The sequence below is a fragment of the Cynocephalus volans genome, chromosome 3 (genome assembly GCF_027409185.1).
Source record: "Cynocephalus volans isolate mCynVol1 chromosome 3, mCynVol1.pri, whole genome shotgun sequence".
NCBI classification, from domain to species: domain Eukaryota; kingdom Metazoa; phylum Chordata; class Mammalia; order Dermoptera; family Cynocephalidae; genus Cynocephalus; species Cynocephalus volans.
In genome coordinates, this window is record NC_084462.1 from 50,164,557 (window position 1) to 50,452,914 (window position 288,358).

General features: G+C 41.0%; 2 protein-coding genes, 2 long non-coding RNA genes and 1 pseudogene across 4 annotated transcripts; 2 read left to right on the top strand and 3 right to left on the bottom strand.

The window, feature by feature from the left end:
• Positions 1-13,058: 13,058 nt before the first annotated feature.
• Positions 13,059-53,809, top strand: RGMA (repulsive guidance molecule BMP co-receptor a). The gene is made up of 4 exons (XM_063090419.1): positions 13,059-13,400; positions 28,689-28,804; positions 44,736-45,250; positions 51,430-53,809. Exons 1-4 carry the CDS (start codon positions 13,387-13,389, stop codon positions 52,138-52,140), a joined length of 1,356 nt encoding a protein of 451 aa, XP_062946489.1. The 5' UTR covers positions 13,059-13,386; the 3' UTR covers positions 52,141-53,809.
• Positions 53,810-66,491: 12,682 nt separating this feature from the next.
• Positions 66,492-188,256, bottom strand: CHD2 (chromodomain helicase DNA binding protein 2). The gene is made up of 39 exons (XM_063089056.1): positions 187,770-188,256; positions 187,287-187,419; positions 168,724-168,955; positions 164,778-164,864; positions 162,445-162,506; positions 155,785-155,892; positions 153,698-153,838; positions 152,271-152,404; positions 151,162-151,387; positions 149,709-149,809; positions 148,730-148,774; positions 148,382-148,560; positions 145,789-145,913; positions 142,330-142,546; positions 140,376-140,465; positions 139,312-139,502; positions 129,485-129,673; positions 123,374-123,536; positions 122,888-123,040; positions 120,681-120,752; positions 117,539-117,688; positions 116,572-116,720; positions 115,265-115,361; positions 114,737-114,829; positions 102,624-102,794; positions 101,329-101,504; positions 97,236-97,277; positions 95,785-95,924; positions 91,949-92,087; positions 91,643-91,793; positions 90,413-90,535; positions 89,042-89,170; positions 87,942-88,082; positions 85,990-86,124; positions 81,483-81,661; positions 80,528-80,627; positions 78,217-78,430; positions 71,971-72,214; positions 66,492-67,424 (listed from the first exon to the last, which is right to left on the bottom strand). Exons 2-39 carry the CDS (start codon positions 187,346-187,348, stop codon positions 67,091-67,093), a joined length of 5,484 nt encoding a protein of 1,827 aa, XP_062945126.1. The 5' UTR covers positions 187,349-187,419; positions 187,770-188,256; the 3' UTR covers positions 66,492-67,090.
• A 2,289-nt stretch (positions 188,257-190,545) lies between these two features.
• LOC134373843 (uncharacterized) lies at positions 190,546-204,313 on the bottom strand. The gene is made up of 5 exons (XR_010022995.1): positions 203,855-204,313; positions 201,473-201,540; positions 200,803-200,888; positions 195,721-195,790; positions 190,546-190,908 (listed from the first exon to the last, which is right to left on the bottom strand). It is a non-coding gene; the product is annotated as an uncharacterized LOC134373843 (long non-coding RNA).
• A 47,752-nt stretch (positions 204,314-252,065) lies between these two features.
• On the bottom strand, positions 252,066-255,514 carry LOC134373500 (uncharacterized). The gene is made up of 3 exons (XR_010022979.1): positions 255,307-255,514; positions 255,031-255,203; positions 252,066-254,686 (listed from the first exon to the last, which is right to left on the bottom strand). It is a non-coding gene; the product is annotated as an uncharacterized LOC134373500 (long non-coding RNA).
• A 10,609-nt stretch (positions 255,515-266,123) lies between these two features.
• On the top strand, positions 266,124-267,117 carry LOC134372536 (proteasome maturation protein-like; annotated as a pseudogene).
• Positions 267,118-288,358: the final 21,241 nt, after the last annotated feature.

The following is a 288,358-nucleotide window of genomic DNA, read 5'->3' on the forward strand; positions in this document are numbered from 1 at the left end:
TATGTCCACAGTCACGCCAGCCTGGTGGCCCAGGGGAGGCCCACGTGAATGTGGCCGCACTGCCTCCTCCTTAGAGCAAGACTAGAGGAACCCTGGTTCCCACTGCAGCTAAGGAAAGGAACTTTCCAGCATCTGAAGGGAGTTGGGCGTTATATTTGGGGGGCTCACTGCAAAAAGTGAGCTTCCCATAAAAACAGAACATTACAGCTACATGGACAGCCTGTCATTTGAAGCAGTAGAGCCAAAGATTGGGGGATTTCACAGATAAGAGAAAAAAAAATTGGAGACACACGTATGCATCTGCCAGCTTTTTACTTAGCCAAGAGAGGATTTTTTTTTTTGGCAGCTGGCTGGATGGGAATCCAAACCCTTGACCTTGATGTTACAACATGGTGCTCTAACCAACTGAGCCAACCAGCCAGTGAGAGGATATTTTTAAAACAATGACTTTCTACTATCACCATCATTTCTTTTAAGAAGGAATACTTTAACTCATGACATGCACACACCTATGCACACACACAGAAAGATAAACCCTCAGAGCAAAGAATAACCCTTTAATTGACAACATCAAGCTCCCTAGAACGCTGACCACTGCTTGAGGAGCCCTGATTTGGGGTATCAGTCCCCTCCTTTGGCTGTGCATGGGGACCTAGCCTGCATCCACATCTCACAGCAAAGATTAGTGGGTCTGAGACCCCAGTTTCTTGCTGTGTATGTCTTCAGCAAATGTACATGAGAACAAATCAACTCCTCTGAAAGCTATGCCCGCTCTGGGAAAACAGAGCAGCAAAATAAAACACTAACAACAAAAATATTGTTCTCACTAGTTGACCTTTGTTAACCACCTCCTAAATATGGATTACCACACTCAGTTTAAGTCCAAAGCTTCTGATTTCATCTCAGTGGTGATAGACACTTGGCGCAAAGCTTGGCTGGTACTGTCAACTGTAGAAGGAAATGCTTTTGCTTACATCTTATGATAAGGCCTAAATCACTCCAAATACCCCTCAAGTCTCAGGAAGTCATCTCTAAACTCAACTACTCTACAACGCTTTGGTGCTCGATGAATGCCCATCTAATTAGTTGGCTTTGGTCAGCTCTGAACAGCCTTGCAGAATGGAGAAATGGACGCCTTCATTCTGATTAAGATGCTGATGTCTTGGCTTTGAGACAGGCAAAAAATTCTCTGTTGTCATTCAGAAGCAATTTGTTAGGGCTTGGAAGCCTTTGAAAGGGATGCAGTGGTGACCAGGGCTGTATAATGCCCGGCCTCCTAGTCGCAGTTGACTTTTCTCCAGGCACGTTCCCATGTATCCGCACCATCCAATTTGCACTCTAATGGTGAGGAAGGAGAAGCCCTCGTGGGAGCTTAGAGTGCATGGCAAGAATCGATTTCCCTCATTCCTGCAAATGTTCTCCCACCTGAACACGGGCCTCTGAGGATGAAAAAGGAGGCCACAACCAGGAAATAACACACGGAGATGAGGCACTCATTTTGAAAAGAAGTCAGGGAGATAAACACATGATTTGAAAAAGATGAAAGAAGGGAGTACAATAAGTAGAAGAAAAATGTTCAACATTGCTGTGAGATGCCATTTTTAGTGCATCAAATTGGCAAAATAAAAAATTATAATGGTCCCTGTGTCCTAAGTTCTGGGGAAACTAACACTGTCATACCCCATGGTAGGGAGCAGAAACAATTGCGATTTCTCTGCAAGCCAGTTTTGCTTTACATTTCAAACCTCAAGAGCAGCATATCCTTTGACTCAGTTACTTTACATGTGCAAATGCATTCCATCACAAAGAAATAAGAAAGAGTGTGCGAAGATGTCCCTATAAAACGATGTTCACTAAACATCCAACAGGAGGATGTTGTTTCAATCACTTATGGTATATCTAATTAACGGAATCATGTAGACATATGCTAATTGCATAGTCATGGAAGTGGAAAGAGGTTCAAAATATAAGGTCAAGTTTTAAAAGGGTTACAAACAGTAAACATACATATATTTTTTAATTGGCCCATTGCATTCAAAAAGTATTCCTAAGCGAAGGGGTATATTGATACATCAAAGATCAAGATAGGCAGTCCCCTGCTCTTATAAAGACTGCATTTATTGGGGTGATAGGGTCTGGGAATTGGGTAACAATAAACAAGTAAATTAGTGAGAAAACTATAAAATTGTGATAACCACTATATAGAGAATTAAAGTAGTCTGGCATGATAGAGAGCGGTCATTCTGAGATTTTCTACTGAGGTATCAATCACTCACTAGAAGGGGAAAGTTGTGAAAGTTCTCCAGGCAGGTGAAACAGCTAGTGCAAAAGCCCTGGGGCAGGAGCAAGCTTTAGATGACATGTTTAGAAACATCTGGACTATGTGGCTAAAGCAAAGTGAGAGAGGGCAAACTGGTAGATGCAGTGAGAGAGGGGAAATCACTTGTGTTGGGCTTGGTAACACAAGGTAAGGAGCTGGGGTTTTATTCCACGTGCTATGGGAAGACAGGAGATAAGATTACATTAATGCTTTTAAACTTCCCACCTGCTGCTGTGTAAAAGAACAGATTTGAGAGCACAGGAACAGAGGCTGAGAGACCAACCATGGGGCAGCCGCAGCAAGCAGTTCAGGCAAGGCTTGAAGGTGGCTTGGGCTAGGGTAGGAAGTAGAGATGGAGAGAAATGGATGCGGTCAGGATTCATTCTGGAGTTAGTACCAACAGTATTTGCTAATGGACTGATGACTCCTAGTGTCTCCCTCTTTCCTCCTGTTCCCCTCAAATGCTTCCAATTCCTATTTCAGTCCTTCCCTACTGATAGTTCATCTGTATTTGCTGCTTTGGGTTTCTGTGTGATAACTTGGACCTCAAACTAAATCTCTCTTTCCTCAACTAACTCAAGCTGGTTTTCATCTCTTGCAACCCTGACTGAGGCTACCAAGTACCTGCTGTGTTACAGTCCTCCCATTAGCTATTGAAGGAGGGCACAGCAGTTGAAGCAAGCAAAGGTTAGAGAGATGAGGTGGCTTGCCCAGTTAGGAGTGGCAGAGCAAGGACCCAAACCCAGGTCTTCAAGGTCCAGATCTAAATGCTGCCTCCTCTATGCCATGCTTGATCAACAAGATGCAACCAGCAGCTAGTTGTCTGCCAAATATTGCTAGTTGTCCACCAAAATATAAGCTCCCTTATTCTATAGTAATAGAATAATGGCTGCCCAAATACATTAATTTCCTAGCATCCTTTGTAGCGAGGTGTGGACATGACTTATCTCCACTGGAAAATGAGTCATGATGCAGGGAAAAGCCAGGCCTCCTCCACACTGTTTCTCCTTTCTGTGGGCAGCAACCCAGCTTCAATTATGCAGATCACAATAAGGTTTGGGGAGATGGTGAAATAATCACTTGTAAAAAACCTGAATCCCTGAATGACCACATGGAGCTGAGTCTCACCAGCCTGGAACGCTCACCTTCTACTGTCATGTGAGAGATATATAAACTTTATTCTTCAAGTCATATTATTATCGGGTCTCCTTGTTATTGGGTCTCTTTGTTACAACAGTCCAGCCTTACCCTTACTGATAGACCGTCTCAAGATGATCTATATATTTCTAAATACATAGGTGTTAGTGACCTCTTTTGTTAAAAAATAATTGAACCTCTCAAAGAGTACCTCCAGACAATGGGTAGATTCTTGGGTGTCCCCACTCCTGTCCATGGCTGAATTTGTCTGATCTGTGAACTAGATTCAATGCCTGGTGCTCTCCTAGAAGAACCCCCTTAAAACTCAGTCCTGGTTGGAAACCAAAATCAACAAGACCTCCACACATGAGCATGAGAATTTATTTATAACAGCCAATGAGATCCCTCCCAAAGGGTCCAAACTGTGGTGACCAACCTAAGATCCCCAGAAGCAGGTGTGACTCAGTGACTTCCTAGGAATCACATCTTAATACTAAAGGGGATCCAATGTCTCCCTGAGCTTCCCTGTAGTTCACAAGACTAACAGAGCCCTCCAGAGCCCATCAGAAAAACAAAGTGCCAGCAGAGTTTTGAGCTTTCTGTGGATGTTGAGTGATCGAGAGGTGGAAGCACCACATTCATACCCCACTAGCTCTGGTAGCACTGCAGAAAGTGGGGCATAAGTTCGCTCCCCAGAGTGGAGGGTTCAGCTGTTTCTACCAGAAGAGGTGGGAATAGGAGACGTAAGGAAATCGGGCCACATGCTTAGTGGAAAATGCACTGGTTTTGCACTCAGATGGACATGGATTTGAATCCTGACTTTATCACTTGATCATCAAATTGCTTAACTTTTGGAACCTTGGTTTCCTATAAAATGGGAATACTCATACGTACCTTGTAGGGTGGCCTTGAGGACTGAGGCAGCATCTACAACTATAGAACATGCTGGCAGGGGAAGAGCTCAATAAATAAGAGCAGCACCAAACTCAAACTGATCCTGTTTCAAGATAAAGAAGTCAGCAAGCCTTGCCCTCCCCACCAATTCACCGTGAAGGGGCTGCTGCGTGCCAGCTGGCCCCAAGGTCTCTAAACTGTCAAGGAGGGGTTTCTGTGGGTGCTGCTGTGGGGCCAGAGGATGTGCTCACTGACCACATTCCTACTGTTCTCCTGCAGCTGTGCTTGCCCAAACCCTGCAACTATCCTCATGTCAGAACCAGCCAGCAAATCACACAGTCAAAGCCTCAGGGAAAGCCCACTTTCCAATCACCCTATTCTGTTGTCCAAATTCATGAAACGACAATGAAGAATGTATTGTTTGCTTTCTTTTCCTATGGCTGACAGTTCACTTATTTGAATAAAAAAAAAAACCTTTATTTTGCCTTGATTGTGGTCCTTACCATTAGATAGCAAACAACAGGCCTGTGGGAAAAAAGGCTAAAGAGAAACATAATGAGTTAGTTAGGGCTTTTCTCTTATTATGGCACACGCTCTGGGTTTTTAGCTTAAACACATGCATACATCAAACACACAAAAGCAGGTGATTTTCTCTGCATGCTTTTGGGGCTCCCTTCCATGCTGAAACCACCACGGCTGATCCAATCTGATGGCTGGTCCCATCATCCTCCATCCTGCCCCTTCCAGGCATCTCCTTGTGACTTCTAGTGTCTGTAGTGAGCACCTCCCACCTCCACCACTTCGACACTTTCGTTGCTTGCATCCCTCTTCGTCCCCTGCCCCCCCCCCATGAGGTTGACTGGGACACCTTGGAGAGGGTGGCTGCCTGCAGACCTGTTGGGAATCACCAATGGAAGCCCCGCTCACCACAGGGCCGCTTGGGACCATGAGGAGCTTGTCAGGTAACATCCAAAGGAAAAGGAAAAAAGAAAACTAGCCACCTAGAAAGACAAGCCATTCTAAAGATTTTACTTAAAAGAAAGGAAAAAAAAAAAAGGGAAAGAGACTGATGATCTTGCAGTAAAGGGCTGTGCCAGAGAGAGGCTGATGCCTAGAGGCTGCGGGTCTTCTGCCCTCTGCTTTTCCTCCTGTCAACCACAGACTAAGAACCTCAGCTTCGGGAGGCTAAAAGCCTAAAACAAAAGAAAAGAAAAAGGTGAGGGGTGGGGAGAGAAGGACTTCCACTTTAGGGTGGCGATAAGTCCAAAAAAACCCAGAGGAACCTTAAACTTAACATGCTCAGCAAATGCCAGGTCCAGCAGACATAATGCTAGCTCTAAACTACTTATTGATCTAAAAACAAACTCCTAGATACAGGGGGAGAAAATAAAAGGTAATTAAAAACTCATATGTACATACAGATACAATATTTATATAAGAATATATGATAAATTCAGAAAATTGTGTATGTATAATATATAACTAAATTAAAACAAATTGTCATAATTTTCCTCAATTAGAAATTCAAATGCTATGTACCAATTTATATATGTGAGTACTTCAGAAAGTTCATGGAAATACAGGATTAAAAAATAACACAAACCTTTCCATAAACTTTTTGAAGGACCCTTGTACTAAAGAACTTATACAACAAAAAGATTAAAAATGTCACAGACTAGCTTTTGTGCCTCTTACAACATAGGTTCTGACTTTAACATTAGTTAAAATGCACCAATCGACAAAACTTCACGGGCTTAGTCAATACTGGGGCTCGAATTACAGTTATACCTGGGGATCTCACTAAATTTAAACACTCTGCTCCTGTAATCTTAAAAAGGTAACTAAATATAAAACACAGAAAAATAGGTATGCCTCACTTAAACTGTAACCCTGTCTAAATTTCCCATAGTCATAATTCCCATTGCTGTAAAATATTTTATATTGGCATAATGCTCTGACCCAATACATAATAAAATTAAAGTAAGTTTTGGCACTTACAAACTGGCTTGATAAAATAGGACTTCCTGAACCCCCAGTTAAGATAGTTAATATGGTCCAACGTGAGTTAAAACAGGGCCTTCTAGGATCAAAATTGATTTTATAAAACCTAATTACAAAGGGGCTATTATCTCCCCTGCTTCTCTATTTGACGGCCCAACTTTGCTTGTTCTGAAATCTGGAAAAAATTAAGCGTGCCTTAACTCTGTTCCCATCCACCAAGGTCCCCATACCCAATATCATTAAAATTACTGATTCTGTTCAATCCAGTGGCAAATCTGTGCTCTGATACATTTGGCTAACCTGTTCCACTCAGGTCCTATTTCAAAAGCCTCTTAGCTTCAGTGTGCCTCCACCTCCAAAGGACACAATACATCTTTTCCAGGCCACCCATGGGGGGCCTCCACAGTCTTGTCATCACACACAGTCTGTGCAGACAAGAGCTAGAGAAGGCCACTTTCTCCAGAAGCACAAGGACAATATTACATTGACGACATTCTCTTCCAAGGAGACTCATTTGACACACACATTAAGGACATAAAAGTCCAATATCTCTTAGTACTTTTGGGGTTCTGGTGGCAACATATTCCTCATTTACAAATTTTACTTACAAATTACAATCAACAGGCACTCCTCTTAGTGTCTTCCAAAAAAAAAAGGTTTCGCAACCTCATCTCATGCCCCCGGGAGCCTCTAGACCATTTATGAAGGCATTGGTTGCCCTAGGGCTTCCAAAACAAGGGATGGGCCCTCTTGACCTTGTGCTATACCCCATTAAAACCACAAATGGTTGGATACCTACTGGACTTCCTTGGAAATAGAGCCTCTCACAGTCCCTGAGCCTGTGGTCCTCCATACCCAGCCCCTTATGCTTTGGGTCATGGAAACACACCCCACAAGCTCAGCATGGCTACCAAGACCTTCTCAAGATGCGATGGGCCCTCTCGTGTATTCCACCTGCAGGGGGCTGGCTTCCCCTGTCCCAGCCCCTTGCTAGATGGCATGGTGCTGAAGGAGACCATCCTTCCCTCAGACCCCTTGGCTACCTGAGAAGCCCCTTGGGATTAACGGAGTGAACAGCAATGGAAGTGCCCACAGTACACGAATGGCACCGCTAACATCCTGTGTGGTGGAGCTCACTGGGCATTTGCTGCTTTCCATACCTTAGCCAGGAAGTCCCTAATAAAGGACGGTGCCCAGAAAACAACACGCTTGGCCAAACTTCAGTCTGTCATCTGAACACTGTTTGCCTTGGCCAACAAATGGTCCCACCTGCACATTTATATAAACTACAGACCATTACGTAAAAATTGTCTTCTTTAAGGTAAAAGACACCAGGAATCTCTTGCTTCACAGACACCTGAAATATGTATCAAAATCACACGTCCCCACATATTATAAGGCCTTTCCAGGACACCCCTTATTCCCTTCAGAACTACAGAGATAACAAATAGTAACCAAGACACACATTTCACTTCTTAGAACACACCATGCTGGCTCTTGAGAAAGGCATTCAATAGAACTTTCATGTCCCTGGTAGGTCCCAAATAACTGGTTTACATGAGAGACATAATGATGACCTCAAACAACTTCTTTTCAATTTCCAGTCCAACACACTTGCCCCAAGCCCTAACCTATTTTTTATAAATTTTCTATCTTACCTTCATCCCGTAAGGGCTGGAGGCCAGACCAAGGGCACATACTTTCCTGAAACTTATTAACCATAGATTGTCCCACAGGCCAGGCAGCTGCTGATATGGGATCCATTTGAAACAAAACCTCCACCAGAAAACAAAAAAACAAAAACCTTGTCGGGTGCAGCTTCGCACCATTCTGTGGCTGTTGGTCTTATCACTACAGGTTTGGGTGCTTTCATTGGTTTACAGTCTAGAGGCCCACACTGACTCTAGTGGGTGCCCACTTCAAAAGGACACCCCAGTCCCATATCCCAGATGACATTATTCTGATCTGAAATCCCACTGCTAGAGATGTCATTACCCCAGATGACATTGCCCCAACCTAAGATCTCGATGTTGGAGATGACCTCATCCCTTGTGCCAGAGACTACTTCACCCCTTACATTAAAATCTCCATCCAATGGACTGTTTCTCAAGGGCATGAAATGGACACAGGACATTTTTTGCTGCTCTCTACTTCCAACATACAGCTCCACACTTCCATACCTAAAAGAAAATCCAGCACAGATTACTAAAATTAATAGAGATTATTACTTTTCCCCAGGAGGCACCTGCCTCCTATCAGTCAACTCCTTGACCTCCAGGGGAAAGAATCACTGCCCCTCAATCCCTGAAGCCTTCTCCTACCACCCCTCCAGCTTTATGCCATGACCTTCTGCCTTGCATCTCTAGCCACAAACACGGTTCCCCCGGTTACACACAAAACCACTAATCTTTACATATACTTTACTAAATTATCAGTTTATAACCTCGAATAACATAACGGCCCTACTGAAATGCTTCATTCGTTGGCTGAATGATACTATTCCCTTGCAGTCAACATCTCCACCACTCAAACTACAACTGACTTATATTTTTTAAAATAATGCAAGGCACCAAGGAATGGATTGTCATAAATTTGTTTCATACAGTTGCTGCCTTGACATCTGTTTTGAGGCCTGACATAAGTTGTTTGAAACCCATTTGCATCCTGTCACCTTTGACCTAGTGAAACCTTCCCCTCCATGTGTGGTTGTGATAGGACTCAATTCCTTCTCATCTCACTGACCCAAACCCTACACATCCCACAGCTGCCAACCACAAACCTAACAGCCAGCACCAGAGTCACGTAAACAAGTTCCCCTCCTCATACGTGTTTTCTTTCAACTAGCCAATCCCCAATCCCCAGGGAAAGGCTGTGGGATAATGCCATGGACTTAAATAGAGGCTAGGTTCCACAGTCTCCTCTCTCTCTCCCGCACGGGCTGGTTGAGCTCCCTACTAACTCCAGACTTCTCATCAGCCTCCCGTGGGCACCTCTAAGCTCTCTGGAATCTGTAAGCAACGAATTTCTTTGTTTCATGCATTTTGGTTTCACCTCCTCATTGTGTCCCACCTGACCCGAACCTAACTTTCCCCTATTAGACTCTCCTAAGTGGCTGTCTTGGCTTATGCCCACACTTGACAGAGACCTCAAGACCAAATTAGAAACAAACCGTAACAATAAAAGTCACAATACCTCAACCTCCCTTCTCCACCACTTAGCTCCTCTCCAGGACACACATCCTGACTAGACTTCATTGCTCCTCTCAAGAAAGTATGCCCACCTTTTGCCATCTCCATGCCTTTATGCAAGTGACTTCCCTGTCTGGAATGTTCTCCCTTCTTCCCTCACATCCATACACTAAAATCAAACCCATCCATCAGAGACCATCTGAAGTGACACCTCTTCCATAAAAATTTTGCTAATCCTTCCAACTGTTCTTCTAAATCCCATGATGTTGGAGTCCTTCTGTCTCTTGTCCCCTTCTACCTTGCCGTGTCAACTCCAAAATGTCTACAGGGGCTTCTGAGCCACAGTCTGGTTGGAAGGGAAGGCCAGGAGACTGGTCTTAAAGCAGCATTTGCATGAGCACTGTATTTTACTATAATTATATGGGGAGTGAGCTGATGAGGGTGGATCACAGAACTGCTGTGGCACTGTCCTCACCCTCACCCTGCCCCGGCCATGGAAGACTACTGACTCCTCTTTTTTTTCTCCCACTAGACGGCAAACACCTAAGGACAGAGGCTGTGTTCCTTAAGTCAGCACTCACTGCAGGGTCAAGCCCAGTGCCTGACGTGGAGTAAGTGCTTGACATCAGCTGCCTCTGGGAGGCATCCGCCCTGGAAGGAAACATGGTTTCTTCCTGTCTGGGCAGGACAAGTACGTCCGCAGTAGCCATGGTTCCCCCTTGTTTCACTAAAGTCAAGAGTGGGACAGTCAGTCCTTCCTTCTTCAATATGCACCTGCTGCTCCTTTAAGCTGCCCTTTTACTTTTGAACCTAAATTTAACCAGAAAAATGTAATGGGCAGGGCACCAATCCAAATGGACAGCCCCAGTGTCAACCCTGGGTTAAGAATAGGGCCAGTTCACTCTCACATTGTCTCATCAGCTGGAAAGAAAGCCTTGATCAAGTTCACCAGGAACCCACTTTCTGAGTGTGTGCTCTCGCCCCACAAGTCCCACCCGTCACTGGCAACAGACAGCAAACTGCTCCACACCCCCACCCAGCAGCACCTGCTCTCCCTGTGCTGGGCGTGGTGCAGCCCAGCAGAGCCCCCTCACACAGGTTGGCGGCCCACCAGGCGCACCAACACAGCATGCTTCTCTGTGTGTGCACTAAACTCTTCCCATTAACTAAAGGCCTCTGGAAGTAGCATCTAGGGGAATCAGGCCACTGCCCAGCAAGCACATATCCCTTCTCACAAAAGGCCAGGAAGGGGTGGAAACCCCAGCTCTCCTTCTGTTTCCCTCCATAAATACAAAGCCAGATTTTAACCTCTCCCTTGGCAACTCTGTGCATCGGGCAAGAGAGAAACTAACACACACATAAGTCTTGTACTGCCATAGACATTCACTCCCCGCTCCCTTTGTTTCTTAATGGCCTCACTTTTTAAAAAAATTTTTTGAACCCAGGCTGGTCTATTTCCTGTTCATATTCTTAAGGAATTCAGACCCTTTGCAGTAAAGAAAGATGAGGATTCCCTGGAGCTTTATATTAGGAATGTTTCTAGACTGTTGGTTGGAAGCATGTACACTTGTTAATTTGCACCCTAAACACACTCCACGGCCTCATGTAAATCTGAGTGCTCGTGTGTGTATTCCAACTGCCTGTGCATAGTTCCAACTTAATCAGCTCCTTAATGAGAAGCATTAATATTCGTTGCCTTCTCCATGGGCGCCTACACTCATCAAGGTAAATAGCTGCCGGCTGCCTCCACAGCCCATGGTTGAGCCACGAATTGTCTGTCCTCATCTAGACAGGAGACTGTTTGTCCCCCAGATGGGAAAACCCTGCTGGGTGCTTTCTAAAAGCTTCATTTTAGGAAGAGATGTTTTCACTCAGATCTTTTGAAATTGCCAGGCAACTTGGAAGAGCAATAAAAAAATCTGTTATGTGAGTGGTAGTCGTTCAGAGACTCTTGCAGCGAGCATACTGCATGCTAGACACAGCGCTGAGTGCTGGGGATGCAATGATCACCCCAGGGAGTCCTGTTTCCTGCCCTCATGACGTTTATAGTCTGGTGGGAGAGACCCATGCTTACGGAAGGGTCACTCTAATGAGCACATAATTACAGAGTGAGGTCAGTGTTAAGAAGGAAAGGAGACAGGTTCAAGGGTTCCACTTGTGAGAGATGTTTGAGCTGAGCTACGAAAGATGGATTACGGAAGAAATTGGTTAGTCACTGATGTTAGGGCTGGAACCACACACACACACAACCCTAACATCTTGTACAACTCCTCTATTTATAGATGAGGAAACTGAGGTCCAGCGCAGCTAAATAACTTACCCAAGGACAGAGCTAATAAACCAGCAATCCTAATACGCAGTCCCTTCCTGCTAAATCACATGAATTTTATTTATATCCCAGCTATAGATTATCCAAATACACTTGGCCAATAAAACGCAGAACACTGAGTTAAAACCACATCCTTCAAGACCACAAGCATAAATAACGATCGTGTTTTGACGTGGATGATACCTTTTCACTTTGCAAATCCAAAGAATTCTTATATCAAAATCAAGACAGGTTGTTCTGTAAGAACGGGAAGGTCATAACCCTATCTAAAACGGACTGGCAAATCTCTCTAACTGTGCAGTGCTAATGTGGGCGTGAGTTGTGTATCCAGGCTGACTTCACGCCCCAGCTGGGGTTTCAGATGGCGATTGGGTAACTCTTTGCTATTTCGCAGCGAGGGTCCTTCCCTGGGCTCCGACAGCCTCCTCGGGGACTCAACGCTGCGGACGTGGCCGTGTTCTCGCCAGGGCGTGCATGCGCCGAATGATGAAACATTCTTTTGAAAAACCCGTGAGATTCCACTTGCCCTCCGTGCGTGTGCATGTGAAAGCTCTGGAAAGAACGGCGGCGGAGCACACCCTGACCGGAGGTTACCTCTGGAGAGCGGCCGCAGCGGAAGGGAGTGCGACATGGCTCTTTTACTCTAGGCACTCCTGAGTTGTGTAAAATTGTATGCAAGAACGTATTCGTGTATTATGCATGCAATACCTATGTATTAATTATTTCAAGAAGATTCTTAAACAAAAATAAATTTCAGCAGAACAAAGGTGCGTCTCCGCAGAGCGCAGCAATATTTCTTCTTGGGTGTAACTGGCTTCTCCAGAAACCTCAGAGTCACTGCCCCTTGACCACCGTGGAACGGAAGGTGGAAATGTTCACTCCACGGTATCTCCGCGAGGCGCTCGGAAAGTTGGAGGCGCCCCCAGGGGGTCGCTGCCCTAGCCGCCCGCGCCCCTCTCATGTGTGAGCTCGGGAAAAGTCGACTTTCCGGCGTGCGCACCCCCCCACAAACTGGTGCTGATGCGGGAGGGTGGGGCCGGGGCGGGGCAACCCGAGCCCGCACCCCCACCTCCTCGCCCGCGCCCTCCCTGCCAGCCCCGCCCACGCTCGCCCCCCGCCCGCGCCCTGGGCGCCCGGCCCGCCCCCTCCCCTCGGCGCGCAAACGAACCTCGCGACGCCGCGCTCAGCGGCGGCAGCGGCGGCGGCGGGCGAGGGAGGGGGCTGGCCCCGGCCGCCCGAATCTGCAGTTGTCTCCCGAGCACGGGCTGCGCCGCCCGAGCCTCTGGGCCGGGGAAGCACTGTCGGTTCGCTCCCGGGCCGGCTCCTCCAGGCGCTCGCAGGCATGCAGCCCGGGAGCAGGCGGCACGACCCAGGCAGCTGCTGAGCCGGCCGGGGCGGCGGGGACGAGCGCCGGCCGAGCCCCTCCCACCTTGCCCCGGGGCCGACGAGCGGCGCCCCGGCACCCCCTCTTCGCCCGCAGCCCCGCCAGCGCCACCCTACGCGGGCCGCAGGGGCTCATGCAGCCGCCAAGGTAAGCGCGGCCCGGGAGCCGGGCGGACCCGGCTCTGACATCCCCAGGGCGCCGCCGACACTTGCTGGGGCCATGGCACTGCTTTGGTTTTCCCAACCCCGCGCGTCTCATCTTGCTCCCGTCTTGCCCAGATTTGGAGCTTTTTTGCGCCTCGGTCGTTTTAGCTCTTGGCAGCAGGAAAGTTTTTGTGGTTTGGTGTTTGTTCGGTTTTCCTAAAATGCTCTCCACCGGGCAACCGGCAGCGCGCGTGGTTGGGCAGACGCGGCGCACGTCCTTTCCACTGTGTACCATTTGGGAGCTCCCTCTCTCCGGCGGGATCACCTCCTCATGGCGTGGCCGCTCCGCCCGGCCCGCGAGCCTCGGATGGAGCAGGCACCTGGCTGTCCCGCCGTGAACCCCCATTGGCCCGCGTCGCCCGGGGCCCCCGCCTCCCGCTCCGCGCCGAGCTGCCGAGCCGTGGGGAGAGCGGGGGCGTCGGCGCTGTGCACCGTCCGGGCTCGGGTCGGAGCGGCCCCGTTGCCTGGGCACGCCGGTGCGCAGGAAGGTGAGGGATTTGTGTCGAGCGCTAAGGGCTAGGATTCCCGAGCAGCGCCGGCGTTCCTAAGTGGACTGGGGGACACGGCGGGCAGGGCACAGCGACAATCAGCGCCAGGCTCGCTCCGTAGCTCATCCAGGGTAAAAGCTAGGGCAGGGGGACAGGTGTATTTAGAGGGAGGGCCCATGTGAGGGACGCTTGGATGCAATTCTTGGTTGTATCGTATTAATGTAATTGCATTTGATTTGCTCGGAGGTAGAATCAATTCCCCCAAATTGAGATTTTAATGGGAGCCCGTGAGCTGCTATTATGTGGTGTGGTTTCCGATGGCGTTGGATTGTATTTGTTTTATAAATTGGGTGTTTTGCGGACGGATTAGGGGAAATAGCGCCATCTAGCGGAAATGGTGAGCTGTTTGTTCCTTCTAGGCAGCGACGTTGGGTGTTCTGAAAGTAGAATCCTGCTCAGGGTGCGCAGGCAGGAACAGGCCAGCGCGTCCGGGAAAGAGTAGTTCTCGGTTTATCCACTGTCCCGCGGAGCCGCAGCGCCCCGATGCCCAGAGCTCCGCACGCCGAGCTCAAGGGACGGAATTGCAGGTCGTACTGAGTCCTCTCAAGGAGGTGCATCACCCTCTACATCTGGTTTTAGGATCTTCCAGCAAAAACATAACAAAGTATTACCTGCCCCAAGAAGATGCCCCTTCCTCAGGCATCTGTCGCAGAGCTCTGGAAAACCTACGGATTTTGCTTTACTTCCGTGCATCACAGACAGGTGATTTTTCAGGTGGATCTTGTGCCATGACCCCTAGAAGAGAGAATGGCTGTGCCCTGAAGGGCAGCTGAAGGAGAATTGGGGAAGGGCCTCGTGCCAATCTGTACAGGAATGGTATGGTGTACCCCCAAACGGCATTTTTAAACATAGAAAGAAGTGGTTTCTTGCTGTTCCACTACCAAAGCAGCTGACAGACAAGCCCCCTCTACAGGGACAAGGTCTCCATGTAACGACTGGTGTGGGCTCTGCTGGTGGCCAGCAGAGCTGACAAAGGCTCGGGTGGGGCACGCACACATCCAGGCCGGCTCCGCATTCTCTGTGGCTGGTTTTTGCTGCCACCTTCCAGGCTAGATGATATTAGCAGTAGCTGGGTTCTCACAGTTCCGAAGGGCACGCTGGTTCCTTGTAGAGCAGTGTGGTGTTCTGCTTGTGGTGAAGACCCTTTGCCCCCTTGAGGTTCTCTGGGTGGTGGTGGTCTGAGGGAGGGCCCAGCCTCCTTTTTTCAAGAGCCACACTGCCATCATTTCCCTCCCAGGTGACAAACAGGAGTTTACTCTCCAAAGAGACATGCTGGATGGTGAGTGGCTTGTCTCCCCTCCCCCCATGCTGTCTCAAACTGTCTCTCCATTTGCGGATGTTTATTTAATAACCAGACTTGTGACAAAAGAGGTCTTAGAGTGGCTTGGCATCTTATTCGAGGAGGGCATCTCTGACTTCTGCTAAGAAATCTCTGCCTGCTTTCTCTCCTTACAAACCTCTCCCAAGGCGTGACTCCCTACCTCCCCAGGGTGTGTAATAATGCAGAATGGAGCCATGGGGAGCTCCTGTTTAATATGATCTCTCGGTTCTGCTCTTCAGCAGCCCTGAATGAGACCAAATACAAGAATTCATAGATGAGATGCAAAATGAAATGAATTGGGACTGAGCATCCCCGACATTAGGACAGGGAGTTTTCAAGCCACCCTCAGGCTGAAGCTCACTGCTTCCTGGAAGCAGGCAGGAACAGGTGCTGGTATTTCCATTTCTCAGAAAAAGAAACTGATGGCCAGAGAGATGAACGGGCATGGCCAGGGTTTTGTGGGTCTAAAGTGCTTTTTCCCCTCTACAGCCTTGCTACAAAATGAATTCATTTCAAGCACTTGCTTTAACCAAGTATGGGCTCCACATCTGGTCACACCTTCAAGCATGCAGTGTAGACATGAAAGGAGGCACGGCAACCCATCCCTGGAGAAGTCTGCCATCCAGGGAAAGAGACAGCACATACCCATGTGAAATTCAGCAAAAACCTACAAGGATTATCAGAAACCAGGGCAGGCTAATTAGAATCTGTTAGTTCTGTGAAATGAAATGGCACTGCTCCTTAAAAGTAATTGTTCTAGAACTGGATTTAAAATATCCCCAAAGTAAGTTCAAATAACTTTTAAGAGTCTGCAGTGTTACTGTGGCTCTTTAGGAGAATGGCTTTGCTTTTTAAGCAATATTCATTATTTAGTCATTCAACAAACTTAACTGAACACAAGTTTAACCTGAAGAAGGGAAGCTCCAGGCTTTCCTACCTGTCTGTTATCTAGCCCTATCCAGGTGACAGGCTCCTCTTTTTCTTATTTTGACTCAATGACAGCTCAATTTCAGCCTCCCTTCTCTTACCAACAGAGTTATAAGGGAGGAATGAATAGGGCAGTGGAAACAATTAAGGATGGTCTCACCCAAGTGTGCATACATGGCCAGGCAGGAGTCAGTTTTCTTGGTGACACATGAACAAATGTACATCTTTTAAAAGAATGCCCAGTTTCTTAGCCTGTTTTGTCCTGTGAGTAGAAAATGTGTGTCATATCAGAACCAGGAGGCAAGAATGCCTAGTGAGACTTTACAATTCTAAGGTTAAGAAGAAAGAATTTTAACCTTTGGGCAGAAATTAACAAAGTAAATGCAAATATCTTTTATAGCCTCACTTAAAGAATTTTAACTCACTGATAATTGATGAACTAAAAATGTACTATGTACTTACCCAGTTTATAAAATTATATCCAGATTACTATAGTAAAGAATGAAAAGTATAGCAAATATCATTTATGCAGAGAATAATTACAGAATTGCTGGTTAGATTTACTTCTCGTTTTTCAATTGTTTGTGTAAAGCAATGCTATAAGATGCAGAATTTTCAGAAGTCAAGATATTGGATTTGCTAGAGTTTGAGAATCAGGTAAAAACTTGAAAACAAAAGACTCTGTTAACTGTCTGGTTAAAACAAGTCCAATTCCCATAGAGTCTGTGTTCTCCATGGACCAAAACAGAGATCAGCAGATATGAGAAAAAATGCCTCCAAATTTATTTATTTCTGTATCATTAGGGCATTTTAGTAGTTATCTATTGTGGCTTTTCCTTATGTTTCAGTTTTTCATCATCTTGGACTTTCAGATCTCAAGGTCTTTGCAGGCCCATGCACTGGCTGGCGGCAAAAATTTGTCCTGTTTCCCTCTGTCTTCGTGAACAGAAATGTTCTGCCTAAGTCCTCAATAAGAGTGTTAGGACCAGTTCTTTGTTCTTAGCACACTTTTCTTCTTGAAGATGTATGCAAACAATTTTTCATCGCCTGTAGGTGTTTTGAAGAATTTTCTTCTTGGTGATGTCTGTAAACCTGATTAGGCAGGAGCATACAAACATACAAACATTTGCCCAAGATGGGCTGGCAAACATTCATCGTGTTGTAAGCATTGTCAGCCACAATGCAAACACTCTGCTTTAATTCATCCTTGTTAGGCTTTTATACATTTCCCAACTGATCTTTACCATGGTGTGTCTCTTCCCTCCCTATTGTCTATTTAAAAACCACGAGATCTACTTGTTTAAGGTGCTTTCACAAGGTCTGATTCATTTGTAAGACTATAAGACCTTGCTGGTTAATTTTCCCTTGTGGGGATACCACTTTACCTGTTCAAATGCCAGCTCTCAAAGAGGCTTGCTCAAGAAACTTCTGCTAGGCAAATACAGGACCATCTTAATGACTTAGAAACTTGCTTCCAGTGTTCATTCTCAGCTCCTGACAGTGGCATCCTAAACAATAGATTGCTCTTGCAAGAACGTATCCACTGGACACTCGCTCCTGCCACACAGGGCTTTTTCTGGTTGTCAGGAGAGCCCATGGAAATGCGTATTTCACAGAATCATAAGAATTACAGGGTTTCCTCAAAATAATTGGTACCTTGAAAAGAATAGTACTTAATGTTTGTTTGGAAGTTTCAGTGGCTAATGTGCATTCATGTACAATTAATTTAATCTCCTTTATGGAAGGAGGTAGCATACTGCATTTTCTTAGATGGGCTCCCATTTGTACCAAGAAGGCAAAGCAAAGAGACACAGAACTCAGAAGCTGGGCTCACCTGCAGATATTGTGAGCCTCACAATGGCTTCCCTTCACAGGTCCAGTCCTGCTAATAGCCCCTCACTGCTAATTTTAGGCAGTTCACTTTTGCCCTGGAACATGGGATTCATGGGAGTTTAATTTATGTTGTTATGTATCAGTCAGTGCAACTAAAATAGTTTGCCATTCAGATTTCATATTACTGATTTCCAAATGTTTTCCTTACTGCCCTGAAGCACATTTGGTTTTGTGTCTTTGGGTATCTCAAGATCATGTGGCAAAAAAAAGCTAGATGCCACCTTCTTCCATGCTGTGAGGGTTTTACATTGCTTTAATCTTTCTCTGCTAGGACCATTTTGAGAAAGGAGACCCCTAAACTCCAGATGTCTGATTTCTTCATGAGCAAATGGATGCTATTGGCAGGGTCTGTTGACTTGGGGCTTGGTAGAGAACATAGTGCCCCCCAGGCCTGAGCCAAGAGTCAGTGGGAACAAGGCACACCCAAGCCACTGTGGTGCTGTGGCCCTCCCTTTCTGGGTCAGTGGCCAATCTCTGAGGGCAGAAGCCCATCTGGCTTAAAAGTTGGGACATGCTCTGAATGGTTGTGGACTGAAAGCACTGCAATGAATTGATACTATAGATCAATTTACCTAAATGTCTTCCTGTTGTGTAATATTTAACTGTGATTCAGAGACTAAGTCTAGGTAAGTACTCTATGAATACTTGACCTAAGAAATACCATTTACCATCCAAAAGAAAGAAATAATTTTATAATGTAATTATTTCCATGTCCTAAGTTTTTAGGGGGGTAGGAGGGACGTTCTTCAGAGAAATTTTTCTTAAAACATTTTTATATTTTTGTTAGTGTCTGGAAAACAGCATGTCTGTAAACATTCCCATTTCTAATGTATACTCCATCATTATACATATGGGCATATTATTGGACGGACAGAAAAAATAAGCCCTTGGTAAAGATGAGAAGCAGCTGTGGTTTGGTGGAAAAAATACTGAACTTAGCATCACAAGTCCTGCCATTTATATTCACCTTGGACAAGTCACTTAACTACCCTGAGACTCAGACTCATTTATGAAATGGAGATGGCTGTGCCCATCGCCTAGTTGACTTCTTATAATGGGTGCTCACCAGGCCTTGAGTATAACTGGTAATGCACTTAGAACCCACCCAGAAGTCAAGGTTATATGAGTGTCATTGTGGAATTCTGCAGATTTCCCCCCAGTTCCCACTCATACAAAGGATCCAGCAGAATCTGCTATATAATAGACACTCTATTGAAACCCAAATAATGGTTCTTTTCCATGATATAAAAGTAATAATGGCAACCACTTACCAGTACTTACTCTATGCCAGGCATCTGTTCTAAGTGGGTCATTATTGTATCAACTCATTTAATCCTCACAACCACCTTTGGAGGAAGCTACAAGTATATCCCCATTTTACAGATGAAATAACTGAGATCTAGAGAGTCTGTGTTTAGACTGCAGGTCCTCAGCCAGCATGCTATATCGCCTCTCTAATGTAAAAGTGGAGAAATTTCCTCAGCCTCTGACCAATTTAAGGAAGAAAACAGTGGCGATGGGAGAGGATGTCGCATAAAGCCACACAATTGTTATTTCTGGATTGGCATTTTTCTCCACCTCCCATCAGCTGGGGATCTTCTGCATTTCAGCTTAGCATTAGCCATTCTAAACAGTTTTGAATTTGATGAATAACTTGGTTATCTGTTCCTGTTGCTAAATGTCTATGGTATTTGTGCTTGGCACTGAATTGTTCATTAATCCACATACTCCAGCCTTCTGGTTGAGAGAGAGACATAGACTCCCTGTCGGTTCAAACAGTTGCCATTTGGTGGATAAATGGTTCCCAGCCAGTTCTTCTTTCAAGAACTCACTGGAATGGGGACAGGTAAATGCTGTGTGCTCTGCTTTCCATTACAGGAACCTGGTATGTCTTGTGTGTGGGTAACAAAAGCTACTTTAAAACAACAGGGGGTTACTAAATGTTTTTAAGGTGTAGTTTCAGGTATACCATAGTATGGTCAGGGATTATTACTGAAGAATTTTATGCTGACATTAAGACATAAAAATGTCACTCTTCGAATAATTTTTCCTACTTGCTCAGCAACATTTTCACGCGGGGAATGCAGAAATGTTACAGATGAGACCCCAGGATGGCTTCTCGGAGTCAGGTATGGGCAAGGCCAGTTAGTTACAGAGCCAACATCAATTCACTGGATCCCTAGAAACAGGGGACTGTGGAGCTCAGAGAACCCCTGGGGCAGCCAGGCCATGATTCTGTAGATTGAGAAGCTGAGGAATCAGAGATAGGACAGGACATGGTCAGGCCACACAGTTGGAGGTAGAGCCCCCTGCCCAAGTCCCGGATCTCTCTCTTTCCCCATATCCACTGCAATGTCTTTGAAAGTCTCCATCTCAGCACTGACTAGTCAGCAATTCATCAGTGCTATTGCTTTTGTGCTGGGCTTTGTAGGCAGAAGAATTTGCAAGCTTGTAGACGAGGTAGTAAATATGAGCTGGAGTCTCAGATAAGAGTTTTTAAGAGGCAAGTGGAGGGAGAGAGGGAGACTTCCATTATGAAACCCCAGTTATACACCAGTTTATATCCAGCACGAAGAAACAGGGGAAGTACCAAGAGAAGAAACATGGCTGCTCCAGGAGCTCACAGAGACTCTTGGAAGTCAAAAAGGATAGATGTGAAAAGCCGAAAGGGGGAGGGGTATAAATCCAAATAGCATGGAAATGCAGCCCCAGAAACTGCTGGCAATTGTCAGGAGGGCTTCACCCCAGCCTGCACTGAGGCTGGGGGGACAGAGAGCAAGGGGAACACGGGGGAGTCTTGCTTCTGTGCAGAGCAAGAGGATAGGCACGTACGATGAGGTAGGGTTAAGAGAGGCAGAGAGAAAACTGAAGAGCTTGTGCCTGGGAAGCAGTTGGCAAGCTCAGCAGAAGCGGTATGGCAGCCATGAGTCACCCAGACCTGCCCAAGCCCCACTCTGTCACCAAGCCACCTGGGTGATCTTGGGCAGGTTACTTACCAGTGTAAGTTCAGGTAGATGTGAGCTGTCTAACTTCTGAATGAGAAGGGGTAGAATAAGTGTCTTCACAGATGGAACTGAAATCCAGGAAGAGGAGAGGATGTCACTGCTTAAAGATCCTTGGCATCCTCCAACTGGACTCTTTGATATTTAATCTGTCTGTACATACAGGTGTATGTCCCCTTTGGTTGGTGAACTCAGCTCTTCTCTGACTACTTAGTTCTTGCCATGATAACAGAGTTCATAGGACTATTTAACTCAAACAGAAAATAAAGTAGGAAATACCCACCAGGGAGAAAGAGCCATCAGAAGGCTGCTAATAGGTTTTGGTAAAATTATCAGTATATTAGGTTGGTAGATTGATTGATTGATTTTATATGTGCTTATATGCACATGGAAATATCTGGAAAGATGCACATGAAACTGTTCACAGTTATTGCCTTTAGGGAGAGTCACCAGCTTTTATTTAATAGAAAATTGGCCTTTTTAAACATGTGCATATATTATGGTTTCAGTCTAATTTTATTTTATTTAAAAATAAATTTGATGCTAGATTGAAGGAAACTGAAAGCCTAGAAAGTTTGTTCTGCCAGCATTTTCTTTTCTTAGAAATCCCTTTTATATCTTCCCAGCATAGTGAGTACATCCATGCCTCTCAGTAGGGATGTGCTTTGGGAGGTTCCAAAGGGAACACTCCCGTGCAGTTATCCCAGGCCCTGAAAACTCCCAGACTCCTCTCCTGAAAGTGGACTCACGCACATGAACGCTAAGCCACAGGGCAGTCTGATGTAGATTGTCCAAGAGGTAAAATTTTGATGGAGGCTGTTTCAGACCGAGTGAGGCTGATGCTAATGGACAAAAGCACTGTGGGTAATCACCAAAACCCAAACTCTGTGCTTCTCATACTAGTGATGTCATTCATTGCAGTCAGTGGCCCCATCTGTTGAAGGAGTTACCTATAGAGACAGGCCATCTCCAAAAGCCTCACCAGCTTTGTAAAGGCCCATGTTGATTTGCAGTAATAGCGATGGGGAGTAAACTTGGGGCTCCTGAGATCCCACCTAACACCCCTCTTGGAACACTTATCACACTGTGTGGGAATGACTTGTCCTCGCATCTGACTCCCCTACTGGGCTGCCCAGAGGGGGCCAGGACTGTCTGCTGCTCATCTCAGAACCCCCAAAATCCGGCTCAGACCCTGCCCCAGAACCAAGCAGTCAGTACTCGTTAAATGAGTAAAACAGAAAAACAATAAATAAACAAAAAGAATTTGCCTTATGTGGGGAAAAAAATGTTACTAATCTGATAACACGTATTTAAAGACATGTCCAAGAGCAACTAAAATCTGCTCATGTGTTTTCAATCCATATGAAAGAATTCAAATAGAAGGTGAGGTAGTTCCTCAGTTTTTAAAGAGAATTATTGGAATATCAGGGAAATATGTGGTTTCTTTTAACCATTAAAATAGTGGAATAAAACCTGTATCTTTTAATTACTAAGAAAGTGGGCTGGCCAGTTAGCTCATTGGTTAGAGCATGGTGTTGATAACACCAGGATCCAGTGTTTGATCCCTGTACCTGCAAGCCACCAAGGAAATAAAATAGATAATTACTAAGAAGAAGAGTTCCCTATGGTGAGGGTGGGAGCACCAAAGTTAATGAAATAGCGCGCACACATAGAAAAAGGAAGCCCGCAGCAAAAGCTAAGAAAGTCAGATGAGTAAATACGATTCAAGGAGCACCTTGTAAGAGGCTCCGAAATCAGCGATGAAGAGGTTGTTAATGACAGAGACCCACAGATGCTTTGGAAGAAGCAGGGAGAAGTACTCTCCTAAGTTGTCATGGAAACGATCAGGAAGGGCAGTTCTGTGGCCATCTGTCCGGGACCACCTGGCAAATGACGTGCTTATGGCCAAAATGTGCAACTATCTTTCCAGACAGTGCCTGTGCCCACGGGCATACGTACTGTGTGCCATGCTCACACAGGGAGCCCACCCACCCAGGGGTCATTTTCAATGGCAACCTTTGTGGAGTACATATTGAAAAGTACTATCACTAAGCACACTTTAAAGTCCCAATCAGCTGAACGAGGTGCAAACACACTTTCTGAAAAGAGAACATGAAATCAGACCAATCTATTAGCATTCTCTAAGGTGGTAGAAACAGACCCGGAGATGAGGCAGAAAAACAGATGAATTATGTTTAGACTTTCAAAACTCCTTCTGACAAAGTTCTACTCCAAAGGTCATTTACAATAGCAAGTAGCTCCAGAATGGGGGGGGTGGGGGGGGCATTGCCATGGATCGGAATTATCCTTAGAGACAGGAAACAAAAACAGGATAAACAGGTACTTTTCTGGATGAAGAATTATAAACAGTGGGGATCCCCCAGGATTGCTGCTGCGCCCAGACTTAGTTTAAATTAACATAGATTATCTGAAGGAGAGAAAGCTCAGATGGTTCCAGGCCTGCAGATGAAGGCTCTGCAGAGACGCAAACAAATGGTGATAAACTGCAGGACGAGCTTATGAGTTAGCGAGAAAATGCATATTAAGCTTTTGCAGGCGCAAGTCTCGGTTAATGCATTTATGAGAGCATAATCCAAATTACAAGAAAATGGGCTCTGTCCATTCTGTTTATAGCCACAAAAGGGGATCTTGGCAGTCTTTGCAAAATGTTTGTTTGCTAAAGTCTATGCAGGAATAAGTGTTCAGAAAATGCTAAAATGCTATCAGAAATGGTGTTGGAAACCAAGCCAAAAATACTATTCTACCTGGGCTATACCCAAACCTGGCAGTTTTATTACCTTCCCCTTGAGAAAAATATCTCAGAACTGTAGAAGGGTGAGCAATGTAATCACCCAGACAGTCTTTCGCGAGAGGCTAGGCTGCTTTGTTCCTTGAGGGTTTTAGTGTGGAAAGATGAAACCAGAAAGGTGATATGATCAAAGCCTATAAAACCTTGAAGGTTATGGAGAGAGTGAACAAGGACTGGTTCATCAAATCTGAGACGACCAGACCCCAGGGTAGCCCTTGAAGTTTGAAAGAGAAATTTGAGGGAAAAATTAAAAAGAAGGATTGGTTCCCACTCTGAGTTGTAAATCGAAGCAACTCAGTTCCTCCAGACATGATATAGACAAACATTTTTCAATGGGTAGGGGGCAGAGGATAGGAGGATGCTCTAGAAATTGTACCAAATGTATGGCCAATAAATGAGTCATGGGTTAAGAGCCATTGGCAACAGAACCCTACACTTCTGAGGTTGGCAAAAATACCTGGGACCAGTGTTGGATCATTGGCTTCTTCCACATTAGTGAGGAGGCTGTTAGTACAGGTGAGACAAATCTAAATCAAAACGAGTTTCAGCAACATGAGGAACTTTGTGGGCTCCCATAGTTGGAACAGGTATTCACAGGAGCTAAGGAATACTTCCAGGAGGAGCATGTGCTGAAGAGTGGCTTGGAGAGGGTTAGCCGTAAAAATCTCCATCAGTCCCCCAAAAGCTCACCATATAAAATATGACCTAAATAAAAACAGTATGTCAGCTCCACAAACACAGCCTCAACCCCAACACTCATAAACACTCGCCTTCCCACAAAATTGCTAGCCCTAAACCCAAGCTGTGTAGGAGTCAGAGACCGGAACTGAGATTTCGCCTAGAGCAACAGTCTCAGGCAAGATTCTGACTGGTCCAGCTTGGGTCACATATCAGTCACTGCTTTGTTGAGAGTGATTGTTAAGTTATCTATCTCGCCTTGACTTTAAGCCCAAGGGGTAAACTGATAGACTCAACCTGGGTCTTCTATACACCCAGGGCTGATGGAAGGAAGAGGTCCTGGGCCCGAGATTGACATAACTTAGAAACCTAGCCATTCCCCTGCACATCTGTCGCCTGGGGGAGCTCATTTAAGAATGCTGATGCCCAGGCTGCACCCCCAGAGATTCAGGTTCAGCTGCTTTGGAGTGGGGTCTGGGCATCTTTATTATTTCTGACCTTCCCACAGTGGTCTCCCAAAGGAATAAATCCCTCTGCCTCTTGGGTGGGCTCCCGGGAGCTTCACGGGCTTTCCCAAGCTCTTGCTCTGTTTCTCCAGCTCCACCTTTTCTCTACAGGCGTACTCCAGCTGTGGCGGATGGCCACGCAAGCCACACCTTCGTACATGTTGTACTCGGTGCTCCTTCCACCTGGAATCCTTTCCCTGCTCCCCCCTCCCTTGCCCACTGTCTTCTTTCCCATGGCACACTCCTGCACTGGGAAGACTTCCCTCCCTTCGATGCACCCCAAACTAGGCTGGAGGCCCCTGGCGCCCCTGACAGAGTCTGAATTTTGCTTTACTGAAAGTGGCTGTTATGTAATATGTCTTGCCTGACTTTAGGCCCGGTGCAGACTTGCTCTTCATCACCAGAACGAATGGCACACACAGCATGCCAGTTATTGGGTGAGCACTTAAACTCGCTCAGCCTCAGTTTCCTCATCTGCACAGTGAGGATGATAATCGATCCTACCTTAGCTGAAACTGTCTAGAAATGCAAAGTACTTAGCCAGCACCTGACACCAGGTAAGAGCACATCAAAATATTAGCTGTTGTTACTATCATTATTACTAAGAGCAAATCCTTCAGGACACCTCGAAAGACACACACTCCACCTTTTCGGTAAAGATGTTTCCCTCTTCACCTCTCCTTTACCACTCATCTTTCTCTTTTATCTGTTTCTACCAGCAATTCAGAGATATGGGCTGTCTCATTTATTCATTTATCCTCAAGGAACCAGCCTGCAGTAGGTCTTGAATATATTTATTAATTGATGACTCAGGCTCTAGATTTAGGAATACTCTGTTCATGCCCAGAAGCAGTCAGAGTTGGAGTCCCTTCCCATCACTGGTCTGGAGGGGCTTCAGACTTAGGCAGAAGCCCCCCCATCCCCCACCACACAGCCCCCTGCAGAGGTGGAGGGGGGAGACTCAGTGGGACCTCCCCAGTCAGGCTGGGGAAAGGGAGCAGGTCTCTACCACAGGCCAGGCTCCAACCTAGCGGAGGAAGCGTAAGTGGTCAGACACTACGGGGCCATTTGTTTGAAGTTATCTACATTCTGAGGTAAGTGAGTTTCTATGATGAATGGAGTGCTGAGTTCCCAAACCCAACATTTTAAGAATTTCTTACTCCTGCAGAGAGCGAGGGAGTTGTCAATAAGTTGTTTGGTTTGGCCACTATAGACCAATTCCTCAAGGTCAGCACAACCCCATCCTGTTCTATTGGGGGCTGGATTTCTCTTGATAGTCTATACTGTGTAATGGCCAAATCCCCACTTGGAGGATGTGCAAATTCAGCCTCACACATTTCTCCTTGTGAGAAAGAAGCCCTTTGCATCCCTCTCCCAAAATTATTTGCTCGTGCCATAAGATGTGGGTCTCCTTTCAAAATGGCAGCCAATCCCCTAACAGGGGCACTGGGGAAATCCCATGGCCACCTGGTGCCCCTTCCAAGTTGTATTCAGTTGCAGTCTTGAGGTTACAATATCACTAGCCTGTTGCTTACAGATGAAGAAACTGAGGTGTAGAGGGTAAAAGTCCTGCTGCCAATGGTCCACTCTTGGGCAAGGGTAGTGCTCGAGGGGCCTGCTTTCGGGTGTTCTGAAGGCTGGTGTTCTGAAGGCTGTACGGCCTCTCTGCTGGATCCTGAGCCGCCGTGTCTGACCCAGAGATACTGCAGCAGCGATGGTGGTTAATTACTGTCTGGGCTGCTGTGAATGCTAATGGATCCCTTCTCTCTCCTTAGGGAGAGGCTTTAGGACTGACTAGCTCTTGAAAGGCAGAATCCAGCAAATGGTGTTAATTGATGGGCCTCAGAGGTGGAAAGGCCATACTCAATGCCTCTGGTTAGTCCGGCTCAGTGCCTTCCTCAGTGTGCCAGAATTGCTACTGGAAAGGGCTGCTGTCCTGTAACGGCAGAATAAATAGTTCGGTCTGCCCAAGGGCTGGCCAAGCTTGAAAGGAGTACCATTTGAGACCTGGATTTTGAGATGGTGGGCTTTCACTGGACACTCCTGTAGCATTTTGCAAACCAGCACCTCACATGAACCCTGGTTTGGAGGAACCATAACTAGACAGAGCCTGTTGGTCTGAGACCTGAATATTTGAGAGAGAAAGAGTGGCACCCCAGCTATAAAGAACAGTTGCTCCCATGGCATTTTGACCTAAGGAAACAGCCGCTTCCTGCTGCCTCATTGCACAGCTGGCTGAGGCATTAGTGCCCTTTCTTACCTGTTCTGTGGAAGCAATTCAGAAGTCTTGCTGGGGGGAGGGGGAGCTGTCTCCAGGGACATCGGGCCTTCTTGCCTTTCCTCAAAGCTGCCCCTGCCTCCACTCCCCTCCTGGCAGGCAGAGTCCTCCCTGTGATTTCACAGCCCTGCAGCCTGTGTGGCCTGCAGCAAGTGAGGACTGTGATAGTGCTTAAGAGAAACATCTAAATTGGATCAAAAGCCAGAATTTTTTTTCCCAAAGAACCAGATGGGCAGGCTTGGGAATGAGGTGAGGGGGAAGGCGAGAGGGATTGGTTTGACTAAAAACACTTGCTTTGGCCTATTTGTGTTTCATCCAAAAGATGTTTCTCAGGGGAAATTGCCAGTCCCTTAAATATCACAATGGCAGAAGAGCTGCAGGGCTGGGGAACCTTGGGGAGGAGACATTTTTCTCCTGGAAAAATAAGCGACCAAGTTAAGAAGGTCACCACCCTGAAGCCCTCCCAAGAGCAGCCTTGCAGGCCTCGAGGGCAGGCCCCGCAGGACGTGGGGACCACCGTATCCACATGTTCTCCGGGATGGCAGCCTCAGGCCAGATGACCCCCAACTTAGGGGCGCAGCCGGGCAAGTCCTCTGGAAGCTGGAGACGGTTAGAGCCCAGTCGGGTTGGGTGGCCCGGGGCCACGACGGGTGGGATCCGCTTCGTGCGTTAGTGGCTGAGATCCAGGGAGCCATCCCGCCCAGACCCGGACAACTCGGAAGCGGATTTTGCAGCCTCCTGCTCTGGGGACACATCTGTGTGAGAGAAATGAGCCAGGGGGTGTCGGTGGCGGCTTGAGGACGGCAGTCTGGTTGGAAAGGAGGGCTGGGACTTGTCTCCAAGCAGTTTCTACTTGGATTGGTTGTTTATGGGGCGGATAAAGGGGGCACACTGCCTCCCTTGCGCCCTGCGGGGCTTTCCTGCGTGGGTAGCCGCGGGCGGGGATGGCGCGAGGGTCGGGGTCCCCGGGGGTGCCCACACCCTCCCGGGCCCCGGGTTCTTGAGGTTCCCTCCCGGCCGCCTCCTCCCGCCCGGCGAGCCGTGCTGAAACCCGAGCGCGAGAGGGCGGGGCGCGCGGCGATGGGGGCGCGGGGCCGCGTCGACATTGGAGGGGAAACGAGTGATGGATGGCGGGGGTGGGGGGGGCGCCGGGCGCCCGCGGCCGAGGTGGACCGAGCCTCCCGGCTCGCTGCTCCCGCCGGCGGAGCGAGGCTGCCCTTTCTCCGCAGCGTGATTTATTTTCTCCTTCTCTTCTAAACTCTTCTTCCAGGGAGAGGCTAGTGGTAACAGGCCGAGCTGGATGGATGGGTATGGGGAGAGGGGCAGGACGTTCAGCCCTGGGATTCTGGCCGACCCTCGCCTTCCTGCTCTGCAGCTTCCCCGCAGGTAAGGCACTGCGCCGTGGCCGGGGGACAGCCGGGCGCGCTCCCCGGGTCTCCCCGAGACACTGGGCCACATGTCCGCCATCGAGTCGGGGCTCAAGCTCGTCGGGCCCCCGCGTCCCATCTCCACGGGTCTTTGTTTCTCCCCCGCCCCGCCGAGGGCTCGATGGATGCCCGTGGGGACCCGCGAGTTGGGGGGACCCCGCCCGAGCTGCCGTGCGAAGGAACCAGGCGGGGAGGTCGCAGGGGCCCGGGGGCGCCCCTCTCCCGCTTCCTCCTTCCGAGAAAGCGGGTGCCGGGGACGCACCTTTTGGGGTCGCGGGGGGAGAAGGGGAGGTATGGCCTCGGTGCCGGGGCACTTTCTCCAGCTCTTCGCCCACCACTTTCAAGCTTGCTCGCTGCCCACGGGTGGAGCCGGGGACCCCGTCCCGCCCCCACGGGCTTGCCCACGCGGGGAAACCCACGGACCCAGCGCACAGGAGCTCGTAGTCCTGTTTGATAACATTCCGCGTCGCCCCCAGTTTGTTTTTATTGTGTCAGAAAGGGAGAGAATTTCAGAATTAAAGCTGAAAAAGCCCATCTGTTTCCAATGAATCCCCCATAGTTTTTCACAATGTTTTTGGCAGATCGCTGCTTTCAAATTCCTCCGAGCCCGGACCTCTTGTTTTTGTTGGGGGAAGGGAGACCAACTCCACAGAGAAGCGTTTGTTCCTTCCCAAACGCTCCAGTTTCTTTACTTTTTTTTTTTTTTTTTTTTCCTTTCAGGGGGAGGGGGGAGGCACGAAACTTAAATCCCCGGTCTGTTTTCTTTATAATGTTTCGTAAAACTTTATTTCATTTTTGCCATATGCTGGTCACAGCCTGGAAACGCCAGTTAAACCCTTTATACCCATTTTTCTCTTGCTAAAAGTATAAATAAGCACACTGTCACGGGCCAAATGGTCCCCGGTGCGAGGCGGGATCTCGACGGTTCCATTGTGTTGCCGGGTTCAGATGTGCCTTTGCAAAAATTCGATCTCGTTTCACACCGGAGCCAGGTGCGGATCCGCAGCCTCCGCACACAACCGAGCTTTGCAAGAAAGGACTTGAGTTGGACTCAGATTGAGTCGTTTTATTTTGCTCTTCAGCCAACTTGGTTTCAAGGAACTGGCAGAACTGGGCAGTCCTGGCTCGGCTGGGCTTCGAGTTGGGTCTCCCGGTGGGTGGACCCCGCAGGCAGCGAGCGGCACGGGGCGAGGGATCAGTTTACCCTCTCGTCCCAGCCCGGCTCCGGGGGCCCCCAGCGCCCTCCTGGCCGAGTGCGTCAGGCTCACTCAGCAGCTGTGCTCCCAGGAGAGTCCCGGAGAGCCACAACCTGCTCCTGAGCTTTGAATTCCATCAGGGAAGCCCCAGCCAAGGACAAGATTGGGGGAAGGGGTGTCAGTGTCCCTTATGATCGCTCAGACCCCGTGCGCCCTCAACCTGGAATATCAAAACATCTGCAGTGGATAAAGCATCAAGGTGTCCTTTCCCCCACCCCCATTCCTTTCAAAAGGTAGTCTCTCCACCTACTGAAGAGTCTAGCTGAAAGACTGGTTTGGTTGCCTCCCAAGAATTAAAAATATAAAATAAAAATTACTCTCTTCTTTAAAAAGAAGTTCCCCTCTCGGAGAAGCAGCAGTTTGCAATTTGTGTCCATGTCCCTTTGGTCTAGATAAAGATCCAGCCCACTGGAAGTTTTATCAGATGGGTTGATAAATGGCTTTTGTCCCTTGGCTGCCATGGGGGATGTGATCTCAGCTCAAAGCTGAAATTGAGAAGGGGGGCTTAGAGGCCCTTAAAACAACACCTTCCCTCTCTTAAAGCTGCAGCACTTGTTAACTTCTTGGGCTAGAATGAGAGGAAGGGCCAGCAGTTCTCAGAGGTGGGAGGAAGCTGCATGACTTGTGGGGGTGAGGGGGTCCTGTTGTTTCTCAATTCATTCCTCTGTCTTAAAAACTTTTCTTTATTTTAAAGTGTCCCGGCATAGTCTGAGGAATGCTGGTGGGTTATATAATTCACAAGCCAAATTCCATCACTTTTGTTTCCAAGAAACCCATTTCTTTTTGGCTTCAAGGCTGGTAACTAAAACCTGGCAGATAGAACAGATAGCTGCTGACTGCCATGCCAACTTGCTAATGTTTCTTTTCATTTGAGGCCTTGACAGCTGCGTTTAGTCAAAATTGCCCACCTTACTGAAAACTGAGGTTCCAGTATCCCAGAACTAAATAAACTGAAGGCTCTGAAACTTGTGTGCTCAAGAAACCTGGGTTGAAAGACCCAGAAATGAAATGGGTCATTCCACAACAAAAAAAAACTGTCACATTCTTTGACACATTGGCTCAGGAGAGGGGCCGCTTTGGAATAAAGTTAGAAAATCTGCGAGTCTAGTGGCAAGCAGGGTGGGAATTAGAGAAGAAAAGAAAGCCCTGGCAAGTGTGAGGCACAGAGACACACAGGGCCCAGTGTGCAATGGCCCCTCTCACTGAGACAGGTGGGAACTAGTCAGGGGCAGCCGCGTGAAAGCGTAGGTTTGTTCAGTGCTAGTCAGCTTGAATGGCTGCCAGGAGACCAATAGGAGAGCAAATCAAATTGGACATAGATATGTGGAGAAGGATGCCTTCACCTCTGCCAGACTGAGACATGTCTGTTTTGAGTGTTTACATTTACTTCCTCAACGTGGATGGCCAACCTACTGTGTTCCTGACTCAGTGACAGCTTTTGGGGCCCTCTGACCAAGGCCCTCAGGCAGACCACAGCCTGGTGAAGAGAAATGGACTGGAAAGGTATCTGCTTGGATGATGCTGTAGGGACAGAGAAAGGGCAGACACAGTGGCCATGTCTACCTAGGAAGGGGAGGCCAGAAAAGGCTTCTTAGAAGAGCCTTCCACAAATAGCATCTTCAAATCGAAGTTATTAGATACTTTTTAAACTTTGAAGCCATCACAACTTATTCAGATTTCTATGGAAAATCCATCTAAAGCATATATTTTGGACATGTTGGTGTGCATCCTGTTTAGTACATATGGATGCTATTGCCTTCTAGCACCACGGTTCTCAGAGTGTGCTCCCTGGACCAGCAACAGCAGCTGGTTAGAAATCCAAGTTCTGGGCCTACCCCAGACCTACTGAAGCAGACACTCTGGGGCAAGGTTCTGCAGTCTGTATGCTAACAGGCCCTCCGGGGGACTCTCAATCACATCTGTCACTGTAGAGATGAGAAGGTTTCTGTCAGAGCTGCTATTCCAAAGTGTGCAAACAAGTCAGTGTCTTGGTCCATTTGGGCTGCCATGACAAACCACCATAGATTAGGTAGCTTATAAAAACAGAAGTGTATTGCTCACAGTTCCGGAGGCTGGAAAGTCCAAGATCAAGGTGCCAGCAGATTTGGGGTCTGGCGAGACCTGGTTCATAGATCCTGCCTTCTGTTCTGTCTTCACAGGGCAGAAGGGGTGAGGTGTCTTTCTGGAGTCCCATTTATAAGGGCACTAATCCCATTCATTCAGGCTCCATTCTCATGACCTAATCGCTTCCCAAAGCCCCCCACCCCATACCGTACGTAACATTGGGGATTAAGTGTCAATATATAAATTTGAGGGGGGAACACAAGCAATTCGGTCTGTAGCAGAGAGAATGAAATGATGTCCCGTTGCAAGAGCCAGCTGGCAGCGGGTGTATGGAGGGGTCGGCAGGCCTTGGCTCCCACAGAGAGTGCAGATATAAAATCCTATAGGTGGTTGGCCCCTTAGGCACTGAGGGTGAATTGGTGAATAAGGGAAAGGATCTCTGGCCTTCTGGTTTGAACAAGGGACACCTCTCCACAAGATAGGAGAAACTGCTGGTAGTCAGCCCGGCGCTCAAAGGAGGGGATCTGGGGTGAGGTGACCCGTGGGCACAGATAAGGCCACTCTATGAGATGGGGAAGTGGGCGCCATGGTTCCCTGTGGAGGTAAGAGGTGGGGGATGGGGGCCAGTTTACATGTTGTGGGGAGTGTGGTTCCTGCCAAAGAGCCTGTCTTTGGTGAAATGTGCAAGGCCTAGAGCTGGGCAGAGAACCCCAACTTTAGGTTTTGGTGGAGTAGCAGTGAGATGCCATGCTGTGTTGCTGCTTGGCTAAAATGCAGTCTGCCTAAAATCGAGGGCACTGTTTCTAGGGTGACTAACTCATATCAGTTTGCCCAGGATTTTCCTAATTTTAAAACTGAAAGCTGCATGTCCTGAGATGTCCCCTCAGTCCCAGGCACACCAGGAGAGTTGGCCACCCTTGTTTCATCCCCTCCTGTCCCCTAGACTCGTGGCACTCCCATGTCTGTTAGGGACTCCACTGCCTAGAAGCGGGAAGTCCTGGGTATAGAGTGGTCCCCTCTATGCAGTCCAGTCACCTGGGACTTTCCTACCTGTTTACATTGTCACCTTGCTACAGTTGCAGCAGCTGGCAGCCCTAGGACCTGGTTTCTTACCCCCACCCCCTGCCCCTGCCTCATTGTGAAATGAATCACTCTTAAAACTCCTGCTCTGGAACCCAGGACTCCTAGCGACCCTCTTTGGAGTATCCAGAAGAGAGGGCCTCTGACTTCTGACCCCACGCTCCTTTCAAGCTTCACTTGCACAGCTTCCAACACATCCCCAAGCCCCAGGTCACTCCTTGTCTTCCCACTCTACCACCCTGCCATGCCTTACCCGTGGGCAGCTCCCAGTTCTTGCTCACGGCACCACCAGCTTGGAATAGAATGCCTACCACCACCCCGCCCTACCCACTTGCTCAAGGCCTGACCTCACCTGCTCACAACTAAACTTCCCCCCCTGGCCTCGTTGCCTCAAGGGTTTGAGGTTTTTGTCCTCTTTGAACTCAACCAGTTGTTTGCTTCTGTATTCCCTTCTCTTCCTCACCCAACCCAAGCTCACCCAGCATGGTCTTGGGAACTACAGGGCCCTGGTGTTTTTTGTGTTTTGTTTTGTTTCTCGCTCAATGAACAAATACCACAGGGGCTTATTTTTCCCCAAACACCCCCAATTTTTTCCAAAATAATTTTTTCTGGTTATAAAAACCATACTCATTTTTAAATCTAAATGCCAAAAAGGAAAAGTAAGAAAATAAAAATAACTCAAAGTCCAGCCTCCCGCAATCAACCATCATAATTAACATTTCGTGATCATCCTTCATGAAGTAATACCTTTATATTGTTCTCTCCAAAGGATGATTATTTGAAGAATAATAATTTAAAAGCTCTTTTCTTGATTGAGTGGCCACAGTGTACCAGATGCTCTGCTAAATGCGTTAAGTTCAACCCCATGAGAATCATCCTTCCCATTCTACTGATGAGGAAACAGAGGGTCAGAGAGATTGCCTGACGTTACACGCACAGCTAGTTACGTGGTAGAGCCAGAAGTAGAACCCAAACTCCTGCTCTTTATCACATTTTGGATAAGCACAGTCATTAAATTTGCTAGATACTATATTAGACTCTCTGCTGTGTAGCATACAAGGCTTTATTAAGATGCGAAGGGAGATGAGAAATAAACTTTGGGGAAATGATAGGAGAGCAGAATGAAGGGTGACCACATTTTCCAGGAGCTAGTGTGTTCGCCTCCTCCCAAAAGTCCTCTCCATCCCTTCCTTAACATCCCAGAGAGGAAGATGCCATCCAGTCACAGGTCAGGAAGACAGGTTGGCGGGGCTATCATATTGCAAATTTTCCCAAGTCAGATTTATGTCTGTTGGGTTTTGCTTATTTATTCATTTTGTGCACCATTTCACCCAAGCAGTCAGAATACCCAGACGCCTATTAAAGCGATGCCTCTGCACCCAGGTCCCTGCAGAAAGGGGCCCATTATTGCTTCCGTGCTAAGGAATGTCCCTTGCACGCAGGCTCCCACACGTGCGTGCGCCAGCCAGCATGTGCCCAGCTGGCGTGCGTGTGCCCTTCCGCCGCAGGAGGAAGGTGGAGGAGGGAGTCCTGCCTGTGGGTGGCGGTGAGGGAGGAAAGCCACTTCAAACGCATTTGACCTGCGGCTGAGCAGATGAGCCCAGGGTTGCTGGAGGCAGGGCCAGGATGGAAAATGATCTCCCGAGCCAGTCCTAGATTCAGGAAAGGGTTATGCCTCAAAGCAGGAAGACCCAATTGCTCACCTGCAGGCTTCATTTACATCTGAAAAGTTGCATCTTTGCTCTTAACCACCCTCTTTGTGGAACTCCAAATAGCTTAGCTCTCTGCCAGGATGGCGCTGGCATGGAATCCTGCGCCCAGCCTTCGCCCACTGAGGGCCCCTCTTATCCTGACTGGCGGGCTGCGTGGCCTCAGGCCTGAGGGTAAACATGCGGACTTTCACACCATCCTGCTTGCCCATGGTCTGCTCCACACAGCCCCAGTGGGTGCTGGGGGAGGGAGGCCAGTTTAGAAAGCCGAGGTGTGTCCTTTTCCTTGGCACTTGGCCTGGTTTCTTGCAGCAGCTTGGCATGTGTGGTGGCCGAGGCGGAGCAGCCCTGGCTGGGTGTGACAAAAGAGGCAGCACCTCCCGCCTCAGCTCGGTGATTGGCATGCGGCCACCTCTGCCCACGCTCATGCACAGCAAGTTAACCCTCCACGACCCCAGCTTCCCAGCCTACCCTCATTCCCTTTCTAGGTCAACTGAGGTTCTGGAAGAATCTTCCTCACACCTCGCTCTTTCTCCCAGAGGCCTGTTCCTGGAGGAAGCCACATGGAAAATTCCCAGCGGATTCAAGGGGTGGGAGTCAGGGGCTAGGTGAGCTCCTTGGGGCATTCCTAGGCTGGACTGGGGGAGGAATGTGTCTTAGGAAAGGTGATACATTCCGGCTGCTGGTAGGTTAAGTAAGGCAGACTGTTGTGCACCTGGTGAAAAACCCAGTCAGTCACCTGGGCGTGTTCCTTTCAGCATCTGATGCCAAACACCTGGATGTTTATGCCAGGATGATCGCATGAAATCCCTGCAGGAGTGACACAAACAGGCAACCTCATCTCAACTCAAGAAGATTCCAGAACACTGCCCAGGCCAGAGTTGGCCAAATATTCCTGCTAGGTTTGTTCCTGTCCCCTCCTAGATTCAGTGCTGAGGGGCAAGGGACAAAAGAGTGGAGAGTGGCCGCAGCCTGGGTCTCACACTGCCCACCCTGGCTCAGTGCTCTATGTCCCACCTTCTTTAGGACTGTGATGTGGCATGTTGCTAAGGGGGCATCTCAGCATCTGCTGCCTAGGCTAGGTGGGTAGCCAGGAGGGGGACGTGGGAGATCTCAGGCTTCCAGGCTGGCGTCTGTACAGAGACTAGCAGTGATTTCTCGTTTAAACTCCTCTCTCTCCCTTTCCTCCGCTTGCCTCTGTCCTAATTGAAGCCATCGCCTCTTAAGTTACACCACTTCCTAAAATAGTGTTCTGATCATACTGTGTTCTTACTGAAAACTCTTCAGGAACTCCCCACCATCAACAGGAGAGAGGCTGAAATCGTTAGGCTGTTAGGCTGGTGTGTCGGTCAGGGTCCAATTGGGAAAACAAAAACCACCTGGGGTATTTCCACAGAGGGAATTTAGTGTAGGGAACTGTAAGATGGGCATGGGAAGACTGAAAAGGCAGAGGGACCACTGAGGCACCCAGAGTTGCAGAAAGCAGCTTCCACCCCAGGAGCCAGAGGGACAAAGGAAAGACAAGCTTCGTGGAGGGGACCCCATAAAGTGGGGGGTCCGGGTCTCTGAGGAGGGGACACTGCCCGGCTGGTCTTGGAACTTCAGAGCCCCACACTGTGTGGAGATACTGGAGGCAGGCAAGAGAGAAGGACCATTGCTGGGCAGTGGTGGCAAAAGCAGCCTTGGGACAGAAGGTCAACCTGTTTGGGCCTCCAGCCTTTCCTTCCCCGTCTAGTGCCCCCTTGTGGCAGAATCTAACAGGGAGCTGTGTGACAAAAGAGAGATGGGGTTTGTGGAGTCCCTGCCTCACAGAGCGGAGGAAAGTGGTATGAATCTCAGACATTTGTTTCATAACAGGCACAGCTGGCACTCCACACTTTCGTGTCTGGCCTCAAACTCCTGGCTACGCCCTGAGCAAACAGGATGTTGCCTCCTGCCAGTGTCAGTTGTTCTGGACACCTCTGTTTCCATATCTTTGCCCTGCATTACGTGTCAAACTCAAGACCTGGTTGAAATGCTGCTTCCCTGATATACTGTCTCATGCCTCCATTCTTAAATCTCTGTTGTTGTTTAGTGTCCAGATGAAATATTTTCATTCCAGAAGTTTGTATGGCTGACCCCACGTAACACAGAGATTGATGGGCTTGTTCCAGAAACAATGTTAATCACGGGTGCCCGGCACAATGTAGCGTCCAGAACTTTCCATGAGTAAATGAATTCAGGCACTTACTGTGCAAGCCAGAGTTGGACAAGAACAGCTTGACCATGGGACTTACCCCTTTAAGAAGAGGCAGGTTTTTCTCTCTCCAACTCACCCCACTTCTCCTACAAGGCAACTGAAACCTGATCTAATCCCTTTGCACACGGGTAATTTATTGGTCTATTGGGCTTTTCTTGGTGGCAAATTGCATTGTCTTTATTCCTGGGTTCAGGCTCTGGAGCAGCTAGCTCACTGCATTCCTAAGACTCTTTTCTCAGGGTCAATCTTTCACACCCCCTTAGCACATAGCAAAATAAGTTTTATTGGGCTTCTTTGTTATGCAAACAGGGTGGTAATAATCAGGCTATTATTCTAAAAGATTGGGCTCGATTAACAGTTCAAAGGAGGTCTCTGAAAGCTGCTAATGCTGCACTGGCACATAAATATTTTCATCCTGACTGTGTTGGTACAGCTGACGCTCCAAGCTCCCTGCCCTGTCTTTCTGTTTCCGAGAGGCTCTGGGCTCCTATTGAAAGGGGAAGAATTAAGTCAGACAAGCTGTGTGGCTGTGATTTCTCTCTGCCATGTCTCAGTCCACGAAGAAGGCAGTCAGGAGCCCACCTCCCCAGAGAGCGACATGTTACCTACTCATCTTTACATACTTAAGTGGGCTGCTGGGGCGAGTACGTCCCCCAGCCCCAGGCCCTGGGCACATGGAAGCCCCATCTGCCAGAAGTGGAGCAGGGCACTGGGGGGAGAAGGGGCGTTGTGTAAAAAAAAAAAAAAGGGCATCAAATCTCTTCAGATGCTTTGAGTGTGGAGTATGGGAGCCAGAGGACACCAGGAGGAAGATGAGGGGCCCCTGCTCTTGGGAAATTCACAGACAAGTGGAGAAGATGAGAATTGGCAGCCACCTCCTGGAAGACTCCAAGCTGAGCATGCATCCATCGGTGTCACAGACGGTCCAGCAAGGCCCACAGAGAGGAGCAGCTGGAGAGCCAGGCCCGGAAGACAACCAAGGGAAGCCAAGGGGCCGTCTTGGATATTTGCAGGGCGGTTGTATGGTAGCCTGCAGACCACAAGGAGTTCCTTGAGAGGCAGATATGGGTCTACAGCGGGAGCTGTCCAGAGCAGGAGGGGCCAGCCCTGCCCTGGCTGGGTGCTACAGGGAGATTCCCTGCTGTGAGGGCAGCTGCAGGTGGAGACTGATGACTTCTGTTATCACCCTACCCCCCCCACCCCAGGTTTTAAAATTCATGGCTCACCCTAAAAAGTGAACATTGCCTTTGGTCACAGTGATTGTTGGGGCTCTTGATAAAGTAGATTTCAGAGAAGCAGTGAGTTCTGACCTTAATTGTAGGATTCAGGAGCAAAAGGAATGGTTGCCAGGAGTCCCAACCAATTTCTCCCCCCACCACCACCCTTTCAGCCAAGTGGCCCTCCTCGTCGGGCTCTGGGACAAGTTCAGAGGCTTCCTGTTGGTAAGTTCTGGCAGGGCCGGGCCCAGGCGCTTAGCCTTTGCAGGCCTCTGCATTCTGCTTTTTGTCCCACAAGAGCGAATCCTGAAAGTTAGATGTCTCAAGAGGCCTGGGTCAGAACAATGCGTGCAGTGCACATAATGCCTCTTCATGTGCTTCTAAGGAACGGAAATCTCTGTGCGGCACTCAGCATCGTCTGTGAGGTGGAGCCCCAGGTAGCAAGGAGCAAGGGAGGCTCCAGAGCGGCTCCCACCCAAGGACACAGGCAGTGACTGAGATGGAAATGGAGGCTCCGGAAAACTACTTAACTTCTGATCAGGTTCTCTGACCCCCTGGCTCTGCATGTTGGCCGGCTTGGATGCATCAGGAGGTGTTGCAGGGCAGAAGGGGCCACTTTCTCGTCTGCAGAGCTGGCTGGCTTCCTGGAAGTCCCAAGGGTGGATGGCTCACTCTGAAAAGCTGCTTTCCTCTTCCTGCTTGCATGAGTTGCTGTAGGATCTGTTTCAGACTCAAACTCTCCTCTCCTTCCTTTCTTTGGACATTTGCATCAGAAAAGTCCAAGGTTTACTGCCTGGAATTAAGGTCTCGTGCTTTTTTAAAAGATACGGCACATAAAAATCAGCCCCTCTGGGATCTCTTTGGCAGGTGACACCACAGCTTTTGCTTTTGATGCTGGGCCAGGTTACATTCAGGTCTTTGACCTATGGGAGGCCTGCGAATGGTGATTTAGTATAGTGGACACAGGTCAGATGACTCCATGGGTGTCGGGGCCCTACATCTCACAACCCATGGGGACTGTCCAGCCCTGGCATCCCTGAAGCCCCTCCCTGAGGTCCCTGGGAAATGAGGACCTCTTGCACGTCCACATTAGGCCAGTTGGCCCCAGAATGCTGCATTACTGCCTGGAGAGATGGCTTAGGGGAATAGGCACCCTCAATTCTGCTCCCAGCTTGTCACTGTCAGTGGCCTCTTGCAGGCCATTCCCCTGCCAAGGGCTCCAGCTTCTCCATTCATGATGAGAGTGCTCAGATTTATCTTAAACTCTGAGAATGATTTGCATGGCTGGCTCAAAGTCTCCTGAGAGTTTGGGGCAGCTGGGGAAACCCAGGAAGTTAGGGTAGGTCAGTTGGTGGCAGCACCTGCTCTTGGTGGGCTGTACACAGGCCTTGCTGCAAGGAGGGCCCAGACTCCATTTGGCACGTGGTCACTGCCCTGAGAAAGGATGGGTCTCTGGCTGCACTGGGAACGTGTGTGGGATGAGAATCCACATCATATTTTTGGGCCTTAGAAGCGGAGCTGGGTCAGTCTCACAGCTGGTTGTGGCAAATGCACTTTGAAAAGCATAGAAACAGCCCCAAGGCCAGCACCTCTGGGCCCCAGCTCTTCCATGTGTAGCTGTGTGACCCAGAGCAACTCCAGCCCCTGAGGCCTCTATGTTTGCATCTGTAAAATAAAGATAAAAATTCCTGCCCATCTACTCAGGGTAGTAGTGAGGATCTACCATGAAAGCAATTTATCACCTGCCCAACCCAGGGAAGGGCAGGGTGTAACTGTTCTCATCACTTCTTTTTTGGAGGTGAGGCCAGGCACATATGCCTATCCCCCTGCAGCATCCACTCCACTCGCCCTGGGTCCACGTCCTGATGCACAGTCCCCTCCCCAGGGTACACAGTCCCCTCCCTAGGGACCCCCTAGAAGACAGAGCTTTGTCTTTGTGGCCCTGTAGCGCCTGGGTGCTGCCTGGCATTGAGCGTGTGCAATCCAGAAGGGAGGAAGGAGGAGGAAGCAGCTTGGGGACCCAGAGCTGCGGTTTGCGTCCTGCCTCCATTGGGACACCTGGGAGTAGAGTTAGTGCAAGTCTCAGGGCCTTAGTTTGTCGGTCTGTTGAATGGGGATGATAAGTCCTGGGGCTGTCATGAGGGTTAAAGGAGACACACTTATAATTCCTAGCACGTGGTGAATGCTTAGTACACAATAACTGTTAGTAAAGCGTCGGCTTCCCATAAACTACTGTTTAACAGAACAACATTAACAACACAGAACTGACTTTCACAGAGTTTCCCTCCTCAGGCTTCTGGGCTTTGCTTGCATCAACACCTCAAGTCCCTTTAACACCCCTGTAGGTAGGTGGCTCGGAGAGGTCCATGAATTTGCCCGTGGTCACACAGCACAGAATGGCAGAGCCAGATTTGACCCCGACCGATGGCCCCACCGCTGCCTCCCAAAGTGAGGTCCTCCTCTTGGGCGAGACTGTCCAAGTGGGCGTTGCCCCATGACACAGAATCTGTCACCTGCTGCTTGTTGACACTGAATTCTCCCCAGTTCTTTCTGGGTGGGGACATGGCAAGTGTCTTCGTTTTTCTTTCTCACACAGAACCCGAGGTCTGTCCCTTACTAACAAGGGCAAAGGCAGACTTACTGAAGTCATGCTTCAGGACCCAGGCTTTCTGATTGCACCATCTCCCAGAAAAAGTCTGGGCAGAAGAGGCATTCTGGGGTACCATGGTAACTTCTGGAAGAAAGGGGTTGTGACAGGCAGGAAACGGAGTGCTTTGTGTCGGGAGCAAGGACAAGGAGACTGGGTCGTGGGGGTCTCCCAGCAGAGGGAAGAGCGCCTGGTGTGCCACCTCCTTTATCCCCTTCTCCCTGTGAAGGGCAAGGGGAGGTCCTAGGCACAGGTCACCTCTGGGTGAGAACAGGTCCTTGCAAGATGGTAAAATGCAGTGGGTGAAATCAACCTGGTCCTTTGGCCTCTGTCCTCGAAAATGTCTCCATCGACACTGGCACCTTTCTGGAGGGGGCTTGGGAGAGCCCAGGAAATAGGAGAGAAGGGCAAGGCTTCGCCCTCTGTCTTAGTTCAGACTGGCATAACAAAGTACCACAGACTGGGGGCTTAAACAACAGACATTTATCTTCTCACAGTTCTGGAGGCTGGAAGTGGGAGATCAGGGCGCCGGCATAGTCAGCTTCTGGTGCAGGCCCTCTTCCTGGCATGCAGACTGCCACTTCTCGTCATATGCTCACGTGGCAGAGAGAGACAGACCGCTCTGGTGTCTCTTCTTTTAAGGGCACGATTGTTATTATGGCAACCCCACCCTCATGACCTCAGCTGAGCCTAATTGCCTCCCGAAGGCCCTGCCTCCAAATATTATCACATTGGGGGTAAAGGGCTTTAACCTACGAATTTTGGGGGGATACAAAATGCCCATAGCACACTCCCTGGTGAAAGTGAGGTGGTGAGTGAGGCGGTGAGGTGAAGCCATCCTGGTGCCACTGGGAAGTATGGCCCTCAGACTGATCCCAGGTGGGCTGTGAGGGTGGGGTGGGCCTGTGGGTATAGGTGGTCAGTGGATTGAAGGAGCCGCCCAGAGTGGGGTGTCTAAATCAAGATGAAGGGAGGATGCACTAAGCCCTGAGAGTGCTAGCCTGCCCTTACCCTGGGGAGGCGGGAGGGCCATGCATGGGCTGGAGCATGCCAGGAGGGGGCAGAGGAGGGGCTGGCTGCTGTCCAGTGCCCTTCCCATCCCTCACCATGACTTCTAACCTCTGGCCTCACAGGGCTTCTGAGCATTGTCCACTTCTCAGGCTTTTGTCAGGCCAGGGGCCCTGTTTGTTGAGTGCCCGCTAGGTCCCGGGCACACTGTGGACATCTCAGCAACCCTTTAGGCTAGTGCTATCTCTGCTTTACAGTTCAGAAAACTAAGGTAGAGCCGAGTTCCTACAACTACTAATAGGGGACAGAGTGAGACTTTGAACTTTTCTGCAATGCCCACTCTGCCCACCACCCCACACTAGTGTTGCCTCAGACCTCTCCATCCGTTGCCCAGTCCTGAGTGAGAACGTGGAGAATTCTCGGCAGGTGGCTGAGAAGTGGGGTCAGCAGGCCTTCTAGGAAATAGTGGGGCAAGGAGCTCACCCCCTGGTCCTGGAGCCTGCTGAGGGATGGGGGAGGAGAGGGTGGCCCTGGCTCCTGGGTACAACGGCCCCAGAAGTGACGTCTGTCGCCCCCTGTGGGTGGCGCATGGAGAGCTGCACCCACTTTGGGGGAGGTCTTGTTCCTATGGGAGGGGGAGGGGACAGGACATGAGGAAGCTGCGTCCCTACTGTGTTTGCTCCTTGGGGGACTGTCTCCCTCCCACTGCCCCCTCTGCCTACAGCCCCCTCCTCGTCTGATCCTTCACCACCAGCTCCCTCCCCACCCAGAAGACATGTCCCGTCCACACACTCCAGACTGGCCCGGCTCCAGCACAATCTAACTTGGCCCCTTGTGACTGTTGAAAAGAAAATGACATAACTCTGTAACTTTGCTACTCAAAGTGTGGCCAGGGACCAGCAACTTGGGTCTCCCTTGGGAGCCTGATAGAAACACAGAACCCCAGGCCCTCTGAGGCTTGCAGGGTCAGATCCCAGGTGACATTTGAGAAGTGCTGCTCTAAACAGTGTTAAGACCCACATCTGTGGCTGGCAAATCCTACTTGGTGGCCCCAGAGCATGGAAGGGACTCCCTTTGGGGGCACCTCAGTGGAATTTCAGTCATGAACTCCCAACACAGCACAGAGCTCTGTAGCTGTGACACTGCCCTGAGCCCAGTTTCCAAGGCTATGGAGGTAAAATTCAAGAACCTGTTGAGTCACTTACTTGGAGAATAGAGCCGCAAATGGGACCAGGGGTGGGACACCTCACACGTCCCACATGTCCTGCCCTGGGCACCAGCCCACCCTGAGGAGGGGCCCCTTGGAAGTAGTCTGCTGGAGGCAAGGCCTCCCGGCTGACAAGGGCTCTCAGTTTCACAGGAGGGGGTCCCAGGGATGGGCTAAAGCCCGCCGTGGGGGAGGGAATTGTGAATGCGTTCATAGATCGTCTGCTGACGTGCCGCTGCTCTCGGGTCCCAGGGGCTGGATTCGAATCCTGCCGGGCTCCCTCCTCTGAGCGCGACGTGGGCAGGAACGTTGGCCTAGTTGAGCCTGGCTTTCCTCCTGAGAGGTGCCACGGGAGGACTGAAGAGGCGAGGCCTGTACTGCCTGCAGTGCCGTGCCGAGGACAGAGTAAGCTGGCTGGGACTTCACAGTCACTGCTCTCCCAGGTGTGGTTTTGGCAGGGAGCTTTAGGCCAGCACAGCTCCTGCTCGGGTTTCAGTGAGTTCGGTCGTAAAAGGGTCCTTTTCTCCTTTGGTCATGGTAAGGGCTGGAGGTGGACCCAAGCCTGGGTGCGACCACCAATGAGCACAAGGCCTGTGTCCCTTTTGGGTGATTTCCTCTGCTATCCATATCTTTATAATTCTGAAAAAGCAGAATTGCAGGTCAGCACACCCTGCTGCCAGAACAGGCGTGTGCAGAGGCTGCTGGACTGGAAGATAAAGGGTTGGTGACCACCCCAGCCAGTTCCCGTGTGCCTGTCCCTCCAAAGTGCTTGTTCTGCATGGCACCCCTCCCCCCGCACACCCCTACCTTATGTCCACCACAGGGCTTGCCTGGGGGGCTGCCTTCTGCTACAAAGGCCATGCTAGCATCTCACAGCCCACAGGCAGGTTGGGCCATTGGGGATCTTCTACAGGTTGGGGAACCTTCTAGCTGCCTTGTGAGGGAGACCTACCAGGAGCATGCCTCTGTGGGAAGGAGTCTCTCCAGTGCTCCCCACATGTCTGCCACAGCTCCCCTTCACAGCGGCACCACCTGACTTACCTAACCTGATTCAATACGTAACTTCTCAAATTAAAAGAAAAAATGTTCGCTCAGATACCCCCTGAAACGACCTTGTTTACCGGCAGTGTTACAAATGCAGGTCAGAATTGGGGCAGATGCAAGGTTACCACTCAATTACTTCCCAGATGGCTTTCTCGAGCAGGATTAGAGAGGGATGAAACTACAGGGACCAAGAGGGAAACCAGGTCCTCTGTGACTAGCGCCAATATAATAATAATCAGAGCAGCCAGCACTCATTGAGCTTTGGCTCTGCTCAGATGCCATTCTAAGTCTTTAACATTTTCAACGACCTCACATGGTAGGATTGTGATCCCATTTTCCAGATGAGTGTAATGAGGCACAGACAAGTAATTTGCACAAGGTCACACAGTTGGCAGAGCTTTCCATCCCTGTTTCCACAGCCACCTCCCCGTGCAAGATCCTCAAGTGCAACTCTGAGTTCTGGAGCGCCACGTCGGGCAGCCACGCCCTGGCCGCGGACGACGCCCCCGAGTTCTGCGCCGCCCTGCGCACCTACGCCCTGTGCACGCGGCGGACCGCCCGCACCTGCCGGGGCGACCTGGCCTACCACTCGGCCGTCCATGGCATAGAGGACCTCATGAGCCAGCACAACTGTTCCAAGGATGGCCCCACCTCGCAGCCACGTCTGCGCACGCTCCCGCCGGCGGGGGACAGCCAGGAGCGCTCGGACAGCCCTGAGATCTGCCACTACGAGAAGAGTTTCCACAAGCATTCGGCCGCCCCCAACTACACGCACTGCGGCCTCTTCGGGGACCCGCACCTCAGGACTTTCACAGACCGCTTCCAGACCTGCAAGGTGCAGGGTGCCTGGCCGCTCATCGACAATAATTACCTGAATGTGCAGGTCACCAACACACCTGTGCTGCCTGGGTCAGCAGCCACGGCCACCAGCAAGGTAAGGGGGTGGGGGAGGCTTCAGGGCACAGTCCTGCCCTTTGTCTCTTTGCCCTGCGTGGACACTGAGGGCAGAGAGTTCCTCGGGTGTCTGGGAATGGGGGAAGATGAAAAAGAGTGGGGACTCAGAGCACCCCCAGGGCCACCCTCCTGGTCTCTCTCCTCCCCCCGCCAGCCCTGCCCAAGTGCTGTAGCTCCATTTAACTGATCAGGAGCCCAGGGCTCCTGGGGGGGGGGGGGGGGGCACAGTGACCTCCCCACCTGAAATGCATTCAGCTAGGAACACTGAGCTAGTATTTGACTCAGCCTGTGACTCCAGAGCCCACGTGTTCTCACCTGCCACACGAGGCCACTGAGGGCTGCTCCTTTCCTGACCTAAGGAGGCCTCGATGTCTGGGCTGTAGGACTCAAGTCCTGCTCACAAAGCCACAGCCACAGGCAGCCACAGACATGGCCTATGGCCCAGGCAGGGGGCACTCCCATCCACCCCAGATTCTCCCTCCCATGATCTCATATTCAGATTCAGCCAGAAGGTGAGACCTCAAGGTCAGGAGTTGGGCTGGTGGGCTGTCAGAGTCCCAGTTGAGGACGCCTCTGCCATCCTCAGCGCCAAACTCTGTGTGCTCCTGCCCTGCCTGCCAGGGCCCTCTGGGGCTTCTGGGCTGGCAAAGCAGCAGTGGGTCTGTTTTCCTAGGAAGAGCACGTTGGAAGCAGCGTGTTGGGCAGTGCCAGGCAGGCCCACAAGGGTGTTTCTGTTCCTTCTCCCCTCCACGCCCCAGAGGACAGCAAGATGACCTGGCAGCCAGGAAAATGCTCGATCCTGCCACTTCCCTCCACTCCGGTGGCCCTTGGCTGCCCCCAGGGTGTCTTCTTCTGTGCCCTCCTGCTGGTAGCAAACAAGCCAGTCTTCACCCCTGTGGATGCCCTAACAAGTTCTCAGCACCAGGTCGTGATACCTAATGGGCAGACTTGCAGCCAGCACACTCTCTGCCCTGTCCCCTACTGCCCTTTGCAGATTCGGGGGGTGCCCGCATCAAGGACACAGCTGCCTTCCCTGTGGCCCCTTCACTTACCCACCATCTCCCTCCCTAGAGCCAAGATAAATGACCGCTGGGAGCCTGAGGCTTCAGCTTCTAAATCCAGTGACAGACATGCTGCGGGAGGGGACCCGGCCACCCTGTCCTGGAGGCTCCTGAGGCTGGCAGGGGCACACGGGACGTCTGTGGGTATGAGAGGGACTGCTCCTCCTGACCCAAAGTGTTGTGTAAGCACCCAGTGTGACAATAGCCAAGCTGCAAACTTGGTAGGAATTGGTGTTTGTGGTCAGGGAAACTGGGCTGTTGCCCCCATTGGTGGAGTGATGGGGGGGAGCAGGGCCTTCAGCAGCATGCTGTTGGGGCAGCTGGGGCAGATTTCCCAAATCCCTCTTCCTCATCCAGGCTCGATTCTGGGCACTGTAGACAGCAGGGCTGCCTGAACAGGGACAGGAGAACCTCCCTTCCTGTCCAGGTGTGGAGGTTTCCAGGAGGATCGGGGACTATGCAGTAGAGCATGACCAGCGCAGCCCCTCTCCGCTGTGACCAAGGGCCACTTTGATCTCAGCAGGCTGAGAGCTCAGTGGCCCCATCAGCCAGGCTCTGGTGAGGCCAGACAGTGACAGCATCAATGTCTGTGGTCAAGCCAGTCTCAGAACCCAGGCCAGACTGGGGGCCTCATGTTTCCTGGGTGAGAAACATCGGTGGCTGGTTCCAGGCACCCTTGGCCTACCCTGCCTGTTCTTTTAGGCCTGCGTTACTCAGGTGTGTTTTGCTTGCTCACTCACTTGTGGATTCAACAAAACATTTCCCAGATGCTTCTTTTGTGCCTGCTTCTGAGCTAAGTGCTGCCCTCCTCCCAGCAGCTCCCAGGCTCGTGGAGAACAAAGATACAAAGGGGTCTTGGGGTGTCGGGATGCTGAGGACCTTTGGGGGCCCCACTCTGCCCCAAGCACTGGGGACGGCCTTCCTCGGAGCTTACCCCAAAGGGTCGTGAAGTCCCCAGAGGGAAGAGACAAGGAGTCCACATGGGGGGCCAGCAGAGTGGAGAAAGCAGCCTAGTGCCTCGAGAGACACAAGGGACACCAAGGGGCTGTTATCCCCTGGATGATGGGACCTCTGTACTTTTGTGACCCCCCCCTCCCACCCCCAGCCCTTGGGGCCTGCCAGAGTCTTCTGCCCACTGGATCCCCTTGTACCTCCCTCAGCTGGCTGGACTTCCTCTGCCTGCCCGCACCCCTGCCCTCCATGTCCCCTCCCCTGGCTTCCCAGAGCACGTCCTGCTCCTGCTTGGCCCTTGCCCTGACCTTGCAGCCTTGCAGCCAAGAGCTTTGCCTTTTCATGTGGAAGCTCCGCATGCAAAAGGCCTGGTCCGAAACACCCAGGCTCATCCCCTCCCTGAGCCATGGCGCCTTGCTGGGGGCCCTTTGCTCATTCCCTGTGTTCCTGGCGTTATCCAGCCTGGCCCAGTCCTTGCTCTCAGGGGCCATCAAGATCTTGTGTTTTCCAGTCCTCCTGCTCTGTCTCCTTCCCAGCTGTGCTGGTAGCACCCATTTTACAGGCAAAGAAACTGAGGCTCAGGGAGGACAGGAGCTTGGTTCTCGCTGCCTTCTCCCTAGCACTTATGAGTCTGTCACACTGCATCATTCATCTGCTTGGTCTGTGACCCCCAGGAGCACAGGCTCTGGAATTGTTTTGCCTCCCCAGCCCCTGGTGCTGGGCCTGGCACACAATTGGTGCTTCATAAGCAGTTGTTCATGCAGCCCAGCTCTGCCCCATGCCCTGCGCCGTGGAGAAGGCCAAGGGCCCCATTGGCAAGGGGGTGGCAAAGGCAGGCACAGCGGCCACACCCGTGGCCGTGTTGGCGGCGAGCCGCCCGGCTTTCGACAGGCCCCCTTCATGCTGTTACTTGTGGTTGAGTCCCTGGCACAGGAGCCAGCCAGAGTCAAGCAGCCTGTCAGCCTTCCAGGAGGCTGTCTCCGCGAGAGGTGGCGGTTAGCGCGAAACCAGCCTTTCCTGTTCCAGGGAGACTGATGGCACTTGGAAAGCAGGACACCCCCTGCACACGTGTCCCTCATCACACCCCCTCCAGTGGCAGGACCACCCACTACCTGGACCACCCTGGTTGGCCCACCTCCGGCCCCCCGCAGGTGGCCTTCACACCACAGAGGGAGGGAGAGGAGAAAGGAGGAGGGGGTCAAGCACATGAAGGTGCCATTTTTGTAGGTCAGGGATGGGAGGGTAGCGGCAGCTGCATGCAGGAGGGTGGGGCTGTGGCCACCTTTGACAGCCAACAGCAAACCAGAAGTGCATCGCTGGGACCTCAGGAGAGGGAGGGGGAAATCGAGTCTCATGCTCAAGGAGCTGTGCAGGTCGGGGCCTCTGCAGCCTTGGTTTCGAGCACCAGCCTGGTCCATACAGACAAGCTGTGTGCCCTTGCCCGGGCTACTCGGCCTTCACACACAACAGGCCCAGCACTGAGGGCCCGGAAACTAACAGGGGCCCGTGAAAAGGCTTTCATTTAAAGTCAGAAGAAAAACATTAATATGATCCAGCCCAGACTATTAGTTTTTATACCGTGCAGTCACAAAACATGATTTACAATATTTTCATGGAGGAAGGGGTTCACAAAGATCTAAGTGACTACAGCCCTGAAAGTCCTATGGTGCCTGCCCCTCGCTGAGTTCCTCCCACCCTCATCTTTCTAAGTAACAGGGTAAGGAGGGAGGATTTTTCTCGGAAACCCTGGTCCAGGTCTTCTCTGTGCTCTGCTGAGGGTCTCAGGCCCCCCTGGCTGCCAGGACTCCCCACCTAATCGAGAGCGGTGACAACACAGAGCCAGCAATAAATACCCTGTTGGCTTGCTCAACCTAGAATATTCTGCAGCCCTGAGGCCCCTTTCCAGTCGTCAGGCCTCTTAGCACCTGTCCCTAAGGCCATGGCGCTGGCTAGCCCACCCCAGGGTGAGGCCACTCTCTGCTTACCCTCAACCTCTTGGGTTCTGGAGGACAGGGCTCTTCCTGGCAGTGTTCCCGGCCACCCCAGCATTTTGTAGCCAGACACACTCACTGGCCTGTGGCCCCGCCCCAGACCCCACCCTTGGCATTTCCAAGACTCTTCCTGCCTGACCTGAGGCCCTTCCACTGCTCTCCTTGCCTTCCCTTCCCTTCCCCCGCCAGGGTGACTTGTTTCCTCTGGTTTCCAGCACCTCTGGGGCCCTCCTCATACACCTGCTGTCAGGCCAGAAGTCCCTTAGCACTTTGCAGGCTTGCTCCCTGGCCCAGAGCTGTCCCAGGCAGAGTGTTCAGCCACAGCCAGGCCCTATGTGCCACCAGCAACCCCTTTCCTTGCCTGGGCCTTCAACCTGCAGGCCCTTTTTCTCCCAGGTGGGGAGGGAATGATCATTGACCTACAGAGGGGTCGGGGCGAGAGGACAAGGCCTGGGGATGGTGGCTGGGCCTGGGAGGTGGCAATGCAAGTGTTGGGGGTGGAGCTTCAGCAAGGATCCCAAAAGGCCTGGGTGCCACCTTGCCCCCATGACCCGCATCCCTCCCTGGCTGGGAGTCCAGGATCCAGCTACCCTTGGTCCAGGAGTACAGTGGCCTTAGAGGCACCCAGAGTTCCCCGGGGTACAACAGCTGGCATCAAGAGCAGGAGTAGAAGAGGGGGTGGTTGGTTCTCTCCTAGTTCCACACATGTCTCCAACCCATACATTCTCCCCAGTTAGGACTGTGGAGGAACGAGCAGCCAGACACCTCACCCAGGCTTTTGGGGGAAGTCATGCTCACTCCCCATGGGCTGCTTGTCTCCCAGGGCTTGTGGCCAAAAGGGCCCAGGGCCTGGAAACCCAGAGACTAATCCCAGATCTGACTCTTGTTGGCTGTGTGGCTTTTAGGAAGGTCACTGCACCTCTCTAGGCCTGCATTTACTCATCTGTAAAATTGGGGGTAATGTCGCACCCCTTTGCAGGGCCTGGCACACCAGATGCAGCATGTGCACCTTAGTCTATGGTTCTCAGGAGGACAGTTGCTGATGGTACCACTCAGCCATCCCTTCTCCAGCAGTTCATCCCAGCCCCTCACCCCAGCTGCAGGCTCTGGCCCTGGGGAGGGCTGTGCATTCAACCTGGAGCCTTCATCTTTTTGCTGACCAGCACCTTCCTCCTCTTCCTCCTGACCTCCTTCTCCAGGGCCCAGCTTGTGACCCCGTACAGCAAGCAGCCTTGGGACAACAGCCTCCTCTCACCACTACCTGCTTGCATGGCATTTGCCTGCTTGTTCTTTCTTTGAGCATCAGTTTCTTCCTTCCCACCTGCTGTCATGTTCAGTACTCTCAGGAATTATGCTGCGCATCACACTGGTAGCGTGCAAGCTGATGTTAGTTGTAGACTGTAATAATCTCCTATTGCTGCTGTAACAAGTTACCACAAACTAAGTGGTTTAAACCAACACAAGTTTATTCTCTTATAATTCTGGAGGGCAGACATCCAAAATAAGTCTCGTGGGGCTAAAACCAAGGCCATTAACAGGGCTGGTTCTTCTTGAGGCTCCAGGGGACTCTTCCAGTGGCTGCTGCACCCCTTGGCTTGTGACCACATCACTCCAGTCTCTACCTCTGTGGTCACTTCACCTTCTCCTTCTGTCTCTGTAGTCAAGTCTCCCTCTGCCTCCACTTTATGAAGATACTTGTGATTCCATGTAGCGCCCACCCAGGTAATCAGGGTAATTTTGTCATCACATATCCTTAACGTAATCACATCTGCAAAGTCCCTTTTGATATACAAATTGTCACTCACAGGTTTCGGGGAATAAGGCCTGATATTTTTGAGAGCTATTACTCAACCTACCACAGTGGACTAATGACCTTTTGTCTTTATTTAGCGATGCTTTTATTTTTATGGTTCATCTTTCTGTATAATAAATGAGCTGCTTTTCTATTTAAGGTGGCGACCTAAAATTTTTCTGAGTAATTTTTTTTAGGTAAAAAGGGAAAGTTGTTTTAAAGAAACATATTAAGGCAAGACCAACCAGGGGAAGGGAGAGTCTGGGGCATCCTGGGGCTCCTCTCAGTCCAGAGCATCTTAAGTGAGGGCTGGGCCTTCTCTCTCCACACCTAACCCGCTGTCCTCCGCCCCCTTGTCCGGCAGCTCACCATCATCTTCAAGAACTTCCAGGAGTGCGTAGACCAGAAGGTGTACCAGGCAGAGATGGATGAGCTCCCTGCTGCTTTTGCTGATGGATCCAAGAATGGTGGGGACAAGCATGGGGCCAACAGCCTGAAGATCACTGAGAAAGTGTCAGGCCAGCACGTGGAGATCCAGGCCAAGTACATTGGCACCACCATTGTCGTGCGCCAGGTGGGCCGCTACCTGACCTTTGCAGTCCGCATGCCCGAGGAGGTGGTCAATGCCGTGGAGGACCGGGACAGCCAGGGCCTCTACCTCTGCCTGCGGGGCTGCCCCCTCAACCAGCAGATCGACTTCCAGGCCTTCCATGCCAACGCTGAGGATCCCGGCACCCGCAGGCCGGCAGCGGCCGGCCCCGCACCTGCAGCTCCTGAGAGCTTCCCGTACGAGACAGCCGTGGCCAAGTGTAAGGAGAAGCTGCCCGTGGAAGACCTGTACTACCAAGCCTGCATTTTCGACCTCCTCACCACAGGCGACGTGAACTTCACACTGGCCGCCTACTACGCCTTGGAGGACGTCAAGATGCTGCACTCCAACAAGGACAAACTGCACCTGTATGAGAGGACTCGGGAGCTGCCGGGCAGGGCGGCTGCTGCAGGGCTGCCCCCAGCCCCCCAGCCCCTGCTCAGCACCCTCATCCTGCTCCTCACCCTGCTCCCTGTGTTCTGGTAGATAGCTGCCATGTGGGACGCAGAGGGGGGCGCGAGCTCTGCCCCCGAACCTGCAGTGTCTCTGTCTGAGGCCTGGGAATGCAGATCGGCTGGCGCGTCCCCTGTGGCCCAGCCACCTCTGCAGCACTCAAGAGCAGGGGCAGCCCCGGGGACGGTTCCCTCAGAGCCGCCTTGGGTTGTCTGCTGGCACGGGCTTGGGGGTGGGGCGGCCCCTGCTCCCTCTAGTACACGTGACAAGGTTGTGGTGACTGGTGCTGTGATGTTTGTGACAGTAGAGCTGTGTGAGAGGGAGAGCAGCTCCCCTCTGCCCCGCCCCCGCAGTGTGAATGTGCAAAAGAGCCCCTCAGGCTGAAGCCCCCATCCCAACCCCTGCCAGAGAGACACTGGGACTATCTGAGTCAGCTCCTTGCACCCCCTTCCAATGCACTGAAACAGGCCTGGCTGCTACATGCTAATTCGTGGGGCCGCCTGTGCCCACTGCACACACACACTCTTACACGAGCACACTCGCACGCGCTCAGCCAGCGGGACTCCCAGCCAGGCCGATGAATGAAGCTTGAGTCCCAGGCAGGGTCTCCTTCACGGCAGGACACCCTCAGGGCTCTGCGTGGCATCTTCAGCAAGCTGATGGAACCCTTTGGTCAATAGGTTGTACCTTCCTGGTGCCTTCTTACCTGGGAGACCACTGTGTGCGTCTGCTGCTGTGGCACCTGCCTAAGAGCTCTGCAGTTGGAGGGATGATGTGTGTTGGCACGTGATCTGAGTGAAGCCACTCACAGGCTCAGATGCCCTTCTCTGGCCCCGCCCATTCCCACTGTTCTTAGAAAGTTGAAGTGCTTGGTTATAAATGTCTAAACAGAGAAGAGATCCCTTGACTTCTGTTCCTTCCCCTTGAGTAGACACAGGAGCCCCTGGGCAGAAGAGTTTGGGCCCCAGGGCGTGGGCAGGAGACCCAGTGGATAGGGCCAGCTGGCCTGCCCTGATCCTCTTTCTCCTCACCTGCCACCAGGGCCCCCAGCCGCTGGTCAGCAGCCCCATTCCCCACCCTGCCCACCTGGATTTTGGGGAAAGAGGCAGAATCTAGACAGATTCACAGTCCTGGCAGGGTCTCCCCCCTCTAATCCCTTCCCTTAAGCCCTGTGCTCACACAGCCAGGAGCAACTTGCCACTGGGAGCCCTGGCTCCCGCCTCATTTCAGCCCAGGGTGCCCCTCCAAGGATGCCCACTTCTGCTGCTGTTTCAGAGACCCCCAGGGACCGACACAGGGCTGGGCTCTGCTCTCGAAGGTGCAGCCAGATCCTGGAGGACACCCCTGCCAGTATCCCTGCGTCCCCACACCGTCCCCACCTGCAGCATCCACTGCAGCCCCTCAGCTGTCCCCAGGGACCTCTCATACACTGGCTAGGAGGCTGTGGACTGCGCGTCTCCCCTCTCCCTCCAAGAGGTCCTGCTCCCTCTGCCAAAACCCTGCAGGCAGGCAGGGGCATGGCTTGGCCCCTCCCTGTCCCCAATGGTTCTTAGGTGCCCCTATGTTGGAAGTAAAAATTGAAGCACTTTACTTTGGTTGTGTTTGATCACATTCTGCTTGGAAGCGGGTACCCCTCACTGCGTCCATGTGTCTGCGACCTGTATGGGGTGTCACCGCGTGTACATACTGTAAATTATTTATTAATGGCTAAATGCAAGTAAAGTTTGGTTTTTTCGTTTTGTTATTTTCTTTTAGACAACATGTTGGAGTTTGTCTTCTGAAGAGACTTTGGTTCTCTTAGAGGGTGGAAGGTTGACTTTGGTGGTGGGTGTCCCTGTGCAGCAAGCACATTTGGAGGGGCGTACACACATGTGTTCACAAGCGTCGTAAATGCATATGGCAGATGGGGCAGTTTAGTAACCCCAGCCCTTTCTCTAAAACTACTTTTCCTCCTTACAGTGAGCTGTCTTTGGGGCTTGACATGTCCAAGTTTCCTAGCTTGGTGACACGGGGACAGTCATGACATGTCCTCTGGGACAAGGTTGGGCAGGCTGGCCTGAGAGCCAGGGTGACTTCATCTCAGCCACCGTTGACAGTCTGGGAGCCCCACATGTGGGATTGTCACTGCTACTCTCCCGGCTGGTCCCCCTCACAGACAGCTGAGTGCAGGCACTGCAGAGGGGCCACTGTCCACCTCAGGGTCACTGCTGGCTGTCATCACATTTCATCCCTAAAAACCACCCAGTGAGTCAGGAACCAATTCAAGCCCGTTTTACAGATGATGAAACAGAGACTTAGATCAACTGATTTGCCTAGGGTTCTTTAGCAATGGTACACGTATGTCTGTTTTGCCCTGAAGTCCCTGCTCTTGGCACTAAATTCTATGAGGCAGAATAGCAGCACAGGTAAGCCAGGCCATATCCTGGCTTCTCTGCTTTCCCAGCTGTGTTGCCTTGGGCAAGTCACTGAACTAGTCTGAGCCTCTGTTCTTTCCTATGGGAAATGCGGAGTACCTACTGAATGACAGGGTTGTTCGGAGATTCAGTGCATTCATTCCTGTGAATTAGGAGAGGGCCTGGCACACAGTGATTGTCCACGGTTGGTGTCAGTGTTGTCATCCCAAAGCAAGAGAGATTGGGTGGGCAGACAGGGAAGAGAGCCACCTAGACCCTGGAAGCTTGGGAGTAGGTGAACTAAAAGGCTAGCATGGGAAGGAATCCAAAGAGTGAGCATTTACGACAATCCAAGGCAGAACAGAAAAGCCAAAAATAGGAGGGGAGAATTTTCTAGAGCCCTGCTCTTACACAGACTCCCAGAGAGAACCCAGGAGTCAGGCTTGGGAAGAAGGAGCCAGACTGGAATGCACACATCTTACCTAATTGCTGAACGGTCAGTAAGGATGGGCCTCTTGCCCTTGGTGGTAAGAGGGATGAAACAGCTCAAGGGTAGGCACCACTGAGGTAGGGACAGATTACTGAGAAGCCAGAACACACAGAAGGGAAAAAAGCTTGTTCATCAGATGAAAATGTTATATGGCCCGTGCCAGAAAATATTCTTGGTTTGGAATTTTTTCAGGACCCTAAATTTAACCAGCTGGAATCCTTATCCAAGCACTGTGCTACTAGTTGCCCTCATGAACATGGAAATTCGCATTTCATCATGAATATGGAACACAGCATCTTGCACTAAATGATCCTGAGAAGCAGCTTTGTCTTGCATCACAGGCTCGGTTTGGAGCAGAGACTCCTCGCTGCCCGCCAGCTGAGGCCGGCCGGAGGAAGTGAGTACATCAGCACGTGGAGGCTGGAGGCACCTCTGCCCACCCGTCCCAGCTCACCCGTCGGTGGCAAGAACTCAGGTTTCTGGTTTGGCAAAGCAGAATTTGTAAGGACAGCAAAGGCTGTCAATTGAATGCGAGTCCTTTATGATGGATGAAGGGGGCACATTGTGGGATGAAATGGTTACCAGAATGCTTGGCCGAGACCTGTTAGGGCCAGGCACGAGTGGAGATCGTCAGAGGGTGCCAGAGAGCAGCGTGGAGCAGGGGGTGACATTTGGGCTCAGGCTGCAGGCAGACTTGGCATCCAAACTGGCTCTGCCTGTCGCTAGCTGTGTGGTCTCCCTTGGATTTTTTGAGCCTTAGATTCCTGATGTGTAAAATGGAATTATGAATACCTACCTCCCAAGGTCATTATGGAAATCCAGTGAGCTAAGGCTCATAAATTGCCTCGCACACAGCCCTGGCACAGCATAAAGAGGCTGCCAAAAATGGCGGTCACCTCCCTTTGCAATTGTGTGTATCATTTATTCATTCAATAGCTACACTGTATGTACCTGGCACTGTGCTGGGGGACTACAACAGTGACCCAGACAGATTGCCTTTCACTCCCGTTGGGGAGACAAGTGGATAAACAAGTAACCTACAGCTGCTGTACAGAGCAGTGACTGGGGACCGTCAGGGGCTACTGCACAAGGCCAGTCTGAAGCAGGACAGTGGCAGAGATGTTACAAAATGATGGGCTTTGGGATTTAATATGAAGGTGGAGCTGGCAAGGCTTGGCGAACAGGAGAGGTTGAGGGGAGACCACAATGTTGTCTCCAGCAGTGAGATCTGAGCACCTGGGCAAACAGCGGTGCCATTTGCTGACTGAGAAGATCACAGGAAGATCAGGTTTGGGATGCTCAAATCAAAATTTTACTTAGGGGCATGGTAGCACAAGCAGCTACATTGTTTTGAATTTTTTAATTTAAATGATGTAAATGTCCCAGAGCAAATTTTAGAGGAGGGCAGTGCTCATAGAATAAACTTCCAAAATAAAGGGAAGAGTGTTATTTATAGCCAAACAAGCCAATTGCAAAGCCATGGTGGGTAGGAAGACTGGCAGGGCCACAGCGGGTCAGTCCCAGGCCATTCGCTTGGAAAACGACAGCTGGGCTCACGAAGGTTGGGCTTAACAGCTGCTGCCAAATTATGTGTGGTCTAAAGTTCTGATCCTGACGGAGAGCATGATGCTAACCTTTAAAAAAGAAAGTTGTAAGAACAGCAGGGACACTGGGGGAGAATTATCAAGTCCCCACAGAGAGCAGATGATGTGGTGGAGCTTCCGGAACATTCCGATTCAGTTCATGGCCTTGCCACTGGCTCGGGGAGTGACCTGGAAACTTAGTTTCCTTCCCTGCAAAACCCAGGTGGTGGTTCTACCACAGCGGTGCTTGGGAAGACTGATGCAGGAGGGGATAAGAAAGAATACAGGAAGGAAGACCAGGCGACCCACAGACGCCCACCACATGTGGCTCCTCCTCCACTTCCACCCCACCGCCTCATCCCTCCATGTCCCGCCAAATGCTCAGAGCCAGCCTCCATGGAGCAGCTCAGACATGCTAGGCTGTTCCCTGCTCCCATTCAAAGCCTAGGCAGGCTCTCTCAGAGGGGCTTGGTGGGCAGAGTGAACCTGGGTGGTCCTCAAGTCAAGGCTGAGGGCTGGATCACCAGGGACCAGGTCTGCCAAGTCAGGGTGCCTCTCCCCAGGGTTGAGCAGGACAACCCCAGCAACCGCCCCCTGGACTGGACACATCTTTCTCTTTGTTTGCTAATGACTGGGGATTAATCCCTTAGGCAAGTGCCCAAGGGTGTTGATAGCATTACTCTAACGGAAGGAGTCTTTCTCCCCTCCTTTCCTTCCTTGCACAAACATGCACAGGCCATCCCAATGTGGCTGGTGAGGTCTAGATTTGGGGACACATTTGTTTACAGCAAATATTTAACGAGGCCCTATGATGATCAGGCACTGGGCTGGATGTTGGGGACGCAGCCATGGTCACAGGAGATGGACGTGCCCGTCCTCATAGGACTCACCTCTAGTGAGTAGAGGTAGAGATGGTACCATAGGTGAGTTACCTTTGTGGTGCCCGCACTGGCCCCTCCTCCAGCAGGGTTGGGGGGGATGCAAAGTGGCAGAGGGGAGGGACACCCTGGTCCTTGTGCGTGCGCACTGGTTCTCTGAACTTGACCTTGAGCCACGTGCTTCATCTGAGCCTCACTGTCCTCAGCTACACGCGGGCAGTGGGGAGAGCTCATGAGAAAATACCAGTGCAGAAAAAGGCAGAGACCTTAAGAGCCGGGTGGAGTTGGGATGGAATCTGAGTTCTAACAGAGATTCTGTCCTGGACTAAACTCCACTCAGGCTCCCCTCAACTTTTCAAGTGGGCCTCGACTTTTGGACATCCGTGTTTATCTCTGCATTGTCCAATTTTAGCAAGAATCCTGCTAAATTAGTTTTGCTAGCATCCCCCACTCTCCAAATCTGATTGGCCACCACCCCAGGTGATGTCTGGTAACCCTGGACTATCTTTAGCAAGAATTCTCTTTGGTTAGTTTAGCCAGAATCCCCCCTCCCTGATGATTCCTCTTAGTAATTTTCCATCGACTGACCCCCACCCTGCTCTGTGGCTGTGCATTCCCACCTGCCCATGCTGTATTCAGAGTTGAGCCCAGACTCTCTCCCCCACTGCAAGACCCCATTGCAGTGGTCCCTGCAGCTATCAGATGGTCCCCTAAATGAAGTCTTCCTTATGGCTTTATCACGTGTCATGAATAATTTTTTCTTTTCCACCACTTCCCAGCTGTGTGGTCTTACGCAAGTTACCTAACATTTCTGGGCCTCAGAATCCTCAACTGAAAAATAGGGATAAATCCTGCCTCATGGGATTATCACAAGGACTAACTAAATGAAAAAAATATAATAAAGCAACAGGCCTAAGACTGACACTCAATAACCCTTGATAGATGGTTGGTGGCCCCTGCTCACAGGCCCATCCATAGGCTGCTTCATTTACACACAAGTCCAGGTCATGACCAGCTCAGGGTTCCCAAACATTCATGATACACAGACCCTGTCTAGGGATCAATAGTTCTTCAGGCCCTCCAGGGCTGATTTGAGTTAATTTCATTATTCATGGGGCTAGGTATAAGCTCTTTGTAATTATTGTTCCTTTCACCTATAAAATCAAGACACATTTACTAAATCAAGCCTAAATTAAACTACAAAATCATTAAAACTCAATGAACAGCAGTAATTTAAAGTGATGGATGATGTTTTGCAGACACCAAGCAGGCCCTCTTGAAGCGAGGAAGAAGGGATTCCAGGGCCCAGGGCCCCTGGAGCTCAGCCGCCTGCCACTAGTCCATTCCCTCTGCTGTACACTCTTAGGCCCTGTGAAACCTATCAGCTCATGTCCCCCAGTCCAACCTTTGACCCCAGTACAACCCTAAAGCACTGGGTCCCTTACTTCCTTTCTCCCTTCCAAATGCACCAGGATTTGCTTAAGTTGATTTTTAGAAAGATGTTCATTAACATGAAAACAAAAACTTTTAAAATTCCTCCAATGACCTCTGAGAACTATCACCCCCACTACACATTTGTAGCCCTGAGTTTGGGAAGGACTGAACTAGTCTATGTCGGGTGGGAGTGAGTGTCTCTGACTGGTATTCACACCCACTGTCAGATCTGAGCTCAAGAGTGACGGGGGACAGGGTTCAGTGGAGGAGATGAGGGCCTGTGGTTGGGACTTGGGGGCCATGGGAGCCCAGAGCAATGTGGCGAGAGGTGGCCCCAAAAGGAGCCTGAGGGGGCCCCATAGAGGCTTCATTTCCAGACTCTCTGGGGGTAGGGAGAGCTAAGGTGTGGGCTGGACCTCAGGACAGATCACCAGGTGTTGGCCAGGCATTACTGGGACAGGCAGCCTTGAGTATTCAGCCACAGTAGTGATAGTTCACCCTCCATGGTGCTAAGCACATGCCAGGCTCTTTCCTCCCAGCAGGGATGTGACACTGTTTTCCCAGGTTACATGTGCAGACTCCGAGGCCCTGGGCCAGGTCACAGCGTGAGGGATGCAGCCTGACTTAGAGGTGAACTGACTCTCCAGAGCCCATGCTCTCAGCCCAGCTGCTGCGAGGGCCCTGGGTCTCCTTGCTGGGCCTCAGCTCTCAGCTCTCCACTCTGCCACTGCCACCCCAGAACTTTCTACTCCTTACCTGCTCCCCTGGGCCAGAGCCTGGGCAGCAGGGGCTACAAGCCCAAGTGCCCCCACACAACCATTCTAAGCACTAGAATATTGAAATAATACCAGGATGGTTAGCAAATTGCCCTATTTACTGTTTGCCAAAGCCCCTAAATCCCCATCACCATTCCAGCTCAGTTTCCTGAAGGTCTCTGGCCCTTCCCACAACCCAGCAGATAAACAGTTAACTCCAGGAGCAGCAAAGAATCTTTAGGAAGCTGCTCTAAACCGGAACTGGCTACTTACTGCTTTAAATAATATTCCCATAATGCCCCCTGCCCACCGCACCCAGAGGCCTGGGAGTAGGGACCTGAACTCTGGAGGAGCCCCCATCCTGCTCAGCCCCCAGGAAAGCAGAGAAAGTAGCAGCCCCTCTATCCCCACACCCCCTCTCTGGACACCTCATAAGACAGGGCTCCAAGCCCAGCAGATGCCCTCAAGGCCACTGTCCAACCAGGGACTAGGACACATAAGGACCGTGAAGAATGAGCCTAATAGACCTGGCATTAGGCATTCACCTGTGAACACCTCCCCAGCACTCCATGAGCTGGGGGCAGGAGTCAGAGCTAGAGATGAACATGATCCGGTCCCTTGAGCCCCCATCAGGTGGGGACACCAGAGTCTCCAGGGGCTCTGATGGTGTCTGTGGGCCATACAGGGAAGGGGCCCACAGGAATTGGGATGGGAACGGCAGGGCCAGAGAAGCCATTCAGAAGAAATCAGGCTGGAACTGATGGTTGAAGACGCACAGGCATTCAGCAGGCAGATGGGGGTGATGGAGGAAGGAAAAGAGACTCTTCCTACAGTCAGCCTCAAATACCTGGGGCTGCAAGAGCAGTTTGGGCTAGCTATAGTCAGGGGGTTCAAGAGGGAGAGAGAAGATTAGAGCGGCCAGCAGGGGCAGGTCGCAGAGGGCCTCGGACCCAAACCAGAAAGTTTGGGGGTTAAGGTGAGGGTCACTGGGAACAGCAGAGTGACACCAGGGGTCTTGTGGCTCAGAGCAGTCCCTCCGGCTGCCACACAAAGGTGACAGTGAGGAGAGCCTGGACCAGCGGAGCAGGACCTGTCCATCCCTGTGCAGCGGCTGGCATGAGGGTGGAGGCGGGGCTGCTCACAGAGGCCAGTGAGGCCACCTCTCCCTGCAGCCTCCTCCCCGTCCCATCACACTTCCTGCAAGGACAAGGTGGCACCTTGTCTCCTGGGGTGTGCAGGGGGCTCTGTCATGGGCTCTGCAGCCAAGGGGAGCGGCCCACCAGAGCAGGTAAATGACTGCGGAGCCCTCCCCTGGGACTGGGCAGGCTGTTTGTGGATACCTGCTGCCCTCTGCAGGATGGTTCTAGAACCACATTCACTCAGAGGCCCTCAGTCTCAGCTTCAGACACCAGGAGGTGATCTCAAAATGATGCAGGGCCCAGCTGGGGTAGCAAGAGAGGTCTCCAGCTAACGGATGTCCCAACATCACCCACTGATGATCATGACAGGTGCTGAGCCCCTCCTGCTCGTGGACCTCACTCATCCCTGCCACAGCCTGGTGAGGGACTATCAGTGTCTGTATTTTGTAGGTGCGGTTTGGAGAGAGTTAGAGGAAGTACCTGAGAACACCAGCTGGTAAGGGACAGAACCAGGGTTCATACCCCGGTCTGTGCACCCCCAACCCACGCCCTCCAGCTGGTCCATGCACCTGCCCTGACCCCCTCCAGGACTCAGCTACCAGCACCCAGTCTGCCTACCTCTGACTGTTTTCTTCTTGGTGCTTACATGACTTTCCTCCTACTGTTTGCTTGTCTAGGGTCTGCCTCAGCAATGACCCCTCTCCAACTAGAATATCAGCTCCAAGATGGCAGGGGCCACATCCTTCTGGTTCACCGTGCAGGTCTCCAGGACCTGGAACAGAGCTGGCCCACAATAGGAGCTTGAGATCCTGGTCAAGGAAAACCTTCAGTCCTGTAACTGCCTGGTGCCAACAGTGTCTCCCCCAGCAGACTGTGAGTTCCCCCAGATGGTTTCAGTCCCTCCCTGCTGATCTTCCTGCTGCAGTTTAGTCTCCTCCAGAGCAAGCTACAGCTTTGCAGAAGCCTTTCTCCTCTGGCAAGAGAGCTGCTGGGTGGGACCCAGTGCTGGGCAAGTCCTGTCCTAGATCTTCCCCAAGCTCCCCAGCAGCCCTCTGGCTCTGTCCCTTCAGCCTCCACCCCCTCCCCAGCTGAGGACTGAACTCTTCTGGGTGGTCCTTAGGGTTACAATCCTTTTCCTTTTCTGCTGTGCACACCCTCACTTAAAAACCACATTAACCCAAGGAGCTGCCTCTTTCATTTGCAAATGAAGATGCAAAGGCGATCTGCCCCACTGCACACCAGGAGGAACCAAACTGGGCAACGCACTGACTCTTGCAGGCCCCTTTCCACACGCCAGAACCCTGAAGGCCACCACCAGTGCCTGTGGTTAGCGGGACTGTGCTTTGGTAACAACAATCCCCTCTTAGGTCACAAAAGAAACTAGTATAAAGATAACGTGTGCTAACACTCCATGTGGCAGCTAGCCCTGAGAAGTGAGCACCATGTTGCCCATCTCTGAGGTGAGAAGCCTGTAAGTCATCAACTTGTCCACGTTCCCATGAAAATCCAGGCCTGATCACACTGGTCATCCACCACATCGCATAGCCACAGAACTGACCAGGAAATCCCCAAGCCATCAAGCCCTGGGGAGAGTGCCACCACAACAGTGGGGGCAGGCTTCACCAGTACCCAGGTTTCTGCAGGACAGAGCTTTTATTCAGTCCAGCTGCATCTCTTTCCCACTTAAAACAGAATGAACACGAGGAAGGAAGGCTGTGGGATTCCAACCTTAAGATGGGATGGAAAGGGCTGGTGTGGGGTCTTTAGTTAAGACAAAGCCTCTATGTCAAAGCTAGTCCTGCTCCTTTAAGAAACACAGGTTGGGATCTGGATCCCAGACTCTGGTCTGGCAAACTGCAGCGACTTGGGTTTCAATAAGTGACCTTTCTGTTGGCGCTAATTGAGGAGGGTTTGCTGTGATGCCAGGCACGGGGAGGCCCTGCCAGGGAGGAGGGAGGAGGCAGGAGCCCTGGGCCCTCTGCTTCCAGTAAAAGGCAGGCGTCTTGGCACAGTCCGTTTCAAAGCCTTGCTGCTATTGTAAATCGTAAGCTGATTATTTCAGTGCTTGTTCTTAAAGTTTCCTCAAGTTGTTCCAGCTGGGCCGTGAGTTGCAACACGATCACAACACGATTGCGAGTCCAGTTTCTTTACAGGCAGGAAGAGCCCTGAGCTGGTGTTCACTCAGGAACTACGTGCACTAAAAGTCCCAGCCTGCCCTTCCTGCGCAGGCCAGGACTGAGCAAGGCCCCTGCATCCAAGTCCTTGGGTTAAGGGACAGGAGTCACAGGAGTTAGTCTTCAGCTGAATGGACACATGGCCTTATTTGGTACCAAGAATTAAGTGCTTCACAAAGATTTGAGTTGGGTTTCAAAGTTACCTGAATGTTAGTAAAAACCCTTGGGTCCGGGCAAACCTCTCCAACTCCTGTTCGACCAGGGATCTCCACCCACAGGCTCTGCCACCCTTCCTCTGTCTGGGTCACGCAGGGGCTGGGCCTGCCCCTGTGCCAAATTGCTAGAGTTAACATTTGTGTCAGTGTTTCCATTATAAAATGCTTCTCCCCCCCCCCCTTCAAGAATATATAACCCAACTGTTAAATTACCCGCAGAGCTACAGACTGGCAGACACAGACACGGTGTTTTTATTTCCTTCTGGATAGAGGGGGTGCACCCTGCAGGTCTCCCCAGGATCCTCCCCAGCAGGACTGACAATGGGGAAAGGAAGGGCAGTCCTGCACAGCCACAGATTCCAGAAACTCCAGGGCACCTTACCAAGTGCGGGGGCAACTGTTAACCTCAGCAATGGCTGCTCAGGAATTTAAAATCTTAGAAACCTGTGGTGTCAAGGCCTGGACCCAGTAACACAACTGGTGTTGGGAAGGGGGAAAAATGCTACTTTAAAAGATTCCATCTCACAAGCTGTCAAAAAATCTGGATGTGACCCAGCAACCAACATGAAAGAGAGACAAGGAGGTATAACTCCAGTCACATAGCTCACACCAAAATGCAAAGCAATGTGTTAGCCCAATTCTAAAAATCCTTAGTAACACTTTTTAATATACAAGAATCAAAAGTACAGCAGTTTTTACAATGTAGGAAAATTTAATACATACTATATAAACATTATTTACATCAGAAATCACTAGGACAGTGGTATTTTTCACAAATATAAATAATTACTGTTTAGTCAACAGGTTTTAAAAGTCCACAATTTTACAATAAAGAAAAACCACCTGTCCCCAGATGAGTGGGGCACAGATGGACTAAAGCAGCCTGGACCCTTAGCATGGCTCTCCTCACCCAACACAGCAGCCCTCGAACAAGCCAGAAGACCACTGGTGCTGGGCCTGGGCCCCCACTCCTGCTGACAAGTGGATTTTGGTCTGTAGGACTTCAGTGTCATTGAGTGAGTTCCTAAGTGAATCACGTTTGCACTGGGAGGCCTGACGCAACTTTCAGATCCATCAGGCTAGAATGTCTGCAGCACGGTGTAGAAGTGTTCGGGCTCCCTTCGAAGGGCTTAAGGAATGACTAAAAGGAGAGCAAGCCAAAGTGCCCTCAGACTGGGCTCTGTGAGAGCCTGGCTGCCTCACCCAAGCCCAGCTCTGAAAGACCACAGTGAGGAATGGGGCTCACCTGTCCTTCTCAATCCAGGTTCAGATTCTAGGTGATGCTGTCTCCCTCTTCCTCAATCCCTCCTATTTCTACCAACAATGAGGTCTTTCAAAGCCAGGATCCAGGGAATAAATACCATCCTCACAGATTTCTGGGGCAGCTTCTCCCATTCACAAGTGAGAGAATTTCTACCTGTGCAAATTTGTTTTTGATTTAAGCATACAATATTCATACTGATTTAAATCAATGAGGAAATGTCTTTCTCCCAACATCCTCTTCAAACATACCTCTATACCTAAAATAGATGTTTAATGGGGATACTGCAATTTTAGAATCAATGTAACACTGATCTGGCCAATATTGCCTTTTGCTACATCATATGGCACTCAGAGTCCTGAATCTGAACAAAAGGAAGTTCCTTTTTCTACATAATGAGACATGTTTGGGAATAACTCACATCTCCTACCAACAACTTGAGAGAAAACCTTGATGACGATGAAAATGCAGAGCCTCCAATGACGCCTCTGACCCTCCTCTCACTCCTGGAGGACACGATCCAACTTCCCGCAGGGGCTCACCCCCTTCCCACCTCCACGTCCTGTCACTCAAGGGCCAGGCAAGCCAACCTAACCTTCCCTTTTGGCTTGGGCAGGCAAACACAGGATAGTTTCAATATTATCAGCAAGAACCTCCATCTGTGGTTTCCTTATCACCGTGTGGCCCTCCTTTTCCACTGAGCAGTCACAGCAGGCCCTCTGGGAGGATGGGGGGGCGGGGCCAGGATGGCTCCCTTGCGACTTTGCTCCAGGGCATGCATGGTACAAGGCCAGGGCAAACAACCCCAGGTATCATAAGGAGTTAAGTAAGGAGGACATGGGCCCACTGAGCTCCCCACACAAGCTGCGAGGACCCAGACCCTAACCTGGAAACTCAGCCCCAGTCAGCCCCACAGAACTTTATGCAGCAAGGCACCACAGCCCTCCACAGCCACTTCCTGCTTCCCTCGGCAGTGCAACTAGGGCATGTCTGGGAAAAGGCATTAATGGTGCTGCCCAGACCACCAGCAAGTACATGATAGTGATTTCATGAAGTCCCCACAGGTTAGTTCAGGGAGTTCAACCCTGCCCATGTCCAACAGAAGGGTTCTCACCAGCTCTGAGCCTGGACACTTACAGGCACACCCCATGATCACGTCAGTTATTCTGTCTCCATCTAGAAAGGCCTCTGGACACTCTAACAATACTGGCAAGCTATACTGAGAATGAAAAAAACTGAAGGCCCCAGCATCAGTAAATTGGAAGGGGCCTGCTTAATTGATACAACCAACTTGCCTCCCAGCCCTGACCCAATTCAGCTCTAGTGTGACTCTGTCTATAGTCCAGTCACTCTCTGTCCTTGGATGCTTCCTATTTTGGGAAAAATTTAACTTAGGTTTATACTTTACTTGATCTTATTACAAAAGAAACTGAGTTCAATTCTAGTAATCTCCAACTAGCAGTGGAAACTCGTTCACCACAGGTGACTTATTTTCACCTGATCACCACACACGTCAGGAGATGTATGATTCTGTATAACCTACCACTTCAAGCTGTGCGAAGGGAACTAAAACACAGTTGCAAATGTTGACCTACTCCAATACTGAAAGCTTCCCCCACTTGCTGGCACTACCAGACACCCACATTAGAAAACCTGTTCACTGCCAGCACTAGCCTTCCAGCAACAAGGTGGTCAGCAGGCCTACCTTGCTTCCCCCTCTCTAGGACCTGTCATTTCCTTCTCACCAAAGGAATCAAATCCACCAGGGATTCCGATTCCCTGGCCACAAGACCACCCACCCTACCCCCCACCCTGTACACTCACTCAGCCCACTCCCCAATCAAGTAAGAGCCACGCTGATGTCAATGTTGCCTAACTCACAGTACTCAAAAGTCAGCCAGAGGGACCCTACTTTCCCTGGGACAGGGGGAAAAGAAAGCCTACTCTGGAGACTAAATCTTAGAAATGTACAAAGACAGTGTGGGAAAAATTAGTGTTGGTAGGGAAGAGGACTACTGTGGAAGTTGTTTCCCTCTCTCTTCATCCCCCACCCCTCCCCATCCCCATCCCACAGGTTTCACATATTGAGGCTGAGTGTATCACTTCTCCCAAGAATGCATTTAAGGGGTGCATCAGCAACCCCATTCAAGTCCTATGATGTGAGACCCCACCCTCTTGTCCCCACTCCCTGTCAGCAGCATCCGTCATGTCACAGGGAACCAAATCCCACTGTCCATCAGGTCCCAGAAGCCTTCATGCACCAATTCCTTCCCCTGACCACGACACCAAGGTCCAGGGAACATGGGCCCTGGCAATAAAACATTCATGACTCTCAAGATCCTCTATTCCTTCACTGGGGAAACACAGCCCAATGAAGCTGGTACACAAAAAGTAACCTCCTCCTCCTAGCACCTATCAAAGTGGGAGGCCAGAACTAGGCTGGAATATGGGGTGCCAAAGTGCAAGAGTGGTAACCCGAATCAAAGCTGGACTGAACAAAAGGCCCCCTGGCTCCTTGAAGTGCTCCCTCAGCCGGTGAGGTGACAGCAGCAGCATGTCCAGAAATTCCACTTACTGGTCTAGATACCTGGCTACTGTTGGATCAGACCAAAAATATCCACGTGCTTGATGACTCCTGCTCTCCCCTTTCCAAGCTGTCCTTTATGTTTTCCGAACATTCCAGTTATAATCTGGGTTGTTTTTCTGTTCTAATGATCTCTCCAAAGGAGACCTATGATCCAGGGGTGACTTGGAATCGTGCGGAGATTTCTGAGAAGGGGGTGAGCGAGGATCTGAGACTGCAGGGTGCAATGGGGGTAGGGGCTGTTTATATTCCCCCAATTTGTCTGTGTGGAAAGAGCGGTAATGGTCTGAGGGTCCCTGGCCATGGTATCCCATAGGAGGTCGATGATCAGACATTCGTCGGAAATCCTGCTGGTGGTAATTTTGAGGCCTAAAGTCATCAGACCTCCTCCGCTTGGAGTCATGATGGTGCCTGAAACAGAGGTGCAAGGATTAGATGAAAGACCAAAGCTAGACTCCCATCCCCTCATCATCCATTGGCTCTTCCTCACACACTCAGGCTCAAGGACACTTCCAAGGGACTTAAAGACAAATTACATTACTAGGAATCAAAACAAGAAAACTAAAGTAATAACAAGAGTCATTTAATACCTATTGGAAAGGCACATCTTATTAAATGACATAAGCCTCATCAAGCCTGTATACAAGTACACACTTGAAGAATCACTGATAGCTTCATAAACCCATACACCCTTCAGGAAAAAGTTGACAAGATCTACACTTTCATATTCCTTGACCCAGCACAGGAGAAAAAGAACCACAGAAATTATTCTGTAAGTTACTGGTAACAGCAAAAGCTACAATCAACCTAAATTACTCAATAGTTAAGTGAAAGGTTAATAAAATTATTTTAAAAATGGACTCAATGTGAAGAGTATTAAAATCCATAGTTCAGACCGTGCATGGCAAACTGCTTGTTATATTATTAAAAGCGAACTGCTATAACTCAACCACAAAAAGATAAACAACCCAATTCAAAAATAGGAAAAGGGCTTGAATAGGTATTTCTTCAAAGAAAATATACAAATGGCCACTAAGCACCTGAAAACATGCTCAACATCATTAATCACTAGGGAAATGCAAATCAAACTCACAATGAGACCACTATACACACACATTAGGATAGCTATATTTAAAAAAATAAAAATAAAAGCAGAAAATAAGTGTTGACAAAGATGTGGAAAAATTACAACTTTCATACACTGCTGGTAGGAATGTAAAATGGTTCAGCTACTGTGAGTAACAATTTGGTGGTTCCTACAAAGTTAAAGAATTATCAAATAAAACAGTTCCACTTCTAGGTATATATCCAAAAGAACTGAAAACAGGTATCCAAACAAATACATGTACACTAATATTCATTGCAACATTATTTACAAAAGCCGAAAGATGGAAACAACTCAAATGTCCATCAACAAATGAATGGATAAAAACAAAATGTTGTATATCTACAATGGAATATTATTCAGCCATAAAATAGAATGAAATACTGATACATGCTACAGCATGTATGAACCTTGAAAACATTATGCTACGTGAAAGACACCAGACACAAAAAGTCACAGATTGTATGATTCCTTCTGCATGAAATGTCCAGAATAAGTAAACCCATAGAGCCAGAATGCAGATTGGTAGTTGCCAGAGGCTGGGGAGAGAGAAGAATAGGAAATGACTGCTTAACGATTACAGGGTTTTCTTTGGGGTGATGAAAGTGTTTTAGAATTAGATAGAAGTGGTAGCTGCACAACCCTGTGAAAGTATTAATGCCACTGAATTGTTCACTTTACAATGGTTCATTTACATAATGTGAATTGCACCTCAATAAATAAGAGAAAGAGAGAGGAAAAATAAGGCAACTTCACATCCCAGTCAAGACGGAGTAATAGGCACTAGAGATTTACCCTCCCATCTGAAACAACCAGAAATGGACAAAATATATACAACAGTGGTTTTCAAGACACAAGACACCAGACATCAGGCAATGAAGAATAGTGATCCTAGAGGGATGGACACTAATGAGATGTGCCTTCTAACTGCCCCTGTTCACTACTGTGAGAGTTTCCAGGCTGTAACACAGGAAGGAGGAAACCCAGGAAAAGGTCAACAGACTCCAAGTTCAGAGTCTGGGGGGACCCAAGGCAGCCAGAGTTCAAAGGATGTAGTGCAAGACAAGAGAATTCTACACAGAGAAAGAAACTTGAAGATCCACAGAGGATTCCCCTCAACTATCCAATTGGATATTGTTCAGAGTATGTGAGGAAACTACCTAAGGCCAGGGAAAGAACCACCCAGAAGGATTAGAGGTAATGGTATCCTGTGTTCACAGAGAATCACAGTAGTACCTGTTCTTACCAGCCAAATCAAAAACCCTCCAGATTCACAGGGCATTGGGTAGAGTGCAATGAAGGTCTTTGCCTTCCGGGAATAATTAGCCCTTGACTAAGCACTACTTCATTTCTGCCTAACAATTCTTAACAAGATCTGAGAGAATCAAACTGCTTCTAAGTAACCTGCATCTCATAACAAAGCAACATAATATTTACAGGAATAAAAAGTATCCAGTGTTCAACAAGGTAAATTTTATATCTGGCATCTAATCAAAAATTACCAGGCATGAAAAGCACCAGGAAAATGAGACCCCAAATGAGATAAATTAACCAACTGAAACTAACCCAAAATATAGAATTAGCAGATAAGGACATTAAAACCATTTTTACAACTATAGCTCAGATTTCAAAAGGTTAAATAGAGACATGAAAGATTAAAAAAAAGAAGAAGACCCAAATACAACTTTTAGAAGTAAAACTACAATATATGAAATGCAAAATATACTAGATGGGCCTCACAAGAGACTAGACATTGAAAAAAATACATTAATGAACTTGAAAACATAGCAATAGAAACTGAAAAGAAAAATGAAATAGAGAGAAAATATAATTTTAAAAAATTAACAAAACATGAGTGAGATGTGAGACAACTTGAAGCAAGCTAATAAAGGTGTGACTGGAAACTCCAAAGGAGAAGAGAGAAAAGGGGAACAGAAAAAATATTTGAAGGATATTGTAAAAATTCCCAAATTTTATGGAAAAAATAAACCCACAGATCCAAGAAACTCAATAACTCCCAAGCACAAGAAAAACAAGGAAAAACACACCAAGCACATCATAATCAGTGATTTAAAAAAAAAAAAAAAAAAAAAAGCAGCATTATGTAAAAAGGAAGAAAGATAAGAATGACAGATTTTTCATCAGAAACAATGCAAGGAGATGGTACAGCCACATCTTTAAAGTACTGGAAAGAATTGTCAATCTAGAAATTTATACCTTTGAAAGAAAATTTAAGGGCCGAGCCCGTGGCGCACTCGGTAGCGTGCTGCGCTGGTAGCGCGGCGACGCTCCCGCCGCGGGTTCGGATCCTATATAGGAATGACCAGTGCACTCACTGGCTGAGTGCCGGTCACGAAAAAAAAAAAAAAAAAAAAAAAAAAAAAAAAAAACGAAAGAAAATTTATACTTTTGAAAGAAAAAATATCTTTCAAAAGTGAAGGCAAAATACTCTTTCGGACATACATATAAACTCTGAAAGAATTTATCACCAGTACGCCCACACTAAAAAGTCCTTCAGGCAGAAGAAAAATGATACCAGACAGAAATACAGACCTACACAAAGGAATGCAGGGCAAATGCCCACTGGAGCCAGACCAGACAATTTAGAAGGGTAGGGTGATGGGTAGAGGAGACAGTGGGGATGGCCGCTACTCGGCTATACCTGCTCTGCTAATGCAGCCTGCTGTTACCAGATCTTCCAAAAAGAAAACAGATCATTGAGATGTATATATGAAATTTTCCCACTTTAAATTCAAGATGCAGTCCAAACAAAGCATGTCATCAGCCTAGGGAACCAAAGCTGCTACGAGGTTAAAATATAGCCAAGTCCTAAAATTAGGAAATATAGGTAAGACCTCTTTAGTTCTTCCTGTACCTGCTCTAATTAATTTAAAACCTTGGCTCATCACATCACTAGTGGTATTGTATAGTTGTGAAGTGGGGACAACTGCAAAAGGCTTTGAGTCTTATTAAATTATGGGCTCCTGGCGGGCAAGAACCACAGGCTGATAGCCATACTAGATGGCAGGGATTCCAGGATGGGTGAGAGCCTGGCACAGAGCTTAGTAACTCTGGCTGCTAACTCCAATATTTTATAGCTACCACTTCACTAGATTTCCTCAAAGGCAGAAAAATCTTTTCTTGAGGGGCCAGCCCGTGGCTCACTTGGGAGAGTGTGGTGCTGATAACACCAAGGCTACGGGTTTAGATCCGTATCTAGGGATGGCCAGTTAGCTCACTTAGGAAAGCGTGGTGCTGACAACACCAAGTCAAGGGTTAAGATCCCCTTACCAGTCATCTTTAAAAAAAAGAAAAGAAAAAGAAAAATCTTTTCCTGCACAGGTAAAATGATGAAACCATAAGACTCAGAGAATAAAACATAGAACCTATAACCTGGCCTTAAAGGCTCCCCTCGCACCCTGTCCAACTATCCAACCTGCTAATCTCTGGGCATCCCTTCCTATATGCCTACTCTTGGCCTGGGCCTGTGATACCTATTTCATTTCTCTAGCTTGCTAACTCTTCAGGACCCAGATTAAGAATTACAGTTTCCCCTATTCGTCAGCCCTCAGGAAAAACTCCTAATCCCAAGAGAAACTCAAAAACCCCTACTCCTGACCATCACTAAGCACAGTGTCAGTTAACTGCCTCCACCAAGACTTCCCTCTAGTACCCTGAAGATGCTTCAATGGCAGAGACATCTGATCAGACTTGGGACTGTGGCTGACATACGATGATATAGTCAGTAATCATCTAATAGACAGAAACATTAATATATATGTCACTGTCTATCCCCCTGTAAAAAGCTCATCACAGAGGTCAATGCCTGGTGTCTCAGGGCCTTCTGCATACCTGTCATAATAATCTCTGTGTCCCCGATGATCTCGGTCGCTGCTATACTGGTCATAAGGTCTCTTTCTGGACAGGTTGTTGGGACGATAACTTCCAGAACGATGGGCATCCATATGTCGCCGGTCCCCATAATGGTGGTCCTTGTACCAGTGCTGTTCATACTGATGGTGCCTGTCACTGCCCCACGGAGGGTTGTTGCCACCACCATAGTTGAACTTTCTTTCTCTCTGCCAGTCTCCTCGATCTACAGAAAAGGAAAGAACAATCTGATGACTACAAGTATGGCTGAATTTCACTTTTGCTAAAGTTTAAACTTAAAGGCTGACAAATGTTACAAACATACATTAAATTTCCTCGTTCTTGGCCTTGTTGTGGTTAACATACCAGTATGGTAATTAGTCCTAACATCCTTTCCCCCAAAATTTTAAAGTAAAAGAAAACTCATCACCTCTCTCCTTCTGAAATCTCAAGAACTATCGCTTTTCATTTTCCATAACTGCCTACCTACCAATCTGTGGCAGACCCTTAAAATAAGGTTTCACTCAAAAAAAACTAAAACCAAGCAGTAATTCAGAAACCAGTGCTGCTGACTTTCACAGCTACAAGATAATATCCTCTGTTTACACATCTAAAGTTTATTTAATCTGTTGTTACTACAATTTGTGCCTGATCTCTGAAAATCTCTCCAGACTACACTTACTGATTCTACTATTCTTCCCTACCCACATCAAAGAAATGGACTTCCTCTTGTAAAAAGTAATCCCTCAAAAAAAATAAATAAATAAATAAAAAATAAAAAAATAAAAAGTAATCCCTCTAACTTTGGACCTGGATCAGCACTCTAACTCTTAAGAATAAGGCCAACTAAAATCCATCTTAGCTTCTGTAGGCTCCCCTTCCTCCTAAGGAAAAGGAGGCATTTAAATCGGAAAAGGTGGCAAAAACACAGAGGCCCAGGGATGGAGGCTGTAGTAGGTTGAACTGTGGCCCCCAAATATGTCTACCCAGAAACTCTAAGTGTGACTTTACTTAGAATTAGGGTCTTTGCATATGTAATTACGTTAAGGATCTCGGGATGAGATCATCTTGGATTTAGGTTGAACCTTAAATCCAATGATAGATATCCTTTTACAAGAAAGGCAGAGGGATATAGGAGACAGAGACACAGAAGAAGGCCATTTAAAGATGGAAGAAGTGATTAGTGTGACACAGCTACAAGTCAAGGAACACCAAGGATTGTTGGCAGCCACCAGAAGGTAAGGGACAGGCATGAAACAGAGGCTCTCTCAAAGCCCTGAAAGAATCAACCCTGCTGACACCTTGATTTAAGACTTCTGGCCTCCAGAACTATGAGAAAATAAATTTCTGATGTTTTAAGCCACGCAGTTTGTTATGTGCTGCCTTAGAAAACTAACAGAGAGGATTAACCAGAAGGAATTATGTGGACTCATGGGAAATACATCTTTTGTCCACAATTATGTTAAGATCCAACACATGCCACCAAATAAATGTCTCTACTTATTTTGCTGGCCTTGTAGTATTTTTCTACAGAGCCAAAGAATAACACTATCAAGTGACCTTTGCAGTTGACAAATTGATACCATTTTAGTATAATGTACAATCAGTAGTTTAAGTTCATTGCTGATCCAGATGGATCAGACCATCTGGATCACCACAAAGTAAAATCAACCTAGGGATTAACAAACAGCAACAAAAAGTGACACCTTCTCAACTGAAAGGATTATTTGAAGATGGCTCCAAATCAAATGGAAAATAAGATTTCAAACAGGGTGTCAATGCCTATGAAACAGTAGAGATGTTTAAAACTCAAGCCAAGTCATTTATTTCCAGAGTAAATCAAACAGTGCTTACTTTCTTCTTGAATCCTCCATGAGGGAAGTCACTGCTTAGGAAGTATTGAGCTATTAAGGAGATGGGTGAGGAATCCAAGGTTTAAATTAAAAAATGTAATTAGCTTAAGAAGGTCTTTTAAAAGATTCAGAATATAAAATAAGTGCCATCATATGAATTACACAAAACCAGCCTAAAACCAGAAAAAAGTCAGTTTAACTAATACAACTAGCTCTAAAAACATGAAAACAACTCCTAATCATCCTGTACAGTCATTGGCTGTTTTTCCCCTCCATAAAGTGACGATCAACTAATTTTTAACTATGTAGATTTTTAAGATTAGAGGATGTGGAACTTCTGCTTCCAGGGAGAGTAGCTTGCAGCAGAATCACACTCTGCCAAGGACACTTAGAAAGGCAAGATCAACAAAAAACAATCTGCTTAAAGGCATCAAAGAGCAGCTAAAACAATCAGGACTAGAAGGACTAAGATTCCAAAAATCAGAAAACTTCTGCATCCACTAAAGAGATCTATGATTCTGAGCATCACAAGAGGCTGAGGATCTGGGATTTTCCCAGGGAGAGGACCACTACTGGAGGAACAGAGAAGTGAGCTGAGCTGTTGGTGGTCTTTCTAGGCTAGAGTGACATTGGAGACTTGAGGGACTTCAAATACATGGCCAGTTTTCCCATAAGGCATTTGCTGAATCTCCAGACAGCAGGAGGTTAAAAAGTTGAACTGAGAACCCTCTGAAAAGTAGAGCAGTTTGGGGGCTGTCTCATGGTGCTGAGGAAACAAAGATGAGAAGTTAAGACCTTCTGGAAGGGAAGGGAGAGGCAGTGATACAACTGGCCCTCAGCTGAGCACTCTGAAGAGCTAAGCCCCAGGACAAAGGTAAACCAGAGGTGGACTCAGTGAAGAGGAACACCCCCCACTACATGTGCCGGAAGGGGAAAGGGTGAATTCTCTCTGGAGGAAAGCAACATCATCTAGAACTTCTACAATTTTTACAATGCCGTGTTCCCCATCTAAGCAAAAATAGCTAGGCATACCGAAAGACAGGACCATATGACTGAAAACCAAGAGAAAAAAGTATAATAGAAAATAACTCACAATAAGTCAGATATTGGAGGAATTAGAGGGCAAAGATTTTTGAATAACTATAATTATTTTTTTAAAAAGAGGAAAAGATGGAGAAAATAGTTTTTAAATGCTTGAGATTTTACCAAATAACTGGAACATATTTCTTCTTTAAATCAAATGGAAATTCTAGAACAGAAGTTTAGAAAGGAATGTATACTTCATTTTGATTTATGGAATATTTAAATCTTCGTAAAACAAATCTTATACTATGCTTCTAAACATACTATAAAATTTTTACTATTTCTATATTTTCTAATATTTTCTATATTACTATATAATATTTACTATATTTTTACTATATAATTTTTTACTAATTTTTACTATAATTTTTTACTATTCTTTTTTTCCCTTTCTTCTCATTTTTATCTTTAAAAGTAATTCATTTTCACTGTAACCAGTGAAACAAAAGACAATGGATGTTTTTTTTTTTTTTTCGTTTTTTCGTGACCGGCACTCAGCCAGTGAGTACACCGGTCAGTCCTATATAGGATCCGAACCCGCAGCGGGAGCGTCGCCGCGCTGCCAGCGCAGCACTCTACCAAGTGCGCCACGGGCTCGGCCCGACAATGGATGTTATTAACTTTCTCCAACTTCCCCTCCATTTCTACCATCCTAAGGTAACTCATTAATAATCAAATGTATATATTCACATCTTTCTCTATGCTTATAGAAACATATACTGTGGAAAAGTTTGATGGCTCCTCAAAAAGTTAAACACAGAATTACTATATGAAGAACCAGCAGTTCCATTCCTAGGTATATACTTAAAAATAAGTATTCAAATGTTCACATTAGTCCAAAAGTAGAAACAATCCAAATGTCCTTCAGCAAATGAACAGATAAACAAAATGTGGAATAGCCATACAAAGGAATATTATCCTGTCATAAAAAGTAACTAAGTACTGATACTTGCTACAGTTTGGACAAACCTTGGAAACATTATCCTAAGTGAAAGAAGCCAGACACAAAAGGTCCCATATTATAAGACTTCATTTATATGAAATATCCAGAATAGGTAGATCCAGAGAGACAGAATGCAGACTAGTAGTTGCCAGAGGCTGAGGGAGGGGGAAGGAAACAGGGAAAAACTGCTTAATGGATATGGGATTTCCATTTGACGTGACAGAGAAGTTTTGGAACTAGATAGAAGAGGTGGCTGCACGACACTGTGAATGTGCTAAATGCCACTGAATCGTTCACTTACAAATAGTTATGTTTGTTATGTGAACTTCACCTCAATAAATTCAAAAGCGTGCACGCATAATGGATTTTTGTTGTGACTGCTTCTTTTTCCCTCCAATTTTTTTTATCCAAGAAGCCAATTCATTATTTTCAATAACTGATAATAACATTAAGTACAAATGCCCTATTGGTCATTAACCATTCCACTATTAATGGACATTCAAGTTGCCTTTTGCCATCATAAGGCTGAAACAGCATCCTCAAACAGGTATGTGTTTTCATTTCTATAAGAGAGACTCCAAAAAAGGAATTACTGTTGTCAAAGGGCCTATACATTTAGATATTTCAGATTTTCTGAAAACACTGTATCAATTAACACTCTTAGCAACCGGTGTGTATTCCTTTCAATTTTTGTTGATTTGAATGGATAAAAAAAAATTGATTTACTTATTGTTGCTTTAATTTATATTTCCCTAGAAGCAAGGTTGGTCATCCTGTCATATTGGCTATTTGAATTTTCTCTTCTTTGTATATTACCCAATTTTATTTATTTATTTTTACACCATACAAGCTCTACAGAGTTCATTTTTTTCTAATCAAATTTCCAAAATTTTAATTTAATCTGCATTCTTTTTCTTTAAGCTTTGCTTTCAAGATTGCAGTCTTTTAAACTTTAATAGAAAAACCAAAATTGTATATACTTATTGCATACAATGTTTTGAAACATGTATACACTGTGGAATGGCTTAATCAAGCTAATTAACGTGTGCCTTACCTCACATACTTTTTTTGTGTGGTGAGAACACTTAAAGTCTATTCTCTCTGTGATTTTCAAGAATACATTATTATTAACTACAATCATTATACTGTACAACAGATCACCTGATCTTATTCCTTCTAACTGAAATTTTGTATCTTTTGACCAACATCTCCCCAACTTCACCTCCTTCCCCCAGCCCCTTGTAACCAATGTTCTACTCTTTGCTTCTATGAGATCAACTTTTTAAAATTCCACACATAAGTGAGATCATGCATTATCCGGCTTTCTGTGCTTGGCTTATTTCACTTAACATAACATCCTCCACGTTCATTCATGCTGTCACAATGAGGATTTCCTTCTTTTTTAAGGCTGAATAGTATTCCCTTCTGTATACATACTTCATTTTCTTTATTTACTCATCTGTTGATGGACATTTAGGTTGATTCCATATCTTGGCTACTGTGAATAATGTTTCAGTGAATAAGGGAGTGCAGACATCTCTTCGACAAACTGATTTCATTTCCTTTGGATATACACCCAGTGGTGGGATTGCTGGATCATATGGTAGTTCTATTTTTAATTTTATGAGGAACCTCCAAACTGTTTTCCATAATGGCTGTACTAATTTACATTCCCATCAACAATATGCAGGATTCATGTTTTGCCTCATCCTTACCAACACTTATCTTTTGGCTTTCTCATAGCCAGTCTAAGAAGTGTGAGGTGATATCTCACTGTAGTTTTAATTTGCTTTCCCTGATGAAAAGTGATATTGAGCATTTTTTCATATACCTGTTGGCCATGTGTATGTCTTCTTTTGAAAAATGCCTATGCAGATCCTTTGTCCATTTTTTAATTAGGTTATTTTCTTGCTATTAAGTTGTTTAAGTTCTTTATATATTTTGGATATCAACCTCTTATCAGATGTATGGTTTGAAAGTATTTTCTCCCTTTACATAGATAGTCTCTTCACTCTGTTGACTGTCATTTGTCCATTTTTCTATTTGGTTATTTTTTTGTTATTACTTACAAAGGCTCTTTCAATATTATCAGTTTTCACCATTTACCTGTCATACAGAATGTAAACTTTTCCCTCAGTCTATCATTTGTCTGTTTGTTTATGGTAGCTATGTTCTTCTTAATCTGAAGTTGAAGTCCTCTGAATCTTTTATTTCATGCTTTATCTTATTAAAAGAGAGGGCAACAAAGTGTTGGAGAAGAATAAAGCACAAAGTACCAGCTATGTCTTTGTAAAATGAAATGATTGTGTTTTCTGGAACCTCTTTGAAAAACTCCACTTAATGACCTACCTGCATTACTAAAATGTCTCTTGTTGGGATGATTGTAGTTATCTCTTGTGTGTCCATGCATCTGTGGGCCATGGGAGGCAGGCAAATGAGGCTTCTGAGGGTGAAGATTGTGCGAGGTATGGGACTGAGATATCAGAGAATCCCGGCTTGAGCCCGAGGCCTCTGGTCGAAATGGTTTCTTACCACCAATCATGTCACCTTTCTTCTTTTGCTCCTTTAAGTAAAGGAAACCAAAGAAGCTCAAGATCCCAGGCTTAATACCCAAGAGCAGAATAAAGATCAGCAACTCTAAATATTTCCCGCTTGTCCTTTTAACTTTGGACCTGCCACTTACTATCTTTCTTACCAAAATATGCTCGCAAATTCCACTGAGCTCACAACAGTGATCCATCTGCTGAGTTTGACTTACTAGGTCACTACAAGAAAACCAGCCTCTGCTGACAAGCACCTGTGAGAACGTAAGCACAGACGGCTGGAAGTCACTGCGCTTGGTATGGAACAGATGCCCAGGCTGCCAGCACTCTCAGGGGATCATCATGGACCACACAAACCCAGGACTACAAACTTAACAGGGCTAACTAGACCAAATAACCCCTGACTGTGCAGTGGGAACTAGTTCTTATGCCAAAGTCACCAGGCTCAATATCTAAATATGTGGATAACATCACTCCCTTACCACACAAGTAAATTGTTCAATATGAAAACATCAGAAATAAAGCCTAAAAAAAAAGGTAAAGTGACCTAAAATCTAACCACCAAGGGAATTACTGCTAATAATTTGTTCCATATCTTTTGAAGCTTTTCTTCATGTTTAAACAATTTTTAAACAAAAATATTTGGTATTCTATTTTCACTTAATACTTATTCCTACAATATTATATTTAATAGTTGAATAGTACTCCTGACATAGACGTATCGTGATCTATTTAACCTATTTCTTGTTAGACATCGAAGTCATTTCCATTATAAACATGTTTATATCTTTAATTACGCCCTTAAACTAAATTCTTAGAAGCAGAATTGCATGCTTTAGTCTTTTGATAAATCTTGCATCAGCCTCCAGAATGTTTGTAACAATGTATACCCCCCCATTAGTATGATATCACTATTTTTCTTATTCCACTTATACTAATTTCTGATACTTAAATTAATGATGCCCTTTACCATTATGTGTCCAACTTTAGATTTCTATCCTAACTCTCTCATAAGGACCTTTCCCAACTATTTCATTCCCTCCTGGAGACTTTCCAGATTACTCTATCACAGACTTTTTTATAATGCTTAAAATCTGCACTAACAGTCAGAAATATCAGTGTATTATTCCTGTATGTTACTGCTATATCATACTCTCTTGCATGTAAAACTGAATTATAAATTGCTTGAGGGTATTGCTTCACAGACCAACATAGTGCTGGGCAGAATGTAAGTTCATGCAACAAATACTTCTGAGTGCATACCCTGTCCTTGGCACCATTCCAGGCACTAAGGATACAGCAGTGGATGAGAGACATAAAATCTCTGCCTTCATGGAGTTGACATGTTAGCACAGGTGGTATTAAATGTTCATAGACTGATCCTAACTGGATGATTTGGGTAGGGCCTACATGGCAAGTCAGCAGATCTGTAAATGGGCATGCCTACACAGGAACACTGCCTCAACAGCATCAGGCCAAGTCCCTTCTGCACCCATCTCCCTATGGCAAAGAAGGGGAGGCAAGTTGTGGGCACCTTCTCATGTTTGCTCCTTTAAGTGAGCAGTTGGGACCCTCTATGTACAAAAGTTGGAAGGACACCAAGTACATTGCCCAGAAAAGAGGAGGAAAAGTACTTTCTGCCCACAACCCTGTTAGCTATTAGGAGGCACATTTATAAGCTGCCATAAGACATGTACATATGGAAGAAGAAAAGACCTGGTGAATAAATGATTCCAGGACATAAGAACACAGGGTAACAACTCCTTGTCAGAATTTTAACACTGGCTATTTTACCCATCTGGTCTTATTGTTTGACTGCTAGTGGAGTATGTTGAGAAACTGCACAGCTAACACAGTGAAAGAGCACACTATACAAGAAAAGACTGGCTGCAGGCTCAGCCCACACACTTTTCTGCAACCTGTGGTAACTTTCTTCACCCTTCTTGGATGTGGGCCTCCATCTGTCAAGTAACGGCAAAGAACCAGTAACCCTTCTAGCACCAACAACCACCCATGATTCTATAATCACCTCCCCAGGAAAAAACAATAATTAAGAAGTTTTTCTCTGAAATTGTTTTATCTTGATTGTATGAATTGGGATTAAATTTTTATTTCACCTCCTCTTCTTGAGATCTTTTCTTATGAGCCATCTTGTATAACTTATGTAGTTTTCGAGCATCAAATTCTGTAAACTTGGAAACAAATATCCATAAGTTCCTAAAAAACAAAAAAAAAAAACCAGTTCTGGTGAATTATAGAACTTAAAAAATAGCTTTTTATCTCTTTATGGATGGCAAGCTATTGAATTTGGCTGCAGAATACTCTCCAAGTATAGAAATTAAGTTACAGAAATATTCTTCAAGGTCTCTGCATCAATAACACATTTATATGCTTTTGTCAAAGAAGTTTGACCAAGGAGTCTAAAAACTATAGGGTTCTGTCAATAGCTACAATCCCTCTAAATTATATCAGTGGAGCCCAGGCCTAGGTCCTAACAGTTTTCCCCCTCCTTCCCCACTTTCTGGACTCTGCCACACAAGCCATCACCACCATGACCACCACCTCCCATGCTGGGGCCTACATTTAGTTAATCATCTCCGTGTTACTGCCCCTCTTTCCTCCCAGTCATTACCACTGAGGCCAGTCATTTCTTCCATAACATTCAGTGACTCCTCCTTCCCTCCAACTCCATTACACTCACCCTATCATGGCATTACTGTGCAACAGGGGAGTGATATGAAAAAACAAGTGTTTAGAAAAAGGAGGCATGGCCAGTCAGAAAAAGAGTCTCATATCATCTCAAATTTTCTGAGAATAAGCCAGTAAACCCAGCATCACTGTCTTTCTCTTGTAAAATACATTAATGAAAACATCCTTCTCCCTCAAAAGGCTGGTCTCAGTGGAATGGCCTATTTCATGACAAGGAAGTTGAAGCCTACAGGTATGTTGCCAACAGGTGACTTAAGCGGAAAAAAATTTTCATTAGGGGGCACCTTTTATTCAACAAAAACAGAACCCACCCACACACTTTGTCAAATCAAACTAGGCAGATTCAAAGCCAAGATCGGCTACCTTCTCCACAGTTTGATGTGCTCCTGGTCTGAGTAGGCTTTAAGGCACTCGGCTATCCGATCTCCGATTTTCAACAGGCAGTTCCGGGTGTGTTCCAGCTGTTCTTGCACGTTGAGTCCCTTGTCAGGTTTGTCCAGCTGTTTCAGTGCCTTTTTCACGGGCCTCATCCTCTCCTTACACTGGAACAGGCCAATAGAGACATAAACCCTCTGCAGAAATGAAGTCCTCTGCTTTGCTTACTGTGCCTTAAATTCCCACATCAGGGAAAACACAACCCACCCTCGTGCCATATAATTGCTAGAGGAGGAGTGGGTCAAGACAGCACAGTGGAACAAATATAAATATTAGAGTCAGAAAACCCTGAGGTGCAAGCGCCAGTACCAACACTTGAAGTTACATGATGACCCTTTATACCTTTGCTAGCCTCTCTAAATTCTCTTTTTCCTCATTTGCAAGAGGGGCATAACAATGCCTCACAAGGCTACTATGAAAATGAAATGAGAAGCAGCACTACAGGCCTAACTTGAAAACCTCCCACCACAAACTATCTAAAAATGCAGGATAGAATACTTACAAATCCTTTAGGCTTGAAAGAAAGTTAGTTAAGGGCAAGGCTTCTGGATAAAGATGGTAAAGTGAACAAAAGAATCTTTTTCTCTCCCTCCCCAACCTCACTAAAACAACAGTAAAGGGACTGTCTTAAAAAGGGTAAGTCCACAAAGACAGGGAAAATGAGAGAGAAAACAACAGCAACAGGACACCTACAGCATGAGAAATGACTTAATAGATCTGAGAAAACAAAATCCTAAGCCAGCAGTAGTGAGAGCTGAGAACCAACCTGATTTACACTGCAAAATGTCCCCCAAAGGTCAGGTGTCTTTAGAAGTAGGAATGAAGACTGAAATAAGGACTGGTTTAAAGACTACTTAAGAAGTAAGAGATACCTGGATTCATAACAGACACCCAGATTTCTCACTCTGCCCAGCAACAGAAATGGAGGCTTCTTCTCTTGAGAGGATGAAAGAAGGGCCTCTGAGCTGAGCTAACAAGCATAGTTGAGGGGGGTGGGCGGAATACTACACTGAGAACAGGAATATATGGATATACGCAACATTAGCTGAGCTACCGCACAGTCTTCTGCCTCTCAGATTCCAGAATGAAGAGAGCCAGGCCTTCATCCTCCAGTCAGGAGACTGGGGGATTCTTCACAAAATTTAACCACCTCAGCAGAAGAGCCAAAAGATGCTGACTATCCATTAGAAGTTTCCCAATGAAGGAGGCCCAGCTAGATAACCCTACAATGAAAACTCTCAAAGGCAATCAAGCCCCACCCACACACTTAGCACTTCCTATTAGATCTTTAGTCCCCCACTCAGATCAGATGTTTAGTTCCCCACATGAGGAGACAACCAAGGATTACCAAAGACATTTGAGGGAAGTTTCTAATATGAACAGTAGAAAACAAAGAGAAGTATAAAAACATTCACAGAACCACAGGGGGGGGAAATCTTGGAAATAAAACATGACAAATGGAATGAAAAACTCAAAAGAAATAATGGGTGATAAAGCTGAGGGAATCTCCCAGAAAGTAGAGTAGAAAGAAGAAATGAAAAATTTTTTAAAAAGAGAGTATCCAGAGTCTGATATATGAAAATGAGGAATTCCATTAAAGATAAAACTGAGAACTTAGGAGAAAATTGCTCAGAACTATAGGTCATGGTTGTCAGCCACTGCATATCTAGCACAACGAACTAAGATACACGATCATGGAATTTCAGAATAATGAAAACCTTACAAACTACCATCACTTGTGGTAATTCCTACAGCTATATACTTATGACCTGTGCATTTTTCAGTGTTGTACTTCAATTTAAAAAAGAACACAAAACAAAAAGATACACCACAAACTGGAAGAAACTTGTAATGACGATAAAAACTAAAAGATTAGTACCAAAAATATATGAAGGATTCATAATAAAAAAAGTTTAAAAAAAGACAAATTACCCAAAATAGGAAAGGATATGAACAGACAATTCACTGGAAACATGAATGCCCAATAAATATGAAAATAAATGTTCAGCTACACCACCAGTATTTTCACTGTCCTCTGACTGGCAAAAATTATGAGTCAGAAATTACCGTTTCCAAGGATGGGAAGCAACTGGAACTCAAAGTCATTGCTAGAAAGAGTACAAATGTCTACAACTGCTTTGAAGAGTAATTCAACAATACCTAATAAAGTGATAGATGTGCACGCCCAATGAATGACATATTGTTTCTGCTCAAGCCATACACCCTGCAGAAACTCTCACACATGTGTATAAGAAAATTGTTGCAACGATTTCACCGCAGCCTAATAGTAAACATTTGGAAAAACCCCAATGCCCATCAGTAGGAGAAAGAATGAATTGTGGAAGTCATAAAGCAGAATAACATTATGAATTTAAATCAGAGCCACAATTAGCAACATGGATAAATCTCAAAAATGTGAATACTGAGGGAGGAAAAGCAAGTTACAAGATACACACAGTGCACCATTTATATAGTTTTAAAACATGGAAAGCAATACTATATGTTGTTTTTGAATATATGTGTTGCTGTGTAGCACAGTGATTAAGGACCCAAGCACTCATACCAAATTGCTCGAGTCAAACTTTACTCTGTGTCTTAGCTGTGTGACATAGGACAAGTTACTTAACTCCCTTCACTTCATTTTTTAATATGTAAAATGGAAATAACAACCTACTTCCCAGGACTGTTGGGGAGAAAATACACATAAAGCAAACAAATAGCACCTGGCTGTTTTCTTGTGCTATTACCATCTTTACAGACATAAGTTGTAAAACTCTAAAATCACAAATAATCAAATTTAGAACTGTGGTTACTTCTGGGAGGTAAGGAAGGAAAGCATGGGTTTAGAGTGAGGAACACTGGGGCTTCAACTTTATATTTTGAGTCTTTAAAAAAATTCAGATTTGACAAAGCTTCATGGCATCTATAGCAATGCCTATAATGTTCCAGAAATTTTTCTGTATTTTTTTAAGATTTCATAATATAAAAACAAGATTAAATGAGCCTTTTATGTAAGAGGCTTTTTTAAATGGTATGGTACCATAGAAGCATTAGATATTGTCTCTTACAAACACCTGGCTAAAGAAGAACCAAGAAACAGACTGAATAGCTGCCTATGTGATGAATTTATTCATTTACTCAATTTACTCATTTATTGGTACACTTCCAGCATCTGAACGAACTATATATAAAACATGATACTTGCCCTCAGAGAGCTCACAGGCAGCAAAGAGAATTAAGAAACTGAGATAAGTGCAAAGAAAAAAAATATATTCATACATATGAATATAGGTTTTACAGAATACAGACAAAGAGGTCAAAAGAGAGAGAAGACTACTTTACAGGACAGGTCAACACTCTCTCCTTTGCTACCACAGGGCAGGAGTATTTTCATATTCAGAAGCCTGAATGAGCTGTTCTTTGAAGTGTGATTTGTGGAAGTTTGGGGAGAAAAGAGATAGGAGAGGTGGGGGAAGGGCAACATGGACTGCAACACAATGTAATAGACACATGCAGCTCCAGCCATGGGCGAGGGAACCCTGAGAACACACTGGCCTGTATCTAATCCCATGTAAGACTCGGTCCATGCACTCTCCCATCGTCTTCCCAATCTCATATGAGGAAATAGAGCCACATTTCCTATGCCATGTCTCAGCTCTCAGCACTGTAACATGGAGGCACATAAAGTATTGCACGTAAGGGTCCCCACTGCTCCAGCTCACTCAGCCAGGACCCAACCTCTTCCTGCATCAAGCCACCCCTGGTTCTACCACTCCAGCCACAGCAGCCTTCTGTTACTTCCTCAAACGCACCACATGGCCTTTGTATGTGCTGTTGCCTGGCCAGGGCATGTTTTCCACTCCCCTCTTTTACTCTTCCTTCAAAACCCAAGTCAAACATCACTTCCTTAAACAAGCCTTCCTGACATCTCCTGACTAGGCCAAACCCCAAAATCCCTCACAGGATTTCCATAGTATTCAATCTCTCTCCTCCACAGCCCCACCTCAGTAGCACTAATGATTTGTGTAGTTCTCTATCACTGCTACTCAAATGTGAAGTCTACAATGATAGAAAGTTATCCACTCAACATGGTAACTTCAGGGGCTGGCACACAGAAAACATTCAATACATGTTAGCTCAGTGAACACTCCTATTCGCCAAATGTCTCTAAGGGCCCCTACAACCTTTCCAAATGGGAGCACAAGACATGAAATCCAGTCCCTAAACTTCTTCCTCACAAGAGAACCAGTAAGAAAATCCCTTCCTGCCAGCCTGTTTCACAGCACATGTTCTTAAGGCATTATAAGCAATGTCTTTCCAAAGTAACTTACTAATGCTTAGATCAACTACAGCTCTGTGGCTGGACCTGTAAAAGGTAGAGCAACAGCAAACACTGTGGCTGCAGGCAGCGGCATCCCTCACTTTCAGGACTTACTATGCTGAATGTCTCCTGGTCCAGATCATCATCCTCATCCTCTCCAATGGGGACAGGTTCACTTCCTGCTGTAATATGGACAGGACCCTGAGATCGCTTTGATTTACTTGAAGATTTGGCATCACCACCTTTAGGCTTTTAAAAAAGAGTTACAAGGAATCATTGTCATTTGTGCGATCCTGTCTTGCAATGTGGACTTCTTACCTATGTTGCATTACTATACTGGGTAAATATAATGGCCTCAGTTAATAAAAATGGTAAAATAAAGTCCTCTAAGACATCATGAAGACAAACTTACATGATTAATAGCTTAATTATAATTATTCCCATGTCTGTCTCTAAATATACCCAATTATAACTTAATTGACCCAATTAACTCAGCTTCATCAATGCTATTTTTGAGCTTCTATTTCCTCATCCATAAAATGCACAAAAAATGTCATCAAAAGGTTAAGACTGTAAACTGGCAGAACTCTCCTGGAGTAGTATCATATAGCAACTTTTATTAAAAGCTTATTTTTTGATTTAAGGATTTGTATTAACTAAATTATTGCAAAGGACTGAAATCTACATGGATAAATCTCAAAATTATATTGAATGAAAGGTTACAGAAAGATATATATAATGAATTCATGTACAAACATTTTTAAACACATAAAATAGAATATAGTATGTTTTATTTCTGGTTATATAGTATATATATAATATTTAGTACAACTACAAAAACACAGGAAGGTTTTAAACCTACTTCAGAGTAGTGGTCATGGGGAGGAGAAAAGAGGGAGGAAGAGTAATGAAATCAGGGAGAAGAAATGATGGGGGGAGCTTCGACAATATCAGTAATGAGTTCATGAAATACAAAAGACATTAGCTAAAATAAAAAGCCACTTGAAGTAAACATAAAAAAAATGAAAACAACAGTTGTAATATCTGTGCAGTGGACAAATCAATGTTCATTGAATTGTTCTTTGTGCTTTTATTTTTGAAATATTTCACTTTAAAAAAAGAATGTCTTTCTGTGAGAGTACAAATGCAAAGGTATTTGTCACAGTACAGTTTACAAAACTAAAAACTGGAAAGCAATTTCAGTACGAAGAGATTTAAATTGCTTCCAAAGTGTTAAAACCAAACAGAATCCTCCCTGTCTATTAAAAATGGAAAGTTGTGATATACTGCTAAGTAGGGAGAAAAGACTATCTAAAAAGTCTGAAAAAAATCCCAAAAGTTCTTTTTTTGGAACTTTTGTCTTATGCATTTAAGTACAAATATAAAATGAAAATCTACTAGAAATCTACTACTCATCAAGAGATCTACTAGAGTTACCACTGTATGGTACAATTATAGCATTTATTTGTATGTTTTAGCAATGATGAAGGATTAAATGCAAAATATTTTTTTTCAGAACTCAGCAAGCAAGCACACATGCAACACTGTACCAATTCTATGGTTTGGAAGAAACTTCATAAAACTCCCAACATGGTTTGGAATAAACTTCATAAAACCCCCAACATGAAGATTATATAATAGCAGAGCTTTTCAAAATCCATTTCTACTTCAATAACTCTTGGTAATATTTGTTTTGAATCCTAAACTCTTCAAACATTCAAATTCATTTGTGGACTGTGCTCTTCTAACGTGAATCTGAGAAATATTTCAAGTAGTTACCTGTAAATACATATTTCTCTCACTTGTCCCAGCTCATTCAAACATTTCCCTTGAAATATGTAATAAAAGATCAAGTGAAGGCCTTCCCTATTAAAGAACACGCCAAACTTGCAAGTCCCCCTCTCTCTGCAAGGAGGGGTGCAGGCATCCCTCCAACAGCTTATCCTTCTGGGATGTACCCATACAGAAACAATTATTCCAGGACCCTCAAATCTCATTTTATTTCTACATCCAAAAGGGGAATTCAAAGGCTTTGGATATCCCCTTAAGAAGAATGGCATCAATACCTTCTCTTTCTTATCTTTTGACTTCTTCTTTTCCTTGTCCCCTTCTTTGTCTTTCCTAGAACTCATTTGTTTCTCCTTGTTCTCTTTGTTCTCTTTCTTCTTCTGTTTTTTTTTCATTGGACTTTTTTCTAAAGCATCATCCTAGGAAACAAATTGGGCTATGAACTTTTTGCCACAAACTTTATATTTACTCATTTACTTTCAGGAGAACGATGCACTGACCCAGTGGTTCATCACTGTGTCTATACTTAGAAGCTTGTTTTCAAGCATTTGGCCTCAAAGCACACACACAATTCTAAACTCTCTAGTAATAACCAGTTAAGGCTGTAAAGGCAGAGGCTCTCTACTTACATCACCTCATTTAATTCTCATAGCAACTGTTCAACATAGGCATTATCATTTCCATTTCACAGGAAAAAAAGCAACAAAAAAAACCCCCTAAAACTGATGTCCAAAGAGATTATACACCTGCACACAGGCAGCTAGTAACTGATGAGGTTGCTAGTATCTGAATATATGTACATATGACACAAATCCATGCTAGTTTCTGTACCCAATGCCAACCCTCTTGGAGCTAATCTCAAAGTACAATTATACTCTTAGATTAATGACATAAAATCCCATAAAGTTATCACTCACTGAAACAACACAATGAGTGATACCAATTTTACTTTTCACTTAGACCAGAGGTTACAAACTGGCAGGCCTTGGGCCAAATCTGACCCCCAGGAGATTCATTTGGCCCAACAATTAACTGAACTGCATAGCAGCTGCCTCCTTTTACATTAGGCATGAGCTCCCTGGGTAACCACAGTCCCCACCACTCCCTATCATTCCCAACAATGAGGCTAAGTGTCTACTGCCATTTAGCATTAAAACCTATATTCATTCCCTTCATTTACTTTTACTATGTATGAATTTGCAATTGCCGATTTAAATAAATAACTATATTCCACTCTGACAGATTAAGCAAAACATACTCTATTTTAATTTTACCTACTCTAGATTTAAACCAAATACATTTCAAATGATTTTATAAAAGTTAGCAAAACAAATATAGCCATAAAGAAATAACTCTCAAATGAAATCCAGCCTTGTACCTTTACTTCTCCCTCTTCTGATGGATTATCTGAGTGCCTAGGAGATGAAAACTCAATCCCATGCTCATCTTTCAACCTGGGCGCTTTGTTTTCCTTCTTTACTCGAGGTTTCCGTTTCTTTAGTTTTGCCTGAAAAGAGAGAGAAAATGATGATAAAAACTATAAATCAAGTCCCTCAAAAGCATGACCAAAAAAATAACATTATGACTTTTGGATATAGTAACAGCCATATAACTCAAGCAACATAATTCAGAGGAAATCAAAGAGCATAACCAATTTTACCTGAAAAAGAAAAACCAAACCAAAAGAAAACAAAAAACCTGTAGGCCTTATACATTTCCTAAACCACATAAAAAACATCCATATGTTGACTCCATTTTTCAGAATTACAAAAAAAGGGGGAAAACATCTTATGTACAAAGATACAAATAAAGATAATAATAGTAACATTAAAAAACCTGGACGTAAGCTATATCTAAAAATAAAGAAAAGTTTAAGATCTACTCAAATTTGACACAGTAATCTAAAACAAGTATAAACATGATCTAATCTCTCTCTAGAACCTAACGCATAATACATTACAAACTCAACATATTATCTGGAGAATGATATTTCTTATGACACCATTATGTGAAATACAACAAGATGTGGGATTATGGTGATATTTTTTTCTAAAATTTGTTCTACTTATGATACAGGGCAATTAATACAAATGGCATAGCTATGAGAGCACTTAAGGAACATGCTACACAAAGGCTGCTAGTTCAGGATGTAACTTATAGTGTCTCCTAACTGTGATTCCTATCTTTCTAGGCCTGAACTGAAATAAGATGGGGAAATAAAAAGAGATAAAGATCAGATGAGTTCATTACCAACGTAGTTTGTATTTTTCACTGAGCATGTAAGATAACAATAACTGAAGTACAGTTTCTGAATTAACTGTGGATTCCAATATCCGTTTTAGCCCTGGGATCCATTATTACAAGTAGCCCAGAGTCAGATATAACAATAGGGAAACACACTGGTATTCAATACAGTAATTGGAACTATGTTATAAAATTGAAGAAACAGGATAAAAAAACCAGTAAGTCAGTACTTCTGGACTAGTGGCACTGGGGAGGGATGAGGATTGTTTTAAAGCAATATTTAAGGAGAATGGATTTATAAAAGTTGTCAAATGCTGAGGTCAATTATTAAAGAAACGTTTCTATTATTACCAACCAAACCATCATCACTGGTATCTCACAAGCAACATCTGACCATGCGTAGGTAATATTCTGTGCAGCACTCAGAAAGGGCATCTCTTTTCCTACCTAACTGCAGGTTGGAGCCCCAGCCCCCTGAAGAACACTTAGCTAGCAGCGCACTCACCTCTTCCCCACCTGTCACGGCCCCCTTCTTCTCCAGACCCTTCCTAAGCAGCTTCAGCAGGTAGTCCGCTCGGGTCTGTAGCTGCTTCCCCTGAGGCTTTTTATCTGTCTCCACGGGCAGAATCTTCAACAGGAAAAGAAGAGAAGCACCCGCCACCACCCACATCTAGGTTAGTAGATCAGGATAAACAGAGACAACAAAGAACTGAACACAGTCCTTTCCCTCCCCAACCATCCTATCTCATGTCCATGGCTCCCAGTCACTGAAAATCCCTCACGAGCCGTTCTCATTTTACAAAATGGGATGGAGAAATCCAGCTCTCCCACTGGCTCCTACCTGTGCTGTTAACAGGGTAGAACAACTCAGGTAGGAGGGGCTTGTGGCTTCATCTGCTAGAGCATCCCAGCCGTCGTGGATTTCCTCCTTCCAGGAGCAAGGAATCCCTGGAGCTAGGTTAAAGCTTCGTTTTAGATTGAAAATGCTTCTTAGAGCATTGCCGGAGAGCACTGAGCTATGCCAGGACATGATCCATTCCCTGCTACCACAGTTGGACCTCTCAGGCCAGACTAGATTTGGTCTCAGTGCTTATGGCAGGGTGCTGTCACCCTCCTAAAACCCAGATGGGATGAGCATTGTTTGACGTGCCAGGAAAAGCCCTGCCAGGAGCACAACATGGAGCAAATCTTACTAAAATTTGAACCAGCTTTCCTTGCTTACGACTCTAATCATGGCCTTGGCTACTTGCAACAGATAGGATGGGAGGCTCGATTTTGTGGGAGAAGTACAGCCAGTGTTTAATTCCATTACAAAAAATACCAAGGTGGCACTCATTTTGTCTTTGTGTGTAGAACTGAAATATGGTTATTTCAAATATCCTTTTAAACAAAGTGCCAACAATTAAGGCCAAGGAATGTTATTATTAATAAACATACCCTGGTATTTATTGTAATGAGATTTAACCTATAATAAATACCAGAATTTTAAGATTTCTCCTATAATTTCCCAAAAATTTCACCTGGCTATTATATTTCCCTTTATCTTCATTTATAAAACAGTGCCATTGCCACAATCCACTAAAGATGGTAATATTTCCAAGAATAAAGAAATCCCAGAAGTTTACTATTATACTAATTTCCAATTTGGACCCCCCTCCAAAAAAAGTTAAAATTAATCAATATAAAAATATCATATAACACATCTAGAAATCTCTAGGCTCACAAAGTCACTCACTTTGTCTGTTAATTTGAGCTCTGGATCTGTTTTAATTAATTCCCAGTTTCCATAGCCATGTTCATAAATCCCCAGCAATAGGCGAGAGTCGTCCTCCACTCCCCACTCTACATCAAAATGTGCAGCTTTGACACGACAAGTCAAGCAGTATCTAAAGAGATTTTGAAAATAGGGAGACATTAGAAGAGGGGCCTTTCCGATATGTTAAAGGAGAAACAATGATAACACTACAGAACTATACATAGCATAACCTTAAACCTATTTTCTTATGGCACAACCACCCATGCATGTATATAAAATACTCACTTTTTTTTTTCTTCAGGGTCCACAGGAATAGACTTATGCAGCATCTCAAACTCTTCTTCATGTTGGATAATGGATTTTACATTAACCTGAACTCCAGATATCTTGATTGTTGGGCCTCTCCTTTTCCCTGGTCCTTTCCCTAAAGAATACCAATTTCATATTAATTAAATGAAAATTTGCTGAAGTTCCACCAAAACCATGTATCACCAAGCCCTGAACTTAGTCCCTCTATATTGATCTCCAGCTTACTGTTAGTTCAAAGATATCTATAACACCAAACTTGAGAAAAACTTTTGTCTTACAGATTATAAGATTATAATGTATAGCTTATATGCTGTTTTACAGATTTTTAAAAATTTCTCTATCTTGTAAAATAACCTTTAAACAAATCAGCTTTATAAGATGTAGGATTTCTTTTAATATACTGATGTTTATAATTGTATTTTAGTCTTCCTGTTTGGTTTTCCGTTTCTGGTTTTGGCGGCTGGCTGGTACGGGGATCTGAACCCCATGACTTGGTGTTACAAGACTGTGCTCTAACCAAGGCTGAGCTAACCGACCAGCTTTCCTGTTTGTTTTATACTGCTCTGGCTCTAAAATTAACAAAAGAAGATACTGAAGGTACAATATTAATTCTGGAGTTTTTTTTGTTTTCCTATTTATCCCATTAACAGAACTGAAAGAAACTCAAATATTTTAAAGATGATTTATACTTGATCTTTATAACACCACTGCTGAAAAAGTATGAGATCAAGTATCTAACACATTTAAAATGATGAACAAAAGGAGGCATGAAAAGATCACCCTAACCCTAATGTCAAATTTAAATGATCCCAGAAGTAAAAATAAAACCCAGTCACTCTAACCAAAGAGTCAAAGTTGAAATCCACAAAATAACACCTCTTGTTTGTGAGGAAAGATGCCTCTCAATAGAAAATCGGCAAAATATATGAATAGACAGTTTACAGAAAACAAAATGCAAATGGCCCTTAGAAGAGAGGCACAATCTTGCTCATTAAAAGAAAAATGAGATATCATCTTTGGCAATATCAAACCAAAGTATAAATGCATTTTCTCCAGGACCCAGCACTCCCATTTCTAGACATCTATCGCAAAGATACACTGGCAGAGATACGAAATTGTATATTCATTAGACCATTTATAATGATAAAAGGCTGAAAGTAACCCAAATATTCATTACTAGAGAACATAAAAGTATAAATTGACATCAATCTACATAGTGGAATACTGTGTAATTGTAAAATGAAGGAGAGTGATCTTAATGATATGGAGTGATCTCAGATGTGAAAATAAGCAGGTACAGAACAGTGTGTCATATGTTCTCCTTTGTATGAGGGGAAATACATACTCTCTCACACACTTATACAGTTAAATTTTTAAAAAGAAACAACAGAAAGATAAACTCAAAACTAATATAAATGGTGACCTATGGGGGAGGAAGAAAACAAGGCTATGGTACATGGATGAATGCAAGATTCTCCAAATGTACGGTGTTTTACAGTTTTGACTCTGCACCATGCAAATGTTTTACATAATTAGAAAAACAAAGATAAATCGAAATGAGAAAAGCAATTGCTAAAAATTTTAAATAAATAAAAACAAAAGAACCTGACTACATATTAAGTTGGTGGTGTAACACACAGAGAAAAGAACTTCAAATAATTTTAAAATATAATATTTTGACTATACACTATTAGCGGTTGTATTCTAGGGACAAAAAGAAATGCAAAGAAATTAAACTTTGCATTCAGGAGTCTTATTTCTAACAGTTAAGATTAATATTGTTACTTGGAAATGTATAATACAGGATAAAGCAAATACATAATTATGCTAACATTTTTAACAACAAAATTTTCAGCTTAACAGAAAAGAGGTATCAATAATCTTATATTGGAACTGGAAATGTCAGCCTGAACTCCAAATATCCCAAAATCAGTAAACAGGAAATACAGGTTTAGGGGAAACAAATTAAACAATGACAAGACGAACCAATCACCCAGATCCAGAATAAGGACAGGCACACAGAAAAAAGAGGGATGTAGGGGAGAAGAGGACCGATATAAGGAAATATCTCCAAATTACACTGTGAGATGGAAAAAGCAAGGTATAGTGTACATGCTGCACTACCACTTGTGTTTAAAAAGAAAAAAACATTAATGAAAAAACATTTATTCATTTTTTAAATTTATGTATTTTTAAATGTCTCAAAAAAGACAAGAAACAATACAGATACATGTTTTTCATTTTGGGGCCATGTAAACAAATTACTTATTCAAAACAATTACAAAGAAAAAACACTGTAAACAAAGTTTACTTTTGGGTGTATTCTGGATGGATGCTATAAAAGCACATATTCAGATCATTGTCCATACCATTCAAGTTTCTTTTACAAAAAAAGAAAATATATCTTTAAAAGTTTTGGCTGCATCTAAGATATTTTTTAATTCTCTTAATTTCAATAATATCCTTAAAAAGAAAATTCTAAACACAAATACTCACTTCTTTACTTAATAATAATAGCTTACACTGCAAGCCAGACACTATGCTAAGCCCTTTATGAGGATGAAATTAAAATCGTCCCTCAGTATTTGTAGGGTTTGGTTCCAGGACCTCCGGCAGATACTAAAATCTGTAGATACTCAAGTTTCTGATAAAAAAAAATGATGTAATATTCGAATATAACCTACCCACATCCTCCCATGTACTTTAAATCATCTCTAGATTACTTGTAATACCTAACACAATGCAATGCTATGTAAATAATTGTTCTACTATATTATTTAGGGAATAATGACAAGAAAAAAAGACGCAATTTTTTTTCCAAATATTTGATCCACAGTTGGTTAAATACACAAATGCAGAATCCACAGATACAGAGAGTAACTATATTCAATTAATTACCTCAATCCTTTGAGGTAAGTACTATTACTGCATTTTGCAAATGAAATAGTTAAAGGGGTATCACCTGCCCAAGGTCTTATAACTAGGAAATGACAGAACCAAAATTCCAGATTAACTGGCTGCTTCCAGAGCCTAAACACTTTTCCACAGCTCAACAGGGCCTCTGAAGGGCATCCTTACCTAGTGTACTGAAAGGTGACAAAAGAATGGGGGAAATGGCACAGATAAACCACAGTCCAGACAACTGGAATGACAACACCCTCATTTCTTTGTTTGAGGTTCACTATGCGGGTGTCTTTTAACAATAACTACTTCAGAAGTCTCTCCTCACAACCCCACACCTCCTGCTTTAAGGGATATCACATGGGAAAAGCAAAAACATCCTCTGGTGTCTAAGAGAAAACACACTACAGGTCCAATCCAATTACAGCAAATTACGGTGGCATGAAAATCTCAATGTAAAAAAAATATTCCTCCAATACTTTACTTAGTCCAATTAATCCTCTAAATCCTTTATGTTCGTCACAACACAACAATATGTATAAGTACATCGAAAATAATTAATGACACCCATGGTCTATAATGCCCCTCTGTATTTGCAGGCAATATACGGAGGTGTCCACTCAGCTATGCCTTTCAGATCTTTACATCATTCAAACTAATTTCAACTTTCTATAGCAAAATAAAACGTCTTGTTTATCACTCTACATCTTCTGCACATCAGCTTCATTTGTGAGTAGCTCTGTGGGATCTTAGAACACTGAGCTCACATAAAGGTGGTTCAGAATACACACCTCAAAGCATTAGCCATGTGTGGGATACAACTCTGTTCTAAAAAAGCCCTTTAGTAACAGAAATCCCAGTCCATGAGTGCCAAGTTTTAGAGAATCACTGAAGTAGCCTTATTGACTTACCCTCGCTGGCATTTTCTTTCAACTGTTCTTCATATTCCTGCATTGCTGACACACAGCTGTTGTGAATCAGTTCACCCAGGCGTTTCAGATCAGCCACAGACTTATCTACCAGTTCAGCATCACGTGCTATGCACTCCAGCCTGAGGAATGACAAATATGGTGACACTTCAGGGCCCTCTGCTCACTTTTTCTAAATGTCACTAGGTCTTATATAAGCTTGCTCCTGCAAGGACACTTTTCTCCTTCATTGGTCATTCCAAGGTTCCAACAAGAACCCTTGGACAGTGACTAAAAGCTAACATTCAATTTCCATTGTAAAGAATTGCACCTTGGAATATTCCACGAATTAAAGTAATTCCAGAAAACAGAGAGGAAAGGATTCAATTTTGTCTATTAAATAAAAGGACTGTCTGCCAATGGCAGCAGGTGAAGTGCCTAAAGACTGTATGCACTAGTTTGTTTCTTAGTGTTCACTTTGTTTTTTACAGCACACTCATTCATTTCAATGTTCCTAGAAGCAGAGTTACTTCTACAATATTTTAGTTGACCTCCAAGTCATATGAAGCATATGAATACTTATTGGCTAAGAATAAGGCTGTCAAAAGGTGCCAAACTCACTTTCCCACATCCTGTTCTCAAAGATAAGTATTCTATCTCTGGGTGCTTAGCAACAGTCCTGGGAAGATGTACCTGAATTTCTTGGTTTGGCCTACTGCTACATTTCCCTATTTCCTCTCCAAATGGAGAGGACAAAACAAAACAAAAAAGGCTTGTAATTTTCATCCACTCCAGAAGTTTATAAGAAATAGATAAAAATTTTAATCAGGCACCTGACATTTCCTTTAAGTCAGTCCTATTATTTAGAGTATGTGTTGCTGATTTGTTCAAAGCAAAATACTAAAATATTTGAAATCGAGTCTTTTGTTAAAATTCAACCTCTCAATTCATTTTCTGAATGCTTGTAGAATAGTAACAACAGCTAACCCTTTTGGAAGTTACTACTGGTGAGAAGACATAAGCTCTTTACATTTAATCTTCATCACATCTAGTTAATTAGTAGAAGATTACAAAATCAAAAAGCCTTTTCTCTTTGACATTACTAATCTAAGAATTAGAATGCAAATAGTAACTACATATAGTCTTTTCAACTGGAGTGAGCTAAACATCCCTTCTGGAAATTATGTCTTTGTTCTATAGTTCTGAATGTACTTGCTTCATCTCCTCATTAAGGTAAAATCTCTGTATGCATGGTGTAGATGCCTTTATCATCTCTGCCACCCCTCCACAGGGGGACATGCACAAACAGGCACCCAATATATAAATGTTGTAAAAGAATGTTTCCAGGAAAAAAAAATGTTCCTGGCATCAGTACTAAATGGAAAATATTATCAAAAAAATAATCTGCTATATAAGGAAAGTGAAAGAGAATAAGTGACTATTACTGAGCTTACCGTTCAAGAGGAAGACCGAACTTCTTATAAGCCTTGATGAACCTAAGAATATGATCAATAAAACACAATAAAAAACAGAGACTTTAGCTATGTTAATGCCAACATATCGTGATAAAATATAAGCCATGCAAATTGTTAAAAAACAGAATGGGCCCAAACCTTGCAACTACCACTAAATTAATAAATGTTGAACATCTTTGAAACTAGTCAACTTAAAAAAATGAGTGCTGCAGATGCATTCCAATTAAAGATCAACTTTATTCTCACTTACTGATCATGAAACTGCTTAGAAATATAATAGAGAACTGGGACCTAACATGTCCTTATTAGAAGATACAAGTTTATGGAGTTCAATAGGCAATAAATGATCCAATCACCACAACTCTATTGTGATAAAACCTCAAAACAGATATCTGCCTATTCAGTCCACTATAATTACTTTCAATTCCATACTGTAATATTTTTTACTTTATGGTCAATGATATACCTTTAAAATTTTTAGGACTATGTTAAATAATTTTTGGAATGAAGCAAAGTAAAATAAATTTGGAAATTCTGCTGACTTCTCCTGCCCAAGCTTGTCTTCAACCAAAAATCCAAGCTATCCTTCCATAAGTCTCTACCCTACACCATGCTATATACCAACCCATGTCATCCTCTCCCCATCCCTACAAGCTAACCACTGGCGCCTTCACTAAAAAGCAAGAATCACAATAACTCAAGGGCACCATTGTAATATGCCAAATTACTATGATTAATTGGCTACGTAACAGTGTGAGAAAAAAAAAAGATCAGAGAACACGGCGACTGAAGAAAATTGGACTGAATACAATAACTAAGAAACAGTATTAAAGAAACAGCACGGATACAGAATTAGGAAAGTGATATATATGAGAGTGAACCTGAGGATTATTCCTCAACTCTACATTTTTCCTTCTTGATATACACTGAAATATTTTATGTCTGAAATAACATGACGTTTAGGATCTACTTAAAAGTAATTATTAGGAGAGGGCTGGCCGATTAGGTCAGTTGGTTAGAGCATGGTGTTATAACACCAAGGTTAAGGGTTCAGATTCCCATACTAGCCAGCTGCCAAAAAATATATATATAGATAAATTAATAATAATACTGAAGGGGAGAAGCACTTCCAGGATGGAGGAACTTGCAATCCTCCAAAAATCTGCTCTTCCATAAAAGGAACAAGAATACTGGCAAAAACTGTCAAAATCAACATTGTCAGAATTCTGAAAATTAACCAAAGGCTTGCTGCCATCTAAGAAGCATTTATTCAAGAAAATGGCTAAGACTTGGTAAGAATAGCAAGCTTTCTGGCATTTTAACTTGCTCTACTCCCATGCCCTTCTCCCCATCTCCACGACAGCCTTGAAAACCAACACGTTCAGAACTACAGTAGCTGTACCAACCAACAGCATTTAACAGCCACTGGAAGGAAAAGAACAGGTCTGGGGCTCCCCAAAAGCCCTAGCCCCAGAGAACAGTGCTATCTGACCTGAAAGCAATCTGAGAAGCTCCATTCTTAGGCTTGTCTTTATTTGACCTGACTCACAACTCACTCTGTGTGAAACAGCCCCATCCACAGTTCACTGGTCAAAAACAATTAGATGCAAAGGATTAACATCACAGCAGCCTGAGGCAACATTGCCAACTAGGGTGAATAAGAGGTAGACCAAAAACTGAAAAGGAAAAATCAGGAGAAATGATGTCCACAGGGCACTCTGAAAAGCTCTGATATATTCCTGAGAATCTAGAAGGTCTCTGAAAAGGTCCTAACCTCTCAATTTTGGCTAACCTTGAGGATCTGCACAAGCAGGAACTGAAGGTTAAGGCAGAGTTGTAAACTGCCTGCCAGAGCGTTGAAACATGCCCCAACATACACAACAAATCCTTCAACAAAGGCTGGTAGACTTATGGGCTCAAAGCATTTAAAGAAACCTCTGTCCAACCATTAACTGACCATTAAGCTAAAGGAGCAGCGACTTCAGAGAAGTAACCCAGAAAAGTCACTAAACCTGCAACAGCAACAGCAGCAGCAAACACAACCATCTCTGGCTGGAGAGGGGAAATCTGATTTCCAGAGCTGGCACATTTTATTACTTAAAATGTCCAGTTTTCAACTAAAAAATTATAGACACATAAAAAAGCAACAAGTATAAAGTGTACACAGGGAAAAAAAGTAGTTAATAAAAACTATTCTTGAGGAAGTCCAGAATTTGGACTTATAAGACAAAGACTTTAATTAGCTATTAGAAATATATACAAGAACTAAAGAAATCCAGGCCATAAGAATTAAAAAGAAAATATGAGAATAATATATCACCAAATAGAGAATACTATTGAAATTAAGTTGGTATTAGTACAAATTGAATAGTTCTAAGTTGAGATGTTACTTGGAATCTCCAGGGAAACCACTAAGAAAATAACTAAAAGGAAAAAAAAGGTAAAAGAAACAAAGTAATTAAAATGGTATACTAAAATATATCTATTTAACACAAAAGAAAGCAGTAATGAGAAAAAAATAAACAAAAAAGACATATGACATATAGAAAACAAATTGCAAAATGCAGATATAAATCCTACCTTATCAGTAACTGCATTAAATGTAAATGTGTTAAAGACTCCAATCAAAAGGAAGAGACTGGCAGAAAAGATTTTTTTTTTTTTAAATGATCCACTTATATGCTGCCTACAAGAGACACAAGTTAGATGCAAGGCCACAAATAGGTTGAAATAAAAAAGATATAAAAAGAATCTATCTTTTTTATTTCAAATACCCAAAAAGAGAGCTGAATTGGCTATACTAATATCAGACTAAAAAATAGACTTTAAGACAAAAATTGTCACTAGAGACAAAAAAGGACACTTTAAAATTGTCAAAAGGCCAATCCATTAAGAAGACCTATCAATTATAAAAATATATGCCCCTAACAACAGAGTCCCAAAATGGGACAAATAGATAAATACAATAATACAGACTTCAACACCCCATTTTCAATAAAGAACAACTAGACAGAAAAATCAATAAGGAAACAGAAGGTTTGAACAACACTAAATCAAATATACCTAACAAACATCTATAGAATAACTCCACCCAACAGCAGAAAACATTCTTCTCAAAATAATATTGGAAGTAGGAAGCAAGAGGGGGTATGATATACATATAAGATTGACTACAAACTCAAAATTGTTATGTTGATAAGTACGAGTGGAGGGTGTTATATTCTATTCTGCCAATATTTGCATTTATTTACATTTTTCCATAATAAATTAAGCAAAGAATAATAGGTGTAGCATTTAGGTGGAAGCAAAGACCTCATGGTTTCAAATATACTGTCCTTAAAGGACTATTTCATATAATTATAACATGGATTACACTATAAAGCTAACGTATGTTCATACCTTCTATTTTCTTTGGGCTTTTTAAAAAATAACATGAAAACAGAAAAAATGATTTGGAAGCAGCAATAATTTTAGATCCCCTTTTTTGGAGGGCATTGGGATGTGAACCAGATACCAACAAATATGGAATAAGTACTGACACAAAAACATGTCTAAACTTGATTGTAAGTGGAAAAAAAAGCAAGCTGTTGAACAACATATTGTACATACTACTAATGAACCAAACCAAACCACTACCAAACTGATGTCAGTACTAACACTGATGGGATTGGAATGGGGGGAGGGGGTAGAGAGGAGTAGCCTTATCTGTACCATTTTATTTTTTATATTTCTATTATTTCTTTTATATATACAGAAATATATGTCTATATATATGTATGTCAATTGTCTCTTTCCCCCTGGCTGGGCTGATGTTATGAAAACATTCTCAACCAGAGAACAGGAGGAAAAAACAAAAAGAGATGAGCAGCAAACAAGAGAAATCTCAACTGAGAAAACCCTGGAGAAGGAAGAAACATCCTGAAGATTTGGGGCATAACTCAGCTTCTCTTGTCTTTGTTATATGTAGCATAGTCTCTGCCAACCCTGTCAGAAATGTCAGGGATCGAACCAGCCCAAGGCTTACAGCACAACCTTCCAAAGAAGCTCAAGTCAGAGCTGAGCCTCCACCAACCTTCGGATCTCTGCATCAGTAAATCCCTCCACAAGGTCCTTCCGCACGCTTCGGGGGCGCCCTCTGCGCTTTGGCTTCTTGTCATCATCAGAGTCATCTGTCTCACTCTCAGAAGCAGAGGACCTCTGAGCCTGCCTCTTAGATTCAGTGTCGGAGTCACTGTCGTTTGTCTGAGCCTGAAAAAGAATGAGGCAAAGTCACACTGTAGCAAGTGTCAAGTTGAAGAGATGAAAAGAACTAAGACTAGCCCATCTTAATTCTTTAGTACTTAGAACTTCAGACAGGCAATTTTCCTTTAACAAATAAGGAGGCAGGTGTCACTTAATGAAGGAAAACCTGCTTGGGATATTCACTTTCAGAGACACTGTAAGGTAATGATAAGTAAACAGGATTAAAAATATTTGGATATTTTTACAATATCCAATATAAAACAGATCCATGTTTACTTCCTTGGGCAAGTTAACTTTTTTTTTTGGTTATGAATATTCATGATACAAAACTGATTATCACCACTCGCACCCAAGATGTGATGGCCAGATCCATACTGGCAACATGGTTGGGTAAGTAAATTTACCTCTTTGTGCCTTTGTTTTTTCATTTGTAAAATGGGGACAATAGTACTTATAACACGGGTTTTTCATGAGGGTTAAATTAATCAATAAGTGTAAAAGCACTTAGAACTATGACTAGCACATACTGAATATGCAATAAATGGTAGCTAGTATTACCCAATACAGATTTACTATGATCTTGGACAAATCTGAGTCTATTATCTCCAACAAAATGGGTAATAAAACTTGTTCTACCTTCTTCAGTATTGCAAAAATCAAATTAGATATTGCCTGTGATGGTGCTTTGTAAACTGTGAAGCCTATGTATGTTCCTTGTTTATAGTTATATCTTTTACTTAAGTATTTATATCAAGTGCTATGAACATTTAAAGATAAAAGAGGTCTGACTCTCTGTAAACTGAAGGCAGGAGCAGAGAACCGAATTTTTAGGATTATTGGTTCTAATCTCAAAAGCAAAATGCACACTTCAGTCAAACTCAGATCCCATTCAGCAATTTCACAAAGAACCAATTTGCAAAGATCGAATCAAATGTCTCACGGGTGTGCTCTTCAGAGCTCTGAGCATTTTTCCATTTTCCTCTGCTAGGTTTCCTAAAATATAACTCTGCTCTGGAGACCCCTAAGGCAGGGCAACAATACAAGACCTCTTTCTTGAATAATCAGCACTTCTGTAGCCCTTACAGCATAAGAAGTACTTTCATATTTTTCATCTCACTTGATCACCTTTTTAGTGGAACTCCGAATTCGAGGCAGCATATAAATTTCTTCTAGCTCCTTCTGACGTTCTTCTTCCTCTACTTTTTTCCTTTGCTCCTCTGGAATGATCTCATCCCAGTCCTTGTGAGGACGCTCTTCCAGCTCTTCTTCATCTTCCATTGTTGCAAAGTTGGCAACCTTAAAACAAATGGACCACCCATTTCACGACTGCCATTTCCTCATTTCCAAACACCATCTCCTAAAACACCAACTTATCCAGTGTTTTTAGTCTAAGTAAGACACCGTGAATAATAATAGGACTCCTGTGATATTACATAATCAGATAATCAACTTTCTACTCATCTCTCCTTTATCCCTCCCAAAATCAACTTGCTAAATTCACTCAACTTCATCAGAAATCTTACTGAAAAGTAGGGAAACAGATACAAAGATATAAACTATTTTTAAGTTTTATTGAAAGATTGTTAAGACATATACATTTTCTAGTAAACATAATACTAATTGGAAAATTTAGATTTATTTAGATTATAAAATGCTGAATACCTAATAATTCATGATGTAGTCACACTTCTATAAACTGCTAACGAATAGAGTTCATTTGAAACAATGCACTCATATCATCTAGTCAACTAGTTGCATTCTTATTGAAAATATAAAAGTTAAAGGTATATAATGATTTCATATGCTCGAAAGTGCACTTTGGTCTTAGGAATGAAAACAAAAACATAAAATAGAAAAAACTCAAACAAATCTGGAAGAATATTCTATTTATTTTATATCAAACACTATTTAATATCTGATATGAATTTGTACTAAAACAGTATGCATCCCAGAACAAAAACCATCTAAATGTATGCATTCCAAAGAACCAGGCTATGACACCACAAAAATAACACCAGCTCTGCATAGTGGTGGGCAGGCCCTAGGCCTGGGCTCCACATTCTTTTTGTTCCTTCCCTCCTAGCCTTTAAGACTATAATGAAGTCCCATATACAGATGGCCGGTTCACTCACTGGGGAGAGCATGGTGCTGACAACACCAAATCAAGGGTCAAGATCCCCTTTCTGGTCATCTTTTAAAAAAAGAGACTATAATGAAGTACAAAAGAGCTTTTGGAGGTTCCACTCCTCAAAGTCATTTAGAGCTGACTGGGAAGTCAAGTCAGAACTTTATGACTTTTGGCCAAAATTAACTCTTTAACTTTCAACAAAAGTATCATGATCTTTACAATAAGATTTTTTAAATTTCAAGGCAAAACAAGAGTTATAATTTCTGAGACTGTTCAAAAACGAATCATCTAACCAACCTCTCAAACTAAGTACTGTTTGTAATTACTTAAGATCTGACTTTCAAAAATGGCGCAGAAGAATGATAAAAATTGACATAAATATGCTTTTATATTTCTGGTCATGCAGTTGGGAATTTAACTTTTTGAGGCAGCATAGTAAGGGCCAGACTCCAGAGACCAGAACACTTGCCTAGGAAGTAATCACACTCCACTATGTGTGATTTTAGGAAATTCACTTAGCCCTTCTGTGCCTCAGTTTCCTCATCTGTAAATGAAAATAATAATATGTAAGTATTGAAGGAGTTAATATATGCAAAGCACTTAAAACAGTGCTTGAATGATTATCTGGAAAAGTAACCTTAATTCAACTGAAGCACTTCACAAACAGCCCCTTGGTCCTTGTTGCTAAGAGCTATTGAAAAGGTTAAAATATCACAGTTCAGAAGAAAGGAAAAGAACTAAGTAATCGAGAAAGTGCCTCCTCTTGAAACAAATACAGTACAGAAACAGAGCTATAGACACCACAGAAAGGTTTAAGAATCATTTAATACAGGGGTTTAACAATCTATCCGCAGTGATAGAGACGGGATGGGCAGAGAGCTGAAGAAGTATCAGGGAGCTGAGAGAACAAATAGAAAGAAGGTACAAGCCGGATTGTCCACAAAACTGAAGTACTGAAGTAAATGCAGAACAAAAGAAAGTCTCACAGAATGTGGAGAAAAGGGGAAAAGAAATCCAGAAAAAAAGACAAAAAGAGAACTGGTACAGGAAATACAATCTACACATAATAGAAATATGTGAAACAGAGAACAAAGCAAATGGAGCTGAAACAGTAATTAAAGAACTAATTGAAGAAAATTTTCCAGATTTGAAGAGTGAACTAGATCTACAACAAATGAAAAAAAGCACACAGGATACCTTTAAAATTTGACAAAAAGAAAGCAACACCTAGACATATTCTGGTGATGTTTTTAAATTTCAAGGATAAAGAAAAAATTCTACAAGTATCTGAACAGAGAAAGCAAGTTACCTATAAAGGGGCAAAAGTGTAAGAACCCAAATGCCCCAAGGGATCACACCCTGATCACATAAGTCCTTCTCGGCCACACCCCATTATGGCGCTGGTTGCCCTTCTCTTCCGTATTCTCCTTCCCACCAGCGCGAATTACACACCAATCAGCTCCCCCCAAACCCCATGCGGTATGCTACGTAGGGATTGTATTTTAAGCCAATCAGCTTTCCCCTTAAAGCCCCATATACGTGTGTGTGCGGTGCCTAATAAACGGGCTCTCTCCGGTGGATCGTCAACTGGTGTCGACTCTTCCTTTCATTTGGTGCCGAAACCCGGGACGGAGCTTCTCTCGAGCGGTGACACTTTTCGGATCGCAGCGGCAGCACTTTCCAAGTTGCCCCTTGGGAACTCCGTCCCGCCAGGACCGGCCTCCCTTCCACCGCTCACCATTGATGGTCCACCCTCGTCCATTCTTTTCGGCGCTAGCTTCTTCCACTCACCACCGGCTCATCATTAGGTAAGCCCCCTTTTCTAAAGGGCACCAGCCCTTTTCAGGCTACCACAGGGAGTCTAGATCGTCCGGTAGCCCCTAACACCCATATCCACCCCACCACGGTCTTCACGACCACCATAAATTAAACTTTTACTTCATTTTTTTTTTTTTTAATTTTATTTTCTCGATATACATTGTGGTTGATTATTGCTCCCCATCACCAAAACCTCCCTCCCTTCTCCCTCCCCCCTCCCCCCCAACAATGTCCTTTCTGTTTGCTTGTCGTATCAACTTCAAGTAATTGTGGTTGTTATATCTTCTTCCCCCACATTTACTTCATTTTTGGAGGTTAAAAGCCCCATTCTGTTCTCTCCTTCTCTCTTTCACCCTCTTGTCCACCACTCTCTTCTAATCTCTGTCTGATTTCCGTCCCTCGCCACTTCCCGGGTCTGGGACCCGACCAGAAATTCCTAGCGCTAGGTTTCCTTCAGGCACGGGGCTTTTGCCCTAGAGAAGTGAAGGTCTGGGTGACGACCCACACCTCCCTTCTCTCCTCCTGGTTCGTACCTGAACCTGCCGGGACTAACGTGACCTACTGGGGACACCCTCTAGGATCCCGCTTTTCCCAACCGGCCGAAGGATCTGTCTTATCACTATTCTCTGTCCAATTTCTGTCTAAAATTCCCATTAAGAGACCAGAATGGGCGCTTCCTCCTCCTCCCTAGAGGACTCTCCACTTCAATGCCTTCTGAAAAACCTCACCAATCTTTCCCTCAGGCCAGATATCAAGCCCAAACTCCTTACCAAATTCTGCACACAAGATTGGCCTTATTATCCTTTAGATAATCAAAACACATGGCCCCCTGAGGGCACATTAGATCCTAACATTCTACGCGACCTCTTTACCTACTGCCAGCGCCTAAAAAAATGGAAGGAGATCCCCTAAATCGAGGCTTTTCGCCTCTTGGCTCAGAACCCCACCCTCTGCTCCCTCTCAAGTCCTTTTAGCCTGTAAACCTTCTTCACAGTCACCCCTCGATCCTTCCACCTTCGACCCTGCTGATGAACCCCCACCCTACCGACCTCCTCCTCCCCCAGCGCCTCCAGCGTCCGCTCCTCTTCCCCCGTCATCCGCGTCACCTTCTGCACCTCCAGCGCCATCCACTCCCCCGTCTTTACCCTCCCCTACTCCTGACCCACTAAGCCCCCCTTTCACCCATTCCCGAGGACCTCCCCCCGCCCCTTCAACAATCGCCCCACTACGTGAGGTAGCTGGGGCTGAAGGAGTAGTTAGGGTCCATGTTCACTTTTCCCTAGCTGACCTTACAGAATTAGAAAAAAGACTAGGCTCTTTCCCTACCGACCCTACCACCTACATTAAAGAATTCCAAAGGATCCTACAGGCCTACAGCCTCACACATCATGACATCTTCATGCTCCTAGCCAATACCCTCCTTCCCGAGGAACGCCGCAGGGTCTGGGATACAGCCCAAACCCATGCCACTGACACCCATCATACCAATCCGAATCACCCACCAGGCCCCCAAGCAGTCCCAGAACAGGAACCTAATTGGGATTATAACACAGCCCAGGGAATCCAGGCTCGAGAGCGTTTTGCCTCTTGCTTAATAATTGGCCTCAAAAAATCGGCTAGCAAGGTCGTCAATTTCCAGAAAATTCAAGAAATTGTCCAAAAAAAGGAGGAAACTCCCTCCGAGTTCCTCAATAGAATAACTCAGGCCTTTCAACAATACACTAACTTAGACCCCAACTCAGAAGATGGCCGGCATGTCCTTATGACTTATTTTCTGGCCCAATCCTACCCCGACATTAAAACTAAACTTAAAAAATTAGGGCAGGTTCCTGCAACCCCTCAGACCGAAATCCTGTCAGTGGCCTTCAAAGTCTTTCATAATCGAGAGGAGGAAAAGGAATGTCAAAAACAAAAGGCCGACCACGCCAACTTCCAGATGTTGGCCCGGCTTATCAAACCCCCTGGGCGCCCTCCCACAGCCTCCACCTTCTAAGCCTCCACCTGGAGCCTGCTTTAAATGTGGAAAGGAAGGGCTTTGGGCAAAGGCTTGCCCCACACCCAGGCCACCCACCACTCCTTGTCCAAAATGCAAAAAGAAGGGACACTGGGGATCTGATTGCCCCCTCGCCCGAAGGGGTGAGGGACCAACTGCCCCACAGTCCCCCGAACCGTGGACACCACCTATGGTGGGCCTCGCTGAGGAGGACCGACGGAGCCTTGGGCCATTCCCGACCATCTCTATAACAAAGCAGGAGCCCAGGGTATCCATGGTTGTGGACGGCCACCCAATATCTTTCCTCCTGGACACTGGAGCCACCTTTTCGGTCTTAAGGGAATATAAAGGCCCCACCACCTCCAGCAGCTCTCCTATAGTCGGAGTAGGAGGTAAACAAATCTTTCCCCAAAAAACCCCTCTTTTAACCTGCTGCCTTCAAGGCACTCAATCCATTTTCCATTTGCTTAACTTCCTAGCGGATAAGGGATATCGAGTGTCCCCCGCCAAAGCCCAAATCTCCTTGCCGTCTGTAACCTACCTTGGTTTTCTCCTCTCCCCGGGAAAGAAGGAAATCACCCTGGACAGGAAACAGCTTCTTACTGACCTGCCCATCCCCAAAACCAAAACAGAAATCCTATCTTTCCTGGGTCTAGCTGGATATTTCAGAGCATGGATCCCCAATTTCTCTTTGCTAGCCCGACCTCTCTATAATATGAGTAAGGGTCCTCCTGAAGAACCTTTACTCTCCTCACCTCAGCGCCCTTTTCTCAAGCTTCGGCAGGCCCTTCTAACGGCCCCTGCACTTCATCTCCCTGATCTAACTAAACCCTTTTTCCTCTATGTTCATGAAAATGTGGGACAAGCTCTAGGCGTCCTAGGACAGAATTATGGCCCCTCCTTTGCCCCTGTAGCATACCTATCAAAACAGTTAGACCCCACTGTACAAGGCTGGGCACCCTGTCTAAGAGCCCTAGCAGCGGGGCAGTTGCTGCATAAGGAGGCATCCAAATTAACATTTGGGGCACCTCTTACCATTCTCTCACCACATCACCTTAAAGACCTCCTTACCTATAAGGCTCTCCACTCCCTCCCACCTTCCAGAATTCTAACCCTCCTATCCTCGTTTCTGGAAAATCCTGCCCTATCCTTCACTACCTGCCCACCCCTAAACCCGACTACTCTACTGCCTATACCAGATTCCCCCAACACACCTTTGCACAGCTGCATAGAAAGCCTTCAGAATTTCATACCTTACCGCTCTTCCATCACTGAGGGGCCCCTGTCTCACGCTGATCTCTCATGGTTCACGGATGGATCCTCATTCAAGGAAGGAAACACTCATTATGCAGGTTATGCCATAGTCTCCCTTGATTTGGTTATAGAAGCCCAACCTTTACCCAGGGGTACTACCAACCAGCAGGCTGAACTTATCGCTGCCACGAGAGCCTGCGTTCTAGCTGAAGGAAGAACTCTTAACTTATACACTGACTCCAAATATGTCTTTCATATACTTCTCTCTCATGCCGCCATATGGAAAGAAGGCGGTCTGCTTAACACCAAGGGTAAAACAATCACCAACTCAGCTTTAATCTCCACATTAATCAAGGCATCCCATTTACCTTGTAAATTAGGAGTCATTCATTGCAGATCCCACCAGAGGGACGATTCCCTAATCACTCGCGGGAATTGTAAGGCTGACCTCGTAGCACGCACTGTGGCACGGCACCCACAGACACAAAACCAACTTCCCATTCTTCCTTACGGCCCCCAGGGTTCACAGACACCCTCTCAGCCCCAACCACCTAATGATGATAAGTCCTCTCTCTTTCGCTTGCTCCATGACCTGTTTCACTCTAGCCCCAAGCTTTATCCCAGTTTTTACAGGCCTTCTTCTCAATCACCCCATCTGACAAAGCCCCCTTACAAAAAATCTCCTCCTCATGCACAATCTGCCAGCGTACCAATCCTAACACCCCTCTCAAACCTGGGCCATACCCCTCCCACCAGGCCAGAGGTCTCACACCCGCAGCCGACTGGCAAGTCGATTTTACACACATGCCTTCTGTCCGGCGCCTCAAATACCTCTTGGTGTTTGTTGATACCTTTTCAGGATGGGTGGAGGCATTCCCAACATCCAAGAAAAGGGCCTTCACTGTAGCCCAGACTCTCCTTTCCCAAATCATCCCACGATTTGGGATGCCTACTTCCATTCAATCTGACAATGGACCTGAATTTACCGCCCAGATAGTACAAAAACTCTCCCAGTCACTCTCTCTCCCCTGGCACCTACATTGCCCTTACCGACCTCAGGCATCTGGAAAGGTAGAAAGAACCAACAGAACCTTAAAAGACATACTAACTAAATTATCTCTGGAATTACACCTTGATTGGGTCCGTCTTCTACCCCTCGCTCTACTCAAGGCCAGAGCTCTCCCAAAGAGGCCCTCCAATCTTTCCCCTTTTGAAGTCATGTATGGTAGGCCCCTCCTACCCCCGGGGATCACAGCAACTGAAGGACCCATACCACCCGCCATGGCTTTACCTTTGCTCTCCCACCTTTGCACCGAATTATGGAAGCACCAGGACTGGCTACTTCCAGATCCATCACTTTCCAAAAATAACCTTTCACTCAGCCCAGGCCAATTAGTATTCTACACTTCCCCAGAACCCAAAACCCCCCTAACCCCTAAGTGGGAAGGCCCATGTCCTGTCATCCTTTGCACTCCGACCGCTGCTAAACTTGCCCTGTCAGGTAATCATGTTACTCCATGGATTCATATTTCTAGGCTGAAGCCTTACACTCAGGATCCGCCATCGGCCACAGAGAACTCCAGTAACAAACTGCAGAAGAACTTAACACACCATTCTTTTAAGTCCTCTTCCTTTTCTGCTAGTTCCCCAGGGTCACCCATTTACACCTGGCAACAAATCATTTCTGAAACACTCATCTTTCTCAACCACACCTCGCCGGCTCTCTCTCCCGAAATTGTTTTCTTTGCGCCTCTCTCATGCGACCGCTCCTGGCAGCCACCCCCTTAAATGCTTCCCTTCCTCTCAATGCTACCTCCTCCTCACCACCAGAACACCCTAACCTTCCGGGCATCCCTCTCTGGGAGCCCGACGACAAAGACAACAATACTCTGTTGCCCCGTCACTGTCTCATCGGAAGCTCTTCCTCCCTAACTTCTCCCCCCCTCCCACGTCTTATTGTAATCTTAACACAACCATTCATAACCACACCTACGCCCCACCAGGCACTTTCTTCTGGTGCAATGGAACCCTCTCTACCTCCATCCTGCCTAATCTTACTGTCCCATGCCTTCTTGTCACCATTGTCCCTCAACTCACTCTGTACTCCAATTCAGAACTGTTCTATCTTCTTCACCCACCCTCAAGACAAAAAAGGGCCGCCTTCCTCCCAATCATGGTCGGTATTTCCTTAACGACATCAGCGGTTGGAGCCGGCCTGTCGGGAGGAGCCTTAGGGCACAGTTTATGGGCGGTCAAAGACATCAATACTAAACTTGAAGGGGCTCTGACTTCCACTGCCGAATCTCTTTCCTCTCTAGAGACAGATCACCTCTTTAGCTCAGGTCACCCTCCAAAACCACAGAGCACTAGACCTCCTCACTGCAGAAAAAGGAGGTACTTGCATCTTCCTTAGGGAAGAATGCTGTTATTATATCAATGAATCTGGTCTAGTTGAAACAAACATCATCAAACTCACCGACTTGGCTTCCAGCGTACGAACCACATCCAGTTCTAACCACTTTTCCTCCTTTATCTTAAGCCCTGTCCTAACTTGGATTTGGCCCATTTTGGGACCTCTAATCATTATCCTCATAACCTGCCTTTTCTTGCCCTGTATCATTAGGTTTCTTCAAGCCCAAGTGGGAAAAATCTCTAATCAGGCCTTTAACCAGCTTTTGCTTAGAAACTACCAGCTTCTAGGTACCAATGAACCCCCCGCCTCATCTCCTGACCGCCTCAGCCGATGCTGAAGAGACACCACCTTACAGAGGAAACGCATTCCTACACATCGTTGCCACCGACACCTGGCTGCTCCCTCCAGTCTCCAACTATGAACAATGGAACCGGTGCATATTCGACTTGTGGCTTCAAGGAACGTTTATGGACCTTTCCCCTTTTGAAATTACTTGTTTCTCCACCCTCCTTTGGGGTTTCATAATGGGCATTTATGTACCTTCCACCCTTTGCCCCCCCCCACAACGCCCCAGTTCAGCAGGAAGTAGCTTAATGACTTCAACGTCCCCTTTCCTAAAACAAGAAAAAGGGAGGAATGTAAGAACCCAAATGCCCCAAGGGATCACACCCTGATCACATAAGTCCTTCTCGGCCACACCCCATCATGGCGCTGGTTGCCCTTCTCTTCAGTATTCTCCTTCCCGCTGGCGCAAATTACACACCAATCAGCTCCCCCCAAACCCCATGCGGTATGCTAAGTAGGGATTGTATTTTAAGCCAATCAGCTTTCCCCTTAAAGCCCTATATGTGTGTGTGTGCTGCCTAATACACGGGCTCTCTCTGGTGGATCGTCAACTGGTGTCGACTTGTCCTTTCAAAAAGTCAGGCTGAGCTCAGATTCTTCTCTTGTAATTCTGAATGACAGGACACAATGTAACAATATCTACAGAGTTTTAAGGGAAAATAATTTTGAACCAAGAATTATGTACCCTGTCAAGTTATTTCTGTACAAAGGCAACTGGAAGAGATTCTCAAATATGCAGGAATTAAGAAAGTATGTCAACCTAGAACCTTCCCTGGAAAATGTGCTGAATGATTTACTGCAGCAAACAGAGAACATGAACTAAAGTAACTCAAGAATAGGGAGGCAATTGTATGAAAGAATGAATGTCATTTTCCGGTCAGCCTGGAGTTCCAAACTTGCCACGAGACACATACTATCCAGACCCTGAGAAATCAAAGGTGGCATCAATAAACTATGCTGATTTCACCCTGAAGCAAATCAAAATCCAGCAGGAGCTAAGATAACATCAAACATAGGAACAGAAACCAGATGGAGCCTTGGCAAGACCTTGCTCCTGGCTCCTTGCAAGGAGCCCCCACAGCTCACACCCCCCTCCCTCCTGCTTTTCACTTCCCACATTCCATTCCCTCAAACCCCTCTTTAAAAACCCCTTAGTAAATCTGAGTGTTTGAGATGATTTTAGTCTGACCATTCTCCTTCACGTTTACTGAAAAGATGGTTTTAGTCTGGCTGTTTTCCTTCAGATTTACTGAAGAGATGGATTTGCCTAACATCTCTCTTTCACGTCACTGGTGTTCCTGAATAAAAGCTGACTTCCTATTCCATCAATGAAAAAAAAAAATAACCCCTAGGGTAAGCAGACCCCTACTGTTAATCATATCATTTGACCAGGTGCTAAAACAATGACCAAAAAGGCTTTAGGAAAGCAAGAATAACCAGTAATATGCTGACCACTTTTGAATAACCTGTAATATGTAGAAAATTTTATACCTAAATAATCACATAATATTCTGACCAAGACACCATTATGAAGATTACGTTTGTTTAAGAAAGGTGCAGAGATGGAATCCAGCTGAAACAGCGCAATGGACTGAATGTCAGTGTCCCTCCAAAATTCATATGTTGAAATCCTAACGCCCAATGTGATGTTATTAGGAGGCAGGACCTTTGGGAGGTAGTTAGATGTAAAGCTCTCATGATGGGATTACTGCCCTCATGAAAGGGACCCCAAAGAGCTCTCTAGCCTCTCTCTGTCACATGAGGAAATGAGAAGTCAGCAGTCTGAAATCCAGCAGAGGACTCTCACCAGAACCTGACCCAGCTCTTGAACTTCCAGCCTTGAGAACTGTGAGAAATAAATTTGTACCAATCTTTGTTACTTTGTTACAGCAGCCTGAACTAAGACAAACACTAATAATTCACTTCTGTCCTTTTCCACCCTATTCTCTGCATCCTCAGACACATTAACTCTGATCCTAGAGCTCTTTGACCCACTCAACTCCTTCCTTGTTCTTCCACAGAGACAAGTACCTGTGCCCAACCTTGGAGCTCATCACACAATACTGCTTCCTTCCAAACACTTTACCCTCTTCACCCTTAATCATAATGGGCCTACTGTACCTAACCATCATTGTAACCTCCACGTCTCTTTTGCTTCTCTAACCTGCATGGAATCAATCTACGTATGGTCAATCATTTCAACCATGCTCTCACTTGAATCTTGGAAACCTTTTCCATTTTGACTTTGCTGTGTCACCCAAGCCAATCTCCCACCTTGGGATCACCAACTGATCCAATTTCTCTGACCTCAAGTATTGCTGGAGAAAGTCTTATGACCCTTCTGACTTGGCTCCACATGAAGCCATATCATCTAAATTCAGCTGACTCCCTATCAAGTTCCTCCCCACAACTCCCAGACCCACTAATGGCTGACCCAAATCTCTTCCACTTCTCAGCAAACACCTCACTTACTTTACTGGTAATTAAGGTCACAAATTGAACTCTCACATCTTCTCTCTCCTCCTCTTCTCTAAAGTGTACTTTTCCTTTTTCTTTCCAAGGCCAAATCCTCCATCAGTGCTTTTGATTGTTTCCCTTCTAGTCTCTTTTGTAACAATGTGCCATCAAATCTTCTTTCCTTAGAACTTTCAATTCTCCCTATTCTCAACTTCTGTCCTCAAACTAGAAACATGATAGCATCTTTCAAAAACCTTGCCTTGCTTGACCCTTCTAACCCCACACATTAACTTCCCTGTACTCTTCACTAAGCTTTTTAGTAACGTCTATATACTTAGTGGTGTCACCTCTTATTTGTTTGGTGCCCAGCTTCTGTGTTTTGTCCTGATCTCATTTAATTTTCTATTATATCAGACACCACTGACCATCCCTTTGTCTCCCCTTAGAAAAAAAATTTCACCAAGCCATCAAGAGCTTTCTAATTGCCACCTGCTGTTTTCATACCTCTGACCTCTCCTTGGCATCTACTAATGTCTCCCACACCCCTCTCCACATGTCCTGGTTTCCACATGTCCTGGTTCTCCGTCTAGCCCACTGATGGCATTTTCTCAGCCCTCTTCACAGAATTCTTTTCTCCTACACACTGACTCTGGGCAGGATGCCCACTTCAGTGGTTACCTTCACGGGAAGGACTGCAAAATCTACATTCACAACATACTTATAATGCAGAGAATGATACTGAGGATATGAGCCAACTGAGGTAAAGAAAGTGCTCATAGACATTAATAATTACCGGTTAATAAATCAATGCTAAGAACTCTCTCCCATACCTTAAACTGTGACAGAAGCTCATCTGTCGCACTTGTTGACACTTCATTCTCTCTGGTTTCTGCCAAGCGCAAAATTTCATCTATGTCCATTTCCTAAAAGAGGAAAAAAGCAACATAAATCTGGTAAAAAAGGCAACAGCGACCAGCACTTACTGAAAATGTTTGATGCGAATATCTTTGTTGCAAAGTATTCTTCTGATACTCCATTTACTTTTACAGTGTCAGCTCTATATCCTTCATATCTAATGTTTAGAACTATTATTTACACAAAAGACAAGGTGAAACTTCAGAAATTATAAGAAATAAAATTGGGGGGAAAAAAACCTCAAGCACAGAATCCTTGAACGCTTATTCATTCTTTTCTATTCAATTCAGAAAGAGCTTTGAGCTTCATAATAAAACTATATCCTTCAAGTAATTAGTCTTTCTTTATTAAAGCCTCTACACAGACTGAGAATCTGCTTCCAGAAAAATTCTGACTCAGAAGATACTTCTCAAAAAAATTTCCTTTTCCTCACTGTTAATTACCTGAGGCTCTGACTCCTCCCCTTCAATTTCTTTGAAGAGATCCTCTGCTCCAAATTTCAAAATAGCTGTCAGCTCCTCTTTATTAAAAGGATTTGAGCTGTAGAAGTAAAACATAGATATAATCTGTTAGGAATGTCAAATAACCTCTAAGGAGTTCTACTTCAGAATAACTATCCTTCATAAAAGGGTCAAATAACTAGTAAAAGTATAAATTCTGTCCCAAGAAAAAAATGATCTCTCAAATATTTCATTTTTTATCTACAACTTGAGTCCATAATGGTAAACCTAACACAGCAAGACTAGAAAATCAATTACTGTCCTGTTGGCTTATCTATTACATGGTTAAGCAAGAAAGATGATTAACAACATGAAAGAAGAGAGCTCTTCTCTCTGCCCTTTGATTCAGAAAGTTATCATTCACCAAGAATTTTCAGTTTTCTTACCTCTAATCCAAAATTAAAGAGCCAAGCTTTTTTTATCTAGGCTCCACTTGAATGAAAAATTATCTGAAAACATTCCATTTAGGAACAGCTAATTTGAATTCATTTGAAGTCACAGAAGACACTCAACAAACTGGTTAAAATGTAAACTCCATAGGAGAAATGGTTGTGTTCTCTCCTAAAGTCAAGTGAAATATCACTACTTTCCTTCTAAATCTTTCTGTTTTCTTAAGAAAAAGCACAACAATCTCCACACAAACATTTTTACCAACAGTTTAAAAATAAAAAAAAAAAAAAAAACAGCTACCAATCCAGTCTGGTGGATGCTCACTGCTGAAAAGTCAAAGACGGGCTGGTCCCATGGCTCACTCAGGAGAGTGCGGCGCTGGTTGCACCGAGGCCGCGGGTTTGGATCCTATATAGGGATGGCTGTTGCGCTCACTGGCTGAGCGTGGCACAGACAACACTGTGCCGAGGGTTGCAATCCCCTTACCAGTCAGAAAAACAAAGAAAAGAAAAGAAAAGTCAAAGACAACATTGTACTAGGTCAAAACCCAACACAAAGCTCCACTGCTGCTACTGTGTCATATATCACACGTGGAGCCAACAGCAAGGCAAGAGAAAGGAGCAAGAAAAAAAAGAGGGAGACCACATAAGCTGAGAGTTGATAGGCAAAAAAAGAAGAAACAGGGAAAGCAGAATAAAATGAAAATAACATCCTTCTTATGGTTATGACCTGGCCTTTTCCGGGTAATGAATGGACTGACGTCTGTGGTACAGAACCCTATCAAAAGAATGAATTATATCAAATGTTGATGTAAAGTCAATTTGATTCTGCCTACCCTCCCCAATCTTTCTGGCACTTACTTGGATCTTCCTGAGTTGTTTTCCAGGACTGTCCGGCCAGTGGTATCCATGCGCTGAATGACCAGATGGTCCAACACCATCTTCTTTTTGGCCCGTTCTATGATCTCCTCCTCCACAGTCCCCTTGGTAACTAAGCGGTAAATATTTACCTGCAGGAAAAGGAAACGTTATGTTTATGCTTAATAAAAAAAAAGAAAGAAAGAAAAGAAAAGTCAGAAAGAAAAAAAAAGGAAAAAGGTTACCTCTGTCAAAAACCAAGAAGGGGAAAAAAAAAAAAGAAAAAAAAGATTCGTTTCTCTACTGCCATAAATAACTGTAAGCTATCCATCCAAGTAGGGAGCTTAAGTAGATGTAGTATTTTTACTATCCGCAGCAGGTTACATTATTAAATAAAATTGCCTCTAAAGATGTGTTATTACAGCCTTGTTCTAATGATAAATATCTTGCTAAAAATAATCAGTTTCACTAACAGAAAGTTTCCCAAAAACTGAATCTTTGGCAAAGTACGAAACTTATGAGTTACCCAATATTAGAACAGACTTTGAGATTCATATATGAAAGAAACCAGCATGTGGCTTTTCAATGTTCCTCAGAGCTAACACCGTCATATATAATAAAAACAGACCATACGGAACAATGCTAGAATATTTAACAACTTCTCCATATTAAAATGGAGAAAAAGTTCAGTTCTAAGTCTATTCATCATATATCTTTCTTGGGGTAAACATATAGAAAGCCACGGGCGATTTACTCCTCAAAGAGAGGGAAAGTTCCTTACTAGGTTCATCTTAGGCCCAAAGACATCTACTGTTCTCTGTACTAGTTAAAAAACAGAAATCAACACTTGGGGGAAATGAAAGCAAAATAGGTTTTAAAAAAAAGCATTTTACAAGCATCCTGAAAATGCTGAATAAATCCCCTTTTCTCCCCACTCCAAAGCCATATCCAGAAGCATCTCCCTACTGACCTGCTTTTTCTGACCAATTCTATGGGCTCGGGCTTGTGCCTGCAAGTCATTCTGGGGGTTCCAGTCAGAGTCAAAGATGACAACTGTGTCCGCTGAAGCCAAATTGATTCCCAGGCCACCAGCCCTTGTCGAGAGCAGGAAACAGAAGTCCTGTACACAATGCAATATACTACTTTATGCAGTGGCCTTCTCAGAAACAGTTTCACAGTCCAATAAGCCCTTATACCTGGAAACCCCTGCAGGTGTGAAGAAAAGTGAGATATGATGGACAAACTTTATGGAGGCTAAAAAAATGTCAGGGACTTGATGGCAGAGTGAATTTTCATTTGATTAAGAGAAAGAATCAGTGCAGTGCACAAAGGCATAAAGTAGAATCTAATAAGACAACAGGAGCAAGAGAATTAGTGTTATCTCCTGATTAAAACTAGTATACAAGAAGTCAACCAAAAAAAAAAAAAGACAAATTTAATTATCATGAGGATCATTCCAGCAAGTTACCTAGACATTTATTTTCTGGGGAAAGGTAGATTATGCCACATAAGGCAGTTAGTATAAACAAAAATACTTTATTATGTAAATGTTCATCCATTTGTTAGGCTGGTGAAGAATACAGAAACACTGCACTAAACAGATCACATATTGGAACTGTTGAGAAGCACAGGATCCTCAATCACCACAGAACATGTACAAAGAAAACCAGAGCATGTTTGGCTGAAGAGTGGTGTGTGGGAAAGACCCAGGCACTGACATATTCCAGCTTCCACAACAATAATAATAGAGACTGGGCAGGAACGGTATACCTGCCTGAGTCTGAGTGCTCAGAAAAAGATGGGTGCAAGAGGAAAAGAATAAACTATACGTACCAGAAAAAAAAGCCAAGAGGATTTCTATTTTCAAGGAATTTGATCACAGATGTCAAAAGGTGACAACATTCTGGCACACAAGTGGCACTCAAAAACTGGTAATATGGGGCTACATCTTGATAAATGGCTGTATTTAATGTATATATAGATGAGTGAAATAAAAAGGTCTCCATGTTCTAATAATCACATTCAACAGCATTATGCCATAGAAACAAAAATGGAGACAGCTGCCTCACAAGAACTTTCAACAACTCCAATAAAGAACTGATCAACAGGTGTGTCTAGGCACATAGTCTGTGATCCTGGGGTGAAACACCAAGTGACACTAACTCTGAAGAGAAGTCTAAAGATAAACAGTGGACAGTTTAGGATGAGATATCTAAAACTTAAATAAAACCTGGGGTTTGAATGATCATATACACAATTTCAATGTCACTTTATCAAAGATAATAAGAATTATAATGTGTTTATGTCTATTCTCAAGTTGACCAAAGTTAAAAAATTATGAAAATGCTACTAAGGGTGAGGTAAAATGGGAATATTCGTACATAAACAGTATGAACATAAATTGTTTTAGAAAAGTAATTTAGCAAAATGTATCAAAAATCATTTAAAAATGCTCATACCTTCTTAACATCCAACATTAATAGAATGGTTAAGTAAATAATGGTACAGTCATGAAGAATTAGAAACTAAAATTTTATAAAATTTTTAATGATGCGGGAAAAATGCTCAAAGTATAATTTTGAATAAAAGTTAAAAGTAAAACTGTATGAAGCATGATTCCAATTACGTAAACATATAAAGAAATAAATGGTTCCATACAGTATGAATGGAAATACACCGAAATGATGTGAATAACAAGGTGTCAGGGTATTGTACAATTTTTTTCTTTGTACCTTTTACCATCTTACAAATTTCCTAAAATGGGTATATAATATTTCCCCCAATAATAAATATTTAACTTTTTAAAGACTGCAGAAAATAGTAAAGAACTTGTAGTCTATATATAGCCATAGGAGGAGAGGGAATCAATTGAAAGCTATGCAAAAAGCAACTTTTTTTTTCCTGAGAAGGGGCAATATAAAACATTCAACTTATACTATTTTTTAAACTAAGAGTAGGGAACACTACTGAATTACTGAAAAACAATTTCAACAAACACTATATAATAAAAATAGCTAACATTTATCAAGTGCTTACTATGTGCCAGGCAATGTGGTCAGCCCTTTATGTTGATTACTAAATTTAATCCTCACAGCAATATTATAAAGTAGGTATGAAATCGTCATGATTTTACAGCTGAGGAAATCAGGAAGAGGGAAAGAGAGATGGGAATTAGATAATGACCAATGTTTTTAGTAATTCAATTCCTCTTATCCTTCACAATACAGACCCTTGCTTCTGAATAGATTCATGCCCTAAGCCCCTCAAGGAGAAGCAAACTAGGATTTCTGTGAATCTGGAAATAGAAGGCCTGGCATTCTGTAATAACAGGCAAGGACATTAAGAGTTTTTAAAGCTCTTCAGAAAGCAGAAAGCAGAAAGGTAAGTCTGTTCTATCTATAAAAATATACTAGCCCAGGCTCCAGAAATTAACGTTCTCTCTAAAACACTTCTCATTCTACTTCCAGCTCTCTCCACTGATTCCTTTATCTCTACACATTATTAGTTTTATTTACACTAAAGTCCTTCTCCCCTGCTTCTCTCAAATCCCATGGCATCTGATAATATATGTGCACAAACTACTATGTTATCATAGTCTAGTTTATCCTAAGGAGCTCTACTAGATGTGCCACCAAAACAAAATAGTTTACAATGCCAAATCCAGGCTGGACACTTACTGATTTTAAAATGTTGCTGTTAAGCACATCGTATTAGGGGTCCAGCAAATCCGAGATGTGTCAAACACACATTTAAGCCTTAGTTACCAAAAAAGAACAGATCAGAACCTTCTGATACAATACACATGTCAAAATTAATCCTACTGGCCAGCAACCCCTGACTCTTGCCTTGTTGCTCTTCCAGGGCCAGAAATTTGGTATCTAGAAGCCACTGTAGAACTACTCTATCCAGACCAAGGGAGATGAACAAACACGTGTATGCTTTTTTGAAATGACAACCAAATAGGCCTCTTTTATGTTAGGGATTTCTCATTCTCTTTGCAAGGCAAGAAACTGCGTTGCAAATTGTTTCTGAAACAATACATTAAGTTGGAAACACTTTACCCTTGATACGGAGCTCAAGTTGCCCAAATAACAAAGCCATGCATTGTGTACCTCAGACCCATCTGCATTGAAGTGGTCCAGTGCCTGTTTTCGGATTTCTCCTTTGATGGAACCATCCAGACGCTGTAAAAATAAACAAGAAAATCATAAGGTAGGAAGATCACCAACACTCAGAATAGAACACCAGACTTGCAACCTTTATCACCTGAACACCCACTGAATAAAAATAACTGGAATGCACTGGCAAAGTGTTATGAAGGAGCTGTGCTTAAGAAGCATACTCTATTTGACCCAAGTGCTCTAGTTACAAGCACAGGTCAGAAGCTTGATTCAAAGGGCTGTCTAGGTTTATACAAGAATCAAAATGGCTGCCGGGACCTCTAAAGAGAAAGATGAAAACACAGCCTGTGCTTAGAGGCTTGATTTACTTCTACATCTGCAGGTATTAAAGAGATTACGAAATAGTACCACTCGTCACCTAGTAATTAACTCCTGCAGAAAAATGATGCTCCTTAGCTAACATGGTTAAAAGTATCACTGTTGTTAAGTGCTACACAAACCAAAAAATTATTTACATAATTTTGTTTGGAAAATATTTCGCTGAAACATTAAAAATATTAAAATTAATTGATAATATATCCCAGCTTTTCAAAAAATTACACTTTGAAATCAGAGTAATGTGTTCAAGCAACCAAACTACATCATCAATTCGAGAGAGCCTCTGGCATTTACTAGTACATACAATTCTTTTATTAAAGCATATGTCAGTTCTAGGTATGAAACAATGTCACCATAGCAAAACTACATAATACATAAAACAAATACTAAAGAAGTATTACCTACGTGCTGCATTTCTTACTTTTTAAAATCATTTTCACATTTCATCACCTCAAAACCACCTCTTGAGATGAACAAAATACCTCATTTTAGACAAGGCAAAGCTGACCCAAGAGGTGACTGGCTAGTGGCAGAGTCTGTGGAAGGACCTGCATATCCCCAGAGCTCTGTCCACCAGCCCTACAGCTGCCTGAACTCAAATCAACTTACACATGGGATGCCCCTTTATTCTTTCTCACTAACTACAACCCTGTTCAGAGCCTTATACCAAACATATGTGTAAAGGACAGGCTCACAGCCTATGTGTGAAATCAGAAAATCTAAAATTCCATCCTTCTAACTCTCCCATTAATAGAAGACATTAAGACAATTACCTAAAAAAATCACTGATTAGGCATGAGAGGCCTGAAGGACCTAGCTTAGTAATTCCTTAGAAAGAAGAGTAATGCATTCTTGATTTACTTGACATCATTTGATTACCTAGAAATGGAAGCTCACAGAGATCAGATGCACTGAGAGATAACTGTCTTTTTGTAGTGTACTGTTTGTTTATCAATAGCTACCACAGTATTAAGCAATATTCTGAAATAGCTGATAAAAGACCACACAAGATATTATGGATATAACAATGCCTTTCATGGTATTCTGAAAGACAAACTATTAGTGAGTCTTAAAGCTGGATCTGTTGACTCCAAATTTCTTCAATACCAGCATAATATTATATGAGTTGTTAGAACAGTCCAACCATTCAAAGTTTAAAAAGAAAAATAATTTTTTAAAATAAATTTTAAATATCAAAGCACTATAAAGACACTATGCCAAGAGTTATGGTAATTTGCATACATGTCTACATCTCTATAAATGGATCAGAGATAAGTTTCCCATAGATTAAACATCCGGGAAACTCTTTTTCCCCATAGAAGATAACTGAGTGAAGACACACAATTCCTCAGAGAAGAGGGGAAGCCATCATCACTTGCTTCAGGGGATGTCCAGGTTTCAAGTAGCACTGTTCTGCTGCTTTCCCATAGCCAGGGTCAGCTTCTTTCGTAGTGAGTATACAACACTGCCATTTCTCTTTTTCTTTCTTTCTAGGATTTGGGATTCTGGAATCAGGTCACACTTCTTTCTGTTTTTACCATAGACTTGAAATATAAGACACCATCTAACATACTTTTCTATTGCCCAATTTTCCTTTCGTAAATCCCTACCCTCCAAATAAAGAACAACCTTCACATGACCATTTGCATTATAGGGTAGACTAAAGGCATGGAAGCAAAAATTAAGATACTCCTAAAACCTTAATCTCAATTTTTTTTCAAGCAAGAAAACTTTTGTTGTCTGCTTTAGCAGGCAAAGCACACAACCCAGGGAGGGACACAAAGAAAGAAATATACACCCCAATTCCTGAACCACCTTACCTGGAAAGGATAGTGTTTAATAGTTAGGTACTCGGCTAGGATATCCAACATTCTCACCATCTGAGAGAAGATAAGGACTCTGTTGCCTCTTTCTCGAAGTCTTGTCAACAGTTTGTCTAATAGAATCAGCTTCCCGCTGCTCCTAATCAGGGACTGAAGATTTAAAAGACATTAAAATCATGACTTTCAAACACATACTTCAATCTCTCCTTAATCTCTAAGAATTCATATTTTTTAAATCATCTTTAAGCTTTTAGATGCCCTTGGCTAACCAGCAATTCCTGAAATATCCTTTTTACAAGTTATCTGTAAAACTATACTTTCCAGATTTATCCTAGTTATTTAACTTTTCTCACCTGTTTTTAAAGCTTCTTTTGATGCTGACTGAAGAGTCATCAAGGAGAAAAAGTAACATTTTGATTAAAAGTATTTACAGAATCTAAATTGTTTCTGAGAAACTAATTATGAACAAGAGAAACTACACACCAGAAGAATCTCCTGTCCATTTTCCCTTTCATTTTCTTCAGGGGGTTTAATCAAGTAGCAGTGGTTACAACATTTTTTCAGTTCCATCACAATATTAAGGAAACCAGATGTGCTGCCTCTTGTTCCTTTAGCAAGAGCCTTATAATTCCTGGTCAGAATCCATCTGCAAATTAAAATGATAATGGTATTATTAGATTCAAAGAAACAAAGAGTTGTGAATATCAGAAGATTTTAAGAAAAAGTAGTATTGAGAAAAAGAAAAAAGAACTTAATAATGTTAAAAAGCAGGAGAGATATTTTATTTTGCATCACCTGCCACCTAACTATGATCCTTCACATCTCCAGTCAGAACTGGAACGTTAACAGTTGTATTGGGTATTTTGACCTTGCTCAACACAGAAAATTTAACAGGAAACAGCCCTCTCTCTATATATACATGTATAAATACACACACATGTTTACATATATGTGTATATACTTACATATACATACACACACACACTTACGTATGTACGGTCATGCACTGCTTAACAATGGGGATACTTTCTGAGAAAGACATCACTGGGCAATTTCATCACTGTAAAACATCATAGAATGCACTTACACAAATCTAGATGGTATATAACCATAATCCATGTGGTCTGTCATCAACTAAAACATTGTTTTGTTATGCGGTGCTTGACTATATGAGAGAGAGAGAGAGAGAGAGAGAGAGAGAGAGAGAGTGTGTGTGTGTGTGTGTGTGTGTGTGTGTGTGTGTGTGTGTGTGTGTGTGTGTGTGTGTGTGTGTAAAACAAGGATTGTCACTGAAGCATTCTTTATTGCAATATAAAGTTGGAAATAAGCTAACAATAGGAGATTGGTTAAATAAAACAAGATATACCATGAGATAGAAGCTATATACCCATTTTAACTATTGTAAAAGTCTTTTATATGATAAAATGCTCATGGCGTAAGTATGTTTTATACCCAAATTTGGAATGAGGGGAGGAGAAATATATATATAAAAACACAAACATATATATATGTATATATATGCACATATGCATGTATAATCCTTAACTATATGCCCCAAATATTAAAAGTAGTTTTTACTGAGTAGTGAAAATTCTTTACACTTCTCTTAGTAATCACACTTTGAGAAATCTATCCTGAGATTTTCACTGCAGCACTATTTACGAAAGCAAAATATTTTAAACAATCCAAATGTTTAAAATTTGGGAACGGTTGAGTAAACTATACTAGATCCACAATATCATACTATGCAATTATTAAAAAAAAAAAAAAAAATGAGTAATATCTGTATGATCTACTATGGGATGCTCTTCAGCACACATCATCACATGCAAAATGTAAGGCAGAGAAACATGTACAGTATGCTACCATTTCTGAGAAGGGAGGCAGTTAACTTAAAATCCATTTGCTTATATTCAAAAATTAAAATATAAAAAAGGAAAAACATTAAAATGATTTTTAAAATATTATTAATTACCTATGGGGAAATAGGGACTAGTATGGAGGGAACAGGGATAGAAGCGAGATTTCTTTGAACATGCCAGGCTTTGTAACATTGCCTTTGGAATCTATAAATGTTATAAAAAATTATAAAACAAAATTAAACAAAGCAATCCCTAAAAATCAAAACTAAAATGAAATAAACAAACATGTATCCATTGGTGGCTTAAACACACAAAAGAAAAGCTACCTTAAGTGCCTTAAGACTTCTTTACATTTCTAGTGGAATATATATACCTTAAAAAGTAAAACAAAAAAATACAGTAAAAAAAAAAATCTTAATCTATTGGTGGTGGTAATACTGTTACTGTTGTTCTAAGAATATGGTATGTGTAGAATGAATTAGGTTGGTATAGTTGAAAGATGAGATTTTTTAGTATGGGTATAAGGTCAATAATATCAAATAAAATCTCTGTAGTACTATTTTAATTTTAAAATTCATGATGTATTTTTAATCTTTAAAAAATTTCTTAATCCCATACACTGTAAATGCCTATCAAACTACTGTCCACTGCAGATGCGAAGAACACTCAGGTCTCAGTTTGTGGTCTTCAAATATCATTTGCCAGTAAGAGTATGCAGAATTTGTTGAATATATGGCTGACTAGTTCTGGGTCAGGAAATGTAAATATGGGACACTTTAACACTCCAGATAGCAAAGAAGCTAACTACTGCTAGGATCATGTAAAAAGGACTCAGAGAACCAACCTGAATAAGCTCCCACTGCCCAAAAATGGGCCATGAGAGCATGAGTAAGGATAAAAACTGCAATACAATGAAAAACAAATATGTTTAATTGATGAATTAATAATTATAACAAAATAAATCTCATTGATCAAAACCTTAGGTAAGATATTTTCCTTTGAAAATGGTAAAAACTGAAAATAATCATGTGTTTATTCTGCCTTTCATATATGAACTGTTCCTCAATTGATATGGGAAAGTTTTTTTGTATAGAAGTATTCCACCCAATAAACAAAAGTGTAATAAATTTGGAAATAGCAACATTTTGTAATCCTTAATGAATTAATGGATCTAGGTAATGGTCATCAATAGTTGCTAACATCACAAAAAGAAAGACAATCTCCACAGAAAGAATATATCTTTGTATACTATGAAATACTTGTGGTCACACTGAACCTGAGTCTAAGCAAGTGTCTACATGTATGTATGAGTGTATAGAAAACACAGGGTCCCAGAGGAAAATGTTAAATGATGTCATAGAGCTGGAATCAGCAAAATACAGGCTCTGAGAAAAATACACAGAACATAAACTCAGTGTATTCACTCAAAATTTACAAGGCCGGAAAAAAGAAATGGATTAAAATAAACTTAAAAGAGACACAGCAAGCAACCATGATGTATGGAGTTTGCATAGAGTTTATATTTCCCAATACAAACAAGTAAAATGTCATGTGTGTGTGCATGCATGTGCGTGTGCATGCACATGTATGTAAACCAGGAAAATGTAAACCCTCACTGGACATTACAAAACTCTTAAAAAATTAGATTTTTTTTAAAGCATGATAACAGCATTGAATTTACACTTAACAACAACAAAACAAAAAGAATCCTCATCTTTTACTGACGCATACTAAAACATTTATGAATTTATGATATGCACCTGGAATGTTTCAAAACAATTGGGGGGGCAGGGCAAATTGGAAAGGAGGAAGTCAAACTGTCCCTGTTTGCACACAACATGATCTTATATACAGAAAACCCTAAAGACTCCACCAAAAAACTGTTAGAACAAAAAAACAAAAAACAAAAAGAGCAAACTAATTGTTAGAATAAATGAATTCAGTAAAGTTTCAGGATACAAAAATCCATATACAAAAGTCAGCAGCATTTCTATATACTAATAGCAAACAATTTGAAAAAGAAAACAAGAAAATAACTCCTTTTACAACAACAACAACAAAATAAGATATCTAGGAATAAACTTTACCAAGAAGGTGAAAAAACTCTACATTAAAAACTATAAAACTCTGAAGAAAGAAACTGAAGAGAACATAAATAAATGGGAAGATATCCCATGTTCATGGATTGGAAGAATTGATATTGTTAAATGGCTATTCTACCCAAAGCAATAGTAAACAAAACAGCATGGTACTGGCATAAAAACAGACACACAGACCAAAGGAACAGAATAGAGAGCCCAGAAACAAATTCACACACTTACAGTCAACCGATCTTTGACAAAGGTGCTAAGAATACATATTGGAAAAAAGACAGTTTCATCAGTAAATGATGCTGAGAAAACTGGATATCCACTAGCAGAAGAATGAGACTAGACTCCTATCTCTCACCATTTACAAAAATCAACTCAAAATGGATTAAAAATTTAAGTGTAAAATCTGAAAATATGAAAATACTAGAAGAAAACATGGGAAACAATCTATGACACGGAGCTAGGCAAGGATTTTTTAAATAAGATGTCAAAAGCACAAGCAATAAAGGCAAAAACAGACAAGCAGGATTACATCAAACTCAGAAGCTTCTGCACATCAAAGGAAACTGTTCACAGAGTGAAGACACAACCTACAGAATGGTAGACAATATTTGCAAACCACATCTGACAAGGGTTTAATGTCATGAATATTTAAGGAATTTAAACAGCAGCAGCAAAAAAACAAATAACCCAATGGAGAAATGAGCAAAAGATCTAAATACACATTTCTCAAAAGACAACATACAAATTGCCCAACAGGCATATGAAAAAATGTTCAACATCACTAATCATCAGGGACATGCAAATGAAAACAACTCCAGTTAGAATGGCTATTATCAAAAAGATCAAAGAAAACAAGTGTTGACAAGGAGAAAAGGGAACCCTTGTACACTCCCTGGTGGAAGTGTAAACTAGTACAGCCATAATGGAAAACAATAAGGAAGTTCCTAAAAATTTCAAAATCTAACATATGATCCAGCAATCGCATTATACACCCAAAAGAAATGAAGTCAGTATGTCAAACAGATATCTGCACTCTCAAGTTTACTGCTGCACAATTTACACTAGCCAAGATAATGGAATCAACCTAAGTGTCCAACAATAAATGAATGAATTAAAAAATGTGGTATATATACACAATGGAATACCTTTCAGCCATAAAAAAAGAATGAAATCCTTTCACTTGTGGCAACATGGATAGACTCAGAGGTCATTATGTTAAGTAAGCCACGCACAGAAAGACAAATACCACATAATCTCATTTGAATAAGGAATCTGAAAAAGTTGATATTATAGAGACAGCGAATAGAACAGTAGTTACTGGAGACTGGGGCAGGGATGGGAGGGAGGGAAAACAGGGAGGCGTTGGCTAACAGGTACAAAATTACAGTTAGATACGAGAAATATGTTCTGGTATTCTACTGCACAGTAGGATGACTACATTTAATAGTTAAGTTTTGCATATTACATAATAGCTAGACAAGAGGCTTTTGAATGTTTTTGCCACAAAGGAGTGACAAATGCATGAGTTAGTTGATGGATACATTAACTACCCTGACCAGATCATTACACAACACATATATGTATCAAAATATCAGACTGTACCCCATAATTATATGTAATTATAATATGTCAATTAAAATAAACACCCCCAAAAAAGAGAAAAGATAAAGATGAATACTGGCCATAAACTGACCACTGCTGAAGCTACATTATGGGTACACGAGTACATACTATTCTATTTTCATATGTATTTGAAATTTTGCATAATAAAAATATCTTTAAAAAATAGTAATTTTTGAAAATTAAAATCTTATTTTTATTTAGTTATATTAATTGTAATAAGCAAGGAATGCTATTGGAAAGATTACCAGACCTCTAACTTAAAAAGACTATAATTTTCATGGCAATACAATTAGTTCCAATTATTCCACACTTGATCTTGGCCAAAAGGCCAAAAAGTTATCCACTCATTCCAGATCTTCTAACTTTAAATAATCAAAATTAAAGCCCATGACAAGTTATATACCAACTTCTATCCCAAACTTACTACTTTGGCTTTAATGTCATCTAACCTAAACCAAGCATATGACTTGCCCATGTCACTTGGAATGCTAGAAAGAAAAGAGTATTCACCTTGCAATGCAGAGATGATCGCTTCTTCTGAACTCATATAGGCCCTTGCACTGCCACCATTATTAAACAACGATGTGCTTTAATTTTTTGTTTCTAGTCTGTATTCCCTAACACACAACAAGGCTTCATGTTTCATTCATCTTCATAGTACCAGTATCTGGCACAATGCCTGACACACTGCGGAAGCTTAATAAGTTATGGAAGTAAATGGCAGAGAAGATATATATATGAATAAGTAAAATATGCCTATTTATTGGCAGGGAGATTAACACTAAATATTCATGTATACTGCATACCAATTAAATAATGAAAAGTGCTGTGCAAATTCTCACTTACCCAAATAAAAAAGAGTAATAAAACTCCATTTTTCTGACTAAATAAACTACTACTTAAATCTGGGAGTCCTCACTGAAAAAAGCACAGTTTAATTAATTGTCAATTATCTGTCTAATGTCTTCATGGTACTGATCTCAATCTCTTTAGGCCTAACCTAGACAAGAACTTACTTATAATACTGTTTCTGAAGTGCCGACATCTCCACTCTGAGAATCTGTTCCACTTTGGCAGGAAGGGATTTCTCCACATCTTTTTTGACTCTCCGGAGAAGGAAAGGCTCTAGCACCTTATGAAGACTCTGGTAGCCATTCTCTCTACCTTTCCCATGGTCTTCCTCAAAATCTTCCCAGAACTCAAACCTAGGAATGACATAGTATAGTGTTTACTTAGTTATGTAGAGGAAAAAGCATTTTTAGAACTAAAATTTCTTTTACGAGGAACTGAATGAGGAAAAAAATCTCTTAAAAACGAATCTTTCCTACAAGGAAAGACAAAATCAATCGCTAGCTCTTGAATAAATGAGATTGAAAACAAAAAGAAAAGGGAAAACCAATTGAATCAATTCCGTCAGCCTACACTGGATAATAGCAGGTTTCCAATTCTTAGACTGCATTTAGAGTTAATAAAATATTTCAGTATATCATGCAATTAATATATAAGTTATTCTTATGAAATGTTATGCAGAAAAATTAATCATAAGCTAGCTTTTAATAATCTGCAATTTGTTGGGAAAATAAAAATCAGAGGTAAAAGAATTAGTGGCAACATTACTACAGACACCATTGCTATAAAAGTTAGTAATATAATTTCCATTAATAATCTTCACTTCCTGTTGGTAACACCAAAGTCACAGGTTCAGATCCCCATAATGGCCAGCTGCCAAAAAAATTTAAAAATTATAATTTTCACTTCACAGATTAAAAAAATCAATGGATTATAATGACAGTAAACAAGACTGTAGCACAAACAAAAAGATCAATGAAAGTGATGCAATTTTAACACTAATATATTGAACTTAGGGATACAAATTTTATTAATGAATTTGGCAACCTATCACTCACAGTAATTCTTCCTAAACCCTACAAATAAAAGTTTCTCATGTATAAATCTTAATTCAGCCATGTTTGGTTCACTAAAGGATCTTTGGCAGAACCCAGAATGAGACATTATGACAAAATCACTTTCAAAAATAAAAAATGGAGAAAACGTATTTCATGAGGATTAACAAAAATGTCTTTTGTCCTGCCACTAGGAAGCCAACTTGAAAATACTAGCTTAGTTTTGTGCACAGACTAAAGCTCAGTAGGTGAGGGTGCACCATTAATTAACTGAGGCTAGACCTAGAAGCTTAATCACTGCCCCAGCTCTGTAGCACCATGACCCTGCTCTGCTGAGACCAGCCAAGTCCCATACTAACAAACCCAAGTGACAAACATTGTCTAGAACTACATAAGACTAAAAGGATATGCTCTTTGATAAGATGGAAAGACAAAGACAGCACATGCCAGCACTGCCAATGGGCACAACTGCCTCAACAGTTCACTGTCATTTCTCAACTCATAAATGGCCAAGCATTTCATCCAGTATCACTAGGTGCATCAACAGCCTTAGGAGCATCTGGTAGTGCCTGAAACAATCATCGTCAGGGAAGGAGACAAAACGATCTTTTGGGATAGAGATCTAAAATCATCATTAAAGACTATATAGCTTGATAAACTCAGGTAAATTTTATTTTGTCACACTGCTATACTATTAAGCAAATACTCCAAGAATATAAAATAAAATAAATGAGGAATTAAGACTAATAAGGGGATTAAAGGAAAAAATATAAATTGAACTACCTCAGTGCTGGGGGTGACCCCTCACACACAAAATGTGTGAACTGACTAGAAATCAGTGGGATTATCACTATATCAAGCTATTTTCTGAATACTTGAGAGAAAATTTCAAGAGGTGAACTTAACACATTATAATTAATTAAAACTATACTAGTCTAAAAAAATTAATGTAAACTTTATTTACAAGATTTACTTCTTTCCTATTGTTTTAGGCAACAAATATTTCCACCTGTCTACCATACTCTTACCATACTAAAGGAATTAATATGAGATACCATTTCTTTATGTACATTCACTGATGATATGGATGGATGGAGATATGCACATGCATTTGAGTTCATGGAGAAATGGAATTAAAAGATAGTACAAAACCTTTCCATGAACTTTCTGAAGACCCCTCGTGTATCTGTGTATACGTGTGTACATATATAAAATCTATTTATTTACGAATTGTTTATGGCTGCTTTCACTCTGAACAGCAGAAAGATCCTTTGAGAAAAAGTTTGCTATCCCTTCCAACAGACAATTAATTTATAAAATTACATATAAGGTCATAGTCGTAAATGTATGATTACACCACACCACATCTAGAGATTCATAATTTTAGATATTTCCCTGCTATCAGCTTATGTCTTTAACGTGTATCTCTCAGCAAAGTATAAACAATTCTGATTTTTTAAATTTTCCAGACCACCCATTTCAGAAAAATAGCTTACTGATAAACTACAAATAAGATAATTAAACCAAAGCAGTGAAAATGTTATAAGCCACACAATAAATGTGTAAACAGATAGGTGCAAATAAAATTCAGCAATTGACCCAGACAGCAGAAGCTTTAGTAAAAAGAAAAACTCCAACACTAAGAAGCAAAATGTCTGAAATACACACTATCAAACTGAATTATTTTATGGGGTAGGTATGGAGTGCACATTTGCACGTGATTATTCTCATAAGCTGAATTCTTCAAACTTGTCATATCTTTTCTACCTTTAATATGAAGCCCCATGCTTTGCATATAGTATGTACAAAATGAATTTGTTGACTGAAAAATATTTATAAGATCAGTCATCATATTCTTATGGTCACAGCTATTCATGCAGGAAAGGTGCTTAGTTAGACTTTGCCATAAGGAAATAGCATCTCAGCTTGTTAAAAAGAGGACTAACTTTCAGATTTTCAAAACAATGGCCTGAAATATTTGAGGGGGGAAAGTCCAAAAGCTATTTGGACAAATCTAATTATCCTCTTTACAATAACATTTCTTTGGTGAATCATTTCTTCATAAGCTCTGTAGAGTCATAAGGCACCTCAGGAACTGCTACTGAGGATGGGGTAAAATACTTCACAGGATTATAATCATCCACACAGCAAACCCAGGCAGAAATAAGGATAAATCTCAACTCCTTAACTAATAGGTTTTCTATTTACATACACATCTTTGTGAAAAACTTTTTTAAAATTTTAGAAAATTACAATGTTTTAAAAATAAAGTTTTCAAAGAGAAAAGATCTCTTCCACAGAAAAAAACTGCATCTCTAACTCCAATCTGTCATTCCATAAGTTATTCACTGACCTTAAAGAGAACACTGGAAGATACTGTCTGAATGATCACCTCTACTAGAATAAGTAATTCAAAGTTCTGCTCTTCGATTATGAAAGCAGAATATATGACTTTTCATTAATATAGCCCATGCTAGGTGGAACACCACAGTTGCATAATAGCAGGAAAAAAACTTTTAGGAAGCAAAATCCCTACCATCCCTTTGAGCAGCCAGGTACACAAAAACAAACCCTAGCTAAGTATCCATTGGTGGAAACCACACACCACATTTTTTTTTCTACACAACAAGCATGAATGTTCCCACTATGTCTCTATAAAGTAACATTCATGAAAATTTTCTTACCCATTTTGGAAAAAAAGATTAATAACTAGCAATTGATAACCCTTAGTATTTCTAAACTATTATATATTTTCTGTTTTATAGAACCTATATCTTTGGACAGTAAACTTTATAAAAATACTGGCTTATGCTAATATGTGATGAATAAGGTACTCATTACAGAATGTAAAGCATATGTTTAAAAAAGACACAATGAGGAAACTGGCTTCATCCTCAGTAGAGTAACCACTATCGGCTCACAGTGCTCTATGAAAGGAAAGGAGGATCACGGTAAATAGCAAATAGGATATATAGAAGAGTAGCAATAAAATGGGGTAGGTAGGATAGAGCATGAAAAGACATTGGGAGTCCTCTAATACAGTGGCTCTCAACTGGTGGAGACTCTCTCCATTCCCACCTCTGGGGGACACTGAGCAATGTCTGGAGATATTTTTGTCTGTTACAACTGAGAGATGGAGGTGCTACTGGCATGCAGTGGGTAGAGGCCAGGGATGCTGCTAAACATCCTACAATGAAAAGAACAGCTCACTCCATAAAAAAATTATTCAGCCCAAAATACCAATAGCGCCAAGGTTGAGAAGCCCTGCTCTAAGAGAATGCAGAGGAAGAAAGGATGCAGAAGGGGTTCCTCTCCCAGAAGTACACTGTAGTGAAGATGCCTGTAAAAAAAAATTAAAAAGGAAACCAGTTTAACCCTGTTCTAGCAACAGCTATAGTGAGGGCAACATGGCCAGGGTGATCAAGCTTTTCTACCCATCTTCTGAGGAGTCTTAAACCACCCTTCACAAATTAGTCAAAAAAGGACAGCCATAGACAAAGACGAGAATTTGCTGCTAACTGGCTCGCCTTACAAAAATACTAAAGGAAGCCCTTCAGATTAAAAGTAACATACGATGGCACCTTGAATCCATAGGAAGAAATAATATCACTGGAAATAATAAAACACATGGGTAAATATAAAAGATAATATTAATATATTTTTCTGTTTTCTAAATTTCCTTAAAAGATAAACTCTGTAAAGCAATAATTATATCACTGTATTCTTGGGTTTATAACATAAAGAGAGAAGTTGAAAATAAAGCTATAGTGGGGCAAAGTTACTAATTTTACCAGAATTAAGTCAGTATTAATCTGAAGAAGATTGTGGTAAGTAAAGATGCACACTATAATCCCTAGAGCAACCAGTAAATAAATAATTTAATAATAGCAAAAATAAATAAATAAATAACAAGGAAATTAAAATGGCACACTGAAAAATATTTGCTGAAACAAAAGAAGATGGTAAAGGAGAAACAGGAACAAAAAAATAAAAGACATATGGAAAACAAACATCAAAATGGCTGAAATAAATCCAACCACATCATTAATAATATTAAATGTGAATGGACTAAATACTGCAATCAAAAGGCAGAGACTGTTGGCCTGGATAAAAAACGCAGATCCAACTACACGCTGTCTGCAAGAGATATATTTTAGACTTGAAGAAATAGGTTGAAAGTAAAATGATGGAAAACAGTATAACATGCAAACAGTAACCAGAAGAGAGCTGAGGAGCTATTATAAAAGTCACAAAATATACCTAAGAAACAAGAAATATTACTAGAGATAAAGTAAAACATTTAATAACAATAAAAGGGTCAATACATTAAGAACATATAATAGTTACAAATGTATACACACCTAACACAAGAACCCCAAAATACATGAAAAGAAAAACTGACAACTGGAAAATGTCAAAGATTCAACAACTATGGTCATAAATTAAAATACTACACTCCCAGTAATTGACAGAACTACTAAATAGGAAGTTGGCAAAAATATAGAAGACCTGAACAACACTCAAACAAACTGACTTAATGGAGATTTTAAAACACTCTACCCAACAAAAGCAGAATACACATTACTCTTTTCAGGCATAGATAGGACATTCTCCAGGATAGAAACATACTGGGCTATATAACAAGTCACATAAATTCATTTAAAGAGTGTTCTCTAAGACAAAATTGAACCCTAAATATTTAGAAATTAAAGAACACACCTCCAAAACACCCATGAATCAAAGAAGAAATCACAAGAGAAACTAGAAAATAGATGAAACTGAATGAAAACTAAAGTACAAGATATCAGCATTTATGGAATGCAGCTAAAGCAGTGCATAGAGGTAAACTTATAATACCTTTAAGCACCTAGAGATTAGAAAAAGGAGAAAAGGTCTTAAATCAATAACACAAGCTGTTCCTTAAGACAAAAGAGAAAATTAAATGAAAAGCAAGCAAAAAAAAAAAAGAAAGAAATAATAAAGATGAAAGTTGAAATAAATAAAATATGAAACAAAATAGAGAAAACCAATGAAATCAAAAGTTGGTTCTTTGAAAACATCAACGAAATTATTAAACCCTTATCCAAAACTGAGCAAGAAAAAGAGATAAGACACAAATTATCAAAATTTAAAAAATCATTTTAATCACTACTGACCCTTCAAAAATTAAAACGATTAAAAAGAAACACTACAACTTTATGCCCCCAAATTAGACAACTAGATGAAATGGACAAACTCCTAAAAAGACAAATTAACAAAACTGAGTCAAGAAGAGTGAGAAAACTTGAGTAGACCTACATACAGAAACTGAATTAGTCATTAAAATTTTTCCCACAAAGAAAAGTGAAGGCCCACATGACTACATTGGAGAATTCTATCAAATATTTAAAGAAAAAATACCAAACTTACACAAACTCTTTCAGAAAAGAGGAGGAGGGAACACTTTCCAATTTATTCTGTGGTCCTGATACCAAAATCAGGCAAACATCACCCCAAGAAATAAGTAGAGACTAAAATCCCTCAAAATCATAGATGCAGAAACCTTTAACAAAATATTAGCAACTGAATCAAGCAATGCATGAAAAGAATTAAACATCACGAATAAGTCAAATTTATGATAGCAATGAAAGGTTAGCCAAATGTCTAAAGAGTAATAACATAATACACCACGTCGGTAAAAAAGACAAAACCAGACAGTCATCTCAATAAACACAGAAAAATAGTATTTGACAAAAATGAACACCTATTCATTATAAAAGCTCTCAAAAACTAGAAACAGAAAAAAACTTCCTCAACCTGATAAAGGGTATCTACAAAAAAATCTGTAACTAACATCCTGCTCCCACCAATTGTACTCAACATGGAGGTTCCAGCCAGTACAGTAAGGCAAGAAGAAATAAAAAGCATCCACACTGAAGAAGAAGCGCAATAGCTGTCATGTGCAGAAAACATAATCCTGTACATAGAAAATACTAAGAAATACAAAGAACAGCAACAAAAAACAATGGAAATAATGAGTTCATCAAATTTGCATGATAAAAGATCAATATACAAAGTACAATTGTAGTTCTACACTTTAGTATAATCTGAAAGTTGGATTAAGAAAACAACTCCAGTCCACATATAATCAAAATTAAAATAGAAATAAATTCAACAAAAGAAGTGCACAACTTATTCACGGACAAGTACTAAACACTACTGAGAAAAATTATAAAGGATCAAATAATTAAATGAAGAAAACTTTCTATGATCGTGGGTCAGAAGGCTCAATAATGTTAAGATAAATGATTTTCTCCATTAATTGATATACAAAATTCAACACAATGCCTTTCAAAATTCCAGGTTTTTTCCTCCAGAAATTAATAAGCTGATCCTAAAATGTATATGGAAATGCACAGCCTCTAGAATAGACAATTTTTAAAAAGAGGAACGAAACTGGAACCCATACTTCTCTGTTTTAAAAAGTAGTATAAAGCTACACTAATCAAGACAATGTGGTAGTGGTATAAAAACAGAAATATGGTGGGTTTTTTTTAAAAAATGTTTTAAAAAACCACACACACAGCATTGACAGTCCATAAGGTACACTATTACATTTATGGTCTCAATTGATTTTCAACAAGGATGTCAAGGCAATTCAATAGAAAAAGGATATTCTTTTCAACAAATGACACTTGGATAATTTCCCAAATTCCTCTGCAAAAACAATAAGCTAAGGCCCTCATGCTTCATACTATAAACAAAAAGTAACTCAAAATGGAATACAGATCTAATCTAAGAGCTAAAACTTATAGAAGAAAATAAAGAAGTCTTTGTGACCTTACGTTAAGCAAATCTTAGATATGACATCCAAAGCAAACTCAATGAAAAGAAATTGATAAATTATATTTCATCAAAATTAAACACTTTTGCTCTTCAAAAGACATTAAGAAAATGAAAAGACAAGCCACAGACCAGGAAAAAAATCTGCAAATCGTATATTGATAAAGCACTTGTATCTAGAAAATTTTTAAAAATTAAATTAAAAAGCTCTTCAACTCGTAAGAAAATCTAATTTTTTTAAATGACGAGAGATTTGAATAGACATTTCATCAAAGACATATAAATGGCTAAGAAACACATGAAAAAACATTCATCATCATTAGTCATTATGGAAATACAAGACAAAAGCACAATGAACTACACATTCAACAAAATGTCTAGAATCAAAATGACTGACAATATGTGAAGTACTGGTGCTAACAACACAGAGAACCTAGAACCTTCAAACATTTCTAGTGGGAACTCATAACGGTACAGTCACTTTGGAAGAGAGTGTGGTAGTTTCTAAAAAGTTAAATATAAATTTTTCAAACAGCCCAGCAATTCCACTCCTAATTATCTAACCAAGAGAAATAAAAACGTATGTCCACACAAAGACATAATAGCCCGAAATGGAAGCAATCCAAATGTCTATCAACTGATGACTAGATGTGCATACAATGACATACTATTACCCAAAAAAAGATATTACTCATAGACTCTATGAAATGTAGGAAGCTCAAAAAATTATAGAAAGTGAAAAAAGCCATAAACAAAAAACTACATATTAGGATTCCACTTAAATGAAATTTCTAGGAAATGATAAACCTCTAGAGACAAAAGCTGATCAGTGGTTTCCTGAAATTTTTTGGACTAAAGAAAATACTCTAAAACTGGATTATGATGATGGTTGCATAACTCTATAAATTTACTAAAAAATACTGAATACAATGATACATTTTGTGGTATGTAAATTTTATCTCAATAAAGCTGTTTTAAAAAAGTTAATGACCCATGAGAAACAGATCATTTCTGTGTTCCTTACCCTATCTAAATTGCCTTGCTCAAGTGTATGGCACACAGTAGGTAATCAGATCTTTTCTGAAGTAAAAAAAAGATTGTGTAGTATACTGTGTACTGGTCAATTGAACAACTACTAGTTGAACTGTTTAATGCACACCAGGTGCTGTTCTAGGCAAAGTGGACCAGCCATGAATAAAGCAAACAAGATCCCTGGTATTTTCACATGCATAATTTAACAACTTGAGATGAATGAGGGGGAAAAAAAAAAAAAAAGGTGCTACAGAAAATAAAACAGAGTAAGGATGATAAGCATGTCAAATAGGCTACTTTAGATTAGGGAGTCTGAGAAGACCTCTAATAGGAGGTGGTCATATAAGCTGAGGCAAAAATATTAAGGTGGCTGGCCATGTGAAGGTAAGGACAAAGAGCATTCCAGACAAGAAAAAGAACAGAAATGGCTTGACATGTTCAAGGGACAGGAAGATGGCCAGAATGGCTGAAGCATAATAAACAATGGAGGAAGTGGCATGGGATCAGTCAGAGTATTGTAAATTCCAGATTGAAGAGAGTCTTCCAAATTACGGTAATGAGTTTAAATTTCATTCTAAGTATCACTGGATAATTTTAAGTTTTATGAAATGTCCATACCATCTCCCATAAAAAACTTTTCAGTAAAGACATTCCACAGTTCTTTATTAAGTTAAAGATTTGAGTCAGACCTAAAGGTGCTGCTTCTATTATCAAAAATTTGGATTTAAGGTATTTTTAAGGCTTGTCAGATTGTGTACCTTATATACTTCATTTCAGTTACATTGATTCCCTTTTAACAACAGTGAGAAGATCTGATGTCTCCTACTTAACGATTATTTCGCAAATGCATTAACTCATTCAAACTTCTGGTAGACAATATGCTTTCCTCCTTAACAGGCTAATTTCTGTGCCTTTTATCATTTATCACGAAAAAATTTGTTATTCTTGTTCCTGGCCTCTGTTTAACCCTTTGCTTTTCCCAAACCATGATATCTGTTTTCCCTAAGGTCTATTAAGATAAAGTTAAAAAGCAATGGCATTTCAGACATTCTAGCATCTTTTGAAATACACAGGAAGGAGCTTACTTCTCCGGCATAATAAAGTGCAGCAAGGACCAGAGCTCTTTGAGGGAATTCTGAAGAGGGGTCCCCGTAATCAGGAGCCTATGGTTGGACTTGAAATCAATCAGAGTTTTATACAATAAAGAGTCATCATTCTTCAACCGATGGGCTTCATCCACTCCCAGAAAGGCCCAGTTAATACTGCCCAGCACAGTCTACAGTAAAAACAAAACACAACGAGCCACCAGGTCAGAAGGGAACCCAAAAGTGCTTTTTGAGTGTTAATTATCTCTGTACAAATACCATCACAAAGGTATACACAGACACATTTATTCTTCACTGACTTAATATATATTAGGACTCTTCTGTTTATTCTGTTAGTAGCTAGTCTGGTGTCTATTCAAAAGAGCACATCATCATCTACAAGGTACAGGCAGATCTCTTACACCAGGTATTACTGTATGTCCCAAAGAACAAAAAAACTGGTATGCTGGGCAAAAGCAAAACAAAACCAAAAACCACATGATTTTGTACTTTCCCCTTCATTAAGATTCTTCTCTTGCCTATTCTCCACCCCACACCTGAAACACAGAAATACTAGGAGCCACCAAATTGAACTTTGCACTTATTACCAATGACATCTACCTACCACATATATTTCTTAGTAAATGTAGAAAGGACATATTTAAAGAGCTTTATTTTTCTGTCTTCCTCATGGAGCTCACATCATCTGTTCTGGAGAAATGTCTTAACAGTGATATGGGAATTGCCTGAGATGGCATTCAAACCCAGTTTCTAATGACTGACTATAATCTCAGGTAAGTTACTGGCCTCAATACCCTTTCATTCTGTTTAATTCAATTGGACTAGGCCTCAGGTCCCTTTCAACTAAAAGAGAACTAAAATAGAAAAGAGCTCTCTCTTCTATTTAAAATCTTAATAATCTTTAAGGAATTTTTTTAGTTGTTCATTTGCTTGCTTTTGTGAAATAAAGGAAGAAAAATAACATAATGAGTTGGAGGCACAGACAGTACAATTTGACAAATCACACTGGACAAGATTTAGACTTTTGGCTATCAATTACATACCTTATCTTTTAAGAGGATCTCATATGTTGTTATAAGTGCATTGAACTTCAGCCTTTTGGTTTGGGAATGAATCCATTCATATTCCCGTATCTAAAAAAGAAAATGTAAGACACAATTTCTTCTACCTTTCTATATCACACAAGTCTTGTGATAGACACAATAGAAATATATCAAATAAAAATTAAATCTGGTTAGAATTTAACAAATACCTTACACATTCTAAAGTGACCTAAGCAAACAAAGTATAAATCAGTAAGAGTTAAATTAAAACATCGATCACTGAGCAGCAAAAACTTTACTGTCAGAATTCAAAGAAATTGGTCCCCGACACACATTTTACTAAGAAAATGCATTTCATCAGCAATTAAACCCCAGTGACTTGAACTAAACTAGAGATCTCCCAGATCCCTAGAACCATCTGAACAAAATGCAATTTGATTACTCCTTGAATAGGGCAATACTTGCATTAACAAGTAAAACAAATTCTAACCTTTTTAGCTTGCTCAGAAATTTCATTAATCACAGAGCAAAGAGATATGTCATCCAAGAAAAAGGAAAAGGAGACATACAGGATGAAATATATAATTTACTGTGGGTGAAAATAATGTCAAAGTTAAGGAACACAAAAACTAACACATTCCTACTGAAATATAACCAGACACCCAGCAAGCACAATGGCTCAAGACAAAGCTCTTAAAGTTTAGTTGTCAAGTTAGGAACTGGCGAACAGGACAATGTATGCTTGCAGGTGACTGCCACCAAGTGGAAAGAAAGAACAAAAAAACGGGGTATCGGAGACCACAAAGAAAACTTCCCTGACTCCACAGTTTTTCAGAATTCACTTTCTTTGTTTGCCTTCACCTTTGGAAGCAATGCCTGTAGCCATTTTACATAATCTAGAAAGTCCTTTTTCTTTAATGGTTAACAAATGAATTAACAAAGCTAACAACTACTGCATTCTTAATAGTAAAATCAGTGCGATGAAATCTTCCAAGGTTTAAGTTAGACAATTTTAATAAAAGCATTTAATAAAAATAAATTTGAATTAGCATGAAAATATATGATTAAAACATATATCTCAAATATCTGAAGACTCCCAATGGCTTGCTCTTATGATAAGCAATCTCCAAGAAACAGTGTACATACACTGGAGAAAGAGCAAAGCTCTGGCACCAGATACACCTGTGTCCCTACCCCAGCTCAGCCTCATTTTAGCTGGCTTGTGGGCAAGTGTTAGAACCTTTCAATCAATTCTTCATCAGCCAGTTAGAATACCATCAACTTTGAAGACTATCAGGTGGATTACAGGTAATATACATGAAGCACCTAGCACAAGGCATGGCACATAGTAGGTGCTTTTTAAAAAAAAAAAAAAAAGTTAGCTATTATCGAGAAAAGATCTGCTAAACAAAGATAAACTTAAGTCACTGTGTTCTAAATCCATGACACCCAAGTTAAGTTTGGTAACGAACAAATAATTCTCATTTCTGCAGTCCTGAAATGGCTTGTTTTCCTTTGCTTTTATGCCTTTCTTTTAAGTTGTGCAACCTCACTGTTTTAAGAGATTGGGAAACAAATTCTAAGAACTCAATTATTTTCAGTAGTATCTCTGTTCAAATAACAAAAATTATATTAACATTCCACAACGTATTAACTCTATCTTATAAAAGTACAAAGTATGGACAAAAGTAAAACATAATACAGCAATCCAGCTAAGAGAGAGTGCCATTCATGCATTGTTGTTGCTTTTCTTTAAACAATAAGTGTAAGTTTTAAGGAATATCTAAGTTGCATTTTTGAGATACATCAATCTCCTAATATTGGGGACATAGCACAGTGTCAGAATAAATAATTTTACTAAAGAGTTTACTAATAATTCTACTAAAGGCTTTAAGTCAATTTTCAAAGTACATTTATAACACAGATTCTATTTCAACTCTTTTTGTTTACACACCGTATTTCTGCTCATCAGGTCACCTATGTAAACCACTACGTTAATCTCTGGTGCCCAGATTTCAAACTCCCTCTGCCATGAGGTGAGGGTGGATAAAGGGACGACTATAAGAAAGGGGCCATACAGCTGGTGTTGGTGGAACAGGTAGGAGAGGAATGATATGGTCTGGATGGTCTTTCCTAGGCCCATTTCATCAGCAAGGATTACACTGTTGCTTCTGCAGAAAGAAAAAAAATTTTTTTAAATCATTAGTTCACCAAAAAATAGTTATGTGTATAAATAGCAACAACACAAGTGCTTCATGGTGACAGCTGAGCAAGGCATCAGTTGTGAGCCTCAGATGTATTTCTCTCATCTGGAATAACTTAAGCTTCCTATATAAGGAGGAAAGTAGAAGCCATAAATAGCAGAATAACAAATAATCTAAGTATAATAAAGATTTAGATTAGTATGAGAACCTAGTCAGGCCAATGTTCTTCACCGCACATTTAAGCTTTTCACATTACCTTCCATAGGCTATCCCTTATAACAGGGAATCCAGGTTTTGTTAATAGTATACACACGTACATAATCTTGGGTTCTATCAATATGGAAAGCATGGGCAGACTGATAGCCAGTCTGGTGAAATCTACAACCAGCCAGTCAATGGCTTTTTTTTTTTTTTTGTCTTTTTCGTGACCGGCACTCAACCAGTGAGTGCACTGGCCATTCCCATATAGGATCCGAACCCGCGGCAGGAGCGTTGCCGCACTCCCAGCGCCGCACTCTCCCGAGTGCGCCACGGGCTCGGCCCCAGTCAATGGCTTTTGATCAAATCATCCACCCCACTCATTCATGCCACACTACATACACTACTCCCTAGACCTGCATGCTACAGATGGATAAGGCTTGTTTTAAATACACTGCAGTCTAAAGCAAGGGTTGGATGCAGATCAGGTTTCTGGACCCCCCACTCTAGACATACCAAATGAGAGTATAGTACCTGGATAAGGGCTCAGGAGTCTGTATTTTTATCAAGAATCTCTTTGGAGATTCTGATACAGGTGTTCCTTGAACCACAGTTTGAGAAACACTATTCTACGAAATGAGATGGATTTCAACAGGATATTAATAGGACTGTCACATGTAAGAAAAAAATTGAAAAGGCCAGAGTTAGGAAATTAAAAAATAGCCCATTTGGCAGGAAATTAAGAATACGTGTATGATATAAGGTTGCAAACATTATTAAAAGTTTCTTGAAAATAGGGCCGGCCCTGTGGCGCACTCAGGAGAGTGCAGCACTTGGGAGCGCAGCGGCGCTCCCGCTGTGGGTTCGGATCCTATATAGGAATGGCCAGTGAGCTCACTGGCTGAGCGCGGTGCGGATGACACCAAGCCAAGGGTTGCGATCCCCTTACCGGTCAGAAAAAGACCAAAAAAAAAAAAAAAAAAAGGCCACTGAAAGTTTGCACATACATAACACATGCTTAATCAGTGAACCAGAGAGAACTAAAAGTAAATATGCAAGTTAAAGGCAACTTAAACTGATCAGAAAAGAAAGACATTTAATTCACCAAAAAGATTAAAAAATTTTTTTAAATATAGTCTATATTCCATAGAATAGCCACTTTTAGGGGAAAGTACAAAAAGAACAAAGCAAACCATACTGAGGGAAGGGAGAATGAAGTAGCCATATTTCTCTAAATATCAGACACACGTAATTTTCTGTGAAGTTTACATACAATGTATCCCTTTAAGTAATCTCCTTCTCATTTCTCTCACCTTTCCACACTATTGAGAAGGACACAGGGCTAAATTTCTCCAATATTTCCTCTCCTTAGCAAACTGTCACTGTCTACATACACAGACTAAAGTACAGCTGAACTTATTCACCTGTTTTTCTGAAATCAGACCAAAATATCACTTAATGTGACATTCCTCTGACCAGGGTCTAACAGCTACTTCGATCCTTTTCAGTTGATGTTTAATTCTTCAGTTTAAAGTAAAAAAAAAAAAAAAAAATGCTGGCCAAAAACTGTATACAAAACACTCTGTGACTTTGGACAAGGTACATGGCACCTCCTAGGAACCCTCAAAGGTAAAATGAAAGAGTTAGATTATACAATTCCTAAAGTTCCATCTAGCTTTGTAACTATCCTTTAGAAGATTAGGTCCCACTATCCTTTGAAAGGAAAAATGTTCTCAAGCAATTTATAATACCATCATGTACCACACAATGACAGTTCAGTCAATGACAGTCTGCATGTACAACAGCATTCAGAGCAAAAGGCTATACCGTAAAGCCTAGGTGTGCAGCAGGTTTATACCATCTTAGGTTTGCGTAGGTACACTCTAGCATGTTCACACAATGATGAAATCACCTAATGATGCATTTCTCCAGAACATATCCTTGTCGTTAAGGGACACATGTCTGTAGTTTTATCAGATCCATGTTCTCAGTCTTACAAACTGAAGCTCCTCAAGATATTTAATTTTTAAATATTAAATACTGTATTAGATTTTACAAGCCAAAGAGTGGTAGGTGGCTCACTTGGGAAACAGTAATTATAAATATATCTCTATAACTAGAAACTGTCTTTTTGGCATTGACAAAGAAATTTTGCATGTTTTTATTTTCAGGCTATTGTTAAATCCTGAAATAAGGATTTTTGCTTTACCATAAAACACTGAAGATATTAAAAGTCTGCATGTGGAGGAAGGAATTTGTACGTAGGTATTAAAGCCACTTATCATACTATACTTGCATGTTCTGTAACGACCAGGAAATCATGTCAGTCTTGGTTAACTGTTAAATTGTTAAGGTCTAGATGGATCCCCAGGATTTAGTAATTAGGGACTATTTAAATCTGTAATTGAATTTGGTGAATAAAATTCGTAAGTACTGCCCAAAAGTACCTTCAAACCTCAAGTGCTATCATGGTCTCATATCTCTTCCCCGCCACCCCCCCCCCCCCCAAGATTAAGGCGGTCTCATTATAAAAGGTAAGATACATTCACAGGTTCAATCATCAGAGACCTTCCTCTCAATAGGATAGCCTGTACAGGTTGGGGGAAGGGGAGAAAAATCACACTACTCTACAGCACTACTTCAGGAAATTAGTTGAAGGTTCCTCTGGCCTAGAAAGAAAACACATGCAAAAAAAGACATTTTCTTCTTTCTTCTGCAAATAACTCCTTCCACATTAAAGATCTGGGCAAACTAACTTGCTATTTACATTTATGAGTAATATATTATGACATAGATTTCTGACTATGACAAATTACCCCCAAAATAACAAAAAGAAGTATTCTTTAGAATAAAATGGTAGTAACACATACTCATACATAAAAATCTCCCTTCTCTCAGTCATGTGACTTTTTTATTTCTGTAATACACAGTAGAAAGAAGTAATTCTTTGAATCTCACAATAAAGAAGCCAGAAACCATAAAGAAAATTTCGAAAATACTTTTCTACCTACTTGCACCAGGAATGAGCAAGCCAGTTGAGACCTTCTAGCTGATAATCTCGGAGCTCCAGATTCTCTCCTCCTAAATATGATGGCTGTTTCTTTAAAGCTACAAATCGTGGTCTCTGCTTCAGAGCCTGAAAAACAAAAATTAACAAAGCCCAGGTTTGAGAAAGTCTTCCTCCTGCTCTCATGTCAAAATGCTATAGCTACAACTTACGTGCTTTGTACCGAAGCATAAAAATTTAAGTTTCACAGATGAATCAACATTCCCACCCCACCACCCCTTTCTTTGTAATCTATATTCCCAAAGCCAGAGTTTGTCCTGAAATAAAATATTTTTAACTTGCTCTTTCCTGAAATAAGTTTGTGAACATCATTAAATAACACTTTATTTTTGCATCATCTCTACTGTATGACAGTGAGAGTCTCCTATTTTCACAAGCAGAGTTATTTTTATGTCATCTTATTCTAAATAATACAAAACATGCCTCTGGGAAAGTCTGTCACAGGCTAGATGTAGCAGAACTTTACCCTAATAGGAGTTATAAATTCTGAAATGCAGCCCACCTACCAGGAACCCCCAACTGTGTGAGTTTAGTTTTCTGAAGCAAATGTTGTTGTCTTCCCTCCAAAGCTTTGAAGAATAGCATTCTAGTAAGGCCAAGTCTGTGGCCAAATTAGTTTGGGAAACAATGGATCAAAAAGTTATACAAATTTTTTACTCACAACTTTTCAAAGTCTAACATGCATGTCTACAGTCTGAATTTACAAGAGAAGTATACTCAGGAATGCATCCAAAGTTATTTGGCCACAAAAGTCTGTTTTTAGAGAGCATTTCCCTGAAGATTAGCACTCTATGAAGACTGTTATGTGAAGTATCATCCTACTACAATATTTGATAAAGTTATTGATGGTTTCTGCTCTCCCCTGTGAGGACACCTGGCAATGAATGGAATCTGATTCCACTCTTACCCTCCAAAACCCAGCCACCCATCCACTCCTGCCAAACGTGCCTCATAATGGTTCTATCCAATCCTTCCCTGCCACTGCTACTGCCCTTGTCCTCATACTAACTACTTCATTCATGGATTTCTACAACATCTTACTGTCTCGACCTTCTGGTTTTAATAATGACTTACTCCACAGTCTCCTACATACTAGCATTAAATGAAGCTTTCTAAATAAAATACTGCTTTCATCCTGCTGCTCTACGCAGTACTCACAGGATAAAGTCAAAACACCCTTCAAGGCAGTCAAGATACACCCCACTTTGACCTAAATGCACTCGCCAACATCATTTCCCTTTTCAACTCTAGGGTCTGACAGTTCTCCTATTGCACTATAAAAATCTTTCTCTTGATACCTTTTCATGGGATGGCAATACCCTGGCCCCCTCTGGTCTGTCCATCTAGCACCAATCCATTCTTCAAGGGCAAGGAACAGTTCAAACACCACAACTTCCTCGTAAAATCCCTTCAATGATTATTGGAACTCAGTGACTTCTGCCTCTGTACTTTGCTGGCCATATATTCTCTATCACATTCACAGTGTGCAATTACACACTGGTTTTCACAGATAGAAGTCTGGTGCCATTAATTTGAATGTCAACTTCTCAGAGACAGACCTCATGTCTAATATATACTTTTATTACTCTGATAACTCAACCACACCACTTTCCAGATGAAATAAATTCCAAAGAAGGAAAAAGATTTGTACAGATAATCTAGCAAATAAAAAAGCTTTTATCGTACATATTTAGTTTCTGAGAATTCAAACACCTCCCTTTCCTGTCACTTCTCTTGTAAAGTGTCTAAATCCTTTCAAGTATTCACAATATCTCTATTTCTAATTCTGTAGATTGTAAGATTAAAGAAGTCAGCAAAGCCATTATTACAACTCATATTCTCCTTTTGCTTTATTTTTCTTTAACATCACATTTAAATCATCTTCTTTTCATTTCAAAATGGGAATCATCATTTATTTTTCTAATATTTTCTCTTCTCAATATTGTTAAGTAAAAATTACAAGAGGCCATTGTTTTAGGCTAAACTCCTACACTAGGCCCCAAAAGACCAATCTAAAAATAAAAATGGAGTTACCCATGCTAATATTCCACATCACCAAACCTGAACTAAGTTGTTGTCTGACCTTCCAAGAAAGCAGGAGAGACAGCCAATTTCCCAAATAGGCCAGTTTCAGTCTTCAATCGGCACATTAATAAAGTTCCCTCTGCTTTAATCCTTACACACAAAAAAGTAGTCTGAAGTACACTGATATTAACTAATAGGTTATTTTTCTATTGTTCTGTCTCCCTGTTCCTGCCTTATAAGGAAAGTAGCTTTGAAAGGACTTACATGCTCCTTCTTTGCTTCTGCTTGCTTCAGCTCTTCTCTGTCTATAAAGCCAACCTGTTCTGCTCAGCTCATCAGAATACTTATTCTATTTTATGAAATGAAGTGCTGCCCCATACTAGAATTGCAAATAAAGCCAATTGAGATCTTTAAATTTGTTGTAATTTTGTTTTTTGACAATATCTAAGTGACCAATCCTTTGTGCCAGTACACCTTTCCCCTGAAAAACCAAAAGCCAGCAATCACCACACCTTGCATTCTCTTGTTGGGATGGTCTTTGAGTTGTTCCGACTGTGGAAGCTGTCAATACAGCTCTGGAATTTCTTTCCAATCAGGGCTTCATCTTCCCAGCTGCACTCTGAATAGGGCAGTCCCATCCATTTGCACAGATATTCAGGTTCATTCGAAGGTGCCGGCTTCCTACTGTGAGCTATTCCGTATACAAAAATTTATAGATCAGCAACTACAGTTAAAGGTGGAGAGTGACATTCTGTTTTATGCATAACCAGTGAAACACCGTGTGGCAAAACTGTAAATAAGCTGCAAAGCATGAAATGCTCTTAAATGCTGAACATTTATGAACAAGATCTCTTGCTTACCTGGAAAGTCTGTTTGCCCCAATGTAGATTTACTTGTCTTCACAGCTAATCAAATGCAAAATAAGACAGAAAAGTTATAACCATAGCCAAGGAAAAAAGAGAGATTTTAGTTTCTATGAATAAGAATACAAATATACTCTACCATCTCACTCTTAAAAAAGAAAAATTCTCACCTCCCTCTCAGGGTATCAACCCATTTGTCTGTTCCTCTTTACGCCCTGAAGCATAGTGCATGCTCACTGCCCCTTCTCATTCTCTTGAACCCACCCAAATCAGGCCTGATCCATCTCACCATTGCCATACCTATTGCTAGATTCAGGGATCAAGTCTCAGTCCTCACTGTCCTTGAATAACATGGCCATGTGACTCAACAAGCTTCCAGTACATCACGCTCTCTCACCTCTTCTCCTATTTCACTGGCTGTTCTTTCTCTGTTTCCTTTGCCAGCTTCTTACTGACTTCCAAAAGCTGGAATGCTGTAAGACTTCCTCTTCTTACCATGAATACACTCCATTTTGATAATCTCAGGCTTTAAATACTATCTATATACTAATAAATTCCCAAATTTAAATCTCCAGCCCAGACTAAGAGTTCTAAACTCAAGGCTCTGGCATGCTACAGCATTCACAATATTCTTCACTTAGATGACTAAGAAGTATATCAAACTAAGCTCTTGATTTCCACTCTAAAAATCAGCTCCTCCCCTCATCTGTCCATTATCAGTAAATGGTACCTCCACCCTCCTATATGTTCAGGCCAAAAACCTTGACATCACCCCTGACATCTCTTTCTCTCGTGCCCCACATCAAAATTTACCAGCAAAATCTTGTTAGCCTTTCCTTCAAAATAAATCTAAGCATCTGTTTGGTCTCAAAAAGTAAACCTGCAAAATGCATTTTTGAATTTACATTACACCCAAAAGCAAAAGCCATTATTCCTTGAGCTCAAACATGGCTAAAATAAGTTTCTGTGTACCTACCTATTACTCTTTCTACTATCTGATACTGTTTATTCAACTCTGAGGCCAGCTCCTGTTGGCAATTGAAATATTCCACATCTTCAGGAGAAACCTTCCCTAACCTGGACAGAAGACAGACAGAAAAAGTACACACTAAACAGGGATCGTACATAATATATCAAAGCAAAAGTCAACAGGAAAGAACACTTTTTTACTTCTGTCCCTTTAATAATCTTTACTAGTAATTAGGCCAAAGATTTTACAAAAAAATACACTTTTAGAATACACTGAAAACCTTAGACTCTCTGATGTGTTCTAGCTATAAAGAGATCTAAAAATAACTATATCATGTGATATTCATGTGATAAATTCATATATCAAACAGATGAGGATAATAAAACTGTCTTCCAGATTTAAAAGAAAACAAACTTTTTCTCATATATGCGTGGGTTTTAGGATTAATTAAATACAGCTATTCTGGAAAACTAGTTATTCTTAGTACCAAAAATCTTTAAAAGGACAATACAAGTAACTTGAAATTAGATATTATTGTATTTCAGAGGATTTCAAATTTCTAATTGCTTTGCTACCGATCTCCTTATCTTAAAGATACATATTTTTGTTTTTGAGTCAAAGGAAAAATGTATAATTTACTGAAGTGGTACATTTTGCGTAGCAGTAAAACCTGAATTAGAATAGAATTAGAATAGAATTAGAATAGAATCCATATTCCTGACACAAAAATAACCTGATCACATTACACTGACAGATATGTCTTCAGGTTGAATCAGATACCTCTTATTACTCAGTTTAGATTTGTGTGTGCTATAGAACACATTTCTCATGTGCAACTGAACACATTCAAAGCTGTAAGTAAACTAAAAACATAATGGACTATCACATTGTTGTGACACACATAAGTTTTAGAACTTATCTAATTGTTTCCTTCACGTCATTTCTGTAAATTCTGTAAAATCAAGATAAGTTTTAAGTGTATCAACCTAGAGAGCTCTAAAATATTAACTCTTCACATCTAAGCCACCCCAGCCTAACCACAGGGAAACAACAAGGAGCTTAAGCAAACTCTGACCTCAGTCTCCCAGAATACAAATCCTGGTCCCTGTGGAAAGTTGCTCTGTGCCTCACTCTTCCCATCTACAAAACAGGGCTAACAACAGTATGAATCTCATACATTTATTGTGAAGATTAAAGAGATAATGTGTGAACAATGCTCAATGAGTTAGTTACTATTAACTCTGAAATCCTGGTAGCCATATACAAAAACATACAGTGTCTTCAGATAACAATTTTATAAAATAAATTTTATAAAATAAAATTGTAGATGTCTCCATGTTTAGATGATCAGGGCAAAATGTGAGATCCTATATAGCTGTGTTCTTCATGCATTATTTAAAAACCTCCCCTTTCCCTCAGGCTGCAAATATATTTCTTTAATCCATGATGGAAAATATACCATTGTTTGATTTCATCCTCTTTCTTCTTGAAGTTCTCTAGTTTCTTTAGGCCCTTCACTTTCTGTAGCTGTAAGGATTCTTCACTCTCCCATGTGCTGTGGATATAAGACCAACCCTTCCATTTGATGAGATATTGGATTTCGCCTTCATCCTTTTCAGCATCAAAGTCACCACCAGGGTCTCCATTAACTTCAATTGCATATACAGTAGTGGAAGCTCCGGTGGCTGCAAAAGGATTCAATTACACTTTAAAAAAAAGTATAGTAAACCAAACACTGCAAAGCTTTCCAAGTAAGCAATTGTCTTAAGAGCCTCTTTTTGAATGAAACACCAAAATACTTTGACTTGAAATAAGGAGAAATGCACAACCACCACAAGATGGACTCAATCAATAATTTCAAATATTTTCAAAATGCAAACCCAATTTTTATATTTTAAAGCATATTCCAAAATTGCAGGTGAAATCAAAAAAAATCCTTTGTTCAAACAATAAAAATAGAGCAGCAACATCCTTTTGTTTTAGTCCCTACTAACTCAGAAAAAAATCCATCTCTCCAAGAATAAGAATAGAAAATCAAAATATCCTCCCTCCAACTTATCCACCCACCCAAAGTTCTCTGTTAATTTTCCTATCCTCAAGAGAAGCCAGAATGAAAAAAAAAGACAAAGGAAAATGCATTAGGAATTACTCTGATATTTCCTTTATGGAAAAGTTACTTTAAAGCCACTAAGTTATGAGATATCTCAATTGAATATAAAAAAAATCTTCATATTATCCAAATATGTATTTAACCAGTTTGTTATTTTCACAAGGAGATTCAGACACAACTAACTAAAGATAGATTTGCTTAATGTTAATGAGCAAGTATCTCTGCTACATAACTGCTTTATGAAACATGAACATTTACTTTTACCAGCTGAATTAAAAATCTCAAAGACATTGGACCTTTGTCCTCAGCTCTGAAACATGAAGATTGGGTCAGAAAGACTTTCATATTTTGCAACAAATATAGATGTGCACTGAAATTCATCACATCAGAGTTAAAAAATAAAATCCGGGCATTATTGAGCAATTATAAAAAGTAATTTGCTTCCCAAAGACACATACCTCCTTTCTTTCCCAGTCTTGAATCTAAGACCTTTTCAATAGTTTCACTATTATCCTGCTGTTCATCAATTCCTTCTCCAGTCATTTCAATGAGATCATCTGAGTCAGTCTCAAAGTCATCATCTTCTTTATAACTGCATGAGAATAATGCTTAATAAATGAGAAACTGTCTTTTCAGAATTAAACATCACCATACATAACATCACTAGAATAAGGAACCATACATACCCTTTTGGTTCCAATATTCTATTTTACAGTTTTGCCGTTCAATGGGCTCAAAGCCTATTTTTTTTCTGACTTAAAGTATCAACCCATACTCACAGATAACTGCAGGAAGGCTAACTCATATTTTAAAATAAAAACACTATATTTACATTAATTTGTATAAGCAAAATATAAAAAACTACAAGGATACTCCTAGTTTTTCATTTTATAGTATCAGATCATTACTGTGTAAACAAGAAAACTACCACAAAGAAAAAAAAATACATGAGAGAAAAAAAAATTGCTACTATTTCATCAGGCAAAAGAGAAGCAGTATTTCTAATATTAAATGTTTCAACCCGTTACTTTGTCTCCTAATAACCAGAATATGAAATTTATTCCCAAACTGTTAAGAACAAAATCAAACATACTTGCTGGTAATAAAATATTAAAATGTAACCTCCCATCATATATTAACAACAAATGGTTTTGGAGTCACAAAAAAGTAAAACACAATCCTGGATGCAGTACAGTTGTAGTAAGAAAAGGGGTTAAGCTATACACTAGCATACTCAAAGCTTAATCCTAGCTTTGGAATCATTAATTGGATACACTGGAAAAGTTATTAATATCTCCAGGACTCGGTTTCACCATTTCTAAGTAGGCCAAAAGAAACCTGTATATCCTCTTAAAAAAAAAAAAAAAGAAAAAAAAAAAATTAAATGTGCTTTGATTTCTATAAAGTAAAATATTAATGTTTGCATATATCTATTCCTTTATTTCACCTTCAATTAATACTTCATATTTTATTAGTAAGCTTGATAAAATTACTATATCCAAACATCAATACATAAATTGAACCTCAGAAAAATGTGCATGATTCAAAGAGCAATTTAGAAGTGAGAATATAACCCAAACATCTTTCCTGAAAAAGATAGTTATGAAGATAATGCAACTACTAGCAGTACATGAACTCGAAGCAGTTCTCTTTATGGGAATGAAGTCTTGAACTACTGGTAACTCTTTCCATATTCCATTTGAATCAACACCACTCTTTTTGCAAGAAGGCTGACAAGATTTCCTAAAGCAACTTTAGGACATAGGTCATTTTTTTTTTTTTTTTAACCTATCAAATGTATAATCCTGGATTTATCAGAACCAAGTTCTAACCAACTACACTATCACCCACACACCAATGAGAAACTTCTTGGGGCACAATTTACCTAACATTTTTAGCTGCTCTTCGACGAGTCTGTCTTTTGGGAGCTTCATCATCTTCATCGTCATCATCAGAAGAATCTTGCTTTTTTCTCTTCCCACGCTGAGTCTTAGGTTGCTTTTTAACACGAGGTTTGGGCACTGTTCTAAAATGAGAAGAGAAAAAATGGCACAGTTTTTACTTTATCATTTGTGTATTCTTCAAATCTATATAACAGTATTCCCCAGAGCAGTGGCAAACATATAGAATTCACTTAGGGAATGTTAAAAATGCATATTCCTGGGTCCCACTCCCTGAGTTCACTACAAATCTGCTTTCAACATGAAGGTGATTCTAATGTTGATAATCCTAAATCATTTACGGGAGAGAAAATAAATCATTCCCAACTGTTCATCAGGATCATCTGACGTAAGAATACATATGCAGCATGTTGTTGATGGTATCTCTTGGCAGGCAATTCGTAAATAAGTGTCGAACTTAAAAATATGACAATTGTACTTTTAGGAATTGATCCAATAGACACACACCTACACAGGCATAAGGTATTCACTGTAGCATTATTTGCAAAAACAAAAGATTATGAAAACTTTGTTCATCAACTGGGAACTAAATAGAGTACTACTCAGTCATAAAAAAAAGAAAAGGGGAGTTTTCTGGGTACTGATATGGAAAATTTCCAAAATAAGGGAAAAAACACGCAGAACAAGATGCATACAATGCTACCATTCGTGTAAAGGGAGTAAAGGATAAGAAATAACTACACATATATCTTTCTTATATATGCATAAAATAACTGGAAGACTACCTAAGAGCTTGTGCCCTGCCACAGACCTACTAGAAAAAGCTAAGGAGATAGCCCTCTGGTGATTCCCATGCACAGCCCATACTGAGAGCCACAGTCTAAATGTTCACATAAGGAAATCCCCAAATAGTCCATCAATGATAAAAAGGCGAAAGAAGTAGGAGGAGGGAGATGGAAACTCATAATCATATTTATCTTCTTCTCTTGTATCTACCATAACCAACATTAGACAGATATCAAAGGTTCAATAAATAATGGGTAAAAATCTAGAAGACAGAACTGGAGTGACATTTCAGTCTTGAGAGCTTAAGCCCAGACAAAAGAAGACAAAGCTCAGTTAATAAATATCCCTGCTTGGTGGGGGGAGATGGGGGCAGGTACAATGTCCTAGGCCAGGGATCAGCAAAATGGTCAGATAGCAAATATTCTAGGCTTTCCTGGTAAAGAAGAAATAAATTTTCACAAATTTTTCATTGACAAAATTTTTTAAAAAATAATCATTGAGTACATTTTTTCATGACTAATGGGAAGAATAAAATTGTTTTTGAGGTGATAACATTTCACTTAATTGGGATTCAATTTTAGTGCTCTCTACCATCAAACTATAAATTATTAATGTTCATCTATAAAAGCTATTCTTAGCTCTCAATCCATACAAAAATAGGAGGTAGGTGGGATTTGCCCAAAGGCCATAGTTTGCAGACACCATCCTAAGCAATACTACGAGGTCAATTTTCCTGGGTCTTGCCTGCCTCCTGCCCTTCTTTTTCTGACATCAGTACCTCAGAGGTTGCCACCTGTCTTATTTAAAAATTATCAAGATTTGCTGCCATCTCAGCCTACTTCCTTCTCTACACAATCAGATTCTCTGTTCAATGTTATATAAATACGAACAAGGTAATAAATAGGTGAGTATGCTACAATGTTTTAAACTTAAGAATCACTTCTCCCAAAAAGAACTTGTACCCTGGCCAAACACACAGGTAGTTTTTCTTAAAAGCAATAGACAAGTTCACCCTGTCATATATAACTAGTCTGCCATGAAATAAATACTAAGATTCACTGTCAAAGCTATATCCATGCAAACACCCACATCTGATATAAGCAGCCAGTCATCTAAACACTTCCTGATGATGTAGGCTGGCACAAAGTAAACCTCACACATCCAAAAACCATAATCACAAAGTATAGTATCTGATTAAGGCTCTCATTCCAGCATGAAATCATCTTTCCCAATATAACGCAAATTAAGCTCATCCAGAAGCAAAGATCTTTAGCAAACAGTGCACCTTCTGGGGACAGGTCTTCTGGCTTTCACTTTTTTTTGCTCTGGTTCACTCTCTGCACTGGTGCCTTGTTCACGTTCATCTTCTGAGGGCTCCTGTTTCCATTTTTCTCTGCAATCAAAAGCAAAACAAAATAATTTTTTTCTACAAGCATTCTTCAAGCTAAACAATGTGACAAAATCAATTTCGATCTGATTATCCAAGAGGCAGAACATGCATATTTTAGGTATTAGACTAAAAGAGATTTATTTTATCTCCATTTAAATTTTGGTTGTGATCCTTCCTGGACTGTATAATAATATATATTCCAATTTAGTCTCTGGTAACAAAATAAATAAAAATGGAAACAAGTGTATTTTTTAAACCATTTGTTCTGGGGAAAAAAATGCTGTTAAATTTCTCAGATTCTATGTTTATTTACTACTACCATTGACAAGATTAAAACCATTACATATACTAGATCAGTTGTTGCCAAATTTTAGCATGTATCAGCACCATTTAAAGGGCTTGTTAAAAAGATTTCTGAGCACAAGAGTTTCTGATTCAGTAGGTCTCGGGTGAGCCCTAAAAATCTGAATTTTAACAAATTCAGAGATGATACTGATACTGGGAATAAACTTATTTGAGAATCACTATATTTGATATTTTAAGTCTTTAGAATATATTTAAGGAATCAGTCCCTAAAATTATTTTTCAATGATAAACCTACCATCTAAGTAAATAATCTGTTCAGCTAAAGATGATGTTTTTAATAATTATTAGATAAGGTAGGTGCTGCTTTGCTCCGTCAGATCTTAGAAGGTTTTAAAGAGCCATAACCTACGGGTATCCTACTATTCTGAACAGTTTTAGTTGCCTTACAGACCGAATAAGATATCAAAGAGACACAGCTCATTCCTCACCTGTAGGGAGGAAGGAAGGGACATGTAATAGCTACTGTGCATGAAATACCTAGAAAAAACTAACAGGCAAGTGTCTGGAGTTCCTCTGTAAAAACAATGACCACTGTGCCTCTGGGTCCCCCCTTTATAGGGAAGGAGGTCATGCAAAAGACCACTATTACAGGATTGCAGAGTTGAATTAATATTCTTCATGGAATCATAGGTCAAAGTAATAGTCAAAGCCTATTGCAAGAAGGTGGCTGACGTACAGATTCCTGAGAACCTTTATAAAAACTGTAGGAGTCACCCTATACCTGAATTGGTGGCGCCCTTCGAGGAAAAAAAAATTCAAACCTTCCACAAAAAGGCAGTGGAGCACTTTTACATATATTACTTAAGTTCTATTGGCACTATATGTTGTTTTCATATCCCTTTCCCTAGCAGTAGGTGACTCCTTGCATGCTAAGCACTTTCATGTTCATCTTTGTACCAAAGTTTAAGTACAAAGGAAGGCAAATTAAGATGTTACTTTGTTAAATAAAGAAATTAACTAAGGAATGACCCATATCAATCTATCAGACACTGGTACAATGCTTCTGGAAGCAGACTGGTGAAACAGTAACGCCTGTTAGTACTGCCTAATACTAATGAAGACCTTCTGATATCTAACCACATTCTGGGTGTCTTATTCTGCTTCCCTAGAGCCTAGTACAATAAATATTTGCTAGAGAATTCAAGGAATAGAAGGTGATCACCAAAAAAGGAAGAAAGGAAGACGACTCCAGCAACTGAGAGACTGGCTGAGTCTGCAGTCTCCCTTGGACCAAGTCCAGAACAGTTTACCCCTCAGAAGGCACTCACAGTCAAACTGGAGAGAAGTGGTTTCATAAGAAACAAGCCTGAAAGAACATGAACGATTAAGACCCAAGGGAGAGTAGATCAGCTAGAAAGATCCACAGTCAAGCATTAGTTTTAATTTATATATCTCCTTCAGGAATTGAGAATCTTAAACAGGGCTGCCAATAAGGCCCACTTCACCAAGTACAGGAGACTAAAATGGCAGCAAACACTGAGAAAATGGATGTTGAGAGTGGAATTTTCCAGTTAAATTACAGATTTATGGACTTATGGACAACCAGAAGGACTTAGAATCTCCCCAGATGAGAATGCAAAAAAGCTTAACAAATCAACTGGTCCAAAGCCCTCCTGCCAGAGAAAGAAACTAAAGTCCAGTGAGAACAGGTTGGTTGGTGTTAGGAAAATGGAACAGTTTGGTCAGGGCTCTCGCCTCAGGTCCAGTTTGGTGTGGTTCAGCATTCTTTGTAAGCAAATTGTGTGGTGGGGGGGGGTAGTGCACATGCACGCCAATATATCTTTTTTAGTTTTGTTGCTATTCTTGGGGGGGGGGGGGCGGAGAGTAGAGAGTACTTTTAGTGAAGCAGGTGGGCAGGCGTCTGTCTTGGCCGTCCGGTGCAGCCATGCTTTCCAACCTATGGCTCCAGGGACCTTTTGGCCAGTTACCTAGCTCTAGACCTGCGCAAAGGGGTCTGGTGACCCAGCCTGGCATATGAAGGGTTTGTGACCCAGTCTGTGAATGGGCTTGAGGGGTCTGGGAGCTCCAGACCCAGCCCTAGCAGCTCCAGACCCAGCCCTAGCTCAACGATCGGCCTAGTCAGCACAGGATTACCCGCAGGTAAAAGAGCCCGACAACTGGTGTGGTCACCTAGCTTTACAACTGGTGTCACGAACAGGATAAGTAGCTCTGCAATTGGTGCTGTGAGCAGGATTCCAGACATTAGAGCCATGGTGCCACAGCTGGCCACAAAGAAAACCCCCACCCCTGACAGTCTCAATCATAACCCAGCTGAGGACCACAGAATCAGGAAAAACTAAAGCCAAATTTACACATTCTGGAAGGATTTAAACAACTGGAGGTCCAAAAGGCCTGAGTGTGTAGACACATGTATTTAAAATTGGTTGGATTATTTTAAGTTTTAATTTTCAAGAACAACAAAAAAGAAAGTAAGATAGGATCAGCAATACTAAGTCACTCTGTAGAAAGCATGAGGTAAAAAGAGTGACTAATCAGTTACAAAAGGATTACTTCCCAAACCTATAAATGTATGAGGCTCTCCGACAAGTAAAACTATTGTTCACTCCTACTGTCCACTCCTTCTTATAAAATTAAGCCAATGATGACTCACCCACTAAGCCATATATTTTAAGTAGGGCTACAATGAAGACAAGTCTAAAACATAAGACTGTGAGTAAAAAATGTATCCCTCATCAAAAGAGATTTGAATTGCCACATTCAGATTTAAGAGGGCATCGATGGAATTCCCTAGATTCCCTAAAAGAGCATCAATGGAATTTTTGCCAAAATCTTGGGAATTGGGAAGAAAAATACCAATATTTAGCCAGTGAGGTCCCAAGGCAATGTAAACAGAAATTAAAAAGTCAGAATGCAAGTTAACTGGGTATAGTTTTCTTCCTTTATTGGAAAAAGGTGGTAGCAGAACACAAATCCTGAGACAAACCAAATCTAAGCAAATGTAAAGCAGGGAATAAAAAAAGCCACTTTTAAATATAATATGCCTGAACTTTTTATTAACTGTCTCTAAGAGCCTTAAAGAAAAGAGTTCCTCTCTCCTCCATTTTAGAAGGTAGATAAGGAAAAGAAGGGTAGCTGCTTTAGTTTGTTCAATTTTAGCCTTCCCCAAGAGAGGATGCCTTTCATGAACAATTCCAATAAAGCAGGGAAAGGTGGACAAACAGAGATCCCCTACTACTATGTCACAGGTTTGTGACAGATTCCCAATTCAAAACAAAGGAAAGGAATAGATAACTACAATCCCAGGAGAAATACTTTGTATGATTATGGCTCAAATATTTTAAAATTTCAGTTGGAAGAAAGGGTTCTGGAGCCATCAAACAGTGTCTTTAAGCACTATTGGGACCACGAGTCAGCAGAAATCTTATACAACACTGCCCAAATTCAGATAACATTAGGAACTACACTGAGAAAAAAGGGTTCAATGATCAAAACCGCATGGGTGGGTTAAATAAAATTTAAAGGTTGGCTGGTTCGTATGATTTTAAGTGAGGAGATACCATCTCAAATACCCACTGGGGCCAGGTAAAGACTGCCAACAGGGCAAAATGGAGAACTCATGGCCCAACACTGACAGGTTTTCTCAAGAGAAGCTAGAAAAATAAATTCTTATGCATGGTCTTTCAATTTTCAGTGCTGCCAACTAATTTCAAAAAATGTTTTAAAATAGCGTGCAGGCCTCTTATACTGTGTAACTTCTTCTAAGCTTTAAAAATGCTAATACACATTATAAGTCTGGAAGTTAGTCTTTTATAACTCCCAAAAGAACACACTACAAAAATATTCTCAAAAATATCAATGTCATAAAAGCAAAGAAAGGCTATGAAAGTGCTCCAGATTAAAGAAAACTGACAACCAAATGTGATACCTAACCCTAGACTGCATCCTGTAGCGGAGGTGGGAAAAGATTTATAGAAGACATTATCAGATCAATTTATAAAATTGGAATATAAATTAGACAAAAGTACTGCAGTGATGTTAAAAATCTATTTAAGTTGAAACTGTACTGTACTGTGCTTATGAGAGAAAATATCCTAATTCTTTAAAAATACATAAGTATTTAGGGATAAAAGGCCATGATGTATGAATTTTAGTTTCAAATGGTTTAGAAAAACATTATGTGTGTGTATATACAAATATATATATATACATATAAAGAGAGCACCCACAACAATAAAGCAAATGGGGCAAAAATGGTAATCACTGGTAAATCTGGGTAAAGTACACAAGGCATTCTTTTCACTACACTTTCATTCTTGCAACTTTTCTAAAGTTTAAGATTTATTTTTTAAAGTTTTAAAAATAGCTTCTTTTTAAAAGCTCTAAAATCTGTGAATACAATCTGCAGGGTTTCAAAACAGCATTTCTTTGTGCCAGTATTTTAAAATTTTCACTCCCTTTCAACGAGTCTCTCAATTCTGAAACTCATGTGCCCACACATTAGGTTCTATTACACTTACTCAGATCACAGAGGGCCCCTGAAGTGCTGTGCCTTGCAACTTGAGGCTAAGCACCTATAGAACCTCCTTCTAATTAATCTTTCAGGAATCCTCAGGAGAGGAGCTCCCTGTAAATCCATAGTACTCACCAGCTGCCCAGAGCACAGCAGGAAGTAAGGCCAGCCCAGTGCCCAACCACAAAAGCATGAAGGGAAGGTACCTCAAGGCAAGTTTCTAAGGAAGAGCCTGGGGTGGGGAAGCAATATTACAGAGAAGACACATCCCACCCTGCAAGGAACAAAGAGGTTCTACTCAGAGAAAGAAAAGTCCAGGAAGTTCTCCGAAGGTTGCCAATTTGGGGGAGCTCTTAAGACTGATAAGTATATGAGCCGTTCACCAAAGTCTGATGCGTTATATAGTGGCTAAAAAAATGCTGGCTTCTGCACACACAAGTAAGGCCATTAAAATGAGAAGCTGACGATTGCAAGCACACAGCACCATTTAGCTCCCTGTCAAGAGACCAGCAGAATGTAGCCAGATGGTAAAGAAATAAGTACATGCATGGAATTCCCACAGTGTGGTCAAGGTGGACATTTCAGGAAAGACCCCCTAAAGGCCATTAGACCAGTAAGCAGAGAAAAGAATCTCCCAAGCAGACCATGGGACAGGGGTAGAACAAAAGCCTTCTAGGACGCCAAGAAGTGCAGGTCTGCTTATAGATACTATTTCTCGAAGTCTCAGTAGATATTTAAAACACAAATGAAAACAGGGATATACTATGGCAGAACAATGTTAAATACTTGAATTTTCTGCAAAGTTCTTTAATAATCTACAGTTAATGTCACAAAATCTTGACATAGCTTCTAATAACCCTGTTGGGTAGGTAAAATAAGTAGTACTCTATTTTGGAGATGAGGAAATGGGTTTTAAAAACTCAAATTACTTGCCTTAGGCCACTTATTAAAGATTACCAATATTTTAGAACACAGAATATGTAGCTGGAGCTTTTAATAGAAGACACGCACAATTGTTTAACATGAGAACCCGTGAACTGGCGCATAAAGTTTTGAATATCTATATTTTTCTGAGAGGATTTATAGAATTTATATTGCCAAAGGGATCCACACCTACTCCAAAGAAGATTTTTAAATTACTTCTCCAAAAAAAATGATTTTTCACCATTAGCAAAAATTTTTAAACTAAAAAAATAATGAACATAAAATCTATGTTAAAAAGTAATTTCACATTAAAATTTTCTGGCCTATCTAATATTAAAATTATATGGAAATGACAATATGTAATTTCATACTAAAATGGGAGCTGAGTCAATATTAACTTTGCCATGTCAACACAAAGAATAAATGAAAATGAAAAATGGCAAATCTAAATTTGTTGCTTGCTTAACCAGAATGCCAAATTCCTATATGTTTAGTATTTATGCACATTTCTAAAAAGACAAAAAGTGGGCTAACCAGATGGAAGAAGCTGGGATTTGCCCCAAGAAATAGCCCAAGCATATGTGGAATGCTTCCATGTGTTAAACTGAGAATTGTGGGCTTCAAGAGCTGCTGTTTATGCAGCTGGTCAAGGTAGATAGTAACCCAAGCAAGTAAGAAAGACAGAAGCAGACTCTGAGATCTGGGGATACTAAAGACATAATGAAGGCAGTCCTAGAAGTGCTGACATGTTTCACAACTACTAGATTAAGTAATTTCCCCCATAAAAGACTTACTGTTTTTTCAGCTGCCTCTGGCCTCTTCTTTTTGGGCTCCCACTCTCAGACCCGCTACTTGCCTTCAGTGTGTGAGAGGGGAAAAATGATTACAGACTTTAATTCACAGATCTTTGGGACAACACTATCTCCTGGTTCAATATGCTACTCAGTAAAGCATTATTCAGTATGAACTTTTAGACAGAAAGAAACCTAATCACTTGTTTGCTGGAGTTCACTCTTTTTTGCTTTGAAAATTAGTTTCTCACTGTTATTATTGAGTTATCTCTACAGCCAGGATATATTTATCTCAGCTTGACATCCAGAACAGCAACATCCAGTAAAATTTTCTGCAATGTTGTAAATTGTCTGTGTCTGCCATGTCCAATATAATAGCCATCAGCCACACGTGACTACTGAGTATTTGAAATGTGGCTACTGTGACTGAGAAATCCAATTTTTAATTTTACTGAATTTTAATTAATAGATTTTAAAGCCACATGTGACTAGCGGTGACCATACTGAATACTGCAGATCAGAATAACAAATGAAAATGCCACATTTAGTCTGATTTATTTCATTTCAGACTCATTAAAGAGCATGTTCAATCATGAGCCAACAGTGCTCTATTTTTTTTTTTTTTTTTTGTCTTTTTGTGACCAGTAAGGGGATCGCAACCCTTGGCTTGGTGTCGCCCGCACCGCGCTCAGCCAGTGAGTGCACCGGCCATTCCTATATTGGATCCGAACCCGCGGCGGGAGCGCCGCTGCTGCGCTCTCAAGCGCTGCACTCTCCCGAGTGCGCCACGGGGCCGGCCCAACAGTGCTCTATTAACAGCACTCGGCCAAGGAAAGTTTATAGTCACAGACACTTAAACAGTTCTCTTTCCCCAAAATTAAATGGCAAACTACTCCTATTTGCTGTTAGTCTGGTGCCTGCTGAGAATGTGTTGATTAATATACAAAAGAAGAAAAGATTTATACAACTATGACTGATTATAATAAATATGGCTCAGTAACCTAGTGGTCAACACTATGGAAAAAGAAAGCAAAGACAAACCAGCTTAGAGGTCACTCAAAATAAAACATCACACACATAGTGCAGATACTAGGGTGTATGAGATTTTTAAAGTACATTTACTAAAAACCCACACTCAATTCACTAACCTTTGGCTACCAATACTTAACTTTCATCAGAAAAATGTTATATAGCTAAGAATAGCCAAGTTCTCCTAAAAAGGCAGAATGGGGCTATTTCACTGAGGCAAAAAACTATCTCTTCAGAATCTAGCCCACAAACCTAATACAGAGAAAAGAGTCCCCCAAAATATCACACAAATTGAGAAAGGTGAAGAGTCTGATTCTGCGGACAAGCAAGCCCAGTACACAATACCAATTTTAAAAATCACCAAATTTCAATCTCTCACAATTAGATCAGAGAGTACATATGTCTAAAACTGATTTTACATCTCACGTTAAAAATGAGTTAGGAAACCAAACTTAAAGACATGAAATAAGATAAAACACATTACTTAAATTAAGCACTCCCTCCTCCTTCCCTTCTCAGGAATAAATCCAAAACGATTTCCATTGTTCTATTAGCTTACCCAACAAGTTACTCATTTAACAAAATACACGGGGAGCTTTAGAAGCCAGAGGCTTGAAAAAGTAATCTTCTTGCTACAATCAAATTCACTACGAGAAACTTAACTTAAAAAAAAAATTGGCCCTTCCACTGCAGCAGCCATGGCTCTGCACTAACCGTGGCCATGGGCCTCAACAAGGTGACCAAGAACATAAGCAAACCGGGCACACCCGCCATTGTTATGGCATCTCACCAAGCATACAAAGTTCATGTGGGGCATGATCCAAGAAGTATGTGGCTTTGCCCCGTACAAGCGCCACACCATTGAGCTGCTCAGGGTCTCCAAGGACAAACGGGCTCTCAGGTTTATCAAGAAAAGGTGCAGACACACATCTGTGCCAAGCAGCAGCAAAAGAAGTTGAGCAACGTCCTGGCCACCATGAGGAAAGCAGCAGCCAAGAAGGACTGAGCCCCTCTCCCCTCTGTGCAGAATAAAACCTATATAGAAAAAAAAATTTTTTGAGGCCAGTTCTGTATAATGCTCTATTACTCTACTAAAATATTCACTATTACATGATCTTTCTGATAAGTTTCTTTTATTGAATTAAATTCACTTGTTGCCTTACTATATCTTTGTTGAGAGAAAGCTCACATTAGAGTCACTTAACTCCCTTGCCTGAAGTTCAGTCTTGTTAGTATATACCAGAATCAGAAAGGATGAGGTAAGATAGGAAGTTTAAATGTATCCCCGTAAAATATTTTTTTCTTACCTCTTCCTTAATGTTAAATCTTGATGGTTCTTGTCTGCTTCTGTTTGACCTCCTGACCCCATAAACATCAGGATACTCTTCCCACATCTGCAAAATTAACAGACCATGCATGAATCTTTTTTCTTGACCCCCATTTACTATTTTCATTACTGGAACAATTATTTCACCTCAACACAATTCAAGTAACTAAATATCAAAAGGGCTGCTTTGCTAGTTTTGTTTATGAGACAACAAAGCACTATCTTTAAAAATAAGCATTTTATCCTAGAACACACTAAAATTTAACAATGCCATTCATTACTTAATATCTACTAAACTACATTGTACTCTGCTTTCCCATCATTCATATATAAACATAGTTAAAATAATATGGCAAGGTAAGACAGCAATTGCTTCCACTAAAGACAAAGTATTTACTGATGAATTTTAAATTCCCTAATGCTTTTGAGTTTCAACTTTGACTGCACTGACACACCTGAGAAACTCAAAAAACAAGCAGAGCCCCACCAAGTTTAATTACATAAGAACCAGGATATTCGTTTATTTCTTGAAGTTCCTCAGGTCATGCAACATCGCAGATACATACAGATTAGGTGTTTTTAACATTTAGCTAGAAGTTCTCAGAATGACAACACTGCCACCCTTTCTCTAGCAAATACTTTCTCCAACAAGCCTATTTTTATTCTCTAGCATTAATTAGCTCTTTGCCTTTAAGACCTGATTTTTAGTAGCAATCCTCATCAGTGATTAAAAAAGTAAAGTTTATTATTACTTCTTTTTTCAGTGGTTGGCCATTACCAGGATCTGAACCCTTGACCTTGGTGTTATAACACTGTGCTCTAACTAACTGAGCTAACCAGCCAGCCCCCAAAAAGTAAAGTTTAAAGGAGGAATTAGTCAACGAGAAAAAGTTTTTTTGCTCTCCTTCCCAGAGATAACTACTGCTAGGTATATTCTGTGTTCTTTTAATAAAACCACATATAAGCAAAAGTAATTTGAGTGGATTGTGGAACACTAATAAGTAGATGTTAAATAAAAATTAAACATGTAGAAGAGATGCCTGGAAGCCAAGATTAGAAATACAGGTTCGTCATCAAAACACAGGTGGCAGCTAATAATGTCAAGAAAATATCTGGAAACGAAAGGCACAAAATACACACATGAGAAGTATGCACTGGCTGAGACTCATGAAATATTTGCATGTAAAAATGTGGAAAAGTGGACCCCAAAAAAGACAAAAGTGATGAAAGATAAACCAGAAAAACATAATGTCACCAAGCCAAGGGAGGACACTATCAACAGTGACTTTAAAAAAAAGAAAAAATGGGCTGGCCAGTAGAGCATGGTACTGATAACACCAAAGTCAAGGGTTCAGATCCCTGTAAAAGCCATCCACCAAAAAAAAAAAAAAAAAAAAAGATTAAAAATAAAATGCTGCATGAGAAGAAAAACAAGGCCTCAAGAGAAAACAAGAGCAAAATGGTCCAGGAACAGGCATTTAAAACTAGAATCTGATGTAATTACGTAACCCAGTGTCCTCGGATTCTATAATGGCCTTAGAATCATCTCAGAATTATAGGACAAGAGGTCCAATCAGACGAATTTAGGCATAACCAAGTGGTTGAACCCCACCCCCATCCCCGACTTCTTTTTGGGCCCCTCCTAGAGTTATGAATTTTTTTTTCTTTCATCTTGTCAGCCATAGATCAAGAGGTTCGTCAACACAAGTTTATTTTATTCAACACAAGTTTTTAGAGCTTTTATTTAACTGCAGTGGTTATATCATGTAAATGTCACAACATCAATTAGTTTAATCACTTTAAGATATTAACCATGCATTCTAGCTCAACTGTTGTGACTTTATTACAGTACATACTATAATGCTTACTTCCTAAAATCATCTTATGTTCATATTTGTTTTTTTGAGGGCTAATGATATCTAATTCAACTTTTCCATGAAAAAGCTACCATGTAGAATTACTTAGTACTCCTATGTGAAGTACTAAAGTTTGGGGGGAGGTGATGGGTGGAGTGGAGCTATCATACAAAAAAGAGGTGTATAAAGAAAACAAAGATCATTCTTTAGAAGTTCTCATTTTAGAATGATGATCATTAACCATACAAAAAAGATGTGTATAAAGAAAACAAAGATCATTCTTTAGAAGTTCTTATTTTAAAATGACGACCATTAAAGGCACAGTCCCATCTTTCTGACTGGCTAGTAGGTCCATCCATGTGTAACCACACATTATTAACTTCTAGAACCAATCATCTTAACCTTTAAAGTATATTTTAATATTTCTGCCTGAGCTGTACTTTTATCCTGAAATTTAATCTTAGTAATGCTTTCTCTCCCTTGTTAGTTCCCCACCATCTTCTTAAATGAAGTTAAATATTTTTCCTTACAGATAACAGTTGTGAATCTGAGAGAATCAACTAAGATTTCAATAAAATTTTGAACTAACTATGAGGGTACTTCATCTTCATCTTTCATGGGAAGATTCCTTCCATGAACTTTTTGAAGTACCCATGTATATGTCATGGTTTCTATGGTTTTCTTTTATCACCACATGTAAATAACTCCCCACTGTAAGAAAGATTATACCCAGACTTATCTGTGTTCAGTATACTTCATTCAAAAATATGCTGGAGTCTTCAGAAAAGAACAGTTGGTGAAGCGGTACAGAGGAAACCAGGCTCAGACACTAGGGCTCTGAAGATTGCTGAGCAAGGCCTTCTGCCACATGCTTGGGTAGCAAATTTCTAAGACTAATGATACTCAGGGCAAGATCTCCAAGTGGTACTTCAATAAGCACAGTCTTTTTGAAAAAAAATCAATGCATGAACTGTCTTTTTGAAAGGTACAACACACCCTGAGCTGGCAACAGGAACAACACTTGAGTGTCTGCAGGTTAGTTCTCCAGTGATGCATTAATTAGCAAGGACAAGTTTAATTTTCTTATCCCTAACTGCCATCAGCTTTCCCCAACTCCTAAAGATCACATACCATTAAGCAATGATTATACTGAGAAGAAATGAAATAATTATGGTTAATACCAAGTCTATGTCAAGAGTTAAAAGAGGTTTTATTTTGGTTTTTAATTTCAGGTTTGAATGATATTCTGTAGAACTTGCAGGTAATTTAAAACTATTTGTTCTATTATGAAAATCTGAGAATGCAGAATACAGATTTATTTCTTGGAAGAGTATGGCTTAAATAAAAAATAATTTAGCATAAAGTTTTTTATTTCATTAAATTTATGTTTAAAAATGTTAAAGCAATATTCCTTTGTATTTTAAGCAATTAAAACATAATTCTCTCAAAATGAAATTTTAAAAGATCAGCCACATTCTGATGATTTACTACACCAATTAATTAATTTTTTCCACCAAAAGGAATGCATTCCAAAGTTTGGACATCAATGTGAAAATGTTACTGAACTCAATTTTTGCCTTTTTGCATTATTTGCTGGAAGACTCTTCACTGTTAAGCAAAGAATACCTACTTTGCCTAGATACAGGTAATTCTTTTTTTCTGTGAGAAGTATTGCCCATTTCATCATTCAGATTAATAAAAACTGGTTTATTCTTGGATTATGATTGTCACTAGGCTTTACAACTGCATTCCACAATCAAAAGGACAGTTGCTATTATCTGTCAGTGGTTTTCTCTGGTATTAGCATAGTATAAAATTTTTTTAACCACCTTTTTTTTAAAAGTTAAAGACCAAAACTATAAAAATGAGTATTTTCCATATAGCCCTAAGTTATTAACTATATCAATATTAGGGCAGAAAATAATCCCCACTTGTATCCACAGATAGTACATTATTAGAAAAAGGAGCTATAGCCTTATCAAGACATACTAATGAGATTTCAGAGAAAATAAAGGTCTGCTAGCTGGTCCTAGCTAGCAGAACATTTGTACTGCATGGCAAAGTAGGTACCTTCTTCACATCAGCTATACGTTCCTTCTTAGAGGCTGGCTTCTCTTTGGCTTCAGGAAGGACTGGCTGGGATTTGGAACCTGCTGATTCACTCTCAGATTCCGACTGACTCTCAGAAGATTCAGAACTACTGTTCGACTCACTGCCATGTCCACTTCCTGGATCACTGCCCTGCTCACTCTCCGACTGGCTGCCTGAGTCTGAACCCGAAGCTTCTTCAGAGGCTGAATGACTTCATTTAAAAGAGAAGAGAGAGAGTAATTTTAAAACATTTAAGAACTGCCACAAGAATCTGTTTTTAAAAAAATCCCCATGGTCAAAAGTCAGCAGATAGTAATCTTGGTAACATAATATCAAAATCTTCAAATTCACTTTTATATTCGTATATTGCAAATAATGTTATTACTATGGTTTTCAGCATCCCTAATAGCTACCATTTCCTGAGTGTTAGATGGTCACATATTAGCTGATTTATATAGATTATCTCTTTTGAAAAAACTCTGAAAGTGAATATTATCGTCCCCTTCATTCAGATAAAGTAAAACTGAAACTCAGAAGTATTTAAGTAACTTTCAGATCTAGCTGACACAGTAAGATGTGAAAACAGATCTGAATCCACTAAGTCTTACCTGTTAAATATCATTCCCTCCTCAAAACAAAAACAAAAGAACAAAAAACCAAAGCATGTTACCCAAAGAGGAAGAATGAAATCTAGTTGCAATTATCTAATCAGTGGTTCTCAATAACAGGTGCAAATTAGACTCATCCGGGGAGCTTTATAGAAATACATACACTTTAACCCCAATCCAGAGGTCCTGCCTTGGAATCTCCTGCAATGAGTCCCAGAAGAGGATTTAACAGAAAAAAATAACCAAAGAGGGTACTTAGATTCTAAGGAGAACACCTAATTCAATAAAGACTGCTACTGGCCTCCACACATCCCCCTCCCCCTTCCTCATTCCAAACATCTCTCAGAGAACAGGAATCTAAGCACAGTCATGCCTCACTTAATGACTAGGCATCCTGAGGAGCTTGTGTCACTGTGTGAACATCACAGAATGCATTAACACAAGCCTAGATGGTCCAGCCTATTACACACCTAGGCTAATGATATAGCCTATTGCTCCTACTACGCTATGACGTTATGATGGCTACACTGCTAGGAAATAGGAATTTTTCCGCTTCAGTATAATCTTATGGGATCACTGCCTATATGCAGTCCATTACAGTTCTATATAGTCTGTTGTTGACTGAAATACTGTTATGTGGTGCATGACTACAGGTAGATAACGGCTGAAGCCACAAAACAGAAACAACAAAAGGCTAAGGATGATAGAGTATCAACCTCAAGTGCACAGAAGGCAATATACCCCTCCTTAACAGTGAAAAAGCGATTTAGGGGCATGCTGGTAGGAGTAAAGATACTTCAAAGCAAAAAGACCTTAAGTTTATGGACTCTATAGCAAAAGAGGTGAACAGATCACTCAACTTTTTGCTTGAAAACCCTTTCATTCAGGGAGGCACAGCAAAGGAGGGAAGGCAAGGAGAAATCCAGAATCTACAGTAATATTAACAGAAAGGTCCTTGAGTTCATCAACCAGGAGATGTGACACATGGCATGAAGCCTGAAAGGGTAAAGGGAAGCTTCATATTTACCATGTCATATCTCCCAAACTAGGAATGACTTCAAATCAGTTGAGAAATTTATCTACAGAATGAACAAGGCAGTACACTGGAAACAGACTGACCCAAATAATCCCATGTAATCCACAGTAAACACATTACAGTACAGGGGCCTTTCAGTTAAGATGAGGAAGCAATGAGAAAAAATGGCAAGGGGAGAAAGATGAATAAAACGATACAATTGGCTGATCACCTAATAAGTATCAGGCACTATGCTAAGTATTTTATATGTATTGTTTTACTTAATCCCCAGAACAACCCTATTAGGCATTATTATCCCCTTATGAAGGGACAAAAAAAAACCCTGAGGCATTTTAAGTAACTGGCCAATGAAAAAACTAGAAACTGTGGAGGGGGGTGGGAAGAGAGCTGGGATTCCAATCCAACTCCGGCTCTAAAGTCTATATTCTTTCTATTTTACCACAGGGGGTCAAAACCTTAGAATCAAAAAATCAATCTTATCCCTGTAACAAGTGACTCAACACTTTCAAGGCCTCATTATATTTACTGATTCCTTAAGCCCTTTGCAAACTGATTAGCCTAGCTCACTAAGCCATCTGAATCACTCATATTTTACACCTGTGACCACTCAGAAGGCAAGAGAAAATAAGAGGAAGGCTGGATATAACAGCTAAAAAGTGCAGTCTCTAGCATTCATTGCTTGGGTTCCAGTCCTCAATCACCTCCAGCCTGTGCCAACTTTTAACCTGTGCCATACTCTTTGACATCTACCAGTAGGGTCACGAGAGCATCAAATGACAGCTATGAAAGCGGCACTCTATAAAAACCAAAGCCTTATGCAAACAGCAATTTAAGACTCTCACAACAAAGCTGATTCCCATTCTACTACAAAGTTCTCCCCAGCTAATACTCATTAGTGAGTCAGTACCACACAATCCATGGCAGTACTTGGAATTTATTAGTTTTGCATTTACCATTTGCTCATAGAAAGGTACAGAGGCAGCTCCAGAATTTCCTTATAAGGCAACATACCTAGAAACTGCCCTCCATAGCAAAGGCAGCTGAGTGCACGCAAAGACCTGAGAGGGTAGGGAGCTACTGCTACCAGTAACCTCTCAAGCACCCTGGGCCTGGTCACTGGTAACATCCATCTCAGCATGCCCTATAAAACCTGGCTTCTGCCAATTTCTCAAAGCTCATCACTTAACCATTCCTTCCTTCATCCCTACTGCTCTAACCACACTGAAGAATAATTGTACAGCACAGAAGCAGCCCTAGAATTGCTCACCTCCTACTCCTGTACCCACTGCTCATGCAGCAAGCTAAACACAGTCCTGTAACAAGGACACGTTCTGAGAAATGTGTCATCGGGTGATTGTCTCGTTGTGCGAACAGAGTGTACTTATGCAAACCAAGATGATATACCATTGTTGACCTAAACGTCCTTATGTGGCGCATGACTGTACCTCTATAATTTAGGCCTCAGTTATCGCCTTCTCCAGGAAAATAACCTTTGATCTCTCCTATCCTAAGCTCAGTGCCTATTAGATACTTCCATAATGCTGACCTCTGTCACAGTCATTACTACCACTGAGAAGTGAAAATAGGCAGCCTCATCTCAGAGTCTGAGCTTCAACCACTGTGCTCTCCACTGACTCCTCATTTTTAGCAATGACACACACCCAGACCTAGAAAATTGACTCCAAAGTCCCAGCTGTTATTATCTACACTACCTTGCCTCCCATTTGTCCCACCCTATAAAAATAATTTGGTCATTTGTCAACCTCCCCAATAGACTTGAGAGCTAAGCTCATCTTTTCAATGTCCCTTGTGCCCGGTATATAAGAAAAAGGGGATTTATTGACTTTGCTAGAATATGCCATCTGCCTACTTTTGAAATGTCTGATTTAGTTTTTCAACTACTGTAATACTGCTTAAGTCCTGACAAATGTTTAACGGTGGAACCATATTTTGGCAATCACCACCACCAACTGTCACAGGACCACAGTAAGGTTCCATATTGTCCCACTAAATAAAAAGCATTCCACCAACAAAAAGACTGAAAAATCTTCAACTAACAACTTGAAAACCCAGAAAGCCACAAAAGGCACTGTTAGTCTACTGAGGATAATTAGAACAGTCCAGAAATACTTTGTTTTGTGCAAAAAAGTAGGAGTCACTGAGATGTGATGCAACGTAATGCCAATGGCCACATCAGGAGATGTATACATGTATGAATATATCATTCCCTCTGAACTGCCTCATAGTACAAATATGCTACATTTTATTTAACATTCCCCTATTAATGGTATATTTACGTTATTTTCAAATTATTCACAACCAATAACCTACCAAGATCATTAATACACTGTCATATTTCTGTTTTTCTGAGCAGAGTATTTGATTATTTTCAAATTGTTCACTGTAACCAATAAAACTATTAATATCCTTGTACATACCTCCTTGTGCAGCTGTATATCTTTGTATTTGTGTAGGAGAGTGACCCCTAGAAATGTACTAATGCATACAATACCATCCAGGTGAGAAACAGCCTTATTTCTATCGGCACATATCTATGTGTGTAAATGCATTTTAATAACCAAGTTGCTAACAGTGGTTTACTCTGTTGGATGGGTTATTTGAAGGAGACTTGTGACTTCCATAAATTACTTTTATAATTTTAAAAAAAACAGTGACTATGAAAATCAAACCCAAGAAAAGACAAACACCAAATTCACAATTGTATTTACTTCTTGCAGTTGAGCGAGGCAGATGTGATCAGAGAATGGTATTGGTGATATTTTATGACTGAAGCTTAGTGGTGAATTCATAGCTGTTCATTATATGTCTTAAATATTTGTAATGTCTAAACTACTTCACTGTCTAAAACAAATCCAACCAAAATAGTCAAACACAAGGCAGGGGATGCAAATACCTCCAATCCTACACAAAATCAGCTAAGATTTGAATGAGGTAACACTGTTTTAAAATTATTTGGGGAACCAGCAAGTCAGATGTAAGACAATAAAAATATTCAGAGAGGGAAATGCTTTTTTAAAAAGTCCTAATAAAGGCATTACTCAATTTTCATACTTCTCATAGCAGGACAAGTTCCTAAACGATGAAATTTTTTAAAAATTTAAAAATAAAAACACTGACAATACCTCCACATTTAGGGCACTGACAGTCTAATTATTCTCTCAAGGGACAGGCATTTCCTAAAAGATTATGTAGATATGCTATTAATACCTAATTATAATAATAAATACTATTAGTACTAAACTATACCTTTCACGCTGATTTAGAGTAATAGAGGAGGTAGAAAGCCCAAAAGATTCTAATAAAAAGGTTTAAACTGAGTTACTGGCTCAGGAGTCCTTTAAGCTTTTGCCCAAATAATAAAGTAATAAAATTACCTCATTTCCAATAGCTTAATAGTTATAAGGCAATTAAAAATGGAATTTTCAAGAATGATTATCCACCACACATACAGCATCCTCATGATAATCCAGTTTATCTGAGAATTACTCAAAATCTAAGTAATTGCAAATAAGTTGCAAATAAGTTTTATAATTTTTGATTGAACAATTAGGGAAATACAATACAAAAATAAAGGAACTCAAGTCAAAACTGAGATTTTAGAGTCTAGTAGACAATAAATGCTTATAGGAAAAAAGCTTAACCCTTCTTTTCACTTGTGGATAAAAAGGAATTGGTATCTCTTCAAGATCCTTTCTGAAGTAGGTAAAAATCAAGTGATTAATATTCCTTACAACTGGACTTTGGAAGTAAGCAATATTAATAGCTATTGTTGTTTTTAATTTTAAATTGCCATTTCCTAAATGGCCACCAGAGGGCAGCACAGCAACATTCCACTTAAAAGAGTAAGCCTGTGGGTTCTCCACCCAAGGGCAGCCATTTCAGCACTTGAGTAGTTTATTTTCCTAACAACTTACAAAATGGCTGAACTGGTTGGCACAGCTTGGTGTTTTTGTTGGTGAAAGCAAAATCTGACAAAAACACAAAACAGTCTACAATAAAATTCCATAAAACTTGTTTCCAGACTAAATTTCTATCAATAATAGAATAACTGATTTCATGGTGCACTTATATGTCAGACGTATGCAAAAATCTTCCTAATCCTTACAATAACCCCATAAAAAGACAAAGCCCAAGTCTGTGTATAAGATGTAACCCCACAGGCTGAATTATAGAGTTCACACTATCAACCTCTATGTGGTATCACTGTCCTTGTCAGACATAAATTCTTCAGATGAACAGATTATTAAACCAACCAAAGCTGAAGTAAAACTACTCCTTTTCAGTCACTTCTATGTGTCTTAAGAGTATGAAAAGGCAAAGATTAAGTCATAAATTTTTTTTGCTAAAGAATATTGGCTGTAGTTCCTGATAGAACTGAATTTTTAAGATCTCCTCCACTTCTAGTTCAAGTCCTACGATTCTGAACATAGGTTATATTATAAACAAGGTTAAAAGACAGGTAACACAGTGGGAAAAGAAATTTCAATGTATATATAACAAAAGATAACATATGAAGAATTACATATCAAAAATCCAGTAGAAAACTGGGCAAAGAAAATGGACATACAATTACAGAAAAGAAACTGAAATGGCCAATAAACTTACAAAAAGAAAATTAAACCTCACTGCTAATTTGTGTTACATTGTTTTACACTCATCTGCTTGCAGAAATTAAAGTCTGATAAAATTTAATGATGGGGAGAAGGTAAGGAAAATAATACACATATACCACACTGATTTCTTCTTTTTTTAGCAGCTGGCTGGTACAGGAATCCGAACCCTTGACCTTGGTGTTAACAACACCACTCTCCAACCAATAGAGCTAATGGGCCAGCTCCATATACCGCATTGAAAAAGTAAACAGAGCAAAGGCATTAAACAATAATCCTTATAATATGCATTTGAATCTTGCAATTCATCTGTGGGTATATAACCTAGGCAAATCAAACTTGTGCAGGAGGAGGCAAGTATAAAAATGTTCAGAGCTCCACTCATGAGATAAAAAATAATAATCTACATATCCACATATGAGAAAATAAAATGTGAACTATTTATACTATGCAATTAAATGGAGCAGTCATATTAGGTCAGAATTAGATTTATAAATATCAACACAATAATTTCAAACTACTAAATTTCAAAACAAAATATATTACATGAACCATGTACATTTTTTAAATGCCAACTTTTTATATGCCAAGTTCATGAAAGTGACAGTTTGGGAGAAGGGGTAAACAGCATTTTAGCTACGTCTTTTATAATTTAAAACTTTAACTGTATTCTTTGAACTTTTCTAAATTCTTAATTTCTCAAAAAGAAGGTATGTTTCTAACACTGCAGAACTGATCAGGCAGTTCTAAGGAGCAGACCTTTCCTAGGATTCAGCAGTTCTGCTGGAAATTACTTTAACACTTGTTAACACTATCCTCTTTCCAAGGTTAAATAAAATTTATGGGAAGCAACTGATTTGGACTAAGCTCCTTGCATTAGGCCCCAACAGACCAAACCAAAATGGAGTCACTCATGCTAAACTTCTAAGCTATTTATCTTACTTTCAAGGAGAGAGATGATAGCCAAATGCCCAAACAGGCCAATTTTAGCAAGCATGGTAAGGAAGTCCCCTCTGCTTTAACCCTTACAAAAAAAGTAACCTGAAGTAACCTGATGTTAATCTGCTCTTTTGTATCGTGTTGTTTCCTTATTCCTGCTCAAGCTACCCTAATAACCAACTGTTCTTCAATGCCCAATGGAGCTCCCTTCTATCTTTTATAGATGGGGTGCTGATTCATGAATCACTAATAAAATCCAATGAGATCTTTAAACTAAATGTGTTGAAATCTTGTCTTTTGACATTAGAAAAAAAGCACACATACAAGAAAAAGCACATACAAAATGCTGCTTAAATTTCACAGGATAAAAAAGGCTAAATCCCATCAGTACTTTACAGATAGAAAAAAATCCAGAGGTGGGGGGTGGGGAACTGCCTTTAATAAGTATGTGTCTAAAATTCTCAACTGGAGCCAGGCAACAGTCACCTTAGCTTTATCTCTGCTCCCCAATAACTAATTAAAATGAGTAGTCCGAAATATGTTATGAAGCACCAAACAACTGACACCCAGGCATATATCACATTAGGGAAAAATGAAGTATAGTCAGGAACGTGGATAAAGTATAAACTGGATAAACCATTTCACAAATACCTACCTACTAATCAGGATTTGGCAATCTATTACATACAAAGAACAAAGCAAGCTTTCTACTCAGGTAAAAAAACAACAGACTTTGTAAAAATCAACCATGAAAAAGAGAAAAGTACTCCCTAGAAGTCATCAACAAAGGTATAATTAACTATCTCAAGCAATGGTATTTACATCCATTTAGAACCCTAAAGATAAATGGACTAGTTTTGACCAGGAGTCCCTTTCAGCTCTTGAGTCTCTTTCCTTATTAGCTAAATCATAGGATATAAGTTAGATGCTGCTTTCAGCAACTCCATAGTTCAAAGGTTAAAAGGCCTAACTACCAACCCCATTCGTAGATGTGAAACTTATGCCCATAGTCATAGGAAGTAAAGAGTCCCTGGGATCAGATAAAGGTGAGGGGCCCCAACTTTCTTAGTAACAACTAATATTCACTGTGGCAAGCACTTTTCTAAGTGTTTTAGACCACAGTTTCTCAATTGTGGCATTATTGACATTTTGGGCTGGATAATTCGTTGTTGTGAGGAGCTGTCCTGTACACTACAGAATGTTTATTAGCAGCATCCATGACCTCTACCCACTAGATAGATAGATGCAGGTAACACCCCTGCCCCCAGTCAGAGGGGTTGGGGAATGCGGGTACAAAACTGCCCTAGTTGAAAACCACTGCCTTAGAAGTATTATTTTATTTAATTCTATCTTACAAGCACTACCCTTTACCTTTTTTTTTTTTTTTTTGGCAGCTGGCCAGTATGGGGATCTGAATCCTCAACCTTGGTGTTATAACACCCCTTGCTCTAACCAACTGAGTAACCAGCCAGCCCTACTCTTACTCTTATTTTAAACAATGAAGAAGGGCTGGCCCGTGGCTCACTTGGGAGAGTGTGGTGCTGATAACACCAAGGCCACGGGTTCGGATCCCTATAAAGGGATGGCCATTTGGCTCACTTGGGAGAGCATGGTGCTGACAACACCAAGTCAAGGGTCAAGATCCCCTTACCGGTCATCTTTAAAAAAAAAAAAAGATGAAGAAACAAAAAAAAGCAGAACAGAGACCTAAACCCTGTTCCACTGGCCCTTATTCCCAAACCTGCCTCAGTATAGTAATCACCTGAGATGTGAGGTCAACATGAAGATTCGTGGGCACAACCCCAGAGTGACTGAATTTTCAAACTTCCAAGCAAGAATCCTAGTATTATATAAAACAGGCAAACACCCCTGGTGATTCTCAGCAAGTAAATCTGAAGATTTAAATGCCTATAATAAAACTAAATTCAGAGGGTACAGACATTTTTTTAAAGCAAGGGACATAGACTACAAGAATTTGACCCATCACCCTCTTCCTTCAAAATTACAACTTACCAGCCCTATACTGTCTCTATTCAAATGTCAAACTGATATCTGAGTTGAAGACACATTAATCACTTAAGATTTTCAACACCCACCACATCAAGAACTATTTCCCCAGAGGGTATATTTATAGAACTGTTCCTGGCTATGCAACAGATGCACCCAGAGCTTCTGACAATTCCCCCAAGCTACCACATAACCCCTAAAATCCAATCAAGTATGGTGCCTGTTTTTTAAAATTCTCCAAGTGGTTCTTAAGCAAAACCTATCTGGGAACTAAGCTTAGAACAAAAAAACAGAAGCAAAGCACAAATTTTCATAAACTGTGTCCAAATCCAAAGTGCATGTGTGGCAATAGAAGTCAAACTACACAGGGGTAAAGTTCTTCTGAGGTTTCCAGTACCTCCCATCCACCCACCCACCTTTCATCATGTTTCTTAAATTATGGGCATCACTTCAGGAGCTACATTTTAACTTGAATCTTTTGATGTAAAATCATGGCCTTTTGAACAACATTGTGTTTCTGGCATCCATCACACCCACAATGCATTATGATTTTGAGCTTTTTGTTTCTTCAAAATGAAGTTTTTTAAAAGCAGAGAACAGAATTATTCAAGATTTTTACTATTTTTCCCCAGTCTCCTATAGAGTTTCCTCTTACCCAACAAATTTGACAGCAACTTTTCACAAGATGCTTAAGTGATCCTAGAGCCAAACTGCCAGTGTTTGAATCCCAATTCTACTACTAACTGGCCCTTGTGCCTCAATTTTCCAATCTACAATATAGGGATGTAATCATAACTGCTTCACACAGTGGTGAGGATTACACAAATTAACCCATATAAAGGACTTAGAACAAGGTCCAGGCTTCACAATAGGCACTATAAATGCCACCAATTATTACTGAGTCTTCCCGAAGTATTTAACTTAGTTTTCATTGAAATAATCTCTCACAATCATTTCAACTACTGATTTAACATTTAATTAAAATGCAAAATTACAAGTACAACCAGCATAAACAAACTCAGAGAGGTATCTACTAATCCTTCCTAAGCATACAAATCAACTGAAGGAACAGAAAGGCACAGGTGTCAAAGAGCTCAGCAGGACCTAGGACCACCCACAGGCCTTCAAAGGAATAGAACTCTGATAGTTATTTGAGAAGGTGTTTAACTTTAAGGGGGTTACTAATTCTGCTATACTTACCCTCACATTAAATTTTAAAAAATAAAATATATCCCTAATAGAAGATTACCAAGTATCAGGCACCACCAGACTAAGAAATAACCCATACAAATGAGATACCCTGAGGTTTATTATCACATTCTATTCACTTATTTTTTCCTAATGAAGGTTACAATTCAAAACCCACCAACGAATGAAAACCACCCCTCTAAATAACTGCTTCACAATATGTCCATGTCCACTACTGCAGCCCTTGGTTTTACGTGGTTACCTTTTATAAGCTAGCAGGAAAGGGAGTTCAGAATGCAGGGTAACTGCATTCAAAGCAAATAATTCTAGAATCTAAGATTTGGAAGTATCTGAAGGGTATAAGAAGAATACACTAAAAAAGAGAAACTACAGAACTTAAAGCACTAGAGGACACAGCAGAAACTCAGAAATCTTGAAGTGAAAATCAGCATATACATTTTAAAGGTATGCTTAGAGCTGGATGTGGCATAATATTTTATACAGAAACCCCTCCTCTTCCATCACAAGCTTACTAACCTCCTTTCTCAGCACCCTATCTTACCTTTGCTTCCATAGCTACAAACTCAAGCTGCTATTAAAATTGGCCTAAAAAGGGAATGAAAAAAAATGGGACAGGCAATAGAAAGATCAAAGGTTATTAGAAAAGAATATAAGAACAAGTGCTCCATTAGAAGATTTGAAACACGTGGAGACACTTGAAGTTGCATATGCTTACAACATATGGAAACACATGCAAATTTGAAACACATAAAGAGCTTTTAAAAATTAAATTCTGGGGATAAGAGCTGGACAGTGGCATCTGAGAAGCTCTTCAAGGTCTGAAATAGGAACAAAAAACAGAATTCAACTAACCCATAACCCAAAAAAAAAAAAAGGAAATGGAAGTAGAGAGAGGCTATAGTTCCAATAGCATAATGCCTAACCTGCAGTTTACTAAGTCAAATACATAATGCTATGGTGAAGACTGATTACTAAAAGCAAGCTACTGCTGTTTGTAAACAGTATTGCTGTTACATTTATATCCAAGCAGCACTGCACCACAATATTCACTATTCACTCTTGTACTCCAAGAGCTTGAGAGAGGAAATGAGGCAGAGAGTAAACCAAGGCAGGAAATGAGGCAGAGAGTAAACCCAGTCAAGAGAGGGAAAAAAGGTATCTACTCAGAGTGACTGCCAGTAGCAGGGCTGTGACTCACACAAGAAGCTGTTGTAGTCCAGGAAGAATCATATGCTTCCTCAAAAGACTGGCTCTTCTCAGAAAAAGATTCTAGGAGAGGATTAACCATAAAACACACCCAAGGTTTCAACTAACTAAAAGGGGATTTGCCTCCTAAAATCATTTTCACAAATCTCTTCCCTAACTGACTAACAAGCTCTCATTGTAGGCCAGGACAACCTGGCTCCTGAAGACAGACTTAGAAAGTACAGGAAGGCGGGGGGGTAAAATGAAGCAACAAGAATAAAATAATATAACCAATAGCTTACATTTATTGAGTACTTTCAATGTGACAGGCTCTTTGCTAAGCACTTTACAGGCATTACGTTATTTAATCTTCATGACACAATGAAGATTACCATTATTAACGTTTTAAAAATGAGAAAACTGCAAGTCCAACAATGAGTACTTCACTGACCTAAACTGGGAACAAAACTTTTCAGTACTAAAGTAAACACTGAACTGGTACCTATTATGTACATAGCTCTTGACAGGCATGGAGGTAATCAATGACAAAATGGCTCACTATAATTAAATCCAAACTATGAGGGTACTTCAAAAAGATGATGGAAAGGGCCGACCCCGTGGCTCACTCGGGAGAGTGTGGCGCTGGGAGTGCAGCAGTGCTGGGAGCGCCAAGGCCGCGAGTTCGGATCCTATATAGGGATGGCCGGTGAGCTCACTGGCTGAGCGCGGAGTGGGCGACACCAACCCAAGGGTTGCGATCCCCTTACCAGTCACAAAAAAAATACAAAAAAAAAAAAAAAAAAAGATGATGGAAAGATTCACATTCTTTTTATCCTATTTTTCTAAGAACTTTTTGAAGTACCCTTGTATAAAATCAAGACTATCCTTAGAATGTTATCTTAGTCAGTACCCTTTAACAACATTCTCTCCCTCAAGATCAAAGTGATCACATTTCCCAAACTATAAGAACTCCAGAAAAGGGAATTGAAATACTTTTCATATGAAATACAGACCAGAAGATGTTGAAAAACCAAAAGTAACCAGTAACCAAACATGTTAACAGTGAAATAATAAATTGGAACTGTTTCAGAAAATGTAGCATAAACGGCTTCCATACACCTATGTTCTTCCTCACTTACTTCACAAAGAAAAGCCCTGTCCCCCACTTCATCATCTGGGCTCAAACATATAAAGGTCTCTGCCCCAGACTTCTCTTACTTAAAGTTTAGATTGATTAGGGGAAAACGTCAAAACACATACAAGCACAGTGTTCCAGCACTGTGCTGAATTAGTAATTACAAAATAAAAATATAATAGGCCCTGGGCATTTGATGATTGTCAACTTTTGGTATTCTGGCTTTACACTAACAGCCCTAAAATTCCAAAATAATAGTAATTGGCAACTCTGCAGAGGTATAAATTTGAACTCAATGCCCAGTCAAGCTGGAATGCAGGAGGGCAATTACTCAGCTAGAATGACAAGCACCCAGACTAAGCAAGCCAAACAAGTTATTTTTATCTGTATACGAAATAACTGTTCAGTGATATTTTTTTAAAAAAAAAACAGTTTCTTTGTTAAAGTGACATTCTTTCAAGGAAGCCAACTGAGTTCTAAGGTTGTCAGGAAAAAGCTGAAAACTAAAAGATCTTTTCTTTTTTCTGTATTTCTTTTTTCTTTTTTACACTATCTTGAAAAAACATAGCTCATAGCCAGAAAAACAAAATTTATTGGATGTCACATACAGCAGTTACTCCATTTTTATGCCAGTAACAAGTTTACCAAATGTTATGCAAGAAATGATGAGTTTGGAAATCCCAGGTAGTCTCTGGAGGTATCTCTCACTCAACTGTCCGGAGTTTGCTGTATTGAGGGTTGCAGGTGGGGGTAAACCAATTATAAAATTTGTGAGTTTCAGGTAAAATTAAATTTCCAGATACACTCAAACAATATCTTGCTACAACATTCACAACTGAAACTTCCTATCAAATACTGTTTGCCCACCTTCCTCTGTTGACTTAATCTTTTCAGAAGGTGCTAATTGCCAGAGTCAAATACCAATTGGAAACTGTAGGTTTTAATTACCAACAGTTCATTAATTGTTATATTGTGATATAAATTTCAACTCACGTAGTAATGATATAATGATACCTATTTGGACTAAAACATCTTCAATAGAGTAGAACAGTTTATGTCCCCTTGAACCTAAATAACTGCAATGTTGACTACTTATACTTAATTCTATCCCACTTTTAGGAATTTTAGGGCATTTAGCAAACACTAAAATTTTAATACAACTAACTAGCATTTAATCTCAATACACAGAAAGGGAGTTAGATTTACTTTTCTTGTGCTAGATACAGTTTAAGAACTTGGAAACTACAGCTAATGATCATCAAGTTCTACCAGTATTTAAGTCTCTAAGGATGTTAAATAATTTATACACAACAAAACATCTGAGCATCTAATTTTAAAAATCACTTGCAAAAGCTTTGACAAACACCTCTATGTAACAAATTGAAAACCCAGTTTTAGCTGGTTTCCATAAACTATCCAAAGAATTCTTCCCAAAGAACGTAGACTAGGAGAACCTACAACACCCACTATGACAGTGAATTTATCTTACACGAACTTTATTCAGAAATTTGAGATACGTTCAAATAAACATAAACTCAAGAGGTTCACGTTCCTTTTGAAGTAACATATTTCATGCAACAACTCTAAACCTATGGCCTACTACAAGACAGCCTACTCATTTGTTACTGCAAAAAATATCGAGTAAGGAAAAAAAAGATTTTAAAAAAAAAGGTTTTGGTCAGTGTACAGTGGAGGAATCCACTAATATAGCCTTTTTCTCATGCTTAAATTCATTACTTGTGACCGAATTGTGAACTCGTTGCTGGTAAACTATGTTTTTAACTTGCAAAAGTTTCCCAAAAAAGGCAGACCATGAGAACGTATACAGCAATTTAATAGGATTACCAGGACGAAATTATAATTCCCAGAATGGAGGGTCTTAGAAGGTACTTCCCAGGATTTGCCAAGTGGTTCCGCTATCGGACCAGCTCTTAGAGTTACTATTCCTTGGCAAGATCTATGAAAGCCTAAGAGTTGTTTTCTGACGCTTGTTTGCATAATAATGCTTGCCAAATGCTGTATTTTGCCATTTTTTCAAATTGGTTATTAAACAAGTGAAAACTCCTCTGTTCTACTTAACTATCCCACTGTGAATCTTAAATATAAACCACTTAGCACATACTGACCTGAGTTTTTCTCCGTAACATGCCAATTGAGAAAATGTGTGGTACCAAGTAAAAACACACGGGGGCAAGTTGAAGTAATCGACTCTTTGCTTATGAGCCATGTACTAAACGGCTGTAACACCCGTTAAGACGTTACAATTAAAATAAAAATATCCCTTTCTGGCGCTGAAACGGTTTGGGTCAATGGTAATAAAATTAAACACAAATTTCCTCACATGAGGGAAAAAACCCAAAAACCCGTTAGCGTAAGACAAGGGAAAGTGAAAATTGAAAAAAGTGGCAAGATTTCTATGTGAAGATTTCCGATTAATCTCTTTTTTCTCCAAAAGTAGAAACCGCTTATGAAAGATGAAAACCGTCCCCGAGAACGGGCAAAGAAACACATAGGGTGTGGACGACTACAGGCAAGGGCGGAGGAGACTGCCAGGGGCAGAGTGGGTCAGGAAAGCAGCCACCCACCGGAAAGTCCCAACGAGAGTTCCCCTCCTTTTCCCCTCCCCCCAAGTCAGTCGGCTCGCTGAGCCAAGGGGAGAAGAAAGCACCCGATGCCCCGAACGCAGCCCGACGTCACCGCGTTCTCTCCTCCCCACGGCAAGCCGACTGACGTCACAGGGCGGAGCCTACCGAGGACGCACCGTTGACCCCGCTGTTACCAGGCGCACCCACAGCCAATCAGCACCCGGCGCCGGCGCTGACGGCCTTTGAACTCCGCACGGCAACTTCCTGCTGTTTGGCGAGTACACAGTGCAATGCAGTATGTCTGTCAGCGCTGCGGCACAAAGGAACAGCCATTTTGTGACTGAGCTGGACCCGCACCAAGATGCCAGGGGCTCACAGAGCTGCTGCCTGCGCTAACTATCGTTCTCCCCTTTATTTCAGCACTACAGCACCAAAGAGAAGCACAGAAAGGGAAGGTTTTGGTATTTCGGGTTTCGATTCATTTATTTTCAGTCTTCACAAAATTCCCGATTTTTAAAGTATTATCAGCGTCATAAAATGGCTGCCACTGCCTGTTCCAGTCCACAAACAACTGCATTATGCCATTTCTAATCATCCCCAGCCGTTTAAAATAACTGCTAAAAGGCTGATGAAAAGCGTAAAATTTTAACTGCACCTCAGGTTTTCAAAAGAAATCTGTCTCAAAGGCAGATGATTTGGAGATAAATTTAATAAACTGTTTCAGTTCTTAAACTGTAAACGTAACATCCTAGAATACACGTAACTAACTGCACAGTTGCATCCACATTTCCTTCTCTCTTGTTTCTATTCTTTGATATTACTGAGGTTATCCCCAAGCTGCAAAATTAGATAAAGTGTGTGGTATGTTTTAGGTCCGTCACTAAAACTTTGTTATAAATATTTAGAAATTTTACAAATACCAAATGTTTAAAATCACATTTCTGAAAGTGAATTTTTAGTCTTCTGAAATCCTGATATACAAAGTATAACATATTAAGACTTCAAAAGAATACAGGAATACAAACAATCACTATTAAATATTGCGGGAAACATCAGGTTTACCTCAACTTGCACTCCACATCCTAAAGTTAATTCTCAGACCAAACTTTACTTGACCTGCAAACTCCTTCTTCATCCTGTGGCTCAGGCTGCAAAGGTGATTTTTTTTGTAGTATTCCCTAAACTCTACACTTTGTGCCATAAATACTTGTCCTTACAGAGAAACTCTGATGGCATAAGAAACCAAGTACTAGTTACATGGGCAGTCCCATATTTCACCTCACTAAAAGTAACAATCTATACATTAAAACACCACTAACATCCTTTAGGCTTTATGACTTTAAAAGGAAGTGATGTCATAATTATGTACATATATTAAGGAACACAATTTAGGGTAACAGTAATTTAAAAGTAACTCCATTCTCTCTTCAAGGAGTCTCTCAAATATTTCTGGACACTCATCAGGTATATGATTCGAAGTGCACTTGACAAAATGCATTTAAAAGTACAGTACATACTTCTTGTTCAGCTGTAACCCCACTACCAGCAGGCAAATGTGTGACATCTTCCACATAGTCTTCCAGGTGAGGGTAAAAATATTAAAAAATAGAAACACTGCTTGATTTTTAAATTAGAAAGCATAATCTGATCAGTGATGTTAACCACAAACCTTGCATAAGAAAGCCAATACCCATGTGAGACTATGCAAATGATATGCTCAAGGGAATAACAATTTTAGTAATGAATCTTTAATAATTTGTCCAATATACCTGGGGTTTCCTACTTCTTCAAATTGTTACTGTCCAGAAAAATCAGTTTAGGATTAGAAGTTTTCTGCCCTAAATATAACCCAGTAATTACATGGGCAATTCAATTCAAAAGACAGCAATCCAAACTGTGTGACAACTCAATTTGCAAAAGAATTTGGAAACGTATTTTTTAAAGCAAGGCTCAAAATATTTTTAGTCTAATAAAACAAACAGAATTCAACGTTTTTAATAAACCATGTTCAAAACTTCCAAATTCACTAGCCTAATAAAAAATATTATTCATAGAAAATTTTAAAAGTAAAAGCAAAATTTGGGAGAAAAAGCACAAAACCAATCACATCCTTGTTAACTGCATGATTGAAAATTTATAACATGGCAATTCATAAAAACACATCAAGAAATGCATTCAAATATACCTTTAGAAATTAATGTACAGAGATCATACAACAAAAACATCTTACAGACTTTATTAGTCACTAGTAAGGTACTCCAAGGAATGTGAAACAAATCATGATTTGAACAGTACATTTGTAAGCTTCAGAAGATAAAGCATTCCAGATGACTCTGTCGAAATAAATCAATAAATTTAAAGCAGCTACAACTAAAATGTGTTGATAAAATACTACTCTACCAACCAGGAAGCACTGCCTTAATGTTAAGCACATAAATGCAAACCTTAAAATATTTTAAATGTAAAATATACAATTATAAAAATAACAAAAACAAACACAAAACAGAAGTACATTAACAGTATCCCAGGATTTCTGTGATCACAGGTTTCATTTCACAAATGCAGGACTGCAACCATCAAGTTAAGGTTTTGATAAGTACTATCAAAATCTCCTAAAATGTCAAGTGTATCAAAAGAAATATAGAGTCAAGTAAAAATATAAACTGAGAGATATCAGTCAAAGGGTCCTTTTTGCGATTTCATTTTTAAATGTACATTTTTTCATTCATATAACTTTCTCAAATGTCTATTTACTATAATTTACTACTACAAGGCTTCTCTATGGCCCTCAGTTACAAGTTTGGATATCCTAGATTCTTCAAAGAAAAAATTTGCCTTGTATGTAAAATGGTGCAATGCAGCAATGGCTAAACCGACAAGGTCATTTTTCTGCAGCACAAAAACCTAAAAACTGAAATTTACTGACAGAAAAACTGTAGTTTACAGGAAAGGCCCCTTTGAATAAAGGTACCTTACCTTTTGACTGCTGTAAGAGGCCTTAAGTCACAACTCAACTTTCATATATTGCTACCAAAAAATTAGGGTGTGGCATATTAGCAATCTCAAGGTCACGCTTTTAAAAACGAATCCAAATTAGAAAAATGCTTATAATAAAACAGACAGAAATCTATGTCTGTCAAGGTAAACAATTGTAAGTTGAGGTTTCCCCAAAAAAAGACAAAAAGGAAGAAAGTTGATAGCTCATACCTCGATGCATTGCTGTGTAGCGAACTGTCCTCCTCTTGGCTTTTGTCCTTATTTCTCATCATCTTTTAATTCTTAAATGTTAAGGGGGAGGGGGAATCTGTGTTTGCTTTGAAGTCCTGTGCCCAGGTATTTACTGTCAAAAGTTGAAAGAAAGGTAAGGTCCCGACTTCTATTGATGGTTTTTATTATCAGGAACAAAGTCCTGACGATGTTAACGATATTGTTATAATACATCAACGGTAAGCACCAAAAAAAACCAAAACAATTCTGTTTCTTCCTTTAAAAAAAACAAAACAAAACAGGATAAACCGAACAGTGGAAGCATCACTATCAATAAGGAAAGTTTCTCAAAGTAACACACTGGATACAAATAACAATCTCTGTATCTTATTGCGTCATCCAGGAATTTCTCATATTTACAGAAAATAAAGCAAACTTTAACATATAAGCCTTTAAAATTATCACTAATGATCGTGAACTTACCTGATCCATGTAGTATGTCCAAAGCAAGAGTCCTATCTAGTAGTAGAAAAATATCAGTTCCCAAATAATTAAAAATAAAGGCAAAATCCTCCGTTAAAAAACGAAAATTAAATAAAATAATCCTCAAATATGTTAACTGGTCAAAAAAATAAAGCAATAATTAATACTAAATCAGGTCCGGAAGAAAAAAAACCTCATTAGGAAAGCGCACAAAAATGGAGGTGCGCCATGGCTTCTAAGCTGGAAAAAACAACGACCTGGGCTCTCAGTACGGCTGCTTCTTTCCAACAAGGCACGAAAAGAAAGCTCCTAAAAGCTGCTTTTCTCCCTAAAAAAGGTTCGAACCAACCCCAGTAGGTCACTAAGAGAGGCAGGGGGCTGCGGGGGCCCCCTGAGGCTGCCCGAAAGTTAGGGAAAGTTGCGTAAAGTGAGGCGAAGGCAGGGAGCAGAGCGCGCTCTCTCTAAGGCACAGCCGCCATCTAGAGCCTCCTTCCCAGCTCTGAGAGCTCTGCCTTTGATTGACACTCTCTACATTTACCCCACAACTCAGGTGATGTACCATAGACCCACCCCTTCATCTCCACCAAAAAAAAAAAAAAAAAAGATCCTCCATCCCAGGGAGCCTAAGGACCCCCACCCCCACACCTCCCTACCCTTCCAGACCACCCCATCAGGGGAGGGGGGAAGGGCTTCTTAACCCCCTCTGGCTCAAACACCCTTTTTAAGCCAGAGAGAAATGTAATTTGTTCCTTTTGTCTAAAGATCTGCTAAATATTTCAGTCCTTGAGCTAAAATAACTTCCTCCCTGGACAGGAAGTGGTGTTTTATCAAGCCATTTTGAAAGAGGGATAATTCTTAGAGAACCTAAAGCTCAGTTTAAATACTAATCTTTTTTAAAAATTAACCCCCCATGGGTAAAATGGTTCCTAAATAGAAGCAAGACCTCAATTTCATAAATTAAATTCAAGTCTTGCCTTCTTTATGATGTCTAAAAATCACATAAAGACTATGTTTAAGGGGGAATTTACCATCCCAACTGGAAGAAAGGGGTAATTTTTACAACTCAAGAGCGCCTCCCTAGTGTTCAGTTACACTAGAGCAAAAGTTAATAAAACGAGTTTTTATTCAAGAATCTCAATTTTTCTTTATACTTTCACATAATTCTTTAACCCATTATATATAACCTTGGAAACTTTACCCCCCAAAAAACTTCTCATAACCATAACATATTTACTTCCTACAATGATTCAGGCAAAACAAAGTTCTTCTAATTCAAGAGTATGGAGCAACCATGGTCACCTTTAAATCAGAAACCCAAGAAACTCCAACTCCAGACCAACAGAACACACATATCCCAAACCTTCCCTTATATTTCACATCAAATTCTAAGTATACATCCACTTCAACAATGGTAAATTATTAATAGGTCAAATCTGATGGCAAATTATCAAAGTAATGCCACTGTGAAAATTCTCCTAACTATCAAAACCATGAGATCTATAGAAACAAGTTACTAATGCCAAAAACAATTATTCAGTATCTTCACCAAGCAAGCACCTAGGCATACAAGTAAACATAACAGCACTCCCCCAAAAATCCAATCAATATTCCTTATTCAACATTATAATCTGCCAGAAACACGTTCTTCTCTGAGAAAGAAATCCATTTCAGATCTACACTCAACAAAAGCAACAATGTAGAATCTAGGTAAATATAAAACCCATAATTAATACTGTTTCAATTCCATACTTTCTACATAAAGTCAACTTACATACCAAAATCAAAATCCAAAATTCCACTTTTGAATGAATACAAAGACCAACCACCTCAAATCAGTCAATGAAAACAAATATTGCACATGTATTGATCATGGATGTGTATGCTATGATATAGGATAGTAATCACACACACAGTATGATTAAATACTTCCAACAAAAAAAACTTAACTTGAACTATTCCTTGTTCAATGTGTAACAGGAAAATATAATGAAAGAATGAATTTGGTTTACCAAAATAAAGCCTACCACCTTTTTAACAGTGACTGAAACTGGTATTAGATGATTAGCAATACATGAAAACCTAGCATTTGAAATTCAGACATAAGTAATCTGTGCCATGGTGTGATTTCATTTATTCTAAATTCCCAATTGTACAGAATAAGTAAAACAGAAGATATATATCCTACTTCAAATTTACGTAAAATGTACTATACACATTATTGCCGCAAAAGTTTAAGTTTTGTGAATACCCTAAAGACACTTCCCTATAAATCCAACACTTCTTCCTCTAATATTAAGACAATAGGAGAAATCAGTTTAAGTTTGCATATGAATATTCTATTGCTAGATGTTTTATTTATAATATTAAAAGGCATTAAGTAAAAGGCACCATTTCCATCAACATAAAATAATTCAGAGAAATTCTGTAATTCATGCTGAGTTTAGAGACAACAAGTATTTGTTTTAAAACTTCATTAGAATCTCATGATTAAGTTTGTTTTGCAGGGTGTTTCAAGAAAGCACAAACAACATAGCATTTCAACCAAATGACCATCTCAAAGCACAGATAAATTTCCACAACTTTGTGAAAAAAAGATAAACTTAACCAAGTTAAAACATTTTCTAGCATACCATTTCCATTTTACCAGCTTTATTCAGTACACTTTACCGCTGGGCAACTGTAAAGGTCAAAGTGTTATTAAGGCAATAACTAAACATTTAATAAAAGTTGCATTTTTTAAAAAAAAGCCCAAACTGAGATATTTTAAAGTGTTAGAGAAATTTTATTAAAATTAACATTCCACGAGGTAATAATCATACAAATCAAATGGCAAAAAATTCCAGGCATACAAACTCTCATCTGTGTTACTGTGCCATCCTTCTTCTTCAAATGTCAAAAATGTACTTGTTTTAATGATACAAAAAGTCTTTGGAAAGTCAAATCCACTGTCCATTTATGTTGGGTAAGAAACCTATGTCTTCATTCATTTCATGGAATCCATGTTAAAAGAACCCTGTCTTGGTTGCATATTATCACAGCACTCTTGTATTAATCCATTCTCCTCAATTCCCCATAGTGGACTGCCATCTTGATTTCTCAGTGGTACGGTCCATTTGAGACTCTTCAAGCTGACTGGGTGCTTGATGAAAAAATTAAAAGAAAAAAATGGTGTTGGAATACCAATAATCTTATTCTTTCAAACAGAAAACATCCACCCACCTTGAAGATATCCTACCATACACAAAGCTTTAATTTTGTAACAGCTTTCAACTAAGAAACTGTATTATATTAAAACTGTATGCAATGCACACACACAACTTTCTCAATGGTAGGATCAAAAAGACTACACAGAAGTAACAAAGTTCTACTGTCACAGATACATTTGTATCCATAAAAAAGGGGCAGTGAAGAGTCAAATTTTTAATATTTAACACTAGCATGGTTATACTGTGTATATAAAAAGTAAAAACAAAAATTAAGATTCAAAATTCCTGGAAAGCTAAATTACAGAAACGCTGTGGATTCTAAATTTCAATGCAGAAAACTTTCCAAGCTTCTTCAAAGAAAACTAATTATAGAAAAGAATCTTAAGGGATTTACCAAAAAAAAAAAAAAAAAAGCAGTGGATCACAGTATAGTTTTCCAGTCCAACAGATGTTAATTTTGTTTAGATAACACAAAAGGCCAATATAGATGGTACCAACTTTAGTTACATTTCTGAGAATGCAGAAAATAGGCAGCCACCACAAAAAAGATGATCAAATATGCAAAATATCTCCCTGGTTTATTTGATATTTGCCATAAAATGCTATCAGTTCTCAAATTATATACAACTAAAATAAAACATGCTCATTGACAAAATATCAAATGTTTCTCATGGAAAAATAAATCCATTACTTAAATAATTTGAATTGAAGCAAGAAGTGGGAAGCCAGGTGATCTTGTCATTAAATAAATGATCCAGATTCATCATGATCAAACATAATTAGAAAAACAAGTTTTAAACAAGTTTTAAATCTTGGTCTTTATAAATTTTGTAGCTCTCCAAATGAATTTGTGGAGATAGAGCCAGAGTGACTTATTTGGAGGTAAACAAATATAAGGGCATTTTTGCTCATTAGGTCGTTTTCTTGTCTTCCCAAATAATTAGCACATGTCTACTACATACAATACAAAAATCTACTTTAAAAACTATTTGGTTAACCAAGCAATAATGCCACTCATATTAAAAAATACTGACTGAAAAGGAGTGTAACAACATCAGTAATAAACATCAAAAGCTCTATTTCCTTAAGAAATTTTCCTGATTTCTCCCAAGTCTTAAAAGGAGAACTCAATAATCCATTCATCCCACATCAGAGAAATATCTTCCATTTGACTTGTTCACTCCTTAAAATTAAGGAACATGTATACAGATGTATAAAAATAAAAAAACCATCATTCCTCTCTCAAACAAAGTTAATTATAAACCAATTTCTCTTCAATCTCTGTTGTTATAATGCAAGGTCAAGCTCTAAATGAAATTGGTGATGCAAATACTATTATGATAAACACTAAGATTGCATTAATATCAAGTTACCGTCCTTTCAACAGCTATAGATTAAATGCATTTAATTTGGTACATTAAATGATAAACTCAATACTTTATTCTTCTGCATGGGACAAGAGGGAAAAGTTACCCAGGACATTATATGAAATTTCCCTCTAAAACCTTTGTGCATGCGTGTGTGTGCGTATTTTTTTTTTTTAATCAAAAGAAAACCTAATGACATTATTAAAATCATTCTAAAATTACTCAATAATTTAAATGCTCTGGTTTATGTAACAATAGAGATTTAAAACTAGCATACTTATCATGCTGTCACATCCAGTTATATATTTAAGATAGGTAAAAGAAAGAAGCCATGATCAATCTGCCCTCCTTAAGCCAACCCAAAGCCAAAAGTGAGAATCTTGTTCTTAAAGTGCTCAGTCAAAAATATAGGAATGTTCATTTATTCTCACAAAATTCAAAATTCTTATAAAAACTAAATTTGCAAATAAGCAGTTGTTTTAAAAAACAAACAAAAAAAGGTATCAGGCATGAGATCTATGAGCCTAGAAATTTTCTTATTAACAAAATCCACAGCATGTCACCTGCAAATTAGAAATAATCCTAATACCTACCTCTTGTGGTAGTAGTGAGGACTAAATGAATTAATACATTTATAGCATTTACATTACCTGGCATATAGAAAGATCTCAATAAATGTTAGCTATCATCCCAATATACCACAATAATCAAAGTACTTGGAGACCTAGAAACTAACCTTCTTGAATCAAAATAATTTATACTCCAATAGTAAGAGTACCTCTGAAGAACATACAAGGTCTTGGAGTCAATTATTCAGAGACAAAGTACTTTGATTTAAAAAGAAAAATTAGTCTTGCATTAAAATAAAATCAGTATCCTACAGAAAACTGGGTATGGTTTAGATATCAAAGACCTACTCTACTTCCCGCTCCAGTAACTTGTGAATTACTGCAGACATACTGAAAAGATGATGCTTTGAGATCTAAAATTCCATAATCAGACAGACCTAGAATTTTTGTATTTTACATATAACCTTCAAGCTCATAATATGAATGGTCAGGAAAATTTTTCCACTTTGATATTCACTAATTTATACTTCCATTGCCGGTTCTAAGATAACAATTCCCACAGCAAAGGTAAAACCTTCAATGGCAACAAAGTTTCAATAAGTAACTGCTACCTCCTAAAATCCCCAAATATTATACAGCCAGAAGTTAAAAACATAAAATTGATCATGGAGGCCTTTTCTTTAACTCTATTCCAGTATATTTGGTCCAAAAACACTGCAACATTATAAAATACACTGTTAGTTGAAATTCAAGCAAGTGATTCATCATCTGGACTGGGTTTAAGTAGGGCTCTCCTAAAATAAACAATCTCCTTACCTCTATATCTCAGCAAACTTTTCCATTTTTAATAGCAAAGAAAAATGTGAGGAGAAGAAAGGACCACAAGGAAAAATAAATTATTAATTTTTATTATTATTTTAAAACTTAAACTCCTATTTCAAAACCAAAAGGACAAATGGATAGAAAATTATAATCTAGAGCAAAACTTCATCCTTCTCATCATGTAATTAAGATTCTTGGTGCTTATGACTCGATTTCAATATTCCTTGTACTTTGTGTTTATATACATATGTACATATATATATATGGGGGGGTGGCCAATAAGGGAGAGCCAGACCCCTAACGTTGGTATTACAAGGTAGCACAGCACTCTAACTAATTGGGCTACTCTGCCAGCCCTGTACTTTGTTTTTAAATATGAAAACATTCATGTGAGAAAGCCCTGAAAAGGAAATTCATACATTTTGTCATATTACCAAAAATAGCTTGAATCCTCAATAGAATAAATGTTAACAAGTATGGATCTTAACTTTAAAGATGGGCATAAAAACTAACTATTAAATCATCAGAAAGAGACTAGCCAGGTATTCATCCTAAGTGAACAAGGTCATTTATGACAACTAAGGAAAAGAGTCATCTTAAGGTTTTAAAATCAAATCAAATCTTCCTAATCACTTCTATTGGTTTAAAACTTGACTGCATATGCACGTTAACAGACCAAGAGTCACAAAAAGAGAGTTCTTGTCACTTTTAATTTTTACTAAGTCAAGATTTTGGTTTTTGGGCATAGCTAAAAATCAATTTTTAACACATTATAACTGATGTTATAATAATAAATTTCACCCTTTTTATTGTACTCAAAACACTAGTTGATAAACTATGCTTAACAAAAGCTGTATTTATACAATAAAGCAACAAGTATTTATTAAGCATCTACTATGTGCCAGGTAACTCATCTTTTTAAAATATGATCAGACATAAGGTTAATAATTGTCCTGTATTACAGAAGTTTTCATCTGTATTCTCACCATTCCCCCATCAAAAAACAAAAACAAACCAAAAATAGAACTTCCATTTTGCAGGCCCTAGTAACCATTTATACAATGGAAGCTGAAGAAATAATAGGAGGCAAAAATTATCATCTAGAAACTAGATTTCCAAATGTGATTTAAGAAGTATTATTCGTATGAAATAGCTACTAAATAATTACCTAAAAAGTTCCATCAATAATAAATAAATCCTTTTGAGAATTCATCCAAATTCATTTATACAATCTTCCCACCAACTCTTTCCCACTATTTCTTATGCTGGGAGTTAGAAAATTTCACAGAGGTGGTAACCATGCCTTCTAATACCAAAGCATAGCCTCAATATCAATCAGCCTAAAGAACTTTTTGTTGGGCTTTCAGGCTTAAAGAAAGTTCAGAATTACTTAATTTATTAGAAGTAATTACAACATTGGAAATTATTAAGAAGTATGTTCAATTACCACAGGAGAACCCAAGGACTTCTGAGTTCTACACAGGTAGAGTGAAGTTGACAAAAGCGATAGATCGAGGACTAGGGTTGGCAAGCTTTCCTTATAGGACAAATAGTAAATATTTTAAGCTCTGTGGCCAGTCGATACAACTCCTCTCAACTCTGCCACCATAACGGGAAAGCCACCACAAACAATATCTAAATGAAAGAGCATGGCTGTGTTGCAATAAAACTTTACAAGGAGTTTACCAACATAAGGATCTAAAACAAGAGTGTGAGAAGCATGTCAAAATGTGGGTTTGTTTGCATTTTATCTTTACCTGAGTTTAAGCAAAAAAAGCAGATAAAAATAGGTTGAAGTAAACTAATCAGCAAAATTTTATTAATAAACTTCACATGCATCTAATCTAACCATGTTGATTTTCTTGTACTATTTTGAGCTTCACTAACCCTTCTATGTTTTTACAATTCTAACTCAATTACTCAAAATTTCCAAAGTCATATTTAAAATTAAAAAACAGATTAAACATGCAAAATGATTAATACTTACTAAATGCTTCCAACAGTGTCTACTACTTTGTACAGGCCCTTTAGAGTATTCAGTCTGGGGATTCACATTTCTGCAGAGGACAAAAAGGATATAATTTTATGCACAGAAAAAGACAAAAATAGGTTATTAAAAGCCATAATTTATATCAAAACTTCAACATCTTGTAAAGATGACTCACCAATAGACCAATAAATGAATATATGAATTTATGAATATAGTGTAAACATGAGAGAGAAAGCTCTAAGGATCTTAGATTTGGCTATACAGGAGGCTCTCATATAGAATAAGTTACTATAAAATCACAAGCGTAAGTCTCAGCTCCCAAGTACTCCAAAAGGGTAGGTAAATATTTGGGCTCCTTAAGTGGATCTGATGGGCAGCAAGGGTTGGAAATCACTCCTTACCAGCATAGAACTATTTTATCTTCTGGTCTTTCATCTAACTAAACTTTCAAGCCTTATAAAAGAAAGCTTCCATTACCTACCTGACGAGGTCACTTTTCTCACTTCTTAGTATTATCCCCCATTATTGTGTACTTTAACCAACACTATTCTATGATAAAGTATTAGAAAGAAACCTTAGTCATCATTTCAAACTACAACTAATTGTATTGATCTACTCAACTGAAGCAACACTAATCCTTTCTAAAAAAATGTACTTTATAACAAATGTATTTTATCCATACCTTTCACTACCTTGACTTAAATACCTCATAACTAAACCCGGAAATAGGATATCACAAGTATCTTCTGAAAAGGTATATGCTTTTTTCAGTCGCCCGTTCCCAAATATAATAATCACAATATTTAGAGAAACAAAAAAAGTTGTTTTTAAAGTTCATTATGAAAATGTAGCAATTTAAGGTTTTTAGAAGGCAACCAACCTAAGTTTCGGATTTAAGTTAAAACTAAGCTACCCAAATGCTTTTCTAGACTAGTTTTCAAATTATACAGCAAGTCCCTTACCAAATCTAAATTCCGTTAGTCATTCTGATAAGTCATAATCAAGAAATATAGCAAAGATCTGATTCAAAATTACTGTAAGAGTAGGTACTAAAATATCTTCCCAACAAACAAACAAATAAAGCAATTTAAAAGAAATACATTTTAGCTTCCAATTTTAATCCGACCTTATAAGGAAGAGAAGATTTTGAGAACAAAGACAAATCTTAAACCACCCAAGTAAAATAAATTGACTTAACCCCTAGGAGAAGGGTAGAATTGACTTAAGGAATCTTGGTGAAAGAAGTGTCTATTGGGAAATCCCTCACACTTGTTTGATAATATGCTTATAAATAAGCTACCTAGGAGTACAAGAAATATGTGCGTGCCTCTGGTTTCTCACCCCACCAGCAACAGAAAAGGACTAGGATCTCACGTCGCATCACCATGAAAATTACTGACACCAATGTAATCTACCATGGCATTTCCTTCCCCCAAATTAACAAAGTCTGAAATAGTACTTTGCCATCCTTTGAAATGGGGCAGAGGGTAGCAGAGTTCAGCTTAAACAGACTACAAAAATTGGTGATTTTGCTCATATTTCTACCTACCCTTAATATTTTGAAATTTATAAATGGTTTCTGATTTAATAATAAGTTACAGGTATAATAAATGTAACCATTTTGGTTGCTGGTCTTTTTTTAAAAAGGAGAGAATGACTTTAGTCAATTCTTATATTATCCTTATTAGTCCATTTGTGCTTTTCTTAGTAGACTCGGCTGTGTCACCTTTTAAATTCCTTAAAACAATTTTTTTGGAATGTACAGGGATCCAAACCCTTGACAACTTGGTGTTATCAACACTGCATTCTAACCCTAACTGAGCTAACCAGCAGACTCCTTAAAACAATTTTTCTTTAATTTAAATGAATAGTAAAATCTAAGAGAACTATGAAATTTAAGAAATCTTCTACAAAAATAAGGTAATGATAAAGTCACTAAGAAAACTCTACCATAAGACAACTTATCTAGCTTGATAATCTAAACTAAAATAATTATGACTATTATGCAATACACATTAAAGATATAATTGCTTGTTTGGGAAATACTCAATTTCAAATAAATGGCTTAGTTTCAAAAGGCAAAGGAACACTTTCCAAAACAAAGACCTATTACGCATTATACAATGTATAAATCAAAACTTTTATCAAATTGTTATAGAAAACATGCTACTTGAATGTTACAATAAAGTTACATATTTATAACATCAGGTCCAGAATATCCTTCAATTTAAATCCTAAAGAGTAATCATTTGGAAATAACAGCAAATTTGAAAATAAAAGTTTGCACTGAACCACTCAATCTGCAAGGGGAAGATACCTGGTGAAATGAAGGTATAATATAGAAATTTCTTAAAAGAAATTAGATTATATCAGCCATGCAAACTATAAATCCTCTATCCTCTTATTTATAATCTTGGTCAGCTGTAAACATTACACTCAACTTTAAATATATTTAATAAATTATAAGATGTTTTTATTGCAGCATTCTAAATACTTCTTGTTTAAAGACAATCTCACACCTTAATTGCTTTGCTAAGATAAATTTTCCAGTATGTCTGTATTTATACTACTTACTAATATTTTGGAATGCCTAAAAATCAATAAGAAAGTTAGGTACAGTATTGTCCCAAGTCTTATGTTATTCCAGTAGTTTCGCCACAGAAATAAACATTATTTGCCATACAAAAATTACAAAGTTTGTATAAAAGAACTAGACACTCCTTCCAATTATTTTTAATCACGCAATTTCGAAGCTTAGAGGGATCTTAAGAGACTGGAAATTCCAAAGCCTTCATACAAATTTGGAGATGAAGGCCTACAAAGAATAAAATTGTCAAGATTGCAGGGCTTATATACATTAGAAGCTCGGTCTCCTTATTGCTGAATCATAGTTATATTTTCCACTCTATCACACACCTTTGATTAAAGCGGAAGATAGAGGTGTCCTTGAATATTTTTTTTCCCTTAAGCCTCTTTGCAAATAATAAAACTCCAGAGGAGAAAGAATAAACTGTCCACAGCCCAAATTTTTAAATAACCAAGAAACAACTATGAAGAACAGTAAACTAAACTTGAAAGAAAACTTACATTTCATATTACCTATTTCTTATAATCTACTCTAAATGTAATGTCATGGTTCATGAAACCTTCTGATTAACAATGGCCTGGCTTCTTTCATATCTGTGGAATGTCAGGTAATTTTTTGAACTGTTACTATCAGAATAACAAACGCAATCCAACCCAATCACCAGCTTGATCCGATTTTTATGATTCAAGAATACAAAATGCTAAAATAAAAACAAATATTTAAGTATTTACCACTTTCGTTCTTAAGCAGAAAACAGTGGTAAATAATTTACTTTTCTTATGAGATAATTTTAAATGATATAACAGTATCTACATTATCTACTATATTTATTTTATAGATAATATATTCTACATAATAGTATCTACATTTACATTTTCCCTCATGTACCATTTTTGTCCGTTATACAAAATTGGCTCAAGCAGTAAATATCAAAACACTATCATAAAGACCGAAGAACATACAGATTTTTATAACATGATTTATTTAAATCCTTTATCTTGTTCATAACCAAAGGGAAGCTGTATTCCACTACACTGGGGATTAACTTAGAGGTTACTCTATCATTTACAAGATTTTTTTAAATTATTGGTACTAGTATAAAAAAGATAAGTCTTCATTTAACATTTCCAACCTTTTCCAGGTGTTTATATTTTCCTTTTTTTATAGATCAAATTATACCTTTGGTAGGTCATCATAAATTTATTGCTTATTTATAAACTTACATTATGTTTCACATAAAAGGCCTATCAATTTTTCTAACAGTGCCCAACCACACAAATGCCAATTTAATATCCTATGAGTTACACAGAAGAAACCCTGATCTTGGCATTTGTATTAAGGAAGCTAGGGATGAAGGATATTGACTTTTTTTTTGTATGTTTTAAACTTTAAAACACTATAGTTAAAAATCTAACATTTAGTTTTCTTTTGTACACTATAATGAACACAAATTTGATCAAACTGCAAAAAGGAATTAAAAGAAGCTAAAGCAAAAGCGTATTTTTAATCACCTATTTGAATCGATGGGATAAACTAACACCAACCAATAAAAGATTGTACTTTATTTTTCACATAAATTTCAAAGAAAAAGGTAAACTTGCCCTTATTTTAATTGATCATTTGTCAATTCTAAAAATTTCCCAAGACATCCCTTATTTTGTAACATATTTCCTCTGGTCAGTCACTTACTAATAACAGGTTGACATTAATTTCCAGATTCAATGTTAACTTAGGAATAAAGACTTGTTTCCTTAAAAATATCAGTGGACATATTCTTTTCATTCACTTATCCAGATTTAAGATGTCACAGTATTGTATGTATGGTATTCTGGGCCCAATACCTATTGTGCTTGAAAATTATTTCTACCTTTTACGTTTTAAAAACACTTACTAAGCTATGAATTAGAGGTCTCTTCAGATGATGTGTTGCTTTAATTTCCTGAAAAACAACTCACTTTTGTAACTGGAAAAAAACTCATGAATTTAAAATGAATATTTTAAATCTATTAAATAATAACTAAGATATGAAAACGTCTATTTAGTTCTTGAAGTGTGTTTCCACGTCTATTTAGTTCTCTAAGTGTGGTTCTTTTAAGAATCATATAATCATCAAATGTAAAATTCTAGGCCATTCCTAAAATGTGATCTGTATCGTCAAAAAAAAAAAAAAGGCTAAGAATGTACATTTCAGATTGTAAGGGCACAATTCTGATGACTCTACTGCAGATTTAACTATAATTCTAAAGCAGCATTTTATTGCCAAGTACTAAATGTCTTACTGCTCCAATGTAAATTATATGCATCAACTGTTTTTTAATAGTAATACAAGCATTTTTATGTAAGGCAAAGAAATTCGATGTGTCTTTTTCTCATCCTTTTCTAGAGATAAAGAAAACAGTCTAGTTTGTTTCATTGATAAACTTTGGTGATATTTTCCTACTCAAATGTTGCAACTATTCAATTTCAGATGTTGGGTTAAAACATTTACTTACTTGCTATATAAAATACAGACTTTCCCAAAGATTTCCTTTATCCTCAAGGATAAAATTCCAATGTTGCAGTCTTCAAAATGGTATACCTTTTAGGAAAACAAACAATATTCTAAACAACTTACTAAGAAACCAATAACTAGCAAGTAAGAAATAAGCGCTTTAAAACTTTTTAATTACAGAAAAGAAACAAAAACTGAAATCCACACTCAAAATCTGATTTTTAAGATGTTTTTCCCTAAAATCTATCAGCATGAATAGCAAGCCAGCTCAAATTTTCCAATAAATTTCTTTAAATATTTAAAAGATTAAAATCATTTGCACAGCTAAAAAGAAAAAAGTGTATCTTTGGTTCATGGTTTTCCCGTAAATATGTCTTTCCTTGTTCCAAAAATTAAACAAAGGCTTAAAGGACCTTACATATCTCAAACTTCTCAAAGGGTTCATTAAGTTACAATGACTGTGCACAAATACTTTTAATCTTTCATTCAGGGAAAAGGTTTATTAAAGGCTTTGTAAAATTATTTCAGATATTTAGTTTTAATAAGCACGACGTTTTAAAAAATCACATAAATATTCATTGGTTACTTGAAATTTAAATTACCAAAGAACAAAACAAAAACCTAAGAAGCTAATTTTTACGTCAAAGTAATAAAAATTTACCCAAGCTTACCTCAAATAAAAAAACTGTATTTGTTCAGAACCATCAGCAACCAAATTAATTTTAATCTTGTAAGTTACCTTTTAAAAAGAAAAACAGGAAGATGATATCAATGTTTTTATTTTTATACATTTCTTAGCCAAAGAGTCAGTGTGATAAAACAATGAGAAAATATTCCAAAGACAAAATCTATGTGCAAATTTAAGAGACGACTCATCGACACACAACCTGTACATTTAACATTTAAGTTGCAGTAATTTCTTATCTTAATATCTATCAGTCTTTGTTTTCCTCATCTTTTGGTTGTATTGACAAATACTAGGGATTAAGGCATTGGAATTAAAAATAAAGAAAATGCAAATCTTTGGACAGATTTAACATTATGCCCTATGTTTTTATTTTTATTTTTCCTTTTCTGATGCCAGGCAATTTAAAAAGTTTACCATTTTTAAAGACTGAAATCATCTTAACGTTTCCTTTACCATCTAGAAGTACCTTTTACAATTATCAGCAATTAAAAATTAACTCTTCCAAGAGAAATTAGTGAAGTTAAAATGGCCACTGGTTACTTTAAATTTTAAACCACAAGTTATTTGATCTCACCAAGTAGGATATTAGCTTTGTTTTTTAAGCAAGTCTAAAACTTGTAGCATCTGTGACCTTCACTCAATTTCAACCAGGGTCTTGAGTATTTTCAGGCTTTCTCCTCCCCTATTTATCATGTAAAAACATCTCTAAAGATGTTTAAGGAGATTAAATTGCTAGCAATTATTTTGCATTTCACTATTCAGAAAGGATTCTGAAGAACTACGTTCAGAGTATCAATTTAAAACCAATTTCAGTATTCAAAAATTTAAACCAAAACTGGTATTTAAACAACAGATTCTGTAAAATCAAGATATACGCAACTGATACAAGATGTACTAGTATAGGGAAACTATTCAAAAATAAAACAATTTTACTGGAAAAAATACCCTTGGAAATATGGTCAAAGAAACCAGTGTCTTTGATTTTAAATGTACTGTAAGTCTGCCCAACACTATTTTTACGTAGATCTGCACCTTTACAACACAAGAGGTCCGCAGAATGAAGACAAATATATTGTAAAATACACAAAGGTTTGTGCGTTTCTGGTTTGTTCTTCAAACCATTAAACTTAAATTCCACTTCAAACATTTTTGTTGTTGTTTAGAGACTACACAAAGAACTCTGCAAAATTTTCTGAAAACTGTATTTTTAAGATACTGTTCAGTTTTAAGCACAGCTAGATTTTTATACAAGCAACAAATGCAACAAATATGGCTCCTCTTCATCGCCCATTACCGAGAGCAGTCCTACTTTAATATTTACACTACGAAAAAGTAACTTCACGAAGAGACTTGCTGTCAGTATATTCCTTTGTAAGTTTTCCGATCATGGCTTGTTATATATAACACAACATTTCTTAAAATAATAAAATAGTGAACTTAAACTTTTAAAGACTAGGACCTGACCCAAGTACGTTCTAACACTCAGGTGTGAGAAGTTACAAATAACGGCTCCTTATGACGTTTTTTAAAAGTACCACACAGAATATTTAATCATATTCAAATATCCGGATGTCAATGATCTTGGCGTAATTACTCGGTAAAATAAACTATCTTAATCAAACGTCATCGTCTAGCACCGTAATTACCAAATCTATTCCCATTAAATAACCTTGACGATACAGTAAACTTGTCTTCCTAATTTTTAAATACCAGAAGCACTCCTCCAACTTGCGTTTTTAAAAGACAACCTAAACGTCACAGAGGTTTAATAAGCAGCAAGTACCTTCGCATCTATTACACTGCAGCCGTTTTCAAAATCGGCTTTGAAAGAGTTAAAAGCCAACACCCAATTGGGGAGAAAAAAACAAGTTTTATTTTTGTTTAAACGTAGTCAGGGTTCCATTGTTCTTTTAAATTCGACCATGAAGATGAGTTCCCCCACCTCACCGGAAAGAGGCTAAAAAAGCTCCTCCGTTGGAGAACCTGAAATGGATTTTTTACCCCAATATCAAAATAACTCACCAGGACAGAAAGAGGCTCTCCTCGTGCGTTGCCCCTCGGGTTCCCGCCGGCCGTCACCCGCCGCCGCCCTTCCCGGGCGGGTCCGGGTCCCGGCAGGGAGGACGCCCACCCGCCGGCCGCGGGGACCAGCGTCTCTCCCACCCCGGGGCCCCGCGACCCAGGCCCACGGCGCCGAGGCGCATCCCGCCCTTGAGAGCCGGCCCGAGACCCCAGAGGGGTTGTCTGGGGAGAGAGCCGTCCGGCGAGGCCCGGCCCGCCGCCCCCTCCTGCTCGCGCGCTCAAGGACATTTTGCTTTTCCTCCCAAGGACAAAGGACAATAAAAGGAGCCGGGGAGCCACTCACCGGATCCGAGTTCGGCCGCCGGCACCTCCTTGTCGCTCATACCCGAGTCCAGGGCCGGACCGCCCGCCAGAGTCTCCGGCCCGCATCGGGTCCAGCCGCCCGGGCCCCGGGGAGCCTCCACTGCCGCTGCCGCAGCGGCGCTTTCGGCGTCGCGGGCCCGGCCGCCCCGGGCGCCTCTGCTGCGGGCTCCGAAACGGTCGCGCCGCCCGCCTTACCTCAGCCGCGGCCGCCCCGCTCGCGCGGGCCTTCGAACCGCCAGGGCGCAGCTCCCCGCCGGCCCGCGGGCCCCGCGACCGCGGCGGAACGCCTGACAGCTCGGGGTGCTGCTGCCTCTCCGGCCATCTTGTGCCGTGTGTGTGGTGTCTCTCTCCCGTCTCCTCTCTCGGCTTTACTCCCTCCTCCTCCTCCCCCCGCCCCACACACCACACAACATGGCCTCTTCGCTGCGGCGGCGACGGCTGCAGCGGCGGCAGGGGCTCCGCTGCGCTCCAGCCCGCTCCCCTCCCCCACCTTCCCCGCCTCCCGCCCGCAGCCAGCGTCCCCACCGCGCACGCGCTCCACTGCCCGCCCGCCGCAGCCATTGGCTCCGCGAGCTTCCTGCCATCCCTCCCCGGGAGCGGCCTCACGCACACTCGCTAGCGTCTTTCTCCCGCCCAACAACAACTATTTCCACCCTACTGGCTAGTTTTGACCCCACCCCTTCCGCTGCCTTTGTGCCGATAGGTTGGCCTTAGTGCCATTTAACGCCCGTAGGCGTTTCTGGTTGTCTTGGGAAGTCCCGGGCCGCGATTGGCTGGTGATGGAACCTTTGGGTTTGGAGCCGAGACGACGTTTTTTGCCCTGCAGTGCGGACCCCTCCGGGCTGGCTGGAGGGTTCCAAGCGCAGGCTAGGCAAGAGCAGAATCTTTAGTATGGAGGTCTACAGGTGATGGCTTCGCTTCTGGAAAAAGCTTAGACTTCGATGTTTCTGAGTTCAGATTTTGTCTTCTTTTAAAAAGGAAAAGAAAAAAAAAAAGATGACTGACAGGATGATGAGCAAATAAGATGCAGGTCCATGGCCTTTGGGCAAGCAGCCATATCCTCAAGATATTTTTTTCTAAGCACCCAGGACAAAGAGTCAGGACCAGTGATTTTACAACCAGCACATCCCCTAGCCCAGTGTCCGAATTGAAATGCCATTTCTTTGGGGGTTTGTAAGTTGCCTGTTGCCTATTTACGTGAGACAGCCTATTAGTATGTCCAGGGTCCTGAATCCTTAACGCATAAGTCTCTCACAATATTGGTTGACTGGATTTCACCATCTAGGGCGTGTCTGTTAAAGTGGTAATTTGAACCTGAACAATCCCAGTCTAGCTGCCCAACCTTCTACAAGAGAATCAGGTAAAAGAAGCTCGTTTCATCTCAACAAATCTCACTTTTCTTCATTACTTCTTCCTACTTCATTCTGGAAGCAACTCTAGGCAAGCCACAGGAAAAAATGAAAACCTAAACTTGTCTGAAACGGATGGGAAAAGAAAAAGAAGGCCAGCATTTGGAAATGTTGCCCCTTTTGGCAAGGGACCTTGGGAAAGGGAAAAGAACACCAGATGCTCTTAGTTTTAAAAGATTTTTTGAGGGGAGAGGTCTTGGGGGTGAGGGGAACAACTCCTTAAGTTCTCTTGAGACCCTGTCCTTGGGTTAGCCAGAGAATGTTACCTACACATAGAGCTTAGGAACTAGTTCTGGCCCCTTCTTTTAAAAATGACACAGTTTTTAATTGGCTTTGCTCAATATGCCACAGCCACCTAGGACAGAGTTAGGACTAGATCCCAAGTCTCCTGACTTTTTATAGATCTTGGGTTCTATGAAACTTGGCCACCCTCCTTGGCAATATACTTTAAGCTGTAAGTGAACACACACAAAAATGCTTCTTTTTAAATGTTCTTCATTTAATTTCCAAGAAATGTTCCCTTACACAGAGTAGTTTGAACACTGTGGACCTGCAACAAGGCTATTTTCTCTGAAATGACACCACCCTGACCCTTTTCTCTCCTTCTTCCTGGTACGTTCTTTCTGGCCGTTGTCCACTCCCTTTTCCTTCCCTTTTTCCTCTCCTACCACTACCTGAAAACCGTCCATGATTCTGTCTTTCCAGATTCATCACCAGGTACTTCTGTGCCAGCAAAACGGGTCTGAACAGGCCTTTATGAAGATAATAATGGCTGAAAAGCATTGAGTTAGCTGACTAGGTGCCAGGCATTGTTCTAAACCCTCATTGTGGATTAACTCAATTGATCACACAACATTCCAATGTGAGACAGTTATTGTCTCTGTGTATTATCCTCATTAGGAAACTGAGGCACAAGGAGTTTAACGTGCTCAGTTTCACTTTGCTAAGAAGTATTGGAGCCAGGATTGAGCACAGATAATCTGGTTCCAGATCCATACCCTTTGGCCTCTCCCAGTTTCCTTTCAAAGACTCTCCCTTTGCTGAATAGGTTCATTCGGATCTTCTGTTATGTGGATCTTCCTGATATGTCAGCAACTCCTCCCTCTGCTTCATTGAGATGTTCCACCTTCAGAATCGGGTGTTCTTCCATTTGGAAAATATCAGATCCAGTCTAATTTAATTCCCAAACCTGGGCCCCAACCATAGCTGTCAATCTCCTGGCATGCCACCTGGGAGCCTTCAAACTTTTTTGTTTTGCTCCCTCTTTGATTGTGGACCTCTGTAATTCAATTAGGTCTGTGTTGTCTGAATTTGTTACAACAAACACCTGTAATTCAGCTGTGGAATGACTCCCCTTTTATGAAGATATACCTTGGGTGACTCACATAGAACAGCTTTCTTCTCTCAAGTTTACATCCCACACAATGTCTTCTTCAGAGAAGGCCCTTATTTGCCACATTGAAACTCAGTTCACTATCACAAATGATAGTAGCTATGATTTCTTTTTACCGTCTTTAGCCATCCCTCTGTTGGGGCTCAGAAAACGGTATCCCAAAGTGAAGGCCTCAGAAGGAGTCTCAAAAGCACAGTCTCTCTCTGACCTACTCCTGCCCTCCTGTTTCTCACCCGTCATCCCCTCACCCCCAGGCAAGCCATAGAAACTAGCATTCCTCTTCCTCAAGTTCCCAGAAACTCCACTTCAGCCCTAAATCTTACTTTCTGTCCCTTTTTCCCCAAAGCCAGCCATAAAGCCTAAATATATTAATCTAACCTTTCCCCCCATCTTTCTGTGTAACAGCTGGCCATAAAGAAATTAAGACCCTCATTCCAGAGGGGCCCTGCCCCATGTCTGGGAGGAATGAATGCTACACAGAGAAGTCAAGAAGAATCTGAACAAACAGGCCTTGCTGAGTTTCCCCACTCAGTCTATTAACATTAGATCATATCCTTTTTGTCTTATCACATTTCTACACACCTGTCCCTGCCTCATAGAACCGAAGTATGAAAATGGACAGTTTTCCCTGTATCTTTGGGTCTTCATTCTGAAGGCTCCCATATCATGTAAAACTCTGATCCAATAAATTTGATATGCTCTTTTCTTGCTAATCTGTTTTGTGTTATGGCGTGTCAACCATGACCCTTCTGTTGGGGAGAAAAGGGATCACCCCTCTTCACCCCTACCCATTCTTAAAGCATGTCTTAAATTAAAAGCACCTGACACCTGGCAAACCACATCCTACCCCCTCCACTGTTCCCTTCACGCTAAGTGATCTGCTAAAGAACCAAAAGCAGATCCCTCCCTCCCCAAGACGAACTGGCTCCCAATACTACGGCTGTTTCTTTACGAAAGAAAATAAAGAGCCAAGCCCCTAGCCGTGGCTTGTTGAGAAGAGAGGCCTGTGCCTGTGCCCTGAGTAGTTCTGTTCCTATTTAATTGTGTCCACAAAAAAACCTGGAGAAGCAGAGAATATTTCTGAAGAACCTGTACAAGGACCTGTTTATGGTCACCTCAGAGCAGAAGACCTCAGAGGTAGTTGGAGAATAGAGTGGAAATTGCCCTTTTCATTCTATACCCTTTCGTGACTTTTGACTTTTGAATCGTATGAATATATTACCTTTTTTAATTAAAAAGAAAGAAAGAAAGAAAAAAGTAACTAAACTTAAGTAATCTGTTGACCTGAAAATTGACACAATTGGAAAGGAAGGTCACTTTTTTGCTTTGCCTTTTTTTGTTTTGTTTTGTTACTTTATAAGGGTCTATGTTGTCTGAATTTGTTACGATAAACACCTATAATTTTTTTTTAATGAAATAAAGGTCATACAAAACTCAGTACCTCCAGGGATGTGAATGTCACCTGAAGTGTCCCTGGTTGATGATAAGGATTCCTGGGATGTGAAGTGGGAGGCAGCAGCTTTCATTCCAAAGTAATATGACTTCACACAACTCCACTGCAGAACAGGGACTCCCACTGTCCTCCCTGCTTCCCTGAAGCTTGACAGGTTTATTTTCCCCCTTTTGCCCTCCTCTCCTCTGGTAGCAATTAAAGAGGCAGAGATGCCAGCAGGGTCTGCTTTTCTCTCTGCTTTCTGTCCTCTGTGTCCCCCTTGGCTCTGGGATGTCTCCTTTAGATTGTCAGCCCAACTCATAGTAGAGACTCAGCAGAAAACCAGAATGACCTTGACTCAAGTCAAGGACAGGGTTTTCAAGTACAGGCTTTTCCAGATTCCTGCCGTTCTGCTCCTGCTCTTTACAGCTTCTCTTGCTCCTCGCACTCTGCAAGACTTGCACGCAGACTCCATCTATTTTCTGTATACCCCCTGCTCCTTCCTCATGCATCTTTATTTCTCTTGCCCAGAGTACATCGCATTTGATATGCAAAAGATTGAAGCTCATTTGATATGCAAAACCTTCTTTCCAAACACAGTTACTGAGCATCCTCCATGTGCCAGGTACTGTTTTAGGAGCTGAGGATATGCCATGGACAGAGAGTGTGGGTATCTGTTCTCGTGGAGTTTACATTCTAGAAGGGGAGAAGGCCTTAAATACATAAGAAAATACCAGGTAGTGGTAAGTGCCATGATGATGGAGACCTAATTTCAATTGAGTGGTTAAGGAAGGCTATTCTGAGGAGGCAACATTTAAGTTGAAGCAGGAAGGACACAAAGCAGGCATTTAGGTTTATTTTGTGGGTGGGTTCCAGGCTAAGATAGCAGGTAGTTTGCATGCAACTGATTTTGCTCCATCCCCAAACTGTGCTAAACAGATTTTCTCTTCTATTTCTTTTCCTTTTCTTTCTTTCTTTCTTTCTTTCTTTTTCTTTTTAAAGTCATAAAATCCTAAGGAAGGAATAGGAGAGGAGAAAAGAGTAACACAATTTTAGAAGCTGGAAAATAGATGGATGAGTGGTAACTGATTTAGCAGACCTGAGAGAGCTGAGATCCAACCCAACTTACACTGGAGAAACCTCAAAAGGCTCAGAAACTGCCAGGACAGGGACCACTGGGACTGAGAATGGAGGAGAAGGCTAAAATAAGGAGAACTGAGTGAGAGGAATTTGAGAAACAGTGATATCCCTAGATCCCCTGTCTGATTTCAGCAGAAGACTGGAGGTTTATCTTCCACAGAGTCTCTGATCTGGAGGATTCCAGGCCATTGAGGGCATAGATACCACCCTAGAAACGGGGATCTAGAGGTCAGACATACTGTGAATATAGAGACTCCAACCATATGGCCCAATTTGGCTCTCAGATTGCTGGCAAAGTGACCTTCACTCTCCGGGTAGGAGACTCTTTTCTGAAGAACCTAATTGGCCTAAGAGAAAAGATCCACAGACTCTGACACTGGAGGCTCTCCCAACAAGGGGTCCAACAAAGGCACCCTTCAGTGAAGCTCAGGATCAATATATCAGACACCTTTTGTGCACTGCTTCTAATCCTCTCACTCTCACCTCTTACTCCACCCACAGCCACCTTCCCATCAAGTTCCATACAGCTTTACAAGAGCAAGCAAAGTCTCACCTCAGCCCTGAATCTTGCTTTCTGTCCTAAATCTTTTCTGACATTTGTGTGGGTCTGCAGAACCACTTAGTATCATCATTTAGCATGTGTAACCAAGAAATTCAGAGAAATTACCATCTCTGGGGCCATTTTGAGGATAAATGCTTCCCTCTTTCATCCTGAGTGAACAGTTCTGAGACACATTTTATAAGACTCAGAATTTCCCCTTGGAATGGAGCACTAGTCACCTATAGTGAAGGCCAACTCGGTAACATATCATTGTATTGGCTTTCTCTCTGTCCTTTCTAATTCTCATGATCCCTCCTTTCTGCTTCCTTGAATCACTTGAATGAATCCCCAAGTGAACTACCTCCACGGAACTCTTTGTTTTGGGCTCTTCTTTTGAGGAAACCCAAGATAATACAAAAAACAAGGCCCAATCCCACACTTAGAGCTCCCAAACAACCTTTTAGATTACACTTTTAATCAGGAACAAATTACTAATGCCAAACAGCTAAAGAAAGCTTCTCATGTACAGATCAATGGAACAGAATAGAGATCCCAGAAATAAACCCACACATATATGGTCAATTGATCTTTGATGAGGTGGCCAAGAATACACAATGGGGAAAGGAAAGTCTCTTCAACAAATGGTGTTTGTAAAACTGGGTAACCACATGCAAAAAATAATAATAAAATTGGACCTGTACCTTACACTATACATAAAATCAACCAAATTTAATTAAAGACTTAAACGTAAGACCTGCAACTGTAAAACTCCTAGAAGAAAACATAGGGGAAAAGTTTCTTGACATTGGTCTTAGCAAAGATTTCTTGGACATGACACCAAAAGCACAGGCAAAAAAAGCAAAAATAGACAAGTGGGACTATAACTTATAAAACTAAAAAGCTTCTGCACAGCAAAGGAAAGAGAATGAATAGGCAACATACAGAGTGGGAAAAAATATTTGCAAACCATGTATCTGAGAAGGGATTAATTTCCAAAATATATGAAGAATTCCTACAACTCAATAGCTAAAAAAACCAAAATTATCTGCTTTTTTAAATGGGCAAAAGACTTGAATGGATGTTTCTCCAAAGGAGACATACAAATGGTCAAAAGGTAGATAAAAGATGCTCAACATCATTAATTATCAGAGAAATGCAAATCAAGACTACAATAAGATATCACCTCACACCTTTTAGGGTAGATATTATTTTATAAAAAGATGTGTTGCTGAAGAAGTGGAGAAATTGAAACCCTTGTACACTGTTGGAGGAAATATAAAATGGTTCAGCAGCTATGGAAAACAGTATGGTATTTCCTAAAAAAATTAAAAATAGAATTACCATATGATCCAGCAACCCCACTTCTGCGTAAATATCAAAAAAGAATTAAAATCAGTGTGTCAAACAGATATCTGCACTCTCACACTCATTGTAGCGTCATTCACGGTAGCCAAGATATGGAAACAATCCAAATGTCCATTGAGAGATGAATGGATACATACAATGAAATAGTATTTAATCTTTAAAAAGAAGGAAATTATGTCATTTGGGACAACACGGATGAAGCTAAAAGACTTACACTAAGTAAAACAAGCCAGCCACAGAATGACAAATACTTCATGATCCCACTTATATGATGTATCTATAAAAGTCAAACTCACAGAAAAAGAGATTTTTAATAGTGGTTGCCAGGGATAGGGAGGAGGTGGGTGATAAGGAGCTGTTGTTTAATGGGTATAAAGTTTCTGTTACACTAGGTGCATAAATTCTAGAGATCTTCTGTACAATGTAGTGCTTATAGTTAACAATATGATATTGTGAACTTCAAAATTTATTAAGAGGAAAGATATTATGTTAAGTGTTCTTACCACAAACACACACACACACAGCACACACACACAAACCCAAAGGGACACAAAAAACTTTGGGAGATATGTGATATGCCTATTACCTTGATTGTGATGATGGTATCACAAGTATTTGCATGTGTCCAAACTCATCAAGTTGTACACATTGAATATGTGCAGTTCTTCATATATCAACTATACTGCAAAAAAGTTGTTTAAAATATAAATTGTATACATTTTATAGAGTTATTTAAAAGATTCTCACATAAAAGATAAGGACCGAAACAAGCAGGGGGGGAAGAAAAAAAACTTTGAAGGAAGAACAGACCGTGCATGGAAAAGACATCAAAAAATACATTTAAAAAACTATTATCAGTATTTTCAAAAGGAAAAGAGATAATGTTGCATCCATGAAATCAGAAAATAATGCCATAAAAAGAAATAATTCAAAGAACCAAATAGGAATTTTGAAAATCAAAAACATTATGGCAGAGATGGAAAACTCAATAGGAGGAATGATAAAGTTGGAGAAAACACACAGAAGGCAAAGCAAAAAGGACAGAGATGGACAGTAGGAGAGAAAAATAAAGGACAAGTCATGCAGGTTTAACATCTGAATAATAGGGGTTCCAGAAAAAGAAAACAAAGATGATGAATGGAAAAGAATCTTCAACTAAATAATTCAAGAAAATTTCCCAGAACTGAAAGACATGATTTCCAGGTAGAAAAGGCTTATCACAAGTAACAAGACCATCAGATGAACATAGACTCACACAAGGCTCGTCATTGTGTGAAATTCCAGAACACAGTGGAAAAAAATTCTGTTGATTTTACTAGTTTCAAGAGAAAAAGGAAGGTCATATACACAGGACCAGGCATTAGAATGACTTCGGGCTTCTAAACAGCACCACTGGAATCAAGAAGAGAATGAAGCCACACCTGCAAAATGCTGAGAGAAAACAATTTTGAACTTGAAGTTTCTTTTTACTTTTTTTCAGCAGCTGGCTGGTGAGGGGATCTGAACCCTTGACTTTGGTGTTATAACACTGCAGTTTAACCAACTGAGCTAACCAGCCAGCCCCCATGAACTTAAAGTTTTATGCCTAGCTAAATTACCTAGTAAATATGAGAATAGAATGAAGACATTTTTCATGCAAGAGCTCAAAAAAATTTACCTCCCATCCATGCTTTTTCAAGAAGCTACTGGAGACTGGATTTCACAAAGGAGGAAACCAATAAGAGGGGGTCAAAGGGTAGAGGAAAAAGGAGACACAGAGCAGAAGGCAGGCAAGCAGAATCCCCGGAAGGATGATTCAGAAAGATTCCAGATGTCAGTTGTGCTCCAGATGGCCACCAGTTACCACTAGAACAGTGTCACCCATGAGACAGATATGATGAGGACCATCATCACCCAGGTGTCCCCTCCCATCGTTCCTTCCTTTTTCCCTAAGGAATAAATACCCAGGTGATCTTGACCCAGACTCTAAACTATTCATAATATGTCTTGGACCATTTATTGATAAAACTTCTTCTCTCCCTGCAAGCCATGCTGCCTGGATCAGCTGAGGAGTCTTATTTCCTACCCAAAGAAATGTTCTGCTTTGATCTATTCCTAAATTGTGGTAAGCTTAGGAACAGATAGAAACTCTAGAGCAGCACACCCTGCTAACCACATTCCTGCCCTCCCACCCCCTGCTCTGTTCCATACCTGCCTCCTGTTATTGTCCTACCACTGCCCTAATGATGCTGCACCATTTTCCCCAGGAATCTCCCAGGATATTACCTAGAAGAGGTTCCAGTAAATTCCCAGGGAAGCTGAAGTCAGGACATAAACTAGAGACTGTTCTGTTTGTCTTCTCCTGGGAACCTCCTTCTAGCTGGCAATATTACAATATTACAGATAGGTGTTTGCTTGCTACTCAGGTGTTCAAAATTAAATGATAACTGTTGAGGGATGCCTGTATGGATACCTTTTTAAAAACTATAAAGAAAAGCAAGAGAATGATTCATGCAAATTAACTCAAAGTTCAGGAGTGTGGATAACCTCTGGTGGGGGAGGGCACAATATAGGGGGCTTCAAATATGCTGCTAACAGTTTATGTTTTAAGATAGTTGTGGGTACAGAGTGTGCCTTTTGTTATTATTCTTAACTGTATATAGACACTTTACACACTCTTCAGTACGTAAGATCACTTTATATGATAATTTAATTATAACTTAAATTCATTAAATTAGATTAATGATAATTTATAAAGTGATAATCCAAGGAGGAGGGCAAAACTACTGAAAAAGACCTAAGGCAGGAAGAAACTTGTTTTATTCCAAAATTAATAGTGTTTGAGGAAAGGCAGCCCTGTGAGATGCATGAGCTAGGAATTATTATGAATATCAACACCCCTGTTTTTGTTCTAGGTGACCTTCTGTCCAGTGTACTGCCCCCGCCACATTAGCCTAAAGCAGTTGACTGTATAGAATGTTAAATTGAGAACTCAAAAAATGAGTGGGTTGAGGGACCAAGAGGGATAGAATACGAGAAATAATGGACTGAGGTTTGTAGGAAGTAGAAATTGCATCATGAAGTGAAGGATCCCAGGACCGCATTTTATCCCCAGAGCTTCCCCACTAAAGAACATAAGATAGGTATTAATGATCAGTTTTGCCATTGCAAATGACAGACACCCCACTGTATTATCTATTTTGGTGTAAAACATTACTACAAAATTTAGAGGCTTAAAATGATAATTTACTTTCATTATCTCACACAATTTCTGTGGGTCAGAAATTTAGGAGCAACTTAGCTATGTAGTTCTGGCTCAGAGTATCTAATGAGGTTGTAGTCAGAATGTCAGCCAGGGCTGCCATCATCTGAAGGCTTGACTGGGGCTGGCGGATCCGCTTCCAAGATGGTGTACTCATGAGACTTTTGGCAAGAGGCCATGTGGACCTCACATTGGGCTATTTGAGTGTCCTCATAACATAGAAATTGGCTTCTCCCACAGTGAGCAGTCCAAGAGAGGGCAAAGGTGAAAGCAGGAGGCCACAATGTTTTTTACAACTTAGCATCAGAAGCCACATATTATCATTTCCTCAAAATCCTATTGATTACACAGGGTCAGCCTTATTCAGTGTGAGAGGGGACCATACAAGAGCCCCAGAACACCAAAATAGGGCATCACTGGTGCCATCTTGAAGGCTAGCCAATATCTTTTTAATTCCTTTAGAACTAAAGGGAGCCAATGGGTTTATATAAACTAAAAGTCCAAGAGCAGGGAAGGCTTCCAGGCATGTCTGGATTCAAAGGCACAGGTAAGTTATGAGGACTCTCCATCTCTCAGCTCTTCATTCCTCTCTGTTGGCTTCTTTCAGGAAGGCCCTTCCTATGTGGTGGCTAAATGACCACCAGAAACTCAAGGCTTGTTCCCAAACCTTCCATTCACTCCAGCACAAAAGTATCATTTTTGATGATTAAATCAATCTGTGTCACACACCCATCCCTAAGTGGTGGCTGGCTGGCTAGGCCTATTATCACCCTGGAGTCCTGAGATTGGCAAACCCCACAACCTGTTTGTAGGGAAGGAGGATTTATGAAAAGAAAATCAAGTTGTCAGGAAGAGGAGAAATGGATTCTAGGGGTACAAGCAAACCAAGAGATGTCCATTGTAGAAAACATTGTACATACACAATTCTCCTTTTCTAATTTGTGTGGCCAAAATGACAGAGAAGAGATACCCATTGTAGGAATGTGGATTATATAGTTTTAATGTTATGAATACTAGCTAACCTTCCCAAGGTTAGTTGTCTACATTTATGGTAACTTTTGTCTGATAGTCTCACTAACATCTTAGTACCATGCCAGCATGTGAAGATGTTGACTTGAAACCCTATATAATTTGAAATTTGATTTCTTTAGTGAATAATCATTTTTGCATTATTTATGCCTTTGAGATTCTAATGAAATCTTTAGGTGCTCTCAGAAAAAAATGTACATCCCACATACACAGTTTTTCATATAATTTGGGAGGTTCACATATCCCACCCCTGCAAACTATTCAAGCATTTCAGCTAGGAGTGCATTTTTCCCATGTATGGTCTTAGCAACTGAACTTACATTTCTATCTTGAAGCAAGACTGTTTGCTACTAGCACAACTTTTTCAGAAATGCTCTCTCCCTTTTACTCAGAAAGGCCTCATTTTATTAAACATCAAAATAGAGTCTAAGGGAATGTATGCTTCCAGCCAAGATGGAGTACTGGAAACCAGATTTACACACCCAACTGAAACAAACGAATACAAGAAATGGGTTTTTAAGACATTAGACATTAGGCAGCAAAGGTCTGTGATTCTTGAGAGACAGAAAACAGATGAGATAAACACTCTTATTGCCCCAACTCACTGCCTGGACTGCATGTCCAGCTTCAGTACTGGGAGGAGAAACCCATGCAGAACCCAGTGATCTCCCTGAATTGAGGACACGGAGCCAAGCATTCAGGGAGGGTGACATGGTTAGAGTTAAGAAAACTGTTAAGTTGTTAATAAAAATTAAAAACATCTCTTCCTCAAAACTGTTAAGAAAATGAAAAGACATGCCACAGATTGGGATAAAATATTTGCAAATCACATATCAGATATAGAACTTGAATCCAGAATATGTAAAAAACTCTCAACATCCAATAATAATAAACAGACAGCCCAATTTTTTTACATGGGCAGAAGATCTGAAGAGATAGTTCATCAAAGAAGATATGCAGATGGCAAATAAGCAAATGAAAAAATGCTCAGTATTGTTAGCTATTAGGGATATCCAAACTAAAAACACAATGAGATACCACTACACATAACGTAGAAAGTTGAGAAATAAAAAGACCATGCCAAGTGTTGGTAAAGATGAGAAGCATCTGGAACTCTCATACTTTACTGGTGAAAATGCATAATGGTACAGGCACTTTGGAAAAGTTTGGCAGTTTCTCATATAGTTAAACAACTTACCATATGACTGTACTCCTAGGTATGTACCCAAGTGGTATATATATAAGACGGATAACTATTCAGCAATAAAAATGAATGAGTTATTGATACATGCAACATGGACGAATCTCAAAAATAATTTTGCTGGGTGAAAAAGCCAGACAAAAGAGTACATTTTGTTTTATTCCATTCACATAATATTCTAGAAAATGAAGAGAGGTGGGAAAAGGGATTTCAAAGGGACATGCAGATACATTCAAGGGTAATGAATATGTTCATTATATTGGTTGTGGTGATGGTTTCTCAGATGTATATGTATGTCAAAATTTACCAAGTTGTACACTTCAAATATGTGCAGCTTATTGTATGTCAATTATACCTTTTTTTTAAAAAAATTGCACAATGGTTTGTTTGCTTATTTTGCTGGAGCATCCTGTGAAGATTGTATTCTTAAAACATTTGTTCCTATTTCATATTTATTTTCAGAACACATGTATTTCATTCTTTGATTTCTTTAAATTTTTAATTTTTTAATAGTACCCCATTCAAAATTCAAAAGGTACAAAAGGATGTACAGTGAAAAGTCTCTCACCTTTGTTACCATCCAGCCAGCACCCCTCCCTGACAGCAGTTAATATAACTAGTTTGCTAAGTGGCCTTCCAAAGATATTCCAGCTTTTATTAAAAGGCACACACTAATACTGGTTGTATTTTATCTGTTGGCTCAGAGTCTTCAGGATCAAGGGCATGGTCAGCATCAAAGAGCCCTATACCATCCTTGTGAAGCCGTGCTATCAGGCAGTACCCCCTTCCCTCCTCTACAAATATGACCATCAGTCTCAAATGTTTCTCTCCTCCTTGACCTTTTGCTTGTACCTAACACTGACTTCTCACCTCTGGTAGCTCTCAGTACCTTGCCTTCTTGACATTGCATGGTCATTGCTTTCTTCCGACCACTTCAACCCTTTCTTTTCCAGTCTTCTTCCCGGTTGCCTTCTTGTTCTCTTCTGACTGTCTAAGTGAAGACAGCTTCCAGGCACTGTTCTTGAAGAGCTCCCCGGAAAGTCTCTTCCATTTACAACTATCCACACTAAGACCACTTTCAAGTCTAAAACTGGCACTTTGCCAGCTGACTGCAGCAGCTGTTCTGGCCTCAGCCAGACTGATCATGTTCCTCTCATGTGATCCTGTCTGGCATCTGACTGGCCGCCACCTTTGCACAGCCCTCCCCACAGCTCTCAAATGTGCACTGGACCTACAGAACCAGTTCACACAAACTGTTTTTTCTCTCTTCCAGAGTGATTGCTTTCCCTCTTAGAAAACTTCTACTAGTAGGACCGGCCCGTGGCTCACTTGGAAGAGTGTGGTGCTGATAACACCAAGGCCATGGGTTCGGATCCCTATATAAGGATGGCCGCTTAGCTCACTTAGGAGAGCGTGGTGCTAACAACACCAAGTCAAGGGTTAAGATCCCCTTACCGGTCATCTTTAAAAAAAAAAAAGGAAAAGAAAACTTCTACGAGTTAATGCCAGTGCTATTTAGTATCCCATTGGCTCTAATCGTAAGTTCTTAGTTTTCTATTGGGTATGAGGATCGTATCTCCCTTAGTAGACTCCCTGTGGCTTTAATGGAAGCAGAGACCTTGACTTAGATTTTATTTTATTTACTACTGCACAGTTGTAGATTTTCAAATAACTGAATGAACATTTGCTATATCAAAATTACCCCAGAGGCCATCAAAATACCCACCAACTATAAATCAAATTCCATTAAATAGAATAAGAGAACTTGATATCAAATGGGCTTCAACATGATTTAGGCAAAGGAAATCATCACAACTTAATGCACCTTTTTGGTAAATATAGGTTTGCATTTATTAGAGCTCCTTAAAAGTAGGACACACCCTGTATGTCAGTGATCAAAAAATAGATCTTGCTCCTGGCACTTTGATAGAATCTCTGGAACACTGGCATGTTATGCAATAGCCCCTGACCAGCCAACCAGAAGCATCTCAATCCTGAGAACTCCTTGGTACTTTATTGGGTTCTCACCATTTTCAGTTTGCAGTAGAATGATTCATTTACATGTGTAGACACTATAAAGAGAGAGAGTGATTGGAGAAAGGTTACAGCAGTAAGCAAAGAACAGGGGCCTTGGCATCATCAGCTTTAGTACACGACCCCAACTCGGCCATTCCTTGGCTATCTGACCCCAGCCAGGTTCTGGACCTCCTCCTGAATAAAAAAACACAATTATGTAGAAAGTCCCACATTATCCAACCTGTTTGCACATCATTGTCAACTCGCAGGGGGTGAGATAGCCTGATGAGCCTGGGAACTACAGACTGATTGGAAAAGACTGTTCCCATTGCATAATAAGGCAGGTCATAAAAAAAACAAACTACTGGTCTTTATGTAAAATATTGATATTTTGTTCATTAGGAATATTTTGACATTAATTTTAACTCTTAATAATAATACATTAAAATATTACCTGTCTTGATTATGGAGTTTTGTGATGCCTCTTAAATTTTGTGCCTGAGGCAAGTGCCTTATTGTCCTCATCTTAATCCCAGCCCTGCTAGTACATATAGAATTTGACAAAAGGGACTGTGGTAACCAAAAGGCTTTGGTTCTGACCTCAGCTCTGCCACTCACAAGCTTCAGGGCTTGGGCACCCTGACCCTCACCCTTGCAACTTTCTCAGTCATGAAATACAGATGATTATGTCTGCCCGGTTTTTTCCACAAGACAGTTAACTATGAGGGTCAAATGAGATAATGAAGGAAAGGACAGTTTTGAAACAGCATTATGCTGCATATACAGAATGTGGCAATAATTAGCAATAGCTTTTCTTCAGGCTTGTTCATTGAGCAGGGATTAGCAAATCCAGCTTGATCTGTGAGCTCTTTGATCAGACAGGGTGGTAACCTTCAGAAACCCCAGGATGGCTAACATACTCAGATCTATCCAGCTCTTTGGTACTGATGCTGGAGAAAGTTCATGCTTGCAGAGTGGCCCTGACCACCACTTATACCTCTCTGGGACCCAGAAATATGATATAATCCCCATTCTCTCTCCATTTCCTTACCAAAGTTTGTATGAGTAGTGCACTCATCTGATGTATTGCCTGATTTAACTATTCTCGGATTGCAGGCTTGTGCATAGGAAATAATTATAACTTTGAATGGGCTAAGACCTTCTCTATCTGTTTCTTTACAATGTCATTAATTTTTGTATAATCATTATCCTTACTATATAATAAGTTCTTAAAGTACAGACTGTGAATAATTATTGGTCTTTCTAAAGTTCTCCTGTAGCTTTACTTTATTTGTTTCCTCTGCAGTTAGGTAATTTATTTGTGACATTTTCCTGGTGTCTCATCAAAAACAGTGCAATTCTTGCTACTTATTTTAGATATTTTCTTTTGCCATAGCAATTAAGATCAGCAGTGGTAAAGAGTTTACTTTCAGAGGAAGTCTGGTTTTTGCTTGTTTGCTTCATGTAAAATGACCAAGGAGCTTTCAAAGTTTATGAACCAGGTTTCAAAAGCACTCCCTAATATTTGAAGGAAGTTTCAAACTTCCTACGAGGAGACTTCAAAATGTTCATGGAAAAATAGAATTAAAAGATAAAAATTAAACATATAAACTTTATTTCTCAACATAAGCTCCATCAAGGTCAAGACACTTTTGTAAGTAATGATACCAACCATTTAATCTATGCCTAAAGAACTGAGTGTTACACTTTTGTCTGTGTAACCAAGAGGAAAAAAAGAGAAAGAAAGAATTCACTCAAGATAACATGAATGAGGCCTAGAGGGACTGCCGCCCACCAGGGGAGCAGCAGCCCCAATCCAAAATCAGTCTTTCTTTTTATTGACAAGACGAGGAAGTTTCATGAGAAAAATCAGTTGATTCAATCATCCAAGAAGGATGTAAAAACAGGCAATGTTACAGAAGGGAATTATAGCTAAGTATAGCTTTAAACAACTAAAACTAGTAACAGCAGTAAAATTAACAATGTGACATTCCAGAATGCAATTTGTAAAAAGTTTAGTTGATCCACCAACAAACAACTTGCCCTTAGTAAACATTTTCTTTTCCACATACTTCCTACAGCGATTTCTTTAACATTTTTAAACAGCATTCAAGCGGTTCCTTAACATATCTTAAGAACAATCAATAGGTTAAATAGTCAATAGTCCTTTGAGCTGGAATCAAACCAGCGACCTAAAATAGTCAAAGTACACAATCCCATCCCTAAACAATGATTAGAATTGATTAGAGGGCTTTTGCCAAACTTATCTGTGGACTTCCGTCCCCTACTTTTGGCTCATTCATGCATTACCTAAAAATCTTATTTTAAGAACAAAGGAGAATCAAGATTTCTAACCACAACTGAGGGTCCTGGGAATTTAACCATGTCAATGCAGTCTTTTTTACTGTAATAACCGAAGAAAAATGGGTCCCCTTTAAAGATTTTTTAAAATGAGGAAACAAAAAGTCAGAAGGAGCCAAATCAGGTCTGTAAGGTGGATACCTAATAAATTCCCATCAAAACTCTAGAAAAATTGGCCTTGTTTGATGAGAGGAGTGAGCAGGAGCATTGTCATGGTGGAGAAGGATTCTCCTGTGAAGCTTTCCTGGGAGTTTTTCTGGTGAAGCTTTGCCTAACTTTCTCAGAACACTGTCATAACAAGCAAATGTTATTGTTCTTTGGCCCTCTGAAAAGTCACCATGCAAAATGCCTTGAGCATCCCAAAAAACTACTGTCATGACTTTCGTTCTTGACTTTTGCTTTGGCTGGACCACTTCCACCTCTTGGTAGCCATGGCTTTGATTATGCTTTGTCTTCAGGACCATACTGGTAAATCCATGTTTCATCTCCCATTACAATTCTTTAAAGAAATGCCTCAGGATCTTGATCCCACTTGTTCAAAAGTTCCACTGAAAGCTCTACTCTTGTCTGTAGCAGATCTGGGCACAACAGTTTTGGCACCCATTGAGCAGAAAGTTTGCTCAACTGTAATTTTTCAGTCATAATTGTGTAAGCTGAACTGGTTGAGATGTCTATGGTGTTGGTTATGGTTTCTGCTGTTAATCATCTGTTCTCTTCCATTAGGGCATGAACATGATTAATTTTCTCCTTAAAAATTGATGTGGATGGTCTGCTCCTATGGGCTGCATCTTCAACATTGTCTCATCCCTTCTTAAAATCAGTTATTCACTTGTAAATTGCTGATTTCTTTGGAGCCTTGCCCCCATAAATTTTTCATAAAGCATCAGCAATTTCAGTATTCTTCCACTCAAGATTCACCATCAATTTGATGTTTGCTCTCATTCCAATTTTAGGAGAATTCATGTTGCTCTGATAAGGGCTCTATTCAAACTGACACCTTATTCTTCTCAGTGCCTCAAACTAGAGCCTGTTCATATGGGTTATAATAAGTTAGTATGAGTTTGTTTTGGTGCAAAAAATTTTGCAATCCATGCATAGTTTTTTCATGATATGCATTTTCCATGAACATTTTGAAGACCTCTTGTAATAGACCTATTGACATTGTCCTACAGCTTCCTTTTTTCTCTCTCTCTGTCCTTCAGGTTGGATAATCCCTATTGTTATATCTTCAAGTGAGCTGACTCTCTGTTGTCACCTCCATTGTACTATTAACCACAACTAGTGAATTTTTATTTTAGATATTATATTTTCAATTCTAAAATTTCCCCTGGCTCTTTTTTATGTTTGCCTGAAGAAGTTTTCTATGTGTTCATTCATCACAAGTATAATTCTCTTTACTTAATGAAACATAGTTATATTGGCTGCTTTAAAGTCCTTGTTTAAAAATTCCAACATCTGAGTCACCTCATACTTGTTCTCTGTTGATTACTTTTCCCATGAGAATGGATTGCATTTTCCTGGTTCTTCATATAGGGAGTGATTTTGGATTGTATCCCGGAATTTATGCTATTATTTTGTGGAGACTCTGGATCTTGTTATGTCGTTCTTCTTGTTTTAGTTGGCAATTTACCTTGGGTAGACCCAGACTGCATTTTCTCACTTGCCCACAGGCGGCAGCAATTCAAATCTCAGTTCCATTCTTTTGTCCTTAGATGCAAGTTGTCTTGAGTCCGTTCCACTTGTATCTGGTTTAGCAGTCAGCCTAAGACTTGGGCAAAGTTCATACACAGACTTTGGGGCTCACTTCTCTGGCTCTCTCTGCTCTGAGATTCACCCTTCATTTTCTGATGGCCATGATTGCCCTGGGATTTGTCCCCTGGTTCCTTAGGCCAAAAAGATGGCAGGCTTTCCACTGGAGTTAAAGCCACCCTGTGCCACACAATGACTACAGGCTTTTCTCAGGCCAAAACTCAGTCTTTTCTCAGAAAAGGGAAACGCACCTTGAGTCTTTTCTCTAAGTCTTAACTCCCCTGAGAAATTTGCCTGCTTTTGTTTACTCTCCAGAGATAGTGGGTAGTTGTCTTTTGCATTTTGTCCACTACTTATAGTTGTTATCTGCAGGAGAGCCAGTCTGTTAGGCTCTTATAAGTGGAAGTAGAATGCCCCCTTGGTTAATTTTTTTTTTATTGACAAAAAAGAAATTGTATATATTTACGTGTACAACATGATGTCTTAAAATATATGTATACATTGTAGAATATCTAAATCAAGCTAATTAACATATTCATTACCTTACATACTTTTCATTTTTTCATTGTGAGAACATTTAAAATCTACTTTCTTAGCAATTTTCAACTATGCAAGAGATTGTCATTAATTAGAGTCAGCATATTGTAGGACAGATCTCCAGAACTTATTCCCCTAACTGAAATTTTGTATCCTTTGACCAACATTTCCCTAAATTCCCCAGCCCAACCCCAGTTGAATCTTGAGCAGATATCTAAAAGGTTGAAAAGAGCTGTAACTAATTCATACCAGAAGCAATGTTTTGAGCAGGTGGTGCCCCAGAGTCTCCTTGTGCTTATCTTTCTGGAGTCTGGCCCTTGAGACTTCTCTCTGGTCATGTGCACTTCCTCATAGTCTTCCAATAAATCTCTTTCCTGATTTCTAACCTGGGCAGGTTGCTGTTGCTTGCAACCAGAGATATGCTGTAATACTTTGCCTCCCAATCAGACTTTGAGCACCCTGAGGGCAGGTACGCTATCCTTTTGCTTTGGTGTCCCACAGCCTCTCAGCCCTGCTGTTTTCCTTTCCAGGCCACAGGGGCAGCCCCCAACTATGTGGCAGCACTGAGAACACAACACAAATAGGTGATGAGAACCTTGCCCTGGAGAATCTGCCATGTAGATAATGTGGCAAGATTGGCATTTATGAAATGATTGTGGCTAATACAAAGCAGAATGTGAATAATTGTAAAAATTAGGGGCTCAATAAGAAAGACTCTGTGGGGTCCAGAAATGGAAAGATCGGGGTGGGTTCCCTGGAGAATTCTCTGGGGAGTTTCTTGGAGAAGCTGAGAGGCCCTGGGTGAGCAGAGGTAGATGCTCTGGAGGAAGTAGCAGGGCTGCAGTCAGTCCCCCTACGACATGCTTTTGAAAAGTCATACTTTTTTAATATGTTGAAATAGCAGCTGTGCAAGTGGGGATAAAAAGAAGCAGCATCAATGTATAGCTAGTCTGAGGCAGATAGAGAAACAACTGCTCACCCAGGACTCCTGGGCACAAGCCTCATCCCACTTCCCTCCCTCATGTCAGAACCTGGCCACACCTCTGGACAGGCAGAGGGAACATCTTTCACCTGACAGTGCTTTCTAGTCCCAGGTTCCCAAGTTTCCTGCCCCTACCCGACCAAAATCAAACACTTGCCCATCATGTTCCTAACCTCCCACCAGATTTTTTTTTTTTTTTTTCTTCCTGGTGGCTGGCCAGTACTGGGATCTGAACCCTTGACCTTGGTGTTATAACACTGTGCTCTAAACAACGGAGCTAACTATCCAGCCCACCAAAAATTCTTAATAACCTCATTGTTTCATTTCTCTCACTAAGTGCTTCCTCTGTGATCCTAACCAATGATGTGACTGACAGATTTGTTTTACTTTTTTTCTTCTCTTTTTTATTCAGCAATAAAAGAAAAATGCCCAAAACATAAAGGAAGAAAATAGGTACATTGTAGTATCCTCAAATGAGCTAATACACCTCTAATTTTTTCAGAAAACTAACAAAACTATATCATAGATACCTAACTTTGCTTGTGACAAGACGAGCTCTACTTCATACTGAGCACAGTATATAGCATTTAAAAATTAACAGAACTGATAAAGTAGGGAAATCAGTTTATATAACCTGCAGCCTTGGAGGTCAGGAAACATTCTGGGTTACTTGATTACATTTAAGGGTGAAGTTGAAGGCCCTAGCCAGCTAGATTAGACATTGTTTAAAACTATAAATAAGCAGAGCAGAATTCTAGGAACTAATATTTTCCAGTGTACTTGGCGGGCAGGGCTGCAGGGAAGTTCCTCAGTGAGGAGACACAGAGGAAGGGAAAGCCTGCAGTTTGGAAGGAAAAATGCAATTTGGGTAAGAGCTACAGCTCCCAGCAGGTGCAGATTCACTGCTGGGCTGAAATGTCACAAGGCTGCAATCTTAACCCCTTCCTCACCAAAAGTCTCCAGTGCAGTCTATTTATTTAAATAAACGATAATGGGAAAAAGAATTGCTTTAGCTCAGTTAACTTTAAACCCAGCTATTGTATAAAATAAAGTGTAAGACAGAAAGTTACTTAAAGGAGCTCTTTAACCCTTCTTTCTCCCCAGCTTCATCCTGGAATGACTGAGGAACCTCCATGTTCAGTTTGTTCAGATATTTAGTTGTAAGTAATACAGATGCCAACCATGAGAACTGTTCTCATGCATGAACTTGTCCTACGGATGAATGAAAATACCTTGGTCTCCAAGAAGGAAGCAGAAGAGAGGCTTGGAAACAAGAAAGGCCTGTTTGGTCTCAGTTTCTGAGAGCAAGGGTAGGTTTTTTAAACCTGAGGAGGAAGTAGGATAGAAGTACTGGTTGGGGGTTGAGAACTGAAATTGTGCCGCTGGAATAAATAGCCTCGAGCATAGAATAAAATCTTTAAAAGAAGAGTCAAGAGGGTAGACATCCTAAGCCTGGGAGAGTGGGGAAAAGAAAGCATAGTAGCATGTGCATTGGTGGATGTGTCAACTAACCTGATTGTGGTAGTCATTTCACAATCTATGTATATCAAATCATCACAGTGTACACCTTAAATGTATACAGTATATTGTCTCTTATACCTGAATAAAGTCGGAAAAACAAAACAAAGCAGGAAAACAACCCAGGTGCTGAGGATAAAAGTGAATCCCTCAGGCTCTGGAAGGAGACACCACTTCCATGACTGGGAAGAACCTGGGGCCATTCCAAAGACTTGGATTTGGGGGAACTTAGCTTCCAAATGTAATTGGACAACCGAACTTTTGTGGTGCTATTTTGTGAGCATTAACGTTTTCTATAAATGAGAATTGTACAAATGGTGACTGACCTTTGTGATCACTCTTCAAATGGCAAAACTAGACTCTCTAGGTAGATGATTTTCCCAGAATCACCATAAAGGGACTACTCAAGCAAACCAAAGTAGAGTATTTCCCCTGGAGGTGACTTAAGCACATGAGGAAGGTCTGTCTGTGACACACAAAAATACACATACACAAATGGCTTTGTATGAAATTATAAGTGCTTTTTGTTCTAGTTGTGGTAAAATACACACAGCATAAAATTTAACATCTTCACCATTTTTAAGTGTACAGTTCAGTGGCATTAAGTGCATTCACATTGTTGTGCTACTGTGGATCTGCTTTTTAAGAGTTCATGAAGCACTTCAGGATTTTGTGGCCCATTTGGTCATTATGAGAACATTAATTCTGGCTATGCAGGAGATTTGAAAGTGCCTATAGGTGGAGAGTTCCAGTTAGCAGAGGACTGGCTAATGTTTCTCTTCTTCGCTAGCTCTGTTAGGGTCTGTTCTTCACCCAGTATTGGGCAATGGGAGCATGACTCTGAGCAGCTTCTTGTATTTCACCCAGTATTGGGCCATGGGAACATGACTCTGAGCAGCTTCTTGTATGTTCAGCTGAGCAGCAGCATTCTAGAGGGGTTAAGAGCATGGGTCTGGAGCCAGATTGCAGGACTTTGAATCAAGGTTGTGCCACTTCCTAGCTCTAAGACCTTAAAAAGTTACTTAACCACCTGTGCCCCTGTTTTCTCTTGCTTAAGATGGAGGTAACAATATCTACCTTACTAGGTTGCTAGGAGGATTAACTGAGTAATTATATAAAATCCTTACAACAGTGCCTGGTATGTCTTAACTGCTGTGAAAGAGTTAGCTATTACCTTTACTGTGGGTGGAAAGGAGGAAGGGAGAGAGGAAGAGAGGTGACTGGTGGAACAGAGGTGAAGTTTCTGCAGTTTAGCCTTGAGAGAGATGGAGCCAAGTCAGCTTAAGAGGGCTGAGTCAAAACAAGACAAGACGAAACCAGAGCAGAAGTGATTTCCATCTATGGCAGAGGAGCTGTGTGTGAGCCAAGTGGAGAGCCCAGTGTAGGCGTCCTGCTGATGCTGCTGTGACAGGGCACACAGAGATTGTTCCTCTGGGTCTGAAGCTAGAGAGGCACAGACTGGGGAGGAGAGCTGTGGGAGCTCCTGGGTGGGCACAGGGGGCCTGCCATCAGGGAACCACCTCAGGAGTGGCAGGGAAGGGCTGTTCTGGTGACTTTGGGAAGGTCAGGACTAAAATTAGAATCACTTTGTGCTATTTTTCCTAGAAAACTAGGTTGTGCTTCAGGTTCTTCACCTGAACTCCCCTTGCCATGTTTCTGTTTCCAACAAAATGCACCCAGGTAGCCCTTAAAGGACACAAATTTAATTCAAGAGGGGAGGAGGGCTGACCGGTTAGTTCTGTTGGTTACAGCAAGGTGTTGATAACACCAGGGTCATGGGCTTGGATCCCCATACCGGCCAGCTGCCAAAAACTAATAATAATTCAAGGGGAGAAAGAGGGATATAAATGGCCCTTGTACATATGAAAAGATGCTCAAAGTAACTCGTGATAAAAGACAAAAAAGGAAACTCTAATCATATCTTTCTCGTCTAAGAGACTGTCAAAAACCATAAAGACTGACAGTACACTCTGTTGGTAAGTCTATGTGCAAATGGGCACCATTGTACCTTTCTAGGGGGAGTACAAATGGAACAACCCGTTTATAGGGGAATTTGTGAGGATCAAGCAAAAATACATATACGTTTGCCTTTTGATTCAGTAATCTCATTCCTAGGAATCTATTTCAAAGTTTCATTAGAAAAAAAAATACTAAATGACATATGTACAAGGCTAATCTTTGTCACACTATTTATAATAGCAAGATTGGAACCAACTTTACTTTTCATCAATAGGAATCATTTGAATAAGCCCTGGTGTATCCATACATTTCAGTACTATGCAGCTATTAAAATTAAATAAGAAATACCACTGTGTAGTACTCCACGATGTATTAAGAGGAAACATGGAAGAAAAAATAATACAATATATTCATTTGCTCATATTTTCAAAAAGAAGCAATGAACGATGAACCAAAAATTAGTTAAAATAAATGGAAGAAGAAAACCATGGGGAAAGACAGGGATGGAAACTAGAACTTTTTGAGTAGATTTTGTTTTACACATTTGACTCAGGAACCATGTGAATACTTTATATAGGCAAAATAAAAATTTAAATTAAAAAAGCATTCCATATTCATTGAAAACAATCTGCTAGTATAACCAAACAGAGACTATTCCAAGTGATGTTAATACACAGTATTTTGACTGTATAAACCCAGTGATATATATCGTAAGGGAAATTATAATTGCAAAGAAATCTTAAACTATATTCATAGGTTTTATGGTTAGTAACAATATTTTGAAACCACGTATCTGTAGATAGATAGGCAAATAGTTCTACATCCTAATATATATAAAAATTTGCATGAGTAAGGAAATACCAGATTGTATCATTTCAGTAGTTTCTGTTGGTAAGAAAGAATTCTTGCTTCCTTTTGTGGCAACAGTGAGTCTTTGGGAGACAGAGATCAGAGCTCAATGGTAAATGTCAATGCCATTATGTTGAGTAGTTCCATATCATCAAGTGTTCCTGTAAAGAAGGCCTTCTCTCTTGACATCGTAGCAGGGCTACACTGAAATGCATTCCAAACAAATCTAGCAATCTTAACTATAGTTACAAGGTCTCACATTGGTCTAACCCAGAATTCTTAGCAAAGCAAATCAGTACAGAAAAATAGAATGCATTCTTGTAGGTCGTGTAAATTTTCTTCAAATTCTGTATATACATGCTTAAGGGAATGTGCAGAAAAGAGTCAACAGCAGGCCTGAGACTATTATCCTTAGAAAGTCTTACTTGCAAGGTTGGTTCTTGGCTGGCATCTGGGATCTTGGATTTGGGGAGAATTCTCACCATTCCCAGAACTGATGAGAGTGGTTTACTGTGCCTAAACTATCTGCACAAACAATGTGGTTTATACTGAAGTCCTGCTTTCTTTCCGGGAGTCTAGGACTTTGGTATTTAGCCCTCAGTGGAAACCCTGAATATTGAGTCTGCAATGAGCTGTGTGGTAGACAACATTTCACACATGTTGTCACAAGTCACTGTTGGGAGAATTAGACATGTTCTCTGTGACTCCATTTGGAAAGGCTCTTGGAAGCATGTGCCTGGTTTCTCCAGACTTCATGCACCTTTCCCCTTTGCTGATTTTGTGCTGTTTCCTTTTGCTGTAATAAATCATGAGTACAACTATATGCTAAGTTTAATAAGTCTCATTAGTGAATCGTTGAAGCTGGGGATGGTCTTGGGGACTCCCAACACAAAGAAATCTTAAGATATCACTGTTTTGAAACTTTGTAGATTGACTCCTGTTTGGGTACACTACTATGGTTAGTGGTGAGAAAACTGAACAATCCTGACTGTGTTGCCTGATACTATCTTCTACATAATTTTCCTATATATTTTTTCAGCCTCATAAACTTCTTGCAGTGAGGTGTGATAATCAACATTATGATAGATTCCCATTCACACCTTTTAAAATGGAACAAAAGTAATTTCAGAGCCATAATCAGAAAGAGCTGTGTCTGGTTGTCTCCATGCTACCAGAAAGTGATGTAGAGTTGAGACTGTTGTAACAAAAGGGGAATAAGTTAAGACCAACTGAGCATTAGTTAAGGAGTTATTTCACTGAAATATCCCTGCAAAATCAACATGCATGCTTGACTAAGCCTCTTTGGTAACTTCTAAAAATGAGGCACATTTAGCAGTTTATGCCCTTTGGTCTGATATTTATTACACATTGTTACAGTCATCTTGACATCAAAGTTAACTCCTAGTCACCAGATTGGATTTTAGAAATCCCTTGAGTAAATAACTTCTGTGAATCTAGGTAACAAGACTCCAGTCCTTATTGATGGTACAGGAAAAAAGATCTCGCTGGTCTCATTGCTTATGAGGAGTGTTGACCACGCATATTAAGAGTTTAAGGACTGAGAAATCCTGTAATAAATAAACATGTTAAATTTTGTTTAACCCAAACTTTATTAAATGTTTCAATCATTTGACTTCTATTTTTTTTCCACTCAATGATCTTTATTTATTTATTTATTTATTAAATTTTATTTTGTCGATATACAATGTGGTTGATTATTGTGCCCCATTACCGAAACTTCCCTCCCTCCTCCCTCTCCCCCCTCCCACCCAACAATGTCCTTTCTGTATGCTTGTCATGTCAACTTCAAGACTTCCAAAACTCCTAAGATATTTATTGCACGACACCTATTGACAACAGCTAGTGTTTTTTGGAAAATACATCTGCTGTGGTCTGTATGTCTGTGTCGCCCCAAAATGCATATGTTGAAATCCTAGCCCCACAAGGGGATGGTATTTGGAGGTGGGCCTTTGGCAGGTGATTAGGTCATGGGGGCTGAGCCCTAATGAATGGGATTAGTGCCCTTATAAAAGAGGCTTGAAAGAGTTCCCTCGTTCCTTCTGCCATGTGAAATTAGAGTGAGAAGACCATCTGTGAGGAAGTGGGTCCTTCCTAGACACCGAGTTGGCTGGCTCCTTGATCTTGGACTTCTCAGCCTCCTGAACATTGGAAATAAGTTTCTGTTGTATATAAGCTACTCAGTTTATCATATTGTGTTACAGCAGCCCAAACGGACTAAGCAACATCCTTAGAAAAGAATCCTGGTAATCCTTTGTGATGGATACAAATTGCAAAAGCCAACCCATGGTCTCCATGGCTCTAATATTATGCCTAGAAATCTGTCCATTATTCTACCACTAGAGTTATCTTCCTAGAATACAAGCTGGACCAAATCACTCTTTTCAGAAACTATCGGTTATCTGCATTTGCTGTGAAAATAGCTTAGTGTTTGACGCCCTCCACGATTTAATCCCACTCATTACTGCTGCAGCTACTTCTCATCCCTACCTATCTCTCTGCTCCAGATGGAGTGAAGTGCAGCAGGTGTACCAGAAAGAGCGTGGGCTTTGGAGTCAATCCAATGTCTTTGAACCACCATTTGGCCATTTATTAACTATCAGACTGTGGGAAGTCACATCATATTTGAGCCTCAGTTCCTCATCTGTAAATGAAGAAAATAATACCTGAACTTTGGAATCTACAGGGACGAGGAAAGTGGACTAAATGAGACAACATATATAAAAGTGGCTAGCATAGTTACAAACAATTAATGTAGCTCAGGACATATTAGTTTTTTCTTCTTTGGTTCCTAACTCTGGAGATTTTCCAGATTCCTGGAAAACTGCTTTCTTACTTTGCTGCCTCTCAAGGACCTATTAGTCCTTCGACTCTGAACTCACGGACCCCTTCCTTTTCTGGGTGGAATTAATGGATATTTCCTCTGGAATTTTTGTGCTTATATTGTAGTATTTTTTCCCCAACTGCTTTCTGTGATAATTAGTAGTTTGGTTGTCTGTCTTCCCTGCTAGACTGTAAACTCCTTGAGGATGGAAACCTTCCTTTGTTCCTCTTTGCTTCCGTCTTCTACAAAGCACACAATCCAGAACTTGGATGTTTTTGAAGCTCAAAACATGTTTAAATATGGCCATTTCTTTTAAGGCATGTAACAAATGTATTTAGCAAAGAGTTTTCCCTATCACCTAAATATTTTAATGTTAGCGATCATCTTTAGTAATAACAGCTAAGATTATCTTGAGCTCGAAATGCAATTATTATGTGAGGAAAATATTTCGAATGGAAATTATTTTTATGAAAAATCACTAAAAGCAGCATGTAGTTTATCTAATTAGGTAATAATTTTAAATGGTCTGAGTTAGCTTTGAAATGCTCTACAAATATTTTTGCTTGTTATTTTTCTGTAAAATCATTAGTAATGTTATTCTACTTCAAGATTATAAATATCCAAATTGAAGTGACTTCCTGTTTCTGGTACCCAAACAGTGTTCAAACCAGTCAAAAAAAATTTCTTCCTTGGATTTTAGAGGACAAAAGAACAGGCTAAAATTTTCAAAGTAGCTTTGAAAGGTTCAAATTAGCTTTGGTTTGAGCTCTTTTATATCTATGATTGCCTACTTGTGATTGACTGTTTGCTGTTTCAAAAGCAAAAAATTCTCCAAAACAGGACTTGACTCTTTACTTTCATACTTTAACTTTTCCATAATTAGATTTCATTGAGTCCTTTTGTTTAGCTGACTTTTGCATTATTCTGTGGAGTTGTAAAATTTTTTTAATGTTTCTCTATCCAGAGATCTAGAAAAAAAGGTCTTCATGGGCAACTTCTGCTGGTGGTACTGAACATATGCAAGGATAATTATTCTTTCAATCTATTAAAACGAATTCCAACACGTTTCTTAAAAACTTGATTAAAATGAACCTCTCCAGCTCAATCAAACAAAATTGCAGTATAACTTTAAAAATAGCTCTTATTGAGAAAATGCTCATGAAAATAAAGACCAAACCAATGTAGTTTACTCCAAAGGTGGATTGGGGAGAAATTTGAATGTTGGATTACTGCTTCTTTTACAGGGGTCTCTGAAAGTTCTGAGTAATCCTAGATTGTGATTCTAAATCAACCAGCAATTCTTAAAGTTTCTCTAGGTAATCTCGTCACCTTCATTTGGTGAACAGATAAATGAAAAATAATGTACACCTTCAAATTATCTCATTGAGAAACCTATTGGTTTTTTTACAAGGTAAGTACATAAGAACTTCTGTGTATGTGTTTGCTAAGCAAAAAAAAAAAAAAGTTCTTACTTAAAAATAAGAAGTTGAATCAATTTCCAAAAGCTTTTTCTTTATTAAAAAAAAAAGTAGTACATGTTTCCATGTTATATTAGTTTCCTAGGGTTGTTGTAACAAAGTACCACAAATTGGGTGGCTTAACAACAGACATGTATTCAGTCACAGTTCTGGAGGTTAGAAGTCTGAGATTAAGGTATTGGCAGGGTTGGTTCCTTCTGAGAACTGTGAGGAAGAGTCTGTTCCATTCCTCTCCCCTGGCTTCTGGTGGTTTGCTGGCAATCTTTGTGGAAGCATCACCGCAATCTTTGCCTTTGTCTTCACATAGTATTGCCCCCATGTGTGACATCAGTGTCCAAATTTCTCCTTTTTATAATTGGATTAAATGCCCACCCTACTCCAGTATGACTTCACCTTAATGTAACTAATTACATCTGCAATTTCCAAATATTTCCAAATAAGGTCACATTCTGAGGTACTGGGAATTAGGATTTCAACAGATGAATGGGGGGGGGGGAGGCACAGTTTAACCCAAAATACATATGAATACATTCATCTTAGATAACTACAAGGCACTGTGTAAGTGAGAGACCCAGACTCTCTGGACCTCAGATTTCTCATTTCCTAGGAAAGGTGACGGTGACTGCTCTTATTCCCAAGATGATGAGTCCCCAGGAGCCCAAGGACTGACCTAACTGGAAAGGCTGAGAGGCAAACAGGTCCAGACAAGTACCTGGAAGCAGTATTGTCTCCTCACCACACCACCAGTGCCAGTGGAGGACAGTCTTTTGTTTCACTCAACTGCGACCCTTGTACATAGCTATACTTCATTACCAGCATGGCAGGAGCTGCCCAAGGGGTTCCTTCCCTGTTACTAGAACGGCGTGGCTCCCACCTTTTACCCTCCCGGTACTAGGGCAGTTGCTATCGCAGGTTCTCACATCTGGCTCTATACTCTCCTCTGATTTAGTAGCACCCTGGCCAACTAATGCCTCTAACCCTCCCTTTCCCAAACTCTGCCTTATTCTCTGAAGACTAACAGGCAAACTTGATGTTTAGCCCAGGCCTTCATACCACCTCCTGACAATGGATGCTTAACTGCACACTCAACAGTTCCTCTTATCACATGTCCTATTACATCTGAAACTCTCCAATAACCATATTGTCAAAGCTATACATAATGTGTTCTTAATTCCTATAACAGAATTTGCTGCAATCCAACTTTTGGATCAATACATTTATATAGCCAGTAAACCAGCCAAGAAATATTCCAGCACTGATTGTGCTCACAAATGGATACTATCAACATCTTACAATATATTTAATAAAACCCAGTATACTGCATACTCATAGACAGGCTTTCAGGGTCATGGAAGCATGGGCTGAGAGAGGCCTTTAAAAGATAGAGATAGGTGCCTCCCTGGATATGTGATACATGGAAAGAAAATCAATCTACTGGGAAGATCAGTGAGAAAGTTAATATTACATGTCAACTTGGTGAGGCTATGGTGCCCAATTGTTTGGTCAAATGCTAGTGTAGATGTTGCTGTAAAGGTATTTTGTAGATGTGATTAACGTTTACCATCAGTTGATTTTAAGTAGAGGAGACTACCCTCAATAATGCCTCATCGATTCAGGCGAAGGCCTTATGAGCAAAAACTGAGGTTTCGGGGAAAAGAAGGAATTTTGCCTCAAGACTAATGTGAAAATCCTACCTGGGTTTCCAGCCCGCCAGCCTGCCCTAAGCATTTTGGACTTGCCAGTCGCTGCAATCATGAGAGCTAATTCCTTAAAAAAGTTCTCTCTTTCTCTCTCTTTCTAGAGGGAGATAACATCTTATCTAGGGAGCTAAGATATAAGCTACATTTCATTTATATATCTATATCTATCTGTATCTATATAACTCCTGTTTGTTCTATTTCTCTGAAGAACCCTGACTGATACAATCAGATTATTATTATTTTTTCTTTTTTTGCAGCTGGCTGGTACGGGGATCTGAACCCTAGACATTGGTGTTAACACTGAGCTCTAACCAACTGAGCTAACTGGCCAGCCTCCAGATTCATTCTTAATGGTGGTCAAGTAAACAGGATGAATTGTGTGAATAAGAGATTAGCAATGAACTAATCAAGAGGTTAGAAACAGAATCTTCAGCAATTTTTCATTCTGGGTAGTAGGGAAAGACAGAAAGAGAAAGATAATGGCATTTGACAATTCCAAATGATTTGCATTCTACTTGGAAGTTGTACCAGTAAGGCAAAGTACTAAGAACAATGTCTAAGATGTTGCTTAAATGTACATAGCTCAGATCCCAAGATGGAATAAGTTCTTAACCTATGTCTACAAATAAATGCTTAGAAAATTCTCCTAATGACAGACTGTAAGCATAAGGTGGACTTTCCTCCATCTCTACACAGTTCTTGAAAAGATGCAATAAGTAGGTTATTCTCGCCTCAAAGGCAATAAAATGAATTATGGATGACTCAATGGCTAGAACTGAACAGACAAAAATGTAAATCTTCTGGGCCAAAAATAAGCTAATTAAATCAAAGCTCAAAAGGCAAACAGTAGACATGGGGGAACTACTTATTAGTAATATGGAATAGAATTAATAGTGTTAATATCTAAAGAGATCATAATATTCAGTTAAAAAAAAACCCAATAAATAACTGTACAAAGGTTTTTACTAGAGAATTCTCAAGACAGATTATTTAAATGGCTGGCAAACATTTGGAAAAGAAAAGCCCAACCTCACTAATTCAAAGAAATGCAAACCAAAGCAACAGTGAGATTCCATTCTCCACCTCTCAAATTAGCAAAGATGAAAAGAAATGAAGCTATCTGTGATGGTGCTAGTGAGAGCAAATAGCCTATTGGAAAGCAATTTGGCAATACCTAAAGCCCTGTGACCTAGTAATTCTTCTTTTGGGAATCTACCTAAAGAAGAGTTGAGTCCCCAAAATATTTCCTACAGCACTATTCAAAATAGAGAGAAATTGGAATATCCTACCAAAGAAGAATGTTTTATTCATTCAGTTATTAAAATATTTATTGAGAGGCTACTATGCAATCATGTCCTAAGATTCTAAATAATGACTAGCTGCTCTGGATGAATCTACTTTTAAAATAAGTATATGATCCCCATACCAACTAGCATCCAAAAAAAAAAAAAGCAAAATAAATAAATAAAATAAGTATGTGTATATGATTACACATAGGCTTATATATGCTGGAAGGCTACACAAAGAACTGATGTAACAGAGGGCCTTGGGGAAAAGAGCTGAGTGTGGAGTAGGAGAATCACTGTTCACTGTACTCTTTTATACCACCTTGACTTTTTAAAACACGTACATATATTACATCAAAGTTTTGAAAGCACTTGGTGCATATCTAATCTTATTTTTTATGGAGATGTCTTCAGTTACTTTTAAGTCATTTCATGGGTGTTATTCCCTGGTGTTGAAAACTCTTCAATGGAAAGACCTGTTTTCTATTTCTTTGTTTTCTCCCATACTGCTTAGCACAATTTGGGCACATAGTAGGTGTTCAAAAATACTTGCAGAGCAAAAAATAATGTAATTTGGTGCTCATATACCCAGAGTAGAAGCTAAAATAAACAATTCTGAATATAGCTTTAATGCTGACTGTGTGTTTTAAAACATTTAACTTGCCTTTTACATTATAGTTTGCTAATCTGCCAATGCAGGAGAACAAGATAATTGATGGAATCCTATACAGAGAAATGCAAAATGATCTTTTAATGTCTGTATATCTACCCATAATCTAAATAGTTAAATTGATTTAAAGACCCCTTAAAATCAAGTAAAAAAACATACAGATAGCCTCAAGGTTTTAATTATTACAAAAACCAAAAATTGTAATATAGGCTTCTATTTTGTGTGTTTATAAGTAATCAGACATGTTTTAATATATTTTGGAAGGCTTTTGTAATCTACAGCAATTCATTTATCAAACAGTTTTTTGCCTGTATTCTCCTCTATTATGAAAAACAGGGAACAGAGTCGTAATGGAAATAAGTTGCATTCACCATTCTCTTTTCTACGGTTTCATAAATGAATGACATCAGTTGAAACCGGCACCTGGTTACTAAATCATTGATTCTCTTCTCTGACCCCTCCACTCTAACTGGTAGCCATTTATTTCCAAAATACCTGCTAAAGAAATTGGCTGGCAAACTACCAAGAGGAAGTATACTTCACTAAATGAAGTTCCTGAAATGCAGGGTTTGTTTTTTGTTTCTTTTTGCTCTGCCAGCAACTTCAGATTATGAGAAAGCACTTTCTCTGCATTGCATAGCATAAAACAGTTCAGGGCTGTTCCAGAAGGTACAGCCACTATTGGATACAAAGTACAAAGCGGAAGGAAAAGCTTGAGGAAGGGAATGAAAGAAATTTGAACAAAGGATCTGTTTTTCTGTCTGAAATTCACAGAAGGAATCAGGTTTATCAGGTACTAGTGAAAAGGCCAAACCAGTGTGACAACCCAGAACTAGAGGCAGAAGTGTAAATAAGGTTTATTGATAAGGGAGTGAAAAAGACCAAACTGGGACTGACTGGTTAGCTCACTTGATTAGAGCATGGTTCTGATAACACCAAGGTCACGAGTTTGGATTCTCTTACGGCCAGATGCCAAAAGGAAAGAAAAGGACCAAGCTCAGTTGAAAGCCTACTGAGCGAAGTTCTCTCAGCTGGTTGAAGGGGATTTTGCTGCAAAATTCCTCAACGGAAGGAATTCCACAGACACGTTTAAAAGAAGTTAGGCTAGATAGAGGGAAATAGGAAATTCTTATTAAACTAGAAAATTAAGGTTGAGATGCTAGTAACAATTCCTTCTCTCCACAACACCAAAGTGGTATTTTTATCCCCATTTTACAGATGAAGGAGGCACAAGACCATACAGCTATGAAGGATAGAGCCAGACTAGAACTCCTGTCCACCTCAGCCCAGTAATTCCCCTCCTTTCCGTGCTGCCTGCGGAAATGTTCAACAGTCAGCAGAGAGGACATCTGTTAGCTACGGTTTGGTCAGTTGCTGTAAATGTGTGAAGGGAAATCAGCATGTGGGACACTTCTTGTGAAATTTTTGCCGTAACATTAAGTTAAATCTCACCTTTGGGGAACACATAATGAAGGGCACAGAAAAGCTTTTAACTCCTTTATATCCTGAACACATAGGAATGGAAATAACAACCAGTCATAATGACACGCTAAAAGACTTGGCCTATTTTTAAAAATGGGGCTGCTTTATCCTGGAGATGGAAGGCTAAAAAGAGATGTAGCATTCTTCAATTCAAAAATTAAAAAATAGACTATAGGGACTTGCTGATATTTTAAATCACATGTGTCCTGGAATTGATGAATTGGCTTAATGTGCTCTAGTCTGATAGTAGAGATTTATGGGTTGAAGGTTTTGTTTTGTTTGTTGCTGTTGATTAGTATGTTAGAACTAGAAGGAGCCAAAACATTGTTCAGCTCCTAATTTTACAGAGGACAGTATTATGGGCCCAAACTCTCCATGCCTACTATCATTCCACATCTTCTTCAATCCTAAGACTCCTTAACCAGGCATCATTTACTTTGTTTCCAAAACTACCACATCATGTTGTCATCTCACTCCAGGGTGGGGTGGCCAGGGTCTCCACTGAAATCACCCTTAGACCACAGCTGCATCCAAAGGCCCTTAACTTCAGGCTTTAAGCCCTGCACTTTCCCCATCGCCCTGTCGTGCCTCTTTCCCAGCTCCCATCCCTGCACCATATTACAAGTGAAAAATATAGTCTCTTAACTGGCAAAGATAGAAATGTGACAAAATCACCATCATAAAGCAAATGAACAATTTTTAAATTTATTAATTAATTTTAATTGTGGTAAAAATCACATAACATAAAATTTACCATTTTGACCATTTTTAAATGTGCAGTTCAGTGGCATTAAGTACATTCACACTGTGATGCAACCATCACCACCATCCATCTCCAGAATTCTTTTTATCTTGCAAAACTCTGTACCCATTAAACAAAAACTCTCCACTCTCCTTCCCTGCAGCCCTGGCAACCACCATTCTACTTTCTGCCTCCATGAATTTGACCACTCTAGGAAGCTCATATAAGTGGGATCCTACAGTATTTGTCCTTTTGTGACTGGCTTATTTCACTTAGCTTAATGTTCTCAAGGTTTATCCATGTTGTAGCCTGAATCAGAATTTCCCTCCTTTTTAAGGTTGAGTAATATTCTGTTGCATGTATATACCAGATCTTGTTTATCTATTCATGTGTCAGTGAACACTTGGGTTGCTTCTGCCTTTTGGTTATTAAACTGATTTTTTCAGTCTTGCATTTGTACAGAAATTTTAAAGAAAGTTTAAAAATACTTTTATATATACAAGGGGTCTTCAAAAGGTTCATGGAAAATACATATTATGAAAAAATTATGCATGGGTTGTAAAAATTTTTGCATCAAAATAAACTCATACTAACTTGTTATAACACGTCTGAACAAGATCTAGTTTGAGGCACTAAGAAGGATAAGACATCAATTCAAAAAGAGCCCCTATCAGAGCAATATGAATTCTGCTAAAATTGGAATGAGAACAAACATCAAATTGATAGTGAATCTTGGGTGGAACGGGCCGAGCCTGTGGCGCACTCAGGAGAGCGCGGCGCTGGGAGTGCGGCGACACTCCCGCCGCGGGTTCGGATCCTATATGGGAATGGCCGGTGCACTCACTGGCTGAGTGCCCGTCATGAAAAAAAAAAAAAATAGAATCTTGGGTGGAAGAATGCTGAAATCGCTGACGGTTTATGAAAAGTTTATGGGGACAAGGCTCCAAAGAAATCAGCAATTTACAAGTGGATAACTCATTTTAAGAAGGGATGAGATGATGTTGAAAATGAAGCCCACGGCAGCAGACCATCCACATCAATTTTTGAGGAGCAAATTAATCTTATTTATGCCCTAATTGAAGAGGACCAATGATTAATGGTAGAAACAATAACTAACACCACAGACATCTCAACTGGTTCAGCTTACACAATTATGACTGAAAAATTAAAGTTGAACATACTTTCTGCTTAATGGGTGCCAAAACTGTTGAAACCAGATCAGCTGCAGACAAGAGCAGAGCTTTCAGTGGAAATTTAACTGGGATCAAGATCCTGAAGCATTTCTTTGAAGAATTGTAATAGGAGATGAAACATGGCTTTACTGGTACAATCCTGAAGACAAAGCACAATCAAAGCCATGGCTACCAAGAGGTGGAAGTGGTCCAGTCAAAGCAAAAGCTGACCAGTCAAGAGCAAAGGTCATGACAACAGTTCTTGCGGATGCTCAAGGCATTTTACATATTGACTTTCCAGAGGGCCAAAGAATGATAACGTCTCCTTACTATGAGAGTGTTTTGAGAAAGTTAGCCATAGTTTTAGCAGAAAACATCCCAGAAAGCTTCACCAGAGAGTTCTTCTCCACCACAGCAATGCTCCTGCTCATTCTTCTCATCAAACAAGGGCAGTTTTGTGAGAGTTTCAATGAGAAATCATTAGGCATCCACCTTCCAGTCCTGATTTGGCTCCTTCTGACTTCTGCTAATTTCCTCATTTTAAAAAATCTTTAAAGGGGACCCATTTTTCTTGTTTCCTATGCTTTTTTTTTAAAAAAAATTATAAAAGGCCACTGTTTTTCTTGTTTGTTTTTGGTGGCTGGCCAGTAGGGGGATCTGAACCCTTGACCTTGGTATTACAAGGCTACAATCTAACTAACTGAGCTAACCGGCCATCACTGTTTCCCATCCTTAAAAACACTTTAAAGGGCACCATTTTTCTTCAGTTAATAATGTAAAAAAGACTGCATTAACATGGTTAAATTTCCAGGACCCTAAGTTCTTTAGGGATGGATTAAATGGTTGGTATCATTGCCTACAAAATTGTCTTGACCTTGATGGAGCTTATGTTGAAAAATAAAGTTTATACCTTTTATTTTTATCTTTTAATTCCATTTTTCTGCAAACTCTTTGAAGTTCCTCATATGATCTCACTTTATTCTATGTGTCTTCTTCATTGCAGTGAGGGATAAATCCACAGGGTTATTATTTGACAAGTTATGAAAGAGAAGTCAGTCACAAAAGGTGCAAAACAACTATTCAAAGCACGCCATTGCAATCAGTCCATTGAGGCTTATCAAAGGCAAGGAGGGCGAAGAGGCTCCCAGCTTTGTTTTCCAGGGCATCCTGGGTATTGTGCTGCCCTTGCCATGCTGGGGAAGTCCAATGCCAGGTTAGAGAAAGCCAAGAGAAGGAAGGACTTGCCATGGACTCTGGCATTTATAATCTGCTGCCTCAAGATTTGATCACAGAAAAATATAATAGGTTAAATGTTGATATAATATAAACTCACTTGTAATTTGTTTGTTAAATGTAACATTTGTATAGTGCAGGATTAGGAAGATTTTTCCACCATGGCTATCCCCATCAGAGGGAAGTCTCTACAGAACTAATGATTAGAGAAAACCAGATGGTGAATGTGACAAGTATTTGATGAGTTCATCAACATTTATTCATTCGTCAACAAACATTTTTAAGGCCCTGGTAGGTATTTGCACTTTCACATGAGTTCTTGCAAGAACTCTCTGAGGCAGGCCTGATTAGCCACGTTTTATAGGGTTAGTATCAGCCACAGTGCTGAGAACAGCACAACACGTGGGCTCTGCAGCCAGGGGTCCTGGCCCGACTCCACCGTGACCAGCTGGGCCACCTGCAGGTGGGACTTTACCACACTGACTGTCGCTCTCCACATTTCTAAAATGAGGCCAATAAAACACCCACCTGCTAGGGCCGTTATGAGGATGGAAAGAGATAAAGTATGTAAGCAGTTTAGTCTGATGCCTGGCAGACAGCTGGCATTTAGTACCCATCACCCATTATTTCATATATGCATTCGTCTGAGTTTACCTGCCCAGCAACCCCATGAGGTATATAATCTAAACATGCCCATTATGTGGATGAGAATATAGAGGCTCAGAGAGGTTAAATAACAGAAGTGTAGGGTCAAAGCTGGTATCTAGTTCTGATTCCAGATCTTCTCCATATTACATCTGTCTGTGGAGCTGGAACCCCTGGACTGGAAGCCTTCAAGTGAAAGCATGTTCTACCAAAAGTCCTGGGGTGGCTGCATCTGGCTCCCCTGACTGCAGCTGGAGGAGGTCAACAGAAGCCTTGCTCAGTGCTGGGAGCTGGTTTTAGCCACAGTGGCATCCTTAACTGTGGAGCTGCCTGGGTACAAAATCTACACTCCAACTCTTTTTGTTTGTTTGTTTGTTTTTGGTGGCTAGCTGGTGTCAAAGCCTGGACCTTGATGTTTTTACTTGGCAGTTGTCCAGTATCAGATCCAAACCCTTAACCTTGGTGTTGTAACGCTGTGCTCTAACCAGCTGAGCTAACCGGCCAGCCCCTACACTCCAACTCTTGATGAACAGCTGCGCCGGTGACCTGTCCCACACACTCATTTGCAAACTCTGCTCCTGTCTTCACCCCTTCCCTCCTGTTTCAGGCTCCCTCTGCTTCTTCTCTCCTCTCTTACCCGCTCTTCCCTCCCACTGCCACCTTCTCACTCTCCACTTACCTCCAACCTTCTTTCTCTCTTCTCTAGCTTAATTTGGAATGGAACTAAATTATTCATTCTGTGTTTGTGAAACAAAGTGTTAAGTTTCCTGTTTTGAAGTTTTAAAAGCAAATGAATTGAATAGTTAAGCCGGGCTTTTAAAAAGCCACAAAAATCAGTGGCTTTGATAGATGGAAGGCAAATCTAGCAACATGTTAATTGTAGAATCTAAGTGGTGGATGGATGGGTGTTCACTGCATAATTATTTCAACTTTCCTGTATGTTGGGAAATTTTTACAATTAAATGTTGGGGGTGGGTGGGAATCAGTGGCTTTATATCTGTGACTTTCAACTAATTTTTTTTGTTGTACAGAGGGCTAGGAGAGTGGCATCAATATTAAAAAGATTTCTCTTCTGTCCTGGCAGAGAGCAATTGGGGATGTGGGGGTGGGGGGCTGTCAGTCTCCTTTGGCAAGAAAATCACTGGGGCTCACCCAGGGCTGGCAGTCAAGGGAGGCACCCTCAGACAAAGCCAGGCAGAAGCAGACACTCAGCTGCCAGCTTTTCTGGGAGGACCCGTTAGTCTCACCAGAAGCTTCAATCTCAGCAAAGAGAATGTGTGAACTGAGCTGACTTGAGCTGCCCAGGTTGTTTCACAAGATAAACAGCCATAGGCAGGTATCATTCACAGAACTCCATCTCGGTCTTCCCCATCTGTTGGTTCACATTGCCCAGATCATGAAGCAGTGCCTCCAGCTGCGCAAGGCACAGAGCCGACCCGGTCTCTGGGACTGAAGGTCCTGCTGGAAGAGATGATGGTGGTGTATTTGGCTGGGGATGCTGGAAAAATTCGCAGTGTTTTCATCACTGCTGCTGCTACTGCTGGTGTTATCAGTTGAGCTGTTTCTGGATGCTTTTTCTGAGCTGCACCTCCACTTAGCCTTATGAATTCTCTCCTGACTACAGCACTAGAGAGGAAGCTGCAGCAGTAATATATGCCTTGCTGGCTGGGGGAGGGTGTGCCATAGAGTCCCCTCCCTCCCCCATGTGCATGACATGAGAGATCTCAGAGGGACCTACTGGGCACTGCACAAAGACACAAGCAGATTAACTATGCATGGCTTGTCAGAGCTTCAGATTAGAAACCACCTAAACAGCCATCCTAGGGGACTGGTTAGACAAATGATGGCACATCTCTGTGATAGAAGCCATGCAGCCCCCTTTTCAAAAAGACAAGAAGATGCTTTAGGTATTAGATGAGGAATAGTTTCCAAGCTATATTGTTAATTAGAAATAAAAAGGAAGATCAGAACTGTGTATGTAGTACGTGCCCATCTGTAGAATTTTATAAATATATACTTCTATGGTTATACATGCAAGAATATATTTGGTTGGAAACACAAAAAAGGTTGTCTTGGAGGATGAGGACTGTAGCAGGGGTGAGACGAAGAATCATATTCACTAGACAGAATATACTTTTCATGTTATTTGACTTTTATTGTGTGTATATTTTCTATTTTTTAAAAAGTTACATACCTAAAACAAGTAGAAACAAAACCAGACTCTCAATGCAATAACATCACAACTGTAGTATTTGTGAGCTGCCCCATGCTCGCTTTTTTTATTTACTAAATATTGGGGCTGGAGGGTTGGAGACCAGCTTATATTGGATAGTGAGGATCTGCTGGGGAGATCCTACCAGCCTGCAGTGGTATCTATTCTGGAAGCCCCAACACCACCACCACCAGTACCCCAGTGTAGGTTCCCTTGGGCATTTGCAGCTCTGATTTCTGATTTTAAGATAACTGGTTTGTTAAGAGGGGAGGAAAAGGAAGCCAGGAAAAGTTGGAGTTTGGACTGGAAGGTGTGGCCACATTCATCAGTGTAGGTGTTTCCAGGAGTCTCCCTGGGAGTTAGCTATGCAGTCCCCCCCCCCCCCGACATTCCCTAGGGCTCTGGCCCCCTGGGAACACTTGACCCCAAACTTTGATGACAAGCTGCCTGGGTTTTCCATCCTGGCTCCACCATTCACTGGATGTGGGAGTTGGGATAAGATAAATTTTCTAAGCCTGTTTCTTCATCCAAAAGTAAGAGGGATGGTGAGGATGAGGAAAGAATAATGCTACTAATGTCATAAGGTCGTGGTTAAAATTAAGCTGTCAATACATGTCTGGCTAGCTCAGTAATATTGTGGATTCTGGAGCCAGACTGCCTGGGTTTTAATCACAGCTATACTATTTTCTAGTTTTGTGACTTTTGGAAAGTTACTTAATCTTCGTGCTTCAGTTTATTCATCTATAAAATGAACATAATAATAGTATCTCTATCATAGGGTTTTAATGAGACATAACCAGTTAATACTTGTAAAATGCTTAGAACAGTGCCTGCTACATAGAGATTTTTGAGGTAGATAAGGCCTTAGCCCAACCTTTTATTTGTAATGAGGAGGAACGTGACCCAGAAGGGGACTGGCCCAAGAGGTTTCTATTGATTAATGACAGATCCAGGAGGAAAACCCAGTCTCCCAGACTCCAGTCTAGAATATTTTCCACTGTTTACTTCAGGCAAAAATCTTTTCCTACCTTGTGGTATAAAATTAGAAAGGCGTGAGGAAAACTCTGTTTTGGATCAATTAAAATGCTATTGAGTTCAAATTCAGTTGTGTCGTCATAGCCAAGCTTCCTAAACTCTCTAAACCTCCTTTTCCTTGGGAACAGGATGAGGATAACAACATGTACCTCAAAATGTTGTTGTGGTAAGTAAGCTTATATATGTAAAATGCCTGGCAAATAGCATTTCTCAATAAATGGTAATAACAGTAATGCTAATTTACAAAAGGTGATGGTGTGGTTAGAATCAAGAATCCTACAGCTGTGGATAAACAGTTTTCATTCCTCTTTTTCAGGGGTTTGTAAACTAAATAGTTATGATGTGGATAATTATTAACTAAACAGACTCATTCTGATAACAGTTATTTTAAAACAAATTGGAAGTGTAAGCATAAACTCTCTGATATCAGGGGTAGGGAAGAGTTGGTTTTATGAGATGTGACTATGAAATGACATGGTACATAGATTGGTTTTTAAGCTGGGTAATAATGTTTCTGATCAAAAGTAGTTGTGAGGGTTGGCTGGTTAGCTCACTTGGGAGAGTATGGTGCTGATAGACAACACCACGGTCGAGGGTTCGGATCCCCTTACTGGGCAGCTGCAAAAAAAAAAAAAAAGTGGATGTGGTGTCATCAGAGAAATGCAAATTAACACCACAATGAGAACCAATTGCTGTTCACTAGAAAGGCTAAAATTTGAAGACTTGACAGTATCAAGTGTTAGTAAGGATGGAGCATCTGGAGTCCTTATATACTGCCAATAGGAGTGCAGAATGGTAAAATCACTTTGGAAAACAGTTTGGCAGTTTTGTATAAAGTTAACCATAATCTTGCTATATTAGTTATCTATTTCTGTATAACAAATTATCCCCAAATTTAGTGGCTTAAAATAGCATTAATCATTTATTTTAAAACCTCTCCTGGTTTCTGGGGGTCAGAGATTGAGACAGGGCACATGTAGAGGATAGCTTGTCTTTGCTACACTGCATCTGGTTCACAGGTGGAGGACTCTGAAGGCTGGAGACAAATCACCTGAGACTTGTTCATTTATGCATCTAGTAGTTGATGCTGGTATCAGCTTGGGAGGTGGTGGTGTATCACCTGGAGTGCCCACACATGGCTTCTCCATGTAGCCTGGGCTTTCTCACAACATAGAGCCTGGGTTCACAGGGCAAGCCTCCCAAGAGAGGAGACAGGGGAAGAAAGAGAAGGATAGAGGGAGATAGAGAAATAGATCCTTGAAGGCGGGGATCACATATCATCCATCTTACCTCACAACATCTTCAGCCTGGTAAACAATCTCATTGCTTTAACAAGTGAATTTCTCAAAATGAGTTTGTTAGCTTAATGATTAATTAAGCTTGATGGTTAATTTTATGTATCAGCTTGGTTGGGCCACAGTGCCCAGATATTTGGTCAAATGTTACCCTAAATGTGTTTGTGAGAGTGTTTTTGGGTGAGATTGATTTTTTTTTTTTTTTTTTTTTGGCAGCTGGCCAGTATGGGGATACAGGATCCGAACTCTTGACCCTGCTGTTACAAGGCCACACTCTAACCAGCTGAGCTAACCCACCAGCCTGAGAGTAACATTTAAATCAGAGTTAAGCAGATTACCCTCCATATTGTGGGTGGGCCTCCTCCAATCATTTGAAGGCCTGAATGGAACAAAAGACTCACCCCTTGCCCTCAGTCCCTCCCTGTCAGGCAAGAAGGAATTCTGGGAATTCTGCCAGCAGAGGTCCTTTAGACTTCAAACACAACATTGGCTGTGTTCCCTGGTTCTCCAATTGTCTCTTTCCTGGGTATCCAACCTGCCAGCCCACTCTGCAGATTTTGGACTTGTTAGCCTCCATAATCACAAGTCAATTCCTTAAAATAAATCTGTCTCTATAAATATATATATATATATATATATATATATATATTTTTTTTTTTTTTTTTTTTTGTCGTTTTTTCGTGACCGGCACTCAGCCAGTGAGTGCACTGGTCAGTCCTATATAGGATCCGAACCCGCGGCGGGAGCGTTGCTGCGCTCCCAGCGCAGCACTCTACCAAGTGCGCCACGGGCTCGGCCCTGTCTCTATAAATATACACATCCTATTGGTTCTATTTCTCTTGAGAACCCTGACTAATATAGCCTGGTTTCCTAGTATCACCAAGACCATGTGCTTCTTGTCCAGAAGTTTCTGCCCTTGGTTCATAACTGCAAATGCGATTTTCATGTAGACTATTTCCTGCATTACTTCTTAATAATTGACAATGTGCCCCTAACACACAGTATTTACATATTGGCTGTAAAGCCGTGTAGCAAGGTGGCAGTACTCAGTAGTTTTCTGAGGAGAATGTGAACAGGAGCCATAACATGGCTCATCAGTAATCTGTTGCAAAGAAGCTGTGCTCATCAGTGCAGAAGAAAGTCTTTCATTACTGGAAAACGTGAATCGACTCAAGTGAAACAGAGTTCTGTCAGCTTATGAAACTTAATTATGTTTTTAAGTTTGTAAATTAGTCTAAGTAAAGACATTTAAAAATACCCAATTTCCAGTTTGAACTGATGGGAAATTAACCGCAAGAATGCAAACTTCTAGTGTGTTAAGAAATTATTTCAATTTCTTAACGGTGTCTCCCAGCAAAGGTTTGTGCTTTAAATTTTGTGTCAATTCTGCATCAAAGTTGCCTGATTACCATTTATATGACAAACTCCAGAAAATTCTAAACTTTCAGAATAAGAACATTCCCCAGAGAAGAGAAATTATACTGGGGGAAAAAAAATCAGTACGTGGCTTAAGTTTTTCACCCTTGCAGAGTTAAGAAAAACACTTAGGCATCAGGACAAAAGCTCCCTTGTTTAAGCACTTCCCCAGCTGTACTTCAACTAAATATATCCTGGGCAGAGTGTTTTCATTTCTCCACCCCACTCCTGGGCCAATCACATGGTGACAAACTGCTCAGAGGCCCCTTGGGACTGGCACTGCAGAGGTACAGCCTTGGTTACAGGGCCTCGCGTTCCTTTCTGGCATGGGCCTGTTCGGGGCTGCCTGGCTTCCCCCCAGAGGCTGCAGGGAGCCCAAGGCAGGCGCATTGCGGGCTCTGCTTAGAGCCAGGCCTTCATGGGTTAACTCAGCGGCCTCTGTCTGGAATTCAGGCACCACCTGGGCTAGCAGCATGAATGAGTCATTGTTTCCCTCTGCGCAGGCTGAGGAGTGCTTCTTGGTGTCAATAACCAAGGCAGAGTAAAATTGTTTTTTCCCTTTCAACATAACCGATTTTCTAAAACTGAATATAGAACTGGGAATCTGGAGAGTGTGTTTCTTCTGCAGCAATGGTAGCCTAGGTTACCACCTTTGAGTTGGTCTGCGGGGACAAAGGATTTAAATTTACTGTCTACAAACAGAAAGAGGCCTAACGCCAGAGCTTTCATTTACAGCTTTGTGTTACAGTTCTATAAAATAAAGCAAACTTAGTTTAAACCTCTAGTCTGTCTAAACCTGTGGTGTGACTACAGGTTTAGTGACTGGATTTTAGTTATATCACTCACAATTTGTATAAATGAGTATTTTGACTGGTAATTTTCCCATAGCTAAATATGACATGTATTTACTGAAGTTCATACACAAATCTTCCACACCCCTATTTCTAAAGCAGTGTATTAGTAATCAGGCTCCACCTCCAATTTTCCTATATGCTGGCCCTTCCTTGTTTTCAGCTAATTTTACACTCCTTGGAAAACTGGAGTGGTTGATATCCCAGACGGTGGGCTCTTTTGTCTTGATTAAGCACATCTCAGTCCAAAAGCTAGAGCCAGAACTATAAAGACATTTTACTACCTTTCTACGAGTGTGTCACATACAACACATTTTGAACTCTTTTTTTCTTTGTTCTCTTCCTTCTACTTAGCTACATTTTTAGATGCTTAAAGGAAAATACTCAAAAAGGAAGATGTGGCAAAAAGAAATAAGTGTAGAAAGGAAAGGAAGAAAAGTACTGTGTGGATTCAGAACCGAGGTTTTAATTCAAATCTGGGAGTTTAGCATGCAGCGGAGTACTTTCTTCATCAAATTAAGTAACAGCCCTGAACAGATTCCAAATCACTCTGACTTTAAACAGGGATGAGGACAGTTGATATTGAAGAAGAGAGAATGGACACGGGGCATGGAGATTAAATGGGCCACTTAATAAAATGGTAATAGATGACTTTATTTTAATTGATATCAGTCTGTGTAACCTTTAAATTTCTGCAGTAACAGGGACTGGTTTGGCTTTGGCTAGTTTGTGTGATTTACCTGGCTACTCTATCCCATGAATGGAAACTCATGCAGACTCTGAATTAGAAAGATTCAAAATAACAAGAAATATTTTCTTGCCTTTCAAATCTATGCTATAATTTAGCAAACTGAGTATCTCTCTCTGATCACCTTAAAATAAAGTCAGGTATCAAAATATTTGATTTGCATTACACTTCTTGAAGCTAATGAAACCCTGCTATTAAGTGTTTCTCCATTTTTGTAGACAGGATACAACTATTGCAGCATGTTTGCAGAAATGGCAATACTCAAAGCTTCAAATTCGCACATTTAACCCCAAATACATGTGTAGTTCTCCGAGTGAGCCCCTTTTACATCACATACCAGAAATCTATTTGCCAACGAGCTTCCTTAGCTTCTAAAGATTTTGTGGTCCTTGTACCAAGAATGATGGTTGAATTATCTGGAAGATTGTGACTTGAGACAAGCAGAAGGAACACAACACCACTATGTGCAATATGATTTGGGTCTTTCAACAGAGACTGGAAAAACATTTCTGGGCAGCTTCTAAATTCTGAGGGAAGTGCTTTATTTCCATTTTCTCATATGTCAGCCACCTTCCCCACGTCCTTACTGAGTCTTTTCATCAAAACAAGGCTCTCGGGATTCTAACTTTGCTTTAAGTCCTTTCTAGAGGGTGATGAGTTCCTTCTGCTTTTCTCAAGTCCAAAGTAAAGGCAATTTGCATAGCTGATTGTTCTTTCTCCAAGTGAACATAGCTCTTTCACCACCAGTTTAATAAATGTAAAATTCTGATGCATTCTTACCCTTGAGAATCCTTGTTGTATACCTTTGAGTTGTTTTAAGTGGATCTAAAAGGAAAACTGAAAAAAGTAAAAAAAAAATAAAAAATAAAAAATAGAAGGAAAGCTGGTGGTTCTTAAGGACAGGATAGGTCAGAATCAACTCTGAGGCATTTCCTAACTGACCGCACCCCCAACCACTGCTCTAATACTTCTACAGATTTGGAAAAGACTAGCATGTCCAAGCAAAACAATAATTTAATGACTTTAAAATTCCCAGGCAAGGAGAAGGGGACTTGTTTTATTTCATGATATCATGGCATGTGTGGAGCAGAGAGGGACACTTGCCTTCACTTCATGTTATCATTCCACAGTCAGTAATGCCATCAAAGGACAGTGAACACACAGTGTTCAGAAAGACTCCAGTCTATGAAACCAGATAAGATTTTTTTTTTTTTTGGTGGGGAGCGCTGGCCAGTAAGGGGATCCTTACCCTTGACCTTGGTGTTTTAACGCTGTGCTCTAACCAACTGAGCTAACCAGCCAGCCCAAGGTTCTTATTCAAACAATGTAAAGCTAAGTTATGAGAATTTAGGGGGAACTAATAATTTAAAATTCTTCCTTGAAAATAAAAACTTTATTGAACAAATCTCTGGAATTAAAACAATGTTTGTAATTTCTGAAATATGGTTTTGTTACCTTGGTTGATTTTATGTGAGACGGAATATTGATACCCTACTATTTCACATGTGCATCAGCACTTATTGGTGTTTAGAGAGCAAAGATAGTATTTAGACACTCGTTTTGATATGTAAGCATTGATAGCAACAGGACTAACAATTTTCTCGTTTGTAAGTTTAGCCAAACAGTTCTTAGTTCTACCTAGCAAACATTGTCTATCATACATAAGGTGCTGTGGATAATGCTCTGAAAAACAAATTACCTGCATGAAGTGAACTTTTTTGGTGTGCATTCTATGTCTTTGGAGTCATTGAGGACAAAAGGCATATTCATGAACTCAGCTCACTGGTTTTTGCTAAGATAGTGGCTATAGGAATCTGAGTATTGTATGCACACTTAACCAAAATGCAGCAAATGTTAGAAAAGATGTTCAGGGTGAAATTAAAGAATGGGCTAAAGGTGGTAATTTGGGGAGTCTCTTTAAGTGAAAGGTTTGGGATATTAACCTTTTGCTGAACTTGTTTTTCATTCCTTCTTTCTACTCCTCCCTCCTCAAACAGTTTTGAATATGTACTTTAAGGGTCAAATATGCATAGAGGCCAGGAAGATAACTTCATAAGCAAAGCGGACGGATTTAAGAAAAAAGGAGACAGACACATTTTATGTGCCTAATAAACACAGAGGCAACTCTTCATTTCCACAAGGAAATGGGCTCCCTCCCATTATTCTTGAAAAATGCTCTGGTCTTGTTTCTTCAGTCTTTTCTCTTTTTTTGTATAGTGAGAAATATTTTACTTCAAGAAAAATATTGGTGCAGACTCAATGTAAATGACACCTCATACTTTGCCTCAATGGGGAAGTAATAGGAACAGCACAGGCTGTGGCAAAGTGGACTGCTCATGTCCCACCGACAGTGGCAGCCACAATCCTGCACCAGGCACCTGCTGCCAAGTGGAAGTGGGCCCAGGATGGCCATATCTTATTCTTCAAGAGAAACCGAAGTCCCTGATTTGTATGTGAACACATTTTAAAATGTGGACTCAAATTAAAAAACAAACAAAACAACAAATTTAAAGGGTCAAACAAAACAGTTTGTAGGTCTGTAGGTCACCAGTTTGACATCTCAGATCTACTCATGTAGGTACCCTACTGTGAGGTGCTGGGAATACAAAGATAAAAAAAATAAGATCTTTGAACATAAAATAAGAAGTTTATGGACTGGAAGATTAAACGTGACTACACACATGTAACTCTGTGAGTGCTGTAATAGGGGAAATTACCAAGTGGTCTGGGAGCCCAGGGGAGACCAAATGATGCAGGAGAGTGAGCAGGGAGGTGGGTCAGGGAAGGATTCCACAAGGAAAGGATAGCTGAGCTGTCTTGCTTGTGAATCCAAGCAAGCAGAAACGGTGGAGGAAGGTGGTCTCCCCAGGTATCAGCACATGCAAATACACGTAGCCACAAGCAGCCTGACTTTTTTGACAAAGAAGCTAAGGTAGGATTCTAGAAGCAAGGGCGTCTGAAGATCAGGAGGTCAGTGAAGAGAAGAGGGCCTTCCTGCTAGGCATCTCCAAGGCCGTGCATGGAAGAGGGAGGACTGAAGAGTGGAGACACAACTAAAAAGAACATTAAAGCCAGTTGCCCGTTTGGCATTTCTTGAACACATTCTCTTGATCTGGTGCAGCATGCTGCAACTCTTCAGCATCTGCTAGAAATTAGGTTTAATTTCAAAGAAATCAGGAAGTAAGAATTTGAATCAAAATAAAGAATTTAGCCCTCTGCATATGGTAACACATTTCTGGCTTCCTAATATTTGACTCATTATTTTGTCCATGCAAAGGGTGGGCCAGAGAGGTAAAAATTTAATGCAAGCAGACTCTTTGATTGAAAGAGCTGGAGTCTGTATCTTGTGTCGGGTTAAATACAAATCTAATAAGTAAATATCCCAGTACAGAAAGGGGAAAAGATTCTCCTCCCTCCCTTTCTTTCAGCATGTATTTTAGAAAACTTATAATTTTAAATTCTTTCTCTACCCCTTTGAGACGTATGTAAATCTTCTTAAAAGCTAAACAGGCCTCCTGCCAGCTTTACAACCCAGGAATGTCTTTCTCAATGACCTGGAAGCTGTCTCTCTGAAATGTAATCAGCACAGAAGATAGCGTCCCTATTTCCCAGTTTCTGTGGGAAGGTAGAAGTCTAACTCCACTGAGTGCACTGCGCCAAGTTGCAAACCTAATTCCTGTTATAAAAGTATGTTTATTTTTCCTTTGGCTTAAGATAATTTGCTAACAGATTATCAGCTACCAATTATCAGGTGAATTTTGGATGAACAATGTGTAACAAACAGTGCTGTCAAGTCCTCCTACTTGGGGAAAAGATATCTGCCTAGGTATGTAAAAGGGTGAAATTTTTTCTTTGCAATCTCTTAGCTGATTGCCGGTAAAGCACATCACATTTTGGTTTAATGCTTACTCAATAATAAAACTGTTTTATTTTTCACCTACTTTTGTGGAGAGGTTTTTCGGATTGGCAGGAGATTCTGTTTTTAATTATATTTCTCCAACACCTGGCACCACGGTTGGTTAGGTTTGGGTCTTTCCGCTAAGAGATAATAAGCATCTAAATGCCCTGGCCACTAATACCTGATACAGATGTAAAAAGTCTGTTCACAACAAAGGGAGGCATATTGCAGGGAAGGAGACTTTCACATTCCTCCTTGAAAGTGTTGCAATTAGAAGACATCATGCACTCCCTGCAGTATTTAGAGGGACAGTGTCGCACAACGGCAGCCTAGTGAAAGCTCTCCTCAGACTGCCTCGGTTTGAATTCCGGTTCCACCATCCAAGTACTCGCTGTGACACTTTAGGAAAGTACTTAACCTCCTGGAGCCTTAGTTTCTCTATCTGTAAAATGGGGGTACCTACCATAAGCACAGTGCTTGGTATAGTGAAAAGCCTCAGTAGATGTTAATCAGTATTATTTAGCAACATTATTTGAAGATGTGTTACAGGCAGAAACACTTCTGGGATACAAAGATGGATAAAACAAAGTTTCTATCCCCAAAGGAATTTACAATCTAATAAAAATTATAGTAGTACCATTAGATCGGATCTGGGTATAAAACAACTTTCCAAGAAAAAGAAAAAATAGACAAATCAACAGGTGTTTTTAAAAGGATAGTGTACACAGTCAGGGGCATCATTACCCTCGCTGATCCACGTAATGATACGGCTTTTATAGTTAAGCTACATAGTCCAGTTTAAATCTCAAGATTTCTACCTGAGCTAGTTGAACAGGAAAAACCAGAATTCTTATTATTAGAAACGACGAATGGATCACCAATTTTGAAGCCAAAGGCCCTGCCACGGGAAGGCTGAGTCCTTGGCTTATGCACCTTGCGGCATTCCCCTGGTTTTTCTCCCACTCAGACAGCCTAACTGAAAGGATTTTCGTAAAGTGATAATAGCAAATAAATATTGCCATCGAGCACGTTTAAAACTAGCCATACAGCTCTTGCTTTCTGCTAACCTCAAGGGTGTGCAACTGGCGTCGTTCCTGACGCATTAAAGCAGGACTGGGAAGCCATCTTAGAAACACGGGAGCCCCGGGCGCCGGGGGTGGGGGGGCAGTATCCAGGCAACGGAGGCGCGCGCCGCTCTGCGCAGCCGCAGTCCGCCGCGCCCAGCCGCCTGCCGCTTGGACGGGGCTGGTGGGGGCAGTGGAAAATTACCGCTGGTTCCTCTTAAAGGCGCCGGCTCGTTTCCTGCCCGAACCCCTTGCGCTAATCCGCCTGGTGTGCAGCTCTTGGGAATCCAAAATGTGAAGCGGGGTGTCCATTTTATCTTCCTAGGGAAAATAAAATCCAGTTACAAGTCAATTCCTAGGGTAGCACGAGTCTGTAACTTGGCAAATAATGTCGGAATCAATAAGGTCCCTCACAACCAAGTCAAGAAAAAAACCAAAAAAACAAACCAAAACAAGCCAAACACACACACACCCTAAGATGTCGACTCTGGCGCAGAAAGAGAGCTACAGAACACAGGAACGGGACAAAAGGAACAATTTCATGATTAAAGTCACACTGACTATGCAACAGGTTTATGAAGGAATGGATTCCGAAGAAAACTCATTTTTGACAGATAGATTGACAAATAATAGCATACTAAAATTTACCAAAAAACAGGACACACCTGTTTAAGAAGTAAAGCATGATCAGGAAACCTCTCTTTACAGATCAGTTTTTACCGTAGAATAAATAATCTGAGATTTTTTTCCTGCTCCTTAGTCGTCAAAGAACTATCCCTTAGGCTGGAAGACTTTATGATTTACAAGTTAAGCGGTAGTTTATTGCTGTCTTACTTTTCTGAAAGAACAAAATAAATAACATAATGCTCCAGGTTTTTGCAACGTAAACATGCTGGATATATTCTATTGCACTCCCGTGTTTCTGAAATTAATCTCCTTACCAAGTGATATTGACTGGAAGCCCTGCTTGAAACAACTGAATGAGAAAGAAATATTGGTCTCCCGGAAGTAAAGCTCTTGACACATTGAATGTATCTTCAGCTCATTTAAAAGGATGAAAGATCAGCTCCTCCTCTGATGGTGTACTCAGTGGTGATTGTCTCTTCTGTTGTGAACTGCTATCAGGCACCATCCGCTCCTACTGTATTCTCTGCTCTGACGGCAGACATCAGTGTGCAGGATGGATTCTCAGGAAATATGGGCACGATGTCCCAATCTTATCCTGGCCCTGGCAAATTGATTTTCCACTCCCGGACTAAGCAATTTTCCTCATAATTCTCGTCTATATAAACAACATTATACCGCCCCAACCCCCTTTTAACATGTCCCCTTTTTTCCCCCAATGTAAACTCTCAAATTCCAATCACCACTTCTTAGTAATATCTGACAGACATTTCATGTTTTTCAGAACGCAGAGCTGTTATATTTGAGTACAAAGAAAATAGTTTGCATGAGTTTAGACACCTAGGACGGTGTTAGCTTATAATTTTCAAGTTTGGATGTTAAAGCAGGAATGGCACTTGAGACATTATCTTACTTTCTAGAACCACAGGGAAAATTAATTATGTATAACAAAAAGGTGTGTCGTGAAGAACTGTCATCTACTTTAGAGCTTCAAGGGAATGTGATTTAATGTAATGGAAATTGTGCCTTTGAAACAAAAATATTGCAGGTGCAGTTGATACCTGCATTTTTGGCCTATGTGTTCATTTACCGTGATAAGAAAATGAAATCTGAAAATACCTCCTTTGAGATAAGATGGTGTTTCTAACTTTCAAAATAGTCTTGTCGTGGAAAGCCTAATCTGTAATAACATATAATGGCTGCTGAACTGGGTAGTGTTGGTACCACCTTTCCTTCACAGGGAAGAGGTATTTATAGGCCGAACAACTCTGCGGGGTTTCCAATGGCGAGAGCAGCCCCACTGCTACACCTGGGGAGACTCTCCCTTTAACATACCTCAGAACAGAGACTTCAAGAAAGTATACAGAGAATTCAGATGGAGAATGTTACCAGGATTCTCCCTCTCAAATAAGTAAAGTGGCTAAGAGGCCAAATTACTATAAATTGGAATCTAACTGATGTTTAAAATAAAATAAAAGAGTTGTTGAAGAAAGCAGTGTGTTTAAATATGTGTAAAAAATTTTAGCAAGCAGAATTGGAAGATTTCAGTTGCCTATTTATTTAATAAAGATGATAAATTGCAGAGTTCATAAAATTCTCTCAGAATTACTGGGCCTGAAAGCAGGAAGATAGGGTTTGGGAATTTGGCTTTTGAGGTAGGGTTGCCAGATAAAATACATTACCTCAGTCAAATTTGAATTTCTGATAAACGATGAATAATTTTTTTAGTATAACTAGTTTGGGGACACACTTATACTAAAAAATATCATTTGTTGTTTATCTGAAATTCAAATTTAACTGGGTATTTTTATTTGCTAAATCTAGCAATCCTATATTGAGGGAACATTTTGAGCACGGAGGGCACATGTAATTAGATTTCTCCACCTTCATTACAGGCAAACAACATTAATAAGTTTCCGGTTCAAGGTGCCAAACTCAGATATGAATGTGACAAACACAGCATACACGTATTTTGCCTCAATAAGTTACGGATGGCTTCCAAGTACAGCCGATCAAAATATTATTTGCACTTACTTGTTTGTTCATCCATTCACGCAACAATTATTTATTGAGTGTCTGCTACGTGCCAGGCATAAGTTCTGGGAGGAGTAAGATAAAGTAAAAATCCCTGCCCTTGAAGAGTCCCTATTTTTGTCCGATGGACTAATATGTAAAATAATAATTGCCATAAATAATAAGTGATCACACAGTTTGATCAGAGAGCTGTGGGAACATAAGCTAAGCTTACCTGATTAAGGTTGGGAGGGGCAGGAAGGCTTCAAAGAGGAAGTAACTCTGTTTTGTTTTTTAGGGGAGAGGGGCTAACTTTGATGAGCTGTTCTCAAAGGTGACTAAGCTGGTAGAGAAGTTGGGAAGAACATTAGTAGAGGGACCTACACGTGGAAAGACAAGAAGTGTGCAAAGACGTTGTGGATTTAAAAAACAAATGACAAACCTACAATTATAAAAACAATGAAAGGTCAGGTGTAGCAGGAGCTACAAGAGGGTTTGGGGGACATATCAGATAATACAGGCTGGTGTCAAATTATAAAAGTGGGTCTACAGAGCTCAAACGCTCGTATGGACAACCAGAACAGGACAAGAGCAGTGGTGGGAGAGACCAGAAACAGGAGACCCTTGTAATTCACTTTTTCCAAAAAAAAAAAAAACAAAAAAAGAAAGAAAAAAGTGTGTGTTTCTATGTTTATCATCTTGTGCTGATCCTAGGAACATACAAACGAGTAAATACCAATCTTCCCTTCTAGACGCTTGAGGTTTTCCTGAGAAAACTTCAACACAATGGAATAAGAGTTGTAATATAATAGAGGTAAACTCTGTGGGGAGTCTGGGAATATGAAGGAGGGAGAAACTCCCTGGAAAGGAAGGAGAGGGCCAGCCAAGGCTTTCTAAAGCAAGAGGTGCTGAAATTGAGGGGTTTTGTTTGTTTGTTTGTTTGTTTTAATTTAAAAAGATTTAATACTTCATGCAAATGGTTAGACATTCTTTCCAACAATACAAAAGAATATACAGTGAAAAGAGAATCTTTCCTCACTCAGACCCCTGATTGACCATTAGAAACAACTACCACCTTCCTATTACTATAAATACAGTTGGCCCTCAGTATCTATGGGTTCCCCATTGCTGGATTCAACCAACTGCAGATCAAAAATATTCAGAAAAAATAGTTGCGTTGGTCCTGAACATGTACAACCTCTTCTGGTCATGATTCCTTAAACAATATGGTATAACAACTATTTATGTAGCATTTACATTGTATTAGGTATTATAAGTAATCTGGAGCTGATTTAAAGTATGGGGGAGGTTCACGTAGGTTATATGCAAATACTGTGCCATTTTATATCAGGGACTTGAACATCCTTGAATTTTGGTACCTATGGGAGGTGTTGGAACCAATCCCCCAAGTACACCAAAGGGTGATTGTTTATCTCTTCTCTGTCTCTCTTACTGTTAGACAAACAGATGCATCTTCTCCACAGCTTTTTAAACTTCATTTTTTTTTTCATTTAACGATGTATTTTGGAAGTCAGTGCATATAAGTCTGCTCACTTTTTTTTCCCCACTTCTTTTTAGTTAGAGCTGCTTACTCCTTTTTAATAGTCCCTTAGAATTTCATCTTAAGGATAAATTAATGTGTTCTATTAGACTTGTATGATTTTTACAATCTTTTACTATTACAAATAGTATCTTTGTACAGATTTTCTTTTTGTTTTTGTGTGAGGATATCTATAGGATATTTATATTCCTAGAAGGAGAATACTTGAATCCATAGGTTGGTGAATTTAAATTTTGATAGTTATTGTAAAATTCCTCTTGAAAGGGGCCGGCCCTGTGGCTTACTCGGGTGAGTGAGGTGCTGATAGCGCCGAGGCCGCGGGTTCGGATCCTGTATAGGGATGGCCGGTGCGCTCACTGGCTGAGCGTGGTGCAGACCACACACCGTGCCGAGAGTTGCGATCCCCTTACTGGTCAAAAACAAACAAACAAAAAAAATTCCTCTTCAAAGAAGTTATATCAATGGAATGGAACACCAGATTTAAAAAAAAAAAAAGTTCTATCAATATACACTTTCATCATCAGTATAATAAGGTTTGATTGAGTTTTGATGAATGAGTTGGAGTTTACCAAGCAAATAAAAGAACAAAGAGCATGTTTAAAAGCAAGACTGATACAAAGAACAGTAAGCAGCTCAGGGAACTAGGCTGGGGTCTGGAGACCAGTTAAGGGGCAATTAACCAAAGGAGAAGGAGGCACTGAGGATAGGTAGAAGATGGATTAAGGAAGCCAAAGGATTAATAATCTCTACCATCTATTGAGAACTAATTTGTGCCAGGTATTTTGCTAAGCACTACATACTGTGCATCATTTTAATCCTCATAACAAAGAAGGAAATACCCCCAATTTATAGGGAACAAAACTGAACCCAAAGATATTAACCTGCCCAAGGGCACATAGTTTGGAAATGACAGAACTGGAACCCATCTCTGATTTCCTCTGACTATCAAACCCCAGTTTTTTAATTCTTTTTTTATTTTTTATTTTTTGTGGCTGGCCAGTATAGGAAACCAAACCTTTGACCTTGGTGTTACAAGCCTGCATTCTAACCAACTGAGCTAACCAGCCAGCTCAAGCCCCTGTTCTTAACAGATCTACAGGGCCTTGAAAGAATGAGGAGCAAGGCTTTAGGGTATTCAATATGGGAAAGGGAGAGAGATTTGGAGGAGACTAAAAGATAATGATGCATAGGCCTACAGAGCCCTGACCCTGCTGGAATGTGCCCATGACATGCTAATTTAGCAGCCAAGACTCTGTGACCTAGAGTCTAGGGCATGAGACAGCAAAAGATTGCCTTTTTCATTCTGGCAGGGCTGAGTAAAGGAGCAAATTTACAAGATCTTTTCCTTTCATTGCTGAGCAATAACTATACCTGAGATTGGAAATAAGGTTTTCAAAGGTCCTCAAAATAAAAAAAAGATTTTTTTCCTTCTCTTCCTCCTCCAACTTGTGAAAAGGGACTTTAGCCAGAGAATGGCCATCTTTGTGTTAACTAAGAGCAAGCAGAAAACTTCAGTTAGGCATTAATTTAGGAACTGATAATTATCAATTCCTTGAGATTAGCAGAGGAATAGAGAAACTGACCAAAAGGCTGAAACTGCCCAGGGATGAAATCATGCCCCAAAAGGATCCTTTTCAAAAGTTTATTTCTGTTTTTTTCCCATTATACCTTCCTATGTTTATTTACTAAAGATGTTGTGCACCTACAATTAAGAATTGAAATTAAATTTTCTTGTTTTTCTTACCTTTCCTAATCAATTGCAAACAAAGGAATCCCTCCCTAGCTGATTATTAACTCACCTTCTTGCTTAAAGAAAAATTGCATCCATGTTTGTTAAAGGTAAGAGTCAGATATTTTTATGTTCCAGTGATGCTGGACTGAGGTTATTGTCTTTGAGTTCTCTGTAGGAGATAAAAAGACTCTGACCCTGAGATAACATCAGGGGCTTGAAGCTGACCAATTCACTAACTGCATACCCCACGATGCCAAAGTGCCCAGACCATCATGGACCACAACATGTGACTCAGACCCTCTGCTGATCCTGTGACCAGCTTCCCTCTTTGCCCGCAGGATGAAACCCCTACCTCACCTTCCTGCCTCTTCCCTTTTATAAGCCCCAGAACAGGCATCAGAAGGCAGGATAATTTTAGATTGGTCATCCCCCAGGTGCCTGTTATCTGAATAATGCTTCCAATCTTTGCACCAACTTTTGGACTTTTGGGTCATTTTTCTTTAGTATGAGAAGGCGGCTGAGCCTGTTGCCGATAACACTTACTCATTTATATCAGTAGCAGATATTGAACTTTAAGCTCATTGGAGATAGACTCCTAAGAGCTATAGCTTCCAAAAGCTGTTCAAAATCAATTGTCCCTTAAAAGAAGTGAAATGTAAAATATTCATCCATTTCTGCGTTGGGTATCAGCTGTGAAATCTGAATGATAAAACAAACAGAAAAATCTAGAGCTGTTTTGAAAGGATTACAGTGAATTTCTGGTAACAGATTTTAATCTCAGATGCACAGTGCTGCTATAGCTAAACAAACTCTTCTCATGTTTTTTGCTGTGCTTTTGTAGAATCAGGTTATTCAGTAGCTTTGCAAAGGCTTACTTGAAGACTTTGAATTGGCCTCAATACTGTAGACTAAGAGATAAACGTCTGTCCTGGGGTATTGTCACCAAAGGAAGACTATTATAGAATAATAATGGTTGCCATATTTGGTAGTTCTTAAAGTCCCAAATCCTTTTGTATAAATATTCTTAACAAAGAATATGTGTTCTCTACCCTGCTGAAATGTATTTTATTCCAAGTATACTAATTAGAAAGAAATTAAAAACAAGCAAAAAACAAACTAGGGTTAAAAACATGGGGGTGGTGGTGGGGGAGAGGGCAGTGATCAGAATTGGTATTACCCAAGGAAAAAACATTTTGCTCTGAAACAGTTTTAAGATTATCACATACTGGCTGCTTAATTGATATCTTCCCATTTATTCATATCTTTGTTCTATTCCACTTTTTTGCTGTGTTCTTTAAATCATTTTTAGAGAGCAAAGGAATGATTGTTGCAAACATAGTTTAATTTTGGAATAACAAACTATCGAAAAGTTTCCCGGTAGGGAGTATCAAAGTACTGTATCATGAACACTAATCTAGAAGAGAAACCTTAGAACTATTATGGCACCTTTCTTTGAAAAGAGCTCTTTTCTGTCCCTGTGGATTAAAGCCTATTAGTATATCCACAATAAAACAAGTGAAAATAGCTAATAAAATGATGATATGCAATCTTTAGAGGCCTTTAGCCTAAAAACAAAATAGAAAAAACAACAAACCCAAACATTCATTTACACTTAGACAATTTTGGAAAACTGCAGTTTATATACTTGCTGCACACTAGAATAGAAGCTTCAGCAATTAGTTTCTTTTGTACCACATCTATACATAGAAATGAACTAGTTAAAAGGAAAAGAGGTTTCTGTATTGTTAACAGGTTAACAGTGAAAGGAGTCATTTTAAATACTTGAAGTTAACATCCATGTCTGATACTTATTGTATACATATCCATATAAAAAACAATTTACTAAGAATATTAGATTTACAATTAAACAAAACAAAACAGATAATATCAATTTAGAAGAGTGAGGGTGGAGCTGGCCAGTTAGCTGGGTTGGTTAGAGTGTGGTACCGGTAACACCAAGCTCCAGTGTTCAATCCTTTACAGGTCAGCTGCTAATCAATCAATCAATAAATAAAAGAGTGAGGGTAATCAAAATTGAAGAGATAAGATTTGACCTAAGGTGAAATGCTGATGAACAGTAATTAGAAAGTTTCAGATGCAATACAATTAATTTAATAATTTGGATAGTCAAAATATGAAAGAAACTTAAAAAAATTCAAATTCTTTGTAAACTTTATTTCACAGAAACATGTAAAAAAAAACTTTCTGGGGCCGAGCCCGTGGCGCACTTGGTAGAGTGCTGCGCTGGGAGCGCGGCGACGCTCCCGCCGCGGGTTCGGATCCTATATAGGAATGACCAGTGCACTCACTGGCTGAGTGCCGGTCACGGAAAAAAAAAAAAAAAAAAAAAAAAAAACGACAAAAAAAAAAAAACTTTCTGGACTGCAATGTTCATGCCATTTTTTATAAGAGCAAAAAATGACGAACAATTATTGGTGCCCAATAGTAACAGAATGTTTAACCGTTAATTACGGTATATTTATAAAACTTGTGAAGATTCTTACTGACATAAGAGAATGTGTATTAAAAAGCAAAGAAACAAACAAAAAAGAAAACGTACATTGTATGTGGCTAAATATAAAACGTAGATCACAAAATATGTATAATATTATTTTAAGCCCAATACAGATGTACAGGCAATTTGTTTAATAGTAGTTATTTCTTGGTAGCCATATTCCGGGTGATTTTTTTTCTTTGTATTTTTCATGTTTTCTGTTGACCATAATTTGCCTTAGTCATAGAAATAAAACAATACATTTCTAAAAGCTAAGAAGGTACCAAATTGTACACATAGACTTAAAACAGCTTTAAGTCTAAGCCTAGAGGGACAAAGTATCTTTGAATTACTGGGTTCCTTTTAATTTTCTTCTCTCCACTTTTCTGTTTTTCTTTTTTTAGAACTAAATTTGCTATAGCAAGATATTTCATTTTAAAACTGTAAATACGTTTTTTCCTTTCAACAAGCAGTCCGTGCTAACGACATTCTGGAGTCAAACAACTTAACGGCCAGAGGATGCTCTCTAAATCTCGTGCTCTTTCTTGTATAACAAGGGCATTTGCAGAAAAAGTTACCCAAGATTCAATCTCAACCGTATGTACAAAAGGAAGACAAAAAAGGGGTAATCACTGCCGGACACAAACCGGCAGTCTCCTTTTGAGGAAATTCTATGAAGGAAGCTGCATTTTCCCCCTCAGGCTAAAAGGATCCTTTAGAAACTATCCAGCCGTTCTTTGCCAAACGATGGACGGGTGCTTTGGAGGGCATGGACACAAAAAGGAGTGGCTAACGGGAAAGTCTCTCAAACCTCTGCTGTGGTCTAAAATTCACATTTAAGCCTCAAAATAAAAGCTCCACGTCCTCCCCTCCCACATTCTGATCACATCGTACTGTTCCCGTCAGTTACAGCCATGCAGTTTTGATTACAGTACAAGTGTTAAAATCCCCACGAGACTGAGAAAACAGTTAAGGGACGCTGCATAAAGTAATCTTTCCTGAGCTGTCACTGTAGTGTGCCCTCATTTGGGAGCCTTACTACACTCAAACATTTTAATTAATTAAACCTCCCAAACCTTGGGAAGCAAGTGTTACCATTTTGTTAAAAGAAGAAAAGTCTTATCATTTCGGAGACATTTCAATGGCTTCACAAAATCGCAGGCATGACAGAGAATCTGAATCCTAACTGTAAGATGACAAACTTATAAATAAAGCCACAAATGCTTTCTTTATTCCAAATATACTATCATGCTCACAGTAGCTTGTGTTAACTATTTTTTCCCACAGTGGCTCTTTTGCGTCTCAAACCCACGTAAAATAAAACGGTAGTGAGGAACGAAAACGGAGCGGGGCAGCTGCCCCGGCAGAGATTGAAGCGCTCGGTCTTCCAGCTCCAGATCCATCGACTTGAAGGGGAAGCCGAGGGCCTTTATAGAAACGCCGTAAATAAGAGCCGATTTTGCTTTCTTACTTTCTGCATTTTGTAATACACAGCAACCAACGTTTACATTTTTCTTTCTAAAAAAAAAAATGTCCAAGATGGCTGATAGAAAATAACACAACTTTGCACTTTGCCATGCACTCGCGATCCCGGGGAAGCTCCTGACTACAAGTCAAACAAAATTCCAACATTTGGACAGGGCGGGGACGCTACTTGAAAACCTAGAACACTGTGGTTTTCCCCTCCGACTGGGGGAAGGCAGTTCTAACTCTTGGAACAAAGGTAGGAAAAGGTAATCAAAACTGCTGTACAGAGAGGAGAATGCATTTCCATTCTACCCAGCCAGGACTAGCCCGGTTCGATTTGCAGCTACCTAATCCCTCTCTCAGGAACAGAAAGCCCGAGGACGGCGTTTCTGCCGTCCTCGTTCACAGGGAGCAGCAAACGCAGGTACAGAAGAAAACGGGCCCTGCCTGGGCAGCAAGCTGACCCCCGCGGGCGCCCAGGGCCCCGGCCTTTGGTCTCCAATGGGGCCCCGGAGGGCGCGAGCGCCTCGCGTGGCTGTACCCGCACCGGCCCACGTTCGGTCCGGCAGCCTCTAAGACTGGACAGAGGCGCTTCTCCCACGCACCACCCAGCTCATCTCACCCTGTCCCTCGAACAGGGATTCGCCCTTTAAGGGACTCGCGGCCTTGGGGGACACCCCCATACATCCCGCCCCCGCCCTCGCCCTCGCCATCTTGTTGTTTTCTCCCGACCCTACTGCCGACCACGTGGCGCGCAGCTGCGGAAGTGAAGGCAACGCCCCAACTTCCGGCTAGACCGGTTCCAGCCGGCTGCGGAATGCAGACGCGCGGCTGCCCCCTGGTGGCCGGCTGTGGGGCTCCGGCCGCGCCCGCCTCTCGCTCCTCCGCCATTTCCTTCCCTGCGCGCTGCACGTCCGCGCTCCTCTGCCAGCTCCGAGCGCAGCCGCGCGCCACGTCCTGCGCGGGGACGTTTTTCAGCCTCTTTCAGTGAGGGCTAAAGGGTCACTTGCATCTTTACCATAATTCAAAAATCAAACGCCATACAGTGGCATCGACATTCTTTTGGTTCGTGGTGCTCAGTGCTTTGGGACTTTCAAACATGAGGGTCCAACCTCGGTTTTCAGACCTGGCTTCTGTCCTCAGCCCGAGCGCGTTCACCGCCCCGGGGGATTCCCGGGCTGCGCCGCGTCCGCAGTGCGGGGTGGGGGTGTCCTGCGGGGACAGAGGGGTGACGAGCCGGGGAGGGTGTCCTGCGGGGACAGAGGGGTGACGAGCCGGGGAGGGTGTCCTGCGGCGATGGGGCGACGTGCCGGGGAGGGTGTCCTGCGGGGACGGAGGATGCGTAGCGGGGTCTGGGGCACTGTGGGGGTTGTAGGTGGCGCAGCTTTGGGAGCCTGGGGTTCTCCCTCCTCAGTCCGCCTGTCATCGGATTTCGGGGCATCCCCTTGCTTCCTAGCTGCCCTGTGTCTCCTGCACATTTCATCTGTGGCGCAGTAGTCATTTCTTGAGTGTGTGCCATGAGCACAGCCCCGGCACGTGCTTTCTTTTATTTGGTCTTCACAACAGTCTTTGTCGCGAGAATTGTGTCGTTTACAGACACACTGACGCTCAGAGAGAGTAACTTGCTGGAGTGGTAGAGCCCGCCTTGGAATCTAGGGCATCTAAATTTCCGCTCCACCTTGAGGTTCTCAAATGGCCTGCTGGGAGCTCGTTTGAAATGCAAATACGGGGCCTACTCCAGACCTAAATCAGAAACTCAGGGGGCGGGGTGGTGGTGGTGGTGGTGGTTTACAGACGCTAAGGTTATTCTTAGGCACGCGAGAAGGCCTTTGTGAGGAAAGGGAAACTGCCTTTGAGTGCTAACTCCATGCCGAGCAGTAGGATAGACTTTTTGCATAATTCTCTGATGTAATCCTCCCCACCTGCTTTTTAGCGGAGAGGAAACTGTAGCTCAAACTTTCCATGAGTGTAGAATGTTAACATTTGTGTAAAACGGTGCAAGATTATATGTGCCATTTGCTTCTACCGTTTATGCATAAAATATCTCTGGAAGGATATCAAGGACGTGTTAAAGTTTTTACCTCCAGGGGCTAGGGTGACTGAGTTGGGAGGTTTTTTTTGTTTTTTTGTTTTTTTCGTGTAACTTTTTCTAACTTTTGAATTTGAACCATACGAATCTGTTACTTATTCCAAGTAAAATTAAATTAAGTTGTTAAAAATTGCACTCAAAACAGTATTAGAACTCAAGTCAGAACTTTAATTCAGGTCTGACTGGCTCCAGATTTCATGTCCTCTATTCACCACACATGAAACACTATCTTAAATATAAAATACTCTAGAAGTGAGCGACGGGGCGGGCTGACGGGTGACCGGGCGGAGAGGCTGTTGACAGAGCAGTTGAAGAGGAATGCCAGGGGACGTGTGTCTCAGCTAAAAGATCAGCTTTTAGTTACTGAACTTTCAGCAAGTGGCCCTTGTAAAAGTCATGATCTTCTTCGGAAAGGTTTTTCTTGTGTGAAAGATGAACTTTTGTCCAGTCATCCTCTTGAATTAGGAAAAAATTTTCCAGCTCAACCAAGATAAAATGAACTTTTCCACAGTGGGAAACATCCGGGGTCTGTTTGCTACACCAAAATTACAAATGGAGTTCTAGTTAGTGCAGCAGGTTCAGCATCTTCCATTTCTTTTGAGAGCAAACCTTTCACTGGATATTTTGAGAAGTAATGATGGGACATTGGATTTGAAGATATTCTTAATAATCCATCATTGGATTTGAAGATATTCTTAATGATCCATCACAAACTGAGCAGATGGGGATACCACACTTGATGGTGGAATATGTAAAACTCGATTTACTGTAATACAGCGTGCTATTCATGAAAATAGAGGGGCTATATCTTGTTTTTAGCCTCTTTTTACTCTAGTTTGATGTACACAACATTTAAAAATACTGACACATGACAGTTTTTGCCTGAATAGTATCAGTGATCATTTTAAATTTATTTGGGTCTTTGATTTATGGCCGTGGGACAATTGAAAGCACTAAAGGGAGATGACTTTACAGCTCCTAATTTATCTTAACACAATAGCCTTCTGTGTTTTAAAAAAATTGTTGATCATAACTATTATAACACTGTCCACAGGTACCTATTTTCTGTATTCAGCCTATTTTCTAAGTATCCCGTAAACTTTATTTGGAATAACTGTTAGCAGTACTGGAGTCTGCAAACATTATAGTAGCATCTTTCAGAATAAATGTAATTGATTTTGGTGGCAACACTTCAAATGGAGTGTGATATATTTATACTTTATCTTGTTTTTGTACTGTCCATTAATACACATAAGAATATTATTTATTGAATCGATGCTATTTTAGAATTATAGCTATTCTTTGGTTCTTGGAGGCTGAAAAGTATAAGTTCAGAGGTTTTGATTGTGGTCTTGTCTTTAAAATGAAAAATTAAATAAAGTTATAGCAGGTGTAGATTAAAAAAAACATAAAATGCTCTGTAAGTTTGAATTGTTGGTACTGATAATGAAAAGTTATTTATTAGAAATTTAGTTCCTGTTTTAAACATTTGAACAATGATCAGGTCTAATTTTGGTCTCTACATAGCACATTGTATGATGTATGAAATGGTTCTTATTTTCATTACTAACAACAGCTACTAGATAACCATAAAATTGATTATAAATGTGATGTATATAAACATGTATAAATAGTGTTCTTTATTTTTACGTGGAATCCATATCTGATATATGTGAAGAGCTTCCTGGGTTGGGAGAGTTGCCATTTATCATGCCACTCTTTATGGGGAACTGCAAAGGCAATTCAGAGCTAGGTGACTTTGGGCATGTTACTTAACCTCTCAGTTTGCTCATCTGTAAAACATTTTTAAAAAGTACTTTCCTCATAGGCTTATGGTGAGGATGAATCGAATCAATGTATGTACTGAATTTGGAAAAGTACTTGGCACAGAGGCAACTTTAAAAACAAGACAGATGTAGAAATAAAAGTTTGGTGACAGTCCAGAGAAGAAAGATGTTAATGTTTGTTTTGTACCTAGAATCTTATTGCTGGAAGGGATTATAATGATCTGTGACTATTTTAAACATTTGTTCCTAGCGGTAGTATGTGGTCCCTGAAATTAGGAAATTGACTCTATGTAGTGATCCTCTGAAAGCTGCATTGTCCAGCTCCTGGACCCCTAGAGTGAAGGTTGACTGTTGTTCCTTAGGTCAGTGGAGCTACAATGATGTGCTGGAGTTGGCTGGTAAGAATGATAATGCACATCTCTTCCAAACTCCACTTTCAATGGCATCATGTTGGCAGCTTGAAATTGGCCATGGTGGGAATATTTACACCACAGGAATAGATAAACATTACAGATCTAAAGCTTTTTCCCTTGGAGATTGGGTCGTTAAATATTTAACAGCACACCACTGCCCGTTACCTACCCCACAGCAGAAGCGCTGATGGGAGAAGGCTGGGGAAGACACCTAGCTCCTCTCAGGTTGCCTAGTGTTTCACTTTGTCTGCACTCAAGAGTCCCTCAGTAGCCTTAGGCTGAGGTGTTTCAACAGCCTTGTCTCTTAGTCAAATGAAACTGTAAACAAGGGGAAAGTCAGAAGTTATTCCTGGGTGAGTCAGTCCGAAATTGCACAAGCATTTCTGTGGGGTAGTTGGGGGTTGGGGGGAGGCAATGGGGCAACTGGGCAGGCTAGGGAGCCATCTAGTCCTCCTGAAGAGGCTTGGATCCTATGCAAAAGGGCACCAGTTGGAAGGGGGAACAGGCATACTCTTCTCTGATGGGAGGTGTTCGTGGCCCATTGTATTTCAGGAGTCAGCAACTCCAAAATATGTGGGTGTTTTTTTTAGACCTTTTTAGGTGTGAAGTTATGATGGGAGGGACTCTGTTAAATTCCTCTTTCCCTAGCATTCTGTCTGGCTGTGGAGGGCTATATCTAAAGTCAGTCAGTGAAGGACACGGGAGGAGGAGAGGGGGATTTCCCACAGCAGAGGAAGCCATTTGTTTGTTCATTCATCTGTCCATCCTTCCATCCATCCATCCATCCATCCATCCATCCATCCATCCATCCATCCATTCATTCAACGAACCTATGGTAAGTGCCCATCTCAATAGTTTTTATAGCTACATTAGAATCATATGGGAAGTTTTAAAATCTGTCTTTATTTAATATAATGGAGTTGGCATGTGTAGTAGGCAGAATAATGGCCCCGTAAAGACATACTTATCCCTGGAATCTGTGAATGTTACTTTATCTGGCAAAAAAAAAAAAAAAAAGACTCTGCAGGTATGATTAAGTTAAGGATCTTGAGATGGGGAGATGATTTTGGATGATCAGGGCAGGCTGTAAGTGGTCACATGTATCTTCATAAGAAAGAGACACAGGAAGTTTTGAAAAAACACAGAAGAGAAGTCTGTGTGACTACAGAGGCAAAGATTGGAGTGATGTGTCTATAAGCCAAGGAAAGCCAAGGATTGCAGCAACACCAGGAGCCAAGAGAGAGGCATGGAACAACTTCTCTCCTAGAGGCTTCAAAAGGAGCATGGCCCTGCCAACACCTTGGTTTCAGACTTCTTGCCTCTAGAACTACAAAAGAATAAATTTCTGTTGTTTTAAGCTACTTAGTTTGTGGTAATTTGTTACTGCAGCCTTAGGAAATGAATGCTAAGAAGACCTGTTTTGAAGTGTCTTAGCAGCACTTTACACATGATTTAGCAAACAGCAATTGTCTGTATTAGAGATGAGGGGGTGGTACCAGATAAATATCAGAGAGGGTCATCCCTTGACTCAGTCACTACTGTGCACAAACCGGGACCCTAGCCCAGCAGGTATGGAGACCAGGAATCTGTATTTTGAAACAAAAACAATAACAAACCCTCATGTGATTCTGATACATGAACATTTGCAAATCCATCCTTCTGCTACATACCAGGTACTGTGATAGAAATTGGAGATGCAAAGAAGGGCAGAGAAACAGATACATTTCCTGTCATCAAGGAGTCTACAGTCTAGCAAGGAAAAGACATAGGAACAAGATAATTTCAGTAGAGTCTCATAAGTGTTAAATAATAAATATTTTTTGAGCTGTGTCTTCATGCTAAGTAGGTCACAGACACCATTTCACCTGATCCTCAAAACCACTGTAGGAGGAAGATAGTAATAGTCCCACCTTAGAAATGAGAAAACCTAGACATAGAAGATGGAGCAGCTCATGCGACTTCATCCACCTGGTAAATAGAGAAGCGGAATTTTAACCTCTATCTGTTTGGTTGCTAGGTAGAGAAATGGGCAGCTAAACCCATTGATCAAGTTAGGGCTGCTTTTTGGAAGAGGGACCCTTATGCTGTGTTCAGAGGAGTGAATGGAGTTGCTAGGGAAAAATGCTGGGAGGGGCACTGTAGGCAGTGGGCTACCACATGAGAAAGGGCAAAAGCATATCTGAGGGAGAGAGGTGAGTCCAGCTGGAGCTGCCTGTTGTTTAGTGTGGCTGGAAGATGAGTGATGGGGGAGTGGGGCAAGACAGGCAGGATAGAAAAGCTGCGGCCTTTGCCTCCTTTGTCCTTCATGTTTCTTTTTAGTAATTTTTCATCCACTGATCTCCACTTTGGTTACAAATCCCTACTAGTTCCCGTTGGAGTCATAGTTGAGTCCAATCTCTCTCCCCTACTTGAAGATCCCATTGCAGTGGCACCTGTACCTATCGCCACGCCCCCCTTGAATAAAGTCTGCTTTACCATCTTTAACAAGTGTCACGAATAATATTTTTATTTAACACTCAAGTCATTTCTTTTCATCTCCACTACTCCTACCCTAATCCAACACACACCCTTTCTCCCTGGACTCCAGTGACAGTTCTCTAACTGGTCTCTGCATCTACTAGGCTCTCCCTTCAGTTGACTCCCCAAAGTGCCAGAATGACCTTGTTAAATGCAAATCAGACCTTGTCAAGTGCAAATCTGATCAAGTCACCCAACTCTCTCCCCCTCAGAGTTTAAAGCCCTCCAGTGGCCTCCTGCTGCTCTTTGGTTCAAGACCAAAATTCCCAACACAAAGCTTATGCGGCCCTGGAAGGCCTGGCCCCTGCTGGTCCCTCCAACTGCAGCCCCCAGCCTGCTCCCCTACCTGAGCCTTTGACAGGCTCTCTCTGGGCATTCCCTTCCTGCTCCTCACCTATCAACTCCTGTTCTTCCTTGGATCTTGGCTCCTTCATCTTTTTCTCATCTCTTTCTCGGGGACGGCTTCCTCCTCCCTGACCAGGCTGGTTCTCCCTGTATGCCCTCTCACAGCACTTACTGTGTGTGTGTGATATCTTGCTGGTGTGATTTGTTGTCCATTTTCCTACCTAGACTGTAAGGTCCATGTGGGCAGGGACTGTATCTTCCTTTGATGACTCTTGTATCCTAACTGCCCACTGTGGTGCCTGGCACTTAGTAGGCACTGAATAAATATTTGTTGAATGAATGAATGAGTAAATACTAGTTAAGAGAAATAATAGTTCACAGAAGGACCAGTCAATTATCAATTACTTAGCACCATTATTGCCATCTAGTGGTGACTGATGTGTTATACCTCTGGGCCCATTCTCAATACTGCAGATCTGTTGCTGTATTCCTGGCAGAGAAGGGAACCAATATACGAATAACAAATACTTGTTGAGTGTTTGCCTTATTTCACGTATTGTATTAGGCACTTTACAACACTGACTACTTGATAACATGAGCCAAGGGAGTGTAAGCTGCCTTCCCAAGGTTATGAGCTAAGGAGGAGACCCGGATTCAAAGCCTGATCCAGAGTCTGTGGTTTTTTTTACTGTATCACACTGGTTTTGCCATTTATTACATGAAATGGACCCCTAAGAAAACTGAAATTGAAATTGGTAAAGGGCCACAAAAATGCTTACATTCTGTAATAATAAAATAATAATAATAATAAAAAAAAACCAAACTGGAATTGATGTCGTGGTTGCAGAGGGCCAGAACAAAACCCTCCTAATGGCAGTAAATATATTTTATAAAAAAGGAGAAAATATATTTTATAAAAAAGGTGGTTCCTTAAAGTAAAATGTCCACATTTTTGGTTATGCTACAACCCAGGACCAGTGAGTATTCTCATCTTGAAGGCCCTCAGGACAATTGGATATGCAGTATTTCTGCATGGCTCACAGATGGTCTCTCTTGGTGTATGTTTCCTGGGCTTTTTGACTTTGTGGCCTGGAAAGCTCTGGGCTTCAATTACTTACAAAGTTCCAGATCTTCTATGGATTAAAAATTTTAACAGTGTTCATAAAATGCATTCGAGCTCTATGGCAAAGATTAATTACATGTATACCAGCCACCTCAAATGATTTTTGGAACAAGGTAGAATGTACATAAAATGAACGAAACAGGTGTTCTTTGCTTTATGATATGTTACAAGTTTATGCAAGTAGATCTTTGTGGCGGGAGGTAAATTTGATAATACTTTTTACGTGGAGTAAATTAAGGGGAGCCAGAGTGTCAATTTTATCACGTAAGTTGGGTAGAGAAGCAGGGAGCGCACTATTTAAAAGACACTGTGGTGAACTCTGTTATAGAGAAGTGGTTTTAAACTTGAACTTGCTTCAGAATCACCTGCGCTTGTTAAAGCACGGATTGCTGGGCCCCATCCCCGGAGTTTCTGATTCAGTAGGTGAAGCCTGAGAATTTGCATTTCTAACAAGCTCCAGGTGATGCTGAGGCTGCTGGTGCAGGCAGGACATTTTGAGAACAACCAGAGCGGTGAATTGTGCCCTAATTTACAGCAGCCTGCTTCCTGCTTTCTGTCTTTTTCTGGACTGGTTAAGATTTAGGCAACCTCCTTCTTACTTGTCCCCCTTTGGAGGAAAGCAGGAGAGAGGGGTTTCTTTTCTGCTTCAGTTTCTGTCTCATGTCTTCTCCAGCGGACTGGGTGGTGGTCAGTGTATGAGGCAAAGGTGGGTCCTCTTTTACCGATGGATCTGTGTCTGGCTGCCCCTCATGCTCTGGAGGACTTGACTAATACACAAGTGCTGTGGCCAGGAGGGAAGTCTCCGGCTGGTGGCTGCTGCAGGCCTGTGAGGTTACATTTTTGGAAATGGCTGTGGCAGGCCTGTGTAGAAGGTATGTGTGCTCGTGACCCTTGGCGGAGGCACCCGTTGTCTCTTGCCAGAGCTCTGGTCCCCGTCTCCTCTCCACCTGTCCTCCTGCCTGGCTCCCTCTAATCCAGTCTCCATATGGAAGCCAGAGCCCTCCTAACACACGGGGTAGGTCTGTGTGCCGCATCAATGTCTTGATCCCTCGTGGCGTCTTACAAATAAAATCCTGTATCTTTAGCAACGTACGCGAGGTCTTTATATCTGGCCCCTGCTCGCTTTTCCATCCTCTTCTCTCTGGCTCAGCTTTTTGGTTTTTCACATGCTGAACTTTCTGCCTGGAGTGTCTTCATGTCATTTCTTTGCCTATTTCATTCCTTTTTGTCTTTCTTAGCCCCACGGGTAAGTCCTTATGTAAATCTGTGTGATTCTGGCACACACAGTTTTATTGACTGATTGAACAAATAAGTATACAGAAAATGGATTTTAAAAAAATTGTGGTAAAATACACATAAAATTTACCATCTTAACCATGTTGAAGTGTGCAGTTCAGTGGTGTTAGACACATTCATAATGTTGTGCAGCCGACACCTCCATCTATCCCCAGAGCTTTCTAATCGGGACCTACTAAACTCTGTACCTAGGAAACAACAACTCCACATTCCCCTCTCCTCCCTGTCCCTGGCACCCATTGTTTTACTTTCTGTGCCTATGAATTTGACTACTCTAGGTACCTCGCATAAGTAGAATCAGACAGTATTTGTCCTTTGTGACCGGCTTATTTTTACTTAGCATAATTGTTACCAGACTCAGGTCCGGCTGACTGCCCCCTTGAGAAGGAAAGAAAAAAAAAAAAAACTCAGAAGTCAAATGGTGGGTGTTAGAAAAGCAGATGTATTCAGCTGAAGAACATGGTAGGCTATCCCATCTCAGACTTAGATTTACCGAGGGGTTTTTAAAGGAGGGGTAGAGGGGATGGAACATGGGAGGTGAAAAGCAGGAGAGAAGGAGATGTGAGTTATGCGGGATCCGTGTCTATGGGTCAGGTACAAGGTCTTGCCCAGACCTCGTCTGGTTTCTGTTCTCATCTTTGCTGTTATCTCAGGACCCTGCAAGATTTTGGTTTGCTCTGGTGTACTTGGCTGGTGCCCAAGGCAGCTTCCAGTTATTTGACCTTGATCATTTCTCAAAACTCTGCAAGTCTCAAAGAAAGAACTATTAACTTTGCAAAGTGCTAATTAGCTTCTCAGCCTTGTTTTCCTATTTAGCAAGCAAGATAAGAAAGTCAGGGGATGGAAAGAAACAGTGGAGAGAAAAAAACTGCCCTTTTAAAAATTACCCCTCCCCCCCAGCTCAGGTGGTTTTAGGTACCAACATGGCTTCAGTCCTGCTCACTCCAACTTAATGTCCTCAAAGTTCATCCATTTGTAGCATGTGCCAGAATGTCCTTCCTTTTAAAGACTAGATAATATTCCATATATGCATATAGCACATTTTATTTATTCATACAGAGAGTGGATTTTTGTACAAGCATTTAATTGCAGGATTTTTTGAACTAGTGAAAGATTGGAAGCCGTCTAAACGTCCATCAGTAGACGATCAGTTAAATAAAATAGGCACCACGAAGTAGTACACCGTGGAGCAGTGGTAAAGAATGGGGCTTCTCCATTTATACTGATATGGAGCCGTCACCAAAATAGAATGGTAAGGTATTGAAAACATATAGACTGTTTTGCTTTTGGTGTATGACAAAAAAAAAAAAAAAAAAAAGGCGTGTTTACAGATATACATGTTTTGCATAGTTGCTAGAGGTTGCCTCTGGAGGAGGGAACTGCTCTTTTCTCTGTATGTTCACATTTTGTACCAGGCACTATGTATTTCTTATTTTTAAATATGTTGAAAAGAATACAAATAAAATGTCCAGAGGGAGAAGGGATTACTTTCCTCCAGATCTTACACAGAGAGAGATGCTTTGTGGTCTACAAATAAATATTAAAGTAAGTCAGTAAGAAAAAAGCCTAACTTAAACTTGGTTGGTTAATTTTCTTGTCTACTATTAGTAAAGATTAACCATTGATTTGGTTCTTTGACCACCCCAGGGATGTTTTAGTATCTGAATCTCATCAACAATGTTGTGATGAGGTCTTTTCTGTATTCAGAGACTGACCTGAAAATGCTCCATCCAAATGAATTTAAGGACAAAGACTCGACTTCATACACTGTTCCTCTCAGCAGCTTCTCAAGTGAAGGCTTCTGAGTTTCTGTTCCTTCTAAGCTATCTACAGCAGAAAGGAAAGCTGCTTCAAGATGAATTTGATAGCCTTGTCCTTGTATATGCTTATACCTGGATCCAAAGGGGCAGAGTCTCCAGCTTGGGGTGATGGACAGGACTTCCTACAGAATGAATGTGAGTTACTAAAGCATCTGTTTGAGTTAGTCACTGTCACTTGTATTATAGTCTCAATGGTGTCTGAGCAGTGCAAGAGTATCTGCTCGTCTTTCAGCTGGTTTCACCCCATTAAAAGCTGTGAGATTATCAAATTAATCTTTCTCCTCTCTCTCAAATAAATGGCTGTAAAATCATGCTGGCACATCAACATCATGACAGATGGGTAAGTGAATCAAAAACCTCCTGGACATTTGTGACATATAATTTTTCTGTTTCAAATATCCCAATTTATTGGTTAGAGTGTCACCTTGTAAAACCAAGGTCAAAGGTTCAGATCCCCATACTGGCCAGCTACCAAAAAAAAAAGAAAGAGAGAAAGAGAGAGAGAGAGAGAGAGAGAGAGAGAGAGAGAGAGAGAGAGAGAGAGAGAGAGAGAGAGAAAAGACAAAAAGCCTCATAAATATTCCAATTTCCAATTTAATAAAGAAGAAATATACTCATTATGTGCCTGGTTCTGAAGACAACTGCTTGGAAATTCTACTATGTAATCAACGGAGCGGTGATGAGTCCGGGTATCACTAGGAGTGGCTAGCACTTCTGTAGCTTCCCTCAATTACTCCCCATTGTTCTCAAACTCCTTAGCAGCACTAGCGGTTTTCAGGATCTGATTGCTGTCTCTGTTCTTTCTTCACACTCCACACCTTTACATAATGTCTCCAGCTTCCTAATGACTCTAAGTTTTCTGAGCACATTGTAATTTCTCTTATTTCTGGCCTTACCAGTTTTCTTTCTCAAAAACTAGGAGCTCTTCCCTGCTCCACATTGCCTCAGGTGTGACTCCTTCCTGGGGGGTGGTGTGTGTGTCTTTCCTTTCTTTATAGGTCAGGGCAGGTCTCTAAGAGCTTTCTTGGCTCCCTATGATGGCCATTTTGGTGGCTCCACCTACCCACTGCATTATAATTGGTGTCTTTTTATTTTGCAGCTGGCTGATAAAATGATGACATTGAGGTTATAAAGCTATGCTCTAACTAACTGAGCTAACTGTCCAGCCCTAATTGTTTGTTAATGTTTGCTGGATTGCAAACTCACCTGGGAGTTCGAGCAGTGGGTCGCAAACTCCTCCAGTGAGCATCAGCAGCGTCACCTGGAGGCTTGTTAAATCCCAGAGTGCTAGGCCACACCCCATAGTTTTTTATACCTAAGTGTTGGATGGAGCATGAGAATTTCATTTCTCAGGTTCCCAGGTGATGCTGATGGTGCTGGTCTGGGTACCGCACTGTGAGAACACTGTTGTAGGGTGAGAACTGGGCTTTCTTCATTTCAGTGTCCCCAGCATCTAGCCCACCTGGTACGTGGTTGATAGTTCAACAGGTGTTTGTTAGTGTTGAGTGAATGAGTGCAGTCAAAGGCGGTTATGTTGGGTATTGAATATTTCAGGTGTTCCATTAATACACCAGAAGGGCAATCTGAACACTTTCAGAGAAATGGTGGTAAAGTTGGTGGGGGAGAAGGCAGTGCCCGGCACGTGGGAAAAACTCAGGAAGTGCACAGAACAGGTGGAGGAAGGAGTGAGGGAAAGGTGTGGGGAGATTCAGGGAGCAATGAGGAGACAAGAGGGGTGAGAAGTAGACTCTTCCTAGCTTCTTAAATTGGGGCTTAACCCATTAATATTGTTACTTTTTTATTTTTCAATGTAAGCCTTTTAAGGCTGTTAACTTCCCTCTGAATGATAGTTTTGCTATGTCCCACTCATCTCAGAAAGTAGTCATTTTGTTATGGGTCAGTTCTAAATATTTTGAAATTTCCATTATGATTTCTTCTTTAATCCATAAGTTATTTTGAAGTATATATTTCGAATATATGTTTATTTTTCTTATTTTTGTGTAATTGTTAACTGCATTGTGTCAGCGTGTGGTCTGCATGATGTCATCAATCCTTTGATCTTTTTTTCAGCTGACCTTACTCGTCTAGCGTGGTGTTGCTCTTTGTAAAGTTTCCACGTGTACTTGAAAACAATGTGGATTTTCCATTTTCTGGGTTTTATGTCCCATATGTGTCAAATTTGCTAATGGTACTACCTTTTTTTTTTTTTCTTTTAAAGATGACCGGTAAGGGGATCTTAACCCTTGACTTGGTGTTGTCAGCACCACACTCTCCCAAGTGAGCCATGGGTGGCCCCTAATGGTATTATCTTCATTCATACTATATTCTTACTATTTCTTTGTCAGCTCAATCTGTTCCTGGGAGAGGAGTGTTAGAATATCCCAGTATGAGAGTGGATTTATCAAGTCGTCCTCCACAGGCTGATCAGTTAGCTCAGTTGGTTAGAGTGCAGCCTTACAACACCAATGTCACAGGTTTGGATCCCTGTACTAGCCAGCTGCCAAAAAAAAAAAAAAAAAAAAAAAGGAAGAAGTTGTCCTGCAGCTGTGTTAATTATATGTTATGTGGATACAAAACTAAACTCATTTCTTTCTGATGAGAAGAAACTTTTATCATAATGTAGTCACATTGTCATCTCTAGTAATGCTCTGTCTTACAGCCTGATTTTTCTGATAATGTAACAATATCAGCTTTCTTTTAGTTAGCAATGGTCTGGTATATTATTTTGCATCTTTACACTTTTGACTTTTCTGTGTGCCTATGTTTTCTTTCCTTCTTTCTTTTCTTTTTTTTCTTCCTTCCTTCCTTCCTTTCTTTCTTTCTCTCTCTCTCTTTTTTTTTTTTTTTTAGGGGGATGGCCACTCTTAAAATAGCAGATATAACTACATTAAAAAATTCAGTCTGAAAAATCTTCATCTTTTAATTGGAAAGTTTTGACATTTAAGTTTAATGTAATTATTGATTTATTTGAATTTGTTTTCTACCACCTTATTATATTCTATTGTATTTCTCCTGCTTTTTCTGTTTGCTCCTTCCTCCTACCACCACTTATCTTTCTTTTAGACAATCGATGATTTTGTTTTTCCTCTTCTAGTTTTTTTCCCCTCCCTAAAATACTTTGGATATTCTAAGTCTATGTAAGAAAATCTATCCTTTTCGTGATTACCTTAGGTATTCTGGTGGAAATAGCAAACAAAACCTTAGAAGGTTTTATATCAGCATCTTCAAATTGGAATATTCATGCATATACATTCTACAAGGTGTATGGGGATTGTTTTAAGGAAATAAATTTTCAGGTCCCCTATTTTCATATGTATTCTTTTCTAAAATTGATCTGCTGGGAACTCCCCTGAGATGCACTTGCAGGGTTTCCTTTCCCAATTCTTCTATCATAAGCCCCCTTTTCCTAACTTTGTCCATTCTACATCTAACTATATAGCACATTGCCCTGGGTATATACTAACAAATGGTTTTAAGCTACCAACAAATGGATAATTTTTAAATGTTGGTGCTATATTTGAGATAGTGAGTGGCCCTAATTGTTGGTAATAATTTGCAGATCAGCTGGTTTCCATTTGAATAATTTCGATGCTAGATCATATTGTGATTTTGGAGATGTAATTCAGAAGTTCAAAGAATTGAGTGACATTGCATGATCAGACCTCCTTCCATTTTCAACTACTTATTTATATGAGCAAAGGTTCTTAGTGCTTGCATCTACACAAACTTGAACAACTGACCTTGGTGTTATCAGCACCACACTCTAAGCAACTGAGCCTAAACAAAAATTAGAAATTGATACTGAACCTTTTTCATGCTGATAATTATTCATATTCATCTAAAAATGCATAAATTAACTGGAAATAAAACCAGTCCCATTCATCTCATTAGTAGATACAGTTTAATACAGTTTTACTTAATATATATAATAATTATATGTCTAAGTGTATAATATCTTTATGTTGCTTCCACCAATTGTGCACTAACCATAACTGTAATGATAACTCAAGCTAGAAGGATTTCTTAACACTTAGTCTTATACAGAAAATAAAAATATTTTAAAACAAATTTATATTCATATTTTTGCTGCTGAAGAGTCTGACAGAGTGGTCCATAAAAGACTTTCAACAATATAAATGATTACATTAGAATAAAATTCTGTGGGAAGAGAAAGATGTCTCTGACACTTGGGGGCTAGCCTGACACCAAGACCTAGGCCTCAGTGTTGCTAGGGGCTAGTCTGACACTCAGAGCTGGGCTGCAGTGTTCTCCTGGGCAACATGGCAACCTCACAGTACACCAGCACCAGATAAGGTCACCCTGTGACTGTGGTGATCAGAGCCAAAAAACAGGAACAAAACCAAAAAAGAAGACCCCTTCATAATCTTCTCTAAACATAGACAAAAACAAGGTCACTGTGCAAACCAAAATAAAACTAAACATCCCTATGGCAGTTACCCTCTAGGGTGGTAATCATGATTGCTGGACCCTGGTGTCCATGCCTTTGTGTAATCCTTTCCCCTGGAGTGGGTGGGACCTGTGGCTTGCCTCTGCCTAATAGAAAGTGGTGAGGTGATGGGATATCATTTCCATTATTATTTTGCATTATACAGCAAAACTGCAGGGACTTTGCAGATGTGATTAAGGTCCCTAATCAGTAGATTTTGAACTAATTAAAAGAGAGACTTTCCTGGGTATCCCTGACCTAATCCAGGGGAGCCTTTTAGAAGAGGGTATAGGTTTTTCCCTAATTGCACAGACACCAGCAGCAGAGACTGGAGCAGGTTCACTTGGCACTGGTTACCAATTTGTCTGAGTCCAGTAAGACAGAACACCATGCACAGATCAAGTTACATGAAGCTGTTTTATTACTTACAGATAGACAGCAAGGGACCACAGAAGCCTAGGATTCATTGTGAGCTGGTCCCTCAAAGCCTGGGAAAGATGTCTAGGGTAGATGAAGTCCTATCTTCATGTGCCTCATTGGCACTGCAGCTGAGGGACTCCAGAAAGCAGCCTACCATGGTTTTTATACCCTGAGATCATGGGAATTACTGTGCTAAAGCATTGAAGGACATCCTGTTTTGGGGGTGGAGGCTGGAACAGAGCCCAGACTGTTCAGGCCAGTCCCCTCCTTACTTATCTCAGAATGTTGCATTCCCAGCACATTCTACATTTATTTTCAAGGGTTATAAGCCAGACAGTGGGGGAGAACTGGGTTGGTCCAAGACCATCTGGAGAACTGTCCTGTAGAGGCAGCCTTTCCTTTGCTGGCTTTGAAGAAACACACTGCCATGAATTCTACAGCAGCAAAGAAATGAACTCTGTTAACAACCCAAGGAAGCTCAAAGATGGATTCTTCCCTAGTCAAGCCTTCAGATGATAATACCACCCAACTGATAACCGGATTTCAGCCTTGGGAGACTCTGAGCAGTTAGGCTTTGCTCCAATCTCTGACCCCAGAAACTTTGAGATGAAACATGAATGTTGATTTAAATTTGTGGTAGTTTGTTATGAAGCAATAGAAAATTAATATAATTCTACTCTCCCAGTTAATATGAGTGATTCCATCTCTATCAGTTAAAACTTTAACCTTCCTCTATACTGCCCTGTTTCTAGATAAGATTTATTGAACCCAGTCATAGGATTACCCTCTGCTTCCTGATAGCATCCAACCCAGAGCAAGGCCCCGCTTCTGTGAACTCTTTCCAAAAGTGCCTCACACAGCTCAGATCTTATCAGTCCTTTCTAATCCCCTGGCACTGAAATGCCCTACAGTTCTTCATGACATGTGCTCTCCCTTGTTGCAATGAGTCAATAGACTCAACTTTCTTCCTGGTCATCTTTGTCTAGATGGCATTGGCTTGTTGAAGAAGAGCTTGCTCACATATTCCTTAAAATGCTAATGATGTGTATCAACTGACTATATTCAGATTTCATTGGTTATATTAAAAATTTATTTAGAAATGCCGATATTTGAATATATTGGAATTATCTAATTTGCAACTATTTAATTGGGGAATGAAAATTTTGCTTGCCAACTTTAAAATTTGTAAAGAAACACATAGATTTACAAAATTCTTTCGGTGGGGACACTCCCCCTTCAAAAATATTTGAATATGTCACATTCTCCCACCTTATATCCTATTGCTGTTTATGATTTCACCTCTAAATCCTAGTGTTGAGGTCAAGGATCTTAGGTTTCCCACAGGTGGCTGGGATCTGAGTCCTAAGAGGGGATGGCGACATAAAAACCTCCAGGGAAGCTGGTCTGTGCCCTGTTCCTGCCAGCCTGATGGGGGGCTGTGCCCAAGTGTAGCACAAACACAGCAGGGCTCCAGTATCTGAAAGAACTGTGAGAGCTGGAACAAGAGGCATCTCAGTGATAAGCAGTGTGGACCGATGACCGAGGGGCCTTCCTGATGCTTGCTTGTCACAAAGGAATCAAGACCCTCATGAAACAGAAGTGGAGGGTGGGGGGACAGTACGGTAGAAGGCCCAATAATGTCAGAATCTCTGGCCAACCCAAATGGATAGCATTTAGAGACAGATTTAAATTGGTTGAACAAAAACAAAGAATTGCTAAATTTCTTGCACACCTAAGTTTGTGGTTGCAGATTCACATCTGCTACATCTTGCAGCTTTTGCATACACTTTCACTGGGTTCACTCAAAGATACATGGATCGATCCCAGGTTAAAAACCTTTGCCCTAAAGATAAAGGCTCCTTGTGTTTAACTTCTTCAGAGTACATTTCTACCTGCCAAGAAGGGCTGGTTGGCCCAAATGAAACTACAAGAGGTAGAGTTTATGCGCAGCTTTTCTGTGGCTTTTCTGGCATCATCCTTTTCCCTTCTGAAGCCAAAAAGCTGGTTGCTAGGACTCGCAGATGCAGAACCACCAAGCCTAACAGCAGTGGGTGGTTACCCATCTCTGTCCTACTGGTTTCCTCAATCATCCCCAACATTGCTATTGGAGCTGCCTCACAAACTTAAAGGCTTAAAAGGAGCCATGAGTCACCTACTTGGGGCGGGAGCGTGGGCAGGTTTGGGGAGCTAGGTCCTTGGCTGTCAGCACCAAGCCACTTCCTACTGACCTTTGATTCATAGATGCAGGAGCACTGCTTCTTTTCACTAAGGCACATAGATGTCATGAAACTCAGGGTCACCTTCCAGGTAACACAAAGGAAATGTTCATCCTCGGCCCCTGAGTAGGTGACAGGAGTGGAAGAAGCTCTGAGATGTGGTTATGAATCCTGGCTCTATCACTTTCCAGTGGAGAGACTCTGTGCAGTCTACACTTGAGGTTTCTCCAGTGTAAAGTGGGACAAATTATATAGGGCTATGGGTTTTACAAAGTTTTGATAAATCAGAGAACTTTGTTTATATACTGGGTTGAAGCCAAGGACCTGCTGGGTCTGCTCCTGGTACTTGTGGTGGGAGGTGGAGGGAGGAGGATAGAGAAGAGATTGCCCATCTTGGTTTGGGACATGGTAGGTCTTTGGCCTTCCAGCAGCTTTTGCTGGCTGCAGTGCAGGTGGTACCCACTTCCTGAATTGCACCAGGCATACAATTCACCAGGTCTGCCAGGCTTGATGGAAGGATATGTAAATCAGACTCAATTCACAGCCTCACTTAACAGTTCTATTGAAATTGCATCTAATTGAGGCTCATTCATAAACGTCAGTGATGTAAATAACAGCAAATGTGGAAGAGCCCACTGCAAAACCTGATAATTACTTCACAATGAAAACCCAACTGTAGGAACATCACTGTTGCTATGACAACCATGAGAGAAGCTGGTTGCCCAGGGTTACCCATGTTCCCAGATGTCACTGGTGCTTGAGTGTTAGCTTTGAATGAGCCTCAGGAGCATAATGGGAAAAGGCAATGGGAACTGTGTAAGTGGGTGTGAATGAGAGAATGTTCTTGTGTGCCCCCCGCCTTTTTTTAGCCCTGATATGTTCATGAAGAGTCTATCTCATTACAGCACCATTGAGCTGTCATCTGGGAACCAGAGTCCTAAAATGACCCATCCTCTAAAAGACCTTTCTTTTACTTTTCTGTTTAAAATTTTTTGTTAAAATTTTAAAATAAGTAATACACATACGTGGTTAAAGCCTCAAAAAATGCAAAAGGTATATGGGAAGTTGTTCTGTCTATCCTTGCCACCCCTCCCCACTCATCTGTCCACTTCCTATTTTGTTCCAAAGGTATTTTTTAATGCCTATACAAGTCAATACAAAATATATTCTTTTCCTCTTCTTCTTACACAAAAGAAAATATAATACACACAAAAGAATAATATATACTCTATGCTGTACATTGCTTTTTCTCTTAATATATCTTGAAATTGTCTCATATCAATCCGTAAAGAGCTTCTTCAACCCTTTACAGTGCAAAATATTCCATTATGTGTGTGTACCGAGTTTATTTAACCAGTTCCTGTTGATGGGCATTTAGGTTGTTTCCAGGACTTTGCTCTCACAAAGAAGGTACGACGACTAGCCTTGCATTAATGTCATTTGGCATGTGTGGGCTATCTGTAGAATAATTTCAAGACATAGAATTGCTGGGTCAAAGAGTGTATGAATTTGTAATTTTAAATTGCCCTCTGTAGATCTTGTGCTGATTTGCCTCCTCGCCAGCAATGAATGTTAGGCTGTTTCCCCATAGCCTCACAAAGAGTGTTTTATCAAACTTTTGGGCTTCTGCCAATCTGGTAGGTGAGAAATGGTATCCCTGTAGGGTTAAAATCTGTATTTTTTCTAGTTACATATTTAATTTTATTGAACATGTATTCATACGCTTTGCATATTTTTCTGTTGGGCTGTTGGCCTTTTTCTTAGGGGGAACTTCTAATATATTAGGGAGATTAGTCCTGTGTGCTATGAGTTTCAAATATATTTTTCTTCCAATTTGTCATTTACCTTTCTCTTTGACAGTGTAGAAGAATGGATCAGAGTGGAGGCTCTGGAGCCAGGCCATCTGGGTTCAGATTCCAGCTGGGCCAGTAGGTTGTGTGATGTTGGAAAGTTACCTCTCTGAGCTTTGTTTTCCTCATATATAAAATGGGGATAATAGTACCAATCTCATAAGGTTTTTGTGAGGATTAAATGGTTAGTATATTCAAAGTGTTCATAACAGTGCTCTGTGTAGAACATATAAGCCTTATATTTGATAAATTTGTTATTTAAATTACTTTTATGGTTCCTGTATTTTATGTCGTAGTTAGAAAGGCTTTGGGAAACTTTTCTTCTGCCTTCCTTTGCACCTTTCTTTGCACGATTTTTTTTACATACGTCCATCAGGGAAGCAGTGTAACTGAGTGGTTATGAGGGCTAGTTTTTGAGTCAGACAGACTTGAATTTCAATGGCTGCCCCAGCACTTACTAGCCAAGTGACCTTGGGCAAGTCATTTCACTTCCCTAAATGAGAACTAAAATGACACACTCTCCAGGTGGCAGTGGGAATTTGGACTGTGACTGGCACATGGTGAGTATGAATGTAAAATAAATTTCTTTCATTACCAGTACTCTTCAGTCCATTTAATTTTTGCTTCTCTGTCTTTCCAGTAGGCTGTGAATTCTCCAAGGTTGGGGACTATCTCCCCAGAGATCTACACAGAAGGGCTTCAACACATGCTGATTGACAAGTGAACAGAGAAAGAAACTCAAGATACTTTAGAGATTGTTTACTTTATATCATACCTGGTCTTTCGCAGAGGCAAAGTGACTTGCCTATGGTCACAGAGTCAGAATGGAAGCTGAAGCTTTTGACTTCCATTCAAGGCTCTTTCCACCGCCTCAAAAGGCTGCAGCTGAGTGGAGGAGGGAAACCTGCCACCCTCAGTGCCATGTTGGCCCCTGGCTGGAAAGGGTGGTGATCAATATCCTTCACAGCCAGCATCTCTACCAATCACTGCACATCGAGTTCTACCACTGCAGTTTCTGAAGCATTTTTCATTTTTCTTGTTCATGGTAGACCCATTAAAATAGAAAAAAATAGTAACATTACAGTGAAGAAACCTGGCAGACACCATCTTAACCATGCAATCAAGGTTAACATTACTGGTGGTAAATTATGTCACCATGTGCCTCCTGATGTGATGTATTGAGAAGGGCATTTCACCCCTGTGGTATTCTCCCCCAAACCTTTAACCTAGTCTATCATGAGAAAACTTCAAAGTCGAAAAGAGGGACATCGTACAAAACAGCTGACCAATGTTTTTCAAAAGATCAAGGTCATGAAAAGCTGGAGGAAAGACTGAGAAACTGTCACAGGCCAGAGAAGACTAAGGAGACATGATGATTAAGTGCAGTGTGACACCCTGGATGGGATCCTGGAACAGGAAAAGAATATGAGCAGAAAAGCTTGTGAGATCAGAGTTAACAGTCATGTATCACTGTTGGTTATCACAGTAATGTAAGATGTTAGCATTAGGGGAAACTGGGTGGGAGTATATGGAAATGTACTGTACTATCTTTGCAATTTTTCTGTAAGTCTTAAATGATTCCAAAAAAGCTAGCTGATTAGCTCACTTGGGAGAGCATGGTGCCAATAACACCAAGGTCAAGGGTTCATATCCCTGTACCAGCTTGGCCACCAAAAAAAAAAAAAAAAAAAAAAAAAAATAGACAAAAGCCATAAAGTGGTTTAAACACACAAGGGTTTACTTTCTTTCACGCAAATGAATTTCAGAAGTAAGCAGTCCAAGACTTGTATGGTGGCTCATGATCATCAGGGATCTGGGCATCCTCTGTGTTTCTATTCTGCCGTCTTTAGGCACTCACCTCATGGTCCAGGATGGCTGCCAGAACTCCAAACACCCTGACTACATTCCAGGCAGCAGGAAGGAGGAAGGACAAAGGAGGAGGGAAATCCTTTTAGTTAAGTCATTTTCCCTTAAAGAGCCTTCCCAGAAACTCCAGACAACACTTCTACTTCTACCGCATTGGCTGGGGCATGTCTGGTTGCAAAGGAGCCTGGAAAACGTATTCTTTTCCCAGGTGCATTATTACACTGAGTAAAATCAGGGACTTGCAGCTAAGGAAGAGATGCATACTGGTTAAGCGATGGCAGTCACTGAGCTTTCTGTTCCTATGCACCAGGTGGCCTGTGAGTTTCTCAGCTCAGCATACCTGGAGGAAGGAGCCAGTCTCCCTCAAAGATACCTCTTGTTCCTACGACAATCCTCTTGGCTAGAAGAAGTGAAAGCATCACAACATTTCCCACTCGGTGGTTGATGACTCACCTTCTTTGCAGCTCTCTCCATAATAAATTTCAGCTTTCTGCTTCTATTGGCTGGATGGAGGGCTGGAGGTGAGCATCAAAGGGAAGGTTTGTCTACTTTTTTCTTTTTCTTTTTTTTGTGGCTGGCCAGTGACCTTGGTGTTAGAAGGCTGTGCTCTATGTCTACTCTTTTTTTTTTTTCTGACTGGTAGGGGGATCGCAACCCTCTGCACGGTGTGGTCCGCACCACGCTCAGCCAGTGAGTGCACCGGCCATTCCTATATAGGATCCGAACCCGCTCCCTCCGCGCTACCAGCGCTACACTCTCCCGAGTGAACCACGGGGCGGCCCTATGTCTACTCTTTAATAAGGGTAATCTGAAAGTCCTCTGCTTTCGGATTGTAGGTAACATCCTGAGGCAGCAGGAAAGCCTATTGCATATCCTCTTACACTGGCTTTCACTGAGAAGAGAAGGTTGAGAAGACCAACGGGACATGGACTTTATATGATCTAGTGGCAAGACAGATTGGCACTTTCCCTTCCCCCAGAATACAAATTGGCAAACACTTATATATCAAAAATCTTCAAAACATTCATACTCCTGTAACTTCTAGAAATTGGTACCTATTTCAAGGAAGTAATCTGAATACAACTGTTAACCCCCCCCCCCCCAAAAAAAATTGACATGTAGGTCAAAGGAAATAGCATTTTTTTGGGAAACAAAGAACTGCAATTTGGATACACTTACCAGGGAGTCCTGAATAGTGTACTATAAAACAAGTTGAGGAGAGGTTTTTCATAGATGATTTCCACAAAAAGTTGTTTTTGAAGGTGGTTCAGTGGCTGGGCAGAAAAATGCAAAATTACTAACTGTTTTGAGTGGTTGATTGGGGTACTCCTAGCTAAGAGACGTTAAAGGCGGATGGATACTGACCTCAGTTTATCCAAGTCTATTGGGACATTCTGTGGTTTCACCTTCAGCAGGTGTGAGTGCAATCCTTTTGCAATCTTCTGAATCCTCTTTAGACATCCTTAGCCTTAGTTACTTCTTTTTTTTCACACACAAACAAAAAACTGCTCATAAAGGTATTTATTTTAGTGTTATTTATAATATAAAAAAATAGGAACCAATTTAAATAAGTGATGAGCCTTTTACTAGATGGAATTTTATGTAGCCAATAAGAATGTCCATTACAATTCAAAGATAATATGGAGATACCTTTATGTTATGAAGATAGATGGAACCAAACTGGTTTCCCTATTGCATATGCAATAGGATCAACTTAAAAAAATTTGAGAGAGGACATGTAACTATGCTAACTCTATCACTGGATGATAGGGATTTTCATTTATTCGAAATGATGACAAATCTTCTGGATAAGTGCAAAGAAAAGTATTAGAAAGAAAATCATAGGGGAGATTTTCATTATTTTGGTTTATCAAAGAAATGCGATCAGATAATTTTGTTCAGAGGTAATACCA

Bases quoted from the DNA above. Each gene is read 5' to 3' on its own strand.
- RGMA (XM_063090419.1), top strand. The intron at 28,805-44,735 runs GTAAGGCACTGC...CTGTTTCCACAG, and splicing joins GCTCTGCAGCTTCCCCGCAG to CCACCTCCCCGTGCAAGATC. The intron at 45,251-51,429 runs GTAAGGGGGTGG...CTTGTCCGGCAG, and splicing joins CAGCCACGGCCACCAGCAAG to CTCACCATCATCTTCAAGAA.
- CHD2 (XM_063089056.1), bottom strand. From the start codon at position 187,348: ATGATGAGAAATAAGGACAAAAGCCAAGAGGAGGACAGTTCGCTACAC. The intron at 148,775-149,708 runs GTAGGTACACAG...GCATTTGATTAG, and splicing joins GATAGTAGAAAGAGTAATAG to CTGTGAAGACAAGTAAATCT. The intron at 123,537-129,484 runs GTAAGTTCTTGT...TTTAATTTGCAG, and splicing joins CTTCAGAAACAGTATTATAA to ATGGATTCTGACCAGGAATT.